Source organism: Ambystoma mexicanum, chromosome 9 (assembly GCF_040938575.1).
Source record: "Ambystoma mexicanum isolate Mex_15411 chromosome 9, UKY_AmexF1_1, whole genome shotgun sequence".
NCBI lineage: Eukaryota > Metazoa > Chordata > Amphibia > Caudata > Ambystomatidae > Ambystoma > Ambystoma mexicanum.
Window position 1 is genome coordinate 66,161,099 of NC_090931.1, and position 288,358 is coordinate 66,449,456.

At 48.1% G+C, this 288,358-nt stretch overlaps 1 protein-coding gene across 2 annotated transcripts; it reads right to left on the minus strand.

Annotated features, from left to right (window-relative positions):
* Nucleotides 1-11,837: 11,837 nt before the first annotated feature.
* KCNJ5 (potassium inwardly rectifying channel subfamily J member 5) lies at nt 11,838-180,322 on the minus strand. 2 transcript variants are annotated; one of them, XM_069614170.1, is made up of 3 exons: nt 180,027-180,322; nt 132,537-133,474; nt 11,838-20,148 (listed from the first exon to the last, which is right to left on the minus strand). In XM_069614170.1, the coding sequence occupies exons 2-3, from the start codon at nt 133,465-133,467 to the stop codon at nt 19,829-19,831; spliced, it is 1,251 nt and encodes a 416-aa protein (XP_069470271.1). In that variant the 5' UTR covers nt 133,468-133,474; nt 180,027-180,322; the 3' UTR covers nt 11,838-19,828. The 2 variants fall into 2 exon arrangements, with proteins under 2 accessions (XP_069470271.1, XP_069470272.1); XM_069614171.1 differs by having other exon boundaries at nt 180,023-180,322.
* Nucleotides 180,323-288,358: the final 108,036 nt, after the last annotated feature.

Below are 288,358 nucleotides of genomic sequence, written 5' to 3' on the forward strand. Positions count from 1 at the left end.
ACACCTGCCGGAGCAGGGGGGTATCAGGCGCAGAGGTTTGAGAAAGTGGTGTCTACGAAGGAGATGGTTGGACAAGGCAAGGAACGGAGTCGGATCAGCGCCTCTTGGGAGCCTAAAACGGCAGGGGCGTCTGGTGGTGGCAACGAGGGCTCCGCTTCCTCGAACAAAGGGCGCTCTCTCAGCCCAAAACACCTGCAGGGGCAAAGGGTTATCAGGCACAGAGAGTTGAGAGAGTTGTGTCAACGAAGGAGATGGTTGGGCAAGGAACGGAGTCGGACCAGCGCCTCTTGGGAGCCTAAAACGGCAGGGGCGTCGGGTGGTGGCAACGAGGGCTCCGCTTCCTCGAACAAATTGCGCTCTCTCAGCCCAAAACACCTGCAGGGGCAGGTGGGTATCAGGCATGGAGGGTTGAGAGAGTTGTGTCTCCAAAGGAGATGGGGTACACAGAACTTCTAGAGCTACTAAAGAGGAAAAGGGGGAGCCACGGTGGGCGGTAACCCACCTTTGGCGTGGCAGTGTTGTGGCGACCAATGATAAGAGACAGACTCCGAATGAGCCATTGCTAAACTGGAAGGGGCTTCGCTCGTTCTGGACAGCGCCTCCTGGGAGCCTAAACGGCGGGGGTGTCTGGCAGTAGCAATGAGGGCTCAGCTTCCCCCCAGCAAACGGCGCTCCCCCAGTACGCAAATACCTGCAGGGGCAGGCGGTTCTCAGACTCAAAGGTCTTGGGGGAGTTGAGCCTACGATGGACATGGAAAAAAGGGGGAAGCAGGATGGGGAGCAGTCGCCACACCTTTGGAGCTATTTTCAATATCTCTTTGCTGTGGTTGTATATATGTGAAAATAAATCTGCGGCCTTGTTATGCCAAACAAAAGGAAAATGTCTCAGGCAGCACCTTACTGGAGGGGAAGGAAAAAGGGGCTTGCAAGAATGAGATATTGGTGATGCATATGGCATAGCAAATGGACAAATGCCCAGGTTATGAAGGTGACGACGGAAAAGCCAAAGGAAAATGGAGGAGGCACCCCGATAACCGGGGCAGGGGCCTTCCTCCTTCCGCTCTCTCTTCCCTCCCCCCCTCGGGGGCAGGGGAGAGGGCAGGAAGAGTCCAAAAGAAGCACCAAGCGCGCCAAAAGCCCGCGAAGGGCCAACAATGGAAAGGGGAGGAGCAAGGGATTCATAAGCAGCAGGCGCCCGGCACAGGAGCACTTGCAGCTCTTCCAGCAACCGGGCGCCTGCTGACCAGGAGAGGATTTCGTTTTCCCACCCACCCACCCTACAAGAGGAGCAGCGACGGCAGAGCCGGGACGTCGTTGTCGCAGGACGTCGGAGCGGTGTTGTGGCGACCAATGATAAGAGACAGACTCCGAATGAGCCATTGCTAAACTGGAAGGGGCTTCGCTCGTTCTGGACAGCGCCTCCTGGGAGCCTAAACGGCGGGGGTGTCTGGCAGTAGCAATGAGGGCTCAGCTTCCCCCCAGCAAACGGCGCTCCCCCAGTCCACAAATACCTGCAGGGGCAGGCGGTTCTCAGACTCAAAGGTCTTGGGGGAGTTGAGCCTACGATGGACATGGAAAAAAGGGGGAAGCAGGATGGGGAGGAGTCGCCACACCTTTGGAGCTATTTTCAATATCTGTTTGCTGTGGTTGTATATATGTGAAAATAAATCTGCGGCCTTGTTATGCCAAACAAAAGGAAAATGTCTCATGCAGCACCTTACTGGAGGGGAAGGAAAAAGGGGCTTGCAAGAATGAGATATTGGTGATGCATATGGCATAGCAAATGGACAAATGCCCAGGTTATGGTGAGGAAACGAGATTGCCATAGTTTGACATTGGTGTGGTACAGGACAGAGCTAGACGGTGGGGGAGAGGCCTGAGTGTTAGTGAGTCCTATTGAAGAAGGGCGGAGCTAGAGCAGAGGCCGTTTCTATTTTCTCTGTCTTCTCCAAAGGGTTCATGAGGACATTGACAGGTAGGAGGGCATTGACAGGTAGGAGGGCATTGACAGGTAGGAGGGCATTGACAGGTTTTGCAGCCTCTAATGGCATGCTTATACTAGCATCTTAGATTCTCATTGACATGCTAGTGAATTGCTTGGGCGTGCTTCTAGAGTGGTCTGTGTTGCTTTCGGTACCCTGGGCTTCCTAGAGTAATAGGGCATAGCCGGCCAGGCATGGCACTGACAGGGGTTGCTGGTGGGGAGGTTGGCGCCTGGTGCCAGTTGACGTTAATCTGGAGAGACCCGACTCTTTTGAGCTGAAGTCATCAATAAAGTTTTTAATGCACACAGCTCCATGTTGTGAGACTGTGTTGGGGGCATCGGCCAAAGTGAGGGCAGACTACACACTGACTGGGGCCAGCAGTAGCCCGATAAGTAGGACCACCCCCGTGCAGGCCGCCTGTGATGGCAATAATAATGCCTTTGCCGTAACCCACTGGTCCCGGCAAAGAAGCGGTGAGTGGGCAACCCGGTGCCAGCAGACCCAGGGCGCCGCCAGGGTGCAGCCTCGCGATGGTAGGAATGGGATAGAAGAGCAAGGTGGCACTCCAGCTGAGTGTTCTAACGCGGAGGTAGCGGCACGCACGGAGCCCAGGCAGTACAGGGCGCGAGCTTGGCTGTACGCCCAGGATAGCCGGAGCCTTGAAAAACAGAGATGAGACAGAAAATAACGACGCGCCAGACTTGGCAACTTGACGTGCTGCATGGCGGCCTGGCAGTACAGTCCTACTGGCACAGGCGGAGTCCCGCCCCCGTGTTGACAAGGACATGTGAGTTGCGTACTCCCCTTCTCTCCTAGGAATACCACCAGCATGGACACGTGGGCATCTCACGCGCTCACGCGGAGAGGGGGCACCAGGCAGGCGAGGGTCTGGAGAAGGCCACTATGACACAATAATGATCTTCATTCTCCTGGGATGGAGTCAGTGGCGATACTCCGTGGGTTCCTGCGTGAAGCGTTCTGTTTGGGAATGTCTCTGATGGCTCCGCGCATAGTGTATGCCACTTGCTAAATACGGTAGTGAAGGCAGGGTGTGGTGGCAGAGGAGGCGGTGAACGGGCACTGCCCAATACCATTTCTCTTTGCATGTGGCAGGCGGGGCGCTTCGGGATCTGGAAGGAACACAAGGGGGTCCGCCCTGGCAGCGCACTCCCCACCTCCACGCTGCCACAGTAAGCCTTCCGGTTTGCTTTCACGCGTTACACATGACGAGATGGGGGTTAGGGATAAAAGAACGGCGTGAATTCTGTTCTTTTAGCCAATGTCGCCTTCGCTTGAGGAAATGGGCCACTTTTGTCATTTGTGCGCATTTATTGTTTGTATTTTATGTTTTATGTTCTTGTGTAAAACGCGGAGCAGTGGAGCTCTGCACAGAGTGTGGGTAGCCAGCATTTGGGACCTAGCTCGAGGGCAGTGGAGCTCTGCACAGAGTGTGGGTAGCCAGCATTTGGGGCCTAGCTCGAGGGCAGTGGAGCTCTGCACAGAGTGTGGGTAGCCAGCATTTGGGACCTAGCTCGAGGGCAGTGGAGCTCTGCACAGAGTGTGGGTAGCCAGCGTTTGGGATGGCATCTTTTAAGAGAAGCACAGGACTACGAGTTGAGGTCTGTCTGATTGGCTGCACTAGCACCGTTCTCAAGGTGAGAGGTTAAACAAAAAATAGCATGTGCTTAAAAAAAGAACTATTCAATGATTACAGAAGGTAACGTCGTAATTTTAGATTCACTGTGTCGCTGTGCCCCCTTTGCTGTCAGTGAGGAAAACCCCACATTTAAATAAAGCTGCCAGTCAGCGGGTGGGGTGCAGGCCACTGAGTTCTCTCATGCACACTCACTGACCGGGCCTAGTGAGTCCACCCTCTGGACTGAGTGCTTCCAGCCTGGGAGCACCACGTGATGCAGGGGTTCCACTTCTTTATCTGCAGCTTCTGCAGTGTAAAGGACAGCGGGCCTCATTCCGACCCTGCCGCATCCTGGGGGTAGAGACGCCAGGATATCAGCAAATGTGGATACCATTTCCGGCACCCAGTCCAGTGACATTGCCACCGAATTACGGGTGTCGGCGGAACGGTGTTGATCCCCATTCATGGAGTCCCAGAGAATTTGCCATTGTTACCGCCACACAAGGGCATTTTTGGCCAGTAGGGCACCTGGCTTACCTCCAGCATTTAGCTGCGGGTAACCCAGGTGCCCCAACGACACTCCCCTAGTCGGGCGGTCCAGTAAAGTGCTGGAATCCTCGGATTGCAGCACTTTTTTACCAGACCACCTGACACGGAATTAGCCCCAGCGAGTCGTAGCAGAATGCCACTTAGTGTTTGGAAGACAGCATGATATGCTGAGGGTTCAGAGAGGCTGAGAGGACGATAACGAGAGAGGGAGAGAGGGAAAGAGGGAGAGAGGGAGGGAGAGAGAAGATGAGAGGGTAAGATGGGGGAGGGAGAGAGGGAGAGAGGGAGAGAGGGACGGAGAGAGACAGGGAGAGAAGTAGAGGGGAGAGGGGGGAAAGAGAGAGAGAGAGAGAGAGAGAGAGAGAGAGAGAGAGAGAGAGAGAGAGAGAGAGAAAATATTGAATTAAACAGAAGTGCCAGAGGGAAAATGGCAGCCCAATTAGTCTGTCTGGCAGTGGCAGAGCCAGGCTGGAGTCGCCCCACTTTGCATCCCCCCTAAGGCTCAGTGCAGCCCCAGCCTATGCTGGTGCCCCATTATCTGCCCCCACCGGGACCCAAACGCTGCCTGCACTACTGCTATCTGGCGTGGGGTAATGGACAGTGGTTTTAGGAATGGAGTGACAGGAGCATTCATCTAATCCGGTTGCTTTTGAATACTGCCATGTTGGAGTCAGGCAAAACTAGAGGAAGGGTAAACAGTTCAGAAACTGTAAGCCAAAACAGGGTACCTTTAATCGAATGCACAAACCACACCTGCAGGATGGCCGCCAAGGTTTGCCAACATTCAAGCAAAACGAAGAATGTAATGGAAGGAATATTGTTAGGGAGACTCTGCAGGATCCTCTGCCTGTGACCTGTCCCATCCACTGACCATTGGATGACCTCCACGATCCAAGCCACAGAGCAATGCAGCAATGGGGCTTTTCATGAAAATGGTTTTTACTCACAAGGAATGTAGAAGGCTTTTAAGGTGAACACAATTTATATGTTTTACTTGCAGGTAGCCATTTATGCAATCCCGCCCCCCCATGCATCCTCATCCCAGAGACCAACCCAAGAGCAGGTCCAACGCTATCCCCTGGCTCCTACAGTTAGTGACAGCAGTGCCACCCGGGTGCTGTTCCTTTCGGTGCTGGCACTAAAGTGATGCAAGGGCAGGCTTTCACTTCGCCCATTACAATGCTGTGCCATGCAGGCCAGAGGTGAGAGGGGCTCGAGTGTCGGGATTTGCATCGGATAAATATGGCACTCACCCCCGCGTTGGGAGTTGAGGGGGTGGACATGGCCAGCAAAGACATGCCAGCCCGAGCCTAGGCAAAACCAGAGCGAAGCTGTGGCCATTATCCACCATGTCTGCCCGCCGACAAGGGAGTGATTGCCATTCGCACCCCGTGGTTCATCGAAGTTGTGAGTGGTTTAATGTTTCTCTTTTTCTTTTTTACAGGAGACGGGCTGCGTGTATTGTGTGAACCCAATCTTCCATAAAAAAATAAATGCTGTTTCTGTTCCTCACGTCGGTCTGAAGCCTACTTGTGCCTGGTTCTAGTTGTCGAGGTCTTTCTCTCTGCCTGTTGTATCCTTGAGGAGTGGCTTGATGTATGCCAATTTGAATGATTGCGGTGTTAGAACTGATATAATATTGTTTCGTCCCCATTGTATATGTTGGCCTATGCCCAGTCGCTTTGCGAGGAAATCCGTATTACAAGGTCATGACCTCAAGTGAATCGAGCCTCCATTTTAGGTTAGAACCGCCATTTTAGTTTGTTGTACAAAGTCACCCTGTAGTCTAAAATGGCCGTCTTGTGTGCTCTTGTTCTTGCCTTAACCTCTTCAACCTCTGTAGGAGGGTTAATGTCCAACCTGCCTTCAGGCTACATGTTAGGGTCATGTAGACCTGGTCCTCTGTTGACCTCGGGATCAGGGGATTATTTGAATTAGCAATGTTAACTTACAAGTATACAAGAACAATAATGCAATCCAAATACGACATGTAAAACATTTGTTTGATTTGTATTAAAGTAATATGTAAAGAGTGTAACGTTAAATTAGAGAATAATAATGTCTGTTAGTAAGTGTATTTAAAAGTAAACCGCATGCATGAGATATGTAAATTAGGAAAGAACCTGGCGCGACCCTAGCCCAGTGTGATATTAACTTGTAAAGAGGCTGGACATCATTATAACAAACTGTATAAATACGCTGATGTCCAGCTAGGAAATTCTGCTCACTGCTCACATTGAACCCTGCTGGTGGTCTCTGTGATGTATTGACAGCCAAATAGCAATTTGTGTACTTTGTTGAATACTGTTCAGTTTTGTAATAAAGATTCTGGGAATCTTTACAAGCCCGTGTCAGTGTATTTTCCTTTGCTCGGTGTAACAGCCGTAATATTGTATTTTTTCTGATTCCACAGATGGCGCCCGAATAGGCACCCTCAAGATTGACTTCGTCTCGTTGAAGGTTGGCTCGGCTATCGGACCGGGATCGGACGGTGCCAACAGAAACGGCCACTCTAGACGAGAAGCAAATTCTTCGACGAAACTGCACGATCCAATCCCTGAACGGTGAGCTGTAGCCCGAGACAACGTCTTGACGAGGGTCCATGTATCGAGGTGAGTAAATTTGCCGAAAATCACCAGACACGTGGGTCCTTAGCATTGTCCTTAGTAACCCGATCGGGCCTCCCAGTCCTTTGGTCAGGTGAATCGTGTCCCAATTCTTAATCTAATCCTGACAATTTGAATTTGGAGCATTGTACTCGTGAGCACAATTATTTAACCAGGTAACACCAGAACTTTGATATGTCTGGGAAATTGTCTGCCTACTTTAGGGCATTATTCTGCAGTGACAGACAATCTTTGGAAGATAGCCGTACCGCACCACAGGAGGGGTCGCCGGCATGTACTATGTACTGTAAGAAAGACTTTGGTAGTATAGCGTTTAATGACATTTGGCACAGACAGACCAGACATAATTCTAATCTTCAGTGGCCAACCAATGGCAGTTTTGAAATCCCTTGTATAGAATATTTAGAGTCTGTATTAGTAAAGAAAAAGGCTAGACCTGCATTTGACGCATTACATAGTTGGAAAACAGAAGCTTTGCAGCAACAGAGGAGTAGAGAGAAACAGATGCGTAGGCATATGACAAGTGTCGAAAAGGCACTGTTATATGACCAAAATAAACAATTGGAGTCAGTTAGGAACACGGACAGGGCGTTTCAATTAGGCATTCAGAAAATCTACCCTTCAAAAGATTTTCATACGTCAGATGAATTGATTAATAAACTTTTGCATGAATGAAGGCCCGATGCCTCCGCGCCACCTCCGTATGTCCATCCTCCTGGCGCTTTGCACCTTCCCGTTGTTGTTCCCCCTCCTACAGTTCCTCTGGTCCTCCCTGCTGTTCTTCCTGTTGTTCTTCCAGCCGTCACTCCTTTGTCTGCCCCCTTGCCTCCACCTGGTGATATTCAGAATGTGCCTACTCTTCTTCTTCCAAGTGATTCTGCATCGCTTGTAGTAGACCAGGGAGCGAGACCAAGGGTTGCGACTCGTAATACTGTGTCCCCAGATAAAAAGAGTGAATTGATTGCCTGGGCTAAACATTGGGCCTCATTACGACCCTGGCGGAAGACCATGGTGCTATTAGCACCATGGTCCATGCCGGTAAGTTACCGACTCCACCATGGAGAAAGGGGGAATTACCACCCCATTATAAGGTTGGCGGAGGGTAATTCCCCCTTCCTCCATGGCCCTTCCCCATTCCCATTTTTGCCCCATATGGCTCAATGGGAATGGGGAAGGCGCTAAGTATGGTGCCGCAAATTGCGGCACCGTAATTAGCACCAAGGTCCCTTTGCGGGTCCCTAATTTAACGGCTGGTCTACACCAGCCGTTAAGGTGGGGTCCCGCAAAGGGACCTCGTAATTAGGCGCTAACAGGTTAACGGCGCCACAGCCTTTTACGGCACCGTTAACCCATTAGCGCCTATGGAGAAGGGTGAACAAGCCGATGTTTTTTCCACACTCGAAAATTTAAAAGGTATTCCCGAGAAAAATGTTTTTATTGAAGGATTAGGGACTCATTTGAGTATAATGTGGAATAGATTGAACAATGAAGATTTCCCACAGGGGTTACGGGATTTGAACGCCTTAGCGTTGTCCAGAGATACTGCGGAGAAGGTATATGAGCATGTTGAGAGGATTTTTGAGTATAGGAAGGAGTTGGAAGGGTTACAGAATGAGGAAGCAGATGGTGGTAGTTTAGGTATTATGTATTTACAGAAACGTTTTTCTCCTCGCCGTGAATTAAAAGGTGAGGAAGCGCGAATTTGTATAAAGGATGCGATAAGATGGATTTCGGATATGTCGATAACTCCAGATGAAGTATATGACACATATAATCAGTATACGTTAGAAATGCAGAAGAAAGTGATACAGGTGATGGTAGAGTACCTGCAGGATGAGTGTGTAAAAAGAAAGATTTGTTGTCCCGCAGAGTGTTTATAAGAGAGCTTTTTCGATTGATACTTCTTCGACTGCCCTAGCGCTTGATTTGGCTTTGTTGCTTAGTAAGCGTTTGGAGCTGCCTACTTTTCAGCTGCCTATGAGAGAGGTCTCTCCGACATTTGTCCCGAAAGTTGAGATTGCAGCCGATGCTGGACGAGGAATAGTCGCCGGAGAAATTCCTGCACATTACATGTCACAGTTTGTTCACGTCCCGTTTTCAAGACAGGAAGTGAACACCATAAAACAATCTATTCTGATATAAGAAAGAATCCGACCGGATTCTATAAAGAAATAGAGTCGGTCTTACAGTCATCGGTATTCACCTTAAGTGATATTGACCTATTATTTCCCGTACTCTTACCAGTCGATTTGTGGAAACAGTTCAGGACTATAGATGACATACCTGGGTTGGGAGATACATGGGATAACATGGTTAGGCTAGATAGAGAAAGACCAGCTGCCGATCGACCGCCTCAAGTGATATTAACCTTGCCTGATAGAATTATTGTAAAATTGAAAACTATGGTTCCTGAAAAAAGAATCATTTGGGACAAGCTTACGGCCTGTGTCCAAGGAAAGTCTGAGGGTGCTACCGATTTCTTCAATCGGTTCGAGCAGGTATTCTCAGATTTCAGTGGACAAGACTTAGGCACAGAGTCAGGGAAAAGGCTGTTTGTTGACAAATTTGTGCGTGGATTGCTGCCTGACATCCAGTTACAGATTATGTCTTCTGAAAGCGCTTGGCAGGCGAAGTCTCAATTAGAAGTACTGCATATGGCTCAGTACTATGAAAATCGTGTAAATACTGAAAACGAAAAACTTGGAAAAAAAAGGTGACCTGAAAACGAAAGTTTTATTACAACAGATTGTCAGAAGCCCTAGAGGGGGTAATCAATTTAGAGGTCAGTACATTTGCAGGCTTCTGCATGCCTTGCGTGTGTGCGCCTCTAGGATGTGGGCTGGACTGTCTAGTTCCAATACACATCCTGGGTGCCAGGATGTCTGGAGTGCTGGGATGACTGGCATCCCCATGGTCCACGATTGGTCTACGTCTGGGATGTCTCCTATTGGTTTCTCGTAATTTTGGCACAAAGGAGATTTTGGATAAGAGAAGGCATTTTACATGCATTCCAGGTCGAATTTCTGAGTTCACACCGAACATGATAAAGGAGCCAAGTATCCTGAACCAAAGAAGCGGAGCCATGGAACTGCTGGTGACCCGCTGTAAGGTTTGGCACCCTGAGCCCGCTTTTGTCCCATCGGATCCCCTGTTCCGGATCGAACCTAGAAGACCTGCAAGGGTGCTTCAACCCATCAGAATTGTGGAACCAACTATTCTCGGCACCTCTGACTTAACCTGTAAGCAAGCCTTTTCGGAAGTGTTCTTGGACTGCCCAGTGAACTCACCAACTTGTATGGGACCTTTGCACTGAAACTGCCGCCATCTCGAGTTTCGACTTGAGCCTTTGGAGATTGTAAGCTCTGGGTAAAAGGCACTACCCCGCCGAGTTTCATACACCTAGCATTCCTAGGTCGGGAATTAGGAGAGTACGACTGAACCAGAGCATACGCGGTCACTGTGTCGCCCAGCTGTGGTGACAAACTTTGTGTGTGCCTTGCTGCTGTGTTCTCCTGTGCCCTCAGACTTGCTGCAGCAGAACTGGCCTGATCCCTTCAACAGCAGCGGAGAAATCAGCACTGTCCCGCCACAGAATCATTCCTGGAACACAGCTCCTGAAAGCCACGTAATTGCACAACTGCAGGATTTGAACCTGTCACTGAAGTGGATTCGACTGCCAAATTTTGGTCCGGAGTGCACCGAGGGTTGGTGAGTACTTGCAACCCTTATCGGTGGTCCCAATGCATCCATCCATTTATACCCATGAGTGTCCCCTGACAGCCACTCTTCTTTATTGAAGTAGCCTGTGCTACCAAGCTATTCCCAACTCTTGGATCCTGTTCTGCCCTCTGGGGGAGACCCTCCTCTGATAGTGGGAAGTTATTCTTCACTGCCTCACCCCCCTTCCTGAGTCGCTACAGCCCCTGCAAGAGACCTCATATTGACTTAACCGCACGATCGTGTGCACCAGCACTGAAAGTACGTTTGAGCTCAAGGCACCACTCATCTTTGGGATTGGACTGCCTCTCAGTTAGGATTTGAATTGTGAAGGACTGCCTAAACGATATTTGCACTGTATGCTTCCTTTCTTTGCAGGTTGTGACCCATACTCTGAGCTATTCATTTAGGCCATTGGTGACTGTATATATGTTTAATAGTTAGTGTGGTGTTGGTTTGGTTATTACTAATGATATTTGCTTGCATTTGATTTAAAAGGCTTTTACAAAATGTACATGTATTTTTGATATATACACCTGACAAGAGTCATTTGTGGTGTCATTTACTGTGAGTGCTCATTGTGGGCTTTCAATCACCCTCACCCCTCCTGAGACCTAGGGCCTCATTACGACCTCGGCGGCAGCTATGCCGCCGAAACCGCGTCCGGGTCCGGGTCCTAAGAATGAGGAATTACCGGGCCATTCTGAGTTTGGAAGGCCCGGTAATTCCTCCCTCCAAGGACCCGGACCCAGTCCTTCCCCATTCCCATTTCAGCCCCCATAGGGCTGAATGGGAATGGGAGAGGGAGCAAACAACGGGCCATTACCAGATGGCCCATTGTTTGCTCCCTCTTCCTCTTGCGGGACCCGGTAAGCATGCCTGGTTTGACCAGGCGTTGCTTCCTGGGTCCCACGAGGCGACCTCGTAATGAGGCGGTATGGGGTAAACGGCACCAGCACCTTTTACGGCGCCGTTTACCCCGTACCGCCAGGGTCGTAATGAGGCCCCTAGTCTTGACCGCTGCCAATGCTAACTTGATTGATCAGGTTTATCTAGAAGTTTACCCTGTTCCAAGAAACTAGGCTGGCCTTCTGAACCTCCATCTTAACAGGCACCCTGCAATATTCCATGCTTAGGTTAACACAGTGCTCTTCAAATGCACAGCAACCCTTAGCTATGCTATGCATCAGTCAAGTGCCATCTTTGTTCCTGAGGGTGTGCGCTACATAAGTGTACATTTCTACTATTTTCGAGGCCAATTCATTGCCGTTACCTTTAGGAGACCAAACACATAAGCCAACATGACACACACAAGGCTGCTTTTGAATCAAATCTTTTATTCACAATATTTCCGGTCCCTTTATGGCCAGCATGCGTCCATGTGTTGGGTGAGCACTCAGAACCCTGCGGTCCAGTGGTATTGTGACAGACAAAAGTGTGACCACTTAGGAGCAGGGAGGTCATGAACAGTCTTGTAGTGCAGGCCTCATTAACGTGCCTATACTCCCTGATTCTGTGGCTTGGCATAGGTTTCCTTACCTACATTATACATAATTTGGAGAAAAGAGACCAGCAAACCAAGGTTTCATTACACTGGTATTTGGCCATGATTCTTATTCAATGCAACGCTGTCCAGTTGCCCACCACATCTTATACTCTGCCCACTAAACCCAACAGTCTTACTGCTGATGCCTCATTGTGGTGGACCACGGTCCACTAATGTTAACACTACAGTGGCACAGACTTGTGCCCAACTCTGGCTGGTGCTGACTTGGAACTGATGGACTTTCCACCTGATTCAAGACCAGGTGATGCACCCAATACCCGTGATCTTGGAAAGGCTGTATTGAAACATGGGTGAGAAATGCAAACACTACTGAAAGGTTTACAGTGGGTAAGTTAGTTAAATGACCCCAGTGTAGCTCAAGAACTAAGGGAACACGAGCATTAAGTGATGATGGCTGCACCGCTCTCGTTACGCAGGAGTTGCGCAATGTAATCCGGTCTCACTTAAACTTCTCGCTGTTGGGTGTGGGAGGGGCTTTCACCTCTGTTGCATTGACACTAGTAGCCAGAAGTCAGAAACAATCAATTGTTCCATACAACCCAAAAATGTTTTGGATATAATAAAGAAATGTCTACGGTGTGCATAGTCTCCCCTAATCCACCTGAGTGGTTTGAAATGCTAAAATACAAAGGGAAATCTATGGCACAATTACCCACCATCTAGTGAATCTGCACAAATTGCAGACTTGCCATTTTTTTTTCAGGACTAGCACAGGGGCAGTGTGCTGGTCTTGGAAGCAAGACCATGGAGAGCAACAGAGGTTCGAATCCCGATCCGTGCTTAGAAACCAAACTCAGGTATCAAGCGCATTATAATAAAAGCACAATAAAATAAATAAATAGATCTGTTGTGGCAGGACATCTTCTATAGTTGTGCACTGAAGATTCTGTGTAGTTGGCAGTGCCCTTTAAAAATGACTCCATTCGTAACCTGCGGATAACATGGAGTAGACTTATACTGTGGTCCCTTTAGTTACTTGCAGGAGCAACAGAATGTTCCTGTTACCGTCCTAATGGGTAACCTCGTGTGAATTCGGATTCTGAACACTTGCAGTCTTGATAGATAAGGGACACGTGGCACATGTTTGTAAATACAACAGGCATTTTTGAAATACTCCAGAAGGGTTCAATACATATCTATGCCCATGCAAAGACCCTCGAAAATTATGCAATTGGAATATGATGCTCAGGTGTAGGGTCTGTAAAAAGTAAGGTAACCACCCATTTACTAAATATGGCAAAGCTTTTAAACTTCTAGACATTAACAGTACTATGCTGGTGTTGTGCCCAACACAATGGGTTACAAACAATGCAAAATGGCTGCCACTCATGGCACAGGGCTGGTCAAACGCCTTTCAAGAGGAGTAAGTAAAGAGCGTGAATTGTGAAACCAATCAAAGTGTTTCTTACCAATCTGAACCTGCCATGAACAGAGCATTGCAAATCTCTCCTCCAAAGCCCCGGTTCTCAGCTCCTAAGTAGAGATGCACAGCAAGTCGAGGTTTGATTGGCAGCTTAAAGTGGTTCTCAGCCCATTGCTCACAGCATTTGCTCCAGCTGAATCGCTCAACATGGCTGACACTGGCTCTTCCTCCGCATCTCGACATATGAGAGCAGAGGTTCCACAGCAGAGGTCTGCAACCTGCGCATCTCCAGATGCTGTTGACTAGGACTCCTATGATCTCCCACTGATTGTGGTGCGAAGGGTTGCTGAGAGTTGTAAGCCAAAACATCTGGAGAGCCAAGGATTGCAGACCATTGTTCTAGAGCATTTACTAAACCTGGCTGATCGTGGTTCTTTGCCCGCAGCTCATATCTTTAAGCCACCGTTACCACAGCAATCGCTAAACAAGGCTGACAGCAGTCCACGCCGCCTGAGAACACATCTTTTGCAACATGGGTAGAAATTGTGCCTAGTATCGAAAAGGGGGAAGCAGTTTCCCAGTCATGGCCCCTAAACATTGGAACACCATCCCTACTAGCATCAAAAATGAAGACTCCTTCCAGTGTTTCAAAAAACGAGTAAAAACGTGGCTCTTTAACCAATTTTAGATAGTCGATATCCACCCAACGCTACTTAGCCACCCTCCATTTTAGAAAGCTAAGGAGGACCGCTACCTGATTATGTAATTTAAGTAATCTGTGCAATTATCTTCCATATGTCCATTTCTATGTAACTTACTGCCCATTTTTCTCTATATGTTTGTACTTGAATGCTGCCAAATGATAATTAGGATGTCTGTAACTACGCCGTGACACCTCAGGGTTTGGGTGTACAACAAATGCAATAAATAAATAAATAAATAAAATAAAAACAGATACAAAGTCTCCATAGAAACCTCTATACAAGGTTGGGAGCAAGGCTACGTAGATCCAAGAGGGCGAGTCCCAGGAAGGGCTGCAGATAGGGTTGCAATGAATATTTGGGGGTCCCAGGAAGGTCAGGAGGTGCCCCCTGAAACCAAATGATAGGCAAAGGGGGAAGGTCTCCGGCATGAGTGTGACAGACCAGGATTATTACATAATCCATGGCCGAGAGTGGCAAAGCTGGCATTTGGAATCTGGCGTTCTGACGTTGGCGTGTATTACCAGCGGTGCGATTCCAATGGCAGAACCCCATCCAGCCTGTAGCTCGCAGCACTACCACAAAGGCTTTCCAAGCACTTGTGGGATAATGCTGCAAAAGGGGCCAGGCCTGGATCGTACAGCGATGATGCCACTAGGTCGATTGCAATCCATGAACATGACCCATAAAGCAGCAGGGTCTTCAGCTCACCTAGATACACCACTGTTTCCAGAGCAACCACTAGGCCTAGACGCCAACACTGCCACTCTGCCGCTCTTCTGAACCCAAGCACCTGTATTCCAGGGATCAAGCCGACAGGTGATGGCACGGGTGAGAGAGACCACACAAAATAAGGGTGATTTAATATCATGAACGGGAGCAACCTTTGCTCCCAAGACAGAAGTGAGAGGTTTTAACTGAGTAACCAACGTCTTCTTAAATACGAAGGCAAAGTTAATTTATTTCATCGAAGAAGAAATGAAGAGAGAAACAGGACGGATCAATGACTCCTTATCAAAGCTTCACAAGACAGTGGAAACATCAGGGATCTACCAGAAAACTAGATGAAGAGAGATATGCAGGGGGGTCTGCTTAGGAGTGGAGGGCAGAGTGAAGGAACGGCTACATTGGCTCGCCATAGAAGACCGTATCGTATTTAAATCCTTGACATTAGTCCATTGCTTCCTCTACAGAAAGGCCCCAGAATATCTTAAGAAGCAATTCACCTGGTATGAGCCCAATCGCTATTTGAGATCAAGAGACAAAGGACACTTACCTGTCAACCCAGCAAGAAGAACACATGGTCTAGCCAGGTCTTTTCCTCCCAAGGCTGCCACCAAATGGAATGAACTGCCCATGACCTTGAGAACTGAAACAAACTACTTATGTTTCAGGAAGATATTAAAGATTCAGCTCTTTAAGTCAAATCAAAATATCAAAGTATAAGTATCGAACTCTAACCTTCCCTCTCTGTCGTCCTGTCACAAAGTCCACCGTCTCATGGTAATGCGCTCTGATGCCTGCATGCTGCATCACTATGTAAATACATAAATAAATAAAAATAAACAGGCTAAAGAGCCACCCTGCCCTGCTGAGGCGATCCATTCCATTGAGGAAAGCTGCCCTTCTCATGCTGTTGGTAATGCTCTGGCCATTCACTGGCGCCTACCCGTAGGGGAGAGTTGCAGCATTAAGTGGTCTCATGCCATGCCTCTGTGATGCCAGCATGTTATGGTAGGAACTTCTTAGCATCTGCTTCCTTGCCGCCTTGGCTGGCTTGCCACCTTAAGAACAGATCCCGGCCTGTTCCCTAAGAGATGGGGGTCAATGCCTTGATTTTGAAGAGGTGGAGAAAAAACAAAAGCATTGCTTTCTGAAGGGTTCTCCTCGTTTCCCTGCTGGTTAGCATGGTAGCAAGAGGTGGTAGATCCTAGAATGGAACGAGTGCACGGGCGGCCGCAAAGTGTGCCGTCCAAGCGAGCTACTTCAGCAGAACTAGGCGTGTTCTTCTTCCTCGTCTACCGCAGCGATGGATGCCACAAACCAACGCCATCCTCAGAAAACACACATGCTCTTTAAGGTTGAATGGCAACGTTTCAAGAGAATAGGGCGGCGTGCGGGATTGAACAAAAACAAATTTGTCAATGTGGTTTCCCAACAAGAGCAAATTACCCCAAATAATTGCCCATGCCACAGGACAGAACTCTAGTCGTGTTTAAATCTCCAAAGGGAGCAATGGTCTTTGTGACATCTCATATAAAGCAGAGTCGAGCGAGGGCTCTGTAGATGGGTTGGAAGCTTAGACGTAACCCACTTGTTGTTCTCGAGGTGGATGAATTTTTCCGTAGTCTGAGGTTCAGTCCTCACCCTGTGTTTTGTCCTTATTTCTGTCTGTGTTCCCCCTGCATTGATTTCCGATTGTTGGGTTTCAGAGGGCTGATGTTAGACTATTTGACTTTGCATAGCTGGGACATCCTTTGTTCTTCTGAACTATCAACGCCACTTCCTCCCTCTTCCAGAGCACTTCCTGTCTTAGAACCCTCTGCACCTAAGTGAGTTTATTGGTGGATCTGGCCCCTAAAGCCATTGCTGCTCCCACCACGGCTTCCTTACGATAGGCCCTATGTCCCTACAGCCCGTCGGTGCACTTGTGTTGCACTGGGACTGGGCGGTGACGTACTAGTGCATCTTTTGCTGTGACGTGGCCTGTTAATTGTCTGCTGTGATTTGTGCTCTACCAAAGCAGCAATTTGGAAGGATCAGTCTCCGTGTTGTCCTACTTTCTTGTCCGTCAATTTTACACCTCGTCAATACTTTTCTTATCAAAATGTGTGTTTACTCTAATTATATATACTACCATTAAGTCATTCATGGTCCAGTTAGGGGACGATTTAAATAACAATATTAAATTATATGATTAATGAAATAAATGTTGTATAGCCCTTCATGTTTATACTTCTCCTATTTATGGGGACTCCAGATTGCAGCTGGTCAACCAGCCTCTGAAAATGCTGAGTAGAATCTTACCAGCAAAGGACAGAGTTCAGACCCCTGCCCTTAGCATCACGCGTGGAATGAGCTATTAGATCAACGCATTCTCTGGAGGATAACCCTACAAATTAGCCAGACGACTTCAAGGCACTATTCCTGAGGCAACATTTGAGGTTTCTCCCCCTGGCTATCTGTCTCACTGCTTCCTTACCATCCAGCCAAACAGTCCTGCTGTTCTCTTATGTTTCTCCCCCTGGCTATCTATCTCACTGCTTCCTTACCATCCAGCCAAACAGTCCTGCTGTTCTCTTATGTTTCTCCCCCTGGCTATCTATCTCACTGCTTCCTTACCATCCAGCCAAACAGTCCTGCTGTTCTCTTATGTTTCTCCCCCTGGCTATCTGTCTCACTGCTTCCTGCTGCTCTTATCTATAGCATTGTGATTGAAACCAGGATATTAGAAGTCATCGATGAAACGTTCCTGCTTGGATCTTGAATATGGTTCTTTACTGACCTGTACCTGGATTCAGACTACATCAATTTCAGGAAAGGGGCAAGACCCACCTACTCTGGTCCGCGAACAGGCCACGACACCCCAGCGCAGTGTCTTCTTTAGTTCAAGGCCCTCAGCTTTATTCTTGTCTCTCAACCAGGACCTGCCCTTGAAAGCAATACCTGACAGGTCGGATGGGGATATTGATACTGTCTGATTGACCAGTGTATAAACTGTAATCGACGATGTGGTCGCCCACCCCCTCTCCCTCCTAGGCCCCATCCTGCATTTCCATATGTTGGCTTTGCCTACTTGCTTCCTGGCTGGTGATCCGAATGTCCATTCTAAAGGTGCAAGCAGCACATCACATTACAACAAAACAGTGCATAGAAGTACATTCTCCTGTGTGACAGAATGCCCCCCCCACCCACCATCTCCCCCGAAGGCTTTTATCCTTTCAGCATCATGTAAAAAAGGGATTTCATAGATGGCTTGGACTCCTATCACCTTCCGTTTTAACATGTTGATGTTCTGACCTGTGACATTTAACGCGCCCCTGACAATATTACAGGATAATAAAGCAATATTGGAAGGTTGGAGGAACACAAACTAAGGTTTCCTACTGTGCTAATAGAAGCCGTGCTGAGTTTCTGACATTCCAGCCTACATTGACGCTCCAATATCGTTTAGGAGTCAGAATGAGGGGAAACTGCGGAAACCCCCAAAGCGAAGTATGGAATGTGTCTTCCAGTCTAGCTCTCTGCATGCTGGTCACTGATTCACAGAGAGGTCTTGCCTACTGGGGGCAATGGAGAGGGGTGAGGGCTAGCGCCAAGGACCAGCAGTCAGCCATTCATGCCTATCAAAGTGTGTGACATGCTCCCGATACATGGAGAGGTTTTAGCCCCAAGCACCAGCGTGGGCGTGGGGTTGGGGATAACCGTTCATCCACGTAGGCACTGGGTGTCCTAAATGCCCTTCACCCCCAATGCAGGTTTGAAATGTCCACCCCTGTTTGCCAGGTGTGTGAGAGGCAGGTAAAGCCTGAGAATTATAGGGGTGGAAGCATGTTTCATTACCTATGCCAGCATCAGAATGAGGGCATCGCCATCTGAAGCTATGTCTGGACCTCGACTCTTCCGTTGGTGCCGGGCACAGGACTAGGATAGCACAAGCCAATAAGTCTTTTGATGAAGATGATTTCATCTGAGCTAGGACTTATGATTGAAGTAAGCACATGGGCAATCATCTGCAATGATTGAAGCAAGCACATGGACGATCATCTGGCATGATTGAAGCAAGCACATGGAAAATCATCTGGCATGATTGAAGCAAGCACATAGGCAATCATCTGGCATGATTGAAGCAAGCACATGGACGATCATCTGGCATGATTGAAGCAAGCACATGGGCAATCATCTGCAATGATTGAAGCAAGCACATGGACGATCATCTGGCATGATTGAAGCAAGCACATGGACGATCATCTGGCATGATTGAAGCAAGCACATGGGCAATCATCTGCAATGATTGAAGCAAGCACATGGACGATCATCTGGCATGATTGAAGAAAGCACATGGACGATCATCTGGCATGATTGAAGCAAGCACATGGACGATCATCTGGCATGATTGAAGCAAGCACATGGACAATCATCTGGCAATCTGGAGTAAAGCACCACTGCCAGATACACAGACCCCCAGACATGATCCAATGAAAACGGCTCAGACCGGGGCACCACAAAAGGGTTATTGGCTTTTAACAGGAACACTTCAACTGGGTGGTATTCCATCAGGGGGACACAAGTAACATGGGAAAGAAATGCAGTCCTTTCCTAATTGATTTGTATGTTGTAACTTGAATGCCACCAAAACACCAACAAATATGCTTGGTCCTGCCTCAAAGTCCTACCTCCCAACCTAGGCAAGGGCAGAACCTAAGCACAACATTGGATGGAAACCTCAGACTCAGTGAGGCCTAGACCTCAACTAACTGAGTATGGCTTGCAATAATGACACAGACAATGCATGGCCCTGTCTCCAAACCTTGTTTGCTAGATCAGGGCATGGGTGCTGCAGGTTGGAGTCTTGGCCTTATAAGGATGTTCCAAATATCCCCCATGCAACTAAAGATCTTCCTCCCACCACGGAGACAAAGAAGCACATCATGGACCGCGCGTCATGTCTGCATCCCTTGAGCTATGTTGACTCAACGTTGACATCTCCCACTGTCCCATTGGTCCCATTCAGCTCGACCACACCACTGATGACTTCGTCCACGGTCTTTGTGTTTCCGCTCAGCAATGAGGGGTTCTGGATAGATCCGACCAGCCGCCCCTCCTGAAATGACGTTGCTAGTTCTTTGGCGCTGCAGGTGGGAGTGTTGGTTTCGTAGGTGTCGTGGAAGCTATTGTAGTCCACCTCATAGAAATCCTTCTCCAGCGTGAGGACGGGGGTGAAGCGGTAACCCCACAACACTTCCTTGTCCATGTAGGAGCTGCGGGCCTGGCAGGTCATGCCTAGAAGAACCACAGAGAAAGACACAGCGGAGAATGGAGTTACAATAACGCAAAGAGGTTGCACAGAAGTCACGTATGAAAACTCAGTGAACAGACACGCCAACGTATACTCACATATATGAATGAAATGCATACAAGTATGAATACCCGCGTTCATCGTGTGTTCATTTAACTGGACTTCACTCTAAACATCAGGGGGGGATACACAGCAAACATGTATTGTTGCGGGTGCATTTCGAAAATGAGAGGCTGCCAATACAGCAGTCTAGTGCAGAGGTCTACACCCCCCAGGTGCTTGGGACAGCAACCCCTAGGACCCCTCGCAATTGGCTGTGCTGGCTATGCCTGATGGGAGTTGTAGTCCAAAACATCTGGTGTGCCAAAAGTACAGTGAATGGGTTCCTTTCGAGCAGAAGCATCTCTGCGTGAAGGAGAAAGGCTTTGCAGAGACGGGTGCATTGCACAGGCATTTAGAAATGGAGGCAGTCAGATTAAAATATTGTTTGCCCAGAACGTCATGGAATTAGAAACAGGTGTCTTATTTCAAATTCCACAAAGCTTCTCAAAAATGTGGCTCAGGCCCAAATGTAGTTCCTTTTGCTATGTTATGAGGGAAATGAGACCAAAGAAAAAACCTCTTTTCATCCTAGACCCCCCCCCCCTCACTTTCCTCGCAGTTTGTATTTGTATTTATTAAATGTATAGAAGGCTTTACTCCAGGTTCCTCCAACTCAATGCCTTCCTGGTTACCACCCCACCTAACATGCATAGCTCTTCCACGTCACTGGCCACCTATCTCCCAGACCCCACTGCCCACTTAGCACCTCCACCGCACTGCCATTCCAGCGTCTTGCCCTCATCCCCCATTACCCTCCCGTTCGGTCCACCCTACTGTCCTCCTACTTCCTATGCTTTTCTTTCCCGATCTCCCTATCCTCACTGCCCTCCAAACTCCTCCACCTCACTGCTATTCCAGCGTCTTGACCTCATTACCCTCTCATTTGGTCCACCCTACTGTCCTCCTACTTCCTATGCCTCTTGGTTACCCCTCCCCTTTCTCTTCCTAGCTCCTAAACCTCACTGCACACGTACCCTTTTTGTTAGTTATGGGGGTGCTAATGTGGTTTCCGGTGTGTAAAAGGGACAACGGTGGCCTCATGGTCGGATAACAGGAGAAGGGCGACATACTCAAAACTAGTGCGTGAGTTCTTTCGTACAATGAGGGGCTGGGCATGAGGGAAACTGTGGCACCTGTTTGAGCTTTGAGATGGAGGTGCCTCCCCCAGGAGTGAATGTGGGGCGCACTCCTGGACTGCCCAGCTGTTAAGTAAGATTAAGCACATTTCCAAACACAGGCATCATTTCATACTATGAACGTCAGGAAGTCACCAAGCCACTCCCAGGGTATCCTTGTGTAGAATAAATAAAGCAATACATTTACAGAAACATAACTGCCCCCATGTGGGGTAATAAGCATGTACTCGAATGATAACCCGACTTACCATAACATACATTTCTTAAATAACTCCTGTAAATTAAACAGCCCAATAAACACAGCTGCAGAAGCAAACAAGAAATGCTTCTTAAACAGAAGCCAACCTCCCAGCTGACCTTTGCATTGTAACATATCGACATTGAGTACCAATTTCGGTTGGGTGATATTGTATGTAAATATGTGCTCTGTAAAGGGCTTTGGATTAAGGCGCTATATAAATAACACATCATTATCATTTTCATTATTATTTATTTATTGAGCATTTTTTAGGCGCTCATGAGCTAAGTCAAATCTGTTTCCTTGCGGTAAATGGGTGCAGAAGTCCCCGACCCGCAAACTCTTAATCAATGTTGCTTTTCTCTGTTTGAAGTCTTGTTTCTAGTTTCCTTTTTTTTACCGCGCTCTGTGACTTTCAGTTCCTGACCAATGGCAGTTCTTGATATAGCAAAGCCACTTGTTTTGACTACAGCACCTACCACGCTCTGATTTTGGCCTGACCCCAAGAGTCACTTCTATCTAATGGTAGCTGTAGTCTACCAAAATAAATCGAAAAACCCAAATAAAAAAATACCAAAAAAATAAAGAAAACTTTAGAAGGCCCCAAAATGAAAGAGTGGAGCAGACGCAAGCAGGCTAGAGTGCCCTGTGCTGAAACACCTCTTCCTGGATGCTAGGGCTTGTCGGCTAGTAGAGGCAACAGGTCGGTGAAAGGCTGGCGGGGAGACCGGAGGTGTGTGCAAAGGTGCTGGGAATGGCGGGAGAGGTGGCCGTCAGTCCTGTCCTTCTTTAAAGGGAACCCACTGGCCAGGTGTACTTCTAAGCAGAGCACGGCAGAGCTGAATGGCTGTTGGAGCCTGGAAAGAGTCGGTGAGGTTATTTTTCATGTGTGGGGGTTCCTCCCGCCCCCCCCCCCCCTGCATGCATTGAACCGACCCTCTCCTGAAAACTTGAAGCTCTCCAGGTAGCCCTCTGCACCCTGGACCTCTTTTGTGTGGTATTTCCAAATGTTCCCACAGGAAAGGAGTTGGGCTTGCTGACAATGCATAGCCACACGGTGCAGGTCCAACATGTAGTGGGCCCCGGAGTTGAGGACAGCGTGGACTGGAACTGCATGTCTGGTCCGCCGCACTCTGAGGGCCACTGGGCGGGGAGCTGCAGAGGCTGACAATGGGTGACCTGCTTCATCTGTAGTCTCTGCTGCCTGCTTCCTAGACCCTGCCACTAGTGGAGCCGTGACTCTTCCTGCACGAGAAGTTCCAACGCTTGAGCCCCGGGGCTACCTCTACCTGCGTATTCTCTGCCCTCTAGTAACCCTCTATGAGTCGCGCACAAGGATCATGCAATGACCAGAACTAAATACCACTGACGTCTAGATGAGGCCTGATGAAGAGCGGAAGCGGCACCTGAAGCACAGAGGTTCTCCAATCACAAGGGCCCCTCCAGTGCTCAGAGAAAAAACATGGGCAAGTGGGTCCTCAGGGGGGTGACCTCCAGCTGTGACACACCAAGGCCAGCACCACTCGGTGGATGGCCAATCAGGTAAGTCAGATGACTTTCTAAAATGGTTCCTGCCTGCATGATGTTTTCAGGAAATTTGTGTTTTATTCATACAGGTATGTAAAACTGTAAAACAGTGTACAAAGAGACCAAAAGTGCTACATTAGGGAACAAAAATGTGTATAAATAAATATGCCAAAATATAGGGAGAATTTCTCACATTATCCCTAGAACAATACGTTTTTTTGTCTTTTAGGTAAATTTCCACAATATTGGTTAAAAATGTAACTGAACTCCTCCATATGACCATAGACCGACATTTTTGGCCCGGGAGGATAGCTAAGGGGCAACGCGCTGACACGGAGCAACACAGGTTCAATTCCCAGATCCACGCTTAGAAACCTCTGGGTATTAAGCATGGTTTAAATAACCAATTACAATTACAAACCTACATCAACTTTGTCAGAGCATGTGTAAGATTTGATACATTCAACAAACAACAAATAACTAAACAGAACTTTAGCCCCCAAGAACACCCCAAACTATTTAGGAGATTGTAATAAAACCATCAAACAAATAGGGCGCTACTGTGGTCATGAGCGAATAGAAATAGAAAAGGGAGGAATAGTGACACCGTCTGACGCGGATTACTCTCAGCGACTGACTGATGCCCCCCACCATGGAATCATGAAGCCGATGCCAAGCGGTGACGAGGAACACCGCCAACATCAAATGTAAACAAACCAGCCAATGGCATATTTAATATGCTCCCAAAGACTCACAGACCAGGAAATCCAGGCTGCCGATTATCTCTGGAATCGATACATTAACCAACGCCAGATCGGGTTATATGGGATGCATGCTAAAATCTATGGTGATGGACACTGAACTCGAATAGCCGTGCCCAGGACACGAGACACTTCCTCGGGAGGACACTCAAGAGGTAGAATGTGCCTCTCTAAAAGCACTCCTGGCCACTCTTTACTCTAGGAGTCTGCAACCTTTGGCTATCCAGATGTTTCCGATTACAATTTCCATGATAGCTGTCAATTGACTATGGTGGTTAGGGATGATGGGAGTTGTAGTCCAAACCCTCTGGAGAGCCCAAGATTGCAGAACCCAACCTTACTCTATTCCAAATGAGGATGGGCACAAACACACAGACCCCCATTTGTTGCTTCAATGGAAGAGACTTTCCACAAAAGACTGGCAAAATGGTGTCTCTGAATGTAAACCTTTTCATGGCAGACCTCGATCAGTTCTCACAAAAACAATTTGAGAAACCGCCAACACACCTGCTATACATCATTGCCTTTGTCTTGATTTCGACAGAAGGTGAAGATTATATTAAAACTTCCACGATTAACGAAAAAAGGTTTCCACTACTAGATTACGTTTATCATGAAATACTCCAAGAAGAGCATACGCTTGGGGGCAGCATTTACACTCAATGGCCGCTGGCTAGTGATAATGAACTTGTGTCAAGTAAGAAACGGTCTGCTTTGTGTATGTGTGGAGTTGAGATAGCAAGTAACTTGCTATGGCTGACTAATGGCTTGCAACTTGAAATGTATACCCCTGCTGTATACCCGCGGATAAGGGCGGAACCCGGGGGGGGGGGGCACTCATAAAACAAATGACTGAGTGCCGTCTCTATCTATTTCTATGAGGGGGTAACCATTGACGATAATGAGATGGAGACTGATCTAATAGGATAGAACACTGAAGGATTTAACAACATGAATCTTTCAGTCTCATTAAAAGACAATTTAATCATCGAAACGGTAATTAGTACATGAAGCAGGATAGCGCCACCCCTGCTGGAAGGAACCGCCACCTCGAAACAACTGTATAGAAGAAACGAACAGACCGGGACATACCTGCACAGGACAACCTGCTACAATGCAGAGGCCGCAGAACCACAGATCGAGCACCCCTGGCTGTCACTTATCAACTTGCACGAGCACAATGGAATTCACTCGATAAGCACCTGCACCCAATGTTTAGTCTGGATTCTGAGCAGAGGGACGTTTACAAGAAAACTTGCTTAACTGCAGACGTGAAAACAAACACATCCGCTATGGTCCCTGGGGTGCACTTCTTCCAGATAAAGAACACGTACGACAGGGGACATACCAGTGCAATGTTAGGAGATGCAACATCTGCCACACATCTGCACATATTCTGCCATAACCACCCTCCAGAAGCAATGAGTACAGATGCAAGGGACATAAGACTGCAACTCATCCAGTGTTGTGTACCTCATCCACTGCAAGACAAGTGCCCAAGAACACACAGCTCAGACTTGCCAGAACGGTAGTGGCAGAATTATCCTACATGCATGCCCCATCTAGAAGCACAACACAGAATGCCTAAGGGTCACCACTTCACCAAGAATAAGCATTGACATTGTAAGGTGGCCTCTCGAATATCACACGCAGAAGTACGCAGGAGTGCCCAGGAGCACACTCCCTTCAACATGCTGCACCTGAAACCAGAGGTCTGGCCGTGTAGGATTTTGGAAACACCATGGCCACTTTAAAGCCAGGAACTATCAAGGCAGCCACATAGAATGTGCCAGCATGGCACCCTGCCCACACCACCTCTCACCAGCAAGTGTGCCACACTGAGGTTCAATCCTGTAATGGATGTTGACTCAGTAGCATATTTTCTATTTTCCACTTTGTATGCAAGCCAGTATGCCTTTATCCAGCAAGAGGCGCACTGAGATATTATTTGATGGTAAGGTAGCTCAGCGGGTTGCACGCTTGGTGCTGTTGTGATCTGCATGTCACAGGTTCGAATCTGGGGCTGGCCAACATAGCCTTTATCCTTCCGAGGCGGATAAGTGAGTCCAACTTCGGTTAGATAATATTCTATCTAAATATGATCTCCGTAAAGCGCTTTGGCAAAAGCGCTATATAAATTACACATCATTATCATTAGACATTGGGAACATGTTTGCATTGGTCACATTATATGCCAGCCAGTGTGTGTAAGTAACTGTAGTGAACTCAACACACGACTCTGACATGCCTACAAGCGGCAAAAGCATGCAGTTACTATGACGTAATACTTTAGTTTCAACACAGTAGCGCAATAGGCTAACATTTGGCTACACCGGGCAATGCTCTGATTACTTACCAGTAATCTTCATTACTCCTAGTCCTACTCTTCCTCGTCACAGTACTTACTTCATGAGTCACCTGCCTCCGACACAGGACCTTCTTCTATTTCTTTAAATCTCTATAACTCCTCCCCCACATCCATGTCACTCAGTTTCATATTACCAAGCCGGAGCATGGGACCTTCCCCGGAGGGAGGGTGAGGAGGGTCGTCAGTACTGTGACGAGGAAGAGTAGGACTAGGAGTAATGAAGATTCCCGGTAAGTAATCAGAGCATTACCTCCACGTCCACTCTTCCTCGTCCCAGTACTTACTTCATGAGGTATACCAAAGCAGCAACGGGGAAAAGGTCCCAATGAGACACAGAGCCAAAAACAGTGCAGCAAAACACACCCACAATAACTCTTAAATCACATCCCCACAGACAAAACTCCAACCACGAAGCAACCAACCCCCGAGTGGGAGAAACTCAACCCATAGCGGTTGATGAAAATGCCTAGACCAGCCAAGGCGGCAGCCATACAAATCTCTTGCAGAGAAAAACCCTCCTTGCATCGGCCCAGGAAGCCGCCAAACCCCTGGCAGACCGCCCCTGATTGTGCGCAGGCACAGCCAGGCCAGAAGCCACATAGGCCCTGGAGATCACAACCGGAACCACCGGAAAATAGAAACCACCGATGCGTTATGCCCAGCCCCAGCCAGACCACAAGCAATCAGAAGACTATCAGATTGGTGGGAAAAGCAAACCAAGCCAAATACTCCATTGCGTCCCGTCGGACATCAATGTTAAGCCGAGCCACCTCCTCAGGCGTTCTTGGATCATGAAAGAAGTCAGGGAGAACCAGACCCTGAGAGGTGTGAAAACCGAGAGACAGTTTAAGGGAGAAACTTCGGACCACACTCCAGCACCAACGAGTCTGGCAGCACCCTCAGGAAAGGAGCGTGACATAAGAGAGCCCCAATCTCCCCAAGCCTACGGGCAGAAGTGAGGGCAATAAGAAAAGCAGATTTCAGTGTAAGATGTTTGATATCAATCTCGGAAATGGGCTCAAAAAGAGGCCAGTGAAGAAACTGTAATACAAGAGGGAGATCCCAAGGGGGAAGCCTTTTATCAGCACAAGGACGAGAAAGAAGAAAAACCCTGGATCAACATCCCCACCAACACCTCCAAATCCAAGTGACCATCAGAGTCCCCCAGAAGCAATTTCATGGAGGCCCACTGAGAGCGAAGCCTGGAAAAACTGCCAGGCCCCTGTCAAAACCCCTCCTGGAGGAGCCGAAGGATAGCATTGAGGCCTGAACGCAGGGGAGGGATCCCAGACCACCCATACCAGTCCCGGAAATGGCCCCAATGTCTGCCGAACACCTTCAGAGTGGAGGGTCTAAGAGCATCCATTAGGGACTCAACTACAGGATCTGAGAACCCCTGAGATATCAACCTAGACTGAGCAATAGCCACACTGCCCATTCCATCTGGTGGACTTCCAACCGCAGATCCCCTTGAAGGGGACACGGACACCTCAGAACCAGCCAAGGTTCCTAGAACGGAAGCTCCAACAGAGAGGGGAGCCAACTCCGTCGTGACCAGAACGGAGCTAACAACAACACAGTCACCCTGGACACTCTGATGCACCAAACCACCAGGGGCAGAAGGGGAATAGGCGGAAAGGCATAAAGGAAAACCCCAAGGCCACTGTACAGAGAGGGCTACAAGCCCACAATCCCCTCGGCCTGAAACCGAGAGCAGAAGAGGGGAACTTCTGCTGAGGCTGGGGATGCAAACAGGTCTAGAACCAGGGACCCTAATCTGACACAGGTCACCGCAAAGACCTGGGCCAACAGGACCAGTTCCGCAGAGGAGTGAAAACCGGCGTCTGAGAAGATCCGCTTGAACATTGTCCACCCTTCTGATACGTGAGGCCACCAGAGACACCAGATGAGAGTCCTCCCAGGTGCCTATCAGTGCTGCCAGAGCATTCAAGGAGCGGCCGGAACCCCTTTTGCAGTCGACATATGCCAAGGCCGTCGTATAGTCCGATCTGACCAAAACCGCAGACCGTCCAGCAACTCCTCGAAGTACACCAGAGCTTGGACAATGGCACAACTCTTGCCAATTGGATGATCGCCGGCTCTCCCCAGATCTCACAACCCTTGAGCTGAGAGGACCCTCAATATAGAGCCTTTCTGCTGGTGTTGGTAGTAAGAGAGGCCACAGGAGGAAGGACCATGCACACCTCAGCCTGTAGACCTGAAACCCCCCCGCCACCATAGCAGGGAAACTCGCAGCGCTGGGGACACTGAAAACAAAACTACGAAAGCCGAGATGTCGGGAGCCAGTGGGAGAGAGTATAAGACACCAGGGGATGTAACCGAAGACGGGCTCAAGGAACCGGAAAAACACGCAAGACGCCACGTGCCCCGTAACTTCAGCAACAGGCGAGCCGAGACATACTGCCTTCTGAGAACCCAGCCCAGAACAGCCAGCAAGCGCCCCCCCCTGCACAACATCCAGAATACGCTCTCCCCAGACGTCCGGACAAGCAGTGCAGGGTCTTGATACCCATAAGCAGGTGACACATCCTAGAAGGCATAGGGACCAGGAACACCTGCAAGTAGAAAACATGACCCTGAACAGGGAGAGGAACGGGCAAGACGGTAACCCACAACAATCGTTCAGAGAGAATGGATCACATGGTCAACTACTCGGACCGTGAGCTGGGTACCAAAGTCCAAACCATGCAAACCTGGACAGGAGAGACAGGAACGGCAACTGATACCCCCCTCCGGAAGGAGCCCATTACCCAGGAAACCGAACCCCACCGGTCTCATACACCTGTGAGAAGATAGAGACGAGGAGCCAGGGAAAACCGCCAGTCACTGCACTTGCACCAGAGGGAAATCACAGGACGTTGAAACAGGCCTGCGTCACAATATAACTGCATGCTTGTCAGCCCACAAAAAGATCCGACCTATCAAAAGGAAGATACAGGACAGCCCAGAAGTCCAGCCGACAGAGGAGCCACCAGGCTGGCGTCAAAAGGACAGAGTACTGTCACAAAGCGGGGCAAAGCAACCCATCCCGGATAGCAGACATCAAAGGCAACCCCCTACCTGGGGTATGCCCATACTGGAAAACCCACCGAACTGACATCCCCCTCCACCGGCACCAGGGGCTCAGAGAACCCCTCTAAGCACAGACTTGTGCCACCATTTGCCCTATCACTTCCCACAAGTCTGAGAGGAGGCGTGAAAGCAACACGTCGGCACCGGAGGACCTAGGCCCTAAAAGAAGAGACACTGGGAACCCCCTGCATGGCTGTTACTTCCATGATGCATTTTCCATAATCCCATGCCGGACAAGGGAAAAGCAAATCAACTCCTTTGACTTTCCCTCGCGCAGTTTAGAGGAAGAAGGCAGGACAAGGAGTCTGCGTCCATAGCTAGCACAGACCCAAACACACCACTAACACGCCACATGATTGAGAGGTGGCTTGAGCCCTGTATCCAGTAGCTGGTAGTCCCATGCTCTAAATTGTTCCAATCCGTCGTTCTAGGAAAGATGAAGGACTGAGTCAGCACCGCTGAGACTCGAACCCGAAGTGTAGACTATGCCAGGCCGGTACCCTTCCGGCCACTTGCAGACATGTCCAAATCTGCACCGTATTCACAGGCAGCATGCAAGGAATGCAGCCAACATCCGGTGCATCCTGGGCTGTGTGTGTCTGAGGAGCGGGTGGTATGTGACATGCCTGTGACAGTACAGAGCCCCCGCACTTTCAAATACTCTCTGTCACAGTCACCCCACGACAAGAAGCAGAGAGGCCTCACAACAAAAGGGAAGGCTAGCCCATACTGCCAAGTGCTTGCCATCATTTCCAATAAAGATGTGCACACAAAGCACGAGGAAAACGGCATGTTGAAGGAGTCAAAATGGCCATACCAGTAAGAGAGGGGAAAACATCAAGCACAGTACTCCCCTCTCCTTACCTTCCCCCAGATAATGCAGCTAACCTCTGGTGCATCTTGAGCTGTGTGTGTCTGAGAAGCGGGTGGAATGTGACATGCCTGCGAGAAAACAGAGCCCCCGCACTCCCAAAGACTCTCTGCCACTGTCACCCCACGACAAGAAGCAGAGAGGCCTCACAACAAAAGGGAAGGCTAGCCCATACTGCTAAGTGCTTGCCATCATTTCCAATAAAGATGTGCACACAAAGCACGAGGAAAACGGCATGTTGAAGGAGTCAAAATGGCCATACCAGCAAGAGAGGGGAAAACATCAAGCACAGTCCTCCCCTCTCCTTACCTTCCCCCAGATAATGCAGCTAACCTCCGGTGCATCCTGAGCTGTGTGTGTCTGAGAAGCGGGTGGAATGTGACATGCCTGCGAGAAAACAGAGCCCCCGCACTCCCAAAGATTCTCTGCCACTGTCACACCACGACAAGAAGCAGAGAGGCCTCACAACAAAAGGGAAGGCTAGCCCATACTGCCAAGTCGAAACAAGATTGACAGGAGGAGAGGGGAAAAACATCAAGCCCAGTCCTCCCCTCTCCTTACCTTCCCCCGGGCCATGCAGGACCCGGGACACAATGCTCACACTGCGGTCCGGAGCCCAGCAAAGAACCGAGCGAGGCAATCCAGCTCCCCTGTGACCCCAAGCCCCGCAGGGTGCCCAGGAGCAGCGCTGCACCTGAGGGAGCCGAAGGCCCCGCCACACAGCCCCCCCCCAGGGGGCCAGCAATCGGTGCTTCCCAGTGCCCCGCACCGGGAAGAAAAAGTCCAACCTGCCGGAGGCAGGAAAAATTAAACTGAGTGACGTGGATGTGGGGGAGGAGTTATAGGGATTTAAATAAATAGAAGAAGGTCTTGTGTCGGAGGCAGGTGCCTCATGAAGTAAGTACTGGGACGAGGAAGAGTGGACGTGGAGGTAATGCATTCAATGCAGGTGATGACATGGGCGTAGCTTCCATGCTGGTGCAGAAACATATTCTGAAGTTTGCTCGCAGCAAGAGAATATCGAGCATGTTGTACCGATAAACAATCGCAGACTGTGATGTACACGTGAAACAACACGAGCTACTTTCAAATTGTGTGTCTGTAAATCCTCCTGTTTTGCGTTTATCGCCGTGTTGTGTGAATATCGTGTCTCTGCTGAAAATGTAATTCGCGTCGTTGCTGGAATCGATAATTCTTTCCCACTGAGCACCAACCAATTCATGTCTGTTCTGGTCCCATTTTGATTGCACAGTAGATTGCATAGTAGATTGCATAGTAGATTGCATAGTAGATAAGGTGGCTTTCCGAGGACTGGACCCCAAGACGACCCTTGCTGCAGCCAAAGGAGCTCAAAGTGAAAGCGGAAGATGGTCTCCTTTTCCTTTGTTAAGGAAATGTCCGACGTTCTTATTTACTTCCAAAGCTCGTGCATTTCATCACCACAGAACAATGCTTCCAGTTCAAAAAAAGGAAACAAAACTTGGATTTCGTGTGGTTGAAAATTCCACATTTTAGCCTATGTTTTTACGTGAGCATGGCAAATTATGGTACAACTCTGAGGGTTTCAACAGCAAATCCAGAAATGTCATCCAATGGTAGGATTTCCCCCAAAAAGGCATTGCCAATGGATTGGTGTTTTCTGTGAAATTGGCAAGAAAGTGGGGTTACCACAGAGATGTCAGACGAAACTGCAATGAATGATTCTACTCAGCCCTGGTCAACATGCACGGGTTTTAACTGGGCCTGACAGTGACATATGGAGTCATTGAACCCCCAGACGAGCATACTCGTCCTTGGCACATAAAAACAAAAACAATCGGACATTGCTTTGGAGGGGACCATGACATTTTAAACATACGATTAAAAGGTCCCCTCCTTTTTCTAAGACTTGAAATGTAAAGATGTCAATTACCCTCCTCTCTGTTTTAGGAGTAGTGCAAGCGCCCCACGCCGCGCATGGTTGGCGGGGGGGGGGGGGGGGGGTGTGCAATGGGTTCCTTAGGAATTTCTGAATCCATTGCATTACTGCCGGCATTAAACTCCCAATCTTTCATCTTTGTCAAACCAGTTTCTCTCTGTCTAATTCTGACAACCAGCCCTGAGTTCAGGACATACAAAAGCAGTGCCCCTTGTACTACACATCACAATGGTTCCTTGTATGGTTAAACTACAAGAACGATGGGGTCACATTAAAGGAACTTTGGACGCCTGAAAGTTCACTTTTGTTTGGAATTAGCACCAATTCACTAATTACTCTTCCGTAGACAACATTCTTTCATTACACTTTTGCACTAGGGCAGTTTATTCCACAGCACGAATCCCGCGTAAAATGAGACTTCCACGCGGGGTGCGTTTCTGTAAGAGCGCGCGTGGAAAGCTTCCTAGATCAAGGCTCTCAATTCCTGATGCCAGATGCGCACAGAGTGACCCTTGGACGTGTGTGGCCATCTGAAGACACCCACTTATCAAGCTCAGGCTTCCTCATCCTTTGTGCGTCCTGCATCTCTGCTGGTTTCCATGGCAACACCAGACAGGCAGACTATTAGGGAAGACATAGTATTGTCCTGGCTGCAGATCGTATCCAGAGTCTGGTTGCACTGTCAGGCCATGTGTGGGTAGAGAAGGTCTCACATCCTCAGTATTGCTGTGCTGCTGTGCTGCTGTCAGGCCATGTGCGGGTAGAACTTGGTCTTATCTGCAGTCTTGCAGCACTGAAGGGCTGCTATCAGGTTATGTGTGGGTAGAGCACAGTCTCACATCCTTAGTATTGCTGTGTTGCTGCGCTGCTGTCAGGCCATGTGCGGGTAGAACTTGGTCTTACCTGCAGTCTTGCAGCACTGAAGAGCTGCTATCAGGTTATGTGTGGGTAGAGCACGGTCTCACATCCTTAGTATTGCTGTGCTGCTGTGCTGCTGTCAGGCCATGTGCGGGTAGAACTTGGTCTTATCTGCAGTCTTGCAGCACTGAAGGGCTGCTATCAGGTTATGTGTGGGTAGAGCATGGTTTCACATCTTTAGTATTGCTGTGCTGCTGCGCTGCTGTCAGGCCATGTGCGGGTAGAACTTGGTCTTATCTGCAGTCTTGCAGCGCTGAAGGGCTGCTGTCGGGTTATGTGTGGGTAGAGCACGGTCTCACATCTTTAGTATTGCTGTGCTGCCGCGCTGCTGTCAGGCAATGTGCGGGTAGAACTTGGTCTTACCTGCAGTCTTGCAGCACTGAAGAGCTGCTATCAGGTTATGTGTGGGTAGAGCACGGTCTCACATCCTTAGTATTGCTGTGTTGCTGCGCTGCTGTCAGGCCATGTGCGGGTAGAACTTGGTCTTACCTGCAGTCTTGCAGCAGTGAAGGGCTGCCATCAGGTTATGTGTGGGTAGAGCACGGTCTCACATCCTTAGTATTGCTGTGTTGCTGCGCTGCTGTCAGGCCATGTGTGGGTAGAACTTGGTCTTACCTGCAGTCTTGCAGTACTGAAGAGCTGCCATCAGGTTATGTGTGGGTAGAGCACGGTCTCACATCCTTAGTATTGCTGTGCTGCCGTGCTGCTGTCAGGCCATGTGCGGGTAGAACTTGGTTTTACCTGCAGTCTTGCAGTACTGAAGAGCTGCTATCGGGTTATGTGTGGGTAGAGCACGGTCTCACATCCTTAGTATTGCTGTGCTGCCGTGCTGCTGTCAGGCCATGTGCGGGTAGAACTTGGTCTTACCTGCAGTCTTGCAGCACTGAAGGGATGCTGTCGGGTTATGTGCGGGTAGAGCACGGTCTCACATCCTTAGTATTGATGTGCTGCCGTGCTGCTGTCAGGCCATGTGCGGGTAGAACTTGGCCTTACCTGCAGTCTTGCAGCACTGAAGGGATGCTGTCGGGTTATGTGCGGGTAGAGCATGGTCTCACATCCTGAGTATTGCTGTGCTGCTGTGCTTCTGTCAGGCCATGTGCGGGTAGAACTTGGTCTTATCTGCAGTCTTGCAGCACTGAAGGGCTGCTGTCGGGTTATGTGTGGGTAGAGCATGGTCTCACATCTTTAGTATTGCTGTGCTGCCGCGCTGCTCTCAGGCAATGTGCGGGTAGAACTTGGTCTTACCTGCAGTCTTGCAGCACTGAAGGGCTGCTATCAGGTTATGTGTGGGTAGAGCACAGTCTCACATCCTTAGTATTGCTGTGTTGCTGCGCTGCTGTCAGGGCATGTGCGGGTAGAACTTGGTCTTACCTGCAGTCTTGCAGCACTGAAGAGCTGCTATCAGGTTATGTGTGGGTAGAGCACGGTCTCACATCCTTAGTATTGCTGTGTTGCTGCGCTGCTGTCAGGCCATGTGCGGGTAGAACTTGGTCTTACCTGCAGTCTTGCAGCACTGAAGGGCTGCTATCAGGTTATGTGTGGGTAGAGCACAGTCTCACATCTTTAGTATTGCTGTGTTGCTGCGCTGCTGTCAGGCCATGTGCGGGTAGAACTTGGTCTTACCTGCAGCCTTGCAGTACTGAAGAGCTGCTATCAGGTTATGTGTGGGTAGAGCACGGTCTCACATCCTTAGTATTGCTGTGCTGCTGTGCTGCAGTCAGGCCATGTGCGGGTAGAACTTGGTCTTATCTGCAGTCTTGCAGCACTGAAGGGCTGCTATCAGGTTATGTGTGGGTAGAGCACGGTCTCACATCTTTAGTATTGCTGTGCTGCTGCGCTGCTGTCAGGCCATGTGCGGGTAGAACGTGGTCTTATCTGCAGTCTTGCAGCACTGAAGGGCTGCTGTCGGGTTATGTGTGGGTAGAGCACGGTCTCACATCTTTAGTATTGCTGTGCTGCCGCTCTGCTGTCAGGCAATGTGCGGGTAGAACTTGGTCTTACCTGCAGTCTTGCAGCACTGAAGAGCTGCTATCAGGTTATGTGTGGGTAGAGCACGGTCTCACATCCTTAGTATTGCTGTGTTTCTGCGCTGCTGTCAGGCCATGTGCGGGTAGAACTTGGTTTTACCTGCAGTCTTGCAGCACTGAAGGGCTGCCATCAGGTTATTTGTGGGTAGAGCACGGTCTCACATCCTTAGTATTGCTGTGTTGCTGCGCTGCTGTCAGGCCATGTGTGGGTAGAACTTGGTCTTACCTGCAGTCTTGCAGTACTGAAGAGCTGCCATCGGGTTATGTGTGGGTAGAGCACGGTCTCACATCCTTAGTATTGCTGTGCTGCCGTGCTGCTGTCAGGCCATGTGCGGGTAGAACTTGGTCTTACCTGCAGTCTTGCAGTACTGAAGAGCTGCTATCGGGTTATGTGTGGGTAGAGCACGGTCTCACATCCTTAGTATTGCTGTGCTGCCGTGCTGCTGTCAGGCCATGTGCGGGTAGAACTTGGTCTTACCTGCAGTCTTGCAGCACTGAAGGGATGCTGTCGGGTTATGTGCGGGTAGAGCACGGTCTCACATCCTTAGTATTGATGTGCTGCCGTGCTGCTGTCAGGCCATGTGCGGGTAGAACTTGGTCTTACCTGCAGTCTTGTAGCACTGAAGGGATGCTGTCGGGTTATGTGCGGGTAGAGCATGGTCTCACATCCTGAGTATTGCTGTGCTGCCGCGCTGCTGTCAGGCCATGTGCGGGAAGAACTTGGTCTTACCTGCAGTCTTGCAGCACTGAAGGGCTGCTATCAGGTTATGTGCGGGTAGAGCATGGTCTCACATCCTGAGTATTGCTGTGCTGCTGTGCTTCTGTCAGGCCATGTGCGGGTAGAACTTGGTCTTATCTGCAGTCTTGCAGCACTGAAGGGCTGCTGTCGGGTTATGTGTGGGTAGAGCACAGTCTCACATCTTTAGTATTGCTGTGCTGCCGCGCTGCTGTCAGGCAATGTGTGGGTAGAACTTGGTCTTACCTGCAGTCTTGCAGTACTGAAGAGCTGCCATCGGGTTATGTGTGGGTAGAGCACGGTCTCACATCCTTAGTATTGCTGTGCTGCCGTGCTGCTGTCAGGCCATGTGCGGGTAGAACTTGGTCTTACCTGCAGTCTTGCAGTACTGAAGAGCTGCTATCGGGTTATGTGTGGGTAGAGCACGGTCTCACATCCTTAGTATTGCTGTGCTGCCGTGCTGCTGTCAGGCCATGTGCGGGTAGAACTTGGTCTTACCTGCAGTCTTGTAGCACTGAAGGGATGCTGTCGGGTTATGTGCGGGTAGAGCACGGTCTCACATCCTTAGTATTGATGTGCTGCCGTGCTGCTGTCAGGCCATGTGCAGGTAGAACTTGGTCTTACCTGCAGTCTTGTAGCACTGAAGGGATGCTGTCGGGTTATGTGCGGGTAGAGCATGGTCTCACATCCTGAGTATTGCTGTGCTGCTGTGCTTCTGTCAGGCCATGTGCGGGTAGAACTTGGTCTTATCTGCAGTCTTGCAGCACTGAAAGGCTGCTGTCGGGTTATGTGTGGGTAGAGCACGGTCTCACATCTTTAGTATTGCTGTGTTGCTGCGCTGCTGTCAGGCCATGTGTGGGTAGAACTTGGTCTTACCTGCAGTCTTGCAGCACTGAAGAGCTGCTATCAGGTTATGTGTGGGTTGAGCACGGTCTCACATCCTTAGTATTGCTGTGTTGCTGCGCTGCTGTCAGGCCATGTGCGGGTAGAACTTGGTCTTACCTGCAGTCTTGCAGCACTGAAGGGCTGCTATCAGGTTATGTGTGGGTAGAGCACAGTCTCACATCTTTAGTATTGCTGTGTTGCTGCGCTGCTGTCAGGCCATGTGCGGGTAGAACTTGGTCTTACCTGCAGTCTTGCAGTACTGAAGAGCTGCTATCAGGTTATGTGTGGGTAGAGCACGGTCTCACATCCTTAGTATTGCTGTGCTGCTGTGCTGCTGTCAGGCCATGTGCGGGTAGAACTTGGTCTTACCTGCAGTCTTGCAGCACTGAAGGGATGCTGTCGGGTTATGTGCGGGTAGAGCATGGTCTCACATCCTGAGTATTGCTGTGCTCCTGCGCTGCTGTCAGGCCATGTGGGGGTAGAACTTGGTCTTACCTGCAGTCTTTCAGTACTGAAGAGCTGCTATCAGGTTATGTGTGGGTAGAGCATGGTCTCACATCCTTAGTATTGCTGTGTTGCTACGCTGCTGTCAGGCCATGTGCAGGTAGAACTTGGTTTTACCTGCAGTCTTGCAGCACTGAAGGGCGGCGATCAGGTTATGTGCGGGTAGAGCATCGTCTCACCTCCTTAGTACTGTTGTGCTGCAGCGCTGCTGTCAGGCCATGTGCGGGTAGAACTTGGTTTTACCTGCAGTTTTGCAGCACTGAAGGACTGCTATCAGGTTATGTTCGGGTAGAGAACGGTCTCACACCCTTAGTATTGCTGTGCTGCCACACAGCCGTCAAGTCATGTGATGGTAGCTCTTGGTTTTACACCCGTAGTCTGGTTGTGCTGCAGTCTGGTTGTGCTGTAGTGCTTGGTTTTACACCCATAGTCTGGCAGTGCTGCTGCCTGACTATGTGCTTGTAGAGGGTGGTTTTACACATGTAGTCTGACTGCCTTGCAGTTCTGCTGTCAGGCCATGTGCTGGTAGAGATTAGCTTTAGGCCCATAGTCTGACTGTGATGCCTTGTTGCTATCAGAGCATTTGCTGGTTGAGATTAGCCTTAGGCCCATAGCCTGGCTGTGCTGCCGTGCTGCTGTCATGCCATGTGCTGAGAGAGTGGGCAATTAAACCCAGAGTCTGGCTATGCTACAGTGCTGCTATCAGAGCATGTGCTGGTAGAGATTAGCCTTAGGCCCACAGTCTGGTTGTGCTGCCGTGCTGCCCATGTGCTGGTAGAGCGCAGTTTTACAGTGTTATCGTAGCCTGGATGTGCAGCAGTGCTGCTGTCAGTGCTACTAGAGATTGGTTTAACAGCCGTAGTCTGCTGTACTGCAGACATCCCATGTGCTGGTAAAGTCTGGTTTTGCACCTATATTCTGGCTGTGCTGTAGAGCTGCAGTCTGACTATGTGCTACTAGACCGTGGTCTTACATCCACAGTCTGGCTGTGCTGCTGTCAGGTCTTGTGCTGGTACCGTTTGGTCTGACACCCGCAGTGTGGTTGTGCTTCCTTCAGTCTGGCCTTGTGTCAGTAGGGCCTATGCATAGTCTGGCTGTGCTGCAGTGATGCTGTCAGGCCATGTGCTGGCAGAACTGGTCTTACCTGTAATTTGGCTGTGCAGCAGTGATGCTGTCAGACCATGTGCTGATAGAGTTTGGTTTTACACCCGTTTTCTGGCTGTTCTGCAGTACATCAGTCTGGCCATGTGTTGATGTTAGTAGAACTTTGCTGCAGGGCTGCTGTCAGGCCATTTGCTGGTAGAGCCCGGTTTTACTATGAAAAGAATGGTGTTCCCATTAACAATGGGAACTCCCGTCCCCTGCACACCTCTGGGTATTGGATAACAGGATCCAAACGAAATATACTTTTTAGTTCACTTCTTGTTGATTTTTCGTATTGCAAAGTAACAATTAAACCACTCTTTTGTATCAATATTACATTTGAAAACATGCAATGATTTGTTTCAATATACATAAAAGTTTCAAAAAGTCTTTATGAAGGCATGATAGTGTTTTAGTACCATATACATGATAATAAAGAATGTTCGAATTCAATTCACTTAAAAAGAATGTACAATAATTCAAAAAAATTCAAGAAAAAAATTCAAGAGGAAAGCCTTCCTAATTCAAAGCTCTACGCGTTTCGAGAGTATACCTCTCTTCTTCAGGAGCAATAACTTTTCAATATGGACACAATATTTTCATATCCTGTTATTAATTCACAGTCAACAAATAAATTCAAAGTTTGTCCATTTCAATTTTCTTTCATTTTTCTCTATGTCTTTAGAACTTCAAGCATCCCTTCTTGTTGTGGAATGGTGAAAACGTCATCTAGTGAAGTAGCAATATGATGTGCTGTAAATAACAATAATATGTGTATTAGCTAATGATTTAAATGGGGAATTAAATAAATATAAACCCATGTGGGAAACGGTAATCCTACCTGTATTTCTTGTTCATATCCTGTATGTTTATCAATTCAAAGATGACCACTGTTAATGGCTGTTAATGGCTGGCATCTGTTGCTTCTAATCAGCCTTCGTTCTGTCACAAATAATAATTTGATAATTTCTATCAGAATGAAGTTTGCACATTATGCTTTCATCTGATTCCTTAACTTAAGTTCAAGAAAAATTCAAGAAATTTTACCTCAATGCCCTGCTGGTAGTGTTTGTTGTAGTCCTGAGCCCCTCGTGGTCCCGTCCCCAGTAGAGCTTGGCTTTACCCATAGTCTGGCTGCGCTCCTATCTGGTCATGTGCTGGTAAACTGTGGTCTTCCACCCAAAGTCAGACTGTGCTACAGAGCTGCGGTCTAGCCAACTGCTGGTAGATTTTGGTCTTCCATGCATAGCGTGGCTGTGCTGCAGAGCTGCTGTCTGCTAATATGTTGGTAGGGCTTCGTTTTACCCATCGACTGTTAGCACTGCAATGCTACTGTCAGGTCATGTGCTTTTAGAGCTTGGTCTCACACCCATAGTCCGGCTTTACTGCTGAGCAGCTGTCTGGTCATGTGCTGGTATCATTTGGTCTCCCATCCATAAACTGGCTTTGCTGCAGAGCTGCTGTCTAGCCATGTGCTGTCATGGTTTGGTCTTTCGCCCATGGGGTGGGTGTGTTCCAGGTCTGCTGTCAGGTTGTGTGCTGTTTGTGATGAATCAGCTTCCGGGGCACCAGTGGTCCAGGGATGAATATCGGTTTCTAAACCATTAATCAGCCCCACACCTCTACTACACCAGAAGGGATCTGAACGGATTGCAATCACAAGTAAATGATAAGACCTCCTTTTCCAATTATGGTAACATGGACGGAACAGCAGGCTTATCTCCGCAAGGTCGTGTATTGTTGGTTAGTTGCAACACAGCGAAAATACAATTATTACGCAATGATAAAAGGAACTGTCCAGTCAAGGTTGTGTAAATATATTGACTTTATTATTACTACAACAGATCTAGCACATTACAATTACATCCCACACCATAAAAAGGAACACAGAGGACAGACAGTTTCACAAAGGAAAAGTTTACTGACAGGAGAATAGTTGGTAAAGCAATCAGTCTTACTGTTCAAGGTTATTTGGTTTCAACACCAAAGGGGCAAAGGGTCATCATTTTCTCTAGGGGCCTTCACAGAAGGACCAGGGGGGCAGAACCACAAAATACCTGGTGCTGAAGAAGTTCTTGGTGCTCGACAGCGTTGAGGCTGTTCCTGGGTGCTTTGCAGCCCGTGAGACAGAGATAGTGGTGGGAGACAGCTGCGGGTACCAGGCAGAGGGCAGTTTGGCAAGTGAAGCTGGACAGATATCTGCAGGCTGTCTGGCGTGGTGGCTCTGGGCCAAGAATCATTGTCTCTGTGCTGGTTGGCGGATCTGCAATGCTGGTCGAGGCATCTCGGACATGGTTACTGCAGCGTGACAACAGTCATCAGTGCAGCCAGATGCAGTTCGAGGACTCGACTGTCTCAAAATTGTCCTTAAAAAGATGGATGCTGGATGATGCTTGAGTGGCACTCCTCTTAGATTCTTCGCAAGGCTCGTGTCCTTTCAAGGCGGAGGGGCCAAAGCTCAGGCGGGTGTTAGCAGGCAACAATCTTGTCCTTTGTCCAGAAACTCTCTGGCACTTCCCACCTAGGAAGCTTGCTGTCAGAACCTAGTAGGGCACACTCTGTGATGGATGGGTACTGGTTCTGGAGCTGCTGGATGGGTCCTCTGTGTCCGGTATCTCTCTCTGTTCCCTGGGAAATGTTTAGGGGAGGAATCTTGCTTCCCTCTTGGAACTCCTGGCCTTCCTTCACTGTTGGAAGATGTAACGTAGACTGTACCTTCAGCTCGAGTCCAAATGAGTCCTTCTTCTTACTCCTTGCAAAGTCTTCAGATGATCTGATCAGTGCAGGGCTCATCCCTCTTTTAAAGCCAAACGGTCCCCAGTGATTGGTGCAGGTTAAGCCCACCTTAATGAAGCAATCCTGGCTCCCCACCAACAATCTTCAGTGATGCTTCAGGTCAGAATCAGAGCGCTTGGCAACAGACAGGGGATGGATGACAACACATACTTCTAAGTCCCACCCATCTTCCTGTCTGCTGTACAACAAAGTGTCTCCCTAATTAACTGAGCCCTATGCAATGCTTGGTCACAATATGGGCCTCATTTGCAGTAGAGTGTTGCAGGCAGACTTTTGTCTCACATACTTTCCTGCTCTGAAAGGAGTGGTTCCCGACAGGACATTCACTGCCCTTTTCATACCAAGGAGGGGTGTTAGTACCAAGTTGACACATTGCATTACAAAGAGGTGTTGGTCTCTGGTCTCCGTTGTTACTACCTGCACCCAGGCCTTCCCTGAAGCCTGTTAATTAACATTCTTCAGTATTTGGCACCACCAGCAAGGTGTAACAATGGAGATGCTAATCCATGGGGCCTTGAAATGCTAATTAGGCTTCCCACAGCCAGAGTCTTTTGATGTACCCACAGCTGTCAGGTGTCCGATACACATGACAGGGCGGGCAGCGCTGGTAAGCTGTGTCCTCCCAGAGTACATTACTATTTTGCTGCTGTGCAGAGAGTGAGGAAAATATGTGCGGGAATGGCCACACATTGTTTGGAGATTGATCGCCCATCATTCATACTTTTAAATACATTTTTAATAAAAAGAATGCAGGCGAGCACACTCTCTGTGTGCAGATGGTCGAATTCCTCACACTGGTAGAGCTTGATCTCACACCAATGACACCAAGCTCAACAAGGTCACAAACTCGACCAATCTTCTGTGGAGTCCTGTAAAGATCCATCCTCTCCCCTGGGATCTTAAATCTTTACATTGGACTGCTTGCAAACCTCCTTGCTTCAAACAACATCCACAACCACCAATACGCAGATGACACAGAGCTATATCTCAAGATATCCCCAGTCGAAGACATCCACAGGCTCCAGGACTGTTTCAAATAGATCCATTCATGGACGTTCAGTGCTTACCTGTAGCTCAACCCCTCCACGACTGAATTCCTACTGCTGACCAACAACACTGAACAGCTGATAATCCAGATCTGGCTGTCTGCTATCCACCTTGAAGGCTTGCACCCCTGTTGGCCACCGGCACCAAGTTCCTTGGGCTCAACATCGACAGACACCTCTCCTTCAAGCAGCACATAGCAATGAAGACACAAACGGCTTGGTACCAACTTTCTCTCCTGTCAACATTCTAACCCTTCAACTCAGAAAACAACTTCAGATCCACTGTCCAAGCCTCGGTCCTCTCCCACCAGGATGGAAGCAATGCCTTTTTGGAAGCCAACTGCTCTGGCTCCCCTGAGATGTGTCCTACATGCTGTAGCATGACTCATCAAAGGTCTCTGCAAATTCGACAACACCAACCCTCACTGATCTGCACTGGATCCTGCTGCGAACCCGTATCATCTTCAAATCCTGCTGCATCATCGACAAGGCTGTCACTCAAAAGTCCCCAAGATACCTCACTGAGAAACTCAGCATCTCCGGAGGACTGCGATCCACCAGAAGTAAGCATATATGCAGACTTGAACTCCGCCAGTGCAGGACGGAAATAAAACAGAAGACAGGTGATCTCTGTCTATGCCCCATGACTCCTGAACCCCATCCCTATCAACATCTGACCCGCCCCCTTTTTCTACAGTTCAGGAAGGAGCTCAAGACGGTCCTCTTCAAGGAATGGCTCCTCCCTAACACCTAGGTCCATACAGCATCCACTCCCCTCTTTACCTAAGACTGCCCATCCAATCCCCACTGTTTCCTCCCAAGGTTACTTGTAGATCCATTGAGGACTATTTTCCATCCTCCCCTGTTGTTAGATCCCCACTAACCTTATGTAAAGCCCTCTGTTGCTTCCCGAAGCCAGGTCTGTGCTCAATAAATACCCTAATAATAACAACCAATAGTTTGGCAGTGCTGTGTAAGGCCGCGTACTGGTAGAGCCAGGTCTTATACACATAGCCTGGCTGTGCTACAGAGCTGCTTTTTGGCCATACACTGGTAGCGGTTGGTCTTCCATGCACAGCCTGACTCTGCTGATGAGCGGCTGTCCAGCGAAGTGAAGGTAGATTTTGGTCTTTCATGCATAGCCAGGCTGTGCTACAGAGCTGCTCTTTGGCCTTGTGCTGGTATATTCTGGTCTTCCATGCATAGCCTGGCTGTGCTGCAGAGCGGCTGTCCTGCAATGTGCTGGTAGAGTTTGGTCTTCCATGCATAGCCTGGCTGTGCTGATGAGCGGCTGTCCGGCGATGTGCTGGTAGAGTTTGGTATTCCATGCATAGCCTGGCTGTGCTGATGAGCGGCTGTCCAGCGATGTGTTGGTAGAGTTTGGTATTCCATGCATAGCCTGACTGTGCTGCAGAGAGGCTGTCTGGCTATGTGCAGGTAGAGTTTGGTATTCCATGCATAGCCTGGCTGTGCTACAGAGCTGCTCTTTGGCCTTGTGCTGGTATATTCTGGTCTTCCATGCATAGCCTGGCTGTGCTGCAGAGCGGCTGTCCGGCAATGTGCTGGTAGAGTTTGGTCTTCCATGCATAGCCTGGCTGTGCTGATGAGCGGCTGTCCGGCAATGTGCTGGTAGAGTTTGGTATTCCATGCATAACCTGACTGTGCTGCAGAGAGGCTGTCTGGCTATGTGCAGGTAGATTTTGGTCTTTCATGCATAACTTGGCTGTGCTACAGAGCTGCTCTTTGGACTTGTGCTGGTAGATTTTGGTCTTCCATGTATAGCCTGGCTGTGCTGCAGAGCGGCTGTCCATGTGATGGTAGAGGTTGGTATTACCCATAGGTTGGCTGTGCTGCAGAGCTGCTGTCTAGCCATGTGATGGTAGAGCTTGGTTTTACCCGCAGAGCTGCTGTTTTAACCATATGCTGGCTGTGGTGCAGAGGTGCTGTCTGGCCATGCGATGGCAGAGCTCGGTTTTACCCCTAGGCTGGCTGTGTTGCAGTGATGTTGTCTGGTCGTGCGATAGCAGAGCTCGGTTTTGCTCATAGGCTGGCTGTGCTGCAGAGCTGCTGTCTGGCCGTGCGATGGCAGAGCTCGGTTTTGCCCATAGGCTGGCTGTGCTGCAGAGCTGCTGTCTGGCCGTGCGATGGCAGAGCTCGGTTTTGCCCATAGGCTGGCTGTGCTGCAGAGCTACTGTCTGGCAGTGCGATGGCAGAGCTCGGTTTCACCCATAGGCTGGCTGTGCAGCAGAGCTCTTGTCTGGCAATGCAATGGTAGAGGTCGGTTTTGCCCATAGGCTGGCTGTGCTGCAGAGCTGCTGTCTGGCCATGTGATGGTAGAGCTCGCTTTTGCCCATAGGCAGGCTTTGCTGCAGAGCTGCTGTCTAGCCATGTGATGGCAGAGCTTGGTTTTGCCCATAGGCTGGTTGTGCTGCAGAGCTGCTGTCTGGCCATGTGATGGCAGAGTTCGCTTTTACCCATAGCCTGGCTGTGCTGCAGAGCTGCTGTCTGGCCATGTGTTAGTAGAGGTCGGTTTTGCCCATAGGCTGGCTGTGCTGCAGAGCTCTTGTCTGGCCATGTGATGGCAGAGCTCAGTTTTACCCATAGGCTGGCTGTGCTGCAGAGCTGCTGTCTGGCCATGTGGTACCAGAGCTCGCTTTTACCCATAGCCTGGCTGTGCTGCAGAGCTGCTGTCTGGCCGTGTGATGGCAGAGCTCAGTTTTACCCATAGGTTGGCTGTGCTGCAAAGATGCTGTCTGGCAGTGTGATGGCAGAGCTCAGTTTTACCCATAGGCTGGCTGTGCTGCAGTGTTGCTGTCTTGCCGTGCAATGGCAGAGCTCGGTTTTATTCATAGGCTGGCTGTGCTGCAGAGCTGCTGCCTGGCCATGTGATGGTAGAGCTCGGTTTTACCCATAGGCTAGCTGTGCTGCAGAGCTGCTGTCCAGCCATGTGATGGCAGAGCTCGGTTTTACCCATAAGCTGGCTGTGCTGCAGAGCTGCTGTCTGAACATGTATTGGCAGACCTCGGTTTTGCCCATAGGCTGGCTGAGGTGCAAAGCTGCTGTCTGGACATATATTGGCAGAGCTCGGTTTTGCCAATAGGCTGGCTGTGCTGCAGAGCTGCTGTCTGGACATATATTGGCAGAGCTCGGTTTTGCCAATAGGCTGGCTGTGCTGCAGAGCTGCTGTCTGGCCGTGTGATGGCAGAGCTCGGTTTTGCCCATAGGCTGGCTGTGCTGCAGAGCTGCTGTCTGGACATATATTGGCAGAGCTCGGTTTTGCCAATAGGCTGGCTGTGCTGCAGGGCTGCTGTGTGGCCATGTGATGGCAGAGCTCGCTTTTGCCCATAGGCTGGCTTTGCTGCAGAGCTGCTGTCTAGCCATGTGATGGCAGAGCTTGGTTTTGCCCATAGGCTGGCTGTGCTGCAGAGCTGCTGTCTAGCCACGTGATGGCAGAGCTTGGTTTTGCCCATAGGCTGGCTGTGCTGCAGAGCTGCTGTCTGCCATGTGATGGCAGAGTTCGCTTTTACCCATCGCTTGGCTGTGCTGCAGAGCTGCTGTCTGGCCATGTGTTAGTAGAGCTCGGTTTTACCAATAGGCTGGCTGTGCTGCAGAGCTCTTGTCTGGCCATGCGATGGCAGCACTCGGTTTTACCCATAGGCTGGCTGTGCTGCAGAGCTGCTGTCTGGCAATGTGATGGCAGAGCTCGCTTTTACCCATAGGCTGGCTGTGCTGCAGAGCTGCTGTCTAGCCATGTGTTAGTAGAGCTCGGTTTTACCCATAGGCTAGCTGTGCTGCAGAGCTGCTGTCCAGCCATCTGATGGCAGAGCTCGCTTTTACCCATAGGCTGGCTGTGCTGCAGAGCTCTTGTCTGGCCATGTGATGGCAGAGCTCGCTTTTACCCATAGGCTGGCTGTGCTGCAGAGCTGCTGTCTAGCCATGTGTTAGTAGAGCTCGGTTTTACCCATAGGCTAGCTGTGCTGCAGAGCTGCTGTCCAGCCATCTGATGGCAGAGCTCGCTTTTACCCATAGACTGGCTGTGCAGCAGAGCTGCTGTCTGAACGTGTATTGGCAGACCTCGGTTTTGCCCATAGGCTGGCTGAGGTGCAAAGCTGCTGTCTGGTCGTGTGATGGCTGAGCGCGGTTTTGCCCCTAGGCTGGCTTTGCTATAGAGCTGCTGTCTGGGCATATATTGGCAGAGCTCAGTTTTGCCCACAGGCTGGCTGTGCTGCAGAACTGCTGTCAGGCCATGTGATGGTAGAGCTCACTTTTGCCCATAGGCTGGCTTTGCTGCAGAGCTGCTGTCTAGCCATGTGATGGCAGAGCTTGGTTTTGCCCATAGGCTGGCTGTGCTGCAGAGCTGCTGTCTAGCCACGTGATGGCAGAGCTTGGTTTTGCCCATGCGCTGGCTGTGCTGCAGAGCTGCTGTCTGGCCATGTGATGGCAGAGTTCACTTTTACCCATAGCCTGCCTGTGCTGCTGAGCTGCTGTCTGGCCATGTGTTAGTAGAGCTCGGTTTTACCAATAGGCTGGCTGTGCTGCAGAGCTCTTGTCTGGCCATGCGATGGCAGCACTCGGTTTTATCCCTAGGCTGGCTGTGCTGTAGAGCCTGCTGTCTGGCCATGTGATGGTAGAGCTGATTTTACCCATAGCCTGTCTGTGCTGCAGAGCTACTGTCTGGCCATGTGTTAGTAGAGCTCGGTTTTACCCATAGGCTGGCTGTGCTGCAGAGCTCTTGTCTGGCCATGTGATGGCAGAGCTTGGTTTTGCCCATAGACTGGCTGTGCTGCAGAGCTGCTGTCTGGCCATGTGATGGCAGAGCTCAATTTTACCCATAGGCTGGCTGTGCTGAAGAGCTGCTGTCTGGCCATGTGATGGCAGAGCTTGGTTTTACCCATAGGCTGGCTGTGCTGCAGAGCTGCTGTCTGGCCATGTGATGGTAGAGCTCGGTTTTACCCATAGGCTAGCTGTGCTTCAGAGCTGCTGTCCAGCCATGTGATGGTAGAGCTCGCTTTTACCCATAGGCTGGCTGTGCTGCAGAGCTGCTGTCCAGCCATGTGGTGGCAGAGCTCGCTTTTACCCATAGGCTGGCTGTGCTGCAGAGCTGCTGTCTAGCCATGTGTTAGTAGAGCTCGGTTTTACCCATAGGCTGGCTGTGTTGCAGAGCTGCTGTCTGAACATGTATTGGGAGAGCTCATTGTTGCCCATAGGCTGGCTGTGCTGCAGAGCTGCTGTCTGGACATGTATTGGCAGGGCTCGGTTTTGCCCATAGACTGGCTGTGCTGCAGAGCTGCTGTCTGGTCATGTGATTGTAGAGCTCGCTTTTACCCATAGGCTGGCTGTGCTGCAGAGCTCTTGTCTGGCCATGTGATGGCAGAGCTCGGTTTTACCCATAGGCTGGCTGTGCTGCAGAGCTGCTGTCTGGCCATGTCTGGTACTCCCCGTTGGTTAGTTTACCCCAGGGGATTCTGGCACTGCATGATAAGCCATATACGCTATGCTTATTGACACTTGTCTAGCGTAAACATGTCTAGCCTCGGAGCTCCATGAATGAAAATATGCCGTGGGTTCATTTGAATATGACCCCTTCTAATAAGCACTAATTTTAACTACTTGTGATATATTACAATACTGTCCGCCCTCTCTGGTTAAAACATCACTCCCCTCTTTGTTTTCCAGATTCCAGAGCATGAGAATAGCTTCTTGCTTTTCGTGGGAAGTATAAATTCTCTCCTTCCAACCACACGGATATTCGTGGGGACCCCTATAACTAGGTAAGACCTAGGTTGAATTTTCATCTTGAGAGCATGAAAAACGTCTGTGACACTGCTCAAAAATCATCATGGTACCACTCACTCTCCTCTTTTTGTCCCCCCCTCCCTCTTGTTCCCGCCTCATCTGCAGGTGGGATTCCCTGGCACGATACAACCAGTTATCTAGACATCGACATCGACACACTAATCCTTCAGTGTCTGTCCAGCCCTGATGAATGTGGCCCTTGTGCCACTGAAACCGGTAGGCTTCAAATATCAGGAAGAGTCCCAGACGAGTAAAATAATGAATTCAAAACCCAGCTGGGCTCCCTGATTCAGGACTCCCCATCAAAAAGATGGGAATCATTTAATAACCTCTAACCTGGATTCTGAAAACGAATCATGAGAAAGATCAGAATAGAAGAGGAATACGGGAGATTCAATAGAAATATGTTGCTCTGTCCCTCCTTTTTATACCTTGTGGATAGAGAAATCAAATAAAATTACTATTTTTTCATCTATGAAGCAGCCTTTTTTGAAGTAATCCCAAGTACCTCTCTAGAGGGCGAACTAAAAACAAAAATTAAAATATTTTGTGAAAATATCCCCACAGAATAGAATTAATCAACCTGAGTTCTATTGTGGGAATGTATAAGAGTACACTGAGGCTTGAGACCCTTTTCCTTGGTCCTTTTGTGTCAAGTGACAGCTCAGTTTTACCCATAGGCTGGCTGTGCTGCAGAGCTGCTGTCTGGCCATGTGATGGTAGAGCTCGCTTTTACCCATAGCCTGGCTGTGCTGCAGAGCTTCTGTCTGGACATGTATTGGCAGAGCTCGGTTTTGCCCATAGGCTGGCTGTGCTGCAGAGCTGCTGTCTGGCCATGTGATGGTAGAGCTCGCTTTTACCCATAGCCTGGCTGTGCTGCAGAGCTGCTGTCTGGCCATGTGATGGTAGAGCTTGGTTTTACCCATAGGCTGGCTGTGCTGCAGAGCTCTTGTCTGGCCATGCGATGGCAGAGCTCAGTTTTACCCATAGGCTGGCTGTGCTGCAGAGCTGCTGTCTGGCCATGCGATGGTAGAGCTCGGTTTTAACCATGGTCTGGCTGTGCTGCAGAGCTGCTGTCAGGCCGGGCGATAGCAGAGCTCGGTTTTACCCATAGGCTGGCTGTGCTGCAGAGCTGCTGTCTGGTCATACAATGGCAGAGCTCGGATTTACCCATAGGCTGGCTGTGCTGCAAAGGTGCCACCTAGCCATGTGATGGTAGAGCTTGGGTTTACCTGCAGAGCTGCTGTCTGGCTGTGCAATGGCAGAGCTCGGTTTTACCCATAGGCTGGCTGTGCTGCAGAGCTGCTGTCTGTCCATGTGATGGTGAAGCTCAGTTTTAACCATAGGCTCGCTGTGCTGCAGAGCTGCTGTCTAGCCATCTGATGGTGGAGCTTGGTTTTACCCACAGAGCTGTTGTCTGGCCGTGCAATGGCAGGGCTCGGTTTTACCCATAGGCTGGCTGTGCTGCAGAGCTGCTGTCTGTACATGTGATGGTACAGCTCAGTTTTACCCATAGGCTGGCTGTGCTATAGAGCTGCTGTCTAGTCATCTGATGGTAGAACGTGTTTTACCCATAGGCTGGCTGTGCTGCAGAGCTGCTGTCTGGCCGTGTGATGGTGCAGCAGAGCTGCTGTCTAGCCGTGTGATGATAGAGCTTGCTTTTAACCCTAGGCTGGCTGTGCTGCAGAGCTGATGTCTGGCCATGCAATGGCAGAGCTCAGTTTTACCCATATCCTGGCTGTGGTGCAGAGCTGCTGTCTGGCCGTGTGATGGTGCTGCAGAGCTGCTGTATAGCCATGTGATGGAAGAGCTCGCTTTTACCCATAGGCTGGCTGTGCTGCAGAGCTGATGTCTGGCTGTGCAATGGCAGAGCTCAGTTTTACCCATAATCTGTTTGTGCTGCAGAGCTGCTGTCTGGACGTGTGATGGTGCTGTAGAGCTGCTTTCTAGCGGTGTGATGTCAGAGCTCGCTTTTACCCCTAGGCTGGCTGTGCTGCAGAGCTGATGTGTGGCCGTGCGATGGGAGACCTCAGTTTTACCCATAGTCTGGCTGTGCTGCAGAGCTGCTGTCGGGCCGTGTGATGGGGCTGCAGAGCTGCTGTCTAGCAGTGTGATGGCAGAGCTCGCTTTTACCCCTATGCTGGCTGTGCTTCAGAGCTGATGTCTGTTCATGTGATGGTAGAGCTCGGATTTACCCCTAGGCTGGCTGTGCTGCAGAGCTGCTGTCTGGCCGTGTTATGGTGCTGCAGAGCTGGTGTCTAGCCGTGTGATGGCAGAGCTCGCTTTTACCCCTAGGCTGGCTGTGCTTCAGAGCTGATGTCTGTTCATGTGATGGTAGAGCTCCGTTTTACCCCTAGGGTGGCTGTGCTGCAGAGCTGCTGTCTGGCCGTGTGATGGTGCTGCAGAGCTGCTGTCTAGCCGTGTGATGGCAGAGCTCGCTTTTACCCCTAGGCTGGTTGTGCTGCAGAGCTGACGTCTGGCTGTGCGATGGTAGAGCTCGCTTTTACCCCTAGGCTGGCTGTGCTGCAGATCTGACATCTGGCCGTGCGATGGTAGAGCTCACTTTTACCCATAGGCTGGCTGTGCTGCAGAGCTGCTGTCTGGCTGCGGGATGGCAGAGCTCAGTTTTACCCATAGGCTGGCTGTGCTGCAGAACTGCTGTCTGGCCTTGCGATGGCAGAGCTCAGTTTTACCCATAGGCTGGCTGTGCAGCAGAGCTGCTGTCTGGCCGTGCGATGGAAGAGCTCGCTTTTACCCCTAGGCTATCTGTGCTGCAGAGCTGACGTCTGGCTGTGCGATGGCAGAGCTTGCTTTTACCCATAGCCAGGCTGTGCTGCAGAACTGCTGTCTAGCCGTGTGATGGTGCTGCAGAGCTGCTTTCTGGCCGTGCAATGGCAGAGCTCAGTTTTACCCATAGGCTGGCTCTGCTGCAGAGCTGTTTTCTGGCCGTGCGATGGCAGAGCTCGGTTTTACCCATATGCTGGCTGTGCTCCAGAGCTGCTGTCCAGCCATGTGATGGCAAAACTCACTTTTACCCATAGGCTGGCTGTGCTGCAGAGCTGCTGTCCAGCCATGTGATGGCAGATCTCGGTTTTGCCTATAGGCTGGCTGTGCTGCAGAGCTGCTGTCCGGACATGTGATGGTAGAGCTCGCTTTTACCCATAGCCTGGCTGTGCTGCAGAGCTGCTGTATGACCATGTGATGATAGAGCTCGGTTTTACCCATAGGCTCGCTGTGCTCCAGAGCTCTTGTCTGGCCATGTGATGGTAGAGCTCGGTTTTACCCATAGGCTGGCTGTGCTGCAGAGCTGCTGTCTGGTCGTGCGATGGCAGAGCTCGGTTTTACCCATAGGCTGGGTGTGCTGCAGAGGTGCCGCCTAGCCATGTGATGGTAGAGCTTGGGTTTACCCGCAGAGCTGCTGTCTGGCCGTGCAATGGCAGAGCTCGGTTTTACCCATAGGCGGGCTTTGCTGCAGAGATGCTTTCTGTCCATGTGATGGTGGAGCTCAGTTTTACCCATAGGCTCGCTGTGCTGCAGAGCTGCTGTCTAGCCATCTGATGGTAGAGCTTGGGTTTATCCCCAGAGCTGTTGTCTGGCCGTGCAATGGCAGGGCTCTGTTTTACCCATAGGCTGGCTGTGCTGCAGAGCTGCTGTCTGTCCATGTAATGGTACAGCTCAGTTTTACCCATAGGCTGGATGTTCTGCAGAGCTGCTGTCTGGCTATCTGATGGTAGAGCTTGTTTTTTCCCATAGGCTGGCTGTGCTGCAGAGCTGCTGTCTGGCCATGTGATGGTGCTGCAGAGCTATTGTCTAGCCGTGTGATGGCAGAGCTCACATTTACCCCTAGGCTGGCTGTGCTGCAGAGCTGATGTCTGGCCATGCGATGGCAGAGCTCAGTTTTACCCATATCCTGGCTGTGCCGCAGAGCTGCTGTCTGGCCGTGTGATGGTGCTGCAGAGCTGCTGTCTAGCCATGTTATGGCAGAGCTCGCTTTTACCCCTAGGCTAGCTGTGCTGCAGAACTGATGTCTGTTCATGTGATGGTAGAGCTCGGTTTTATCCATAGTCTGGCTGTGCTGCAGAGCTGCTGTCTGGCTGTGTGATGGTGCTGCAGAGCTGCTGTCTAGCCGTGTGATGGCAGAGCTCGCTTTTACCCCTAGGCTGGCAGTGCTGCAGAGCTGATGTCTGGCCGTGCGATGGCAGAGCTCAGTTTTACCCATAGTCTGGCTGTGCTGCAGAGCTGCTGCCTGGCCGTGTGATGGTGCTGCAGAGTTGCTGTCTAGCCTTGTGATGGCAGAGCTCGCTTTTACCCCTAGGCTGGCTGTGCTGCCGAGCTGCTGTCTGGACATGTGATGGTGCTGCAGAGCTGCATTCTAGCCGTGTGATGTCAGAGCTCGCTTTTACCCCTAGGCTGGCTGTGCTGCAGAGCTGATGTGTGACCGTGCGATGGGAGAGCTCAGTTTTACCCATAGGCTGGCTGTGCTTCAGAGCTGCTGTCTGTTCATGTGATGGTAGAGCTCGGTTTTACCCATAGTCTGGCTGTGCTGCAGAGCTGCTGTCTGGCCGTGTGATGGGGCTGCAGAGCTGCTGTCTAGCAGTGTGATGGCAGAGCTCGCTTTTACCCCTATGCTGGCTGTGCTTCAGAGCTGATGTCTGTTCATGTGATGGTAGAGCTCGGTTTTACCCCTAGGTTGGCTGTGCTGCAGAGCTGCTGTCTGGCCGTGTGATGGTGCTGCAGAGCTGCTGTCTAGCCGTGTGATGGTAGAGCTCGGTTTTACCCATAGTCTGGCTGTGCTGCAGAGCTGCTGTCTGGCCGTGTGATGGGGCTGCAGAGCTGCTGTCTAGCAGTGTGATGGCAGAGCTCGCTTTTACCCCTATGCTGGCTGTGCTTCAGAGCTGATGTCTGTTCATGTGATGGTAGAGCTCGGTTTTACCCCTAGGTTGGCTGTGCTGCAGAGCTGCTGTCTGGCCGTGTGATGGTGCTGCAGAGCTGCTGTCTAGCCGTGTGATGGCAGAGCTCGCTTTTACCGCTAGGCTGGCTGTGCTGCAGAGCTGACGTCTGGCCGTGCGATGGTAGAGCTCGCTTTTACCCCTAGGCTGGCTGTGCTGCAGATCTGACGTCTGGCCGTGCGATGGTAGAGCTCACTTTTACCAACAGGCTGGCTATGCTGCAGAGCTGCTGTCTGGCTGCGCGATGGCAGAGCTCAGTTTTACCCCTAGGCTGGCTGTGCTGCAGTGCTGCTGTCTGGCCGTGCGATGGCAGAGCTCAGTTTTACCCATAGGCTGGCTGTGCTGCAGAGCTGCTGTCTGGCCGTGCGATGGTAGAGCTCGCTTTTACCCCTAGGCTGGCTGTGCTGCAGAGCTGATGTCTGGCCATGCGATGGCAGAGCTCGCTTTTACCCATAGCCAGGCTGTGCTGCAGAGCTGCTGTCTAGCCGTGTGATGGTGCTGCAGAGCTGCTGTCTGACCGTGCGATGGCAGAGCTCAGTTTTACCCATAGGCTGGCTGTGCTGCAGAGCTGTTGTCTGGCCGTGCGATGGCAGAGCTCGGTTTTACCCATAGGCTGGCTCTGCTCCAGAGCTGCTGTCCAGCCATGTGATGGCAGAACTCACTTTTACCCATAGGCTGGCTGTGCTGCAGAGCTGCTGTCCAGCCATGTGATGGCAGAGCTCGCTTTTACCCATAGGCTGGCTGTGCTGCAGAGCTGCTGTCTGAACATGTATTGGGAGAGCTCAGTGTTGCCCATAGACTGGATGAGGTGCAGAGCTGCTGTCTGGCCGTGTGATGGCAGTCTCGGTTTTGCCCATAGGCTGGCTGTGCTGCAGAGCTGCTGTCTGGACATATATTGGAGAGTGCTCGGTTTTGCCCATAGGCTGGCTGTGTTGCAGAGCTGCTGTCTGGCCATGTGATGGTAGAGCTAGCTTTTACCCATAGCCTGGCTGTGCTGCCGAGCTGCTCTCTGGCCATGTGATGATAGAGCTCAGTTTTACCCATAGGCTGGCTGTGCTGCAGAGCTCTTGTCTGGCCATGCGATGGCAGAGATCAGTTTTACCCATAGGCTGGCTGTGCTGCAGAGCTGCTGTCTGGCCATGTGATGGTAGAGCTCGGTTTTACCCATGGTCTGGCTGTGCTGCAGAGCTGCTGTCAGGCCGGGCGATAGCAGAGCTTGGTTTTACCCATAGGCTGGCTGTGCTGCAGAGCTGCTGTCTGGTCATGCGATGGCAGAGCTCGGATTTACCCATAGACTGGCTGTGCTGCAAAGGTGCCACCTAGCCATGTGATGGTAGAGCTTGGGTTTACCCGCAGAGCTGCTGTCTGGCCGTGCAATGGCAGAGCTTGGTTTTACCCATAGGCTGGCTGTGCTGCAGAGCTGCTGTCTGTCCATGTGATGGTGAAGCTCAGTTTTACCCATAGGCTCGCTGTGCTGCAGAGCTGCTGTCTAGCCATTTGATGGTGGAGCTTGGTTTTACCCACATAGCTGTTGTCTGGCCGTGCAATGGCAGGGCTCGGTTTTACCCATAGACTGGCTGTGCTGCAGAGCTGCTGTCTGTACATGTGATGGTACAGCTCAGTTTTACCCATAGGCTGGCTGTGCTGCAGAGCTGCTGTCTAGCCATCTGATGGTAGAGCTTGTTTTTACCCATAGGCTGGCTGTGCTGCAGAGCTGCTGTCTGGCCGTGTGATGGTGCAGCAGAGCTGCTGTCTAGCAATGTGATGGTAGAGCTTGTTTTTACCCCTAGGCTGGCTGTGCTGCAGAGCTGATGTCTGGCCATGCAATGGCAGAGCTCAGTTTTACCCATATCCTGGCTGTGCTGCAGAGCTGCTGTCTGGCCGTGTGATGGTAGAGCTCGGTTTTACCCATAGTCTGGATGTGCTGCAGAGCTGCTGTCTGGCCGTGTGATGGTGCTGCAGAGCTGCTGTCTAGCCATGTGATGGAAGAGCTCGCTTTTACCCCTAGGCTGGCTGTGCTGCAGAGCTGATGTCTGTTCATGTGATGGTAGAGCTCTGTTTTACCCATTGTCTGGTTGTGCTGCAGAGCTGCTGTCTGGTCGTCTGATGGTGCTGCAGAGCTGCTGTCTAGCCGTGTGATGGCAGAGCTTACTTTTACCCCTAGGCTGGCTGTGCTGCAGAGCTGATATCTGGCCATGCAATGGCAGAGCTCAGTTTTACCAATATCCTGGCTGTGCTGCAGAGCTGCTGTCTGGCCGTGTGATGGTGCTGCAGAGCTGCTGTCTAGACATTTTATGGAAGAGCTCGCCTTTACCCCTAGGCTGGCTGTGCTGCAGAGCTGATGTCTGTTCATGTGATGTTAGAGCTCGGTTTTACCCATAGTCTGGCTGTGCTGCAGAGCTGCTGTCTGGCCGTGTGATGGTACTGCAGAGCTACTGTCTAGCCGTGTGATGGCAGAGCTCACATTTACCCATAGGCTGGCTGTGCTGCAGAGCTGATGTCTGGCCATGCGATGGCAGAGCTCAGTTTTACCCATATCCTGGCTGTGCCGCAGAGCTGCTGTCTGGCCGTGTGATGGTGCTGCAGAGCTGCTGTCTAGCCGTGTTATGGCAGAGCTCGCTTTTACCCCTAGGCTGGCTGTGCTGCAGAGCTGATGTCTGTTCATGTGATGGTAGAGCTCGGTTTTATCCATAGTCTGGCTGTGCTGCAGAGCTGATGTGTGGCCGTGCGATGGCAGAGCTCGCTTTTACCCCTAGGATCGCTGTGCTGCAGAGCTGCTGTCTGGCTGTGCGATGGCAGAGCTCAGTTTTACCCATAGCCTGGCTGTGCGGCAGAGCAGATGTCTGTTCATGTGATGGTAGAGCTCGGTTTGACCCCTAGGTTGGCTGTGCTGCAGAGCTGCTGTCTGGCCGTGTGATGGTGCTGCAGAGCTGCTGTCTAGCCGTGTGATGGCAGAGCTCACTTTTACCCCTAGGCTGGCTGTGATGCAGAGCTGTCGTCTGGCCGTGCGATGGTAGAGCTCGCTTTTACCCCTAGGCTGGCTGTGCTGCAGATCTGATGTCTGGCCGTGCGATGGTAGAGCTCGCTTTTACCGACAGGCTGGCTGTGCTGCAGAGCTGCTGTCTGGCTGCGCGATGGCAGAGCTCAGTTTTACCCATAGGCTGGCTGTGATGCAGAGCTGCTGTCTGGCCGTGCGATGGCAGAGCTCAGTTTTACCCATAGGCTGGCTGTGCTGCAGAGCTGCTGTCTGGCCGTGCGATGGTAGAGCTCGCTTTTACCCCTAGGCTGGCTGTGCTGCACAGCTGACGTCTGGCCGTGCGATGGCAGAGCTTGCTTTTACCCATAGCCAAGCTGTGCTGCAGAGCTGCTGTCTGGCTGTGCGATGGCAGAGCTCAGTTTTACCCATAGCCTGGCTGTGCGGCAGAGCTGCTTTCTGGCCGTGTGATGGTGCTGCAGAGCTGCTGTCTAGACATTTTATGGAAGAGCTCGCCTTTACCCCTAGGCTGGCTGTGCTGCAGAGCTGATGTCTGTTCATGTGATGTTAGAGCTCGGTTTTACCCATAGTCTGGCTGTGCTGCAGAGCTGCTGTCTGGCCGTGTGATGGTGCTGCAGAGCTACTGTCTAGCCGTGTGATGGCAGAGCTCACATTTACCCGCAGGCTGGCTGTGCCGCAGAGCTGATGTCTGGCTGTGTGATGGTGCTGCAGAGCTGCTGTCTAGCCGTGTTATGGCAGAGCTCGCTTTTACCCCTAGGCTGGCTGTGCTGCAGAGCTGATGTCTGTTCATGTGATGGTAGAGCTCGGTTTTATCCATAGTCTGGCTGTGCTGCAGAGCTGCTGTCTGGCTGTGCGATGGCAGAGCTCAGTTTTACCCATAGCCTGGCTGTGCTGCAGATCTGATGTCTGGCCGTGCGATGGTAGAGCTCGCTTTTACCGACAGGCTGGATGTGCTGCAGAGCTGCTGTCTGGCTGCGCGATGGCAGAGCTCAGTTTTACCCATAGGCTGGCTGTGCTGCAGATCTGATGTCTGGCCGTGCGATGGTAGAGCTCGCTTTTACCGACAGGCTGGCTGTGCTGCAGAGCTGCTGTCTGGCTGCGCGATGGCAGAGCTCAGTTTTACCCATAGGCTGGCTGTGCTGCAGAGCTGCTGTCTGGCTGTGCGATGGCAGAGCTCAGTTTTACCCATAGCCTGGCTGTGCTGCAGATCTGATGTCTGGCCATGCGATGGTAGAGCTCGCTTTTACCGACAGGCTGGCTGTGCTGCAGAGCTGCTGTCTGGCTGCGCGATGGCAGAGCTCAGTTTTACCCATAGGCTGGCTGTGATGCAGAGCTGCTGTCTGGCCGTGCGATGGCAGAGCTCAGTTTTACCCATAGGCTGGCTGTGCTGCAGAGCTGCTGTCTGGCCGTGCGATGGTAGAGCTCGCTTTTACCCCTAGGCTGGCTGTGCTGCACAGCTGACGTCTGGCCGTGCGATGGCAGAGCTTGCTTTTACCCATAGCCAAACTGTGCTGCAGAGCTGCTGTCTGGCTGTGCGATGGCAGAGCTCAGTTTTACCCATAGCCTGGCTGTGCGGCAGAGCTGCTTTCTGGCCGTGTGATGGTGCTGCAGAGCTGCTGTCTAGACATTTTATGGAAGAGCTCGCCTTTACCCCTAGGCTGGCTGTGCTGCAGAGCTGATGTCTGTTCATGTGATGTTAGAGCTCGGTTTTACCCATAGTCTGGCTGTGCTGCAGAGCTGCTGTCTGGCCGTGTGATGGTGCTGCAGAGCTACTGTCTAGCCGTGTGATGGCAGAGCTCACATTTACCCGTAGGCTGGCTGTGCCGCAGAGCTGATGTCTGGCCGTGTGATGGTGCTGCAGAGCTGCTGTCTAGCCGTGTTATGGCAGAGCTCGCTTTTACCCCTAGGCTGGCTGTGCTGCAGAGCTGATGTCTGTTCATGTGATGGTAGAGCTCGGTTTTATCCATAGTCTGGCTGTGCTGCAGAGCTGATGTGTGGCCGTGCGATGGCAGAGCTCGCTTTTACCCATAGGCTGGCTTTGCTGCAGAGCTGCTGTCTGGCTGTGCGATGGCAGAGCTCAGTTTTACCCATAGCCTGGCTGTGCGGCAGAGCAGATGTCTGTTCATGTGATGGTAGAGCTCGGTTTGACCCCTAGGTTGGCTGTGCTGCAGAGCTGCTGTCTGGCCGTGTGATGGTGCTGCAGAGCTGCTGTCTAGCCGTGTGATGGCAGAGCTCGCTTTTACCCCTAGGCTGGCTGTGATGCAGAGCTGTCGTCTGGCCGTGCGATGGTAGAGCTCGCTTTTACCCCTAGGCTGGCTGTGCTGCAGATCTGACGTCTCGCCGTGCGATGGTAGAGCTCGCTTTTACCGACAGGCTGGCTGTGCTGCAGAGCTGCTGTCTGGCTGCGCGATGGCAGAGCTCAGTTTTACCCATAGGCTGGCTGTGCTGCAGAGCTGCTGTCTGGCCGTGCAATGGTAGAGCTCGCTTTTACCCCTAGGCTGGCTGTGCTGCACAGCTGACGTCTGGCCGTGCGATGGCAGAGTTCGCTTTTACCCATAGCCAAGCTGTGCTGCAGAGCTGCTGTCTAGCCGTGTGATGGTGCTGCAGAGCTGCTGTCTGGCCGTGCGATGGCAGAGCTCAGTTTTACCCATAGGCTGGCTGTGCTGCAGAGCTGATGTCTGGCCGTCTAATGGCAGAGCTCGGTTTTACCCCTAGGCTGGCTGTGCTCCAGAGCTGCTGTCCAGCCTTGTGATGGCAGAACTCACTTTTACCCATAGGCTGGCTGTGCTGCAGAGCTTCTGTCCAGCCATGTGATGGCAGAGCTCGCTTTTACCCATAGGCTGGCTGTGCTGCAGAGCTGCTGTCTGAACATGTATTGGGAGAGCTCGGTGTTGCCCATAGGCTGGATGAGGTGCAGAGCTGCTGTCTGGCCGTGTGATGGCAGATCTCGGTTTTGCCCATAGGCTGGCTGTGCTGCAGAGCTGCTGTCTGGACATATATTGGAGAGAGCTCGGTTTTGCCCATAGGCTGGCTGTGCTGCAGAGCTGCTGTCTGGTCGTGCGATGGCAGAGCTCGGTTTTACCCATAGGCTGGCTGTGCTGCAGAGGTGCCGCCTAGCCATGTGATGGTAGAGCTTGGGTTTACCCACAGAGCTGCTGTCTGGCCGTGCGATGGCAGAGGTCGGTTTTACCCGTAGGCTGGCTGTGCTGCAGAGCTGCTTTCTGTCCATGTGATGGTGGAGCTCGGTTTTACCCATAGGCTCGCTGTGCTGCAGAGCTGCTGTCTAGCCATCTGATGGTAGAGCTTGGTTTTACCCACAGAGCTGTTGTCTGGCCGTGCAATGGCAGGGCTCTGTTTTACCCATAGGCTGGCTGTGCTGCAGAGCTGCTGTCTGTCCATGTGATGGTACAGCTCAGTTTTACCCATAGGCTGGCTGTGCTGCAGAGCTGCTGTCTAGCTATCTGATGGTAGAGCTTGTTTTTACCCATAGGCTGGCTGTGCTGCAGAGCTGCTGTCTGGCCATGTGATGGTGCAGCAGAGCTGCTGTCTAGCCGTGTGATGGTAGAGCTTGCTTTTACCCCTAGGCTGGATGTGCTGCAGAGCTGCTGTCTGGCTGTTCGATGACAGAGTTCGGTTTTACCCATATGCTGGCTGTGCTGTAGAGCTGCTGTCTGTTCATGTGATGGTAAAGCTCGGTTTTACCCATAGTCTGGCTGTGCTGCAGAGCTGCTGTCTGGCCATCTGATGGTGCTGCAGAGCTGCTGTCTAACCGTTTGATGGCAGAGCTTACTTTTACCCCTAGGCTGGCTGTGCTGCAGAGCTGATGTCTGGCCATGCGATGGCAGAGCTCAGTTTTACCCAGATCCTGGCTGTGCTGCAGAGCTGCTGTCTGTTCATGTGATGGTAGAGCTCGGTTTTACCCATAGTCTGGCTGTGCTACAGAGCTGCTGTCTGGACGTGTAATGGTGCTGCAGAACTGCTGTCTAGCCATGTGATAGAAGAGCTCGGTTTTACCCATAGTCTGGCTGTGCTGCGGAGCTGCTGTCTGGCCGTCTGATGGTGCTGCAGAGCTGCTGTCTAGCCGTGTGATGGCAGAGCTCACTTTTACCCCTAGGCTGGTTGTGCTGCAGAGCTGATGTCTGGCCATGCGATGGCAGAGCTCAGTTTTACCCATATCCTGGATGTGCTGCAGAGCTGCTGTCTGGCAGTGTAATGGTGCTGCAGAGCTGCTGTCTAGCCATGTGATGGAAGAGCTCGCCTTTACCCATAGGCTGGCTGTGCTGCAGAGCTGATGTCTGTTCATGTGATGTTAGAGCTCGGTTTTACCCATAGTCTGGCTGTGCTGCAGAGCTGCTGTCTGGCCGTGTGATGGTGCTGCAGAGCTACTGTCTAGCCGTGTGATGGCAGAGCTCACTTTTACCCCTAGGATCGCTGTGCTGCAGAGCTGATGTCTGTTCATGTGATGGTAGAGCTCGGTTTTATCCATAGTCCTGCTGTGCTGCAGAACTGCTGTCTGGCGTGTGATGGTGCTGCAGAGCTGCTGTCTAGCCGTGTGATGGCAGAGCTCGCTTTTACCCCTAGGCTGGCAGTGCTGCAGAGCTGATATCTGCCCGTGCAATGGCAGAGCTCAGTTTTACCCATAGTCTGGCTGTGCTGCAGAGCTGCTGTCTGGACATGTGATGGTGCTGCAGAGCTGCTGTCTAGCCGTGTGATGGCAGAGCTTGCTTTTACCCCTAGGCTGGCTGTGCTGCAGAGCTGATGTGTGGCTGTGCGATGGCAGAGCTCCCTTTTACCCATAGGCTGGCTGTGCTGCAGAGCTGCTGTCTGGCTGTGCGATGGCAGAGCTCAGTTTTACCCATAGCCTGGCTGTGCGGCAGAGCTGCTGTCTGTTCATGTGATGGCAGAGCTCGGTTTTACCCATAGTCTGGCTGTGCTGCAGAGCTGCTTTCTAGCCGTGTTATGGCAGAGCTCGCTTTTACCCCTAGGCTGGCTGTGCTGCAGAGCTGATGTCTGTTCATGTGATGGTAGAGCTCGGTTTTATCCATAGTCTGGCTGTGCTGCAGAGCTGATGTGTGGCCGTGCGATGGCAGAGCTCGCTTTTACCCATAGGCTGGCTTTGCTGCAGAGCTGCTGTCTGGCTGTGCGATGGCAGAGCTCAGTTTTACCCATAGCCTGGCTGTGCTGCAGAGCAGATGTCTGTTCATGTGATGGTAGAGCTCGGTTTGACCCCTAGGTTGGCTGTGCTGCAGAGCTGCTGTCTGGCCGTGTGATGGTGCTGCAGAGCTGCTGTCTAGCCGTGTGATGGCAGAGCTCGCTTTTACCCCTAGGCTGGCTGTGATGCAGAGCTGTCATCTGGCCGTGCGATGGTAGAGCTCGCTTTTACCCCTAGGCTGGCTGTGCTGCAGATCTGACGTCTCGCCGTGCGATGGTAGAGCTCGCTTTTACCGACAGGCTGGCTGTGCTGCAGAGCTGCTGTCTGGCTGCGCGATGGCAGAGCTCAGTTTTACCCATAGGCTGGCTGTGATGCAGAGCTGCTGTCTGGCCGTGCGATGGCAGAGCTCAGTTTTACCCATAGGCTGGCTGTGCTGCAGAGCTGCTGTCTGGCCGTGCGATGGTAGAGCTCGCTTTTACCCCTAGGCTGGCTGTGCTGCACAGCTGACGTCTGGCCGTGCGATGGCAGAGTTCGCTTTTACCCATAGCCAAGCTGTGCTGCAGAGCTGCTGTCTAGCCGTGTGATGGTGCTGCAGAGCTGCTGTCTGGCCGTGCGATGGCAGAGCTCAGTTTTACCCATAGGCTGGCTGTGCTGCAGAGCTGATGTCTGGCCGTCTAATGGCAGAGCTCGGTTTTACCCCTAGGCTGGCTGTGCTCCAGAGCTGCTGTCCAGCCATGTGATGGCAGAACTCACTTTTACCCATAGGCTGGCTGTGCTGCAGAGCTTCTGTCCAGCCATGTGATGGCAGAGCTCGCTTTTACCCATAGGCTGGCTGTGCTGCAGAGCTGCTGTCTGAACATGTATTGGGAGAGCTCGGTGTTGCCCATAGGCTGGATGAGGTGCAGAGCTGCTGTCTGGCCGTGTGATGGCAGATCTCGGTTTTGCCCATAGGCTGGCTGTGCTGCAGAGCTGCTGTCTGGACATATATTGGAGAGAGCTCGGTTTTGCCCATAGGCTGGCTGTGCTGCAGAGCTGCTGTCTGGTCGTGCGATGGCAGAGCTCGGTTTTACCCATAGGCTGGCTGTGCTGCAGAGGTGCCGCCTAGCCATGTGATGGTAGAGCTTGGGTTTACCCACAGAGCTGCTGTCTGGCCGTGCGATGGCAGAGGTCGGTTTTACCCGTAGGCTGGCTGTGCTGCAGAGCTGCTTTCTGTCCATGTGATGGTGGAGCTCGGTTTTACCCATAGGCTCGCTGTGCTGCAGAGCTGCTGTCTAGCCATCTGATGGTAGAGCTTGGTTTTACCCACAGAGCTGTTGTCTGGCCGTGCAATGGCAGGGCTCTGTTTTACCCATAGGCTGGCTGTGCTGCAGAGCTGCTGTCTGTCCATGTGATGGTACAGCTCAGTTTTACCCATAGGCTGGCTGTGCTGCAGAGCTGCTGTCTAGCTATCTGATGGTAGAGCTTGTTTTTACCCATAGGCTGGCTGTGCTGCAGAGCTGCTGTCTGGCCATGTGATGGTGCAGCAGAGCTGCTGTCTAGCCGTGTGATGGTAGAGCTTGCTTTTACCCCTAGGCTGGATGTGCTGCAGAGCTGCTGTCTGGCTGTTCGATGACAGAGTTCGGTTTTACCCATAGGCTGGCTGTGCTGCAGAGCTGCTGTCTGTACATGTGATGGTACAGCTCAGTTTTACCCATAGGCTGGCTGTGCTATAGAGCTGCTGTCTAGTCATCTGATGGTAGAACGTGTTTTACCCATAGGCTGGCTGTGCTGCAGAGCTGCTGTCTGGCCATGTGATGGTGCAGCAGAGCTGCTGTCTAGCCGTGTGATGGTAGAGCTTGCTTTTAACCCTAGGCTGGCTGTGCTGCAGAGCTGATGTCTGGCCATGCAATGGCAGAGCTCAGTTTTACCCATATCCTGGCTGTGGTGCAGAGCTGCTGTCTGGCCGTGTGATGGTGCTGCAGAGCTGCTGTATAGCCATGTGATGGAAGAGCTCGCTTTTACCCATAGGCTGGCTGTGCTGCAGAGCTGATGTCTGGCTGTGCAATGGCAGAGCTCAGTTTTACCCATAATCTGTTTGTGCTGCAGAGCTGCTGTCTGGACGTGTGATGGTGCTGTAGAGCTGCTTTCTAGCGGTGTGATGTCAGAGCTCGCTTTTACCCCTAGGCTGGCTGTGCTGCAGAGCTGATGTGTGGCCGTGCGATGGGAGACCTCAGTTTTACCCATAGTCTGGCTGTGCTGCAGAGCTGCTGTCGGGCCGTGTGATGGGGCTGCAGAGCTGCTGTCTAGCAGTGTGATGGCAGAGCTCGCTTTTACCCCTATGCTGGCTGTGCTTCAGAGCTGATGTCTGTTCATGTGATGGTAGAGCTCGGATTTACCCCTAGGCTGGCTGTGCTGCAGAGCTGCTGTCTGGCCGTGTTATGGTGCTGCAGAGCTGGTGTCTAGCCGTGTGATGGCAGAGCTCGCTTTTACCCCTAGGCTGGCTGTGCTTCAGAGCTGATGTCTGTTCATGTGATGGTAGAGCTCCGTTTTACCCCTAGGGTGGCTGTGCTGCAGAGCTGCTGTCTGGCCGTGTGATGGTGCTGCAGAGCTGCTGTCTAGCCGTGTGATGGCAGAGCTCGCTTTTACCCCTAGGCTGGTTGTGCTGCAGAGCTGACGTCTGGCTGTGCGATGGTAGAGCTCGCTTTTACCCCTAGGCTGGCTGTGCTGCAGATCTGACATCTGGCCGTGCGATGGTAGAGCTCACTTTTACCCATAGGCTGGCTGTGCTGCAGAGCTGCTGTCTGGCTGCGGGATGGCAGAGCTCAGTTTTACCCATAGGCTGGCTGTGCTGCAGAACTGCTGTCTGGCCTTGCGATGGCAGAGCTCAGTTTTACCCATAGGCTGGATGTGCTGCAGGGCTGCTGTCTGGCTGTTCGATGACAGAGTTCGGTTTTACCCATAGGCTGGCTGTGCTGCAGAGCTGCTGTCTGTACATGTGATGGTACAGCTCAGTTTTACCCATAGGCTGGCTGTGCTATAGAGCTGCTGTCTAGTCATCTGATGGTAGAACGTGTTTTACCCATAGGCTGGCTGTGCTGCAGAGCTGCTGTCTGGCCATGTGATGGTGCAGCAGAGCTGCTGTCTAGCCGTGTGATGGTAGAGCTTGCTTTTAACCCTAGGCTGGCTGTGCTGCAGAGCTGATGTCTGGCCATGCAATGGCAGAGCTCAGTTTTACCCATATCCTGGCTGTGGTGCAGAGCTGCTGTCTGGCCGTGTGATGGTGCTGCAGAGCTGCTGTATAGCCATGTGATGGAAGAGCTCGCTTTTACCCATAGGCTGGCTGTGCTGCAGAGCTGATGTCTGGCTGTGCAATGGCAGAGCTCAGTTTTACCCATAATCTGTTTGTGCTGCAGAGCTGCTGTCTGGACGTGTGATGGTGCTGTAGAGCTGCTTTCTAGCGGTGTGATGTCAGAGCTCGCTTTTACCCCTAGGCTGGCTGTGCTGCAGAGCTGATGTGTGGCCGTGCGATGGGAGACCTCAGTTTTACCCATAGTCTGGCTGTGCTGCAGAGCTGCTGTCGGGCCGTGTGATGGGGCTGCAGAGCTGCTGTCTAGCAGTGTGATGGCAGAGCTCGCTTTTACCCCTATGCTGGCTGTGCTTCAGAGCTGATGTCTGTTCATGTGATGGTAGAGCTCGGATTTACCCCTAGGCTGGCTGTGCTGCAGAGCTGCTGTCTGGCCGTGTTATGGTGCTGCAGAGCTGGTGTCTAGCCGTGTGATGGCAGAGCTCGCTTTTACCCCTAGGCTGGCTGTGCTTCAGAGCTGATGTCTGTTCATGTGATGGTAGAGCTCCGTTTTACCCCTAGGGTGGCTGTGCTGCAGAGCTGCTGTCTGGCCGTGTGATGGTGCTGCAGAGCTGCTGTCTAGCCGTGTGATGGCAGAGCTCGCTTTTACCCCTAGGCTGGTTGTGCTGCAGAGCTGACGTCTGGCTGTGCGATGGTAGAGCTCGCTTTTACCCCTAGGCTGGCTGTGCTGCAGATCTGACATCTGGCCGTGCGATGGTAGAGCTCACTTTTACCCATAGGCTGGCTGTGCTGCAGAGCTGCTGTCTGGCTGCGGGATGGCAGAGCTCAGTTTTACCCATAGGCTGGCTGTGCTGCAGAACTGCTGTCTGGCCTTGCGATGGCAGAGCTCAGTTTTACCCATAGGCTGGCTGTGCAGCAGAGCTGCTGTCTGGCCGTGCGATGGAAGAGCTCGCTTTTACCCCTAGGCTATCTGTGCTGCAGAGCTGACGTCTGGCTGTGCGATGGCAGAGCTTGCTTTTACCCATAGCCAGGCTGTGCTGCAGAACTGCTGTCTAGCCGTGTGATGGTGCTGCAGAGCTGCTTTCTGGCCGTGCAATGGCAGAGCTCAGTTTTACCCATAGGCTGGCTCTGCTGCAGAGCTGTTTTCTGGCCGTGCGATGGCAGAGCTCGGTTTTACCCATAGGCTGGCTGTGCTACAGAGCTGCTGTCTGACGAAGTGATGGTAGAGCTCGGTTTTACCCATAGGCTGGCTGTGCTCCAGAGCTGCTGTCCAGCCATGTGATGGCAAAACTCACTTTTACCCATAGGCTGGCTGTGCTGCAGAGCTGCTGTCCAGCCATGTGATGGCAGATCTCGGTTTTGCCTATAGGCTGGCTGTGCTGCAGAGCTGCTGTCCGGACATGTGATGGTAGAGCTCGCTTTTACCCATAGCCTGGCTGTGCTGCAGAGCTGCTGTATGACCATGTGATGATAGAGCTCGGTTTTACCCATAGGCTCGCTGTGCTCCAGAGCTCTTGTCTGGCCATGTGATGGTAGAGCTCGGTTTTACCCATAGGCTGGCTGTGCTGCAGAGCTGCTGTCTGGTCGTGCGATGGCAGAGCTCGGTTTTACCCATAGGCTGGGTGTGCTGCAGAGGTGCCGCCTAGCCATGTGATGGTAGAGCTTGGGTTTACCCGCAGAGCTGCTGTCTGGCCGTGCAATGGCAGAGCTCGGTTTTACCCATAGGCGGGCTTTGCTGCAGAGATGCTTTCTGTCCATGTGATGGTGGAGCTCAGTTTTACCCATAGGCTCGCTGTGCTGCAGAGCTGCTGTCTAGCCATCTGATGGTAGAGCTTGGGTTTATCCCCAGAGCTGTTGTCTGGCCGTGCAATGGCAGGGCTCTGTTTTACCCATAGGCTGGCTGTGCTGCAGAGCTGCTGTCTGTCCATGTAATGGTACAGCTCAGTTTTACCCATAGGCTGGATGTTCTGCAGAGCTGCTGTCTGGCTATCTGATGGTAGAGCTTGTTTTTTCCCATAGGCTGGCTGTGCTGCAGAGCTGCTGTCTGGCCATGTGATGGTGCTGCAGAGCTATTGTCTAGCCGTGTGATGGCAGAGCTCACATTTACCCCTAGGCTGGCTGTGCTGCAGAGCTGATGTCTGGCCATGCGATGGCAGAGCTCAGTTTTACCCATATCCTGGCTGTGCCGCAGAGCTGCTGTCTGGCCGTGTGATGGTGCTGCAGAGCTGCTGTCTAGCCATGTTATGGCAGAGCTCGCTTTTACCCCTAGGCTAGCTGTGTTGCAGAACTGATGTCTGTTCATGTGATGGTAGAGCTCGGTTTTATCCATAGTCTGGCTGTGCTGCAGAGCTGCTGTCTGGCTGTGTGATGGTGCTGCAGAGCTGCTGTCTAGCCGTGTGATGGCAGAGCTCGCTTTTACCCCTAGGCTGGCAGTGCTGCAGAGCTGATGTCTGGCCGTGCGATGGCAGAGCTCAGTTTTACCCATAGTCTGGCTGTGCTGCAGAGCTGCTGCCTGGCCGTGTGATGGTGCTGCAGAGTTGCTGTCTAGCCGTGTGATGGCAGAGCTCGCTTTTACCCCTAGGCTGGCTGTGCTGCAGAGCTGCTGTCTGGACATGTGATGGTGCTGCAGAGCTGCATTCTAGCCGTGTGATGTCAGAGCTCGCTTTTACCCCTAGGCTGGCTGTGCTGCAGAGCTGATGTGTGGCCGTGCGATGGGAGAGCTCAGTTTTACCCATAGGCTGGCTGTGCTTCAGAGCTGCTGTCTGTTCATGTGATGGTAGAGCTCGGTTTTACCCATAGTCTGGCTGTGCTGCAGAGCTGCTGTCTGGCCGTGTGATGGGGCTGCAGAGCTGCTGTCTAGCAGTGTGATGGCAGAGCTCGCTTTTACCCCTATGCTGGCTGTGCTTCAGAGCTGATGTCTGTTCATGTGATGGTAGAGCTCGGTTTTACGCCTAGGTTGGCTGTGCTGCAGAGCTGCTGTCTGGCCGTGTGATGGTGCTGCAGAGCTGCTGTCTAGCCGTGTGATGGTAGAGCTCGGTTTTACCCATAGTCTGGCTGTGCTGCAGAGCTGCTGTCTGGCCGTGTGATGGGGCTGCAGAGCTGCTGTCTAGCAGTGTGATGGCAGAGCTCGCTTTTACCCCTATGCTGGCTGTGCTTCAGAGCTGATGTCTGTTCATGTGATGGTAGAGCTCGGATTTACCCCTAGGCTGGCTGTGCTGCAGAGCTGCTGTCTGGCCGTGTTATGGTGCTGCAGAGCTGGTGTCTAGCCGTGTGATGGCAGAGCTCGCTTTTACCCCTAGGCTGGCTGTGCTTCAGAGCTGATGTCTGTTCATGTGATGGTAGAGCTCGGTTTTACCCATAGTCTGGCTGTGCTGCAGAGCTGCTGTCTGGCCGTGTGATGGGGCTGCAGAGCTGCTGTCTAGCAGTGTGATGGCAGAGCTCGCTTTTACCCCTATGCTGGCTGTGCTTCAGAGCTGATGTCTGTTCATGTGATGGTAGAGCTCGGTTTTACGCCTAGGTTGGCTGTGCTGCAGAGCTGCTGTCTGGCCGTGTGATGGTGCTGCAGAGCTGCTGTCTAGCCGTGTGATGGTAGAGCTCGGTTTTACCCATAGTCTGGCTGTGCTGCAGAGCTGCTGTCTGGCCGTGTGATGGGGCTGCAGAGCTGCTGTCTAGCAGTGTGATGGCAGAGCTCGCTTTTACCCCTATGCTGGCTGTGCTTCAGAGCTGATGTCTGTTCATGTGATGGTAGAGCTCGGTTTTACCCCTAGGTTGGCTGTGCTGCAGAGCTGCTGTCTGGCCGTGTGATGGTGCTGCAGAGCTGCTGTCTAGCCGTGTGATGGCAGAGCTCGCTTTTACCGCTAGGCTGGCTGTGCTGCAGAGCTGACGTCTGGCCGTGCGATGGTAGAGCTCGCTTTTACCCCTAGGCTGGCTGTGCTGCAGATCTGACGTCTGGCCGTGCGATGGTAGAGCTCGCTTTTACCCACAGGCTGGCTATGCTGCAGAGCTGCTGTCTGGCTGCGCGATGGCAGAGCTCAGTTTTACCCCTAGGCTGGCTGTGCTGCAGTGCTGCTGTCTGGCCGTGCGATGGCAGAGCTCAGTTTTACCCATAGGCTGGCTGTGCTGCAGAGCCGCTGTCTGGCCGTGCGATGGTAGAGCTCGCTTTTACCCCTAGGCTGGCTGTGCTGCAGAGCTGACGTCTGGCCATGCGATGGCAGAGCTCGCTTTTACCCATAGCCAGGCTGTGCTGCAGAGCTGCTGTCTAGCCGTGTGATGGTGCTGCAGAGCTGCTGTCTGACCGTGCGATGGCAGAGCTCAGTTTTACCCATAGGCTGGCTGTGCTGCAGAGCTGTTGTCTGGCCGTGCGATGGCAGAGCTCGGTTTTACCCATAGGCTGGCTCTGCTCCAGAGCTGCTGTCCAGCCATGTGATGGCAGAACTCACTTTTACCCATAGGCTGGCTGTGCTGCAGAGCTGCTGTCCAGCCATGTGATGGCAGAGCTCGCTTTTACCCATGGGCTGGCTGTGCTGCAGAGCTGCTGTCTGAACATGTATTGGGAGAGCTCAGTGTTGCCCATAGACTGGATGAGGTGCAGAGCTGCTGTCTGGCCGTGTGATGGCAGTCTCGGTTTTGCCCATAGGCTGGCTGTGCTGCAGAGCTGCTGTCTGGACATATATTGGAGAGTGCTCGGTTTTGCCCATAGGCTGGCTGTGTTGCAGAGCTGCTGTCTGGCCATGTGATGGTAGAGCTAGCTTTTACCCATAGCCTGGCTGTGCTGCCGAGCTGCTCTCTGGCCATGTGATGATAGAGCTCAGTTTTACCCATAGGCTGGCTGTGCTGCAGAGCTCTTGTCTGGCCATGCGATGGCAGAGATCAGTTTTACCCATAGGCTGGCTGTGCTGCAGAGCTGCTGTCTGGCCATGTGATGGTAGAGCTCGGTTTTACCCATGGTCTGGCTGTGCTGCAGAGCTGCTGTCAGGCCGGGCGATAGCAGAGCTTGGTTTTACCCATAGGCTGGCTGTGCTGCAGAGCTGCTGTCTGGTCATGCGATGGCAGAGCTCGGATTTACCCATAGACTGGCTGTGCTGCAAAGGTGCCACCTAGCCATGTGATGGTAGAGCTTGGGTTTACCCGCAGAGCTGCTGTCTGGCCGTGCAATGGCAGAGCTTGGTTTTACCCATAGGCTGGCTGTGCTGCAGAGCTGCTGTCTGTCCATGTGATGGTGAAGCTCAGTTTTACCCATAGGCTCGCTGTGCTGCAGAGCTGCTGTCTAGCCATTTGATGGTGGAGCTTGGTTTTACCCACATAGCTGTTGTCTGGCCGTGCAATGGCAGGGCTCGGTTTTACCCATAGGCTGGCTGTGCTGCAGAGCTGCTGTCTGTACATGTGATGGTACAGCTCAGTTTTACCCATAGGCTGGCTGTGCTGCAGAGCTGCTGTCTAGCCATCTGATGGTAGAGCTTGTTTTTACCCATAGGCTGGCTGTGCTGCAGAGCTGCTGTCTGGCCGTGTGATGGTGCAGCAGAGCTGCTGTCTAGCCATGTGATGGTAGAGCTTGTTTTTACCCCTAGGCTGGCTGTGCTGCAGAGCTGATGTCTGGCCATGCAATGGCAGAGCTCAGTTTTACCCATATCCTGGCTGTGCTGCAGAGCTGCTGTCTGGCCGTGTGATGGTAGAGCTCGGTTTTACCCATAGTCTGGATGTGCTGCAGAGCTGCTGTCTGGCCGTGTGATGGTGCTGCAGAGCTGCTGTCTAGCCATGTGATGGAAGAGCTCGCTTTTACCCCTAGGCTGGCTGTGCTGCAGAGCTGATGTCTGTTCATGTGATGGTAGAGCTCTGTTTTACCCATTGTCTGGTTGTGCTGCAGAGCTGCTGTCTGGTCGTCTGATGGTGCTGCAGAGCTGCTGTCTAGCCGTGTGATGGCAGAGCTTACTTTTACCCCTAGGCTGGCTGTGCTGCAGAGCTGATATCTGGCCATGCAATGGCAGAGCTCAGTTTTACCAATATCCTGGCTGTGCTGCAGAGCTGCTGTCTGGCCGTGTGATGGTGCTGCAGAGCTGCTGTCTAGACATTTTATGGAATAGCTCGCCTTTACCCCTAGGCTGGCTGTGCTGCAGAGCTGATGTCTGTTCATGTGATGTTAGAGCTCGGTTTTACCCATAGTCTGGCTGTGCTGCAGAGCTGCTGTCTGGCCGTGTGATGGTGCTGCAGAGCTACTGTCTAGCCGTGTGATGGCAGAGCTCACATTTACCCGTAGGCTGGCTGTGCTGCAGAGCTGATGTCTGGCCATGCGATGGCAGAGCTCAGTTTTACCCATATCCTGGCTGTGCCGCAGAGCTGCTGTCTGGCCGTGTGATGGTGCTGCAGAGCTGCTGTCTAGCCGTGTTATGGCAGAGCTCGCTTTTACCCCTAGGCTGGCTGTGCTGCAGAGCTGATGTCTGTTCATGTGATGGTAGAGCTCGGTTTTATCCATAGTCTGGCTGTGCTGCAGAGCTGATGTGTGGCCGTGCGATGGCAGAGCTCGCTTTTACCCCTAGGATCGCTGTGCTGCAGAGCTGCTGTCTGGCTGTGCGATGGCAGAGCTCAGTTTTACCCATAGCCTGGCTGTGCGGCAGAGCAGATGTCTGTTCATGTGATGGTAGAGCTCGGTTTGACCCCTAGGTTGGCTGTGCTGCAGAGCTGCTGTCTGGCCGTGTGATGGTGCTGCAGAGCTGCTGTCTAGCCGTGTGATGGCAGAGCTCACTTTTACCCCCAGGCTGGCTGTGATGCAGAGCTGTCGTCTGGCCGTGCGATGGTAGAGCTCGCTTTTACCCCTAGGCTGGCTGTGCTGCAGATCTGATGTCTGGCCGTGCGATGGTAGAGCTCGCTTTTACCGACAGGCTGGCTGTGCTGCAGAGCTGCTGTCTGGCTGCGCGATGGCAGAGCTCAGTTTTACCCATAGGCTGGCTGTGATGCAGAGCTGCTGTCTGGCCGTGCGATGGCAGAGCTCAGTTTTACCCATAGGCTGGCTGTGCTGCAGAGCTGCTGTCTGGCCGTGCGATGGTAGAGCTCGCTTTTACCCCTAGGCTGGCTGTGCTGCACAGCTGACGTCTGGCCGTGCGATGGCAGAGCTTGCTTTTACCCATAGCCAAGCTGTGCTGCAGAGCTGCTGTCTGGCTGTGCGATGGCAGAGCTCAGTTTTACCCATAGCCTGGCTGTGCGGCAGAGCTGCTTTCTGGCCGTGTGATGGTGCTGCAGAGCTGCTGTCTAGACATTTTATGGAAGAGCTCGCCTTTACCCCTAGGCTGGCTGTGCTGCAGAGCTGATGTCTGTTCATGTGATGTTAGAGCTCGGTTTTACCCACAGTCTGGCTGTGCTGCAGAGCTGCTGTCTGGCCGTGTGATGGTGCTGCAGAGCTACTGTCTAGCCGTGTGATGGCAGAGCTCACATTTACCCGCAGGCTGGCTGTGCCGCAGAGCTGATGTCTGGCTGTGTGATGGTGCTGCAGAGCTGCTGTCTAGCCGTGTTATGGCAGAGCTCGCTTTTACCCCTAGGCTGGCTGTGCTGCAGAGCTGATGTCTGTTCATGTGATGGTAGAGCTCGGTTTTATCCATAGTCTGGCTGTGCTGCAGAGCTGCTGTCTGGCTGTGCGATGGCAGAGCTCAGTTTTACCCATAGCCTGGCTGTGCTGCAGATCTGATGTCTGGCCGTGCGATGGTAGAGCTCGCTTTTACCGACAGGCTGGATGTGCTGCAGAGCTGCTGTCTGGCTGCGCGATGGCAGAGCTCAGTTTTACCCATAGGCTGGCTGTGCTGCAGAGCTGCTGTCTGGCTGTGCGATGGCAGAGCTCAGTTTTACCCATAGCCTGGCTGTGCTGCAGATCTGATGTCTGGCCGTGCGATGGTAGAGCTCGCTTTTACCGACAGGCTGGCTGTGCTGCAGAGCTGCTGTCTGGCTGCGCGATGGCAGAGCTCAGTTTTACCCATAGGCTGGCTGTGCTGCAGAGCTGCTGTCTGGCTGTGCGATGGCAGAGCTCAGTTTTACCCATAGCCTGGCTGTGCTGCAGATCTGATGTCTGGCCGTGCGATGGTAGAGCTCGCTTTTACCGACAGGCTGGCTGTGCTGCAGAGCTGCTGTCTGGCTGCGCGATGGCAGAGCTCAGTTTTACCCATAGGCTGGCTGTGATGCAGAGCTGCTGTCTGGCCGTGCGATGGCAGAGCTCAGTTTTACCCATAGGCTGGCTGTGCTGCAGAGCTGCTGTCTGGCCGTGCGATGGTAGAGCTCGCTTTTACCCCTAGGCTGGCTGTGCTGCACAGCTGACGTCTGGCCGTGCGATGGCAGAGCTTGCTTTTACCCATAGCCAAACTGTGCTGCAGAGCTGCTGTCTGGCTGTGCGATGGCAGAGCTCAGTTTTACCCATAGCCTGGCTGTGCGGCAGAGCTGCTTTCTGGCCGTGTGATGGTGCTGCAGAGCTGCTGTCTAGACATTTTATGGAAGAGCTCGCCTTTACCCCTAGGCTGGCTGTGCTGCAGAGCTGATGTCTGTTCATGTGATGTTAGAGCTCGGTTTTACCCATAGTCTGGCTGTGCTGCAGAGCTGCTGTCTGGCCGTGTGATGGTGCTGCAGAGCTACTGTCTAGCCGTGTGATGGCAGAGCTCACATTTACCCGTAGGCTGGCTGTGCCGCAGAGCTGATGTCTGGCCGTGTGATGGTGCTGCAGAGCTGCTGTCTAGCCGTGTTATGGCAGAGCTCGCTTTTACCCCTAGGCTGGCTGTGCTGCAGAGCTGATGTCTGTTCATGTGATGGTAGAGCTCGGTTTTATCCATAGTCTGGCTGTGCTGCAGAGCTGATGTGTGGCCGTGCGATGGCAGAGCTCGCTTTTACCCATAGGCTGGCTTTGCTGCAGAGCTGCTGTCTGGCTGTGCGATGGCAGAGCTCAGTTTTACCCATAGCCTGGCTGTGCGGCAGAGCAGATGTCTGTTCATGTGATGGTAGAGCTCGGTTTGACCCCTAGGTTGGCTGTGCTGCAGAGCTGCTGTCTGGCCGTGTGATGGTGCTGCAGAGCTGCTGTCTAGCCGTGTGATGGCAGAGCTCGCTTTTACCCCTAGGCTGGCTGTGATGCAGAGCTGTCGTCTGGCCGTGCGATGGTAGAGCTCGCTTTTACCCCTAGGCTGGCTGTGCTGCAGATCTGACGTCTCGCCGTGCGATGGTAGAGCTCGCTTTTACCGACAGGCTGGCTGTGCTGCAGAGCTGCTGTCTGGCTGCGCGATGGCAGAGCTCAGTTTTACCCATAGGCTGGCTGTGATGCAGAGCTGCTGTCTGGCCGTGCGATGGCAGAGCTCAGTTTTACCCATAGGCTGGCTGTGCTGCAGAGCTGCTGTCTGGCCGTGCGATGGTAGAGCTCGCTTTTACCCCTAGGCTGGCTGTGCTGCACAGCTGACGTCTGGCCGTGCGATGGCAGAGTTCGCTTTTACCCATAGCCAAGCTGTGCTGCAGAGCTGCTGTCTAGCCGTGTGATGGTGCTGCAGAGCTGCTGTCTGGCCGTGCGATGGCAGAGCTCAGTTTTACCCATAGGCTGGCTGTGCTGCAGAGCTCTTGTCTGGCCATGCGATGGCAGCACTCGGTTTTACCCCTAGGCTGGCTGTGCTCCAGAGCTGCTGTCCAGCCATGTGATGGCAGAACTCACTTTTACCCATAGGCTGGCTGTGCTGCAGAGCTTCTGTCCAGCCATGTGATGGCAGAGCTCGCTTTTACCCATAGGCTGGCTGTGCTGCAGAGCTGCTGTCTGAACATGTATTGGGAGAGCTCGGTGTTGCCCATAGGCTGGATGAGGTGCAGAGCTGCTGTCTGGCCGTGTGATGGCAGATCTCGGTTTTGCCCATAGGCTGGCTGTGCTGCAGAGCTGCTGTCTGGACATATATTGGAGAGAGCTCGGTTTTGCCCATAGGCTGGCTGTGCTGCAGAGCTGCTGTCTGGTCGTGCGATGGCAGAGCTCGGTTTTACCCATAGGCTGGCTGTGCTGCAGAGGTGCCGCCTAGCCATGTGATGGTAGAGCTTGGGTTTACCCACAGAGCTGCTGTCTGGCCGTGCGATGGCAGAGGTCGGTTTTACCCGTAGGCTGGCTGTGCTGCAGAGCTGCTTTCTGTCCATGTGATGGTGGAGCTCGGTTTTACCCATAGGCTCGCTGTGCTGCAGAGCTGCTGTCTAGCCATCTGATGGTAGAGCTTGGTTTTACCCACAGAGCTGTTGTCTGGCCGTGCAATGGCAGGGCTCTGTTTTACCCATAGGCTGGCTGTGCTGCAGAGCTGCTGTCTGTCCATGTGATGGTACAGCTCAGTTTTACCCATAGGCTGGCTGTGCTGCAGAGCTGCTGTCTAGCTATCTGATGGTAGAGCTTGTTTTTACCCATAGGCTGGCTGTGCTGCAGAGCTGCTGTCTGGCCATGTGATGGTGCAGCAGAGCTGCTGTCTAGCCGTGTGATGGTAGAGCTTGCTTTTACCCCTAGGCTGGATGTGCTGCAGAGCTGCTGTCTGGCTGTTCGATGACAGAGTTCGGTTTTACCCATATGCTGGCTGTGCTGTAGAGCTGCTGTCTGTTCATGTGATGGTAAAGCTCGGTTTTACCCATAGTCTGGCTGTGCTGCAGAGCTGCTGTCTGGCCATCTGATGGTGCTGCAGAGCTGCTGTCTAACCGTTTGATGGCAGAGCTTACTTTTACCCCTAGGCTGGCTGTGCTGCAGAGCTGATGTCTGGCCATGCGATGGCAGAGCTCAGTTTTACCCAGATCCTGGCTGTGCTGCAGAGCTGCTGTCTGTTCATGTGATGGTAGAGCTCGGTTTTACCCATAGTCTGGCTGTGCTACAGAGCTGCTGTCTGGACGTGTAATGGTGCTGCAGAACTGCTGTCTAGCCATGTGATAGAAGAGCTCGGTTTTACCCATAGTCTGGCTGTGCTGCGGAGCAGCTGTCTGGCCGTCTGATGGTGCTGCAGAGCTGCTGTCTAGCCGTGTGATGGCAGAGCTCACTTTTACCCCTAGGCTGGTTGTGCTGCAGAGCTGATGTCTGGCCATGCGATGGCAGAGCTCAGTTTTACCCATATCCTGGATGTGCTGCAGAGCTGCTGTCTGGCAGTGTAATGGTGCTGCAGAGCTGCTGTCTAGCCATGTGATGGAAGAGCTCGCCTTTACCCATAGGCTGGCTGTGCTGCAGAGCTGATGTCTGTTCATGTGATGTTAGAGCTCGGTTTTACCCATAGTCTGGCTGTGCTGCAGAGCTGCTGTCTGGCCGTGTGATGGTGCTGCAGAGCTACTGTCTAGCCATGTGATGGCAGAGCTCACTTTTACCCCTAGGATCGCTGTGCTGCAGAGCTGATGTCTGTTCATGTGATGGTAGAGCTCGGTTTTATCCATAGTCCTGCTGTGCTGCAGAACTGCTGTCTGGCGTGTGATGGTGCTGCAGAGCTGCTGTCTAGCCGTGTGATGGCAGAGCTCGCTTTTACCCCTAGGCTGGCAGTGCTGCAGAGCTGATATCTGCCCGTGCAATGGCAGAGCTCAGTTTTACCCATAGTCTGGCTGTGCTGCAGAGCTGCTGTCTGGACATGTGATGGTGCTGCAGAACTGCTGTCTAGCCGTGTGATGGCAGAGCTCGCTTTTACCCCTAGGCTGGCTGTGCTGCAGAGCTGATGTGTGGCTGTGCGATGGCAGAGCTCCCTTTTACCCATAGGCTGGCTGTGCTGCAGAGCTGCTGTCTGGCTGTGCGATGGCAGAGCTCAGTTTTACCCATAGCCTGGCTGTGCGGCAGAGCTGCTGTCTGTTCATGTGATGGCAGAGCTCGGTTTTACCCATAGTCTGGCTGTGCTGCAGAGCTGCTTTCTGGCCGTGTGATGGTGCTGCAGAGCTGCTGTCTAGCCGTGTGATGGCAGAGCTCGCTTTTACCCCTAGGCTGGCTGTGCTGCAGAGCTGATGTGTGGCCGTGCGATGGCAGAACTCGCTTTTACCCATAGGCTGGCTGTTCTGATGCGGAGCTGCTGTCTGGCTGTGCGATGGCAGAGCTCAGTTTTACCCATAGCCTGGCTGTGCGGCAGAGCTGCTGTCTGTTCCTGTGATGGTAGAGCTCGGTTTTACCCATATCCTGGCTGTGCTGCAGAGCTGATGTCTGTTCATGTGATGGGAGAGCTCGCTTTTACCCCTAGGCTGGCTGTGCTGCAGAGCTGATGTCTGTTCATGTGATGGGAGAGCTCGGTTTTACCCATAGGCTGGCTGTGCTGCAGAGCTGCTGTCTAGCTGTGCGATGGCAGAGCTCACGTTTACCCATAGGCTGGCTGTGCTGCAGAGCTGCTGTCTAGCTGTGCGATGGCAGAGCTCAGTTTTACCTATAGACTGGCTGTGCTGCAGAGCTGCTGTCGGGCCGTGCGATGGCAGAGCTCAGTTTTACCCATAGGCTGGCTGTGCTGCAGAGCTGCTGTCTGGCCGTGCGATGGCAGAGCTCAGCTTTACCCCTAGGATGGCTGTGCTGCAGAGCTGCTGTCTGGCCGTGCGATGGCAGAGCTCAGTTTTACCCATAGGCTGGCTGTGCTGCAGAGCTGCTGTCTGGCTGTGCGATGGCAGAGCTCAGTTTTACCCATAGCCTGGCTGTGCGGCAGAGCTGCTGTCTGTTCATATGATGGCAGAGCTCGGTTTTACCCATAGTCTGGCTGTGCTGCAGAGCTGCTTTCTGGTCGTGTGATGGTGCTGCAGAGCTGCTGTCTAGCCGTGTGATGGCAGAGCTCGCTTTTACCCCTAGGCTGGCTGTGCTGCAGAGCTGATGTGTGGCCGTGCGATGGCAGAGCTCGCTTTTACCCATAGGCTGGCTGTTCTGATGCGGAGCTGCTGTCTGGCTGTGCGATGGCAGAGCTCAGTTTTACCCATAGGCTGGCTGTGCTGCAGAGCTGATGTCTGTTCATGTGATGGGAGAGCTCACTTTTACCCCTAGTCTGGCTGTGCTGCAGAGCTGATGTCTGTTCATGTGATGGGAGAGCTCGGTTTTACCCATAGGCTGGCTGTGCTGCAGAGCTGCTGTCTAGCTGTGCGATGGCAGAGCTCGCTTTTACCCATAGGCTGGCTGTGCTGCAGAGTTGCTGTCTAGCTGTGCGATGGCAGAGCTCAGTTTTACCCATAGGCTGGCTGTGCTGCAGAGCTGCTGTCTGGCCGTGCGATGGCAGAGCTCAGTTTTACCCATAGGCTGGCTGTGCTGCAGAGCTGCTGTCTGGCCGTGCGATGGCAGAGCTCAGCTTTACCCCTAGGCTGGCTGAGGTGCAGAGGTGCTGTCTGGCCGTGCGATGGCAGAGCTCAGTTTTACCCCTAGGCTGGCTGAAGTGCAGAGGTGCTGTCTGGCCGTGCGATGGCAGAGCTCAGTTTTACCCATAGGCTGGCTGTGCTGCAGAGCTGCTGTCTGGCCGTGCGATGGCAGAGCTCAGTTTTACCCATAGGCTGGCTGTGCTGCAGAGCTGCTGTCTGGCCGTGCGATGGCAGAGCTCAGTTTTACCCATAGGCTGGCTGAGGTGCAGAGGTGTTGTCTGTTCATGTGATGGCAGAGCTCAGTTTTACCCATAGCCTGGCTGTGCGGCAGAGCTGCTGTCTGTTCCTGTGATGGTAGAGCTCGGTTTTACCCATAGCCTGGCTGTGCGGCAGAGCTGATGTCTGTTCATGTGATGGGAGAGCTCGCTTTTACCCCTAGGCTGGCTGTGCTGCAGAGCTGATGTCTGTTCATGTGATGGGAGAGCTCGGTTTTACCCATAGGCTGGCTGTGCTGCAGAGCTGCTGTCTAGCTGTGCGATGGCAGAGCTCGCTTTTACCCATAGGCTGGCTGTGCTGCGGAGCTGCTGTCTAGCTGTGCGATGGCAGAGCTCAGTTTTACCCATAGGCTGGCTGTGCTGCAGAGCTGCTGTCTGGCCGTGCGATGGCAGAGCTCAGTTTTACCCATAGCCTGGCTGTGCGGCAGAGCTGCTGTCTGTTCCTGTGATGGTAGAGCTCGGTTTTACCCATAGCCTGGCTGTGCTGCAGAGCTGGCGTCTGTTCATGTGATGGGAGAGCTTGCTTTTACCCCTAGGCTGGCTGTGCTGCAGAGCTGATGTCTGTTCATGTGATGGGAGAGCTCGGTTTTACCCATAGGCTGGCTGTGCTGCAGAGCTGCTGTCTAGCTGTGCGATGGCAGAGCTCGCTTTTACCCATAGGCTGGCTGTGCTGCAGAGCTGCTGTCTAGCTGTGCGATGGCAGAGCTCAGTTTTACCCATAGGCTGGCTGTGCTGCAGAGCTGCTGTCTGGCCGTGCGATGGCAGAGCTCAGTTTTACCCCTAGGCTGGCTGAGGTGCAGAGGTGTTGTCTGTTCATGTGATAGCAGAGCTCAGTTTTACCCATAGCCTGGCTGTGCTGCAGAGCCGCTGTCTAGCCATGTGTTAGTAGGGCTGTGGTGCAGTGTGTGCTCTGTTGATGAACTGTAACCGGCCTGAGGGGCGGGGGAGGACCCTCTCTGCCCTTTCCATCTCAGAACAACTCATGCTGCCTTATTACTTTTCTTAATGAATTCTGTTATCCTTCCAGATGTGGCCAGAACCAGTGGATGACTGCGGCAAACAGCCCTAGCTCTGAACTCACAGGAACATCTTTGGAATCCGCCAACATCCAGGGCACACAAACACTCTGCGGTTATGAAACATAGGTTTGAGGAAAAGGATTTTTCCTGTAGACTTTTCATGCCACATCATTTATTCACACGTTGAAACGGAGTCTTAGCTACCCATGGTTTCAATCCTGTAACCAAATCGACCATTTGAGAACCCAGGCTGCTGTCTTCACCGACCCCAACCACACAGCCCCCTCCCCAAGCACTGACTGATGCTTGGCCTTCGCCTCTACACAGTAGTCCATCCCTTCATTCACTCAAATGACTTCCCATACACACAGATGTAAGTTCATCTTTACGTACACGCCCGCTTCCCTATCCTTTCACTCTGCAAACATTCCAGGCCTCTTTACCGCCCCTCACTCACTCCCCTCTCCCATCAACTGAGCTAGACACCCGCGCACCCACCCATAGCGTGCAAAGAAAAGGCAGGGTTCTTGCTCGCCCAGCTCGGTTTCCCCAGTAGCTACTACAGTGGTATATGGGGTCACCAGTATCAGAGAGAAGCAGAAATGAACAGGCAAGTCATAAGGCTTAAGGGGTTCTGGAGTTCCCTGGGGTGTTAGCATGGCTTGAATCCTGGTGGCCCTGAAAGTTGCCTGCCTCAGTGGGTTTCTGTTCCTGGGTGTGGTGTGTCTGAGGGAGGGTGTCAGTTGGGTTGATAGGTCTCGAGTTTGTTTGTTGGATTTGAAATTTGGGTTGTTCTGGAGCTCAGAGAAAGAAATCCAGGAGTGGAAACTGTCATTGCAAAGGTGAGAGGGGCCTGCACAATACTTGCTGCTAAGACCTAGCTTCGCTGCACAAAAGATGGTGCAAAGAACAACACAATGCTGGCTGCTGATTTAAGGCTCCACAGTCCTTGCTGTGGATTAAGGGCTGCACAATACATGCTGCTAAGGGTGGCAGAATACATGCTGCTAAGGGTGGCAGAATACATGCTGCTAAGGGCGGCAGAATACATGCTGCTAAGGGCGGCACAATACATGCTGCTAAGGGCTGCACAATACATGTTGCTAAGGGCTGCACAATACATGCTGCTAAGGACGGCACAATACATGCTGCTAAGGGCTGCACAATACATGTTGCTAAGGGCTGCACAATACATGTTGCTAATGGCTGCACAATACATGCTGCTAAGGACGGCACAATACATGCTGCTAAGGGCAGCAGAATACATGCTGCTAAGGGCTGCACAATACATGCTGCTAAGGGCGGCAGAATACATGCTGCTAAGGGCTGCACAATACATGCTGCTAAGGGCTGCACAATACATGCTGCTAAGGGCAGCAGAATACATGCTGCTAAGGGCTGCACAATACATGCTGCTAAGGGCGGCAGAATACATGCTGCTAAGGGCTGCACAATACATGCTGCTAAGGGCGGCAGAATACATGCTGCTAAGGGCTTTACAATACTTGCTGCTAAGGGCGGCAGAATACATGCTGCTAAGGGCGGCAGAATATATGCTGGGAAGGGCGGCACAATACATGCTGCTAAGGGCTGCACAATACATGCTGCTAAGGGCTGCACCATGCGTGCTGTTAAGGACTGCACCATACATGCTGTTAAGGGCTGCACCATGCGTGCTGTTAAGGACTGCACCTTACATGCTGTTAAGGGCTGCACCATGCGTGCTGTTAAGGACTGCACCATACATGCTGTTAAGGGCTGCACCTTGCGTGCTGTTAAGGACTGCACCATACATGCTGTTAAGGGCTGCACAATGCGTGCTGTTAAGGACTGAACCATACATGCTGTTAAGGGCTGCACTGTTAAGGGCTGCACCATGCGTGCTGTTAAGGACTGCACCATACATGCTGTTAAGGGCTGCACCATGCGTGCTGTTAAGGACTGCACCATACATGCTGTTAAGGGCTGCACCATGCATGCTGTTAATGGCTGCACCATGCGTGCTGTTAAGGACTGCACAATGCGTGCTGTTAAGGGCTGCACCATGCGTGCTGTTAAGGACTGCACCATACATGCTGTTAAGGGCTGCACCATGCGTGCTGTTAAGGACTGCACCATACATGCTGTTAAGGGCTGCACCATGCGTGCTGTTAAGGACTGCACCATAGGACTGCACCATGCGTGCTGTTAAGGGCTGCACCATGCGTGCTGTTAAGGGCTGCACCATGCGTGCTGTTAAGGGCTGCAACATGCGTGCTGTTAAGGGCTGCACCATGCGTGCTGTTAAGGGCTGCACCATGCGTGCTGTTAAGGACTGCACCATACATGCTGTTAAGGGCTGCACCATGCGTGCTGTTAAGGACTGCACCATACATGCTGTTAAGGGCTGCACCATGCGTGCTGTTAAGGACTGCACCATAGGACTGCACCATGCGTGCTGTTAAGGGCTGCACCATGCGTGCTGTTAAGGGCTGCACCACGCGTGCTGTGAAGGGCTGCACCATGCGTGCTGTTAAGGGCTGCACCACGCGTGCTGTTAAGGGCTGCACCACGCGTGCTGTGAAGGGCTGCACCATGCGTGCTGTTAAGGGCTGCACCATGCGTGCTGTTAAGGGCTGCACCACGCGTGCTGTTAAGGGCTCCACCATGCGTGCTGTGAAGGGCTGCACCATGCGTGCTGTTAAGGACTGCACCATGCGTGCTGTTAAGGGCTGCACCTGTTCTAGTGGATCCATGTGCATGCTCCACAATGTTTGGCAAATAGATGTTCAGTTGCAGTAAGAGGATATCCACAGAATTCCTACAGGAATTCGGAGAGTTGGAAATATCTCACTCACCAGAGGCCAAATATTGTGTACATGTGCACCTCGTCCTATAGCAAGTCCTGGAGATTAGACAGCTCCTGCCTATCTGTTCAAGGGGAAGCTGGGCTTCCAGCGGGTCTCCTTTTGCTATTGGATGAGGGTCTCATTGCTGAGGGGCTTCTTTGTTCTTCCTCTTGATCAGGTCTCAAGCAGAGTGTGGTTTGCACGGCTGAGTAAGGCTCTGTCTATGAGCAGTGGTCAAAGTCTGACTCAGGCTATTGTTTTACGTAAACAATACACATTGACGGAGGTCATTGATGATAGGTTGGGAGGCAAAGGACATAGTTCTCCAACGAGACACACCCTCGTATGATCAGAAGGGATCGCGACTCCTCCCCACCTCTCCCCATGGGTTCCGGTGTAATTCAGATCCTCGTCACTGGCTTTGCCTACATCCCTATGGTCTGCTGCTTCGTGGGCAGCTGAAGAGTCCCCTTCTCAAAATATGAAGGATTTACTGAATTAAGGTACGCAGTGGTCGAGAAAGCCGGCAGGGAGGTGTGTTAAATAAAATCCATACGCCATGATTACGTGGTTCCATGGTTCCACATACCAAGAGGGGGGACTGGTGCTCCATAGGCGCTGCATGTCCACAAACCTATGGATTCTGAACATAGGCACCAACCTCGGATTGCTATTTCAAACCCCTTTCATTGGTTCGGAAAACTCTAGAAACAGAGGCCAAGTAGATCAGAAATGATGCTATCTCAGAAAGTTAAGCGCCTGCAGCCAGGGGTACATGTGCAGACTCCCATTTCAGATCTCAGGTTCGACTCTTGGCAGGGCTGACTCAACCTTTTATCCCATAAGGTCGATAAAATGAGCACCAGTAAAGATGATACTGAAATAAAAACAGTGCATAGAAGCGGAAGGAATCCGCAAAGGATTGCTAAGCCACCGTCAATATCTATTTCAGCAGGATCCTGCTACTGCCTGTCTGTAAGGAATTCGACCATCCGCACGGCGGGTGTGCACTCGCCTGTTTTTGAAAAAAAGGAATTGAAGGATGGGAGATCAACCTCAGAAAATATGTGGGTCTAATCCGCAAACATTTTCCTATGCTCCCCGCACAACAAACACATAGGGCCTCATTCTGAGATTGGAGGTAGTTATGGCACTATTTGCGCCATGACTGCCTCCAATAACGGGACCGAGTCCGGGGTGGTGCAATAGAGACTTACCAGCCTAGTCCGGCCCTGGCGTAAGTACCCATTACACCAACCATTCCCCATTCCCATTGAGCCCCCATAGTGCTCAATGGAAATGGGGAAGGCGCTATTTACGGGCCTGCTAATGGCAGGCCCGTAAATAGCAGCCTGGTCCCCTAACGGGACCCATAAGGGACGTGTGGTCCGACCACACGTCCCTTGCGGTTCCCGTTAGGGGACCTCAGAATCGGGCGGTAGGGGATTACTGGCACTGGTCTCCTTACCGGTGCCCAGTATCCCCTACCGGCCGACTCATAATGACCCCCATAGTCACGTGTACTCTGGGTGGACACAGCTTACAGGCGCAGTTCTCCTGTCATGTTCAGTTGCAATGTCTCAGCCAGGACTACATGAAAACAGCAAGAGGAGGTGTGCAACACCTTTCTCCAGCCAGGGCCAGACTAATTAATAATTAAATATCAAAGGCTCCATGGATCCGCCCTGTCCTTTGTCTGCCTGCTGGTGGCAGCGCATACTGATGAGCGTTAATTAAAGCAGGCTTGCAGGAGGCCTGGTCGCAGGACTGACAAAGGGGACAGGAAACCCAACACCCTTTTGATATGCAGCTGTGTGAACTTGAAGTGAGCTGCATCCCTTAGTATGAAGGGCAGTTAATGTCATGTCTGGGACTACTGTTTACAGTGCTCATCCCCGCAGGGGGTCCCCATTCAGGAAGGTACACGTATGTGGTTTGATGGAGACAGACCATCTGTTGTTGCCACAACTTCAAGGGAGACCTGCACTTCGATGAGGAACCACAGAGAGCTTGAGACCCTTTGAACCACAACATACAGGAAGATCGGTGGGATTTAGTAGTACATGTTTTCATCCCTTTACCTTTCCTGTTACAAAGCACTCTGGTTATGACCTCACGCATAATAGAAGATTGTTGGCGAGGACCCAGGATTGGTTCATTAAGGTAGGCTTAGCTTACACCAATCACTGTGGCCCATTTGGCTTTAAAAGAGGGCTGAGCCCCTCTATTAGCAGATTATCTGATGACTTCAAAAGCAGTAACGAGAAGGACTCATTTTGGACCCTGACTAAAGGTACAGTCTGCCTTACAGCTTCCACCACTGAAGGAAGATCAGGATTTCCAAGACAGAAGCAATATCCCTCCCCTAATCATCTCCCAGGGAACGGAGGGAGATAGTGAATCCAGAGAACCCTCCAAGCCATTCCAAAACTGGCCCACCCATCACATAGTGTGCCCTGCTCAGCTCTAAAGCAAGCTTCCTGGGTGGGAAGTGCCAGAGTCTCTGAATCAAGCCAAGAACAAGGCTGTTGACTGCAACACTCTCCACAGATTTGGGCTGTCCACCTTAAAGGACGACACAAGCCCAGCAAATAAGCTATGAGGATTGCAATGACAAGCATCAACCAGCATCCACTTTTAAGGACATTTTCGAGGCAGTCGTGCCCCTCGAGCTTAATCGACTACACTGCTAAATGGTGTCACGCGCAATAGCTCACAACATCCGAGATGCCTCAATCAGTGATACAGACCCTTCAGCAGCTCCAGAACTGGTACCCAGAAAGCACAGAGTGTGCCCTGCTATGCTTTGCAGCAAGCTACTAGTTAGGAAGTGCCAGAGAGTTTCTGTACCTGAAACGAAGGACAAGGCAGCTGCCTGCAGGACTCTCCTGAGCTTTGGGCTGTCCACCTTAAAGGACGACACAAGCCCAGTGAAGAAGCGAGGAGAAGGGCACCGACAAGCATCTATTGACGTCCACCTTAAATGACATTTGAGCCAGTCGAGCCCCTCAAGCTTCAACCGACTACACCGCTGACTGTTGCGCGCAGTTGCTAATGCCGTCAAAAGACACCTCATCTTTGGACCTGTGACTAGAACTGAGACGATTCCTGACTCTGGAGTGCCATGTAGGCCCGCCTGCACAGCCGTTTGTCTAGCTTCACTTGCTGAACTGTTTGCTGCCTGACACCCACAGCCGTCTTCCATCTTGACCTCTGTCACAGAAGCTGCACAGCGCCCTGCAACTGACTAGACCCTGTCAAGCACTAAAAACACCTAGGCTACAGTACAAGGTACATTGTGGTTCTGTCCCACTGGTCCTTCCCCAAAGGTCCCTCTTGACATTTTAAGACCCATTGCTCCCTTTGTGCTGAAACCAAGTATCCTTGAATTATACTTTACCGACTACCCTCTTGTCAGTATCCAGAGTGCATCCCTTTTCCTTCTTTGAAACCATCTGTTCTCTGCATTCCTTCACAGGGTGGGTTGATTTTGTAGTGTTGCTAGAACTGTCTGTTATGATACTAATAAAGTGGTTATTTGTATACAACCTTGACTGGACAGTCCCTTTTATCATTGCGTAATAATTGTATTTTCGCTGTGTTGCAACTAACCAATGAGGCAGGTCCTTGCAGAAATAAGCCTTCCGTTCCGTCCATGTTACCAAAATTGGACAAGGAGGTCTTACAATTCACTTGTGTATAGGCGCGTTACAAATGCCATATCATATCATACCATATCACTTGTATTCCAATCTGTTCAGATCCCTTCTGGTGCACTAGAGGTGTGGGACTGATTGATGGTTTAGAAACGGATATTCATCCCTGGACCACTGTTGCCCCGTAAGTTGATTGTCACAAGGAGACTATTTAAAGAGTTTCAAAACTGGAGTGCAGTCTCCTAGTGCTTAGACTGTTGCTGGCCTCCCAGTCCAACCCTCCTGCTTCCACTTCTTATCAAGCACCGCTCGTCAATGGGCCGGCTCTTGCAGGGTCCAAGATCCGGCATCAGATGGCTCCCCGGTTCACGGACCCGGTCTGCCTCAGCCCTGACAAGGCTGGGCTCGGTGACCTAACATGCTCTGTGCTCCTTTCTCCAGCCCCCATTCGCACGTTTGCAGGTTTATTTGCCCAGTCTGTTACCTTTCTTCTGGTACAAAAGGGACACCAGGGGAATGAATGGGCAATGACTATCACGGTGGGAGGGAGGGCCTCCATGTTTAAAGCAGGCTACCTACATGTTGGGCACATTATTATTTTCCAAATGTGCATCTTACACTTTCATAGAAAACTCAGAAATGTTGCTTAAACTTGCATTCACTAGTTTTCTTTGAATTGTGTCTGTCAGACTACCATACGAATACCCTGTCATTTCTGCGCCCCTTCCTTTGCGTTTTATCACAGGTTATATTTATAAATATGTTATATTCTTGTCAAACCGCTTCATCACAAATACATTCTTCTGTTACGCTGACAGCGGTTATTAGGAAATTAAATTGTGGGTTCATGGATGCCAACTTAGATTTTCACAACAGGAGCAGAAATACCCCCACCTCTGAATGTAAGCAAGTGACAGACCCAACCCATGCCCTGGCCAAACCACATCCTATAGCACTTTTTTTTAACAAGGAATTGCACAAAGTCACATGATTAACAACCAATTTGTAATATACATCATCTCAGCAACTGTCTCTCAACCTGCTGAGCTACCCTGGTAGACTTCTACTGTAGAGCGTGTCTATGGATCCCTTAAGGTACTAAAAATCACTACATTACCACGTGGAATTGATGTACAATGTAGTGTTTGGTGCAATTTCTTTAATGCTGCTTCTTTCCAATTTTAAACTATTATTTTGAACATTTCCTTTGAGCGGAGTTCAACTGCCAGCTCCACCCCCTTGGAACACCGCCGCCTCCTCCAAACTCCGCCCACACGCCAGCCTTTGTGGGATCCCCCTTTACATTTTTTCCATTTGCACCACTCCTCTCCATTCCATCTCATAGTCTCATAGAAACACTGGGACAGTCCCTATACAGTGGGTGACCCGACATAACATGTCGCAGGGAGTTTGGTTCAGATTTCAGGCAGGAACAAGGAAGGGCATGGGGGGGAAGCTACTATGGAAAGACACATGCCTCAACACAATCCTTCTCTGCTGTAGGGGCCTGTGCAGAGAGAATGGAAAGAGGCAGGGGAGCGACTGCCCTCTCAGGGAGAGACTGTGCACTCATGAGAGAGGCTGTGCTCAGCGTGAGTGCCTGAGAATGGACTGTCCTGTGTAGGAGAGTCCGGGAAATTTAGGGGGTGGCTTTGCTCTGTGAGAGAATCCGAGAACTTTAGTGGGCAGCAATGTTAGTCTGAGGGAGCACCCGAAACTTTACTTGCTGTAGGCAGTCTGTGCAAGAGAACCATGATCTTGAAGGAGTGCCAGCTTCTGTGGGAGGGTAGAGGAACTACAGGTAGTGGCTGCGTTCTGGGAACTATTGGCACGTGGTTAGGCATTCTGATAGTAGGACTCAAAACCAGTACTGGCAGAAAAAGGCACCAGCATCTTATCAGCAAATCAGCAACTGAGCCATGACTAAGCTAGGTTTCCCAAGTGTATGCATCACCAAACAACCCAAAAGCCATCACCATCAGCAAGCTTGTGTGTTGGCTAAGGGTAGATGTCTTTCCACGCTGTGCTGCAATGCGTGCTTGTTGATTTTAGTAAGTGCCAATTGTTTTCCATGTGCCACTGGAAGGTCCCCACCACCACCACCACCCCCCTGCCTTCCCCCTATGCAGTCAGAGAGGAGATCCCAGGCCTAACAATCCATGCACAATTTGGGGTTGTGGCAAATTCACATTTAGAGATACACTCTTTCTAGTGTTGCAGAGCACTCGGAATACTTGCTGTGCAGTACTGTACCAGGTCATCATCCTGTATCCCCAGAGAAGTGTCCCAATGATGCACATCAAACATCTGTGCAGCTGATGGTCCTTAGTCTACCCTTGTCGATGACCCGTCTAAATTCAAGGGTCACTGAGGAGGGGGCGCCACAGCATCTCCTCTATGTCGTCTCAACTTGCAGTGCCCTCATTGCTGGTGCAGGTGGCAACATGTGGGCTGCGTGATGCGCTTCATTCTACCCAAGTCCCTTCTCCAATTGATGCTGCATGCACTGCAGCACTGCATGGTTGCACAGTGTCTTCTCCTTGTGCTTTTGCTTTAACCCCTCCTCCCTGACATGGTGATGATAAGTGGCATCGTTCACTTTGATAGCTGAGGCCATAAAGGAAGCCAGTGGGTACTCAATGTTGCTTTTAAATCCCACTCCATGGAAGTTGAAGGCAGGTCCCTCACCAGCTGTTCACATCTGCATATCCTGCAAAAGTACAAGCCTTCTCCATGTCGGACAGGTTCAGATCAAGTGCGCGCATCGGAGGGGCAGCCTCTCCTGGCAATGGATTGTGATGGCTACCTATCTTTTTGTTCTCCACGAATGGCCGCAACAATAAGAAGACATTAGGAAGCAGATGGCACAGACAGGATATGCGAAGAGCCCCATGCAGAGTTCTGCTGTGAGTATTGCAATTGCGGGATGGCATGGCACAACTCACGGACCCTGTCCAATACGTGCAAAGGAGAGTGAGTTCAAATGAGTGGCCTCTGAGGTCTTTAGATTGTGGTGTGGTAACCCGTGGCCCAACTGCAGTTGGCACAGTGCATTTTTGGCATGGTAAACCAAGCTAAATTGTGAACTAATCGTCTGGGCTACAGTGACCATTGATTTCACAGAATGACAATTACTGATGAAGCGCGTGATGCAGAGGTGCAGGGCATGCACACACCAGGGGAGTGAGATGTGCATTGTATGGCCAATTCATTAAAACAGCAACGAAATGTGATCCAATGACTGCTTCACCCCAGCCCTAATGCAAACTAGGATGCCTTAGACACTGCACCCCGACTTCCTCCAGCTTCACCCCGATGTCAACTTCCATGTTGCACCAGTCCTGAAATACCTGTATGCAAAATATTGCCTGTTGCCAAACTGAATGCACCTGAGACCCCCTTGCATTACTCCAGCACCCATCCTAGAGGAAAGAAAGGGCACCCAGCGTGCTGTGGAGGGCACGTACTTAATGCTCTGAACACTTGTCACGTGTTCACAAGTGATGAGGATTTTATGGAACTTGGACTGGTGTAGAACGAGCCCCACTGGGACCATAATTCTGTTGCACAATTTTGTTCCTACCTTGTGGGAGAAGAAATGGCAGTCAGGACTTTCGCATTAGTGGTCGCTTTCTCTACTCCCAAAAGCAGCTGAAATCCAGGTTTTTCAATGAAAGAGTAGGGCAAGAGGTGTGCTACCAACATTATAGTCTGGTGTCTGTCATGTGACTTGTGATACTGAGGTAAAACGCTTCCATCAGATTCGCTTGATACAGTTTGGGACTCTTGGGTAGGGTTAGGTTTTCCAAGCAATAACAAGGCTGCAGCATTTTCAGGAGTAACTGTGTGGACTGGTGGTGAGATGATAGGTTATTTATAACGCACTTAATACCCAGAGGTTTCTAAGCACGGACCCGGGGATCGAACCTGTGTTGCTCTTGTTGTCATACTGCCCCTGAGCTATCCTCCCGAGACAGGTGCGCTGCTGTTTGTCTGATGGTATCGTTTGGGGTGCACTTCAGTTCTTTCGACTATAATGTCAGCACATGCTGCTGCATTGCAGGGGACCGCAAAGATGTGATACCCAAGTTGGTTCCTGACTTTCCTCTGCATATCGTTTCCCAGCCCACTGTCCTATTCGTTTTCTCTTTATTCTATGTGGACTAATGTCCAATGTCGTATGAGCTTGTGCTTCACAAAAGCTGCCTTCCGAATATTCTCTGCTGTTCCTGCCCTTCCTTTCCGACCCAAGTGTCACCCGATGTCATGTGTGTTAATCACTCACTTTAAGAGACAATGGGCCTCACCACGAGTAACCAGGTCTGGAAGAAATGCTGGTAAAACGGCCGGTACTACCAGCACCGGCATTTTGCCAGACTGCGTTACTCTGACTCTGTCGTTAGGGGCAGTGAACAGCCGGCAGGCCTGACCTGCCAGTAGTCCAGGCCCCTAGTGGCAGTCATTTCACTGATGCGCAGGCCCCGTTAGCAACAGTGCCGGTGCTTTCCACACAGTCCTCCTGGACTCCGTGGAATGGGAACTTACCGCCGTTGCTGGCACCCGTAATACCGGGGATATCAGGCACTGTTAATGGTAAAGTGAGGCTGCCAGTACCGGCAGTCTCGTAATGAGGCCAAATGAATGGTATCTCCTGCTTCACTGCATCTCAGCTACTTTCCTCCACAAACATTGCACGCACGCGTGTCCTCTGGGATTCTCTGCTCCTCCTCCTCCCAAGTGGCACATGTGTCCTTCACTCACTGCAAGAGTCCGACACTAAATGGTATCTCCTCAGTCCCTGAATTTCGCCTACTTTTTTTCTCCAATATTGTGTGTATAAGGTCTGCCCAGGGACTTCCCCGCCTACTCTTCCTCCCTAGTATGAAGCAGAAGCTGGACGCAGGTTTTCGTCCTCATAACACACGTACCATTTAAAAACATGCACAGGATCGCCTGCCTCCCACAAAGCCTGGAATGTTCTCCAGCCTCCTCTAGGTGCTGGGCAAAGGTCGTGTGAATGTGTCCCTCACCGTCCCTCAGGCTGCTCGTACTCCTTACTCTTTCCTCACACAGAGGCACCCGATGACACTTGTGTTGTCCACCGACTTCAAGGCACGGTATGAGTCACACAGCAAAGGCTGAGAATATCAAAACCTATCCTACCCACATCTAACTCTCTGAGTCCTCACCACCCTTCTTGGTACTCAACTCCAATTCATAAGCCTCCCCTAAATGCCCTACGCTTGCCTCCAGAGACAGCCGCGCGCTTCTCTGAAAACTGTCTAAGACAGAGAACGCTCTCCAAGCGTGTGTGCTCTTTCCCAGCACACGTGGTGGACGTGGATGGATTCCTGAAAATGGCTGTATGAAATCTGACCTCAATGAAAACCCTGAAAATGGGGTGTTGGGGTTCATTTGAAAAAAGGTTTGCCCACAAGTAGGCCATTCAGGAGAGGTTCTCAAAGAAATGGAGCTGTGGGTACCGGGCACATACCATGGGCAGGCTGTGAGACTAGCCATGTACACCTGAACGTAAGAGGATGTGCCCCTTGAGAAATAAAGGGTTTGAGGGGGACTACTCTGTATACTTGGGTCAGCTTGCTATGGTAACTATGCATCCACCAGAAGAACGCAGTTAGTGGGACCATTGCAATCAGCAAGAGGCTTCCTGTCCACCCAGGACTCGGCAGCAGAAAAGGCGACCAAGTATTGTTCCTGCTGGGAAGGTATGGAGCCGAGTAATCAGACCTCTAGTGATAAAGACCTTCAGAGCCTGAGCAGGCGAGGGTACTGCAGACTGAGTAGAGAGAGTGGAGGTCAAGAAGGTAGTCCTGAAAGATGGTATTAGACGGATACCGAGTCCTTTCCTCAAGGAGCTCATAGGGGGGGGGTATATGCATTGGGGTCATTGGGGAATGATCGGCCTTCTATGGTCACTGTGCCATTCCACTTGACAATGCTGCAATCTGAACATGTGAGGGCTTAGGGACCAGGCAGGAATGCAAGGCCCCCAACTCTTCAGGTATGCTGACAAAGCTGAAAAAGAGAGAACGCATCTGGGGCAGAGCAGAGAAGATGGACCTCTTGCAGGAAATGACAGTCATAGGCGAGGAACATCACACAACATTGTTCAAGCATGTCGGGAGTAATACTGACCCTCGGTCGAAGCCGATAAGGACATGGAAGGGAGGGCTTCTAACGTAGGCCATGAGACATTACTGCAATTAGCACCCCTGATAAAACCTCAAAGTGCTATGGGCAAAAGAAATATGGCCGCCATGAAGAAGGAACGCAGATATGGAAGAAAGAGGGTAGTGTGGAAGGGATCTGGCAGCAGGACAAGCCCGGAGAAGGCATCAACCAGTAGCATGGAAGGTGCGCCTTGATTAATAGATGAAGCCCACGTAATTGGGCAGCTGATTGGCTGCCCAACCTTCTGCAAGAGCTCATGGGAATTTTGCTTTGGCTTCCTGGGATAGTCTGTCACTTTTTCAGCGAGCATTTGGAATTCTAAACCCTCCACATGGCGTCATCGGCAGTAAACGAGCGGCATCTAATTCATGGATGTCTACGCACCTCCCTCCGTTGCTCAGCGGCGCTGGATTCAAACCCGCTCGGCTTCTGCTGCCTGGAGGTGGGCAGCATGTACCTGCATGGGAAGGGTTGCACGCCACAGGTCACCTTCCCACCCAGCCGGGAAGTCGATTGACCGTCGTGTAAGGGCCATGTAGACGGGCAAGACAATCCCGCAGAGGAAGGTAACTGTACGCAGTGTCCCACACATCCCTGGAGGGAAACAAATCAATACCAACCAGAGACAGCGGAGCAAAATTACTCCCGCAGAAGAGATGCATCCAATTAGAAGATAGGGCAAGGGTCACCTCACGTTGCACCGCGTAATCTTCATCCATCACTTTCATATCCCCCAAACAAGCATGGCTGCCGGAAAGACCCAGAACTGCTGAGTGATTTGCCATCCACCAGTAGACAAGAAGAAAACCACTTCCAATTTTGGAAAGACATAAACACTCCTCTTCCAACTAGCTTTACTGTTCCGCCTCCTAGTTCACCCGTTCCAATCCCGCTGCCTCAAGATACCCTCTGGAGCGACTGCATTACAATTGTTTTGCAATATTAGCTTTACAACAAGCCTAAATACAAATCTATATCTATTAGTGGGAAAAGCAAATAGACACCGGTCGTGGCTCAGAAGAGCATATTGGGGAAGGGTTGGGATTGGTCAATAGGATGCGGAGAGCAGTGTCAAGCACAGAGAAGAATGGCAACACCTTGGCAGAACATTCCGACAGCACTCCCTGGTGCTGGTGAGACCGAAACGGCTTGTGTTTTAATTTGTGTGCTTCATTTCGTATACATTGTTATGTTTAGGAGGTAGTCAGGTCAAGATTACACCAATGCTGATACAACAAAATTTAGATCACCCAGTACAGCGCACATACAAGAAATATAATACTTGCAAACTCCCTGCCACCCCGTCTGTCCCTGTCAGATATTCAAGGATCTGACTCTGGAGTAGTAGATCAGATCAAGCTTTACTATCAGGGTATACCCCCCCATCCCCCTCTAAAGCTTCTAGGACGACTGAAGTTGGGAATAGTAGATTAGATGACCCTTCTGTATCTAGGACAATGCTGACCAGTACACACTGTCCCCATTGACAGTCAAGATGGGGTGGATGGCGCGTTCTCATCCCCCCACCGGGTATTTCAGGACTGGAGTTTGAAGGGGTATTTTCTTTTTAAATATGAAGATTCTAGGACTGGAGTGAGGAATAGAAACGTTCCATTAAACGTGCCATATGGAGAGGTCCTGAAATATTCAAGACCATCACCATTTCTTAACCCTCATCCTAAATCCAAGTAATAATTGGAATTGTGGGGGCCTTTTACAAGAACATTTCTTGTATGGGCACTAAAATGAGTCTGCTTACTTTTGAGTTAGTGTGTTAATTAAAGAATGACATTAGTTTACGCAGACGTTCACTGAATTGATTTTAGTAATTTGTTTTGGTTGCAATGAACCCAGACCTGTGCATTCATGTGCTAACTATTAATTAAAATCCAACAACCTCGCTTCTCCCTGATGCAAATATATATCTGACAGGGTCTGCGGTAGTGACCCTGTAGTTATGGTGAAGTTGCTCAACCCACAGGAAGAGCAGTTTTTGCGCAGTTTATAACTTTGGCGCTGTTTGACGAATCTTAACGAAACCTTGCAAAAAAATGCATACAGCCACATCTGAAACATTATGTTTCGTGCAATTTCGTCAAGGGGGGGGAAAAGTTATAGAGGGGTTCCTTTAAAATCCAATCGACATTAATGGAAAACACATTTGCTCATGGCTACAGCCCAAACCGCTGGATGGAATTGCACCAAACCTTTGCGAGGAGCAGCTGCCTGGTCTGGAAAGCACACTTTTGCAATTTTGGCGTTTATCCATTCGGTAAATGTTTTTAAAATGGTTAAAATGTAGCTCCAAAAAAATGTGTGAAAGCTCTGTCCGGTCTACAGACTCACTTCCTAATTTGAAGTCCGCGGACTCCCCCAGATCAATCAGGGATCCACGTAACATTAACGTACATCATATGTGGCCACTGATTAAACAAATAAAAATGTGAAGTGCGTCAAACTTTTGAAATGGATGTAGAGGAGCAGGTGGACGTATCATGCCTAGCTCCCGCTTCCTCACCGCCGTCATACGGGAACAGCAGGAGAACAGCCCTATATGAGACTCCATGTGTTCTGTGTATGCTGCATCGAGTGTACAAGAGACGATATGCACTCAGACAACCGTATCAAATGTATCCTCGCACTGAAGGAGTGAAAGGATATCAGCACGCACCACAGGATATCATGTATTGCTGTGTGAAATCTGACATGAGTAGAGTGATGTCATAGAAGCTATACAAGGACATACTGAAAGGATATGAAAATACTGAAGATTAACAATGTAACTGAAGTGATAAGAGAAAAATGTATAAAACGATAAAGTAATCATATATACAAAGAAGACTGAAGTAATTTGTTGACAAATACGTGTAAATACTCATCAACGCCAGGTAGATGAGACACTTAGAAGCTTGATATAAAGGAAAATATAATGTGGCAAGAACGGCCATGATAGTAAAATGGACGCCAGCTCGTGCAAAGATTCAATTCAGCTACCTCAGAAACAGATCAGCCAGGAGATGTTGGAGACTTAGCTTTGTATGCAAAACGAAGAGGAGTCTATGTTGGTCTGGGATCAAGGATGCTATTTCAAGGAATAGCTGCAAAGCACAAATAGAGGCAAATGGATAAGCCATGGACGTGAGACATATTTCTCGTAGATGAAAGAAGAAAACATTTGCAAGAGTCTAAGTATTGTGGACAGTTAACAATGAATAAGGCTCCTACAAGTTGGAGTGAGCAAGTCTTGAGAGGCCAAGAGGAGCAACGACAGCCAGCATAATTGAATCAAATAGCAGTAAATAAGAGGTTGAAATTGACACATTTGCAGTCTCTACACACACGATTCAGAGGTCGAAAACAAGGGGTATTCATTATGCTGTGGATGAAGATAGTGATGTGCTTACCCTCCATTGAATGTCCCAGAACAAAAAGCAGACTACAAGGTCATCTACAAACAGGAAACTCTAGATCATCGCCGGACTGATGAGAGATGATGGATTGATTGGGAATGTGGGGAGTAATCTGACGTGACTCAAGCACCTGGGATTTGTTTTGCTTACGTGCTGCTAGCTGAGCCAAAAGTCCAAGGTTGGGTGGGAATGTCAACCAATCAATGGGCCTATGGGGCAACCTGCTATACAATGTTGCTTAGACCAATCAGCTGGCATTTTTTCGGCTATACTCAGTGTTATACGCATTTAGAGGTAGTTTCAGGCATGTCTGATCAGATAAGAGACAGCCAATGAAGTGCTAACCCATATGTATTCTGTAAGTAGATATGTTCCCCTAACCAATCCCTCCCGTCAATAGGTTTTACAGTTGCCACGTAGGATGACATCATAGATGACACATTTTGGGGTATAAAACCTCTGTAATCAGGTTTGTGTGCGAGTGTGCAAGCGTCCGATGTCTGCCAGTGGACCCTTCTTTATTATATTGAGAATAAAGTAGTATTTTGCCATATTCTTTGAGTCTCTCCGGTTATTTGGTCTGAGATCTTTATTGGTAATTCCATCTAGCACAAGAGACGCTTCAAGGTGCTAAAGCACACGGATGCAATGTTCAATTTGCAAACTGGGCCTGAAGTCTGCAAACATCACGGTAAAAACATAGTAAAAAACACAACATTACACTTATCAAATAAATGAAACATCCTCTGGTGATTTGAGGGGTGAGGGGATGGGATGTGTCCAGAAAAAAGGTGGTTTCTTCTCCGATATCCCCGTACACATTGCAGTGATGTTTGCAAACTTGACAAAAGTTTGAGGACATCCATGCATATGTGTGCATTACAGGGTCGGTGAAGAGCCGTTATTACATGGCTTATAACTTTAGCGCGCTTCAACAGAAATGTACACAATTCTGCAATAGAAATATAGACCCAACATTGAATGTTGTTGCAAAGTTTGGTGTCATTCCGTCAAGAGGTGTGGGGTCGCAACATTTTTAGATGGCTTATAAATGTGGTGCTGTTTAATGAATATGCACAAATGTTTGCAAATAGATTATAGATCCGACTTTGAATGTGTGTGCAAAGGTTGAAGGGATTTTGTCAAGAGGGTGCTTAATGGTAGGGGGGTCCCAAACTTTTCAAAATCAGGATAGGCTTGAATGGGGAAAGAAAATTCTGCTAGTGGCTACAGCCCAAAGTGGTGGAAGGGTTTGCAGCAAATTTGCATGAGGCCCACCAACAAGGCCCAGAAAGCATTCTTTTGCAAATCTGTCCCATGTTTTTTTTATCCAAATTGTCAAAATGTAGATACAAAAAATTGTGATATAACTGTTCTGCTGCGGACAGTGGGCCTGGCCCTCGGCAAGAACAAATGTGTACTCTGATTTGCCTATGTGGGTATGCAGCATGGCCGAAGCCCATGCCACATGGGTTGTGGGGATTGGCCACGCAAGCTATGGGCACTGGCCATTGGTTACATTATGAGGGTATACTGGACAATGAACTAGGATGCTGGGTAGGTGCAGTGGATAACAGGGGTGGTTTGATGGGACAGGACTCATGGTTGAGCCTCATTCCCCATGGCAATTCAACTATGACTTGCACCCCCATCATACGCTGCTGAAAAGTCCTATCATATATGTTAAAAGAGGGATGATTAATAACTTATATACAGTGGTGCAACATCATGAAACCTTTTCACTGATAATAACCATTGAAATTCAGTACAGAAACGTTAAAAGGACGTTATGGTTAAGTTTGTACTAGTAAAAACGTTTGAAATTCACTGAAAAAAACGTTGTTAAAAGGACATTAAGTTTGCAATGTAAAATTGAAAAACCCAAGTTAAGCTATGCAACCATAACTCGCGCCACTGCTATGCACTGCTAAGACTAACACCCATGATATCAAATATGACATCACAAATGGCATCATTGATGACATCACATATGGCGTTACAGATCCAGGGAGGTTGTTTTTGTTCAGTGAGATTTTCAAAATTCGAAAGGTGCTGTTTATGTAGACCTTAACCTTGAGTTATGTTCTTAAGTTGCTGACATGGACCAGTAGAGGGGAGGACGTACGAGAACTGGAAACAAGACAGGGTGCAGGGAGCAATAGGGCAGGGGGACGATATCCACCGCAGAACTCAATTTATTAAACTATCCTTCAAGAATATCAATACATTCATCAAACAAATGTCCAACTACACGAGGTTCAAGGCAGCACCTAGAAACCAACGTGTGCTCGATAAATGAATTAGCAAACATGTACCAAGAATCTTTATTAAGAAAAGCTGCAGACTTTTGGACTGCTCTGGCACTATAATGGCGCGATATGGCCAAAATGATTATGACTGTCTGAGAGCTGCCACCTGCAGCCGTCCGCCCTATACGGTTACGTTGTTAAAATTAGACTCCTCCCCCAACACTGATTTACCAAATAGAATTAGGCCTTCTAAAGCTAGGGAGAGGTAATGATCGCGAAGGAATGACCCGCCCCCAAGGTGAAGCTGAGGGCTTTAAATTGAGAAATTATCATTATCCAAAATTAGCATGACCCCTGTCCACCCTAAACTAAAATGGAAAGGGAGTGATTGGCGGCTTCTGCCCAAGTCATGATATTTTGAATGAGGTCCCCCTTCCAGCAGAGATCATAGACTGCATCCCGCACTTTCTGATTGGTTGAGAGGAGGTCTATAATTTAATCTGTGTGCTAATCCCTCATTAATAACCCCATGCCCTGTTTGTAAAGCGTTCTGGACACCTAGCTGGGTGTTAATGTTAATGATTTAATGTCCCATTGAGAAATAATTTCTCTTTCAATGCAATGGGGAGTAGTCATGGAGTCCTGACAGGAGTGTAGCACCCTGGCTGGCTTTTACATAGCAAGCACCCTCGTAGCCCAGTAACACAGTTCAGTGGGTTAAAGCACCTGCAGGTTACCTATTTGTCACCGATGTGTCGCTGCAGATTTTTATTTTTCCAAAGCAAATATAATGAATGAAACAATGTCTTGACCTCGAGTAACAACTATTCGGACACCATGAAAGTCAAATGAAAATACGGACTGCATTTTCTTGATTTTCACATTTTAAATTCTGCAGTTAATTTTATCACACCAAAATGCATTGATGATTTATACAAAGCACATTGCGATTGCTTGTGGCACTCACCTGATTGCTTGTGGCAATCGCCTGATTGCTTGTGGCACTCACCTGATTGCTTGTGGCAATGGCTGCTGCAACTGTTGTCAAGAAGAAGAATTCACTCTTGTTTTCTTGTTTGGCAATTTTTGGGAACCTGAATTGTAGGCTCAAGGTTTCTGAACCCCATTTCTATTTTTGCTGCATAAGTCATTCATTAATCTGACAGGCCTAAATACATCCCATATCATGTCTAATCTTACTGCAGATTAAAGCTGATTGGATGTAGGGCATGAAACACAATCGTGGAGGTTTCTGGAAGCCCTCGTCACAGCTTGTTGACTATGGCTGCACAGTCAAGAACGGCCACCTGGATTGTACGGCTTGAGATACTTTCCTTCCCAGGTGTGAGGTGTTTCCAGGGGATGTTATGTGATTACTACGACCCCCAGAATTCGGACCACCAAAAATGATTACTTTAATTAATATTTTTATCCCCCTTTACACCACAAACATATGCAGAGGGAGACCATCCGCAGCCCAGCCCCCCAAACTACTATTATATCCCATATCCCCATATATATATATGGGGATATGGGATATAATAGTATATTATATATATATATATATATATATATATATATATATATATATATATATATATATATATATATATATATATATATATATATATATATATATATATATATATATATATGTGTAGAAGGGGGGGTCCAAAGAATCTCGGGAGTCAGAATTCTGAGGGCGACATTTTGGGCCATTACCGTTTGCGGGCAGTGCAATAAATCAGACTTTCTTCCGGTTTTCGGACATTCCAGCTTTGAAAGTGCTGGTGAATAGGCACGGTTTTCATGAGTCACCAGAATCACCATTACGTACATGGGAAGCAACTTAAAGCTTAGAAAAGAATGAGCCGTCTTTCATTGGTGTTGTCACTTTTAAGTGTTTGTTTGACTTTCCTCTGATAGGAGGACGGCTGAAGAGATGGAGTTTGTTCAGTTTTATAGGCTCTGTGATACGTTTTGTTTAGTCGCGGTCATGTCTCATATTGCTCAATTCTATGCTTGTCCATTTTGATTGCTCTCTGTCACCACTGGATGCACTGTGCGTCTTTTGTTTACTGCAATACGATCAGAGCCACTTTCACTACATGCATTTCCTTTACTTTGCACCGCTCGCTCGGGTGGGACATTTGCCATCTTTTGCACACGCCAGTAGTGAACGCTTGTTGGTCTCAAGGCGACGCTCATCCATATCCCATCTCTCCTTCCATGATTTCTCAAATCCTTTAATTAAGCAGGCAATCTTAGGACCGGAAACCGTCCAATGACGCAGGCTGAGCAGGCAATCTTAGGACCGGAAACCGTCCAATGACGAAGGCTGAGCAGGCAATCTTAGGACCGGAAACCGTCCAATGACGCAGGCTGAGCAGGGAATTTTAGCACCTGGAAACCGTGCAATGACGCAGGCTGAGCAGAAAATCTTAGGGCCGGAAACCGTCCAATGGCGCAGGCTGTGCAGGGAATCTTAGGACCGGAAACCTTCCAATGACACAGGCTGAGCAGGGAATTTTAGGACCGGAAACCGTCCAATGACGCAGGCTGAGCAGGGAATCTTAGGACAGGAAACCGTCCAATGACGCATGCTGAGCAGGGTATCTTAGGAACGGAAACCATCCAATGACGCAGGCTGTGCAGAGAACCTTAGGACCGGAAACCGTCCAATGACGCAGGCTGAGCAGGGAATCTTAGGACAGGAAACCGTGCAATGACGGAGGTATAGCAGGGAAACTTGGGACCGGAAACCGTCCAAAGACGCAGACTGAGCAGGGAATCTTAGGACAGGAAACCGTCCAATGACGCAGGTAGAGCAGGGAATCTTGGGACCGGAAACCGTCCAAAGACGCAGGCTGAGCAGGGAATCTTAGGACCAGAAACCGTCCATTGATGCAGGCTGAGCAGGAAATCTTAGGACCGGAAATCGTCCAATGACGCAGGCTGAGCAGGGAATTTTAGGACCGGAAATCATCCAAAGACGCAGGCTGAGCAGGGAATCTTAGGACCACAAACCGTCCATTGACGCAGGCTGAGAAGGGAATATTAGGACCGGAAATCGTCCAATGACGCAGGCTGAGCAGGGAATTTTAGGACCGGAAATCGTCCAATGACGCAGGCTGAGCAGGGAATTTTAGCACCTGGAAACTGTGCAATGACACAGGCTGAGCAGGGAATTTTAGCACCGGAAATCATCCAATGACGCAGGTTGAGCAGGGAATCTTAGGATCAGACTCCATCCATTAACGCAGGCTGAGCAGGGAATTTTAGGACCGGAAATCGTGCAATGACGCAGGCTGAGCAGGGAACCTTAGGACCGGAAACCGTCCAATGACACAGGCTGAGCAGGGAATCTTAGGACCGGAAACCGTCCAATGACGCAGGCTGAGCAGGGAATCTTAGGACCGGAAACCATCCAATGACACAGGCTGAGCAGGGAATTTTAGGACCGGAAACCATCCAATGACGCAGGCTGAGCAGGGAATCTTAGGACAGGAAACCGTCCAATGACGGAGGTAGAGCAGGGAAACTTGGGACCGGAAACCGTCCAAAGATGCAGGCTGAGCAGGGAATCTTAGGACAGGAAACCATCCAATGACGCAGGTAGAGCAGGGAATCTTGGGACCGGAAACCGTCCAAAGACGCAGGCTGAGCAGGGAATCTTAGGACCAGAAACCGTCCATTGACGCAGGCTGAGCAGGGAATATTAGGACCAGAAACTGTCCATTGATGCAGGCTGAGCAGGGAATCTTAGGACCAGAAACCGTCCATTGATGCAGGCTGAGCAGGGAATCTTAGGACCGGAAATCGTCCAATGACGCAGGCTGAGCAGGGAATTTTAGCACCTGGAAACCGTGCAATGACGCAGGCTGAGCAGAAAATCTTAGGGCCGGAAACCGTCCAATGGCGCAGGCTGTGCAGGGAATCTTAGGACCGGAAACCTTCCAATGACACAGGCTGAGCAGGGAATTTTAGGACCGGAAACCGTCCAATGACGCAGGCTGAGCAGGGAATCTTAGGACAGGAAACCGTCCAATGACGCATGCTGAGCAGGGTATCTTAGGAACGGAAACCATCCAATGACGCAGGCTGTGCAGAGAACCTTAGGACCGGAAACCGTCCAATGACGCAGGCTGAGCAGGGAATCTTAGGACAGGAAACCGTGCAATGACGGAGGTATAGCAGGGAAACTTGGGACCGGAAACCGTCCAAAGACGCAGACTGAGCAGGGAATCTTAGGACAGGAAACCGTCCAATGACGCAGGTAGAGCAGGGAATCTTGGGACCGGAAACCGTCCAAAGACGCAGGCTGAGCAGGGAATCTTAGGACCAGAAACCGTCCATTGATGCAGGCTGAGCAGGGAATCTTAGGACCGGAAATCGTCCAATGACGCAGGCTGAGCAGGGAATTTTAGGACCGGAAATCATCCAAAGACGCAGGCTGAGCAGGGAATCTTAGGACCACAAACCGTCCATTGACGCAGGCTGAGAAGGGAATATTAGGACCGGAAATCGTCCAATGACGCAGGCTGAGCAGGGAATTTTAGGACCGGAAATCGTCCAATGACGCAGGCTGAGCAGGGAATTTTAGCACCTGGAAACTGTGCAATGACACAGGCTGAGCAGGGAATTTTAGCACCGGAAATCATCCAATGACGCAGGTTGAGCAGGGAATCTTAGGATCAGACTCCATCCATTAACGCAGGCTGAGCAGGGAATTTTAGGACCGGAAATCGTGCAATGACGCAGGCTGAGCAGGGAACCTTAGGACCGGAAACCGTCCAATGACACAGGCTGAGCAGGGAATCTTAGGACCGGAAACCGTCCAATGACGCAGGCTGAGCAGGGAATCTTAGGACCGGAAACCATCCAATGACACAGGCTGAGCAGGGAATTTTAGGACCGGAAACCATCCAATGACGCAGGCTGAGCAGGGAATCTTAGGACAGGAAACCGTCCAATGACGGAGGTAGAGCAGGGAAACTTGGGACCGGAAACCGTCCAAAGATGCAGGCTGAGCAGGGAATCTTAGGACAGGAAACCATCCAATGACGCAGGTAGAGCAGGGAATCTTGGGACCGGAAACCGTCCAAAGACGCAGGCTGAGCAGGGAATCTTAGGACCAGAAACCGTCCATTGACGCAGGCTGAGCAGGGAATATTAGGACCAGAAACTGTCCATTGATGCAGGCTGAGCAGGGAATCTTAGGACCAGAAACCGTCCATTGATGCAGGCTGAGCAGGGAATCTTAGGACCGGAAATCGTCCAATGACGCAGGCTGAGCAGGGAATTTTAGGACCGGAAATCGTCCAAAGACGCAGGCTGAGCAGGGAATCTTAGGACCACAAACCGTCCATTGACGCAGGCTGGGCAGGGAATAGTAGGACCAGAAACCGTCCATTGATGCAGGCTGAGCAGGGAATCTTAGGACCGGAAATCGTCCAATGACGCAGGCTGAGCAGGGAATTTTAGGACCGGAAATCGTCCAATGACACAGGCTGAGAAGGGAATTTTAGCACCTGGAAACCGTGCAATGACGCAGGCTGAGCAGGGAATTTTAGGACCGGAAATCGTCCAATGACGCAGGTTGAGCAGGGAATCTTAGGATCAGACACCATCCATTAACGCAGGCTGAGCAGGGAATTTTAGCACCTGGAAACCGTGCAATGACGCAGGCTGAGCAGGGAATTTTAGGACCGGAAATCGTCCAATGACAGAGGCTTAGCAGGGAATTTTAGGACCGGAAATCGTCCAATGATGCAGGCTGAACAGGGAATTTTAGCACCTGGAAACCATGCAATGACGCAGGCTGAGCAGAGAATTTTCGGACCGGAAATCGTCCAATGACGCAGGCTGAGCAGGGAATCTTAGGACCGGAAATCGTCCAATGACGCAGGCTGAGCAGCGAATCTCAGGACCGGAAATCGTCCAATGACACAGGCTGAGCAGGGAATCTTAGGAGCGGAAATCGTCCAATGACGCAGGCTGAGCAGGGAATCTTCGGACCGGAAATTGTCCAATGACGCAGGCTGAGCAGGGAATTTTAGCACCTGGAAACCGTGCAATGACGCAGGCTGAGCAGGGAATTTTAGGACCGGAAATCGTCCAATGACGTAGGCTGAGCAGGGAATCTTAGGATCAGAAACCATCCAATGACGCAGGCTGAGCAGCGAATCTTAGGACCGGAAATCGTCCAATGACGCAGGCTGAGCAGGGAATCTTAGGACCGGAAATTGTCCAATGACGCAGGCTGAGCAGGGAATTTTAGCACCTGGAAACCGTGCAATGACGCAAGCTGAGCAGGGAATTTTAGGACCGGAAATCGTATAATGACGCAGGCTGAGCAGGGGATCTTAGGACCAGAAACCATCCAATGACGCAGGCTGAGCAGCGAATCTTAGGACCGGAAATCGTCCAATGACGCAGGCTGAGCAGGGAATCTTAGGACCGGAAATGGTCCAAAAACGCAGGCTGAGCAGGGAATCTTAGGACCGGAAATCGTCCAATGACGCAGGCTGAGCAGGGAATCTTGAAGTGAAATCGGATCATATAAGTGGACCGCAATCCACCTTGCATAGTGGATACATTCCAAAGAAAAGAACCGGGGGACTATTTTGCATTGGGCCTCTATATAGAAGATTGCCAAGTACCCTGAAAAGTGCCATTTCAATATGGAGGCCACCAGACATCAATATAGTCATCCTCACCCTAAGAGTTTGGCCAGGTTCACTGGATTTGTTTCGCTGATAACTGGAGCGGCTGATAGAACGTAATGACTGCCCGCTACCCTTGGCTGCAGGCATCTCCTCCATTTTAGTATCACACATTGGAGGAAATACTGTGGGCAGAATTCTCGCCTGCAATACTCCTTCCAAATCCCCAAAATTGCCAGGCTCGTATTGGGGCACAGAGGTGGGCTGTAAGCCAGCAGGCCTGGGGGCGACTAGTGGAATGTGCTGTGCCCAGACTCAAGATTTAGTCAAGCCTCACACCCTTCGCACATGCTCCTCAGCCTTTGAGAATAGTCCTATCTCTGCTGGCGCTGCCCCCACCCACCATGAAGGCATACGACCCCGTGACCAGGTCACTGGATCACACCTGTGCGAGCTCAGATTTCCCTATTCGAGAAGGGTTTAGAAGGGAGCTTTACAGACACCCAGAAGGAGGGGAGGGGGGCATCCAAGCTTCTGGTCCCGCAGCAATATTGCAACTAGCGCCAAGAAGGGGCTTAGATGTAGGAAGCAGTCACTCATTAAATCAAGTAAAGTGCTTTTACTGGAGACTTTTAATGAAACCCTATAACTATGTACCACATGCCGCATCCGCCATTTTGTAAATCTACATCAGATTTGAGGGAAAGTGCTGCATTCAGCCGATTGGAGAACTTCAGGACTCTTCCGACAGTGACTTGAAGCCTCACTTTGGAAACAGAAAGTCATTTTTCCTCGAGATAATGAGGTGTCTTTAGGAACTGAGGGGCGGGAGTAGGGGTGGGACAGTGACAGCCCTGCTTTAAAGCGACCTGGAAAAGCAATGGATTTATGGCCGTGTCTTGGAGCACGTGCAGGGCATACCATCAATCACAGCCCCTCTAGGGAGATACCGGGGGTACGTCCACAAGCACGCAGGGCGGCTCTGTCGCGCGCAGCCCTCCCTCCCACCTTCAGCGAACGGTGAGCGCGGCGCTATTGCAGTCAGTCCAGGGTCCGGTTTAGAGTGATGCCGTGCTCTCACTGATCACACCTGATCCCCCCCCCACTCCCCATGCACCCTCTGCGTCCCACAGGCCTGGAGTTCATCAGAGCACTCACTCTTCTGCTGCCGGTCCTCGCTGCACTCGCACTGCACTTACATTGATTTCGCTCGTTTTTCAGGAAACAAAAAAAGAGTAACGGGTGTAGTAAATAACAGGTGCTGGTTTTATATGACTGAATATTGTATGAAATCAAGCAGCATCACCCAAACATGCTTCTCTATCGACAAAAGGTTTGCAGGAGGAACAGTCCCCTCACACCTGGTGTTATCCCGAGTTACAGCCTCATCCGATGAATACGTGGGGTGCAACATTTCTAGGAAAACAGCATTGCTGGAAAACATAACACCGCAGTGTATTGCATGCATTGTTGCATGCAGGGTAAATGCGCTGGGCGGTGTGTGCACATGCGTGGAGCAGCACTCCAGGCTGCCATGCATACACTGTGAAGTAGAGGAACTGTCCCAGAAAAGTAATGTTCAGTGCAGGGCCGGCCTTAAGGGCAGCAGCGCCCTGGGCGAATTGGCGCCCCCCCTCGCCCACAGCGCCCCCTGGTTAACAGGGGGTGGGGCGGAAGGGGCGGGGCCAGGAGGGGCCACTTTCTTTTTTTTTTAACCTCCTCACTTTGGCGAGGAGGTTAAATAGGGCGCGTTAGCACCCCATTGCCATTGAATGAGCCCGCCGCTGCGGGTTCATTCAATGGCAATGAGGCGCCTGCCACACTTTCTGCCACCATGCCAGCTCGGGGGAGCCCTTGAAAGACTCCCCGGAGCTGGCGTGGTGGGGGGCTAATGGTGCCTTTTCTTGTGAAAAGTGCCCGCGGCAGAGGGGCGCATTTAAATGCACCCCCCTGCCGCGGGCACAATTTACAGTAAAAGGCCACCTGCTGCGCCTTCTCCCACAACGCCAGCTCGGGAGAACCCTTTAAAGACTCCTCCGAGCTGGCGTGGCGGGGGCAAAAGGTGCCCTGGGGGGCGTTGTGCCCCGGGCGGTCGCCCGGCTCGCCCCCCCCTAAGGCCGGCTCTGGTTCAGTGGCAGGTGGTGAATTGTTCCCTTGGGTGGGTGTTGCCCAACAAAATACAAGATCAACCGAGCGTAGAGAAGGAGCTTCAACCAACCAATGGAGGCTCATGGGGGGGTGGGGGGGTTGCCCCTCAGAAATCTTTTAAAGACTGGCTTAAAATGGTACATTTTACAGCAGACTGTCTGTGAAAATGTAGGCTAAAAACCACAGTCGGCTTTGTACAGGCAATACCTGAACAAATTCAATAGAAGCCAAGTCACAAAGAATGCACTGGAGATTTGCCCAGTGCATTTTCATGATGCCTTTGCCCACAATATATGACATTATTCTGCCAATGCAAACAAATAAATAAAAATAAAACATGTCCATGCTTGCCGGCTCTACAAATAACAAATATATGATGATAGTATTTCAACAGGACTATACTCGTGTTTGCTTTTTCCATCGTGGCCATGCTGGTCTTGCCAATTTACACACGTTTCTCCATGGAATAAAATACTCTGGTTAGCATTGCTTATAATCCCAGTGAAAATGCAACTGTAAGAAGACATGTAGCCACTGGTTTCCCAAATCTAGGCCTGTATGGATATGGAAGAACACTTTTAGATTAGCTTTGTCCATTGTAACAGTTAAAAAAAATCGAAATGTAAGAATACATGTTCTGACTGGCAACACCAACGTAGGACTTCATGGCCATGCAAGAACACTCATCATATTAGTTTTGTGAAAAAGTCCATACTTGCTGCACCAATGTAGGAAAGTATGCCCGTGTAAGAACACTCATGTTGAAATTTCCCATAATTCCATTAGAAAATGCCGTGCCACTAAGAAAACATGTCCATACGGGCTGCACCAATGTAGGACAAAATGGCTACATAAAAACACTCACGAAGTTGAGTTTTCCCATAATGCCAGCAAAGCAAGCCATGCCACTCAAATAAAACATCCATATTGGCTGCTCCAATGTAGGACAGTGTTCCATGTAAGATCCTTAATCCATAATGTCAGTAATACATTGTACACAATGGCACTTCATTCTGCCATGGAGTCATGAGCGCTATAGGGCATACTATTGATGAAGGAGGCCCGAGGATGGTTAACATCTCGGCGGCGTCAGCAATGATGATAATACTCCTATAGTCATCCACGCTGACATGTAGGTACGTCTGGGCAGTGGATAGTTTTTCACGCAGTATCACACAAAACAAAAGGACATATCTGGCTATCATTCTGCCATCATTTATTGCACTGCTACTATGTACCCTAGCATGCAGACATTGTTAGGGTGACCATATGGACAGCGGTTCTTTTATATTTATGACATCTTTAGATCATGACTGCTGGATGCCAGTGAACCCAGGTCACGTCCAATTTCTGAACATTTGAGATGGCGCGGGATACGAAGTGAGTTGTCTCAGCATACTATGGCTTTACTAGGTGCTGAATTAAGAAATGGGTGGAGGACTACAGCCCCTTTAGTTTTATGTCTAATGGGTCACTTTGAGAAGGAGAGTTTGACACTTTTATATGTCAGTGCAGTCATTGGCTGCACGATTTCTCCAAATTAAGATTTGTTATTTTACTTGTAGATTTCGAAACTCACTCCTGATGAAAACAGTTCCCAGTTGTTAGGGATTGGAGAGTTGTTGAAACTAGGGAAAAGGGAGACTTATCTTGCGCCCTTTCAAGAGCTTACCCGTGACGACAAGACATGGAACATTAATAGTTGTCTCAGGTGGTAGACAGGTGTTTTGCATTTTGGATGAGCCAGAAGGGCGCCAGCTAAGACCATGAACTATATGCTTGCAATGTGTTAATTGTTGACTGATGTTTCAGGATTCCGGAGGTCTCTGCGAGGCACCAGTTTAGAGTATGCATGATTTCTGCACGGTTGCACATTTCTCCATGAACATGAATGTCACTATGTATTTGCACTTTATTGCAGCGTTTACATTAAGGAATATTTAAGTATTATTTATTTTTATTTATGGATTAAATATCTGTAAGGCGCCTATACAACACATGGCGTATGCATGCATTTGGTATTGATTATGTGGCATCGTGGAACATATGAGTTATGGTAACCAAGCCAGCCAGCACATGCGGCTTTAGTAGTCAATTCTAAAATAATATTTCATCGTTATGGTAGACTGCAGCACCTTTATCCCACCCCCTCTCTCTGTGCATGTTGATATTTGCCCTTGGCATGAAGGTTTAGGAGCACACCTACCTTTCTTTGTTTAGCAGTACACATCCTGCCACTGTCAGAAAACAGCCATGCTGGATGCCTCAATGTAGTCACACCCCCACATAAGAACAGGCCAGTGAAAACCAGCCATGCCAAGAACACATCTACACTGGCTGCTCCAAAGTCCCTCCTCTCCCTGCAAGCCTCACCTCCTGTCCTGCACACATGCGCACGCGCTCACCTACACACACATTCATACGCGTCACACACCATTCACACTTCACTCTCACTGATATGCGCACCCATTCAGAATATTCACAACACACTCATTTACATGTCCATTCACACCCATACACAACTGCCAGTTGCACTCGTTGAACATTTTAATTATATGGAATAATGGTAGACCAACCTCAGGAAAATGTGTGTGGTTACATTTTCCTATGCTCACACCACGTAACAAAGTATAGACCGGTGGGTGTACTCTGGACTGGACAACGCCTACAGGCGCTGTCAGCCCTTGTCATATTTAGTTTGATTGTGACAGCCAGGCGTGCACAATATCATCTCCAGGAAGGGGGAGGGCCAACCTTCTGCCTGCCATGGCTTGACTAATTAACTAACAAAGGCTCAATGGAGCCACCCTGCTCTTTTGTTAGATCCTGCAACCGGTGGCAGCGTTTAACATACAAATAGATGGTACTTCAAACATGCCCACATGGGGCCTTACTGCAGAGGTTAAAAAAGGAGACCGGAAACCCAACAACCCTTCATATTCAACTGTGCCAATCTGAAGCCTGCTCCCGCTCTCAGTATCATTGAGAGTGATTTGTCATGTTTGGGGCCGTTTACAGTAGGCCGCAGGGCTTTTCTTAGTGCCTGTTTTAGCAAGGCTGCTGTCAGCTCCAAACGCCATGTGACACCATGTGACACGCTTTTAGAGACAAATACTGAATGCCCAGCAGCCCATCAGACCCATTGGGCCTCACAGTTAGGGCCCGCCCTTCTCCCCAGCAGCCCGTCAGGGCCTCCGAGTTAGGGCACGCCCTTCTACCCAGCAGCCCATCAGACCCGTGGGGCCTCACAGTTAGGGCCTGCCCACCTCCCTAGCTGCCCATCTGACCCGTGAGACCCATGGGGCCTCACAGTTAGGGCCCGCCCTTCTCCCCAGCAGCCCATCAGACCCTGGGGCCTCACACGGCTTATCAAGCTCTTTGTTTAAAGTGATGGTCCATTTCAGAAGGTTTGTTTTGGACAAGGGATTGAAAAGGCGCCTTTTATTCTCAAAGCACATACAAAAAATGAGTTGCTGCCCAAATCTGTCTTCTTGGTAGATAATTAGAATACGTTGACACAAATGGTTGTAAACCATCTGGAACTCTCTGCCTCTCCATATCCTCAGCATAGACGATCACCTCGCATTCAGAAAGGCCCTGAAAACCTGGCTTTTTTCTTCCTTCTCTTGAAATCCTTCTTCCACACTAAGCTTTGATTGTTCCTCGCACACAAGTACTGGCCCAGACCCAACAACATATCTGCACTTTCAAACCACCACAGATGCCGGCAGCTTTCGCAGCGGCAGTCCATAATAAACCTCCCCTCTCCACTCCCACAGATGATCATACATCAACCCCCTCCCTCTTGCCCCCAGCCCTCACCCGGTCCACTAACTCTATAACTGGTGCAAAATGGTTACGGTACAACTCCTGTAAATCTGATTGTACCTTCGATGCGGTTAGAATGCTCAATTAGATGGATCACTAGAGGTAGTAACTGTAGCGTGCCCAGTCTGAATTGGGGACAGGTCTGATCACGCACTCAGTTGGGTGGCCCTACCTAATATCAAGGGTTTAGCCAAGCAGCCAGAATGCACAACCCATTGGTGTCACTGGAGTCAGAGAGGAAACACGCCAGTTCAACTTGTGCTATAGGGTTCAGTACACACTTTAATGGCTTTTGGGGGGTCAGAATAGAGATGCACTAAGACACACTTTAGATGGTTCTCGCCATTGGGGATGGGAAACAATACCATTGATCTTGGCCATATGTGGCAATGTCAATTTAATCTACTTCCCTATTACACTCAAAGAATGCCACCAACCACGTCCTTCCAAATGGTAATATGCTAAACCCCACCAGAAGATGCATTCAAACGACCAGCCTATCGCCTTGGCAGACCTACGCAATGACACAGAAGAAAACAATCCACCCCATTCATGCACAGTGGAATGCTGCTCGCACAGCCATCCACACTAAAATCCCTGACATTGCTTAATACCTCTGCCATTAGTATACAGTGACAAACGATGTCAAATTCGGTCAAGCTGGGCACACATCGATTCTCATGCACTAGCACTCTATCTTAACCCCCAACAGCACTCGCCCACGTACCTGTCCTCTTGGTTGCTTACTGGGGGTTAACCAGCCCTCTTAAGTCCTAACCCAGCAGAATGCACACGCACACATCTTAAAGTAAACTCTTAGAATGTTCCCATACCTGGACTTTGGTCTCCCAGGGCATTTCATCCACAAGTGTATTGCGGCGATACATATGGGCAAATGGCACTATATAAATGAAGACTACAATACACAAAACTATCTCAGTAGTATTCATATGTCTGCATTTGGTGTGTTAAATACATTTTTTGGGGGAGAATGTCACATTTCACTCGCCTCATATAAAGCATACCTTTGTCAAACAATATAAAAGGTTTCCGTTTCACATTATATTTTGTTATGATTACGTCATGAAAGCTATTTTTGCATAATTTGGTAGAACTGCATTCTGACATTTGCAGTCTTCAAGATGGGGTGAAAATAAAGCATCTTTTGTACTCTTTTAGTTTAACATATGTCTATAAGGATTCCTATGTTGCTGGAGAACTTTAAATATGATGTGTGTTTTTTCAAGTCCAATTTATGAAACAGAGTATTGTTGAAAGCCAAACGTCATGGTGAGGAGGGGAAAGGATCAGAGAGTGCATTTGCTGTGATGATTCACGAGGTCCATGGATGTGGGGAGAGAGGTTGCTGGACTGAAGATGTTCTCCCTAGCCCTGTGCTGATTTCCAGGGTACAGGTTGAGATTACATGTGGATTGACAGCGTCCGCCCACTTTTTTCACAGTGCCGACACCAATTGCTTGGGCGTTTGAGGCCAGCATGCAAAAAAGCTTGTTTGCTCAGGTTTTCGCACACCGGGATTTGCACCCGAGTCCTCAAGCTGTCAGGACACCCACTAACCCACAAAACCGCATGGAAGTGTCTTCAAAGCACACATCTTGTATTGGTATTTTGCTTTCCAATGAATATTTCAAAATAGATTTGTGAGTTTAAAGGTGCACACCTTTTATAATTTGCCAGCAGTGTTCTAGGAAACTCTCCTTTAGCAGTTTTTTTTTTCTCCTGGGTATGGATGATTCATTTTGTGAAAGGCAACGCTCATTTCTAAATTGAATTTTCTTCTGTTAGGAAAGGCCAGTTGAATGAAATGTGCACATTTCACTTTAGGATACGTTCAGTCCCGTTGCGTATGTCAATGATCCTACACACGTTTTTCTGGACCTGAGCAATATTGATGACATTTGATGACCTGTGGAATTGCTTACGCCGACTGCCTCAGTACCTTTCAGGTAAATAGGCTTGGTTACGATTGCACTTTCCTGCAGCAAAAACACTTTGCCCTGTCTGGCCCAGGGCCAATCCATCCTTGGAATGTGCAGTCACATTGGGTATGTTTGGATTGCTCTCTGGTTATCTTCATTATTCTTTGTCCTGCTCTTCCTCATCACAGTACTTTCTTTTGAGGTCCCCATCTCTACTATTGATTCAGCTGACTCAGTCGGCAACTCCAAAATAAGTCTCACTCCTTCTATTGCTACAACCCTAATATTAACAGTTAACATTCAGATATTGAACATCAGCTTATTTGATCTCCATGGATATTAATTACTAATTTTGTGAACATTTTCTACAGTGCAAATAAAGGGTCCCACACATCTATTGCCACCCGGGACAGCGCATATCCTCGGGCCGGCCCTGCCTATGAACGGCCCTGACCCACTTCCCTTCAAGAGCATGATATGTGAGCAGAGCGCCTTCCCTCTGATCAGATATAATGTAATGTACCTGGGTCTTGTAAAGCGCAGCTTCTGCCATGTTTGAGAGGCCGCGCGGGCATGCACACCGCCCACAATGCTTTTGCGCAAACCTTCCCTTGTAGGTCAAGCGGCTCCAGTGCTAAACCTTTTCATTTGTCTCTTGTTATAGCTAATGGCTTCCTACAGCAAATCATTAGCACTAACTAGGTTTCCTGCTGGAAGATGGCCTCAGACTCCAGGGTGTGTGCTTCATGAGCAGCAGCTGCCAGTCTGCTCAGGATGGGGAGCAAGTCCAGTCATGTTTCATATGTGGATAGCAGAAGTGTTGCTAACATCAGCCTTTCATTCAAATATGCAGGAGAGCGCGTTAGTTCTGATATCCAATCCTTTGCCCTCAAAAATCATCTCAACCCCATCTCTGCTTGCCCACCATCTGATTTGGCCCCTATTGGATCCTTCATCCCGACTCGAGTGTCCTGGGCGCAGCTACACCCAATATAACCATAACAAAGTATTGTTACATTATATCAGCACTGCCAAAACAAGGCCTTGCATTGCCGCTCTGGGCCATAGATTGTGGTAGCGTTGCAGTGATACATTGCATCATTGGCTGTTCAGACGAGTCCACCTCTGGATAGGGTTAAGCCGCTCCATTATAAAAACATTTAAACACCCTCATTACAAGTTGGGCGGTGTGGTAAAATTTGGGGGTAATGCAGCTGTAATTCCGTTACTGCACCACCCAACCATGAGTTTGCCAGAGAGTAGGACGATTCACCCCCCCCCCCCCGCTAAGAGCTGGAAGTACATCTGCCACCTTTCATGCAAAAAATAGCAAAACTGGCGGAATTACTGCCGACGGTAATTCCACCAAAATCCCCATTGAGTTCTATAGATTCCAATTAATGCAGACTAACACTGCCTACCACAACTTGTAATCTGGTGGTAAATCAGCCGGACCAAGTGCCAGTGCCAGTAATTCAGTTTGGTGGTATCTGGGTGGATTTACCACAGAGATGCCACAATACTCGTGATGAGGCCGTACGCTTTTTAATCCTCTGCTTTTTGACCTAAGGGCTGCCCCTGTGTCCATAACATAATCCATGTCCCTGTGTGCATCGGGTTCCGTGTGCTGTGGCAGTCTGCTAGTAATGTCTGTAATGCTGCGCTCTACTGGTCCCAGTATAGATCTGTGCTACATTGCACCATTGGTCTTCGGTGGCAACATAGCAGGAAGCTGCTAGCCACTGGATCGAACTGGGTCGGCGTGGGGCATAAAATTGCCCCTAGCACCAATGAAAAAGTGGCCCACAGTCGCAAATGATAACTCATTCTTTTTGTGTGAGAATGCTTGATTAGTACCAGAGGGGGAATCTTTGGTAACATTTTTTGAAAAATATGTATTTTGAAGAATCTGCGTTCAATGACACAGGTCAAAACCACCAGCTGCACAGTGAAATAACTCAAACTGCTCACAGAGCCAACAGACTGGCCCACACTAGCCCCTTGTGCCTGCACTGTTGACCTATTGCCATATAGGCCAGTACAAGCATGGCACCAAAGCCTGGCTCCCTTTTCGATTTGCTCTTTGTAGCATCCATGCTTGATTTGGAAACCCAATGAGTTTTCAGTGGTATTCCATGCAATCCTTGTGGGTGAGACGGTGGCAGTGAAACCTCAGGGGCTAACACATGAATTGGATGACTGAGGTTCTTGACAGTACAGGTGGACTCATGAGCTAACAAGCATTGGCAATGCCAGTAGTGTTGGCTTTTGTGTGGGCATGGGAAAGGTATTTGCCAAGCACTGTCATACTGGTATGAACAGGCCATTAATGGTAGCAGTTGTAAAGTGGTGCAAGTTCCTGGACATATAATGGCAGTGTCTGGCAAATGCCTGTTGCTTATACACAAGCCAAAACTGCTGGCTTTGCCAATGCTTGCTTTTAACAGGACTTAATTGAAGGACATACATGGCGCTTACACATCGAGTGGCTGGAGGCAAACCAATTTATTACACAAGTAATGCATTTACAGCTCCAATTAAGTCATTAACTCTCAGTAGACTGATTTGAAAAAAACAAAACACTGCACACAATTTGATGGTAGGGCTTGAAAAAGCTAGCACAAAGAGATTGCAGAAGGGTGTGTCTTGTGGGGTAGGGATAGGAAGTGGGTGGGAATGGCCATTGGGATTAGCCTGGCCATTGGCACTCAATGGGTGGGTAATGACCAAAGAACACTGACAAGTTTTGTGTCCCTCCTCACATGCCATTTGTCCGTAGCTGTAATTGAATGCAATAGGTTTAGCTTATAGCTAATTAGTGCCACCGAATACTGAAAACTAAAAAAGGACTTTGCTTAGTCAGGGCTAGTATGCATGATGCAAGCACCAGTGTACGGCCATTTTGTCATGTAGTGCCAGTGGCCCTTGTGGCCCCTGCTCTTGGCATTGTATGGCAACTAGAATGTTCTCGGTGTGGAACCAGCTCTGCGCTGCGTGGGGCTCCATAGCTGTTTCCAGCCAACGGCAGGGCTGGCAGAAGACTTGCCGGAGCCCATTTCACAGTGACATGTGGGGGCCCCTTTCTTACAGCTGGGAAAACCTGTCTGCAGAGGATAACAACAAATGGATTGATCTCGGGCAGTTGAAGGTTTCTTCAACTGCAAAAGAGCAGTTGAAAAAGTGTTTTGGGGGCATAAGCAGTACTTTTTGGTGCAAATGTGTACCCCTGGCGCACATATCTGATCACACAATCAAAGTAAAACACAGAATGGATTCAGTTCAAAGCAGGAAAAGCACTCCGACAAGGAGGTTTATAATGTGCTTGTGTTTCCAATCTGTTGGTATCCCTTCTGGTGTACTAGAGGGGTGGGGCTGTTTGATGGTTTAGAAACCAATATTCATGCCTGGACCACTGGTGCCCAGCAAGTGGATTCGCCACAATGTATCTATTTCGTGATTCTTCTTATGTACTCCTAGGAGGCCTGTGGAGGCGGGACTCTGAGAAAGAAGTTGTCAATCAAGGTCCCTACCTGCTTCCTGTGCACACAATTGTTAACAATGTGTCTATGGGCATGTGTGAATGTTTGTGTCTGGGCAGGGGTTTAAGTGGTCTGGGTCTAGCCGGGGTCAAGCCCTGGCAGGCTCAGACTTATCATTCTGAGGTGGGGCCTTGTCGGGGCTAACTAGTGTCCCCTTGCAGCCCTGGCCACTGGAGGACAAGGCTTTTTTTTAAAGCCTGAAGCTCTAGCTCATGTGCGTGAAATCGAGCTTCAGAAAAAAACGCCTTTAATCCATAATGGTGGCACCAGCAACTGTGAGGCATCCCTTTAACCAAGAGATGCCCGTGGGCCGGCACCACCAATATAGAAGAAAGAGTGAGGCTGCTGGAAGACTATGGCTTTTTCCCCCTAAAGCCTGAAGCTCTTGTTTGTTCGCAGGAACTTCAGGCTTTAGGAAAAAATGCCTCGGCATCCAGCAGCATCACCTTTTCAGACATAACAGTGCTGCTGTCCCTCCCCGAGCATGATGCCTGGCGAGGGGCATCGCCAGCTTTAAGGCTCAAAAGGCAAGGAGCTGTCCCTTGCCAGGTAAGCTGTTAGTAAATAAATTCAGAGATCAGCACCCTCCCACCACAGTCCCCCCACCCAGGTGGGAGAGGGTGCTGATCTCTACAAAAGGCTGCCTGGCACGAGTGGGGGGAGGGGGAGCCCATTGAGCCGGGGCTCGTCAAGGGGGCGGGGTGGCCCAATGAGCCAGGATGCGACACCCCTGCCCGCTGTTAGGCTGCGCCCCGCATAAGGCTCGATGTCTGCGTTAGAGTGAATGTGTGGTGTGTGCGCGTGTGGGGTGGCATGTACCATGTGGTACAATTAAAATGTGCCTGAAATTTGTGTTGTAAAATGCACTATTTCAGAGGGGGGTGCGCCTACACCCCTTGGGTCCACGCTCTGTGATGATCTCTCCTCTCAATTTGTGGAAAATATGTAAACTCCTCCACTTTAGCAATTCCCCAGTCCACGGGGCTTCCTGTAGAGGTGCCCATAGAACAAGTCCCTGTGGTTTCTGGACCAAGACCCGTGTCTCCCGCTCCCCTCCCGCACCCCACTATTACCGGCCATCTGCCTTGACTTGTTTCCAAGAAAGAAGGTCGTGCCAGCACCCCTGGGGGCCGGCTGCCTTCCCTAAACCGTGACGGCGGCACTGCCAGGAAGCTGAGTCAGGCACCGCCTACTCATCGACCTGGTGACTGGCTGCACTACCCTGGGGAGACCGAAGGATCTCTCGGAGGGAGGAGGCAGCAGGTACCAGTCTGAGAAGAGGGGGGCCTGTGCAGCCTCTCGAATGCAGCCTGCCAACTTCAAGGGCAGCCTCGTGACCCTTCCAAGGGTGCACTCGAAAACACTGGAATCCACCTGCGTAGAGTCCAGCTCTGCGTGGGTCAGATCTGCACCTGAGCCACAGTGACCTTTGCCCCGGTAGAAGAACACTCCGAGGACCACCGACGTGGCAAGAATGAACCCAACCCGCCCGTGGCCAGGACTGGCCGAGGTGTTAGCCAAAAGCTACCTTGCCACACGCTGAGTGCAAAAGATTGCAGAGTGTAATGCAGTAATGTAACCGTTTGTTTTGTCTCTTTTCCTTCCCCCTCCCCCTCCTCCTTTTTTGTTCCTTGTTCCTTGTACTATCTGAAATTTCGCCAGGCAGATTAAGGTTGTTATTTTTCACATTCTGAATTGTTTCAAGGACTTGTAAGAATGTAATTGTATTTTCCCATGTTCTCTCCCTCCTTGAAGCGCTTTGAAAGACATTGTGTATAGGCGCTATACAAATAAACAATCAATCAAGGAGACCAGTGTCCAGTGTGTACAGACCTGCCCGGCCTGAGGTCGGGGCCAGTCCTGACCTTTCTCTCCTGGAACAATTCCACCATGGAGCCAATCCGTTTCAGCACCTTGGACAGCACCCTGCGAGGACCTGCAAAAGCCGCACACTCAACCCGTGCTGGTCTCACATAGTGGCCCCCTCAGTAGTGGTGAACAGGAGGTATTTGGGAACACTGCCTCTTGTGACCTTCCACCCAATTTAGGGTGCGAGGGAACGAAACCCAGTAAAATTGCGAGCTTGTGAGTCAAGGTAAACCAGGTGGTAATTGCGGAGGTATTGGTGGAGGTCATGATTGGCGGTTTCACTGCATGCGGTACACGCTTATCCCCAATGGAGTCCATTAATGGGGAGTAACCAGAACTCTACATGGAGGGGCAATCGGGATATACTACCGGCCAAACCCCACGTGTATTACTGGGGCGCCGTTCCATGGGACTAAACGTGGACCAGCTTTGCCGCCGCAGTTTCTAGGGGTTCGGGGCAATACTGACCGGCGTTCGGGTTGCTCTTGATAGCGATTGCCTGGGTCAGCACCCCTAAATATCTAGGACTAGAACTGCTTTATTCTAAGCTGGTGTTCAATGCAATTTTCAACCCAAAGGCGAGTATCTTGTTACTGATTGTCTGCAAATGTTACAACTTGCATTAAAGAGGTCTATTTTATACTGAAATAATAGTGATACCCAAGTAGTTGAATTATTATTATTTTTATTACTTGATTTAATTAAATATAATGTTTTACAAGATTGCAGTTTACACGTATATAATAAGAACTTTCCTCGCTAATTTCCATTTCCAATAATTATTTTCGCAAAAGTGTGTGCGGCGTCCTGGGTAGTGAGTCCATCGCCGTATCTATTGAGCTTGTCCATCTTTCCTCGCTCCCCTTGGTGCCCAGGTAAAATGCCCCCCTGCCGCCCCCAGTTAATCACACGCTTCACACTCTGCTTCCCGGTGCCCCTGTTTGGTCGACTGACTCGGATCTAAGTTTCGGGGTCATTTTTTGGAGGAGGTGTTAATTTCCTTCTACTTTTCCTTGCACATAAAGGCACAGCCAATAAGCAAAGGAGTGGCTCGTGTTTCCTGTGGGATTTCACACACGATCTGAGCGCCTTTGACCCCACACGTGCTCCACGCACAGGTGATCCGAGGGACCGCCAGCGTGACATTAGACATCATTTCCCGTTAAGCTCCCGGGGCTGGAGGCAGTTTCTACAAGAGGAACCTCGACAATTACGATGTATACACAATGGCTGATCGTGTAGGTGAGGGGCAAGGGATGGGGGATCGGGTAGGTGAAGGGTAAAGGATCGGGGATCAGGTAGGTGAGGGGCAAGGGATGGGGGATAGGGTAGGTGAAGGGTAAAGGATCGGGGATCTGGTAGGTGAGGGGCAAGGGATGGGGGATCGGGTAGGTGAAAGGCTAAGTTTTGGGGATCGGTAGGTGAAGGGCAAAGGTTGGGGGATCGGGTAGGTGAAGTGCAAAGCATGGGGAATCGGGTAGGTGAAGGGCAAAGGATGGGGTATCGGGTAGGTGAAGGGCAAAGGATGGGGGATCGGGTAGGTGAAGGGCAAGGGATGGGGGATCGCGTAGATGAAGGGCAAAGGATGGGGAATCGGGTAGGTGAAGGGCAAAGGGTGGGGGATCGGGTAGGTGAAGGGCAAAGGATGGGGATCGGGTGGGGGATTGGGTAGGTGAAGGGCAAAGGAGGGGGAATCGGGTAGGCGAAGGGCAAAGGATGGGGGATCAGGTCGGTAAAGGGCAAAGGATCGGGGATCGGGTAGGTGAAGGGCAAAGGATGGGGAATCGGGTAGGTGAGGGACAAGGGATGGGGGATCGGGTAGGTGAAGGGTAAAGGATCGGGGATCAGGTAGGTGAGGGGCAAGGGATGGGGGATCGGGTAGGTGAAGGGCTAAGTTTGGGGGATCGGTAGGTGAAGGGCAAAGGATGGGGGATCGGGTAGGTGAAGTGCAAAGCATGGGGAATCGGGTAGGTGAAGGGCAAAGGATGGGGTATCGGGTAGGTGAAGGGCTAAGGATGGGGGATCGGGTAGATGAAGGGCAAAGGATGGGGAATCGGGTAGGTGAAGGGCAAAGGATGGGGATCGGGTGGGGGATTGGGTAGGTGAAGGGCAAAGGAGGGGGAATCGGGTAGGCGAAGGGCAAAGGATGGGGGATCAGGTCGGTGAAGGGCAAAGGATCAGGGATCGGGTAGATGAAGGGCAAAGGTGAAGGGCAAAGGATGGGGGATCGGGTAGGTGAAGGGCAAAGGATGGGGAATCGGGTAGGTGAGGGGCAAAGGATGGGGGATCGGGTCGGTGAAGGGCAAAGGATGGGGGATCGGGTAGGTGAAGGGCAAAGGATGGGGGATTGGGTAGATGAAGGGCAAAGGATGGGGGATCGGGTAGGTGAAGGGCAAAGGATGGGGGATCGGGTAGGTGAAGGGCAAAGGATGGGGGATCGGGTAGGTGAAGGGCAAAGAATGGGGACTCGGGTAGGTGAAGGGCAAAGGGTGGGGGATCGGGTGGGTGAAGGGCAAAGGAGGGGGAATCGGGTAGGTGAAGGGCAAAGGATGGGGGATCGGGTCGGTGAAGGGCAAAGGATCAGGGATCGGGTAGGTGAAGGGCAAATGATGGGGGATTGGGTAGGTGAAGGGCAAAGGATGGGGGATCGGGTAGGTGACAGGCAAATGATGGGGGATCGGGTAGGTGAAGGGCAAAGGATGGGGAATCGGGTAGGTGAAGGGCAAAGGATGGGGGATCAGGTCAGTGAAGGGCAAAGGATGGGGGATCGGGTCGGTGAAGGGCAAAGAATGGGGGATCGGGTAGGTGAAGGGAAAAGGATGGGGAATAGAGTAGGTGAAGGGCAAATAATGGGGGATCGGCTAGGTGAAGGGCAAAGGATGGGGAATCAGGTCGGTGAAGGGCAAAGGATGGGAAATCGGGTCGGTGAAGGACAAAGGATGGGGGATCGGGTCGGTGAAGAGCAAAGGATGGGGAATCGGGTAGGTGACGGGCAAAGGATGGGGAATAGAGTAGGTGAAGGGCAAAGGATGGGGGATCGGGTCAGTGAAGGGCAAATGATGGGGGATCAGGTCGGTGAAGGGCAAAGGATGGGAAATCGGGTCGGTGAAGGGCAAAGGATGGGGGATCAGGTAGGTGAAGGGCAAAGGATGGGAGTTCGGGTAGGTGAAGGGAAAGGATGGGGGATCGGGTAGGTGTAGGGCAAAGAATTGGGGAGCGAGTGCGATCATTTATAAATCACCAAAGACGGACCCAGCCATGCCTTCGAGTCCATCATCCACTCACTGTGAGGAAAGCATGGTGCCAGCAGAAGAGGAAAGCAGGTTCCTTGTGTCTCGCCTCAGGCTGGATTTATCGAAACCCATCAATCCAGGCCCAGCAAGAACCCATCGTTATGCCCAGTCCTCCTCGGGTCCCTCCTGTATTGAGGGGGGCACCCCTGCACCTCCCGCCCCCGTTCTCTTACTCCCTCGCATCCCCTGTGCTCAGCAGAGGATCCTGCAGCAACCCCTGGCATTCCAAAGCCCCCACTCAGTTCCCTCCCAAGGCCTTGCCCCCGCCTTCCTTCGGTGTTCCCAACTTCACGGATCTGCAGCCAACCACCACATCCTCCCCTGACCTCTCCCGCATCTCTCCATACTGCCTGAGTCCCGCCGCCGCCTCCTCCTGGTCCCACGGTGGCAAGCACAAGCGAGTGCATGCAGCTACCCCTGACAGGCGGCCATCTGGGAATACGCTTGCAGCAAAAGAGGGCACTAGCCAGAATATGTTCTGCACCCATTAAGTGCATTTTTTTTAATTCTATCGGCCTACTGGTTGACTTTCAAAACCGCCCTCCCCAGATAACTCATTCAACTGCCTAAGGTTTACAAGGGGGGGGAGTTGTTAAGAATATTCCAAGCGATGGAGAAATACTTTTAGGGGGATTGACTGCCCTTGAAACTCCTAAATGTGGCCAGCAAGTTCTAGGCTGAAGACTAAGCGTGTCATGTTAGGATAATAAGCTTTTACTCTGCATCAAGTCACCGCTGTAGTGGCCTCAGAGCGCCGCGGCTTGTCTGCAAGTTGGCTTTTTGTGACCCCACCACTAGGGGTATCCAGAGGGATCGGGAGCAGGGAATCGGGCAGGGAACAGGAGGAGGGGAGATGCTTTCAATCATGTGCGTATATCTACATACATCCACTGTAGGTAACGAGTGGATAAAGAGGGCGGAAAATACGCAGGGAAAACCCGAACATGTACGAAGGAGCAGGGAGCATTTACTGGAAGGCAGTTTTAAGAAAGACACATATTAGTAATCCTGGTGTGTCCCTGTGTGACGGGCTTGATTTGTGCACAGCTGAGTCCATCAGTATGTGAAGGCTTTTTGCTGTCAGGCAATACGTTTCATTTATCCAACAAAAGAAACTGCACCAGAGACAGCGAAGCTTGTCAGTCAGGAGTGGCCATGTCAATAATAGACTGTGTAATGAGTGATTGTGAAAGGATACTTCGAGGACAGGTGTCTGTCAATCTCTATGCAGTGTATGAAACGTTGCAGTGGGCAAATGTGACGAATCAAATTCTGGGGTACCAGTGGTCCATGGTGAATATCGGTTTCTAAACCATCAGTCAACCCCACAGCTCTAGTACACCAGAAGGTATCCGAAAAAATTGGAATAAACATGCTTACAATTCAAATGATAAACCTGCGTGTCCAATTAGGTAACGTGGATGGAACGGCAGGCTTATCTCCTCTAAATGTTGTGGATAGTTGGTTCTTTGTAACACAGCGAAAATACAGTCATTACCCAATGATGGCTGTATAAAAATATCTACTTTATTAATATCACACCACACAATCTAATAACATTACTACTACAACCCACTCAGTAAAGGAATGCTGATGACAGACAGAATCGAAGAAGAAAAAGGGATTCACTCTGGATCCTGACAGGAGGGTCGTTGTTATGCTTAACAATCACAATAGTTTGTTCTTGACTTTAGAAGAAAACATGAAGGGGTTCTTAAAATGTCTTTAAGGGCCTACTGGGAAGGACCAGGGGGACAGAACCACAATGTACCTTTTGCTGTAGGTGTTCTTGGTGCTCGATAGGGTCAAGTCAGCTTCAGGGCGCTTTGCAGCCTTTTGTGATAGAGTTCGAGACGGGAGTCAGCGGCAGGTATCAGGCAACAAGACGGTTCAGAGAGCAAAGCTGGTAGAACAGCTGTCGGCTGGCCTTCATGGCTACTCGGGGTCAGGAATCATTGGTGCTGATCGGCGGTTCAGAAGTACTGATCGAGACATCTCTGGTTTCTTTCAGCAACTGCAGCTTGACAGCGGGAGCTTGAGACTTCAGAGCGGTCAGCATTGCAGGCGGTTGCAGATCGAGGAAGTCGACTAGCTCGAAATGTCCTTTAAGGTGGACGGCGGTAGATGCTTGTCATTGCTCTTCTCCCAGCTTCTTCAATGGGCTTGCGTCATCCTTTAAGGCGGATGGCCCTAAGATCGGGAGTGTGTTGCAGGCAGCTGCCTTGTCCTTTGTTTCAAGTTCAGCGATTGTCTGGGTGGCCCTATCCAGGAAGCTTGCTGCAAGCCTAGCAGGCCATGCTGTGTGCTGGATGGGTACTGGTTCCGAAGAGTGTGCAGTGTCCTCTGAGTTCTTTTCTCCCTCTGTTCCCTGGGAGATGTTTAGGGCAGGGATCTTGCTTCCCTCTTTGGATGTCCTGACCTTCCTTCACTGGTGGAAGCTGTGAGGCAGACTGTACTTTCAGCTCGGGTCCAAATGAGTCCTTCTTTCTTACTCCTTTTGAAGTCTTCAGATGATCTGCCAAAAGAGGGGCTCCAGCCCTCTTTTAAAGCCAAGTGGGCCACAGTGATTGGGGTAGGCTATGCCTACTAGTCAACCAAACCTGGGGTCCCTACCAACAATGGCCTATATGTGCGAGTTCATAACCAGAGTGCTTTGCAACAGGAAAGACAAAGGGGTGCAACAGCAACCAGGGGTGTCCCTGAACCAAGATGGTTGTAAACCTCCTCTCAACAGACAAAGCTCTGGGCTCCCTACCATGTGCTACTAAGTCCCACCCATCTGCCTGTCTGCTGTGTTCGAAGAGTATCTCTGGTTAATGGATCTCCCTGTGGTTCCTGATTAAAATGGCAGGCATCCCTTGAAGATGCTGAGAGACCAGACTCCCTGGCTTCCACAAACCACATTCTGGTAGCTTATGAATGGGGTCCCCCTAGCATGGATGACCTCATGCAACAAAAGGCCCAGACATGTTAGTTAACTGTCATTGATACTGAGCAAGTGAGCTGGCTTCAGGCTGACACAGTTACTTATGAAAGGCTGTTGGGTTTCCTGTCTCCTTTGTTATCCTCTGCCACCAGGCTCCCTGAGGGCCTGTTTGAAGTACCCTCAGATGCTATGTTAATCACTGCCACCAGTTGGAGGGCCTAACAAAAGAGCAGGGCATTTTCATGGGGTCTTTGTCAGTTAATCAGGCTGACCATGGCAGGGGGAAGTTGATCCTTCCCCTTCCTTGGATTACATTGTGCCCTTCTCTGCTGTCACATTCCAACTAAATATAACAGGGTGGACCATGCCCGTAGGCCATGTCCATGCTAGGGTACACGGGTCTATGCTTTTGTTGTGGTGTGAGCACAGGAAAATGTGTGTGGATTAGCTCCACACATTTTCCTGAAGTCGGGCTACCATCATCCATTTATTTAAACATTTTAAAAAAGCCAAAGCGAGCGCACACCCACCATTCAGATGGTCAAATTCCTCACAGTAACATTTAGCGGACAGAAAACATACTTGGCCTTATTTCCTATCAGTACAAGGTGGGGGTGTGGTATCGGCCTCCCAGCCAATGAGGATGCTCAGAATTGGGGCTTTCCCACATGGTAAAGCACCCTCTCTGAGCTTCCTCGGAGCTGGAGCACTTACCTACCCCTGCCGCGTCCCAGGTAAGTGCTCCCCTGCGCCCCTACACCCCCATCCATCCACCCATGCAGGCATTTAGTATTAAAGCATCGTAACTGTTGCTAGACACAGAGTAAACACTCAAAGACTATTCCCAAGTACATTATTGGGTAGTGTAAATATTCACAGCAAAAGGGTAAGGAGAATAAACTTTGAAAAACCAATTGCCTAGCAACTTTTCTAAGTTCCCCACAACAGAATAACAAACACACATAAGTTGAACAGTGATGTTCTCCTAGTGTCACCGAGCTGAAAGGTTATTTGTAGATATTGCATAATGGCACAGTGATCTACTAAGAAACAAGGCTGAACCACAGCATCCTAGTTTAGAGTGATTGTAACCAATGTGGTGCAGGATGAAGAGTGGGAATGCCGTAAAAGCAACACAGAAGTACACACACAAGAATACAGCAAAAACATAGGAAAGCATAACATCCTCACCACAGTTCCCAATGGGGCACTGTGATGGATTGCCATCTGAGGTTTTGAAAGGCCTGTTTTGAAAAAAGTGTATTAATACAAAATCCCCCTTTCATAAATCTCGAAGCCATAATATAGTGCATACATGTGCCCTTTTGCAGAAGTCTCTTAAGAACTGGAGCCCTTGCTCTACAGTGGCACAGGGCAGATATAAAGGGAACCTGTGCATCCCTGACAGCTGCTGTGACCCGAAGTCACTGGAGTCTGGTGACGTTTTAACTTTTACACCTCTGATTCAAAGTGTAATAATTGCCCTATCAGTATGGTGGCAGGTTAATATGTAAGAATAAGCCATAACTGGTTATGATTTGGTGACTCATAAGAGCACAACATTATTATAGCCAGACCAATTTGATATCATACAAGTGGCAGCTCTGTAAATCCAGACAAGTTATGTGAGGGCAACGTGTATACATGGCTGCCTGGCTGTCTTCACTCCAGCAAGTGAGACAATAGGCTGGGTATGGTTATACTTTGATTCATTGGGAGGAAGGGTAACACCTTCCCTCAGGCACAGGAGCTCTCATCGGGAGGTCTGCTGGGAACCTGCTTCAAAAGGCACTCACATAGTAAAGGCCAGTCTCAAATCAGTGTGCTGCACACCAAAAGTCATGGACAGGTGGCAGAGTTAGAGTCCCCAAAGAGAGAAAAGTGGACATGCAACAGGGACTGGGCATCTTACTGCAGGTTTGCTTTTGTCCAATCCCCAGTGACAGTTTGCCCATTATAAGAAAGGGGTCTCCCACGTCTTCCTTGATTCATCTTTGGCTGATTAAGAGAAGGACACCATTTTTTACCTCTTTTGGGAGCGCATTTGTTTCCAAGGTCCTCTGCCATTGGTGTGAAGAAAGAAGGCATGCAAGGCAGAGGAGAGCTCTCTCCCCTAACATCCCCAGGGAACCGTGGGGGTGACTGCTGCTGGACCAAGGCCTCTCTGCTGGTTGCACTGGAACAAAGACCCTGTTCACTGGAGGCAAAGGATCCCCTGTAGGTTCGAGACACGTTCCCTGGAGCGGGAGTGCAATCAAAGGACAAATCTTCTTTCTGGAGAACCTGGATTGCCTCACCCAGCAACCCAGGAGTGAAGGAGCAGCTCTGGGCCCTGATTCCCACATTGAACAGCTGATCTATACTAACCCAGACATCTCCTGCTTGTCCCATGTTTCTTCTAGACATGTGCCATTGTTGCTTGGACTGCGCCTCATTTTGGACCCAGTTGACCAGCTCACCAACCACCTCAGAATCACCACCTCAGGAAGCTCCTACAAGCCTGGCACAACACTTCTGAAGCCCTGTATCTGATAATACAGTACTTTGAAGAGGCCTGGTCTCCCTGGTCCACTCTTGGGCCTATAGTGACGTGTAAGCCCCCATCTCTGACTTTTTCTTGAAAGACACAACGCTTTGAACAGTGACATTGCTGCAATTACTACCCAATAAGCTCCGGTAAAGTTCCCAGACTGATATTCTCTACCAATTCTGCATTTTCTGTATTCTCCCCATAGGAATGGGGTTTTCTTTGTTATTTGGTTGATTGCATTTTGATTATTTAATTAATGTATGTATATATTGGAGTAGAACCTTGATTGGATATTATTATATATTGGAGTCTTTGCACTATTGCTGTTTTGGTTTCTACTGTTCTCACTTCTCAGGTCCCCAGTGAGTACAATCTTCCCTCGGCCACGCTACCACAATAGGTGAAGGAGGTATGTCATGTCAGGATGTGCCTGTTTCACGTTTATGATTGGAATCACTACAGGTTTAGTAGTAGTGTGGGGCTGAGTTGGTGGTTTAGACACTACTCGTCCCTATGATCCTGCAGATCACTAGTCATTTCATCGCAGACACCACCAAAAAGAGGAGAAAAAGTAGAGTGGGGAATTCATTTTGAAGTAAAGTAAAATTGGGGCACAACCAAGGTGAACACTTGGGAACTCAGTGGAGCAAATGCTTGAGAAAGAGTCCCAAAGGGAAGTAAAGCCTGACCTAGGTGGAACATCAGAAGGGTGCACAAGCTGAGAGCAAAATCACCACAGTGAGTAGAAACACAGCAGGGCACAACCTGGGGTCCAAAATAAAAAAGGTGCACAGCCTTGGAGCAAAACAATAACAGTGAGTGGAAACACCACGGTGCATGCACTGGGATGCAAAATAAAAAAGGTGCACAGCATAGGACTAAAACCACAACAGTGATCAGAAACACCGTGGGGCACAACCAGGAGTCCAAAATAAAAAGGTGCACAGCCTAGGTGCAAAACTGCAACAGTGAGCAGAAATACAGAGGGGCGTGACCTGGAGACCAAAATAGAAAGGTGCACAGCCTAGGAGCAAAACAATAACAGTGAGCAGAATAGATAGATAGATAGATAGATAGATAGATAGATAGATAGATAGATAGGCTAGATAGACAGATACATAGATAGATAGATAAGCTAGATAGATAGATAAGCTAGATAGCTAGATAAGCTAGATAGACAGACAGACGTACATACAGGTAGATAGCCAGATAGGTAGGTAGATAGACAGATGCCTAGATAGCCAGATAGACAGATCGATTGACATAACTATACTTCAGCGACATGTCCATTTGGTGGTGGGTGAATGAAGAAGCAGACAGAAGGCTTACAGGCACGTTCACCTTGGGATTCCTAGATGGCAGTCGAGAACTTCCCATCGCTCAATAAAAGAATGGCCATAAAGTGACCCGTTTAATGATGATACTCGGAAAAGGCAGCAAAGGTGGGGCCTACTCCGCATTTGTTATCCAGCAAGTCCAACTATCAATTGGGTAACAAAACACCTGAAAATCAGGCGGAGGTCCTGAACTGTCTTAGATGCAATTCAATTGGGGGGGCTTCAAAACCCGTCGGAAGGTGGGCCAGAACAATGGCACCAAATGACTAACTTGGAAAAGCAGGCGCATCATACGCACCGCTGCTGATATGCAGAGAGTAGAGCGGGCACTTGAAAGCCCGAGAGGCATGGCAGTACCCTAGCCTCCTCTACTGCCAGTGTCCAGCACCCTTCCTGTGCTTCAATGAAGAACACAGCTTAGAGAATTCTCTTTTTGGCAATTTTCAGAAGCGCCACAGGGAAACAGGTCAGGAAGCTTTTTTGGATAATTTACTGCTGACCAATTCAGATATGATATGTCCTTTATAACCTGCCAGTACACACGTGTTTCTAGTTGTGACAAGACAACGAGGGGGAAACAGAGGGAGGACAAAACAGCAATCGTACTAGGCCTTGTGTCATTCAGATCGCGCAGGGCAGGGGAAGGGGAGAACTGCAAGGGGGGATGGGGAAGTGCAGGTAATCAAAAGTGCATCCAGTGGGTGGCTCAGTGCAGGTAATCAGAAAGTGCAGCCAGCGGGAAGCTCCTAAGTGCAGAGAGAAGGGACTGTAGAGTTACAGGTACAGCCCACAAATGCTGGGGGAGCCAACGGGCAGTACAAGGTGCGACTGGACAGGGAAGGACCTGGGCCCAAATTTAGAGGGTGGCCAGGAGACCAGTGCGTGGAGCAGACGGGTCATCAGCAAGGGAGACGAAGAGAGAAAGCGGAAGCGATGAGGATGCTCTTAAGCTGCTCCCGGAACCGGAGATGGTTCTGCTCAAGTTTGAGAGAGACAGGGAGGCTGTTCCAGAGGGTGGTCCCAGCCTAAGAAAGACATCTGCTCCCAACTCGTTGCTTGGAAAAGCGACTGACCCTCAGAGAGTTGGAGCTGGATGAGCGGAGAGGTTGAGAAAGGAGATGTTTAGGAAGAGAGATTTGGACGAAGTGTGGTCAAAGGGCCCAGAAAGCTTTGTGGACAATGCAGAGGGTCTTTAACTTGATCCTTGCCACCACTGGGAGCCAATGAAGAGATTTCAGGGCTGGAGAGATATGATCCCTGGGCTTGAGGCCAAGGACAAGTCTTGCAGCCCTGTTCTGGATAAGTTGTAGAGGAAAGAGAGTAGAGGCAGAACGATTTTGAAAGAGGCTTTTGCAGTAGTCCAGCCTAGAGAGGGACAGAGCTCTGGAGACAGTGAGCTTCTGGGGTAAGCAAAGGTAAGGAAGAATACCTCTGAAGAGCTCCACCTCTGATGTGCGACTTCTTAGAGACGTCGGAAATGTGAGGAGAGAAGGAAACAGTGGAGTCGAAGATGACCCAGAGGTTCTTAGACTCAGAGGTAGGAGCAGGTAGAGGGCCCAGAGTGGTAAAACAGAGAGAGAGAGAGAGAGAGGAAAGGAGGGAGCTGGTGTTTCTGATGAGGAGGATCTCCGTCTTACTGGCATTAAAGCAGAGATCATTAGCGGCACACCACTCCTGAATTGTGGCAGTCAGGAATTAGAGAAGGAGTAGAGGCGGCCGAGGGGAGCCTGAAAGAGAGCTGGGTGTCATCTGCATAGCACTGAAAGTTGGAGTAGAGAGCAGTAATGCTGTTGGCAAGCGTTGACAGATATTGGTTGAACAGCCAGGGAGAGAGGTTAGACCGCTGGGGAACACCAGAGGTAGAGAGAGATAGAGGAGAGGAAGGACCCAAGTTGGACCTAAGAGGGTCAGTCAGTGAGAAAGGAGGTCAGCCAGGCCAGGGCCTGATCGGTAATACCCAGGTTGCCATGGAGGCGCTTGAGCAGGATGGCATGGTTGCCAGAGATCCAAAGCTGAAGGTGAGGGCCTCTTACAAGGGTGAAATTCAATCTCCAACAGAAAAGACAATTGGAATGGTGGCCAATGTGATTAGGGCATTTTTCCAGCAAATGACACAATGTCCTAATAGAACTCTCTGTGGCGTGAAATCAGCCTGCAAAATAGATACTTGAAGCGGGAATAGAGTCTCTGCAGGGCAACCCGTGACCGAGCGCACGCGCGGCCCTGCAGCAACCGTTATTCATTTACAGTCAGTGCTGCAGGTGGGAGTTGGGGAACCCTCTCCTTTGACACCACCCAACCCTCTCCCAAACTCAAGTAAAGGTTTGTGCTTCTGTTAATATAATTGGAGGTGCGTTACTGCTCAAGGAATTATTTAAACTTTGACTGCGGTTGAGTTTGGGTAGGACCACAATCGCCTGCAGTGGAGGTGCCCCATTGCTGAATGTCAGGGGGGCTAACTAGGGTCTGCTTCCTAAGGAACTGGCCAGGAATCCCGAAATCTTTTCCTGCCTATTGCTTGGGACAATCCTTGACATATGGAATATATCATATCATATCATATCATATCATATGATAGTTTATTTATAACACGCTTAATACGCAGAGGTTTCTAAGCTCGGACCCGGGATCGAACCTGTGTTGCTCTGCATCGTCTTGCTTCCAAGGCGAGCACATTGCCCCTGAGCTATCCTCCCGAGACTGGCGCAGCTGTTTTACCCCAGCAGCCCCAGGAGCAGGGTGGATGCCATGATGCTGGCTGCCACATCCAGGGGAATGCCCGGCAAATCTGGAGCCAGCGCTCAACCACACACGGTCATGAGTACCAGTCAACAACACTTAAGACACATGCATCACTCTGCATAGTACGTTGCTTCACCACAAGCGCTTTCTCCAGAAGACAGTACGTATGAGATGGACTAGCACACAGCCATCCTTGCACAAAGCACTTCCCTGCGACCAATCTCCCAGAAATGTCAGTCTTGCTGACTTCCACAAGCAGACCATGGTCTGGAGCACCCCGGAAGTGGGGAGGGGCTCCGTGGAGGGAGACCACTGCGGTGGTAGCAGCCTCAGGGTAATGACCATTTGCTGGCTTGCGCGCTCCGAGGCAAGGGCTGAGGAAGACGCGGGAGCGGAAGTGAAGACAGAGGAGAGCCGGGTTCCCGGTCCCATCCTCCACGGCTCGCTTTGTGACTGAGTAACAGTGACAGCCGGAGCAAGGGGTGGGGGGGGGGCAAAGCCTGCTGCACCTCAGCTTCGCTTCTCGCCCTGCCTCTTCCTCTCTCCTGCTCGTGCCACAGAGATTGGCAGGAACTTAATTGATGGTAGTGGTGAACGGCCTCCCCCACCCCTTCTGTTGGTGGCCCCTGCTGTGTCTGAATGACAGTTACAAATGGCAGCCCCGGGAGGAGGGAGAGAGATGCCTGCTCGCTCATATCGTGGGCAGAACCCTGCCCCTCCCTGCCCCCGCTGAGCGCCTTAAACTGCCGAGAATAGGGGTTCTACCCAAGGAGAAGGTCCGTGTTCAGTCCTCAGGCTTTATCGCGTTATCAGCAGCCATGGAAGAGGCATCGGCCAATCAGGTGGCCAGAGATGTGGGATGTATTGAACAACAAAGGCCTGTATCCTATTTAGGCTGCTGCCGCTTCACCCCCAGACCGCCACACCATCCCTTTTCAGCATAACGCCCTCCTTTCCCAAACCTAGTATCCTGCACCTTTCCTCATTGCGCCCCACATAATTCCACTTACCTGACTTGGGCCTCAGCCTCAGCTGCCGTTTTGGCCACCAGAGAAATAGAAAAGGGACTCGCACATTAGCCCTCTGCTGAAATACAGAAGGCGCAGTACCTATGAAGACGTTTTTTCCATTCGAAAAATGTTCTTTAGCACCCTCATAGTTTTGGCCGGGTGCTAAAGGCGTGAATGACGGGAAGGGAGGACTTACTCGACCTTTAATGGTCGTACGCCCTGGGTGAAGGCCTCCAAGTCACTCTGGCCAGTCACCTTCTTCCAGCAGGCCCAGGAAGCCCAGCCAAAGACCATTAAGACTATACGACAGCCCACTTCCTTCCCATTGTACATCATGGGTAGTTCAACATTCCAATCTTCCCATGCCCCTGACATGAGCATAATCAAACTAACCAGGCAGCCCACCTCAGCTGGGATAGACATGGCGGAACTGTGATTTGAGCTCATTCTAAAATGTTGTTCACGTGTAGAAAACTTTATGAGTGCAGAAAAACCATTGTTATTTTTTCAGAAAACTGAGCGCGCGATGAAGCAAGTGCAATGTCGCTGTGTAACGCCTCTTCACCCCGGTGGAAAAGAAGAAGAATAGTGCTGAAGACCCCCTTGTTCCCACTGCCTCGTTCATGCATGTTGAGATCTCCGCTACATGGTTGAGATCTGGGCTACATGGTTGAGATCTGCGCTACATGGTTGAGATCTGCGCTACATGGTTGAGATCTGCGCTACATGCTTGAGATCTGCGCTACATGGTTGAGATCTGCGCTACATGGTTGAGATCTGCGCTACATGGTTGAGATCTGCGCTACATGGCATGGTTGAGATCTGCGCTACATGGGTAGACCAGAACTCCTTTGGTGCTCCTTCCTTAATATCCCCTCCCATCCCCCTCCTGTGATCTTATGGCCATTAGGGATAAACGAGAGTGGTGGAGCAGCCCATCCAGGACACTGCCTCTTACAGGGAGGTGATGTACTACCCTTCCCAAAACACTAGCTCTTCCTTGCACAGGTAGTGAGGGACTGAGACCAGACAGTTCACAATTAATGAACTAATGTTAGTGAATAACCCCAACATTTGGTCAAATGGTCTGTAATCAGGTGACCTAAGTTGATTGACCAATGGTAACTTGTACAACAGGGGTATGCAATCTTTGACTTACCTGGTGTTGCGGACTACAACTCCCATCAGCCCAGGCCACCCTAGTCAATAAAGAAGGAGTATGGGAGTTGGAGTCCAAAACATCTGGAGAGCCAAAGGTTTCAGAAATCGGTACTGTACAAACACATGACATACACTTACAGAACAATAGTGGTTTCGTACCCCTTCCATCAAACCAAAATTTTGAAATGTTCTTGGAATCCCAGTGGGAGCAAGAGTTGTGATGCTACTGCTTATATGATTATGTCATTTTTCCAGCCGCTTACCTGTTGCTTCAACCATGCCTTCCAAGATCACCACGATCTCAAACTCCTCCTGTTCCATCTGCCCCCGAGACATCTCCCAGAAGGGGCTCTTCTCGTTGATTTCATGGCAGATGATGAGCGGAGATACAAGGAACAGCCGGTCGTCCCCTGTGTCGAAGCCCACATTGATATCCGTCTGGTTCAAGGGTATAAATTCTCCTTCTTTGGTCTGCTTCGACTTTATGAGCTTGGCCCGGATGGAGGCCTCCACAATGTGAGAATTCCTCAAGTCCCCGACCCGAAACATTAAGCATAACTTCTCATCCCTAAGTGAAACAACAGCCTTGTTGGAAAACATGAGGGTCTCTGCCCTCTTCTTTGGTTGGCTGATTTTGACGAACATGCACCCCACCATCAGCGCATTAACGATGGACCCCATTATGGCTTGAACCAACAGCAGGATGATTCCTTCGGGGCACTTTTCGGTGATGACTCTATATCCATACCCAATAGTGGTCTCTGTTTCGATAGAAAAGAGGAAGGCCGAGACAAATCCATTCAGGTTAGCTACGCACGGTATCCACTCCTTGTCACCAATGTGTTCCAGATCCCCCCGGATGTAGGCGATGAGCCACCAGATGAACCCAAAGAACAACCAGGTCACAGTGTAAACCAGAGTGAAAATGAAGAGGCTACATCGCCATTCAAGGTCCACCAGAGTGGTGAAGAGGTCGCTGAAGTAGCGGTAGGTTTCTTGGACGTTGCCATGATGTACGTTGCACTTGCCATCTTTCTCCATGTACCGTTGCCGCGGTTTCTTTGTTTCTGCCAGGAGGCGTGTCCTGTTAGTCGGGATAGCCTCTCGTGCTGCTTTGGGGATTTTCTTGGGCTCTCTTGGGACGACGCCAACTTCCATATCCGGGTGCATGAATATCCTAGAATCTCCGGCCATTGTGGTGCTAGTTCAGAGTGAAAGGAAACAAACAGACACACAGTTGTTATTAAGACAGTCCTGATGAGTTCTTCAACCACATCCAATAATTTCTGTGGTAAAAGTCTTTTACATATTTGCTTATTAGGAGTAAATCTAAATTCTAAGAGGTGGGGTGGCAACAGGTCCTCTGCCAAGTATTCGCTTTACCTTCCCGTCACCGGGCAAGTAGGCAGAGCTGGCACCCATTTCTGACTTCCGCCAACCAGTGGTGGCCTAGAGACAGTAATCCACATGGGAGGAGTGCTTCTGCAAGGCAGATTACCTCAAGGCTTGTGGGGGCAGCTCTCTTCCCACAATTATTTCATGAATAGAAGATGCCAAAGGGATCCCCCCTGCCCAGCCGGGCACGTGCAGCCAGGCAGAGGGGATCAGCTTGGCATAGGATACGCATTCAAGGAAGGTGGGTGGGGGCTAATGCCAGTGGCACTGGAGTTGTTACCGCCTTACACTCAGTCAAGCTGTGTTTTCTGCTGCTTAATTTAGGGAAGGGGGATGGGAAGTGAGGCCAAGCCGTAAACAGAGTAGGTAGTAGCTCTAACCTCAAATCGTGTAGAGCAAGACTCACTGGCGGCCTGGTTAAGGGGTGCAGAAATCTGCTACCAACCCCTAAACCGATGCACAAGTGGTAGACAACAGATGCTTTGATTACTGCTCCTCATTTTATCAACCTCAGAAGGGTAAAAGGAAGGCTGGCAATGATGAGGCTGGAAGCTGAAGCTGGATGTTGCAGCGGTATATTTATAACAAGATTCCCCCCATCTGACCCCTCTTACTTCCAAGTCATATTGAGCCAAGTCTTATACATTTCTCCTTGCACACAAGTACTGGCCCAGACCCTACAAAACACCTACACCTGTATATCACCACGGATGTTGGCAGCGTTCACAATGACACACCGTGATATACTCGCCCTACTATCACCTCACAGACTATCATACATCCCCCGTCGACCCCTCCATCCCTTCCTTGCGCACCACCAGTGCTTTAAATTACACAAACTGGTTACCACACTACACCTATAATCTGATCGTGCCTTGCATGGGGCGGCTTAAAAGTGCCTGGATGGAATGCTCGTTCAGACGGACCACTTGAGGCAGCAATGGTAGCGCAATCAGTTTGAATTGGGGACAAGTATGGTCACGCACTCAGTTGCAAGGCCCGTCCTAATTATCAAGTTGCTTGCCCAAGCACTCAGAGCACTCTACTCATAGGTTTGACTGGGGGTAGAAAGGAAATGTGCCAGTTTGACTTGGGCTATTGGGCATGAAAACGCACTCTAATGGCCTTTAGGGGTAGGAATAGAGATGAATTAAGACGCACTTAGACAGTACTTTCCACGGAGGACGGGAAACAATACCATTGATCTCAGGCCAAAGGTGACAAGATCTATTTAATTTCTTTACCTATTGCACTCCAAAAATGCCACCAGCCAGATCCGTCCAAAGGTAGTATGCTAACCCCACCAGAAGATGCACTTGTACGTCCAGCCTATCGCCATGAGAGAACTAAGAAAACCACACTGCTTATAAAATCTGTCTGAGTCGAAGGGATGTATAAACTGCACTACGTCCTTCGACACATGCCTCAGGCAAGGCTCCCCATCCCTGCACCCTAGAACGCAGCTACGGCTACGTCGAATCCGGTCTAGCAGCTTGCATAGCCGTCTGCACTGAAACCCACGACATGTCTCAACACCCCTGCCATTAGTATACAGTGACAACCTACATGACAATTCGGTCTAGCTGGGCACACATGGAATCTCCTGTACTAAACAACCAAAGGGCAAATTGTGCTCCTATTGGATGGCCAGTGGAAATTGGGCTGTGGAGAGACTGAAAGCAAAGTTGTAGAAAGGACCCCGCTGCAGAACAGCAGTTGATGCAGCGCTTGAGGACTGGGCTGCACAAAACAAGAACATGGACCTTACTGAGAAACAGTCAGTTTTTTGTACTGGGTCTTCGCTAGGGTTTGGGGGGTGCACAGTACGCTTGGATTGGGAGAATTCTAGCCGAGGTAGAGTTTTCAGCCGGGAAACCAACGATTACCCCAGGGGGAGGGGGGGGCGTGAGGAGTCGGGTATGGAGGGGGAAGTGGGCAGAATGGACATAGATGCCCCACCCACTTTCACATTCTATATTTCTGTTTCTTCTTTCATATTCCCTGGGAACAAGCAATCCCCCCCATATGATCTAGAAGCCCTTTGGAGGAATTGCAAATCACAGGAAGTCGGGCATTTCCGGAACACAAGTGCCCTGTAGGACATGTCCACTTCTGAGTTGGACCCTTCCATTCTTCTGTGTGGGAGCGTAGAGCAGACTCTTCCATAGATTCCTAGATAATTGAAATCACTGGGCACTATCGCAACGCCAGATGCGTGTATTTTTTGGCTTGCGATAAGGTGGGGAGTAACCCCTTCTGCATCAGCCTCTCTACCACTATCCCCCATCTCTCCCACCACAAGAGATGAAGACTTTGCCATCATGTTGCAAGTCCATAGAGCTCCTTGCCAGGAAGCACCTCATTGCATATGGCAAACTACTTTATAAAATATTAGTACACCGCCGAGGGGTGTGTGGCAGTCTCCCAGCCAACGGCCGCCATCTTCCCTTGCCGGGATGAAGGTAAGTGGTCTCTCCCAATGAGTCCCTTGCACCTTACCCTCACCCAGCTTATCCACATTTCCAGCCCCCCTGCCCAACCCCATTTACCTTGCACTTTTCGTTTCCCTCATAGTCGCCGGGAACACTAGTGTACCCAGTGTGTCCCTGATCCGGCAATGGCCATCATGGAAAGGGAGAAGGGACCACATGTAGTTCACTTATTCCTGATCCATGGCGGCCATCTTGATCTGTAGTTTTTATCTCAAGCTAAGGAACAGCAAACACGTTGTTTCTCAACTCAAGATAAAAACACTATTAGTGCCTCAGTACAACGTGACGGGGTACTAAGAGCAGAAAAAAAGTGTGGTGAGGCATTACTGGTCTGACCCCAGGGCTATCAATAAGGCCAAAGCAATGCCCGGGGCATTACCAGACCGTTAATGCCCCCGTTGCTCCGATTTTATTGCTTAAATAATCAATGGTGGCACTTGAGCTGCTAATTCTGCCACAAGAAGGTTTCAAGTTGAAAGACAAGCTCACCACGACACTGTGCGGCACATTACTTCCATGAATGCATTTTTGTCTATGTGTTTAAAAAATGAGTTGCCTTTAGAGCACCGAATGTTAGTAACCAGTAACCAACTTCCTCTCAGCGCAGCGTAGGGCCATTTTGAGATTGATCCTCAAAGGTGGCATTTTTCGGTTCTGGTGCCAACGCTGAGGCTTTGGGGAGCCCCGGGGGTGCCCTGGGTGCCCTTTTGGCGAGGATGCTCCCAGCAGGATTTTGGCTCTGTAGAAAGGAGAAGAGAGGCCGATGTGGGACCAAGGTGTTGCAGAGACAGATCCCCGAGAAGACCACACTGGTCCGGTAACCAGGACAAGTAAAACGCATGTCCACACTGTAGGGACATTTAAGCTTCCACACACCTAAATTAGCCACGTGACCTGATGCTCCAGGAGAACAAGGAAATGTGAGGTCTGGGACTTTCCCAGAATCCAAAACGCTGTCGAGCTTCCCTTGACCTGCAAGGTCTTTCTGTGGGGGTGGGGGGGGGGGGGGACACGTGCAACTCCTGCTCCCCTTTCAGTCCACAGGGAAGCTCCTCCTGTAATTCAGTGGTACACACTTCAAGTTGCAAGCTACTATAGCCAGGAAAAAAAGGTTACTCGCCCCCTCCATCGTCCATATGCACAGATCACAGAATGTGTTTCTCGCCAGGAGTCAATTATCACTTGCCAGGAGCAAGTGCACATTTTCGAGCCTGTCCTGGATGGCACTTTCTGCTATTTATCGCCTGTCTCTGAACCGCAAAAGCTACGTGAGGTGGCGAGTATCGACGTCAAACTGGCAGCGGGCCTTTATCAGCTATTTATTTACACGCGGGCTTATAAAGGGCAGCAATGCTCGGCTCTGGTGCTGACTTAGCGGGGAGGGGCGGGGGTTGCAGAAGGCGGCCTCTTCATTGCTATCGATTCACACAGGGGAGGAGGAGTACGGCTGCTCGCGTGTGCAGTGAGCACAGGCACACAAGCCAGAGGCTGCGCTTTCAGGATGAAGAGGCCGACAAGGGCACAGTGAGTGAGAGAGGGGCCCAGCAAGACACAATGTCCAATACTGCGGGGAATGGATGCTGAGAATGTGGGTGTGCCTGCCATGCCTTTCTGGGACTAGGGGGGCTCCCTTCACAGTCTTCTGTTCTGGACACATGTAACATAGACACACTGAGGAGGAGGGGATTTTCGTCCTTTTGTGATCTTTTTAAATAAACATCTTTGATGTATGAGAATCTCCCCATTCCCCACACAGGGCTTTCTTTGTGTATAGTCCAGAGGATTAGGATAACAAGATAGAACATATATATTGAGAATTAATTCCTGTGTCTTTGTGAGGACGCTTTCCTATTGGTCCATTATTATGCCTAACCTGACGGCTCATAACTTCACCTGTCGCACATGAAGTCCGTCTTTTCTGGGACCCTGGCTTTGATACCCCAACATGGCCGCCATCTCCCATCTGCACCTCCTCTACTGCTGTGGACCGCGATGGACATCCTCTTCTCCACTCACCACTCTCCACCACAGTCTCTTCCGTCCTGATATGTGCCACCTCCTCCCTCACGCTCTGGGCTCCCAGGTAGGCACCGACTCTCTGCACGACAGTACCTTCTCAGTTTCCCAATAGCTAGCCTGTCCCTTCCCTGTGTCTACTATTACAGTGCCATCTCAGTTTCCCAATAGCTAGCCTGTCCCTTCTCTCTGTCTACTACCGCTTCCCTCATTCTGGGGCCCTGGTGAGGAAGCAAAGCGATGGCTCCACCGATTGGTACCCTGAGTGCAAAGGTAGCACGTCAAGCCTCCTATGTCAGGTTACTAATATCTATAAACCCCTCGATCGATTGGGTGGTTTTACCAGCTGTTGACAGCTCTGGGCTCGCATTAAAGTCCCTGGCCCTCATTACGATACTGGTGCTAAACCATGGCACTATTAGCACCATGGTTGGTGCCGCTATCGTAACGAGTCCGCCAATGTTCAATGGGGAATTACCACCCCATTCCAAGGTTGGCGGGGTGGTAATTCCCCATTGAACATTGGCCCTTCCCCATTCCCATTTTTGCCCCATAGGGCTAAATGGGACTGGGGAAGACGTTAAGCACGGTACCGCAAATTGCGGTACCGTACTTAGCACCAAGGTCCCTTTGCGGGTCCCTACTTTAACGGCTGGTCTAGTCCAGCCGTTCAGGTCGGGTCCCGCAAAGGGACCTCGTAGTAAGGCGCTAAGTGTTTAACGGCGCCGCAGTCTTTTACGGCGCCGTTAAACACTTAGCGCCAGGGTCCTAATGAGGGCCACTTACTCCACCTAGTCATTTATTTCAATCCCCAGGCCGTTTCCACTCAGTCAAGCACCAGCCTCAAGACGTATTGCTTCATCATCCAATGCATCCATACAAGATGTTCAGGGGTCTGCAAATGGAAGCTCTAGAGATATTTTGGACTAAAACTCCCAGGATCCCACTCCATTGGCTTGGCTAGCTAGGGCTGATGGGAGTTGTAGTTCAAAACGTCTACAGAACCAGAGGTTGCAGAGCCGGCTGTAGTTACACAGATGGATGATTCACAAACTATAGGAGGATGCACACATTAGTTGTGCTTTAATGCGTCATCCACATTTTTAGTTTAATACCTGGGTCTCACTGTGTTTTTAAGCTATTTAACTTCTGCAGGAACGTGCTAATTTTCTATGGTTCAACGACTGATGGATTTGTGTTTAAAACTCTATGCGAGATGGAATTTAGCAGAAGTCCATTGGGATCACGAGGATGATGCTTCTAGCTATGCCTTCGTCATAAGGAGGACCGCCTCCCACCTCTCTCCAAAGTGCTGGCTGACGGACCCCTATGTTCCCGAAACCAAATTTCTATGACTCTGCAAAAAGGCCAAATGCCTCATGGTCCACCGAACATGGAGGCGAATCCTCTGGTTAATGCTCGAAGAATAGGAGCGCAAATCTTCAAACAAATCCAGGAGTTGTTCATCAAAGTTTTACTTCCAAACTTGATAATGACACTTTATATAAATATTGACAATTGTTTGCATGCACCTCTCTTCCCACATTGAGCTCATGTCTCTTATTCCCATGGTTTGTTGATATTTTATGCTATAAAGGGGCCAGTGCATTGAAAGCAGACTTGAAATCCGCTGCTGCAAAAAGGACAAGACCAGAAAACAAGCCTTCTCTGCCTACGCCCCAAGACTATGGAACCTCCTCCCCGGCAGCACAAGACTTGCTCCCCGCTACTTCAATTCAGAAAAGAACTCAAGACTCACCTCTTCTTGTCTCCTCCTCAACACCTAGGTGCATCACATCACCCGTCCCGCCATCTGATTCGCTAGACGCCGCCCACCCCTCTCCTCCACTGTGTACAGCTCTACCCCTATCTCTGGGGCCCTCTATATATTACCCCTTCCCCGCTGTATATCTGTTGTGATCTCTGAACAGCTCTTCGTTAATGTATCTGTATTGTTGTATACCTCTGTAAAACGCTCCGTTATTTATCTGTACTGTTGCACACCTCTGTAAAGTACTCCGCTGTATATCTGTACTGTTGTACACCTCTGTAAAGCGCTCCGCTGTGTATTCGTATTGTTGTACACCTCTGTAAAGCGCTCCGCTGTGTATCCGTATTGTTGTACAACTCTGTAAAGCGCTCCGGTGTATATCTGTACTGTAGTACACCTCTGTAAAGCGCTCCGCTGTGTATCCGTATTGTTGTACACCTCTGTAAAGCGCTCCTCTGTGTATCCGTATTGTTGTACAACTCTGTAAAGCGCTCCGCTGTGTATCTGTATTGTTGTACACCTCTGTAAAGCGCTCCGCTGTGTATCCGTATTGTTGTACAACTCTGTAAAGCGCTCCGCTGTGTATCCGTATTGTTGTACACCTCTGTAAAGCGCTCCGTTGCTTCTCGAAGCTTGGTCCGCACTCAATAAATACCACAATAATACATTGTCCAGGATGTTGGCACATTGAGCCCTTGTTAGGGGTAACCAGACCGTAGGGTATGGAAGAAGAAGAAAGAAAAACAGGGCAAAAAGTGGTGGCGGGGAGAAGCAAGAGTAGGAAAGGGGTGCAGAGTAGTAACCCTACCAGGAAGGTATCATGTGATTGTGTGAGAATGAATAGGATTGTCTAAGTCCGCAAGGCACTGGATCAGCCGGAATGCTGGTCTAAGAAGAGGGTAATGAGAATACTCCAGTAATAGCAGTGTCTGGTGCCGTGGATTAAGTACTAGAATTAGTTGGAGTCTGGTTGTGTCATGTGCTCAGGAATTCCTGGAAGGGTGGAGGTCAGAATTTGCAGGTGGCGTTTCACGCGCCGGCAGCAGAAATTGCCAGATAAATGATCGGGGAGCGCCAAGGCACCTTTCCCAAGTGACAGCCAAGGATGGTCTGTGTAGAAAGGTGAATGCATGTTGTAATGTGGCTTGGAGAGTAGCAGTGTGTGTGATGTCATTAGCTGGTGGAATGTTGGTGTGAGAGAGTTCTGCTCGGTGAAGGTTAGTGAGAGAGAAAGCTGAGAGATGAGAAGATGGGTGTGGGGGTGAGCCCGGTGTTTCCCTAATGATGTCGTGTCATCTGTGTCCCCTACCATCCCGGTGTTACTGATGGAGTACAGGACAAGGGCAATAAAGCTCCACAAACTTACCTTTGGTATCCGGACATCCACTTTGTTACACTGGCGATGAGGATGGGATGGTAGGTGTATTGCCTTCTCCATCGGCGCTGCTGGGGGAGGTGCAGCACTTCAGGAACACCGACCCTGAGGTGGTTCCCCCACACCCAGGTGGGTCCGTGTTGGCTGGCCTGCCGTGTAAAGTTCGTTAACCCTCACGTGGATCGAGGGGCACCCTGTTGGCAGTTGGTGCCTGTGGAGTCTGTAAGTGCAAACAATTCCCTGCCGCATGATTGGCGGCGCTGGATGGTGAGATGTGTTGGGACCGGCGCCCCGCTTCCCTAAGAGAGGGAGGGATGCATCTGCTGTTGCTGTTCAGCGCGCCGCAGAGTGAAGGAAGCCCTGCGTCACCACAAAATTGGAGATTTCAGGTTTGCCCCAAGAGGATCCGTGTTCACACCCGGGTAGAACAGCGTCTCGGCATTGGTGGGTGCCTTTGCTTGGCACCTTTCCCACGGCGTTGCGCACATAAGGGTGCCGGAGACCTCGGAAGGTGGAATCCTGCGTTTCTTCTGGCTGCCAGGCACCCGGGAAGCAACGTTTAAGGCGTGCGCGGGTGTCTGGGGTCTTCTTGTGTGTTGCGCTGTCGTAAGACACTTTTTCCTGTGCCGTCTGAAGTGAGCCTGGAAGTGTCTATAGTTTGCCCCGATCGAAGTTGCCGGGTCCGTAGCCTGTTGTGAACTGGTGACGTTGCATCTAGGAGAGGCGTTACCAGTGGTCATGTGTTGCAGTGATCGTTACGTATTTCCTGCATGTCAAACCTCGTTCTCAGCGGTTCGGAAGCTTCTTACAAGGAGTATCATCGGAGCATAGACTGGTTGTTGTTAGGTGACTATCGTGATCGCTAGCCAGTCAAGCCATCTGGGAGCAATTACCTGCAGTATTACTGATCGGACTACGCACAGGAGTTTCGTATCAGGATCTGGTCCCAGATTTCTCAAGTGATTGTTGGCCGTTGATGTTTTTACGGGCTTTTCCGCGCTGGTGCTGCAGTACGAGGATGTAAACAAGAACGCGTCCATGGGTGGGTGTGTTTCAACATCACGTGATTTTGGTCGGATTTTCAAGCATGGACATGTCACGTTGGAGCATTGTGACACAAACGAAGAGTCTTTTAAGAAATGGCAGAGTGGTTTTGTGACTTTCTGTCAGGTTAGTGTATCGGGCCATGTGAGTGGTATGGGTGCAGTTACATGTAGTGGCCCATGTTTTTGGCAGGTACCTAGCACCCTTATTTAAGTCCCGGGGGGGTGTACCTCTAAGCATTGAAGGCCGTTGTTCGTTATCCTTTGGTGTTCAGTGTTGTGGCCTTCCGTTATAGTGTAGGGCGTGGTTGTATGTGGGAACGGCATTTTTGCCCCTTTCCATTTCCCAAGGTAAGGGTGGGGGGGCGGTGGTGGTGTGCTGTGCTATTCACGGACGGTCGTAGTTCAGTCCAATTTCTTTCAACAATCCAAGCGGTGGAATTTTCCGTTCCAGGAGGACCGTATCTGCAGGAGATATGGTTTTAAGTTTTACTCGTGGACTGAGTAACGTGAACATGGGTTCCTTTGGTGTAGTTTCTTGGTGTGGAGCTCTAATTTTCATGCTGCCTTGGCGTTTTCGTGCCCAGCATTCCATGCCGGATGCCATCTGCAGTTTTGGGTGACATTGGTACTGTCTGCACCTAATTTCTTCCCATGTATATGAAATGTTTCCAGCTTTTCACATGTGGTTTTTATGATGTCTGCACACTATTTTCCATGTATTGCCCATGTATGCAATGTTATCTCCATTTCATATTGTTGCATGCTGAGTGTTATCAGTGTTCGTAGTTTGAGTGTGGGGTGTAGGTGCATGTATAGTAGTTTGGGCACGTGTGGTCGCGTGTTTAAGACTGCATTGAGTTCTTAGTGCCTGGCACCAGTAGTGCCAGGGTAGGTCACTATGTCTGTGTGTGAGAGTGTGTGTTGAGCTGTTTGACTGTAGTTGTTGTTTTTCCATAGTGCCCGGTTCTGATTCTGGGGTAGGCCACTGTGTGTATGGACATGGGTCCAGTTGTATTGCCCATGTGTTGTGTTCAGAGTGCTTGGCTCTTTAGCCATTATTTCTCAGCTCCTCTTACATATCACCAACAATAATGCCCCTCTCTAATTTTTTATAGGACAAGCACCTCGATAAATACGTTTTCATGTTATATTTCTCAAGATTTACCTTAAGAGTGAAGCCCCTACCCTGAAGATGGATCACTTGATCCGAAACGCGTCGGTTAATTGCTAATATCTGCAAGAAAAAGAGGGCTTCGGATTGTAGATTGTCCTTTATAATTAAGGAAAACTCAATTTGCAATTGTAACACTGAATTAAGTGTATATTGTTGTGAATACATACTATGCAGTGATTTACTTTGTGAACACATACTGTGCAGTGATTTACTATGTGAATACATACTGTGCAGTGATTTACTTTCACTTTGTTATTATGTAATGTATGACTTCTTCTTTGAAATTTTGTTTTGAAACCTCAATTGTGGTCAACAGAGAATGGACAATTAAAATGTCCCATATCTTTAAGAACCATTGTGAATGCTGTCTTATTTGGAGGTTAATCTTCAGTATAGACTTCTAAATTTTAAATATGGTGTATATATATTCTGTATGAATGCACAAATAAGACTACATTGAACTTATTTCTGCCTATGTGGCGGGACCTAAAGAATTGAACTATGGTTCCTTAGGAGTGCATCTGGGCTTACTGCTTAGTAATAAGCTGTTTTGGTCAGAGTGCTTGGCGTGCCTGCTTCTCATTCATTTGTTCTGTTTACGTAGTGCCTGGTCAACAGCCGGAGTAGGTCACTACGTTTGTGGTGGGGATAAGGTCCGATCTGGTCGCTATGCCTGAATTTGTATTTAATTTCATGTTGCTCCGTAGCGTTTGGTCTATGGGCCGAGGTGGATCGCTACGGTTGAGGACTCTATGTTTTGCCAGGGTTCACATAGCACCTGGTTTGGACTGGGTAGGTTGCTATGTTCCATCTGAGGTTGTGCAGTTTCCCTGCTGATTCCAAGTTTGGTAAATCAGGTTGTCTTACTGATGTGTAGAAGTGGTGTAGGTAGGATAGAGAAAATGGCCAACGGCTTTAGTGATAGTGGAACAGTATTGTGGGTGTGGTTCTTCGTGGTCTGCAGAGAGATATGTTCTGTGTGGGTCCCTCGGTTGCTGTTGGGCATTTGTTGTTGCTCCGTTAGGTGGGCGGTTGGTTTGTGCTCAAAGGGGCAGCTCTGATACGCCGGGGGGCAGTCTGGAGTGGAAGGTGTTAAGTGCGTAGGAGGGTAAGTTGGTTAGGTAGTTGTGTTAGTGTTACCTAACAATAGTGTGGCTAGGGGTGGCAGCCCTATGTTCTGAGGGCAGCTCAGGACAGGCGAAAGTGCATTGTTTATTGTTTTTAGGCCTCGAGGGTGAGAACTGAGGGACTTGGTGAGTTGTGTTGTGGGTTGTGCCATGTTATTGTCATGGAGTTAGTGTGCCGTGGGCATTTTCTACGTGGTCCGGTTTGGCCTGTGAATGGTTCCCTTTGTGTGTGGTTCCTTTCTGTTGAGGTTGCCAGGGGTTCCGGGCACAGGCGGCCACTGTGTGTGGGATTTCTGGTACCGTGTTTGTGTTTGGATGATTAGGGTTTGGTGCTGGTCGCGTTACCTTAGTCATTTTCTTGTGTTTCCCTACGGAGGGAGGGGTGTTGAAATGTGGCTTGGAGAGTAGCAGTGTGTGTGATGTCATTAGCTGGTGGAATGTTGGTGTGAGAGAGTTCTGCTGGGTGACAGTTAGTGAGAGAGAAAGCTGAGAGCTGAGAAGATGGGTGTGGGGGGGAGCCTGGTGTTTCCCTAATGATGTCGTGTCATCTGTGTCCCCTACCATCCCTGTGTTACTGATGGAGTACAGGACAAGGACAATAAAGCTCCATAAACTTACCTTTGGTATCCGGACATCCACTTTGATACAATGCGCCAACACAACGTCTACAAAGAAGTAGGAGCCAACAAAGAAGTGAAACAGTTGCGCTCATCTTTTGGACTGAATAATAATTTTTTTGCTGAACCTGAATTTGATAACACTTTGGTTTAGTAATAAAAAAAGGTATTCTGCCAAAGCCAAACATCTGAATTTTCATGGAAGTTCCCTGAATATGCAATATTAACCAAACTTCAATACACTTCACATCTGCTTGCGCCCTGCAGGCATAAAAAGCACTCAGAGCCCTGTGCTCAATTCCTGTACTGCTAAAGCAATGGCTCTCATTACAAGTTTGGTGGTATTTTGGTGGTAAATGGAACTACTATTACCTCCACTTGTTTCTGCTGGCGGTATTTCTGTGGATGTTTACATTTTCTGGTGGTAAGGAGGAGGATTTACCTCCACCATTTTCCTGGAGGTAAAATCCTCCACCATACCACCAAAGTTGAAGTATGGCAGTGCGGTAATGCGGCGGTAATAGTTAAACTTACCACCCTTTGTTCCCACACCGCCAAATTCACAATGAGTTCCAATATCCTTTCCGATAGGGGTAGAGTGTGCCTGTTGGCGGGGGTGAGGGGGTGTGGGGGGAGCGTCAGTCTCCTATGCCACCTGCCTCAGAGTGAAGGGCAGCTTCACTGGCAAGACCACCTTGAAATATGATGCCACAATAGTGGCAGAGGGGCACTGCCTGCAGACACTGGGAGGGTGGCGTCAGGGCAAGGTTAGGACAGGCAGACATGTCCTCTTGGGTTTCTGATGTACTTATTCATATGTGTAAACAGATGCCCATGTCCCTGCTGCAGAGCTGTGGGTGGGCAGTCTGAGGCCAGAGGCTGGACTCCTGCCAGGGGCATCTTTCGTCCTTCCCAGGAGAAGCAACACGGAGCTGATCAATAGTAGCATCGGTTATTGACAGCAGCAAGAGACAATGCGAGTGTGGTCTCTGTTGTAAATGATCATTACCCCCCCTCATCTCCCCCCACACACACACACCGCTCAATGCACTCACGCACAGCTCTTCCTCCCAGCCAATAGGCAACACTTTCCCGCCAGGTCTTGCACCGACATTTCGTGGGTTAATTTCTCTGTGGTTGGAAGGGGTTCCCCTTTTCTCTCCCGAAATAACTTTTTCGGGATGGCTGCTGCCCGTGCCCTGCAAAGTATGTTCCATTCCTTTCCTCCAGCGCCAGCAGCTGTCTCCATTGGACCTCCATTCCTTAGGCTTTACCAAACCAGTCAATGCCATTCTGGCATCCTCTCTCCGTGTGCCCTGGCACAGTGCTCCATTCCTGGGCATGTTCGCGCATTGTTCTATTAGGTTATTGGGATCTTTGAACGATCTTCACGAAAGTGAGGGGGTGGGAAGATTATCAGGGGACAGTGCCAGTCAGATAGCACAGCGAGTAGAGCGCTCGCTTTGACATCCGTGCAGAGCCTGCTGACGCAGGTTTGGATCCAGGCAGGGCCAAACTCAGCCTTTCATCCTTCCGAGATCGATAATTGAGCATCACACACTGTGGGAAATAAGCAGCGCTCAGAAACCTGAGGGTTTATAAATGCACAAACAACAACAACAACAGTAAAAGCGCATGATCATGTGAGCAGGCCGGTATCAGGTAATAATGCCCCTATATATATGGTCGCTGTACATAATGTCGCCAGGAAATGTCTGTGGCGACATTATACAGGTGACCATATACATAGGGACAAGAAGAGTGGGGGGTTGCTGGGGTGTCCCCCTGCATGTTCCATGTAATAATGTATCTGCAAAAGACGGCCATTTTTCGGCGAATTCTTTTGCATGGCAACATTTTTGCGGGGACATTCTCACATGGAACCGGCAGGCCCCTGAGCTGGGAGTGAGGGTCTGTTTCTAGGAGTCCAGTGTCGAGAGCATGGAGACATTTCTCTCCAGGGGGGGCCTTCAAAGATAAACTGTATCTGTTTTTATGTCTAAACTATTCATGCATATGTCGAAGGCTATATAATATGCTGATGTGCCATTATGTCTAGGCTATGCTTGCATTGAATGAAAGCTTCACTGTACTTATGCTTGAATAAGATACAAGTTACACTGCACTTGTTTGTCCCTGTGTCTAGGCTATGCTTGCATAGGTTGAAGGCTATGCAGTGCTGATGTGCCCTTATGTTTAGACCGTGGCTTCATGAGAAGCAAGCTATTATATAGTTATGTTTATATTATGTTTTAATAAGTTGAAAACGATATTTTGCTATTTGTTTCTTATGTCTAGAATGTGATTGCATAAGAGAAAAGCTACACTGTATTAGTTTGTCCTTGTGTATAGACTATGCCTGCACAATAGGACAGCTATACTGTTCTGGTTTGTTCTTATGTCTATGCTATGCTTACATAAAATGCAAATCATACTGTACCAGTTCATTCTTATGTCTACACTATGCTTGCATAATATGAAATTTATACTGTTCTGCTCTGTTCTCATGCCTAGGCTATGTTTGCATAAGATGTACATAATATTGTACTAGGTGGTTCTTATGTCTAGGATATGCTCTGGTGAGACGCAGGCTGCCCTATACTAGTTTATCATATGTCTATGCTATGCTTGTATACAATAGAACCTATAGAGTACTAGCTGGTTCTTAGGTCTAGACTATGCCAGCGTTATATGGAACCTATTATCATTATTATTATTATATTTATTGAGCGGGACATGGCTTCAAGAAGCAACAGAGCGCTTTACAGAGGTATACACCAATAACTATACATAAAGGAGTGTTTTTTACAGAGGTATACAACAGTACAGATGCATAACAGAGTGCTTTTCAGTGGTAACAGAACAGCGGGGGGTAATATACAGAGGGCCCCACACGAGGGGTGCAGATGTACAGGGTGGCAGGGAGGAGAGGGGTGGGCAGCGTCTTGCAAGTCAGGTGGCCAGGGGGCAACATGATGGCCTAAGTGTTGAGGAGGAGAGACTCCTTGAAGAGGGGGTCTTAGTTATTTTCTGAAGTTGTAGGAGCGTGGGGGCGAGTCTGATGCCGACGGGGAGGAGGTTCCATAGTCTTGGGGCGTAGGAAGAGAAGGATTGTATTCCGGTGCTTCCCTTTTTGCAGCAACGGATTTCAAGTCTGCACGTGTCCTGCCTGTGGTGCGCTGTTTGCCAGAGATGCAGAGTTTCTCAGCGAGGTAGCTGGGTGATTTGAGGCCGACTGCCTTATAGATGATGCAGCAAGACTTGAAATTGATTCCTGTGTGCAGTGGGAGCCACTGAAGGTCGATGAGGGCTGGGGTGATCTGCGTAGACCCTTGAGGCGTGCAGCCGCGTGTAGGACACTTCTCAGGGGCAAAAGGGAGGATTACGGGGATACCTTCACAGAGTGCATTGCCCCCATACAGGTGGGATAGGACCAGTGCTTGAACGGTGGATCTAAAGCTGTCTGGAGGGAGGAATGGGTTGACTTTCCGCAGGAGGGAGAGCTGCTACCAGGCTGTCTGTATTTTCTTAGCTATGTGTGTCTTGAAGCAGAAGTGGTTGTCGATGTGGAACACAAGGGACTTGGCGCAGGAGGTGAGCTCGGGTATGAAGGCCTCAGAGTTCATGGCTGATTGCCATTACTGTACCATACTGTAGCAGCCGTTTCTTATGCGTAGACTATGCTTGTATTAGATGGAACCTATTTGTAGAGGAGCAGGTGGATGCATTTTCCTTAACTCCCACCCCCTCAGCACCGTCATAATAGAAGAGCAAGAGAAGGACCCTGTGTAAGACTCCATGTGTTAGGCCTATACCTCATCGAGTGTATGAGAGACGATATGCACTCAGAAAATTGTGTGGTAGGATGCCGTATGGAAGGATGTCAGCACGTGCCTTTGGACATCATGGAGTGCTGAGTAAAATCTGACGAGGGCAGAGTGATGTCATGGAGAAGATATACAAAGCCATGCTGAAATAATAGGAAAGTACTTAAGATTGCTGATGTAACTAAAGCGATAAGAGAAACATGTACAAAACGATAAAGTAATCCTGAATGCAAAAGACAAAGTACCTTGCTGACCAACAAGTGCAAATAAGCGGTAACGCAAGATAGATGAGATACATAGATGCTTGCTATAGAGGAATATGCAATGTGGCTAGGACGGCCATAATTGGAAAATGGATGCCGGCTTGTGTTAAGATTCAATTCTCAACTACCTCAGAAACAGATCAGGGTTGTCAGGAGATGCTGGGAGAACAGCTTTGTGTGCAAAACAAAGAGGAGTCTATTTTGGCTTGCGATCAAGGATGCTATTTTTACGGAACAGCTGCAAAGCACAAAGGGAGGCAGACGGATAGGCCATGGACGAGACATATTTCTCTTAGATTAAAGAAGAAGAAAACATCTGTAAGAGCCAAGTATTGGACAATTAAAAGTGTATAAAGTTTATACAAGGTAAAGTGAGCAAGACTCTAGAGGCCAAGAGGAGCAATGACACCCAGTATAATTAAATCAAATAGCAGCAAATAATGGGTGAAATGGACAAATTCGTGGTCTCTTCAAATGTGACTCAGAAGTGGAAAACAAGGGCCGTTCATTAAGCCTCGGTTGAAGATAATGATGTGCTTTCACTCCCTTGAATGTCCTAGAACAGAGAACAGGGTACAAGGTCAACTACAGACGGGAAACTTTGGTTCATGGCCGGTCTGATGAGAGATGATGAACTGATTGGGAAAGTCAGGCGCAATCTGACGTGATCCAAGCACCTGCGATTTCGATTTCCTTATATACTGGTAGCTGAGTTGAAAGTCCAAGGTTGTGTGAGAACGCCAACCAATCAGTGGGTCTATGGGGTGACCTGTTGTACAATGTTGCATAGACCAATCCACCGTCATTTTGTTCACTATAATCAGTATTATACTTATTTAGATGTATTTTGAGGGTTGTTTTACAGATAAGGGACCGGCAATGAAGTATTAACCCATATATATTCTAAAAGTAGATATGTTCCCCTAACCAATCCCTCCCACTAATAGATTTGATGGTTTGCCACGTAGGATGGCATCATAGATGCCGCATGTTGGGGTATAAGACTCCTGTGTGATCAAGTTTGTGTGCAAGTGTCTAAGTATCCATCAGATATTTGCCAGTTGACCCGGCTTCATAAAACTGAGAATAAGGTAGTAAGTACTTTGCCATATTCCTTGAGATTGTCTGGTTATTCGGTCTGAGATCTTTATTGGTAATTCCACCTAGCACAAGAGATGCTTCAAGGTGCTACAGCAAAAATGATTAACTAGCTGGTTCTTATGTCTAGACTATGCCTGCATAATGGAACCTACACTGTACTAGCTGGTTCTTATGTCTAGACTATGTTTGTGTAAAATGGAACGTATACTGTACTAGCTGGTTCTTATGCCTTGGCTATGCTTTTGTAAAATTGAACCTATTCTCTACTCGCTGGTTCTCATGTCTAGGGTATGTTTGTGTAAAATGGAACCTATTCTGTGCTAGCTGGTTCTTATGTCTTGGCTATGCTTTTGTAAAATGGAACCTATTCTGTACTCGCTGGTTCTCATGTCTAGGCTATGCTTGTGTAACATGGAACCTATTCTGTGCTAGCTGGTTCTATGTCTTGGCTATGTTTGTGTAACATGGAACCTATACTGTACTAGCTGGTTCTTATGTCAAGGCTATGCTTGCGCTAGATGGAGCCTATACTGTACTAGCTGGTTGTTATTTCTAGTCTATGCTTGGTTAATATGGAATATATCATTTACTAGCTGGTACTTATGTCTAGGCTATGCCTGTGTAAGATTGAGCCTAAACTGTACTTGCAGGTACTTATGTCCTGGCTATGTTTGTGCAAAATTGAACCTATGCTGAACTAGCTGGTTCTTAGGCCTAGGCTATGCTTGCATAACATGGAACCTATATTGTACACCATGTTCAGAGGAGACGTGGGCTTCCTTGTACTTGTTTATTATGCCTAGGTTATTCCTGCATAAGATGGGTCCTATACTGTACTAGGTGGTTCTTATGTCTAGGCTATGCATGAATAAGATGGAACCTATACTATACTAGCTTGTTAGTATTTCTAGGCTATGCTTGCATAAAATGGAACCTATATTGTACTATCTGTTTTATGCCTTGGCTATGTTTGCATAAAATGGAACCTATACTGTACCAACTGGATCTTATGTCTAGCCTATGCTTGCATAAAATTGAATCTTTATTGTACTAGCTGATTCTTATGTATATGCTTGCATAACATTGAACCTATATTGTACTTGTTGGTTCTTAGGTCTAGACTATGCTTGCGTAAGATGGAACCTATACTGTACTAGATGGTTCTTATGTCTAGGCTATGCTTGCATAAGATGGAACTTATAGTGTATTAACTGTTTTTTATGCCTAGACTATACTTATGTTAGATGGTACCTATACTGTACTAGCTGGTTTGTATGCCTAGTCTATACTTGATTAAGATGAAACCTATAGTGTACTTGTTGGTTCTTATGTCTAGGCTATGCTTGCATAAGATGGAGACTATACTGTGAAGGCTGGTTTGTATGCCCAGGCTATGCTTGCATAAGATGGTACCTATACTGTACTAGCTGGTTTGTATGCCTAGTCTATGCTTGATTAAGATGGAACCTATATTGTACTTGTTGGTTCTTATGTCTAGGCTATGCTTGTGTAAAATGGAACGCATACTGTATGTGCTGGTTTTTATGCCCAGGCTATGCTTGTGTTAGATGCACCTATACTGTACTAGCTGTTTTTTATACCTAGTCTATGCTTGATTAAGATAGGTTCCAACTGGTTCTTATGTCTAGGATATGCTTGCATAAGATGGAACCTATACTGTACTAGCTGGTTCGAATGTCTAGGCTATGCTTGCATACGATTGAACCTATACTGTATAAGCAGATTCTTATGCCTAGTCTATGCTTGCATACCATAGAACCCATTCTGTACTAGCTGGTTTCCTATGGCTAGGCTATAATTGTATAAGATGCAACCTATACTGTACTAGCTGGTTCTTATGCATAGTCTATGCTTGCATACCATAGCACCTATTCTGTATTAGCTGGTTCTTTTGCCTGGGCTATCCTAGCATAAAATGGAACCTATACTGTAATAGCTGGTTCTTATGCCTAGGATTTGCTTGCATAACAAGGATCCAATTCTGTACTAGCTGATTCTTATCTCTAGGCTATGCTTGCATAAGATGAAATCTATACTGTACTAGCTGGTTCTTATGTCTAGTCTATGCTTGCATAACATGGAACCTATACTGTGCTGGCTGATAGGCTATGCTTGCATAAAATGGAACCTATATTGTACACTATGCTCAGAGGATAAACGGGCTGCCCTGTACTCGTTTATTATGTCTAGACTATACTGTACTTGCTGGTTCTTATGTCTAGACTATGCTTGCATAGGATGGAACCTATACTGTACTTGCTGGTTCTTATGTCTAGACTATGCTTGCATAAGATGGAACCTATACTGTACTTGCTGGTTCTTATGTCTAGACTATGCTTGCATAAGATGGAACCTATACTGTACTTGCTGGTTCTTATGTCTAGACTATGCTTGCATAAAATGGAACCTATACTGTACTTGCTGGTTCTTATGTCTAGACTATGCTTGCATAGGATGGAACCTATACTGTACTTGCTGGTTCTTATGTCTAGACTATGCTTGCATAAGATGGAACCTATACTGTACTTGCTGGTTCTTATGTCTAGACTATGCTTGCATAAGATGGAACCTATACTGTACTTGCTGGTTCGTATGCCTAGGCTATGCTTGCATAGGATGGAACCTCCACTGTACACTATGCTCAGAGGAGACGCGGGCTGCCCTGTACTCGGTTATTATACATCTTGAGTCTAGACCATGCGTCCGTGTGAAGGAAGCTGCACGGTACCCTTTTGCCCTCCTGTCGTAGCCACGCTTGCGTCACATGCCAGGCCTCCTCTCTCTCTCGGGGCTCCGGCCTGTGCCCGCTTTTCTGCCGCTACCCTTTTTGGAGTCGGATGAAAGAAGCAAGGCTGGCAGAGGGAGAGCGGACCGGCCTTATCAGCCTTGCCGCCAGGCTTTTATCGTGCTCTACTGGCAAGCCTCAGCACTCACTGGGGTCACAGACTGAGGACTGGAGCCGGGACCCCCTTGACTCATCACAGGTCTCAGTGTGTGAGGTGCTCGTGGCGGATTAACAAAGTGTGGTGTGGGTCTGGCACGCAGGCAGAGCTGTGGGAAGTGCCCTAGAATGCCAAGGGATGGTGGGTTGGGATTAAGGTGGAGCGGGCGAGTCCTGGGGGGAGGGGTGGAGTGCAGGTCAGCACTGAAGTACTGGCAGTACTCCATCAGGAGCCCACGTGTTTAACCTTGACCTTGAAGTGTGCGCGCTCAGAGAAATGCCTACAAGGAAGGATTCTGCCTTTGCTGTTTATTCACGACTGTAAGGCACAATTAATCGATAACACTATGGTCGCTGTAAAGGCCTTGGTGGTTATTCCCCAGACTGATAGATAACACTATGGTCGCTGTGAAGGCCTGGCTGTCCCTGGCTTCTTCCTGTGCAGCAAAAACTCAAGACGTGAGACTTCAAATGTTGCTCCCTGCATTCCTTCCCTGGTGGGATGCAGTCAGACATCTATCTTCATTCAAGGGCCTGGTCGGGCACCTGGTGCCCAGTAATGCCAGTCTACCAGGTTTATCTGGACCGAGCCATGAGCTACTTCGAGGTGGCAGCTGCAGAGACCCCCTCCATCTTAGTGGCCCTGTCCTGACTGGAGGGTTGTGACCTCTAACCCTGAAGAGTAGGGTCATCCCAGTGTTGCCTTTATACGGCCTATACCCCACAAAACTGCAGAACCTTGACACAGGGCTCTGGGCCTTCTTGGCTCATAACCAGAGTGTTCATTGAACACTGAGGCTGTGAGTACCAATAACAACAGTAGCAACGCCTGGAGCTAGAAGCAAGCATAGCCCCATGGACGAGAGCACTGACCAAATGCCAACCCCTGCAGCATGAGAAAGAGCCACCCCCCACGAAGAAAACAAGTGCTCAAAATCCTGCTCATCAACTCTCAGTTCACGGTCTTCCTCGGAGCCAAAGGAATGGAGAAAGTCACTTCGAGGAGACAACACAGTGCAGCAGAATGCAGAGCGAACGCGGACTAGCCACGGTGAGCCGAGGCGAACACCGCCAAGATCCAGCACGGCGCCCTTCAGGAGGTGGGAGTGGGACTTCCGCCTGAACTCTAGAGAGCCACAGACTCACAGCAGAAGCGGCCACACAACACTCAATGGCGCATCCAATCTAAAGAACCTTCGAATGCAAGAAGTAACCAATCACAACAGGAGATAGGAAAAGTGGGCGGGCAGAGCTTAGAAATGGCTCACAACACTGGGACAAGGAGACGAATAGCCAGGGCACAATAGCGGCTGTGGCAGAGGCAACAGCAGTGAAGGGAGCAGCAGCAAAGGTAGAAGCAGCAGAGTCAGGACCAGCAGAGGCAGCAGCAGATAAGGTAGAAGCAGCAGGGCAGCAGCAGAAAAGGTAGAAGCAGCAGAGTCAGGAACCGCAGAGGCAGCAGCAGATAAGGTAGATGCAGCAGAGGCAGCAGCAGAAAAGGTAGAAGCAGCAGAGACAGGAACAGCAGAGGCAGCAGTAGAAAAGGTAGAAGCAGCAACGGCAGGAACAGAAGAGTCAGGAAAAGTAGAGGCCGCAGCAGCAAAGGTAGAAGCAGCAGACACAGGAAAAGCAGAGACTGCAGCAGCAAAGGTAGAAGAAGCAGAAGAGGCAGGAACAGCACAGACAGTAGCAGCCGGGGCAGCAGCAAAGGTAGATGCAGCAGAGGCAGGGACAGCAGAGACAGCAGCAGCAGAGACAGCAGGGGCAGCAGCAAAGGTAGAAGCAGCAGAGACAGTGGCAGAAGAGACAGCAGCAGCAGCAAAGGTAACATTTTGAAGACATGGCTCTTTCACTGCTTCCTCCCACAGGACTGAACCCCTGACTATCCCCCACAGTGCTGCGTTACTGTTAAAAACACAAGCTTGATGCTGACCTCTGGCTTCTCCTGAACTCTGTAAAGCGCACCACTGCCTATGGGCCAGGTTTGCATTATAAACAAAAAAAACAAAAATAAAAAACAGGTAGTAGCAGCAGAGGCAGGAACAGTAAAGGTATAAACAGCAGAGACAGTAGCAGTAGAGAAAGTAGAAGCAGCAGTGACAGTAGCAGCAGAGACAGCAGCAGCAGAGACAGCAGCAGCAGAGACAGCAGCAGGGCCAGCATCAAGAGCAGAAACAACAGAGGCAGGAACAGCAGCAATAAAAATGTAGAAGCAGCAGAGGCAGGAACAGCAGAGGCAGCAAAGGTAGCAGCAGCAGAGGGTGCAGCGAGACAGTAGCAGAGGCAGCAGCAAAGGTAGAAGCAGCAAAGACAGGGACAGAAGATACAGTAGCAGCAGAGGCAGCAGCAGCACCACCAATGGTAGAAGCAGCAGAGACAGGAACAGCAGAGACAGTGGCAACAGAGACAGCAGCAGCAGGGGCAGCAGCAAAGGTAGAAGCAGCAGAGACAGTGGCAGAAGAGACAGCAGCAGCAAAAATAACATTCTGAAGACATGGCTTTTTCATCACTTCTTCCCCCAGGTCTGAACCCCTGACTATCCCCCACAGTACTGCGTTACTGTTAAAACACAAGCTTGATGCTAACCTCTGGCTTCTCCTGAACTCTATAAAGCGCACCGCTGCCTATGGGTCAGGTTTGCACTATAAACAATAAAACAAAAATAAAAAATAGGTAGTAGCAGCAGAGGCAGGAACAGCAATGGTAGGAGCAGCAGAGACAGTAACAGTAGAGAAAGTAGAAGCAGCAGAGACAGCAGCAGCAGAGAGAGCAGCAGGGCCAGCATCAACAGCAGAAACAACAGAGGCAGGAACAGCAGCAATACAAATGTAGAAGCAGCAGAGGCAGGAACAGCAGAGGCAGCAAAGGTAGCCACAGCAGCGGGTTCAGCATAAGAGGGTGCAGCAGCAGAGGCAGCAGAGACAGCAGCAGAGGCAGCAGCAAAGGTAGAAGCAGCAAAGACAGGGACAGAAGATACAGTAGCAGCAGAGGTAGCAGCAACACCAAAGGTAGAAGCAGCAGAGACATGAACAGCAGAGACAGTAACAGCAGAGGCAGCAGCAGAGGCTGGAACAGCAGAGACAGTAGCAACAGAGATGGCAGCACCAGCAGCAGGGGCAGCAGCAAAGGTAGAAACAGGAGAGGCAGTAACCGTAGCAGGAAAGGTAGACACAGCAGAGACAGGAACAGCAGAGACAGTAGCAGCAGAGAGAGCAGCAGGGGCAGCAGCACATTTAGAAAAAGCTGAGGCGGGAATAGGAGAAACAGAAGCAGCAGAGGCAGGAAAAACAGAGGCGGTAGCAGCAGCAACAAAGGTAGGAGCAGCAGAGGCAGCAGCAGCAAAGGTAGAAGCAGCAGAGGCTGCAGCAGCAGAGGCAGCAGCAAAGGTAGAAGCAGCAAAGACGGACAAAAGATACAGTAGCAGCAGAGACAGCAGCAGCAAAGGTAGAAGCAGCAGAGGCAGCAGCAGCAAAAGTAGAAGCAGCAGAGGCTGCAGCAGCAGAGGCAGCAGCAAAGGTAGAAGCATGAAATACAGACAAAAGATACAGTAGCAGCAGAGACAGCAGCAGCAAAGGTACAAGCAGCAGAGGCAGCAGCAGCAAAGACAGACAAAAGATACAGTAGCAGCAGAGACAGCAGCAGCAAAGGTACAAGCAGCAGAGGCAGCAGCAGCAAAAGTAGAAGCAGCAGAGGCTGAAGCAGCAGAGGCAGCAGCAAAGGTAGAAGCAGCAAAGACAGACAAAAGATACAGTAGCAGCAGAGGCAGCAGCAGCAAAGCTAGAAGCAGCAGAGGCCGGAACAGCAGAGACAATAGCAGCAGGGGCAGCAGCAAAGGCAGGAACAGCAGAGATAGTAGCAGCAGCACAGGTAGAAGCAGCAGTGGCAGGAACAGCAGAGGCAGCAGCAACAGCAGCAAAGGTAGCGGCAGCAGAGGCAGGAACAGCATAGACAGTAGCAACAGCAGCAAAGGTAGAAGCAGCGAAGACAGCAGCAGAAAAGGAAAAGCAGCAGAGGGAGCAGTAGCAGAGACAGTAACCTCAGCAAGCCAGAAATTCTGAAGGAGGAATTTGGGCTTGAAAAGGGCTAATTTCTAAAGCTCCTGGGTCCCCTGGATGGCCCCACCTCCTAAATGTGGCTGACCCTGAATAGAGGTGTCAGGAGCTGGGGTCCTTGGCCCATTTAACCCTTTGGAACTGTGTACAGGGGCGACAGGAACCATATGCCTTACTCGTGACAACGGCAGGCCATTCCTTGTAGTGGAAGGGCAGTATATCCCATAGAGGTTTATAAGCTTGGGAACGGGCAGGACATCCCCTACACGGGGAAGGCGCTACATCCCTCACGCCTCCAAATAGTTCCTTTGAACCAAACCAAGAAGGTTGTGCACTCCTTATAGATCAGATCACTCTTCTTTAATTCATTTTTCAATAACATCTCTCATTTCTTTTAAATCTTCAATTTTCCTTTTACATGCAAGTAGTTCCTTTTGCATCGGTGCCAGGATGTAGAAGGCATCAACCTCTGACCTGTGTTCAGGTGAAAAATAATCAAAAGAACATAAAACCAGCAAACCTGAGAAACCTTACAGGTGATCAGACCTCTCATCTACTCTCCACTTTCCTTGCTTACCTAGTGAATGTCTCTCTGTCCGTGTCATAGCGTATGTCCTCTGTGTATTCGTGTTCACATAAGTCATGCCATCTTCTAAAATCGTTCAAAACAAGCAAAGTTACCCTAGCAACTTTTAAAACCCTACGTGCTGGTCTTTCTTCATTTTTTACATGTTAAGACCTTCTTTACAAAGATCATTGCGTGCTCTTATCTCCCTCTCTCTGTTATCCATTTGTCATATTAAATTCCTACCCCATACCAGCCTATTACTCTTAGGAGCTCATTATAAGTTCACTGTTCCAGAAGAAATGCCGGTATTTCCGGTAAAAAAAAAAAATTCCAGACCGGGGAAACACAAGTTTGTCGGTGGTGGCAGTGATCTACCGGCCGGCCTGACCTGTCGGGAGTGCAGGCCCCTACTGGTAAATAAATGCAGGAATCACGGCACTGGTACTGACGGTGCAGGTAATTCTAGCAATCCCATGGAGTCCCACAGGACTCCATGAACTGGGAACTTACCAGCGTCTCCTCCGCCAGCAGTATCCCAGTAATACCGGGTTATCGGGTGGTGGAAACAGTATGGCAGTTTTGCCAGTATTCTGCCAGAATTACTGCCGGTATTCCGGCAAAACTGTAATGAGGGCCATAGACTATGTTTGTCCATCTTCCATTATTACACTCACACTTTGAGTCCTATTTTACTGTCCATCGCTGAACCCACTGATTCTTTCTTTGATGTTTGCTTCCTGTTTATCTACTTCCTGTGGTTGTATTTTCTACCCTCTGTATTTGTTAGTGCAGTTCATCTCTGATCGTAACACATCGCTCGAGGGCATGTCCTTCTCCATTGTGCTTAGCTATTCATGCGCCAGTTCTTCTCTGATCGCAACACATCGCTCCAGGGCATGTCCTTCTCCATTGTGCTTAGCTATTCATGCTCCAGTTCTTCTCTGATCGCAACACATCGCTCCAGGTCAAGTCCTTCTCCATTGTGCTTAGCTATACATGCCCCAGTTCTTCTCTGATCGCAACACATCGCTCCAGGGCATGTCCTTCTCCATTGTGCTTAGCTATTCATGCCCCAGTTCTTCTCTGATCGCAACACATCGCTCCAGGACATGTCCTTCTCCATTGTGCTTAGCTATTCATGCCCCAGTTCTTCTCTGATCGCAACACATCGCTCCAGGACATGTCCTTCTCCATTGTGCTTAGCTATTCATGCCCCAGTTCTTCTCTGATCGCAACACATCGCTCCAGGACATGTCCTTCTCCATTGTGCTTAGCTATTCATGCCCCAGTTCTTCTCTGATCGCAACACATCGCTCCAGGACATGTCCTTCTCCATTGTGCTTAGCTATTCATGCCCCAGTTCTTCTCTGATCGCAACACATCGCTCCAGGACATGTCCTTCTCCATTGTGCTTAGCTATTCATGCCCCAGTTCTTCTCTGATCGCAACACATCGCTTCAGGACATGTCCTTCTCCATTGTGCTTAGCTATTCATGCCCCAGTTCTTCTCTGATCGCAACACATTGCTCCAGGACATGTCCTTCTCCATTGTGCTTAGCTATTCATGCCCCAGTTCCTCTCTGATCGCAACACATCGCTCCAGGACATGTCCTTCTCCATTGTGCTTAGCTACTCATGCGCCAGTTCTTCTCTGATCGCAACACATCGCTCCAGGACATGTCCTTCTCCATTGTGCTTAGCTATTCATGCGCCAGTTCTTCTATGATCGCAACACATCGCTCCAGGACATGTCCTTCTCCATTGTGCTTAGCTATTCATGCCCCAGTTCTTCGCTGATCGCAACACATCGCTCGAGGACATGTCCTTCTCCATTGTGCTTAGCTATTCATGTCCCAGTTCTTCTCTGATCGCAACACATCGCTCCAGGACTTGTCCTTCTCCATTGTGCTTAGCTATTCATGCCCCAGTTCTTCTTTGATCACAATCATTGACCTTTCAAAAAGCCCTTTCCGATTGTCCTAATAATGTCCTAATAATGCCACGTCAAAAAGAAAATCACTTCACAAATGTTACTGTTCCTAAAATAAAGGGCAACTATTAGAAATAAGGACTTGGGATATTGTGTACACTGAAGCTGTGTAGAGACCCAAGCTACTTCTCACTGATGAGGCCCCGCGAGGCTGAAACATGTTTGGGGAGGCTTGTTCTTGTGCAGAAAGGATGTGACCTGGCAGTTCGGGCTGGACTGCCCCTTTTGGGGTGGGACCAAGCCTGATTTGCATATTGTCTTTCCCCTTTTGTAATGGCTTGGCAGGTGAAGAACGATGGTCTGGAGGGTTGCCCAGAGCTGTGCCAGAGGTTGAGATGAATTCTAAACCTCCCAGCCATCACCTCTCTTGTGTTGCTGTGGGCTGCTCGGCATCAGACTTGATGCAATAGACACTTTCCCCCATTCATGACTTCTCTGTGATGTCGATGGAGATTGCACTGACATTTCCAGGACCTGGGATCTCAAAGTATTCAATATCATTTTAATTTTCGACTGATGGGAATGCACAATACCTGCTGCTGTGGAACAGACCCCATGCAGACGGTGCTCAATGGGAGACAGCGTCGCTTTCAGAGAGATTTTTAGTAATTCTAAATGCGCTGTAAGATTTTTCTATATTACTTGTATTAATAAATGCTTAAAGGATTTGGTAGAGGATATTTTCAAATTAAAGAATCAAATAAAATGAAAGTCAACAGGGATTTTCTAAATGTACTTTAGAAAGATAATACATTTTGCGGTAAACACTAACCACTTGCCACTGGCTTGAGAGTTGGGCGTGCTCCTACATCTGTATGATGGATGTACCGCGTGAGCGACCGGGAGGGGAACATGTGGCACCCAAACATCTTGGACAGGTTCAAGCATCAAACGCAGACACATGAGACGGACGCAGGCCCCCAACCGGAGTGGTCCCCTCATAGGATGTCACCCTCCCAATAACAACCCTCGCTTTTACCCGTCAGCCCTCAGTGTCAAATATGTCTAAATCACAAATGTGTCCAAGATTGCAGGGTCCTTGGTCAGAGTTCACCGTGCAGGCCAAGTGGTGTCTAGGCAAAGGATCGAAAAAAAAGGGTCGACGGGACAAAGGATCGACACCAAAGGGTCGACAGGACAAAGGATCGAATGTTTTTTTAAGTATATATTTTTTTTAGGTTTTCGTTTTGGAAAAAAAAGTGGTTTTTAGCAACAAAAAAAAATATGTGAACATTTTTTTTTTTTAGGTCCTTTGTCCTGTCGACCCTTTGGTGTCGAACCTTTGACCTGTCGACCCTTTCACTGTCGATCCTTTGACTGGCAACCGGCCAAGCTTGATGGTCACTGCAAGACGATCTGACAGAAGGGCGCATACTGGGGGGCGTGGGGTTGACATCTTTTTTATTTTTGGGACCAAAGGCAATACGTTTCAACTTTCTATGCAGTTTCTTTTCTCACTGATTGACAAACTCTTTGACCTCGGGTACACAGTGGTCTTAAACTAGTGCTCTGAGGGGAATAAGTTTATGGAAGCGCTATACAACTGGGCACACCAAAATCGGGCAGACTTATCGCCGGCTGTAATTCCGCTGAAATTCCAATGGAGTCGTCCGAAAATGGGGACTTCCGCGCCCCTACTACCATTTCTAATCCTGCGGTAACTCTGCGGAACCAAGCGACGGTAATTGTAATTCCATTTGTCAGTGTTTTGACGGATTTACCGCTGGCATACCCCCAAACGTGTCTCTTGCTGCTAGTGCCTACTGCTTGAGATGTTCACCTTTAGGCTTAAGTGGGCTACAGCCCTTTGCATGCTGGGACAGTTCTACGAATGATGGAAAAGCAAAACTACAATTCCCAGTATGCAAAGTGGGGCTGGCTAGCAACAGGCCAGGTCTAGACCATGGTGAATTGAGGACATGGAACTTGCTGGCTTCCCAGAATCCTGCACAAACGGGCTGCCGTAACAGAGCTCGGGTCCAGCTGCTGCACAGGCGAACATTCTGCCACTGTTTTGCTTGAAGTGATGTTTTCAGGCAAGAGAAGGGGTGAGGCGTTTACAACAACGAGCAAAACAACTCCCCTGGCACCGACTGGGTGCCTTGCTCCTCGGGGCGCTCGTCACCAGGCAGTGCTTCTGAGGAGCTGGCGGGATTCTCAAGTGACTGGGAGATGCGAGGTGGGCAAGATAAAAGGCGCAGCTGCCAGGCTGTTTCAGCCCAGGGGATGCCAGGGTGGGCAGACAGCTAGCGGAGCCACGCCGCCTACACACTGCTAACGAGCAGACAGGGGGGGGGGTGACTGCCAGAGGAACCCGCAGATAACTCACAGCCGAGGTAGATGCATTCAGCCTCTTTTGCCTCGGAAGTGACGTCAGCACCCGCCAGCTTTATGGTCGAATAATCGGATTGACCTTTGCAGAGCGGCCTTTGATTTCAGGCCCCTGTCGTTTGCCCTGGACAGATGTTAGATTCATCTTGAAGGATGGATGTTGAGTTCCAGGCAACTGGTCCGCAGTCTACAAAGAAATACACACGTTGCCCTGTACCACTGGTGTTGGCACCTTTCTATGCTGTTCCCCCTTGAGTAAAACTATTGTTGCTGCCCCCACCCCACCCCATATGCCACATCGGTTTATATTTTCTACTACAAGCAGCCACGTAAATCCCTCTTGGTAGAGACTCTTGCCCCCCCCCCCCCCCCGCCCCCTGTGCTCCCCTTTGGACATCGTTCAGCCCCCCCCCCCCTGGGGCGGCCAGTCCCACAGTTTGAAGACCACTGAAGTTATACCAAGACCCTAAGATAGGGCTACTTGTGCATCGCACAAGTAGCCTGCCAGAGAGTGCTTTCTTGCCATGGTGTAAACACAGGCGAAGCTGGCAGTGCCCACCTGCTCCAATGTTGAGGGTCCATACCCAAGAATACAGGTTCTATCGAGGAAGGCAGCTCAGCTGACACTTGGGGGCTCATTAAGAGTACAGGTGTGCAGTAAAAAAGGCAGTGATTCTGGTGTCACTGCAAAGTCGCCGATTTACCACACTGCCAAACTAAAATCTGGAGCTAAAACTTTTCAAACCGCCAAAGACCGTCAGCTGTACTTCCGCCGAAGTTCCAGTGGAGTTATCTGGGGACTTACACCTCCCTACAACCAATTCTAATCCTGCTGTAATTCTGCCCGACGAAGTGGCAGTAACTGTAATTCCGTTTGGAGGTATTTTGATGGATTTACCACCTGAATACCGCCCAACTAGTAATGTGTCTATTATCAGACTATTATCAGAAGAGTCTATTATCAGAAGACCTCTCACCTGTTCAACAGTGGAAACCCAATCAGACACGCTGCAGGCTCGCTTGAGACTCAGGGGTGTTTGCAGAAATGTCACAAGACTGCAATCAAGACTGCAATACCTTGCCTGTCCTTCCAAAGGCAGTGCCTGGAAACTAAATGACTTTCCTGACAGATGCATAAGGATGAACACACAATCAACTTCTAAAGGGTTTCCCTTCCAAGTTATTCCAATTCGTTTTAATATTTATCCATTTTTGGTAATGTTTCAAATAAATTGGCAGCAGAGTTAAATCCCCCCAAAAGTAACAGGGAGTAAACCACTAGGTCAACAAAAATAGTGAAACATATTAGTTATACTGACACTGCACTCGTGCAACCACTACATCACAAAAAGCCACGCAAAAACAGCCATTGTCCGGCAACAACACAAGTGTTCAGGGCACACCATGAAGACCAAAACCTTACCCTCAAGCAACCAATAAAAGAGCAAAAACCATACAGAAGGCAATATGCTGTCTCATTCAACTGAAGAGAGGGGTGATAAACTCACAAAGTGGCCACACACTCTATGTACTCACATGCATCACACACAGGGACAGCACACTTATGAGAATCAAACATATCCCGAGATGCCCTCGCCGCACTCCGACCCCGCACTTTTACTACATAAGGTTCCATGTAATGATGTCCCCGAAAAATGTCTCCCGACAAAAAAGTCGCTGTTTTTGCGGGGACATTACATTGAACATGCAAGGAACACCCCTGCAACCCGTGATTTAAAAAAACATGTTTTACAAGGGGAGCAGGGCACATCCCACAACCTGTCCCCATATATAATGCCACAAATGGCTTTTCACAGCGACATTATGTATGGGGACATTGTTACCTTATACCATTGAAAAAAACAAAAAAACACCCTCTTAGGGATGAACGCCTTCAATGATAAAGCACAGAGTCAAAATTGGCAAGTGGGCAACCACACCCTCAAAGCACTGAAAACGTCACGGGCAGGTCTCCCAAGTCTACACACCACACCCAAATCCAGGTTCACTTACACCAACCAAACACACTTACTCCATGGATGCACTCACACGCGTACCCACAGTAAGCCTCTGAGCACTTTAACACGCCTTCCATCTGCAACGGGTGAACCGAAAGACACCCCCAAGAGCCATGCAAACATTACACAACAGGATCGCTGAAGACACAAAAACCCACCAGCTACCGGGCCCTGGTCTACATGGAAACTCAGAACCGGGCGGCAAAGCATACCCAGCCGGCCCAGAGTACTGTGTGGCAATACCAATGGATGATGTGTACTATACAAAAGCCAGGCAACATAACATACAGAGCATAGCAAAGGGGTGAGACAGTCCATAGCACATCACATCCTGGTACCATTCACTGTAACATGAAATCTGGCCAAAACAACACATTCAATTCTCTGCACCGCTTGAGAACCCCAATGTTTGCAGTGTTAGCTGGGGCCCCACAGCTCCAGAATAATATCCTAAGAGGACTTGCACCTTACTTGAGAGAGGACATTGCACCCCATAAGGTATGTAGAGGATGTTTGGGGAGTCTCATTGGATCCTACTTGCCTTCTGGTCCTACCATGACAAGCAAGACTCTCTCCCCATCTCAAGTTCTTTAATGTCCGTCTTATATATCTACTCTGTCTGAAGAAGGCTACTGCCCTATTATGTGGGGAGTAATGCTGCCGTCCCATTGGTGCATTATGCACCACGTGATGGTCAACGCGAAAAGTGGGTGACGGGAAAACTGTAGCCAATACTTTTTTAAAAAACATGTTTTTATTGTGTTTGGCTTACAAAAATCAGCCTTAAAATAAAAAGACATATACAGAGATAGTTCATTTCAATTACCCAATAACTAAGCTGTAAACCTTCTTGTCGCGATTCTGTTGTCCTGCGCCCTGATACCCTAGGATCGGGGCGCACATTATAAATAATAAAACAAACAAACAAACAACTCAATATGCTAATTTCAATAAACCAAAATGGCACCCAGACAGAACTAAAAGTCATCAAATTTCTCTAAAAGTACAGATAGAAAAGCATATGATGCCAAAATCAATTTCACCACATTGCCCCCCATCAGCCTAATCCAGATCATCTCGGTCAAAGTCTGCCAACCCAGATATCACATCCCCAAAACAGTGGGCTTTAGCGTTTCTTCCGAATTTTCCATATTCGTTACCGACTCATCCCATTTGCTCCTCTGCTCACGAGTGGAGAATTGGTTCAAGCGGAAGCGCAAGGAGACCCCACAGATTTTCGTACAAGTAAATAAAGAGATGCACAGCAGGGGGTCAGCTGTCCTTCTCCTAAAATGCGTGTATTCCTTGTAAAGAGAAAAGGTGGCCAACAGACCTAATGTTTCAGCCCAATCTGCTGCAAACAATATCCTCTTCACCACATTTGGGGTTGCTTTAGGTTCTTCTATTGACCATCCTAGCAGATGCAAAATCTTACATATATTGACGTTAAAGTAATTTATTGCGGCTGTTGAACGTAGGGTTGACAAATCACCCAGATTGTGGTAAAGAGAGTTGTTAGGAGGGTTTAGGAATTTAGCGTATTCTGCCAACTTCTTCCACAAAGCCCTTGCTGCCTGAGAAACTAGACCCACCTCGTGCCACATCACCGGATTAGGCACCAAATTATTCAGGGCTAAAGTTTTCTTCCCAAAGGTGACCCTGCAGTATATTTAGGTGTAGCCCCTTATCAAAAGGCACAATATCCAGCCCATAAAGAATTGTCGATTCAACCTTCTGGAGATAAAAACTGATCGAAGGCACCAGAGAATAGGGACATAGCAGAGAATAAACTCTTCATTTACATCAGGAGAGGCATAAATCCTCCCTTGGAGAGAGCCTTCCAGGCCCTCCTAGAGTAAGTGTCGGTCAGTTTATATGCCAGGAATCTCATAGATGAAACCCTTTCCAAGGGCTGAGCGAGCACCTTCCACAAAAAAGGTTTTCGGATGTCTTTTAGTCGAAAAGATAATAACCTTAGATTTTTTTCCCCATTACCTTTTAGGTTATGTGAGAGGGCATAGTGATAGTAGAGCGCTAACTTTTAATGACGATCAACAGGATAGTATCATCTGCTAAAGCGAGCCAGTTAATCATCAAGGATCCCATTTTCACAGGGTTTGCGATCCCCGACACCCACAGGGTGGCCAAATCCGAGATATAAAAGGTTGAACAGGGTGGGTGCCACCACGCACCCCTGTCTGAGCCCCACAAAAGTGAGAACAGGTGCCCAGGTAGCCCCCCTCCCTGGTCAACCTAACTCTCAGGGAAGAATTACTATGCAGCAGACCCAAAATCTAGACCGTTCTCAGCAGAACATTCCACTGAAGATGTTTCCTCCAAAGAATTCCCCGGCTTACGGTGTCGCAAGCATTCGCCATATCTATGGATGCCATGTAAGCCGGGCACCCCACTCATTTTTACCACTGCCAATAAGTGGGAGATTATTGTGGCATTTAGGGGGGGCCCCATTCCAGATCGAGAGCCCACCTGATGTCTAGAAAGTAGGTTTAATGACCATCTGTTGGGAGAGATCTCCAAGTAATTAGGAGGCAAACATTGTACTAGACGCATCCAATAAGGCAATCGGCCTAAAGTTTCTTGGGTCTGCTTTATCCCCCCCCACCCCCCAGACGTTTGTAAATTGGTATCAGAATTGACTCATGCCAGGTACTGGGCACACCACCCATTTGGTAGAAACTCTCAAATAAAGTCAACAAAGGACCCCATCATACTTCTGGGTCCTGCTTTATGAGCACCGGTGGAATACCGCCCAAACTGGGGGTCCATGTATCCAATACTTTTGGAAAAATGCTATTGGATAAGTGTGATGGCCCTTTTCTGCAGCTGGAAGGTTTACTGATGTGGAGAAGACTTTGGGGATTTGGTAATTGTCCAATGCATCTGGAAATTTGAAGAACTGGGTAAGAGAAAGACTGTGCCTAAAATGTGGCTGTTCTTTCCCAGCAGTCGTGCCATGATGTTGTCAATTCTCCTAACTATCCTAGCATCAGTTTCACCTGGAACGTCAGCCTGCCCTTGTTCCAGTGACACCCCGGAGTGCCTGAGCAGGCGATTTAAGAAAATGCCAAGGTTTTAATGTAAAATTGCTGCTTGCAGATTTTTGTAATGGGCTGCGTGACTTTCCCAGGCCTTTCGGCACCCTGGTCGTTCCAGATGCCCGGGCTCTTACCTCTGGGACAGTCCATGCTCCTTCAGCTTGACAGGAAAAAAGTGGCGCTCATTAAAAAATCTTCCGGTCTGCTGAGTGCGTATAACGCAGAACGCCAACGCGCTCCAAGCGCCAGGTCGGTGGGCATCAGCTGTTAACGTAGAAAAACTGCCCATGTTCCTGGAAAAATCAGACGCCAACCTTGCAGTGCCAGCTGAGACCCGGCGCGCTAGCCGGGCAGAGGTGTGCACCCTGGGGTTATCAGAGGGGGCGTGGGGGGCAGAGACAGACTAGGGAAGAGGGATCTTTTAATGCTAAATAGAATAACATGTGAACAGCTTGTTTAATGTAAAATGCTTGCTGTGTGTGGCAGTTTTTATCAACCGCACTGTCCAACATGTGGAAGAGAGGTGATGCAACGCAACGGCCCAATTGAGGGAACTCAAGTTTATCAAACTCAAAAAGAGGGAAGGCGGAGTTTGACCTGATAGAGTCGAACTCGTCACTTGCAGGTTAAACACTCATTTCGGCAGCGAACCCTTCATTTATTAAGCAAATACATTCCTAATTCAACGGGATCCCCTAAAAAAAAAAACGTATAACAAAATAACGAGGACGAAAACGCGGAGTTTTTAAAATGGAATATTTTGACTTTTTTACACAAGTAGATGCGGGGTGGGGAAAGGGAATCAATTAAGGTAGGGGTAATGTGTTGGGGGGGGTGTACAGGGGTCTCCCCCGGCATTAAACATTTTAAATAGTGCAAACAAACAAAAAGGCATGTGGGAAATTCGACTAAAAAAAATTATTCAGAATACATTTTAAATAATGTCTTTTTACCGTAATGAGATTCGGTTTCTTCAGGGCATGCAGGGAGAATTTCGACTCAGCTGTGTTCCGTTTCTTGTTTTTTTGCCAATGAATTTGACAAGATATTGCCCCTGCGCCCCAACGCCTGCTTTATTTCATGTGGTCCCCCTTGCTGTGAGAAGTGCACGGCCCGGTTTGTTTCTGTAGTTCAGAGATGTGTAAATATCTCTAGTCCTGAGCAGACAGCGGCAGTAGACTGGTGTCAAGATCTTCACAAAAAAGCTTCACCCCCCCTCCCCTCAGATGAATGAGATCATGTTTTCCTGACGTCACTGCTTCTGAATTCTGGTTCTGATCTCGTTTCCTTTGCTTGGAAAATATTGAGGGGGGGGGGGGTTGGGGGGTCTACACAGTGCCCATCATCATGTGTTCTTTGGGAACAGGTTTCTTTATATGGCGCCTTGAGTGGCACGTCTCACACTATCCATCACCTGCTGCCTGCTCCATGGAGATTGCAAGAATATTGTGTTGAACGCATTTTTCCTGGACTTCTCGCCAGCAGGACAGGATGTAGTGCTACATACGACGTGGGGCCGTGCTAAAGCACCTAGAAGCTTTCCTCACTGTCCTTAACTCATACCGTATGGAGCCTCATCAATTTCTATTTTCTTTTTCTAATTTGCTCCCTCATCTTTACCATCCACTTCTGTTACTTCAACCAAATGGTATGTTTTTTACTTTCTCATATATATATATATATATATATATGACACTGATATGTGTTAATGTGTTTTGTCACATGATGATGGTTAACTTTATTTGATGGCCTGCTAAACATTATTTATAGACCTGCCCTGATGAAGGAAATGTTATTCCGAAATGCGTTGGCAATTTTTTGGTCTGATTGAAAAACTTGATGTGGCAATTTCTTCCTCACTAAGAGTGTATTAGTGATTTCTCACATAAGAGTTTCCTTTCATTGATAAAATGATGTGGAAATACAACTGAACCACAACGTTGTCATTCTTCAATCAACAACATATATTTTTTACTAACTAATTGAACTTGAAATGATTTTTGTCTACTTATAAACCCGGATTGGGTTCCTGAGAGCTCGGCTGTGTGACCTCGTATCTCAATTGGTCTTCTTCTGCTGCACATGCTAGCTTTACACAACCTTCAGCCCCTGCCCCTGGAATAGCGGGTTCCTGCCACTTCACGACTGACCCCTCGTTATGGACCTCGCATGCTTGAGAAGGGCTTGGGAAAGGCGTTCTGTAGCCTATGGCTCAGATTGTGTTTCTGTAGGATTCTTGCCCACCGCCTAACAATACCTTCAAGCTGCTTCAAAGCGTGATGTGGAAGAGAGAAAGGGACCAACAATGCGTGAGGAAGCCATGTGTAGCCAGGTCGGCCATTTTGGAGAGCTGTTGGAGACCATCATCGCTGTTGGCCTGGTCCCGTTGATTGCGAGACGTTGTTTTGCAAAAGTATTCTTGACAGCTGCTGTGGTGAATGAGCAGAGTGGGCAGATTGCGAGTGATGTGCCCCTCATCATTCCATGTCAATTCAGTGTAGAAGTGAGCAGAGGCGTTGAGGGAGCAGCTACTCGCGTGAAACGGGCGGAAATATTGAAAGTCAAGGTCAGTGCCAATTCTAGATAATCCTTGTGCACAAGAAGTAAAGTATTATTCATGAGCACTGGGGTGGATTCTGGAGATCACCACAATCCTCCTAAATGGATTAAATGATGAGCGAGATTGGGGGAGAAGATGGTGCCCCAGAAATGTCTAGACAATATAATGTTGCTCCGGTAAATGACCTTGTAGGACTGGCTAAAGATGGAACCCTGAAAACGATGCACACAATGTAGGGTCTTTATCCCCCCGCAGGAAGGTACTTTTTAATTACCTAGAGGATAGTGGCAAGCTCTGCTGACTGTAGTGAGATCTGGTGCTGTATGTGAGCGGCACCGTGAAGACTCCGCTCAATGTATAATGGGCCATGGCTGACACCGTGCACCTCAACCTGGACTGCATGCTAGCTGGGATGACCGGATCTTCAAAATAAAATTTAAAAAAACTGGGAGATTGTGGCGTTCACGTCAGAAGTAGAAATGGGCTTCAGTGGTGACAAGCGCCACAGGACTGAACCACCCCCTCACCCAGAGACAGAAGGTGGGGTCTAATGACAGCACCCAGCGACAGCAGGCTCCGGGGACCGGTTGGGGAGCAGAGGGGGTGTTCAGCTAGTTGGTGCAGACAATGCACCACGCACCCGGGAATCAGATAGTGGCTGCGCTGCAGTGAATTGAGATTCGGGATATGGTGGCATCTCCTGGAATGGCTTTCAAGGCAGTGGAGGGCACCATCTGGAATCTGCCAACAGGTAAACACCAGAACATAAGAAGGGAAAGGGCACATCCGCCCAGATCAGTCTCGTGAAGTCCGGAAGCCCGATATTGCGTGCCTGTGATGCCAGCATGGGTGATGCCAGCATGCCCGTGAGAAGGGTGAGCATGCACAACCTTTCCTCAGGTAGCAGTTCAGAAGCACACCAGAGTTCACTCTCCTCCTCTGGCCCACTGGCACCGCCATCTTTCCCCGGCCCTGCAGTGGCATAGCTCTTCATCCCTGTGGTGCACTGTTTTGCACGTCTTGTGGTGTCACTGTGCACATAATACCCGGAGCTTCAATTGCCTCATCCTTTGGTGTAACATTTCATTTGTTGTCCTGGTTCATCTTTTTCTTATTTCCATCATGTCTTTATCATGATAAGATGGGTTATTTATAACGCGCTCATTACCCAGAGGTTTCTAAGCGAGGACCCAGGGATCGAACCTGTGTTGCTCCGTGTCATCTTGCTTCCAAGCCGAGCACGTTGCCCTTGATCTATCCTCCCGAGATCACATAGTGAAATTATTCCCTTGACCTCTAGCATCTAACAGTTAACCTGTGGAGCCTCTTTCACTTCCATGAGAAGTCTTCTCCCCCTTGCCCTGTGGCGCCATCTGCCTCTTGCCCTGTGGAGCCATCTCCCTCTTGCCCCAAGGGACCGTCTTCTCCTTACTCTGGGGGGACATCTTTCCCTTGCTCTGACGGGAGAGCTCGCCCCTTGCCCTATAGAGCTATCATTCCTCTTCCCCAGTGGGGCTATCGTACCCATGTGCCATGCGGCCACTTTCCCCTTCCCCTATGGTGCTATGTGACCCTGGCCTTGTGAGTCCATTTTCTTCCTGCCCTGAGCAGCCATCTCGCCCTTGCCCTGTCGGGCCATCTCGCCCTTGCCCCGAGGGGACAGCTTCTCTTTGCCCTGAGCAGCCATCTCGCCCTTGCTCTGAGGGGCCATCTTCCCGTTCTCCAAGTGGAGTCATGTTTCTATTGCCCTGCGGAGATATTGCCTCCTTGCACAGTGAACCATTTTCCTCCTGCCACGAGCAGCCATCTTCCCCTTGCCCTGAGCAGCCATCTGCCCCTTGCCCTGAGCAGCCATCTTCCCCTTGCCCTGAGCAGCCATCTTCCCATGCTCTGTGGAACCATCTAAACCTTCTCTTGTGGCACTATAGTTTCCTTCTCCCGTGGAACCACCCACCTCTTTCTCTGTGGTGCTATTGTTGTCTTACCGTGAGGTGCAACTCTATTTTACCCCTTGATGTGCCATGACCATTGTCATGTAGGGCTAAGCATCACTTGGCTGTGATGCCAGTTTGCCCATGCCTTAATCAGCCTTCTTTCCTTCTGTTGCCTTCTTCCTCTTGTTTGACGTATGGTGCTATATTTTGCTTGCTTGTAATGCCACCCTCCCATTGTGCATCCTTTGCCTTGACTTGTCTTGCCTGTGTCCTGTGGTATCTTGCGTGCACTTTGCACTTGTGCCTATGCCCCCCTTGTTTGTCCTCTCTTGCCCCCCAACAAGGCCGAAACATGTCTGGGGTTGCTTGTGTTTCCATGCAGAGGGGACCTGGCCTGGCAGTCCAGGCAGCGCTGCTCCCATTGGTGGCAGTAGCTGAATGATTTGCATATGGCTGGACCTTTTTTGCAATGGTACAGACTGACTAAAAACAGTGCTGTGGAAGGTTGCCAGAGCAGTGCCAGTGGCTCAGATTAATTCAAAAACTTCCACCCATCCCTTTTTTGGTTTCTCTGGTATCCCTTCCTCATATTGTACATGCCCTGCTTTGCAGTGTTTCACCGTTATAAGAGAGCACCTCTGCACCCATCGCTACACATTTCCCTTCAGGCATTGACCATATTTCCAGTGCACCAAGGTCCCATGTTTCCATTGCCACGAATGCCATATCCCATCCCCTTGCATACATCCCTTCCCCCGTGTGTCATATTCTCTTGTCATTGTACCGTGAACCTATTGCCTCTGATACCACATGCAAGTTGCCCCTGGATATTTCATGTTTGTGATGGTGCCATCTATTGCGCACCCTCTTTCATTTGGCCCACACTGAATAATGACCCTGCTCAGTCGCACCCTCCTTCTCTGCCCCTGGTGTACTATCGCTCCCATGCTCAGATCACTGTACTTCCCTTACCTTGCAACACCATCCTTTTACTGGCCCATCAACCCCTTACCTGGTGCACCATAGTTTGTCTTTCTCAATGCTCTTACAAGAGGACAGGATTTCACCTTCTTAATGTGCCTATAAAAGTGTACCCTAGTATCACCCTCCCCCTTAGTGCACCTGATTTCCTTTCACTGCAGTTACAGGTGCTCCTTCTTAATGCACCGTCACTGCCTTACCATAGAGGACCACATCCCCACCCCACTGTGCCCACCATCCCTTCACCTTTCAGAGCAACAACTCCCTTCTGAATGCACCCATCATTCTTCAACCCAGCAGGGCCATATTTCCCCCATCCTAAATCCCCTGCCTTTCCCTTACCCTGCAGTGCCAAAATGTATCCTTCTCAGTACCTCCCTTACCCAGCAGGATGATTTGTTACAAGGTCTTCCTTACGCAGCAGTACCATATTTATCTTTCTCACTTCCCCCATCTATACCTTTCGGAGCAGTGCCATATTTCCCCTTCTCACTGCATCCATTTTTCCCTTACCCATTTGTGCCATATTTGTCTTTCTCGCTGGCCATCTTTCCCTAACCATGCAGTGACATATTTATTTTTCTTAATTATTTATTGTTTATTTATTAATGTGTTAACAGCTTAACATAAGCTTTTCACATATTAATCAATAAAACACTTTAAAGAATAAAATTCTATATGGATAAAAAAGGATAATATCATTAATACAATATAATCATTGAAGAAGATTTTTCTTAATGCCCCGGTCTGTCCCTTACCTAGTAGTGACATATTGGTCTTTCTCACTGCCCAATCTTTCCCTTAACCAGGAACGCCATATTTGTCTTCCTTGCTGCCCCATCTTTCCCTTAGCCAGCAGTGCCATATTTCCCCTTCTCAATGCATCCATATCTTCCTTACCCAGCAGTGCCATATTTACCTTCCTCAATGCATCCATATCTTCCTTACCCAGCATTGACATATGTGTCCTTCTCAATACACCATCTTTCCCTTACCCAGCTGTGACATATTTGACTTTCTCACTGCCCATCTTTCCCTAACCATGCAGTGGCATATGTGTCTTTCTCAATGCCTGGTCTTTCCCTTGCCCAGCAGTGCCATGTTTGTCTTTCTCGCTGCCCCATTTTTCCCTTACCCAGCAGTGATGTATTGGTGTTTCTTGCTGCCCATTTTCCCTTACCCAGTAGTGACATATGTATCTTTATAAATGCCCAGGTCTGTCCCTTACCTAGCAGTGACATGTGACTTTCTTGTTGCCCATCTTTCCTTTACCCTGCAGTGCCATGTTTGTCTTTCTTGCTCCCTCATCTCTTCCTTACCCAGCAGGGATATAGTCTCGCTGCCCCATTCTCCCTTACCTAGTAGTGATATATTTATCTTTCTAAATGCCCCAGTCTGTCCCTTACCTAGCAGTGATATATTTTTATTTCTCACTGCTTGATCTTTCCCTTGCCCAGCAGTGACATTTGACTTGCTCGCTGCCCATCTTTCCCTTACACTGCAGTGACATATTTGTCTTTCTAGATGCCTCATCTCTCCGTTACCCAGCAGTGCGGTATTACACCTTAAGAATGCCCCTATCTTTCCCCTACCCAACAATGACATATTTGTACTTCTCAAGGTCCCCATATTTCCCTTACCCTGCAGTGTCATATTTGTCTTTCTCATGGCCCCCATATTTCCCTTACCCTGCAGTGTCATATTTGTCTTTCTCAAGGCCGCCATATTTCCCTTACCCTGCAGTGTCATATTTCTCTTTCTCAAGGCCCCCATATTTCCCTTACCCTGCAGTGCCATATTTCTCTTTCTCAAGGCCCCATATTTCCCTTACCCTGCAGTGTCATGTATCTCTTTCTCAAGGCCCTCAGCTTTCCCTTACCCTGCAGTGTCATATGTCTCTTTCTCAAGGCCCCCATCTTTCCCTTACCCTGCAGTGGCATAGTTGTCTTTCTCCAGGCCCATCGTTCCCTTACCCTGCAGTGGCATAGTTGTCTTTCTCAAGGCCCCATCTGTCCCTTACCCTGCAGTGGCATAGTTGTCTTTCTCAAGGCTCCATATTTCCCCTACCCTGCAGTGGCATAGTTGTCTTTCTCAAGGCCCCATCTGTCCCTTACCCTGCAGTGGCATAGTTGTCTTTCTCAAGGCTCCATATTTCCCCTACCCTGCAGTGGCATAGTTGTCTTTCTCAAGGCCCCATATTTCCCTTACCCTGCAGTGTCATATTTCTCTTTCTCAAGGCCCCCGTATTTCCCTTGCCCTGCAGTGTCATATTTCTCTTTCTCAAGGCCCCATATGTCTCTTACCCTGCAGTGTCATATGTCTCTTTCTCAAGGCCCCCATCTTCCCCTTACCCTGCAGTGGCATAGTTGTCTTTCTCAAGGCCCCATCTTTCCCTTACCCTGCAGTGGCATAGTTGTCTTTCTCAAGGCTCCATATTTCCCCTACCCTGCAGTGGCATAGTTGTCTTTCTCAAGGCCCCATATTTCCCTTACCCTGCAGTGTCATATTTCTCTTTCTCAAGGCCCCATATGTCCCTTACCCTGCAGTGTCATATGTCTCTTTCTCAAGGCCCCCATCTTCCCCTTACCCTGCAGTGGCATAGTTGTCTTTCTCACTGCCTGATGTCTCTCTTACTCAGCAGTGCTGTATTGCACCTTAGTAATGCCCCCTCTTTCCCTTACCCTGCAGTGGCATCGTTGTCGCCCTCACCCTGCAGGGTCATATTTGCGCCAGGATGTCTCCTGTTCAACACCCCATCTGCCCATCCGCTTCCGCTGCCAGCTTCCCCTATCCTGACTCATCCCCCTCGGGTCTCAAGGGGTAAGGGGGGGGGATAGTCCTCGATAGACCCCGGAGCCCCCGTGCTCTTAGTGGATTTTATGTCCTCCCGGCTGAATGCAGTCTGTGAAGTCTAGCAGCAGAGCGGTGCTGGCACAAGGTGGTAGCTCGGAGGGGGGAGGGGAAAGCTGTGGGGGCTAAGGGGGAAGACGGCGGGATCCCAGAATGCGATCTAACGTGGAGGGAATATTGGGTTGGTCCTCCTGGGTCGTGTCTTTGTTTTACAAGATGAGACGCGCCTCCAATTAAGTGTCTGTCAGCATCATCGATCTATTGATTAAAAGTCTACAACCTCCGGTGCTTACATAATCAGGAGAAGAAAGTCAAGCTGGGGGAGGGGAAACAACTACGGAAGAGCGCGAGGGTCAGAGTACACCTGGGTTCACGACTAGCGTGAGGCGGTGGTTTGCTGCTGCGGTCCAGAACTTCATTCGTGCTAATGATTGGTAGGAGTTCCGAGGTCCAAAGCATTCAATGGAAGCTAATCAAAACTACAACCCCCAGAATGCATCACTTGTTTAATGAAAGCTCAGAAGCGCAAAGGTGATTTCCCAGGACAGAGTCTTCTTGGCACCCTGGCTGGAGTCGGTGTGCCACCTCTGGAGCCATCTGAGTGTCTGATTTACTCACATCGGGATGAGAGTGAGAACACACTCGGACTGGAAAGGGGCTCGGCAGGCGACGGTCTCCTAGACTAAAATAATGACATGATTTAATGTAAGGACACGCACATTGACTAAAGGGCAGCAAATGAGGGGGGGAGACCTGCAGTTTAAAGCCAGGCACTGGTAGGTATTACAAAATACCTACAGCCTGTGCTTTTAGAAGAAAAAAAAAGGTATTTATTCAGATTTTGAAACCTTTTGCAGGAATCTCGCTGTTTGGCGAACTCATTGTTAATTTTAGCTTTTAAGAAACATATGTGGCCCACCAGACCCTTTGACTGAAATACACTGACCCCTGCGGTTACATACCCCTCCAACGCACCCCACCGCATCCTCCATCCCCCAGATTTTGACATGGAACCTGTAGGTTGAGCTAATATACCTCGCTCCCATATGGGCTGCTGAGATAGCTCAGTAGGGTCATGCACCCGCTAATATTGATATTGATATTTTATTTCTATTGCGCTCGTACACAAGTGTTTCAGAGCGCAACAAAGCAATGGAGGGGAACAGGGGAGAACTAAACAGTGGTCTTACTAGGCCCAGTGACATTGAGAAAGCCCAAGTGCATGTGAGAGGGGGAGGGGAAAAGTGCATGGAAGGGGGGAGAAGTGGAAAGTGCGAAGTAGAGGAGAAACAGATAAACAATAAATAAATAATAAAGGCAACAAACAGTGGTAATGCAGCCAGCAATTTGCAAGTGCTAGGTTTAAGGCAGCAGACAGGGTAGGTCAGATAAGTGCAGGAAGGAAAAGGGGCAGGTGTATAGCTACAAATACAAACCCCAGTGCAGGGGGTGGCCTGGAGGCAGTGCGGGAGGGTGGCAGGGTGAGCATGTACCTGGGCCCGGGGGACAGAGGGTGGTCAGGTGCACAGTGCCAAGTGAGAACAGATCAGCAGGGGAGAGAGGGAGCAAAGGCAGAAGAAAAGAGGAAGGTCTTGAGGTGCTTCCGGTACCGGAGATGGTTCTCCTCAAGTTTTAGAGTGGTAGGGAGGCTGTTCCAGAGGGAGGCCCCAGCTGAAGACAGAGAGATACCCCCAGCTTGTTTCTTTAAAAAACGACTGACCCTGTGGGATTTGGAGGTAGAGGAGCGAAGAGCTCGAGAGGGGAGTATTTGCGGAGGGATAGCTGAAGGTATTTTGGACCCAGGCCCCAGAAAGCCTTGTGGACAATGCAGAGGGTCTTGAATTTAATCCTTGCATCCACTGGGATACAATGGAGAGATTTCAGAGCTGGAGAGATACGATCCCAGGGCTTGAGGCCAAGGACAAGTCTTGCAGTCTTTTAATGCATTAGTTGCAGAGGGCAGAGAGTAGAGGCAGGTAGATTTAGAAAGAGGCTGTTACAATAGGCCAAGCTAGAGAGAACTAGAGCTTGGGATACCATGAGCTTCTGGGGGAAGGAGAGGAAAGGCAAAGTACTTCTGAGGAGGTGCAGTAGGAAATTTGACTTTTTAGAGACCTCAGAGATGTGGGCGGAGAAGGAAAGGGTGGAGTCAAAGATGACCCCGAGGTTCTTAGCCTCGCAGGTGGGCGTAGGAGGAGGGCCAAGGGAGGCCGGCCAGGGAGTGAGGAGAAAGGATGGTGAAGGTGTGCTGATGAGGAGGATCTCCGTCTTGCTGGCATTCATAGATCATGGTGGCACACCAATCTTAATGGCAGTTAGGAAATCAGAGATGAGAGAGGGAGAGGGGGTGGCAGAGGGCAGCCTGAAAATGAGTTGAGTGTTGTCAGCGTAGCAATGGAAATTTGAGCAGAAAGTGGCAATGCAGTGGGCGAGAGTTGCCAGGTATTGGTTGAAAAGCCAGGGCGAGAGGTTATACCCCTGGGGAACACCACAGGTAGAGAGGAAGATAGATGAAAGGAAGGATCCAAGTTGGCTCTGGGAGGATCGATCTGAGAGGAAAGAGGTAAGCCAGGCCACAGCCTGATTAGTGTTACCCAGGTTTTCACGGAGATGGTTGAGCAGGATGGTGTGGTTGACCGTGTTGAAGTCAGAAGAGAGATCGAGGAGGATGAGGAGATTTAGGTGAAACTTTCAGGCCAGAATTCTTCAACCGCTTACCCAGTTCTTCATTCCTTCCTTGTTGCTAAAATAAGGGCCACGTGTGTTAGAAAGCCTTCAGAGCAGCCATGCGCTACTGTTAGCGGGATGCAGTTGGGGGCTACTGTGAATTTTGTACGTGTCGCTTATATTTTGCCAACGGATGGTGTCGTTTTAGAATATTTTCATGTACAGGTCCTTAATACAAACCATCCACAGGCAGGCTGGCGTTACTAAAGCGTGCTTTCCCCTTCTTGTTATAACTCGTTCTAGCAGCTTGAGGTGGTAGGCAGCGCTTGCTACTGCAAGCTTTTGTGTGTCGTGGCACTGCGCTCACAGACACGTGTGCACTCACAGCAGCAACCTTTCTGTTACGTGGGCCTTATTCACAGAGCATTTTTCAACGGGATTGCACCATTATATCACACTTCTGTGAACCAGGACCATAAAACAACGCCAGCGCTGACTCAGCCTTTCAACCGGTTGCGGTCGATACAAGTCTCCCAGCTCGTGATTACGCCCCGTGAAAGAGCGCAGTTCATTGTGAGTGTTGCATGAGCGGCAAATTGCTTTTTTTTCTCTATATTTAAAAGAACCCGCACAGCCATAGGCCGGCCAAAGCCCGGAGGAACGGGGTAAGGTACATTAGGACAAGTGGGGCGTGGGGGTGACGTAAGAGTAGCATGCTTAAGGTTACCACAGAGCGAGTAGCAACGAAGGGCAGCCTTTTACCAGGAGAGACGAGGGCTTATCGAGTAACACACAGTTTGCATAGCACTATGACAGACACTGTAGATGAAACAGAGCTGGAGACTAAGCATAGCCCGCGCTGCTGCTTTAGACAGCACCGAGTGGCCTGGTGTCCCTCGGCTGCCATCAGTATTTTATAAGTAGCAGCACGCGCGCCTTGACAGTAGGGCGCTAGGCGCTGTGCGGGCCTGGGGTCCTGTTGACACCACATTAGGCATTAGGGAAAGGCTACATCGATGGGGGAGACACGCAAATGGGATGGCGGTGCAGTGGATTTTTTTATATCATACTACATATACAAAGAGAGCTGCCCAGAATCACACAATAATGTTGACAGCGCGTAGAAGCCGGTATTTCGACCCAAGTCTCTAGGAGCCTAAACCAGCATTTTAGGTACTATCCGACATCCCCACCTGGGTTCTAGCTATGTGACGAGGGGGCGGTGGAGATATGTAGCCTCTGACCCCCAAAGTCTTTAACACCCAAGCCCCCTCCGATGCAATGATGATACTTCCAGTGACCCTGACATGCGGGGGGGCGGGCATTGACCTCGCATCATGTGTCATATAAGCGGGCTTGATTTACAAAAACGTTTTTCAATGGGGAACATCGCATTGAAAAACTCTTTTGTAAATCAACCTCGCTAGGCGCTACACGGCCACGCCACTGGCAGCTGTGCGCTATACTGTTACTCCACTAAATGCTGCATGGCGCCGCCTGGGGGACCCTGCCATGTGCTCGGGAAGTGGTCCCACCTCCTGTCCGGACACATCACCTAGAAGTAAAGCGAACACACCTACTTGTTCAAAGTTTTGCGCCGACCCGTCCAGTGCGCCGTATTCTGCGCGGCGCAACCCTAGCGCTACAGCATCTTCCAGGGGGCTGTTCGCCCGTCGGCCTCTACTGGGTGCCGGGATCTTTACCCCATCGTGATAACCTTCTGGGTCCCCTAATGTCACGCGTGGGCTTGCCCCTGGGTCCTTCCACTCTTCCAGGTCGCTGCGCGGAGTCTGCGGCTCTTAGGTGGGGGCAGCTCTCCCTTCCCGCTGCGTTGCGCGCTGCCGCCTGCCCCTTTCCGTGTAGAACGCATGCATTCTCCAGCAGACACATCTATTTAAAGGGGGAGGAGTGCGAGGGGAGCGCTCATGTGATCAGGGGCATCGCCTGGGCAGAACGAGAGGGGGCGAGGGCGACGGTGGGAGGGGGTGGACCCGCGCTGGAAACACCCCCGGTCGGGGGGCTGCGGCGCTATTGGTCTGGCAGAGCGGCAGCTGCAATGTGTGAGTTATTTGCACAGCGCCGAATCCCTCGAGCAACCTGCCCGCTTCTGATGCTGCGCTTCAAGGGAGCTCCCCACCACGACCTTCCTCCCCTCCCCCCAGCAAGGAACAGCAGTCATGTCCACGCCATCAATGCGCCTCTCGGGGGTTGCTTCAGACGTAGCTCCAGCACCCAGAAACTCCCAGAAATCGCAACATGCTAAAATGCGGTGCCATCAATCGCAGCCCCCTCTTTTTATTCTGTTATGTGGTTTCCTCTAACTGGCTATGCTCCCTTCCCCCACCCCTGGGACGCCCCACGCTCTGCAGCCACTGAAAATAAAAGATATAGACCTTGGGGCAAAGGGGTCTAGTCCCCCTGAACTGCTACTGCTCAGACTATATTGGGGCTCTCTCCGCAGATCTGATCCCACACCCTCATGCCTTGGCACAACCCTAGCACCCGGCCCCCTCAAACTTTCTCTGCTTGTGTCTGCTGGCACTGCCTCTCGGGTCCTCTCTGGGTTCCCCTTAAAAGTACAAAAGGTGGTTCTTGCACTCGTTATTCGGAGTTCAGCAGATTTCTTTGTTTCTGGTGCAAAGTTGAGCTTCAGCCGGGTTAAATTTATGTATTATTTATTTATTTATTTCACATTTATATCAGTGTGCCAAACCCTCAGGCATCAGGGCGCTATTTACAGAACGTGCATGTTCAAATTTCCCCTGAGGCCAGATTACAGAAACTGTTCTTTGGTGCAAGTGTAATAGAACGCGCTGTGCTCTGTGTAGTGCTCGGGGTTAGGTGGGGGATCTGTGATGGTGCCTGCGGGGTGAAGACATTGCTGTATCGCAACTATGCATGGCTTATTTAGATCGTCAGTCTGAACCGTGGTATCTTTTGTACCACGAGGTGCCCCTTGAACCCCAATTGAAACCATCATCATTGCGCTGCTAGGCACTGCTTTGGCACAACACCAGAGTCCCCGCTGGCAGGTGCAGAAAATCATCAACACAAACACGATCACGGGAACCAACATCTTCATGATCGTTCCCATCCAGGACAGTGCCCAAGAAAAAAGTCTTTTGAGCCAATAAGTCAATTGTATGCCCACTTCTGTTTGCATACGCGTGCCGAGAACGTGCAGGGCGCCTATTATATTGATAAGGGACCCGTTTTCTGCATCGTTAGGAAGTACGTATGCACAGCACTAATCACCTACTTTTTTGCAGACCTCTCCCTGCATGGCAGTGAGCAGGTCCAACATGTACCTATTCTGTAGCGTCATGAGCCTAATTGCGCACTTTTACATCTTGATTGCGTTGAGGCCTTGCTCTGTGTCATTGGCCAGCTGGATCACTTCCCACTGCATGACCTGGAGCCACTTAGAATTTTCGGTGGTCTGCACCTCTGCTAGAAACAGTGATGCAAAAAATGTCTCTTCTTTGCAATACAGCCGGTACTGATCAGGTATTTCCTTTAGTAACTGTGAGGAATCTTGCGATAGGGAATTCAATCTTTCCCTCCTCTGCAACTTTCCTCTTTTTTCCTTTTCTGCCAGGATATGAAAGATACGTTTCTGTGGTGGCGTTGTGATGGGGGTTTTGAACTTTGGTTTGGTGGTTGGTATGAACCAACCCCCTGGTCCCACTATTAAACATTCTTCAGGGAACACCAGAAGTGCTGAGTGCAACGAAGCCAGCAAGCAGGTGCCCCTCCATGATGGCGGGAGGTCCATAAACGCCTGCTGGCCACACACCCAGTAGTTTTCCTTAATGGCAGCTGTCCCCTTTTTTTTGTTGAGCTCTGGGATGTACAATTTTCTGTTGCACCTATTTTTTACCCTCACAAGGACACTCCAGTCGTTGTAAAAACACAGTTCGTATTCTTCCTGCTTTCGCACTTTTACAGGTTTTTCCATTGCCTCGATCCATGTGTGTTTTGCCACTTGCTCATTCCAGTGTCTGCCACACACACTGTTTACTTTGTCTATTATTTCTTCTCTGACCCCTACTAGTCCTCCTGCCATAGAGCTCATTGCTGTTTCTTGCCATCTATTCACCACAAGCCTGACATCTTCCAGTCTTAGGTATGGCCTCTGCAAACACTGCACGATTTTGGCATTTTGGGCACATTGCAGTTATCAGGTTTCACAACTTCTAGTCATACACTTTGTGCCTGGAAAATGCTTCACAGCCTTCTCAATGTCAGACATAGTAAGCATTGGGCCTTCACAATAGGAATGTCTTGTGGCATTAACACTTTGGGGGCTCCTGATGCATGTGGAATCAAGGAGCATGCGTAACAACTTCCATTAACTTTCGTTTTACCCACTGCGCTCATGTCTGCGTACCAACTTTTGTTGAGCTCTGGATGGTGCACATCGTCTATTGTATCTAACCCAAGTCCTTGGTATTGGTCATATTGAATCCTTCTGATTTGTATCTTAAGACGTTTTGATCCATTAGAAAATAAAGCATCTTTCACAAGTATGTTAGAGAACACATTAGGAAATATTGATAACATGAGCATATTTGCAGCACTCCTTGTACACTGCTGGGTGACAACAGCATTCATTAGGGCTATATCAAACGTTTTATCCTGAACTGCGACTGCAGTGTTATTTGTGTTAGTTGTATTTACAATTGCATTTGTAGCATTCTCCCATGCTAGATATCCCAAGGGCCCTTAGTAAACAATCTGTTATTACTAGTTGCATTTCCTCTCCCCCTTTTTATATCACTACTCCATATAAAACTACACCCTAAATATATTCCTAATCCAAACATAGAAAGAGCAAATACACTAACTACCCAGCGGATTACACACAAGTACGTTGGGGAATACACAGTAACAAGAGTACTTTTTCTGAAAACAAAAACGTTGCTTGTTATAAATGGATGTTATAAATGGATGCATTGGACTCATGCACATCCATTGTACGGTAAACAAATTAAGATGAAACAAACAGAGAAGACAACAACCGAGTTAAGACGAAACAAAGAGAGAAGACAACAACCGAGAGAGAAAGAGAGTGAGAGAGAGCTTTCAGTGGAAAGAATGTATAGCAGTGTTTTTATTTATCATAGAGGTATACGTGCTGTGGTATATATTATTATGATTTTTTTTTAAATTAAAAAATCTGTCAATCTGCAGTATTTCCACCTGGGGACCGGGTATTGTTTGGTGGGCACTTAACACGCACCATTTAGTACTTTATTCATTTTGGGTTGGAGTTGTGGTCGGGGGTTTTTTGTGTACATCAGATAAAAGCACACAGTACCATGATACACGCACTGTTACTGCAAGAGGGGTAGCATAGACCACCTCAAAAGGGTCATTATATCTGGGTTTGTTCCACCGGTGGCCAACATTTTTAATAGAAATGTAGTCGCCAGGAAAAAGCTGAAGAGGAGGTATCGTGGGCGGAGGATCAGATACAGTGCTGGTTGTTTCTTCAGTCATCAGCGGCGCAATCAGTTGAGAGATGCATTTTATGGCTTTGGTTCAGGCCCACAAGTAGCTATGAAATTTGGCTCTTAGAACAGACGCAGCCCAGTGAGCATCAGATGCTCTTCTAATTGGAGATAGAGGCATGTGCATACAGCATTCTGTTACCACCTAGTGGTGTGATAGATGGTGATTCTTACAGGGCTGCATGTGCATGCTGTATAGAGCGAGAGGCAAACAGTGCACCCAATTCCTTTTCAAGTTGGTGCAAAGCTTGGAAAGTTTGCTCTTGAGAAGACCATTGATCCTCTCAACAACTCCATTAGCATGAGGTTGGTAAATTATACACATCCGATGCTTGATGCCCAATAATGCAGTCATTTCCTTGAAAAGCTCCTTGAAAAAATGTGTGCCGTTGTCTGACCTTAAAACTTCGCACACACCCCATTGAGGAAAATCCTCTCACAAAAAGTCTGGCCACACATTTTGCATCAGGGTGTGTACAAGGACCAGCCTCCACCCACATGAGAAGGGACACACAATCACTATCAGATAACGGGACCCATTACAACTTTTTACCATGTACGCATAGTCGATATGAAAATATCCAGTAGGGCGGGGCAGTGTACCTTAGAAAGTGAGACCAGTACTATAGAGCTGACATGTGGTACAGTTGACAACCATTTTTAGTAATTGCTTCCTGCAGATTGGGGACAAACCAGTCCTCCTATATATCTGCGGCAATGTGTTTGGTCTGGATACACAGGAAGGGTCATGCAGATGGTCAAACTAGACCACCAGCAACTTGTTGGCATCACTGCTTTGCCTGAAGTTTCTTGGCGCCACATACAATCTGTTGGTGATTGCTTACATCCTATTTTTAACCAGAAATATTTCTCCATGCAGTTCAGTCAATTGGGAAATCAGCAGGGAATTGTAGGAGTCTGGCAATTGCTCCCTGCTCTGTGCCACCAATTGATACTCAGGGATACAAAGCACTGGCAAACATGCTGCTTACTTGGCCTCCGCATTTACGGCAGCGTTGCAGAGTGGGACCTTGTCGGTATTGTTAGTATGGGTGGTGCATTTTACCACTGCGGTCAAGGATGGCTGAAATAAAGCATCAATTAGTTTATCTAACAGTGCTGCATGTTGTTCTGGGCACCCGTCAGCTTTCCCAAACCCCCTCCTATTCCACTGCACCAGGTCTGCAAGCACGGTAGTGGTGACGTAACCTGAACCAGAATAGATGGTGACACAGCAACCTCCGGATGCTAAAAGCGCCTCAATGAGCACTATAAGTCTGAATAGTGTGTAGGTAATCTTTTCTGCACCAATACCTCATATACTCCGTCCAGCAGGCGTACTACTGATGCCCCAGTATGCCTCAAACCTGAACTCTGGTCGATAGTTGCTGGCCCATCAACAAAAAGCACTACAACCTTCAAGAGGGCCATCCATTTCCTTCGGGATGTCATCTTCCTCCCCCTCAAAGGACACACAGTCATGTGCTACCAGATCTTAATTGGTGCACAGCTCTGTTAAAAAGTTAGCAGGATTTAGAGTTTTACACCTCATGATATGAGTGTTGGGCCTGGACAAGATGATTTCTTATGCAGATGCCCGCTGCATGGTCAGAGTTGACTTGGAGCATTCCAAAATTGCAAACACTGCATGTTCCACGTACAGTGTCACATAACACACCATAACAATTGTGGATCTTTTCTTGATCACAAATAAAGCTGCAGAAAGTGCCTGCTCTTATGGGAACTGGCCTTGCATTAAAGATTCCAGCAGGCCGCTCTAGTAGGCCAATGGCTTGTGGCTCATCATGCTTTTTTGTGTCAGTACTGCAGTCATTAATTGGCCATTTGAATGGGAAAATATATAGAACTCTTGTGTATAATCAGGAGTGGCCAGCACTGGGGCTGTGGAGATCACATTTTGAGAGCATTAAAATTGGTAAGCATGTCCTACATCCATACTATTTTGTGGTTATCCTTTTGGGCTTCTTTGAAGCCCTGGAGCAGGGACTTGGTGTACACTGCATAGTCTAGGGTCCACGCCCTACAGTAATTACACAACCCTAAAGATGTTTGCATCTCTTTGACAGTCGTGGGCTGTGGAGAGCTGTGCACTGAAGCGGCGTGAACAGGTATAATTCTCTTTTCATGCACAGATATTATCTGTTCCAAATAGAGCACTTCCTGGAGGCAGTATTGCAGCTTTGCCTTTTCTACCTAGTACCCCTTGTACGCCAGTAGCTGTAAGACAGTGATGGGATCTTTCCTGCACTGCGGTTCATTGTCACTACACACCAGCAAATCGTCAACATACTGAATGATGGTACTGGGCACTTGGATGTTCCCTAAGTCAGCATGTAGTATCCTGTTGAAGATGCTCAGGGACTCACAGTTCCCCTGGGGCAATCTTGTGTGCTCGAAACGGATAGCCTCATGTGTAAATGCAGTGTGATACAGCGAATCGGCGTGCAAGGGTATGGAAAAGAAGACATTTTGAAGGTCTATCACAACAGTGGATTGGGTCGCCTCCTTGGGGATGCTGAAGAGCATCGTTGCAGGATTTGGACTACTTGACACATTGCTTGGACTTTGTCGTTTAGAGGACGAAGGTCCTGAATCATCCTCCAACTCCCCCTTGTTGTCTCTTCTTTATCGGATGGAATGCTGTGTTACACTGGGAGGTAGAGAGCACTATTATCCCCTGATTCAGGAGTGCCACAATGGCATCCCGTATGCCCTCCTCTGCTTCTTTGGACAGCGGGAACTGTTTAATTTGGGGCAGCACTGCGCCATGCTTCAATGTTATTCTAACTGGCACAACTTCCTCCAAGAGCCCCACATCGTGGGCACTGGTTGTCCATTACCTTTCTGGTACTTGCTCTAGATCACTCTCAGTGAATGGGGCGGGACACGTGCCATCACATTTCCAACACAATTTCTCCATCATCATCCCGGTCCTCAAACAATTCTGCATTTGTCACTTTGTTGAGGGCCAGAGTTGGGTCAATGCACAACACTGCCTGCCACCCGCACCCATGAGTATCTGTCCCAACCACAACAATCCTTTTAGCCAACACAACTTGGGCCTGTACATCTAGGGACAGTATTGTGCCTGCCACAAGTTCTGGAGTCACCACCATTGGTAAAAAAAAAGGCAACCGCAAACTCGCCTTGCCAAAATGGGGTACTGCATCAAGTAACACTGGTATTCTGTAAAAAATATGCCTGGGTCTACAGGGATGCCACGGACCTCCACCTCTCCTCCTCGAGCCTGAATGATGACCATCGCTCTTAAGGCACACATACCCCGGCTGGTGCATACACCCCACAGTCTGTAAAGCAAATGCTCATGTTCAGCTTACTCAACAAATCTCACCCCAACAGATTTATGGGGGAGGGCCTCTGAATTTAGTAGGGGTGCACAGATCACTTTTCCTCCTATTTTGATAGCTACCTCTTCTGTGTAGGGAACCATGGCAACAGACCCAGAGAATCCTTGCGTGTCGAGAGTTTCACCTGATAGCGGGACGTTTCCTTCACTGATGCATGATTTAGTGGCACCTGTATCAACAATAAATATGATTTGCTTATTACCTATCTCAGCGCCCACCAAGGGTTCCTCATCAGGGTGGTATCATTGATATGAAAATATGACTGTCAAAGTAGTACGAGGTTGGCAAGCACTAACCTGTTCCTGATGCAACTGCCGGAAGACTTTAAGAAATCCTCCCGAAAAACCCTGCCCATCTCTCCTAAAAACAAGAGTCGGAAGAACAGGATTCCCAGGGAAACCCTCTGGGGGAGAAAACCTTGATAGCTGGATACTTCTGTCTGGACTTTGAACCCTTTCGATAGGTAAGTAGTGGGGATCGATAATGCTGTGAGTGGTGCTGCCAATGGGGAGATATGACTGTACTGCAGGGAAAGAAAGAACATAGGTGAGTAAAGGTAAAGGGACTCTAAGAGCGACAGATTTTGAGTATGTAGGCAACTACCAGAAGTGGTTTCCTGAAGACTTCACAGCTTGCCAAATTATGGTGTCCATGGAAAATGACTCTCTGCTGGTCGTACTGAGGTCAGTTTTTTGTAAAGACATTAGTTGGGGGGAGCAGCTCCCAGGGCTCTGGTGGTCGAGGAAGAGAGTCTCTGCACAGTTTGGTCGGGAGTGCGATCGCTGCAGAAATGATAGTCAGAGAGAAATATGGAAAGGTGAGGGACGTGGATTTGGAGCTTCTGCTTGGGAGAGAAGCGACGAGCTGCATCCCTACTAGCGGCTGCTGATATCCACTGGCTGGAACAGTCGTGGTCGGAGACGGGAAGGGAGCACGCAAGCATGAAACAACTGAAACGTTACACGGCCCTTAAGACTGAATAACGGTACAGACTCCTCTCCATCTCCTCCATACTGACCAATGCCGTACATGGGATCTTACAGGTGGGTAGTCATGTACAGGAATGGACATGCAAGAGATTTCTGTGGGCTGTCCTAATCAGGGTTTGTGTTAGTACCCAGGAATGTGAAGGGGTTTCCTCCCATGACACTGACCCCTCGTATGGTGCTACTGTTCCATTCGGCACTGCATTAGGTGTGGGCATCTGACCTCCGTATAAGGTGTTCTGTGGGGTCACTTGCAGTTGTTCACTAGGTGGTGGTTGGGCTTGCAAATGTGGGTGTTTTGGGGGCAACTGGATATAGACCTGATGCATTTCATAAGGTATGGAGATGAACCTGGGTTAGTGCGGTGGTGTTGGGGCAGGGTGACTGTTTGTTATATAACCTGGCCCCTGCCTGCTTCTGCACTCTCTTACTCTCTTCCACAACTCCAACACTGAGACGGCCCATACCACCTCTTGGTCGCGTACCATTGAACCCCCCTCAGCGCCCTCTGTTTCCTGGGAACCCTCCTCTCCTGTGCTGTTGACCCCCTTGCTGCCACTCAGAATATTGTGGCAGGGGTCTGCCACCCCACTGCCCCTTTACTCAACCTGGCCAAAACACTGCTATCCTTACGTCTGCGCGAGCTGCAGCCTGCTCAGATGAATATGTCTCAGTGTTTGCCATCACTGCCCCTTACACTGCTATTTTAGCTAACTTTTTCTGTACAAGTTTCACTTCCTCTGCCTGCAACCTCTGTGCCATTTCCTTTTTTCGTTGTTTAATCCTTTTACAATGAGGAATTATTATAGTTAGAATCTCTGCCCATCTCTTCACCTCTATGCCCACTATCTTGTCAGGCACATTCTGTACTTCCTTGAGCAACTCCCTTTTGATAACAAAATAAAAAAGAGGAACTGATCAATCCCACTTGTCACCCATCTCAGATCACCACATCTTCAGTACTTTCAAAATGTATTGAGCGGCATCTTCGCCATCCCCCATTGTATACTGCACTTTAGACTGTAAATCAGGTGTGTCGCAGTATGTCCGTCGCAATGCGTCACACACTTGCTATCTAATGCTTTTAAAAGGTGCCCCATCATGTGCATCATCATCTAATTTTACTCCATCGTACCCTGCTTTGACCCTCACGCCCCAGCCTGGTACCCCATAATTGCGACCAGTAGGCTTTTCATGTCTCCTACGCACCAAAGGAACACCCGCTGTCTGTTTCTTGGAGGCATATATCCACTTTCCAGCCCAATCAGTAAGGGCTGGGAGTCCCTTGATCAGATTATTTGTATCCATCTTTTCCCCATGGCACATAATTCGCCCTCCCAGGTCCCTTGTGTATTAAAGGCATTTTCCTGCCAAGTTCTCATCCCACTCTCTGCTCGCCACATCCCTTTTCTTTGCCACTCTACTCCTTAATCAATCACCCCACAAACGTTCCACCTGTGGCATCATTTTTCGTGCCCCTTGCGCCTCACTTCCCTCTTCCTCATATTCTTCCACATTCTCCTTGCTGTCCCTCTTGGTGCACATCCCTCTGCAACCTCACTGTTCCATAACCTCCCCTTTGCCCCTCAATCTTTACTCCCATGCTGTTTGACATGCACATCCTTAATGGTGGTGCTGTCCAACCTGAACAAAATGTCCCCAGCCTTCCACTCATCCAACCCTCAACCTTATTTACTCTGCCCCTCTTTTACTGCCTTCAACCGGGTGAACTCTGCTTGCGTTGCCTCCAATGCCTCCTCTCACTCCTTCTGTGTTTTGGTCTCCCGCTTTGTGATGTTGCTTGGGGTTGGTCGATTGGGGTTGGTCGATATGGGGGTGGGGCGGTGGCTTGCTTGGGCACATATGTTGGATTGGTATATCCTGTGGCGGGGCGGGCCATGAGTGGACAAAGCCCCCCTTCTAGGCACTGGCTGTGGTGCATCCACTGGCGCCATTGTGGTTACTACATTTGGGGGGGAACTACCTTTGCATCGGGGTATACACCAGGCGGTATCTTCAACATCCTCCACCATTTTCCACAGGTCTAAAATATCTTTTCACTTTTGCAATTGTTTACCTTTATACTTGGCTGTTAGGAACGTGCTCACCTGCTCTGATGTCTCTCTATTATTAGAACCGTGCCCTGGCCAGGGGCTAGGAATTCCCCCTTGGCTCTCTACCAACCACTGCATGTGATACTTCTTGATTTTATCCTTGCACAATGGTAGCGCACTATGCATATACTCCAGCAGAGTCATTTCCCCCCATATTGACAATAATATATTTAACAGAACCTTTTATTTGTACTTCACATACAGTGTTATTGTAACCGTCTCTACCAGTCCTCCGTTCCTACCTCCTGGTCGATATCTATTCACACCCTCTGTCCTCCTTCTTCAAACAATACCTTCCTTTGCATGCCACACACTCACCCTATCTTCCCTGTCCCTACCTCGGCCTCCTCCAGGTTCACAATAACAATCCAATACGCCAAAACAATGAACTAAAGTAATATGCTAAAACAACAACCACTACTTTTCCTCTTTCCCCCGCCTGGAATATATTGGGCACAGGAAGATGAGCCCTCTAATTGTACAGAGCTCCTACCCTTGTATCCTCCTTATCACAATAAAACATGGTGCCACCTTCTCCCCTTGCTCAGAGAGGTTCCCACACTTTCTTTTCCTCCTTGTACTTTCCTTAATCATAATAATATGAAAAAACAAATCTTTCCAAGTGGCCTTTTCACACCCTTCTGTCACCCGCACAACACACACATCCCTCCCCCACTTACTCATACTCTCTTTTGTTGTTGCTCGCAAGAGGTGTACTTACATTTGCATGTTCACCCAAGCTCCTCCGTCACAGGGTCTCACCAACGGCCTGCATTATCCTAGGAGCTGTACCCTGCTTCAAAGAGCAGACAGGGATTTTGTAAAAGCAGCTCCTGTACATTATTGCAAGTGGCACGCTTAGGACTGGTTACTGTAGATGGGCGCAGCCCCTCCAGAGGTATGGCCTGGAAGCCTGCGACTTTGCCTGGGTCATCGGGATCCTGTAGGGTTCACCAAAAATCACCAACTAGAGAAAAAGCCCAGCACACCTCTTGCAAGAAAAACAATGTTTTATTTCTACAAGACTATAAATACGCCAGCAGAGAACTCTGCTGCCATGGAACGTTCTGCCACAATCAGCACAAACAACACATTATGAAGGCAGACAGCATCACCAGTGATGTAATTTACATAGAGCGCAAGCCCGCATAGCTGGTAGATCAAGACCCTATACATAGACTAACTGCTCCATAAGGGATGGCAGGCCGTTGGTCCCAGCCACTTCGGTCCATCTTCTTCCAAGTGGGTTCTTCCTTTCGCGTCATTGAGCGCAACGCTACCACTGATTGGCAATTACATGAAGGAAAACAATGCAAGCTCTATCTCTAACCTGATGTGCACCTGGTACTGAAGACTTGGGATAGGAGGATACTTCGAGGCCATCGCTGCTAACACATTACAGCTCAATTCCAGACACGTTGGCGCCCAACCAAAGTTCCCCACCCTCGTTTTAGCTATGTTGCTTTATCCATCCTGGATCCTTGCAGTGCAAATCAAGCGACCTATGGTGAAGGCAGCTGATCCCTGTTTTCAGATTTCTTTTGATCAATCGCGGGGCTAACAGTTTTATGACAAATGGTCTGGTATTAACTATTACCGTGGAATGCTGTGGAACTTGGTACTGGGACCTTCGAGTGCTATTATTTAGAACTGGGACAGGGAAGGTCAGAGGCTTGTGCCCTCCTTATCATGGGATTGCTTTTCTCAGTGAGCTCTCAACCCCCTCATGGCCTTGCAGGGAGCATTCCTTTGGGAATATGAAATGTTGGCAGCATGATACAATGAAGGGTCTATGAATCTCTGCAATTCTGGCCTTCCTCACCGATGCCCAGCTCCAATCTATTACTGCCTGCATACATTATATTTCTATGTGTGTGACTTGGCCCTGCGGCCTTGGCTTCAGCGCAAAAGTAGGCCTCGATTTGAATATGTCTGCTACTATCTAAGATGGCATTTCGATTCCACATGCATTACTAGAAGAAGACGTGCACCCACCTCCCCCCTGTAACCTCCCTTAGCCCCTTCTGCACCTTTGCAGTCATCTGTTTCATATGAAAGTGCTAGGGGGTGGGGGATCTGGGCTGGGTCTAGGAAGATCGTCCCTCCTTCCCAACAGTACCTTGGGGGTCCATATCTTGGTCACCCTCCATCAGGTCACCGAAATATTGTATCTGCTCATCCACACTCCAGGTTATTCAGCAGCGTTCCCCATCTGGTAAGCAGAATACCCAACATCCCACATAATTACGGCCATCTTGTGGATAATTGAATTTTCAGCCTGAATGGATGATGGGACTTTCTTTCAAGTTCACATGAGGTAAATCATCGTTTTGTGTGCATCCATGTATCCTTATGTCCACCTGTATCACTATCTTTATCCCTACCGTCTTTTTAGCCGTCTTCTTACATTGGCTTATTGCTATTCCCCAGGTGCAGAATCCGAATAGTACTGGCACTAATATGGCTATTATCACTTTGAATGCATTAGCCAACCAGGAAGGGATCCAGGAGAACAATTAAGTAAGCCAACCTCCCTCCCCTATTTCTTCTACCTCCTCTACCATCCTTGTGTGGAGATCTGTCAGTAAGGTTATGACTTCGGTTAGGGTCCATTTTCTTCACGATGAGCAGGTATGCAGGTACAGCAAGATGTGTAAATATTTGCGGGAACACCACCCACCACAGCTGTTATTAGGTCAAGGACATGCATGTTTTGAAGTCTGGAGACTTATTGCTCTCAGCTCTTCTTTTATAGCATTGAAACCTTTCACTGTTGAATTAATCATTTGTCGCAGCTCCCAACTGATTTTCTGTAACAACTTAGCTTTTGTATGTGTTTGCACCACAGGGATGACCGAGGCAAAAAACATTTCTGCCCTGGTGAATAACCTATGCTTCCGTGGTATTTCATGAAGTGCATCTTCCAATCTGGTGGAGATGTAGTTACTGCCTCTTTGGGTTTGTTTGATGTTGAGGGATCTTTTCTTTCTCATGTGCGCATCCATTTTAGGGAACTCTGCAATGTGTACATCACTTTCAGGCACTACCAACACAGGTATGTTCATCAGCACTATAGAACAAAGCCCTCACCAGTTTGGGGCCAGTTTCATGTATGCCCTGGATCTATAGGCCCAATAGTGGTCCATCAATATTGAGGTTCTTGTTTTCATCCCTGCTATATCAAAGATCTGTTTACACTTTTGTTCTTCCCAATGTTTATTGTGCCATTGATTCGGAAGCACAAGGTAACATTCTTTAAGGGTGTTATTTGTACGGGTCCTCCCTCATCATTGACCCATGTGAGTAATTTCATACTGTTAGGCCACTGGTCGATGCATACTTTATTTGCATTTACCAGAACCTCTTCCCATTGTTCCAGTAATGCCAATGCCTTGCACACTATTAGCCCATCTGTCTATCCCTCGGATGTAAGTACTGTTCCCTATATTTGCAATTGGCCTTGTTCCAAACATACAGGTATTTCCTTTCCTGTCTTGTCATTGCACTGCAGCATTTTATTTTCCTCTAACGTAATCCCTACTCCGTTTGTTCCCGGTTGCTCATATCTTATTACTTGGTTTACTGTTTCATATTTTATCATGGATTTATCATGTATTTTATCCCCACATAATTATCTTCTCGTTGAAATTTTGCTTTGTTTACCCACACTAATGAAGCCATCTGGCCTTGAAGAAATTGTCCTCAGGTCAGACAGAGCGCAAAGTGTGTTAGGTAGTGTGCCTTTTCTACGGACACTTCTGTGGCTATAAAAACCCTGGACGCGTCCATGGCATAGGGAATGAGAGAACACACATAGCAGCTCTCATCCAATGATCCTCTTCCCTACCTGGGTCATGTGCTGATACCACATATTATTAGTGATTTGTGCAGATTTAGCAATGTAGTCCTTTATGTGCTGAACGTTAATGCCAGCATGTCGTTTCATTCTTTTCATCTGTTTAGTAGCAATAGAGAAGGGTTGGGTTAATTCTTCATTCAGCATGGGAATGGGGTCATATTAGTATACTCTGGCTTGGGTACATTATAGAGAACCATTTGCTGCAATGCTAGAAGAATAAAGAAATAGAAACAGCAGAAGATGAAAAAGGAAGCTACAATCATTAATGCTAGTGTATCCACACGCTGTAAGGGGGCATGCCCATTATGCGGTTTACATGCCAATAGTTTGTACCTCACAAAGTTAAAAGATCCTTTTTGTTATACATATACATACATTCGAATAGGCGTGCTGGAGCACATGAGGATTGCACTCCCGAGAGCAGCCGATCAAAGGCGAAAAAACAATGTTAAAGGGATGTTATGGTTAAGTTGCACTAATAAAAACCTATGAAAATCAATGAAAAAACATTAAAGGGACGTTATGGTTACAAGTAAAACTAAGAAAACCCAGAAATTCACCAGTTATGGTAAGCTAAGCAACCATAACTCGCTCCACCTTGTGCACTGCTAAGACTAACACCCACAACATGAAGGAATAAATCACAAATGTCATTGATGGCATCACATATCTGGGCCACTTGCTTTTGTTCACTGACATGATTAGGCTACTTTTCTTTTGTTTTTACTGACAATGAGAATATCCAGAATGTAAAAGGTGCTATATATCTGCACATTAACCTTTTTGTATGTTCTTAAAGTACTTTCCTTAGAGTTTAATCTGAGCTCATAGTGCACATACATGGGGCAATAAGCACGCCTCAAACACACAAATAATTTGTGCACATGATGTTTAACTGTAATATTATTGTCATTTTCTCGTGCTGTTGTTTCTTTCTTCCTTACTTTAGTTTCCCTGTATGTGCCTCTAATGTGTGTGCATTGTGCGTTTTTTTATATGTATTCCTTCTACTAACACAAGTGTGTGGTACATTTTCAATTGTTACCTATTTATTCCATGTTTAAAATTACTCAAAACTGTGATAAGGGTAGCATTTATTATTTTACTATCGGAAATTACCAGATTAGAAATATTGTACTTCTATGGTGCATGCTGCAGCCACTGCCTATATGTGTGTATGATTAGGTTCCTCTACTAACAACAACACTAGAATATAATGATTTGTTTATATGAGTACATTCTTTAATACATTAAGTAGTTCATGATAGTTCCCCCAATTACCCCTAACATCTTGTTTCCAACATGATAAACTCAACCCCTTGTAGGGACTGTTTATTAAAATTAATGTAATATGTGATGTCTTCAGGGATGTCATCAATGACATTTGTGATGGGAGCTTTCATGTCCTGGGTGTTAGTCTTAGCAGTGCACGATGGTGGAGCGAGTTACGGTTGCTTAGCTCACCATAACTGGGGAATTTCAGAGGTTTTTCGGTTTTACTTGTAACCATAACGTCCCTTTAACAACATGTTTTCATTGAATTTCATAGGTTTTTATTAGTGCAACTTACCCCTTTAACAACGTTTTTTCAGTGAATTTCATAGGTTTTTACCAGTGCACCCTTAATGTCCTACAATTTACTAATATCATATTTACCCCAATATAGCAACATTTCTGTCCAATTTACAAAGTTACACCTTAAAACTCTGCCATTCCCCACCTTCTAGTATCATTAACACTTCTATATACTTTTTGCTACATTTTCTGTGTTTGTCGACGTTCTGGAATATCTGACGTCATCATGGACTTTCCGGACAGTGTCACGTGTCCACGCGCGTATGCGTGTCATGATGACGTGTCCGTGAACACGTGCACACTTTGTGAATGGGTCCGTGCTTCGTGAGCAGTTTGGAACTGCATTTCCTGCTGATCTAGGAACTTTCATGCTCAAAATATACCCTTGCACAGCTCCTACACCTATTCTTACTCACTATCAATTAGCAATCTAGCACACAACACATACTTGGAAGAATATTAGCAAAATTGCTATTTATCTTAAAAATGGCATCAACTATTGCCATCCCTCCTCCCCAAGAGCCACCACCAACACCAGCTGCAGGACGTACACAACATAAAAGTGCAGTACTTCCAAAGACAATGAAGAGGACCAAGAAGATGAGGTACAGGAAGTGCCTACCTCTAGCACCCAGAGAGAACCATGGGTGTGGCAGTTCTTTACCACTGTTGGGAATGTACCAAAGGCTGAAGCTACCAAAGTAAAACGCACTCAGTCACAGACTACCTGGACAGTACACCTACGGGACCACATCCCTGCGCCGCCACACCAAATCTAACCACCGCAATGCTCTCAGAAAGGTTGTTCCTTTCTTAGCAAGTAGTAAGATGTCTTGCTCCACATCATCCTCCTCAACCAATACTGTAACCACACAGTCTACTTCTGTGGGGCACAAAATCCCACCAGCTAAGCGATAAAAGAGGCTGTTTATCCATATATTTCGAAAGACAACAGTACTCTGTATATACTGCAAAACACCACTCTGCAGGGGGGGGGGCAATTTCAAAGTGCTTTTGAAGCTGTAATCTAGGAGCATGAGAAACACTGCCCCCTACATTAGATGTAACACATGTGCAACATCTTCCCCTGTCCACCTGCCCCTCCATACTAGTGCTTGGTCCCTTTTCCCTCATTTCCCTCCTCACCTTATGTTCTAACCTCTGCTGCAAAAAAAAGAATCTAAAAACAACTAAAATGGGTTTCTTTAGGAACTACCTTTCACAGTTAAAAAATAGAACTTAAAAAAAGTCTTACAGACTCCATCTACTTTATATTTCTGAGTAAAGTACAGAGACTCAATTAGATTTTCCAACTTTTCCATTAGCATTTTGTGTTATACTAATGGGAATAATGTGGAGTTCATCCCTCGTTCCAGGGACTGGAATGGGGGATAACGCCCTCCGGATTCAGAATCAGGTCTAGAATAAAATTCTAAAACATCACCCCCAATGGACAAACCCTCACGAAACTTTGCAAAGAAAGCACATGTCACCATCAGATTGATTCTGCGAGTTTGGTGTGGTTTCGTGCAGGGTGGGCAAAGTTATAGCGGGGTCCCAAAATGTGTGGTTTTCCCATAGACGCAATGGAAAAAATGTTCGCTCACGCCTACAGCCCAAACCGCTGGATGGATTTTCACCAAATTTGCAGCAGGATTGGTGGCTTTGTCCTCAAAGCATGCTTTTGTAAATTTGGTGTAAATCCATCCAGTAGTTTGTTTTAAAATGGCCAAGAAGTAGGTAAAAAAAATTGTGATATTTGTGCTCGGTCTGCGGACTCACTTCACTGTTCGCTCAACGGACAGGCCTCCGATTGGCTAAGAGGGCGGTGTGATGTCTGCAGACATCGGACGCACCCGCTGATTGGATAGTGAAAAGCGTGAGGTGCGTCAGATATTTGGAAACATCTGCCATGTTGGATTCACAGACATCCGCCGGTGTCGCAAACATTGTGCTAAAAACATATTTAAAAAAACAACATTGCACTTGCCAAACTAATGAACCAATCTCTGGAGAGGTGAGGGGGGATGAGGATGGGATGGGATATTGCCTTAAAAAGCTAAAAAAAAAACAGGTGTTTTTTCAAACCAGTAGCCTTTACAACTTTGGAGCATATCTACATAGTCGATATGCCAATGCTGGAAAGGTCCAGTAGGATAGGGTATTGCTCCTCTCACTTCTCGCAGCGTCTGGCCTGCCGTAAACGTCTGGCACACCACACAGTTAACAATGTAAGTGCCAATATATTCAGCAAGATTAGGTGTGTACCAGTCTTCCGAAATTAGAGCTGCAAGACGTTCATGCGTTGTATGTTCAGGATTGTGAAACTGTTCCAATGCTACCTTGAGTAATGTGAGGGGCATGACCGGTTTGCTGGTGCTGTCCTGTCACTACATTGCATTGGTGGGGGACAACGAACACCCACTTTGTCTCCACAGCTCCTGCTCTTCTTTTGGCATGCATCCTTGCAGTTCTGTTATCTGTCTTGTGGGCAGGGAATTAAAGCCTTCTTTTATTATCATGCTGCACTCTTATGTGTGCTTATTAGGTGGTGTGTCGTATTTAGATATTTCGGATAAATATGCTGCTTTTTTGGCCTCGGTGTTGGCGGCTTCATTGCAGTGAGAAATTAAATTTCCTCCACTAGTATGGGCTATGCACTTTATCACGGCGATGGCAATGGTAGCTGAAGTGCGTCTATGAGCCTTTCCAACAATGGCGCATGTTGCACTGGCGTGCCGATTGCGCTTAAAAAGCCACGCCTTTTCTAACATGACAGTCCTGCATGTACTGTTGATGTCATGTAAGGATAGTCAGAATACACAGTGATTTCCTCATTCTCATGCATTTTAAGGGCTACAATAAGCGATACCAATTCTGCTGCTTGCGCCTAAAAGAGGAAAGGCAATCTTGTGCTCGCCACTACTTCAAACATACCAATCAGTCTTAGTTTTACCACTGCAGTCCCAGTGTGCCTTTCCCATGAATTTGGGTCAATTGTCGAGGAACCGTCCATGAAGAGTACTTCCCCCCACTCTGAGGGTATTTTCTCTGACATGGGGTATATCGTCATAATGTTCAGTGTATTTGGTGCAATCATGCATGTCATCTCTTTCCTCTACTTGCTCTGCTATGAACGGTGCTGGGTTAACGACTCTACATCTGACTATATTAATCACTGTGTTTAAAATGATAACTAAGTACGCAGATGCTCTCTGTGTGGTCATTGTGCTTTTGGGTTTATTATGAATCGCAAACAGGGCATGTTCCACACAAAGGGCCTCATTACGACCCTGGCGTTAACCATGGCGCTATTAGCGCCATGGTTGACGCCAGTATTTTACCAACTCTGCCATGGTGAATGGCGGAATTACCGCCCCATTCAAAGGTTGGCGGGCGGTAATTCCCCATTCACCATTGGCCCTTCCCCATTCCCATTTTTGCCCCCATAGGGCTCAATGGGAATGGGGAAGGTGGTAATTACGGTACCGTAAATTGCGGTACTGTAATTACCTCGAAAGTCCCTTTGCGGGTTCCTTCCTTAACGGCTGGCTTTACCAGCCGTTAAGGTTGGGACCCGCAAAGGGACCTCGTAATTAGGCGGTAAGGGTTTAACACCGCCGACACCTTCTACAGCGCCGTTAACCCCTTACCTCCTGGGTCGTAATGAGGCCCATAGTGTTACTTCACAGCCAATCATGATGCTGGCTGATATCTCGAGTGCAAAGGTTGCTGCAGCCAACGATTGTTTACAGGGGAAATGCCCTCTCATTACTGGGTCTAGGAGCCCACTGTAGTCTTCTAATGGTTTGTGTCCCAGCGTAATCTTCGGTGTGAGTACTGCTGTCATTACCACCCCATTTAAGTGCGAAAACAGATACAATTCTGCACTGTAATCAGGGATTCCTAAAATGTGTGCTCTGCATATGGCTTTTTCTAATTTGCTGAATGCTTCTGCCATTTCCCGTGTCCAGGACACGCTACTGTAATCACTTTGAGCTTCTTTGAGTCCTTTTAATTGGGGTCTGATATATGTATTGTAGTCAAAAATCCATGGCATGCATTAGTTGCAAAGGCCCAGAAATTGCTGCATTTCCCTCACTGTCTTAGGCTGAGGTGTTTTCATATTAGCTGTCCATTATACAAGATCTCCTCCTGGCAATATTGTGTATTCTCCTTGTTCACTTTGTACTCCTTGCCTGCCAAAACGGTCATCAATTTTATAGAGTCATTTCTGCATTGCTCCTCTGTTTCGTTGCACTGTCGGAATAGAAACAATATTATGCCTCCTATTGTAACAATTGTATGTGTATTGGCCTACGCCAAGTTGTCTAAACATCATGTGCGAACAAACTCCATGGCAAGGTCTTGACCTTAGAGAAAACCAATGTAAGCCGCCATCTTGGATTGAGCCGCCATTTTAGGTTCTCTTGTTATGTAGAAATCACCCTGAACATCAAAATTTAGGCCAAATGACATTCTGAGTAAGATTCTGGCCGTTGTGACCTCTGTACAATTGAATAGTTAATATGCCTGCAGGCCACTTGTGGGGTCGCGAACAGAGATCTTGTCCTACCGTTGACCTATATGTAAATGTACAACTCATATCAGCAAAACTAATCGAAATGCATATATTAAAGGATTGACCTGGCAAGGAACCCTAAGACCAGAATTAAATATTTCGCAGAATGGTTAACCCGCAAGAGGGTTGGCCAAGGGCTGGACAAATTGTATAAAAGGCCCGGGTATTCCAATATGCGGTCTCTCTCACTAACACATCGAACCCTTGTTGAAGTTCGTTATGTTATACTGAGAGCCTAATAGCTATCCGTTTGTCAATTGACTTGGTAACTGTTGTAGCTTGAAATAAAGCACTTGTATGTTTCTTTGTAACCTGTGTTGGTGTGTATCTTTTTGGGCTTCCCCGCCTCATATTATTTTTCTGTTTTCACAGATCATTGAAGGATTGACGCACACTATCGAACCGGGATCGGATGGTGTGATACTGCGGGCCCGACCGAACGAGACGCGATACCTCGGCAACGCTGCACGATCCGATCCTTGGACGATAGTCGTGTGGTCTGAAACGGCATCTTGACGAGGGTCCATTTTTGAGGCGGGCACATTTGTCGAAACCACCAAACACAAGGTAAAATTCATTAGGTAAGTTCTTTGGTAAACCATACGGTCCTCCTTAGGTTTGGTCAGGTGTAGTCGTAACCCGACTCTTAATTTAACCCTGACAATTTGAATTTGGCGTATTGTATCTGCAGACACAATTATTAACGAGGGAACACCAATTTTTTGTGAAATGCCTGGGAAATTGTCTAGCTGCTTTAGGGCTCTGTTCCGCAGCGATCGACAATCTTTGGAATTTAGCCGCCCGGCACCACAGGAGGGGTCGCCGGCGTGTACTATGTACTGTAAGCATGGCATTGGAAGTATAGTATTTAATGATATTTGGCACAGACAAACCAGACATGCCTCCGAATTTCAGTGGCCAATCAATGGTAGTTTCGAGATCCCCCGTATTGAATACCTAGAATCGGTCTTGCTAAAGAAGAAGGCCAGACCTGCAGCATTTGATGTTTTGCAGAATTGGAAAAAAGAAGCATTGCAGCAGCTTAAAAGTAGGGATAAACATGCACGCCGTCATAAAACGAATGCCGAAAAGGCGTTGTTATATGATAAGGAAAAACTTTCAGAGTTAGTCAAGAATATGGATAGGGCTTTCTCACTCGGTATCCAGAAAATCTATCCCTCTAAAGATTTTCATGTTTCCGAAGAATTTATTGATAAATTGTTAAACGAACGCAGGCCTGGTGCCTCTGCTCCACCTCCGTATGATCCTCTCCTTGGTGCTCTGCCCATTCCTGCTGTTATTCCTGCTGTTAGTCCTGTTCCCCCTGTACAAACTATTGTTCCTATTCCTCTAGTTTTTGTTCCTCCATCTACTCTACCTCCCCTTCCCCTTGCGCCGATAGTCGCACCTCCATTGAATTTGCCCGCACCTCCGCTCCCGAGTGGTTCTGTACTGACTGAAGTTGATCAGGGTGCGGGGTCAAAGATTGTTACTCGAAATACTGTCCCTGCAGAAAAGAAACAGGAATTATTTGCATGGGCTAAGCATTGTATGGAGAGAGGTGATCAAGCTGACGTTTTCTCCACATTATCAAATATGGGCAATTTTCCCGAGAAAAATGTTTTTATTGAAGGTTTGGGGACTCATTTATGTGTAATGTGGGGTAGATTACATAATACGGATCTCCCACAAGGGTTGAGGGATCTAAATACTTTAGCGCTTTCGAGGGACACTGAGGAGAAAGTACATGGTCATGTTGAGAGGTTATTTGAGTATAGGAGGGACTTAGAAAGATTACGGGATGAGGATGGTGAAGACGACAATATGTATGTACAGAAACGGTTCCTTCCGTGTCGTAAATCGGCATCTGAGGAAGTACGAATTTGTACCAAAGATGCGATTCGATGGATCTCGGATTCATCAATACCGCCGGATGAAGTATATGACACGTATAGTCAGTATACAGTAGAAATGCAGAGGAAGGTGATTCAGGTAATGGTACAGTACCTGCAGGATGAACGTGTAAGGAAGAAGGTTAGTTGTCCTATAGAGTTATTGGGTATTTGTAAGAGAGCTTTTTCGTCCGACACTTCTTCGGCTGCCTTAGCGCTCGACCTGGCTCTGTTGCTTAGTAAGCGATCGGAATTACCTATATCTCAGTTGCCAATGAGAGAGGTTCCTCCGACATTTGTCCCAAAGGTTGAGATTCCCGCTAACGTTGGGACAGGTGCACCCGCTGTGTACATCCCTGCACATTATGTATCACGATTTGTTCACGTTCCTTTTTCGCGACAGGAAGTGAACACTATTAGACAATCAATTCCTGATATTAGGAAAATCCGACAGGATTCTACAAAGAGATAGAGTCCGTTTTACAGTCCTCTGTGTTCACCCTAAGTGATATTGACTTGCTATTCCCTGTACTCCTGCCCGTAGATTTATGGAAGCAGGTTCGAACAATAGACGATGTGCCAGGGTTTGGAGATACGTGGGCTAACATAACTAGGTTTGATGGGGAAAGACCAGCTGGTGAGAAACCACCTCAGGTAATACTCACTTTGCCTGATAGAATTGTCGCAAAATTGAAAACCATAATTCCTGAGAAAAGAATTATTTGGGACAAGTTTACGGCCTGTGTTCAAGGAAAATCTGAAGGTGCCACCGAATTCTTTAATCGATTCGAACAGGTATTCTCTAACTTCAGTGGACAGGACTTGAGCACAGAGTCTGGGAAAAGGTTGTTTGTGGACAAATTTGTACGTGGATTGCTGCCTGACATCCAGTCACAGATTATGTCCTCTGAGAGCGCTTGGCAGGCGAAATCCCAATCTGAAGTTTTGCACATGGCTCAGTAGTATGAGAACCATGTTAATAATGAAAAAGAGAGAATAGAGAAGAGAAAAGGAGATTTGAAGACTAAAGTATTGTTACAGCAAATTGTTAGAAATCCCAGAGGAGGTAATTCACAGACCAGAGGTCAGTATGTTCTGAAAGGGAACGTCACCTTGGGTCCTGTGAATATTAATCAATGTGCCTATTGCCGCCAGTAAGGTCATTGGCGTGCACAGTGCCCCGTCCTTCGACAGAGGTCAAACAACACATTTGGGAGTATGGGTAGACGACCTAGAGGTTGCCCCGGAGTGGGGGACCCTGATAGAGGTCAGTTCTCGCAAGATCCTCAGCAACCTTTTTCACGGGATAATCAGACTTCGAGTGTGGACACGAGAAACATATTTGATCACCCTTCTGCTGCCTACCTTTCTGAAGAGCTTCCTTCTGACGACATTTTATTTTGTTAGGATTGCCCGAAGCAGGGTTTGGAACCTTCACCTATTCCCGTTAGTCAAAAAGGTCCCTACATTGAATTGTTAGTGGGGAATAGGAAACATCAGTTTTTGATAGACACTGGAGCACAGAAGTGCTCCATTGATCATTCTCGGGTTCCAAACATTCCACTGTCAGGGCAAACTAATGTTTCTGTAGGGTTTTCTGGCATACCAGTCGCTTGTCCGGTTTCTTCACCGGTGTCTGTTTCTTTGGGTCCCTTTATGGACCACTGTCCATTCCACTTGACTTCACTGTGGAGAGAATTTGCTGGGGTTAAATCTGTTGAAGAAACTAAATGCAGTAATTCATTGTTCCTCTGATAGAGTGCGACTGACAGTTTCACCACAGCAACTTCCCAGTTCTCAGTTTTTGACTCGACCATTGCCTCCTGAGTTTAGCGTTGTCCCCGAATGTTTGTGGGCGGTTGACGACAATGATGTCGGGGTACTACAGGTTGAACCCGTTAAAATAGTTTTGAAACATGGAGTTAAACTACCACGTATTCCGCAATATAAAATATCAGTTGAGGGCGAGCGTGCTTTGAAGTGTATTGTCTCCGATTTTGTGCATCGAGGAGTGATCGAAGAGATTGCAGGTAGTTTATGTAACAGCCCGATTTTACCCGTGTACAAGAAAGGCGACAATGCAATCCCATTCCGTTTCATATTTGATCTACGTGCTATTAATAAAGTTGTCGCCCCACAATTTCCAATTGTGCCTGATGTGACAACGATACTAACGATGATCCCTGCTACAGCTAGCGTTGTGGATCTGAAGAATGCTTTCTTCAGTATTCCTATACACAAGGATAGTAGATATTTGTTCACGTTCACCTTGGGGGGACGTTCGTTCACATTTACTCGTGCACCTCAAGGTTATACTGAAAGTCCTAGCATTTATAGTAGGGCTTTGAAAGAGCAGCTTGACACCCTTGAATTGCCATCTACTTGTACACTGCTTCAGTATGTCGATGACTTGCTTTTAGCTGCAGATTCTGAAAGTGCTTGTAAAGAAGGCACTGTATTGTTGCTTATTCATTTGGCTGAACATGGTCATAAAGCTTTGCTTAAGAAATTTCAATATTGTTGTCAGGAGGTTGCCTATTTAGGCTATCTCCTGTCAAAGGAGGGGAGAAGATTGACACCTGAAAGAATAAAACACATTTCTGGCATGTCTGTTCCAAATACACAGAAGGAAATCAGAGCCTTAATAGGTATGGCTTCTTCTTGTAGGCTGTGGATCCCGAACTTCTCACTAGTGATAAAACCGATGTTGGCCTTGATGAAGAAGGGCATCTCTTCGCTGTTGCCATGGAAGTCGGAAAATCAACGATCATTTGAGCTTCTCAAAGCCGCGTTATGCTCTGCACCGGTTCTGGATACTCCAAATTACAATAAGGCCTTTGTGTTGTTTGTGCATGAATGTGATGGATGTGCTTTGGCTGTGTTAACACATGAACACGGAGGGAAGAATAGACCGTGCGGCTACTACTCTTCCGCCCTTGATCCTGTCGCATGCGCTTTGCCAAGATGTTTGCGAGCTGTCGCTGCTGCTGCCGCTTCTGTAAAACAGAGTGAGGGAATGGTCCTAGGCCATGATTTAACCCTGATGGTACCTCACTCTGTAGATGTCCTATTGAATAAAACCCAAACACAGCACCTCACCTCTGCACGGCTGACGAGGTATGAATTAACTTTGTTTGCCCTCACCTTCAAATTAAGAGGTGTTGTGTTCTTAATCCGGCTGAACTCCTACCTTTCCCGCAAAATACTGTTTGCGGTGACGAAGAATCACATGACTGCCTGTATACTACGGAACAGGAAATGAAGGGCAGGATAGACCTTATAGATACTCCTTTGGGCAATGCGGAAGGGGAGCTGTTTTGTGATGGCTCCTGCTTCAAACTCCCGGATGGTACATCTACAGCTGCCTATGCAGTTACTACATTGAGTACGGTTCTTGAAACTAAGAGAATTCCGCATAACTCCGCGCAGGCCGCAGAGATTATAGCGTTGACACGAGCTTGTGAACTCTCCGAAGGGCATACAGTAAACATATATACTGATAGCCAGTATGCCTTTGGGGTGGCTCACAACTTTGGGAGGTTCTGGTCGGAAAGAGGGTTCCTAACCTCACATGGGACCAAGATTCAGCATGGCCCCCTGATAGTGCAATTGCTCTCGGCACTCGCTCTCCCTAGTCAGTTAGCGATCATGAAATGTGCAGCGCATCGTAAGGTCATAGATGATGTGGGAAAAGGGAACGCTTTTGCTGACCAGATAGCCAGGCAAACGGCCACATACCTTAGCGCAGGCATGTATGCTCTAAGAGAAACAAAAGATGCCTATGTAATGGATGAGGGTATTGGGTCTGTACGAGATATCCAAGCTGATGCCACGATAGAAGAGTCTAAAAAGTGGGCCAAAGGGATGGGGAAACTAGATGAAGATGGGTGTTGGGTGGATACATCTGAAGGGAAATGGTTGCTCCCTGATTCATATGTGCTGGCGATGGTTACGATGGCACACGGCCCTATGCATGTGTGTGCTCAGCAGATCACGAAAATGTTAGAACAAGTCTGGGTAAATGATACAATTTTGAAGATCGTGCAGCGTTATGTCCACAATTGCATGATATGCTTACAGCACAATGTGGGGAAGGGGACAGTAACTCCAAGGGGTAGTTTTGGGCCTCCTTCTGTTCCCTTCAAGGTCATCCACTTTGATTTTATTGAGATGGAACGGTGTAACAATCTAAAATATGTCCTTGTTATCATTTGTGCTTTTAGTAAATGGGTTGAGGCTTTCCCCATTAAGGATGCTACTGCCATGACCACTGCGAAGACTATGGTAAAGGAATTCTTTCCACGATTTGGGCTGCCAAGAGTAATTTGGTCGGACAACGGTCCCCATTTTGTTGCAGCAGTAATTTTGCAGATATGCACAGCACTGCACATTGAAAAGCGATTTCACTCGGCTAGACATCCTCAAAGTGCTGGGTTGGTAGAGAGACATAACGGTATCCTAAAGAATAAGCTTGCTAAAACATGCGCCAGCACCAAACTGAAATGGCCGGATGCCTTACCTATTGTATTGTTAGCAATGCGTGCCACACCTCAAACTAAGACTGGGCTCTCTCCATTTGAGGTAGTGATGGGGAGACCTGCTAATATTTGGGGTCTTCCGAAGCCTAAAGCATTGAGGGAGGTTGAAAATGTATTGCTTGTAGACTACTGTAACCAGTTGACTAAAAATCTGTATCTCATTTATCATCAGGTTCAATCAGCTTTACCTGTAAGTTTTACGGGCCCAGGACACAATATTCAGCCTGGAAGTTGGGTCCTGGTGAAGGCCTACGAAAGGTCTTCCTGCCTCTCGCCTCGCTGGCGGGGACCCTACCAGGTGCTGTTGGTCACCCAGACAGCAGTGCGGGTGGCTGGAAAGAAACATTGGATCCACGTGACGCATGTCAAGAAACTTCCTCACCGACGCCACACGTTACAGAAGAAGCAGAACCCCTCGTTGATGCTACAATCTCAGATCCTGGAGTAGCAAATAGCGCTGTGAGTGTGTCGGAGAATCTCCCTGAGCCCATGGAGCTTGGGGAACAGTCCATTTTGTCTCCACACTCTTTGGAAAGGTCACTTCCGGAAAACGTTGTTTCAAGTTCTGTGACTTCCGTCGCCTCTGATACGTTGCTTCCCTCAGGAAGTGACGTTACCTTATTTCCGGATCAAACAGTACCGGGAATCACCAGGTACGACCTTCGACGAAGAAAATAGAACTGCGGCATGGGTTTTGCCTGTGCATCTGGAAAAGAAAAGAGTCATTGAGAGTTTGTTCTTGCAAAAAAAGATTTTTGAAAAGAAAGGGATTCTGCTGGCTAGGGTTGGGGAAGGACTAAGAAGTCGCGCGACCGTAGTGTCGCCAGCAACGAACGTTGGGGTCATCGATTGAGAAACTACGATGCCTGCCACCTCCACCGCTGCTGCTCGCATTGGACTTGTAAATAAGGGGGTGACCAACTCGGACAATGAACGATGTCCCTGGGCCCCCGAAAACGTATTGCTGTGTTGTGATAATAGTAATTGGAATTTGTATAGTTACTGCCGTGGTTCTCTGGTACTTTGAAGAAATGTATCCTCTAGAGCCTCTTCTCCCAATTGGAATTGTACCTACTGCTTTGACTCCCTCTGTACACTTTCATACTCTGTCACCTAGGGACTCCGAGCATAGATGAAAGTATCATAATAACACTTTAATGACAATAATGAATTCAACGCATGCCATTTTTAATAAGAGTAATTGCTGGATCTGCACCCATTTACCGCAACATGGGAACAAGGGGATAGGATGGTATATTCACTCTTTACCTTTAACGACTGCTTGCTCTGCCTCTCTTAGAGCACTATTCTTTGGCCATTGGAATGACAGCATCTCAGGGAACTTTGATGGAACTAATTTAAATAATTTTGAGAAATGTGAATTGACTCCCCTGGGATGCTTGCTTTTTGCAAATAGAAGTAAGCCTAATGTTGCTTCTATTAGGCCATCTGATAAACTGTCTCTTCCTTTCCAAACTCTAATTTCCTTTAAAATGGCTCCGATAGGCAATAAGGACGCTGTGCCTCCTTCCTACTCCATTAACCATAGCCCCGATTCAGTCCCCTTCTGTGTACAAAGAAATGGCACTCGGTCAATGGGAGATTTTGAAGGTTGTGTGAACATTGTAAATTTGACCGGAGAGAACAGGCCTCTGTATGTAGGGGGGCCTGTCTATTTCGTTTGCGGTAGTACAGCATTTCCCTGGTTGCCCAAGGATTGGCAGGGAACCTGTTATTTAGGAATCATGTTACCTGGGGTATTCATAGCTAGTACATTGGAAGTTTCTAAGGCTCGCCCACGGTGGGACGAGAATGGAGATACCCCTGGGCAAATATTGGGAGATATAACAAAATCAGTTGTGCCATTTTGGGGACAGATAGCAAATTCTGAAAATATTAGGGGGCTAGCAAGAGTACTGGAGAGAACCATCAACTGGACCACGGATATACTCTACAATATGACACTGGAACAGAAAGCAATAAGATTGGTAGCGCTCCAAAACCGGATGGCATTAGATGTCATCCTGGCAGAACGTGGTGGAGTATGTAAATTAGTGGGGTCCGCTTGTTGTGTTTTCGTACCAGATTCCTCACCGACAATTTTCAAAGCAATACAGAACTTGCACATCCTTAGTTCAGAAGTGCATGTTCCTGTGGGAGATTGGAGTATTAGTGCTTGGTTCTGGGATTCTCTACGATCCTGGGGTTGGAAGGTGCTTTCTGTCATACTGGTTATTTTTGGAATCCTGCTACTCCTTTGTTGCTATATCCAATGTCTACCTAGAATATGTGCAATGCTAGGGGAATGTTGCGCTCAGGCAGTGAGCACGATAGGGCACAAAATGTATGCCCCAGATACAGCATCTAAAGAGTTTGTGTTGCAAGAGGTTTTGGTGAACGACCTAATGGCTATAGATATTACAAATAACGATTCAGGATGTATTGACGACAATGCATGGAGTTATTTACAAAGACATTAGAAATGGTATTAGCACTTGGCATAGGCCAAAAGGTGGGTTTGTCGGAATAGAAACAATATTATGCCTCCTATTGTAACAATTGTATGTGTATTGGCCTACGCTAAGTTGTCTAAACATCATGTGCGAACAAACTCCACGGCAAGGTCTTGACCTTAGAGAAAACCAATGTAAGCCGCCATCTTGGATTGAGCCGTCATTTTAGGTTCTCTTGTTATGTAGAAATCACCCTGAACATCAAAATGGAGGCCAAATGACATTCTGAGTAAGATTCTGGCTGTTGTGACCTCCGTACAACTGAATAGTTAATATGCCTGCAGGCCACTTATCGGGGTCGCGAACAGAGACCTTGTCCTACCGTTGACCTATACGTAAATGTACTACTCAAATCAGCGAAACTAATCGAAATGCATATATTAAAGGATTGACCTGCCAAGGAACCCTAAGACCAGAATTAAATATTTCGCAGAATGGTTAACCCGCAAGAGGGTTGGCCAAGGGCTGGACAAATTGTATAAAAGGCCCGGGTATTCCAAGATGCGGTCTCTCTCACTAACACATCGAACCCTCGTTGAAGTTTGTTATGTTATACTGAGAGCCGAATAGCTATCCGTTTGTCAATTGACTTGGTAACTGTTGTAGCTTGAAATAAAGCACTTGTATGTTTCTTTGTAACCTGTGTTGGTGTGTTTCTTTTTGGGCTTCCCGGCCTCATATTATTTTTCTGTTTTCACAGCACACCAGAATGCCATCCACATACTGAATCACTGGGCCTCATTACAAAGTTGGCGGTAATCTGCCGGTGGGACCCGTAACACCTAATCCGGCACCTTACTTCCCAGTGCCACCGGAACATTACAAGTCCTGGTGGCGTGTGTAGTCATGCGCTGGATTGTGTAACTCCCCATTCTCATAGAGTCCCATAGGAATGTATGGGAGTGGGCAGACAGAAGCACCGGCACTGTTGCTAATGGGGCAGGTGCTTCCACGCAGGTCTCCCTACCGTGGCCGCTGCACCCGGAAAATCATACCTGCAGGTGCAAAGGCCCCAGCAGGCAGACTCATAGTGTGGTGGTCCAGAAACAAGGGTTCCCAGTAAGCGTACCGGCACCCTTGTTCCCAGACCGCCACACTCATAATGAAGCCCAGTGTCTTTTTTATCAATGCCATCATCTGTAGCACTTTCCTGTTCTCAATGTTAACCAAATACACGAGGCTCATGAAGAATACTACTTCATCATCAGAGTTCTTGACTCTGATTAGTTCCTGACCTGTCATAGCAGTCAGAATGTGCCTTAGGAAGAGATTCTCTCCATATTTAAATACTTCAGGATCCATGGGTACACCCCACTGTATTTTCTGCCCTGAAAATGCTAATATCCATTCCTGTAATTAATACCAGGAGTAGAGCACACTGTCCCCTTGTTAGTAAATGAGATGGTCATGTTAAGCCTACTCCTCATATCTCTCCCCATGATGTTGCCTGGTGTCCGGTGGGAGGAATATAGTGGCATGGAGAGGTCATGTTCCCCCATAGTGATTGGTAAATTCATCAGTGTATGGAACCAAATTTGTAGCCCCAAAGAAATCTTGTGCATTCATGGTAATGCCTGACATTGGGAATCTCCTTTCCCTAACACAGGACCGGGTCAGCCCTGTATGTACAAGGAAGGGAAATGTTTTGTCACCTATGGTTATTCTGACCCGTGGTTCTTCTTGTGGGTCGGGTGTAACAGATAGGATTGAACACATCAATCCAGCTTGTGGGCTGTCCTATTGTGGGTATAGGTTCACCCCTGTCCCAGTGAAAGATTCCCTCCTACTACAGTCACACTCCCCATCCTGGTTGTAGGTGCCTGTGCTCCTGCAATTAAATTTCAAGTCGCCATGGTGTTCTGTTGTACTGGTGCTTGCAGTTGCATCTGCGCTTGTTGAATCTGCATTGGTATTTTCTGTGGTTTTATTGGTAGTGGTTGTGCTTGTATTCGGGTCTGCCATGCATGTTGCATTTGCAGCGCATTAGTCAGATACTGCATGTGACCCCGGTCATGGTACAGCATTGATTCATTGCCCGTTTCTTTCCTGTCAAAATTGTTGCCACAGATATATTGTGCAAAAACTCATAGCAATGTATACGGGTTGTGGGTAAAGGGATATAAGGGATATTGGGGTGTGGGGACTAGGTTGTAAATAGCTGCGAAGAGGGTGTTTGCGGGATAACCCCACACAAAATGAAAACAAATTGATGAGTTTTTGCAGCAAAAAATGCTGCAAAAAAGCCAGCAATAGAATGACATAGAACCTCTGGCCAAAATACTCTGGTGGCTCTGCACTGTATGGTGGCGGATATGCTGTTACCCCTCTTGGATTCTGCCAGTTCTGCTGCATCCCTCCCCTTCTTCTGCATACTCAAGCGATGTGTCCCATTTTCCTACATGTCCAGCATTACTCAGGTGGTCCCGCAAATCTGGGCAGTCCCCCATTACATACGCCTTCTTGCGGGACTTGAAACCCAACCCCTCTTCCTAGTGGCCAATTATCGTATTCTCCCCTTACTGCACAATTCCCTCCTGCCATTGGCTGTACTTGCGGTGTGTCAACACCGCTCCTTCCACTGAAAACTTCAACAGCATTTTTTGAACAAACTGCTTCCTCTAGTGTTCTTTCCTCAAGCTTCTTTCTGGCTTTCTCTTGCAGCAATCCACGATGATGAACTATAGTCAATTGAATCTCTGGCCATGGCTTCGCTTCCATTCCACTAGTTTTTTTTAACTGTCTCTGCACTGGCTCAGGTAACCCCAGGCACAATATGTGATAGAAAAATAGCTACAGCTTTGTCCCATGCTCTTGAGTCTCAAGACACCATCACTCTTGAATCTCTTGAATATAAGCAACACAGTCTTCATCATCACACATCTTGAGTGTCATGATTGCACTCATGTCTGGCATGTCAGTATATTGCACTCTGAGGGCCCTCCATACATTTGACTTGCAGTTATTAAATGGTGCTCTGTCGTGAGCTGTGTTCTGTGCTGTCACCCTGGGTATCCTTCCCTTTTCCAAATGCTATGTTATGTTATGTTAGCAACGTTAAAAAGCACTCTACAACCCGAAGGTATCTTGGTGCTGGGAGCCCATGCAGCTAGACACTTTACCTAGAAAAGAAAGGTCTTCTGGGACTTCCAGAATTGTAGAAGATTCAAGATATATCAGAGTGTAAGCGGCAGGTCATTCCACAACTATGCTGCTGCCACAGAGAAAGACCCCCCCCGCCAACTCAAGAGCGGCAGAAGGAAGGTACACAGAGCAGACCGGCAGACCTAGAGCGCAGTGGCCGATTAGGACCATAGCAACTGAATTTGTCATAGAGATACTCTGCTCCCAGACCTGACAGGGCCCAGTGAACCATACACAGCGATTTCACCTTCACACGCTGGGCTTCCGGAAGTCAGTGAAGTCTTCGCAGGACAGGAGTGATGTGTCCTCCATATGGGGATCCAGTAGCCAGCCGTGCAGTGATATTTTGTAAATGCTGAAGACTCTGAACCAGGCCTTTAGGCTGAGCAAGAAAGAGGGAATTACAGTAGTCCAGCCGACTCAGAACCAGGGTAGCCATGACTGGCAGTCAGAGTTTAACAGGAATGAGGGGAAGTACTTTCCTCAAGACCCTCAAATGAAAAGGTTCAGCCTTACAGACCGCCGAGTTCTGATGCTCCATCGAAAGAGTTGAGGAGATCTTTCTCTGTGAGGAATTTGACCTTCGGCACAGTGGGTGTGTGTTTGCCTGGTCTTCTTTGAACTTTCAAAAGAAATTGAATGATGGTAGATGAACCTCCTAAAAATGGATAGGGCTAATTTGCACACATTTTCCTATGATTAACGCATGACATACACATAGACCTGTGTAATCTGGGTGGACACAGCTTTCAGGCGCCATCCTCCCAGTCATATATAGTTTGGATATGACAGCCAAGCCAGGGCATCTCAGAAGGAGGAGGGAAAATCCTTCCTCCTGCCATGGCCAGCCTAATTAACAAAGGCTCCATGGATCCACCATGTCATTTTGTTAGCTCTGCTTGTGACAGCTTTGCATACTAATCAGAGTTCATTCAAACAGGCCCATGTGGGGCCTAGCTGCAGGAATAACAAAGGAGACTGGAAAAACCCCAAAACCTTTACTATATATCTATGTCAACCTGAATCCAGCTCCTACCTCTTAGTATCAAGAGCAGTGAATTGTCATGTCTGGGAAAGCTATTTACAGTAGTCATCCCCGCAGGGAGACCCCCTCCAGAAGGTACAAGAGTGTGGTTTGCAGAAGGCAGGTCTCGCAGAGACCTGCTGCTTTAATCAGGAACCACAGAGAGCTCATTTAACCAGAGAGGCCCTTTGATCCAAAACAGACAAGATGATGGATGGGACTTAGTATTACATGTTTTCACCCCTTTACCTTTTCTTTTGCAAAGCACTCCGGTTATGGCCTCAGGCACACAGGAGATTGTTGGTGCGGACCCAGGATTGGTTAATTAAGGTGGGCTTAGCCTACACCAATCACTGTGGTCCATGTTGATTTAAAAGTGGACTGAGACCCTCTTTTAGGTAGATCATCTTAAGACTTGGCAAGGAATAGCAAGAAGAACTAAGCATTGGACCCTGGCGGAAGCTACAGTCTGCCTTACATCTTCCACCAGTGAAGGAAGGCCAGGACCTCCAAGCGGGCGCAAGATCCCTCCCCTAAACATATCCCAGGGAACAGAGGGAGATGCTGAATCCAGAGGACCCTCCAGCAGCTCCAGAACTGGTACCCAGCCATCACACAGCATGCCATGATAGGCTCTGCAGCAAGCTTCCTAGGTGGGAAGTGCCAGAGAGTCTCTGAACCAAACTAAGTATAAGGCAGCTGCCTACAACTCTCTCCTCGGCTTTGGGCCATCCACCTTAAAGGATGATACAAGCCCAGTGAAGAAGCTAGGAGGAGTGCATCGACAAGCATCTAGCAACGTCCACCTTAAAGGACATTTTCGAGCCAGTCGAGCCTCTGGAGCTGCAACCAACTGCACTACTGACTATTGTTATGCCGCAGTCGCTAACACCATCCAAGATGCCTCGACCCCTGCTTCAGACCTACCAACCAGCACTGAGACAATGATTCCTGACCCTGAGCCGCCATGTAGGCCTGCCTGCAGCCTTCCATTCAGCCTCGCTCGCCAAACTGCCTGGCACCTGATACCCACAACTGTCTCCTATCTTGAAATCTGTCACAGAAGATGCAAAGCGCCCTGAAACTGACTCGACCTTGTTAAGCACCAACTACAGCAACAAAGTACATTGTGGTTCTGTTACCCTGCACCTTCCCTGTAGGCCCGTAGTGACATTTTACCACTCATTGCTCCATTTGTGTTGAAACCAAGGATCCTTGAACTATTGCAATTAAATCCTTTACCGACTAGCCTCCTGTCAGTATGCAGATTATGTCAATTTTCCTTCTTGAAACTGTCTGTCCTCTGCATTCCTATACATGGTGGGTTGTAATTTGTAGTGTTGTAGAGGAGGTCCCAGACATGGCCTGCACCCCAGCCCCCCATTTTGAGGTACCAGGAACGTACTTGCCAAGATATGTGACGAATGAGGAACAAAAGAACCAACAGAGAGTGACCCTAGGACTCTGCCCAGTGCCCATCAGAAGAGCAATACCTGTTGAGGTGCCTATAATGAGACAACCTTGGGCAGCTCGGTACCCACTGAGACAACCATACCAGCAGCTGACACAACATGAAGACTACCCACAGACTGTCCCCGAAGAGACCCAAAGAGCCTTATTGGAAGGCAAATGGTGACGACATAAGAGCCCGGACAGACGTACAGATGAACATAAACGACAACCAAAAGATGACACACAAGAATGAAATGTAAAGAATAATGATGTAATGGACTCGGAAGAAGAAACAATGTCGATATATAAAGAAACATAACCATGAAGTGAGATGAAAATATGCAACTAACAAATGCCTGTAAATAGGCTTGGAACGCAAGAAGCTAAGGAAACGATACGGCTTGCAATGCTTAGTAGAAGGATAGAGCGGCAAGTGCCAATTATATATCTACCTCAATAAAGCACATTATACAAGTGCGACTCCATTTTGTAAAAGCAGAACTAAGCCCTGGCTGTAAGGGGCCAACAAGGCCGAGATTCATATTCCAGCTATAGCCAGAAGGAAGGAGCGGAATCAAAACTGAGCACAAAGCAGCTCATGCCTGGGAATTCAAGGTCAACTCCAAGAAGGGAGGAGAGCGGCAACTTCGAAGAATCGAAACTTCGGAGCATAGCAGCCAGTCAGTGAAGGTCGAGATAGGGAGGCCCCAGGCAGGTGGCAAGGCTAAGGAAGAATCAAATACATGAAAAGAAGGAAAATGATGCAGATTCACGGTGAATAGACACGTGACCAGTCAAGCGTGAAGAGGTACCAACGATGCCATAACTTTTCCTTATAAGAAGCTACAGTTTCAAGGCCATCCTCAGCCGACTAATTGACACATAGCCCTAAAGTACTGATTGATGGAAGGGAGGCAGGGTGAATCTTGGGGCACACCGCACCTGGGTGTCCATTCTGCATGCTGCTAATTAAAGTGGAGATTTATGCCTAGGGGTGTAACCCACCCAATCACAATGGACCAAATAATCTAAGGCCCTATAGCTAGAAGAACAAATAAGACATCGTAGAGGGATGGGCGTAGAGGCCCACCAGATAAGAGTTATCCAATCCTCACACTCTGTTACCATATACAGATATAGCACCTATACTTAAGTTACCTTACCCAACCAATAGAATTGCATGACAATTTTGGAGTGCAACACGTCAGTGATGACGAGAATGTACTATAAGTATTGCTGTCTGAATGTAGAATTTGGGAGTTGAAGCGAGACAGGCGATTGCATCACTGTTGATTTCCATTTGTTTCCCCGTTTTTTGTACTTGTCATTAAACTGACTTCCCTTTGCCAAACTACTGAGTTGTCTTTATTGATTGGTGTTGGAGTAAGAGAATCCTGCACCCCATCCTCCTCAAGGTGCAGCTATCTCGTCTTAAAAGTACTTGAGGGTGAGCTCTGATCCCATGGGCCCGTCAGAGGTCGCTCCGCCCTCTTGTGCACTTGGTAGCAGAGGATGGTTTTGACCATCAACTATTGAACATTGATTACTAATAAGACACCTATTGACCATCGACACAAAGTAACTCTAGGTCTTCGGCAATATCACGAGTCCTTTGCCATTCGGCTGAGTAGACTGAGAAGCTTCCCGTGGACAATGATAGTGTAAGTCCATCAAAAACTGCAGTGGGTCTGAAGGAACCTGCCTTACAAAGCATAACCCTTCTCATTCCTACGGGCAGCAGATTGGACGAAAAGGCCGAGGGAGGCAGTAAAGGAGGGGTAGTGATCCCAAGGATCCAGAGAGGAACCATGCAAGCGGTGAGTGAACCAAAAAATTAAATACTTTGGCAAATGTCTTATAGGCATTAGAACAAGTAAGGGAAAAGGTAACGGAGTGTGGCAGAGAAAACAAAATAGTTAAAAAAGATAAGACTGTATATATATATATAAGGGGATAATGACTCGAGTATAATAGAGAAAACAGAGGTTACTGGGATAGACACCTGAGAGAAAACAGAGGTTACCGGGTTAGACACCCGAGAGAAAACAGAGGTTACCGGGATAGACACCCAAGAGAAAACAGAGGTGACCGGGATAGACACCAGAGAGAAAACAGAGGATACCAGGGAGGACACCTGAGATAAAAGTGAGAGGATTCGCCTTGTTCCTGCGCTTTAATATAGAGGTCAGAAGAAACGTGAACTCATAGTCCCACACAATAGGGAACGATTAGGATATGACCATGTTTAAAGGCGTCGTTAAGGGAGTTCGTTTACACCCCATGTCGGGGTATTGATTAGAAGGCAGAGATATTTGTGTCCAGCTGGTGTCTGTCTAGTCTGTCAAGTGTCTGTGTATGTGTCCTGTTGTATGTCACATGTAAAGAATTTTGTATCATCGATTGTTTGAAACGAAGTCTGGGTTTTACGCGATTCTATAGTTGGGAGGGAATCGCACCAGAATTGATGTTCTTGAATAAATAGGTAATATAAAATATTGGCAGGAAAAAGATTGGATTGGAGCTTGCGGTATTTGGTGCTCGCTCATATTGTTGGGAGTGGTGAAATTGCATGAAAGTATTGTTAGAAATAGAGTTCAAGCATGGAAGAGATTACCCCACTTGCTCACTTATGTAAACAATTGACTTAACATGCACCCAAGCTTAAGAAATATAGCACCGAGTGGGTTAAGGGTACCGCCCACAAGATGTTTCTGCAGTGGCAACAGAATCTTAAGCCATTTTACAACATATGACGGCTTATTTGCATGCCACATATACGGGCAAAAAACTAGAAAAACGTCTTGCTGTTCTAGAACTTTGGAAGATGTGGAACAGCCGAAGGAGGAAGAGCCACCCACAGACTGGATATTAAACGTATGCACGGAGGGGGGTGAGATGCCTACCGCGCCACCAGCCCCGCCTGAGCCAGAGATCTAGGGAAGTAAGTCAGAGGGACTCTACCCGCTAAGAGAGCTCAAGGCAGCCACGGGGTATAGCAACCCCGCATATGAGTCACCTACGTACAGTAGTGACGAAATCAAGGGGAAGGATCAGGAAATTAATCTTACCTCCGCAGTCCCGAGGGACGAGTAAAGGGGTGATAATGAAAGGAGGGATCAGGCACAGACAAATGCAGACCCAATCCCAACATACAATAAGATTTAACTTTGGGATTTTCACAACTGTATAATAATACTGGTTACTTGCTTCACTTGTGAACTTCCAGCAAGAACACAGTCTTTTTTCAGAATAATTGTTCTTCAATCCTAAACCTATATGCTTTCTGGTTTGATTGAAACTGAACTTTAAAGTGACTAATGAACTAATTTATGTTAATGCTCAGTTTTATTTCATATTTTTCTTTCATGCACCAGTCTCTGTATTTATTGTCTAAAGGACTCCACACTCACTATTTACATGTGCCAATTATATTATTGATTATATATGTCTTCACATGTCAGATTTCACCATGTGCACTACCTTTTTGATATAAAAGTTTCATTTCAATTCTAATAGTTTTACATGTTTCATTTGAAGGAGTGTCTGAACACACATTAATGCATGCAACATTTATAACTTGAATAGTTATACAGGTTTGGACCTTGTGAATGACTCTAATTCATTTACACTTCACATGGGCCAACCCTTGATGTACCAGGACCTTTGTTTTGTTGTGAATACAGGTTTCCTTGGCCCCCCGGTATATCATCCCTGGGGCAGACCACTGCCGCTAGATAGCGGCCTTTCTTTTTGTATATACAGACAAATGCACCTCTCGATAAAGAGAGAGAGGGAAAGAAATGGAAAGGAAGCGGAGACAGAACTGATGAGCTAGCATTTGCAAAAGACGAATGGATGGGAGGACAGATATTATTGAAACTTGATGGTAAAGACAGTGATGATGTGAGACCAAGAGAGAAGTCTGATGAGACACAGAGAAGGGAGAAGGAGAAGGAAAGGGAAATAAGGGATGAGAGAATAAGAAGGAAGGATAGGCTGAAGCGAGAACAGCTATATCGCGAAGAGCAAGGAAAACCGCTCAGTCGCAAACAATGCGCAGCCTATGAGCAGTACAGACAGAACCTGCAAAGGTTGGAAGAAGAGCAAAGAGTATGAAAACAGAGAATAAAGAGACGTGAAGATGAGGAAGTTAGGAGGGCAAATGAACGTAGAAATGAAGGGAGAAGGGAAGAAGATAAGACTAGAGAAGAAGCAAGGGAGCGCAAGGAAGCCGATGAAGATAGTGAACGTAAGCGTAGACAGAGGGCACAGGATCTCGAATATTTGGAGCGGGAAGTTAAAAAACCCAATCCTGTTGTAGAATGGGAAGACACTGAAGAATTTTTCCCTGCATACGATTCAGTACCAGGCACGAGTGGGGCAAATATTGAAGATGACTTCGACACCAGAAGCATTGGGGAAATGATAGATAAAATATGTGATGAAATGGGGTTGGAGCCAATATCCCAAGGGGGAAGGGAAGATGATCGCTTAGAAAGCACTCAGCTATATGACACTGAGGATGTCACCCAAAGTAGTGGAAGCAGGAAACTGTCCCTGGACAGGCTAGCGATTAGTAAGAACGACGAAGACACAAGGAGTTGCGTGAATTGGGAACAATCAGTGTCCGACTCCGGAGAGGAGATGGAGGACGACAAATGAAGAAGGGAAACGGCGCAAAAAGCGGCTCCCAAGGGACAAAGGGGTACGATGGTTAGACGCTATGGAGTCTGCACCTAGGACATCAGAGTCTGCCGCACAGTCTGACCGGCATGGTGGAATACCCCACGGTCAGAGGGGGTGTCAGCACCCGCCTATGTAGACAGATTGAGGACATTGCCAGGTAGACAGTGATGCAGGAATGTTATCCCAGCGATAGACAGGAGAGCCATGGGGAAAGAGAATGACGACTGCGCATTCCAATTCCCGCTGCAAAAAAAGGGGGGAGTAAGACCGCAATATATTCCATGGCCATACATGGATCGAGCGAACCTGAAAAACAAGCTTCCAATGCTGACATCGGGAGCCGGAAGTGGATACATGAGATTGAAAACATGACAGGGGGTGTCACGTTAGCTACAGGGGACATTAAAGGTCTCCTGATTGCCATACTCGGTGAGCGAGCAGACGATGTGCGAGCACGGGCTGGGTACCCTGGTGTTACCATAATTAACACTGCCCACGACGGAGCACTGTTCAACAATTGCAGAGCAGCAGTATGGAAAGCGCTACGAGTGCTTTACCCAAACACTTCTGATATGGGAGCTATAATGACTCAAAAAATAAAGGAGTCCGAAGATCCATTGATTTATATCCAGAATTTCCAAAATGCGTGGGTGCTCGAAACACATGAGTCTCGGACGAAATCTATCCCTGTATTCTACCATATATTGTGCCAAGGGCTGCCAAAACCAGTGCAGAAACAGCTCAAGAAATTGGTAGGGGTAGAGGCTAAACCTTGGGCTGAAATACAGTTGACTATTGCACATTACTGTAGATTATTGCAAGAGAAGAATCGAAAAAAGGAGGCAACTCGTAAGGGTGAGGAAGCGAAGCTGGTGCAAAAGAAATTATCAAAGTATGATCTCGAAGGAGCCATGCTGACAAGCACAGCTGAACCGAACGTACAACAGGTGACTAACCCGCAGCATAACAACCAGAGTAACACAGGATTTTACCCGAGGGGAAGGGGATTTAGAGGAAAAGGATGGCAGAGTAATCAGGGAGGTTTCCAGTGTAACCAAGGAGGCTTTCAAAACGTGCATATGGGCCTTCCAGATATGTCAAATGGACAAATAGTTCGACCACCACCAGTGTGTTGGCAGTGTGGTATGACAGGGCATGTGGCGCGCTCGTGCAGAAGCCAAGGCACGTGGCAAAATGGCCGAGGGGTGGGAGCAGGCACGGTGAATCCGCCTGCAATCTCCCAGCAGGGCGGTGTACAGAATCACACAGTGCAGCAGCAAGCACCAGGCATGCAGCAAGGTGCACAGCAAGGGGTTCAACCTATGAACATGGGGAACTTGCCGCAAGGGCAATTCCAACAGGCACCACCGCAAATGTCTCAGGGCACAATCTCCGGAAGGGGAGGCAACCCTGGGAATGGAGAAAACCCACAAGTGTACAGTGGACCAAACTTATATATGAACTAGGACAGCTCACTGGGAACCCTGATGTGCTCTATCCTATCAGTGACACCAGAACCTAATAGGGAACCAATGGTGAATGTCATCATAGGTGTTAAAGATATTCCTTCCTAGTTGACACGGGTGCAACGCGCTCGTGCATACGGGAGGGCAAGTTTTCCTTGTCCGGCGAGGCCATAGACAGTCAGGGGGTAATTCACGGAATAAATGTGCGCCGAGCGCGAAAAAGCCAGCGCACGCGTGCGAATCACACACGTGCGATTGATGGAAGGCCCTGCGCATGTTTTCCCCGGGATGTGCGCCAAATACGTGCATGGCGCACACAGGCGCACACGTCATTGCAACATCCCGAACGCCGAGAGCGACGCGCACAGCGAAAGCGCACAACGTTAGCGTGCACACCAAAAAGGGGGCAGAACATGGGGCGGAACACGCGGAATGGGGAACAACGCGTGAAAAAGGCGTAACTGTGGAAGTACTGCAGGGAAACACATGGAATGCCCACACGCACGCAAACAACACGTATTCATGGAATTGAATAGGGGAAACACGCACACGCCAAAAGACATGCACAGACCTAAACACGTCCGTCACACAAATGCAGGCGGAAGTATCCCGGCGCAGCATAAAAGTGTGCACAAACAACACACACGTATATACAGCTACAATGAATGTCCCATCCTGTGGCCCCTTAGGAGAAATGACGTGTCACGCAATGCTCAGGCACCCCAAGATACAAGAAAAAACAATACGCAACCCCTGTAGCCCACGTGCGTGTAAAAAACCTCACACAGTAAGCTGTGGCACCCAGGAATACAAAAAAACATACACAATCAACATGCAGGCTACAATGACCCCAATAAATGGGGTGCATGACAAACAGGGGCACCCGCAGTGGAGAAAATAGTGTCCAATAGCAATAGCGTGCGCGAATCACCGTCTGCGTGTAAAAGCAATACGCGTAGGCACTGCAACCGCTGTGAAGTAATTGCGTGTGAACCCCAAAGTTGGAAAAACACACGCATCAGTCTCCACTGAAAGCACGTACATCACGATACAGACCCGCGTGGACCATTAACACGTGCAGAAGGAAACGCCCGCGCACGTCACGTCACTTACGCGCAAAGGGCCTTTCCTCGAATCACACGCTGACCTGCTGTTTTTTCACATGCCAACCCACTCTGTATCAAGTTGGCCACGCGACAACACACAGAAGACCACGCTCCTGCCCAGAAGGCTGAATTACTGCCTCCCAGAGCCCCGAGCTGCCTCCCACGAGCCATCTGCTTCTGCCTGCCTGCTGCCACTGTGCCCTGCCAATTGGTGCCTGCACATCTGCCATCTGCAGGGGTCCAGTTGCTGTAACCACCCCTGCTGGAACAGAAGACTCCCGACCTGTGTTCCATCTCTCCACAGCCCAGCCCCAGGACCCAGTTGCCCACCCACACCCGCCTCGGGGGTTGCCATGTCCGAACCAACACCATCCGCCACCAGTGGCAACCCCCCAGCACAGACGCAGAGGGCTACCAGTTTCAATGAAAGGGAAGTTGGTATCCTGGTGGAGCAAGTCCTTGGGCATTATGATGCCCTCTTCACACCATTGCGCGCCAACAAGGAAGGACAGAAGAGGATCTGGAAGGGCATAGTGGGTGCCATCAACGCAGAGGGGGTGGCACCCTGCAACGCCAAACATGTCCAGAAGCGCTGGGAGGACTACAAGTCCAGGACCCTCAAGAAGGCCCGGCACCTCTTGGAGGCAGCGGATGCAGTGGGGTGCCGGGTCCAGCTTACCACCCAGCAGATGAGGGTCCTGGAGCGCATTCGCCCAGTGCTTCACCACCAGATCCTCAGGATGCAGGCCCGTCTGGAGTCGAGTGGTAAGTGGCCATGCATTTACGTTTAAAAAAGGGCATTTTGCAGTGTGTGTGCAGGGACATAATGGTGCTGCATGTGAGTCCAGTCTCTGTGACCCACATGGATGGTGTATGTGTTACAATGCATCATGCGGAGCAGCATGCGGAACGCACACATGTATGCATGCCTGTGTGTGTACTTTAACATGATTGGTGTGTGAGAGATGTGTGCTGCTGTCATGGACATGCATGATGTACATGCCCGTGTGTCTGAGTGGTGTGTGCGCCATGGATGCATGACACATGTCCGTGATGATGTAGTGATTCACTGATACAGCCTAGTCATCCTTGTATCCACTGTGTCTGTGGTTATATGGGGCTAGATGCATGACCATCCGGTGATGCGTGTGAATGTGATCAGCATGTCCCATGAGCATGTGAGTTACAGCCCGCCATTGGGTGTTTGTATGCTGCCATGTACATGGATGCAAATGTTTGTTGCATGTGCCTTGCCGGTTCCTGCATGTGCGTGGCCTGCACTGACCCATGTGTTGTTGGGAGACATGATGGAAGTGACGTTTGACAGTGCCACTCATGTGCTATTGCTTCCTGTCTAGGGGTCTATTGTACAGTACCCTGATGTTTGTGTTCCCTTTACACAGCAGCGAGTGAAGAAGAGGGCGGAGACAGCGCTGTGGAGGAGAGCTGCAGGGATGCCTCCACTGGCTGGCGACTCAAGGCCCAGTCACCCTCCCAGGAAATTCCATCATCCGGGAGTGAGGGGACTGGTGCCGCGTCTGCCACTACGGCTGCAGTGGAAGGGGCGGATGAGCCCCCACAGGGCAGGGTGCAAGTGGTGCAGTCCAAGGGCAGGAGGCAGCACAGGTCGCCGCGGAGGTGCCTGTGCATGTCTCTGACCCTGACACTGTGACTGCATCACCATGCACCAGCAGGGATGCCCCGTCCCAGGCCCGTCCGCAGGTAGGGGTGAGGTCCACATCATTTAACACTCCTCTACCTGCGGACGAGTGGACCCATGACTGGGTGGAGTCTGTCCTGATTGGTGTCACGTTGCGCACACGTGACATTCGTGATGACGTGCGTGCTTCCTGGGGGGACCACGCACGTCATCATGAAGAGCTGTGTGCCAATGTGGCCCAGTTGGGAGGGTCCATGTTCGGGGGTTTCCTCCATGTGTCGGCCAGTCTTGCGGTCCTCTCCTCCTCTGTGCACACTATACGCCAGTTGCTCTCTGTGCTGTCTTCCGGCCCAGATGCCACCAGGGCCCCCTGTGGATCTGCCCCAACCAACGCAGCCAGCCAGGTGGAGATCCCATCCCTGCCACAGTCGGGAGTCGGAGGCCCAGCAGGGGTGGCCACCCCACCAACTGGACCCCAGCGGATGGAGGATGTGCCAGCATCATCGGGCAGGGCACATGCACGACGGCGCCGGGGGATTCCATCAGCCCGGATGCCGTCGTGGTAGCAGAGGCAGTTGTGTCGGAGGCAGAAGCAGGCTCAGCGTGAGAGGCATCATGGCTCGGGGCCATGAACACCCCGGGGGCAGGCATCGGCCGAGGGGCAGGAGGACCCCGGACTGGGAGTGTCTTCCGTGTGGCAGCGTTTGGGCCGGCAAATAGATGCGGAGAGGCGGCGGGCGGAGAGGCGGCGGGCAGAGAGGGTATGCTCAGGATGGTCATGGCGGAGAACTCCATGCACCGGGCTTTGAGGCAGGTGGAGGGCTTCGAGGAAACTCGCAGGGAGTTGAGGGATTACATGGCTGCATCCCTGCGAGACCTCAAGGCCAGGGAACAGGCCTGCCTCCGGAACATCGACGTGGAGTTTGATGATGCCCTGGGCCGGAACAACACATAGTGAGCCATGGGACGTTGTAAATAGTTATGGTGTTGTAGGTTTCCTTTATTTCTTTTTTTCTTTGGGGCGCATGGACTATGCCCCGCCTTTTTGTAAACAGTTATTTATTAGGTAGGTTTTTTACATATTTTACATATTTATTTTACCATGGAGGAATGGTTTTGTTTTTATATTGACTTTGGATTTGGTGTTATGGACGGACACATTGGAGGCATTTTTTTGATTTCACCATTATTATTATTTCCTTCATTTCGGACATCCTTTTATTTATCACTTATTTCTAGTGTAATTTCGTTTCATTCATTCATTTTTGTATATAATACATTTTTATTTTTTACTTCATTTGTGTGGTCTTCTTTCATTGGTTTTGTGCATGTCACAATGTGGGTTTTCTCATGCATGTGTCGCCATTGTGTGGGTCTGACGGACTTGTACTCATGCGCATACTGGGGATTTCAATGTGGCGTTGATGGAATGCTTGGTTGGGTGTTTGGACTTGGTTGGCGTGGGGTGGGATTTGGGTGGCCATAAGGGCCATGGATCTGGATTGTGATAACGTGTTGGGTGGGGACATGAGTCGAGGCCTGCTGACAGGTGCCCTAAACTGGGGGTGGGGTGGGGACATGAGTCGGGCCTGCTGGCAGGTGCCCGTCACTGGGGGTGGGGACATGAGTCGGGGCCTGCTGGCAGGTGCCCGTCACTGGGGGTGGGGTGGGGACATGAGTCAGGGCCTGCTGGCAGGTGCCCGTCACTGGGGGTGGGGTGGGGACATGAGTCGGGGCCTGCTGGCAGGTGCCCGTCACTGGGGGTGGGGACATGAGTCGGGGTCTGCTGGCAGGTGCCCGTCACTCGGTGTGGGGACATGAGTCGGGGCTCCCAAGTGCATGGTGCCATGTGGCCTGCCTGCGGGGCATGCCCAGGGGTGATGGGCTGCCTGCGGGGCATGGCCAGGGGTGTGGGGTGGTCCCCTGTGGTGTTGGCTGCCTGAGGGGTATGGGAATGGGGGGGTTCACACCCGGGAGGGAACACTCTGCCAAATTGCGTGTAAAACTCCCCACGCACCCCCGGAATACACGTACCCCGCTCGCGCCAGGCCATTCGCTTGTAAAACTCCACACGCATCCCTCGGAATACACGTACCCGCTCGCGCCAGGCCTATCGTGTGTGAATCTCCATGCGCACCCCCAGAATATGCGCAGGCAGCCCATCACCCCAATCCACAGCCCGCAGGCAGCCCATCACCCCTAAGCATGCCCCGCAGGCAGCCCACACCACAGGGGGTATTTGTCCATGTGTTTTCCCTGGCGCGAGCGGGGTATGTGTATTCCGAGGGGTGCGTGTGAAGTTTTACGTGCGATTGGCCTGGTGCGAGTGGGGTACGTGCATTCCAGTGGTGCGCATGGAGTTTTACATGCGATTGGGCTGGCGCAAGCGGGGTCCATGTATTCCGGGGGTGCGCGTGGAGTTTTACATGCAATTGGCCTGGCGTGAGTGGGGTACGTGTATTCCGGGTGTGTGCGAGTAGTTTTACACACGATTGGCCTGGCACTAGCGGGGTACATGTATTCTGGGGGTGTGCATGGAGTTTTATATACTATTGGCCTGGCGCAAGCGGGGTACGTGTATCCCGGGGGTGTACGGGGAGTTTTACACGCTATTGGCCTGGCGTGAGCGAGGTACGTGTATTCCGAGGAGTGCGCGGGGAGTTTTACACGCTATTGACCTGGCGAGAGCGGGGTACGTATATTCCGAGGGGTGCTCTGGGAGTTTTACATGCTATTGGCCTGGTGCGAGCAGGGTACGTGTATTCCGAGGGGTTCGCGGGGAGTTTTACACGCATTTTCGTGGTTGGGGGGTTGTATGCTGGTCCACTGGCCTTTGCGCCATGTACTGGATTTGTGCAATGTTTTTGGCGCACAGGGCGGGGTTGGGGGTGTAACTGGCGCTGCTGCAGGGTCGCTGCGCCACTCTGCTCCACGGCTGCTTATGGATGTATAGATCCATGAATATGCTGTGCGCGTGAATGGGTTTTGGCACACGCGGCTGGCGCAGACTGCCGCACGTGCAATCTGTGCGCCAGCCGCGTGCGCCACTTGTGTGCCGATTTCAATGAATTACCCCCTCGGAGTTTTACAGGAGCTCACAGTTGAGTTCCCTTTACAGACGCACTCTCAGTCTCCGTAGGAGAGTGCGAAATGAATGTACCTTTATTGTATTCACGTCAGACCCCAGTAAACATTTTGGGTCGAGACTTAATGACAAAATTGAATATGACAATCTAGTTCACGTAGGAGGGCATAGTATGCTCCAGTCCAGGAATGCATTATTCAAACGTGTGCGAAATGATCAGAGCATACTCCGGACGCATAGCCATGAGAGCTATACCATTAGAACCAGATGTTTTTGCATATGGCGGGATTGCAAGGCCTTGCAGATAGGACCATGAGAACCCCTGACGGTTTCTATTCAGACCAAGAATACCTATGCATGAAGAAGAGGGACAAGTATTTCCCTTGACGATACATATTGCAGCAGTATGAGGGAAAGTAGCATTGGTCGAAGGGTACGATGATGAAGGCAGACAATGGTGTGCGATTATCGCCATTGAAGAAGGGTATCGAATGGCTGACATCACCAATGAAGATCTGTTCGAAGAACACCCTGACATAGAAGAGACGAGGGTGGAAGTAAGTCTCATATTCTGGGTCAAAATGATCAAACGAGAAGTGCCACAGAGAATGATGCTGGCGCTGGTCCGTCCAGCATACTTTGATGATGACATGGCCCAAGTGCCTGTCTCAGTATGGACTACAGAACTATATGACATAGGCCTCCTGAAGGGGGGAGGAGAAGTGAAAATTAAACTGAAACCAGGAGCAATTTTACCAAGAGCGCAACAATATCCCATGTCCAGAGAGGCAGATGAAGGGATCGCGAAGACAATTTCCGCCATGATGGACCAGGGCATCCTAGTGATGTCAGAATCACCCGGTAATACAGTGATTTACCCTGTCCAGCAATCAAAGGGAGGGTCTTGGTGTTTAATCCAAGATTTAAGAGCATTAAACGATATTGTTGAGGCCGAGTTCCCTCTAGTTCTTAATCCATCTACAATTCTCTGTAACATACTGATCGAGGCAAAGTATTTCACGTGATTGACTTGAAAAATTGCTTTTTTCTCAATCCCGTTCCACCGTGACTCACAAGATCTGACGTCATTCACTTTTAGACAAATGCATCTGAAAAGCATGAGGTTGCCACAGGGGTATTGTGAGTCCGCGTCCATCATCAACAGAGTCCTGCAAATGGACCTAAGCAATATTGCAGAAGACAGTGTTGTTTTGCAGTATTTGGATGACATTCTGATCTGCAGCACCACTGAAGAGCAATGCAGACACGATTCTGTCCAGCTACTGACTATACTGGCTGAGAAAGGATATAAGGTTGAGAAGGAAAAGTTACAATACTGTCCACAAGAGGTACTGTACATAGGCCAGCTAATCTCACATTAAGGGAAAAAGGTAACCCCAGAAAGGGCTGAAGCAATCATGAACACAGCTAAGCATCTCACGATGAAACAAATGCAGAGATTCTTAGGCCTGTGCAACTATGTTTAGAGCATGGGTTTTCAATTACAGCACTTATACCAAGCCCTTGCTCCAGGCTCTAAAGAAGGCCCAGGTGACAAAGGAAAAAATTGAATGGAATGAGGCAATGGAAAACAGAACTGAAGAGAGCGAGTTGTACAGCTCCAGTTCTCGGGATTCCTAATTATGCAGAGGAATTCTACCTGTTCTCGCACATAAATGGCAGCGTTATGGCAGTAATGCTCGCTCAAAGAACATCATTGGGGTACAAGCCCCTGGCGTATTACAGTGGGAATCTGGACCCAGTAATGAAAGGCCAGTTCCCATGCGAACAAAGCTTAGCTGCTGAAGCGTTTGCCATACAGAAGGCGACAACCATTGTAATGGGATGCTCCATGACGTTAGGCATCGAGCACTCATTATTTGCCATCTTAGAGAAACCAAAAGGCACATTGACATCTCAGAGAGCTTCTGCCTATGAAGTGATCATAGCTAATCCATCGATCAAAATAGTTCGATGTAAAACAGTAAGCCCAGCCGCGTTCATAGCTGAGCCAGTTACTGAAGGAGAACCGATACATGACTGCGCAAACTACGATGAATTCTATGATAAAATCCCCAGGGTGAAAGAAAATGCCCTGGCGGGTGGGGAGATCGTGTTCATTGATGGTTCATCAAGAATCGACCAAGAAGACGGTCAAAGATATACAGGCTTTGCTGTAATGAAACACATAGCAAAGGTAGAATTTCAAGTACTCGTCAGTGCACAAATACTATCTCATTATTCGGCACAGGCTGCAGAACTGTTGGCGTTGATACACACCATTGAGAATCATGCAGACCAGGAAGTAATGGTATACAGCGACTCCGCCTATGTGACATCCACAGTGCACACAGGACTAGCACACTGGAAAAGGAGGGGCTAACTCCGAGCGGACGGCACGCCAGTGCAGCATGCAGCCTTATTGGACAGGCTGATTAAGACACTACAGCTCCCAGTGGGCATAGCAGTCGTGAAATGCGCCGCCCACACCAAAGGGGCAGATTTCGTGTCACGCGGAAACCATGCAGCAGACACGGAAGCCAAGCGTATGGCATCCAAAAGTGAGACGATCATGGAAGTAGAAGTGTCGTGCACCCATGAGCGAATGATGATAGCCCGAGCTACACCAGAAGCCTACAGTAATATGGGGCAGACACAACTGATGGAGCTTCAAGGGGAGGCACCTCAGGACGAGAAGAACCTATGGAAACGTCAAGGGTGTTCCTTAAACCCCTCTGACGGCTTGTGGCGGCAAGACAGCACTGGTAAACCAGTAATGCCTGTAGCCCTACTAAAGGTAGCATTGGAGCAATTGCACTACCCATTTCACATGTCAAAAGAGAACCTAGCAGCAACGCACACAGAAGACTGGTTTATATTGAATTTAGCTGAGCATGTTGCATTCTTTATGGTGAACTGCATAATCTGCCAGCAATTCACTGCTGGGCACACATTAAAAGTAGTGAGAGGAGTCATCCCCCGGCCAAATGGGCCTTTTCAGCACTTACACATCGACTATGTCGACATGATTCAAGTGTGTAACGGGTACAGGTACTTTATTGTAGTGGTGTGTCCATTCTCTAGATGGATAGAAGCAGGTCCCTGTACACACCCAGACTCAACCTGTGCTGCCAAATTCCTGGTGAGGGAAGTATTCCCTAGATGGGGTGTGTGAGGTGATGAGGTTAGACAATGGGGCTCATTTTGTTAACACAGTCTTTGAGCAGATCAGTTTGCTGCTTGGTATAAAGCACAAGTTTTTGTCGGCGTATCATCTGGAAGGTAATGGTATTTGTGAGAGGCTCAACAGCTTGTTAAAGGAAAGGATAGCCAAGTTGAAGCTTACTCTAAAGAAGGGATGGTTGCACTGTCTACCACTGGCATTGTATGCTCTTCGGAACCAACCAGGCTCCGACCATCATCTTACACCGCACAAGATAGTCACGGGAAGGGGAATGAGGACCCCCCTTACCCCTTGAGATAGAGCTAGATGTGATGCTCAGTCAACCCGAGAGGCCTTGGGAACCGAGTTGCAGGAATACCTGAACGGCATCACATCAAGCCTATCTGTAATTTCAGACCAACTGCAGCGACGACAAAAAGGTGGCAGCGCAGCACAAAACACAGCAGGATATGCTGAGGCAGATGCAGCTCAAGGTCTACGTGTACCTCTCATCTTCCCTGGAGACGCTGTGTTGGTAAAAAAACACACGACAAAAAGGTGGGACAAGCCAAGGTTCAACGGCCCTTTTATCGTAGAGGACTACACTCCTTCAGCTGTCAAACTGCAAGGCAGGAGAGCATGGGTCTTTCTGAATGACATTAAACCCCATATCAGAGAGATCCCTCTAGCTGCACCCCACCATGAGGAAATCACAGACAACGGGGAAGAACCTCAGCACGTGCAGACAAGATCCATGACGAGGAAGAAGGATGCATAAGCAGCAAAAGCCAAGACAAAGGAATTCCTTTGTAAGTTGTGGTTTAAAAAATTGGACATTTCTGCCAAATAAAAGGGGAATAAGGAAATAATATGACCCTCTGTGCATCATAGTTGCAGGGTGAAGAAGAGAATTGCGCATCTAAGCCACAACACATTGATAATAAAAACTTTTGAACCAAGCCACACCTAAGTATTGTTGGAAAACAAGATTCTGATAGACTGTGAGCAAGGATTTTTTCTCTTAAGAGCTTAACACAGTGTCCTGAAGCGACCAACACCAAGAGTTTGTTCTGCAGAATTTATGGTATCCCCCAGCAGAAATATCACAAGGGATGTACTGTCCTGTTTCCAGTGAGTCACCAGTGGCACAGACTTTATTCAAGACCCTGCCAACAAGAAATTAATCTGGCAACTGCTGACTGTCATCACGGTAGCCTTCATTGAACTGACTGAATACAGTGATAAGGTCACAAATGCTTCCACCACAGGCGATAATAGATTAACTCACAAGTACACTTTTCTTTCGCATCATAGAGGAATGCCCAGCACTCATCGGGAGAACTACTGACACGTTTAGATTTATACGAGATCCAACAAACACTGAACATTTGAACCAGCGGTGGGTCAAACTAAACTACGTAGTCGCAATCCACGCAGCAGGAAAGTGTAGAGACTGTTCACGTCAAAAGAAAGGCCTGTGATCCAGAACCCAGCAAAGCATGACAAATGTCCCTGTCTCCCGAGGACAGCCGCATCGCACACAACGTCCTGTTTCGGCTAGTCACTGACTTTCCAGAAATGGTGGGGAGACCTGCCAAGGTTGAAGTCATCACCTTCATCAGAGATCCAGCTAATGTTGCGCATATGGGAACTCTCCTACACGGCATTATGCTCCAAATGGAACTGTCCAACTTCCAAAGAGAGTATCTGAGGAGATTCCAGTGAAACCTTCCGCCGAGGGACAGATCAAGGAAGCCAATGCATCTCTTCATCTTTCCGCCGAGGGACAGTTCCAGGAGGCAGAGTCAAAGCACTTCTTCTTTCCGCTGAGGGACAGATCAAGAGCAGAGACGAGAACTTCACCGTCTTGTTCTTCTTATTTTTATTTTTATTTGTGACTTTGATTGATTGCTATTTTTCAATTTTTACATTGAACAAGTTCCAGCATGTCTTCAGGACTGAAGCAAATTCGGGGGGTGGACTGCAAATTGACCTATTTTGAATATGCATAATGAATGCGATGTACCAAAGGTGTTAGTCTAATCTTTTTCCATAGTCTAGCAAAGGAACTGTATCCCATAACCAAAGACAATCGTCATCCGCAGGAGGGGGGACACTTGCGAAGCAACAGACACTTTATGATACAAACTTTCTGAGAAACAATGATGGAGTAAGCAGAAAGAATAGAACTTTGAAACCTGCTATGATTGAAATGGGTGCCCAAAACAGTAACCTGGTCCTCCCACAACCAGAGGGGCGCCCCCGCTTCCCTGGAAGGAAATGCTGCCAATTGTCATACCACACAATTATGTGTATATGTATAGTGATCATCATTGTCTTTCTGTCATTAACAATCAGAACTGCATTCTTTATTGGTGCACGAAACGTACCAATTTCAGTGCACCCACCAGATAATGTACGCATGAGTCCCTCGAAAGCTCACAGACCCTATATAGTTATCCCAGTCCCGAGAAAGTCTGATGCTAAGGTAAACTAACTAAAATTGAATGTAATTAGCAGTGATTCATACACACTTGAGGTAATGAATGAAGTGAAAAGCTGTAGACAGTGTCAGCGCAGAATGAATGAAAACGTAGCACTGACCACCACATGCACGCACACATCGAATGCACACAAACAAGGGCAAGTGTCACTGGCTACAAAACCTCGAAAAAAGGCAACAGAAAAAACGACACTGCCTGCCGAACAACCAGTCCCAGAAAATAGTAAAGGTGACCGAAAATAAACAAATGAAAGGTCCACTAAAGAAGATATAGCAAGGGCCCTCAATAAGACAGAAACGGTTAAGAGAGCGTTCACTGCAAGAACACAAATGTTGATAGATCATCTATTCCTGTTTATAGCTAGAGAAAGGAAGCGGCAGGAGGAACTGAAAAATAAAACCACAGAGACTATAGTGACACGCACACCAGTTCCAACAAAAGGAACACACATCAGGCCCACGATGCAGCCATACGTAGGGCTGATGGCAGACAGGTGGTGGCTAAAGACACTTAAAGAGGGCAGGACAAGAGCGCAAAAGGAGGGGAAGAGATTTGCAAAACCTCCACCGACAAGCATGCCCGAGAGTCCTCCAGCAAGGAGAAGTCACACAGACACATTTAGCGATGTAGTTATAGCTAACTACAGAAAGACACTCAGAATCAAGAGAAGCCCACATGAAGATAACAATGAACTAAACGAATACCTGGATAGCACAGCACATCTAGGAAACAACATTTGGTACCAACACATGAAAGAGGTCGGAAGAAGAAAAATCAGAAGGAGAATGCTTCATCTGTGCACTTCTACCGTACAGCATGGGAAAATCGAATATCTTTGCGGCTGTAGAAATTGATGTTCCAACAGCACACTGTATGTCACACATGGCAATGTGCAACACCAGAGGACAGTTTATGGGGAGGGATGCCTCATTGATATGGGCAACTGAAACGGACTACCCAGATGAAGACGGCTATGTTCAGGACATCAAGACAAGAAATAGAGCTCATACTAGGAATCACGTGATCAGGTACCTGAAGTTAAAGGATCAAGAACAAGATGGGAAATAAACCCGAGGCTGAACGTCTAAGGAAAGACTCCAGAAGAGGCTCAAATTTGGAAGAACAGAGGCCAAATGCAGATTTGGGGGACAGTGGTTTCCCCAAACGTATGGGAAGAAGGAGTGGTGATCTGCCGAGCTTGGATGGTCCTTGGAGCCTGCAAAGAAGCAATAGAAAACTCACAAAGACGTTGCAGACTTCTATGGCCTAAGTTGGTAAAGTTACTGACCTGGGTCAAAGACAGAGGAGCACCCTTGCAAATAGTGCCACTGGAAAGTCTGAAATTGTGCTTCAGGAACAATGGCACAAGGAAGATGGGTGAGAATCAAAACTGCGGACGAATCTTTGAAGCTGAAGGAATGACTCACGGAACCGCAGTAATTATGGATCATTACTGTGCATGTGGATCCAAAGCATACATAAGACTGCCGAAAAACTGGGGAGGCATATGCACAATAGTGAACGTCCACGTTCCTGCACTAGTGATCCCAAAAAGCGACTTGAATATTGACAGTTTCCCGAAAACAGATGCTCACCTGAGGAAAAGGAGATCAGTGGAACTGGTATCCCGAATGAAGAGAGAGAATAACTTTTCTGCCAATTCAGAAGAAGCACTTCAAGCAATTCCATATGAACACAGGCTTTTCAGCCTCACTTCATCAGTGTTCACAACAATCTTCATGCCAAGAATCCAAGTTGGAGTAAATACCAAATGGTTGCAGATAACCAGATGAGAGTTATTGCAGACCATCAACACTACCATAAAATGATTCAATGTGATTAAAGAAGAACTAAGAGGAATCCGATTGATGACCCTCCAAAACAGATATGTACTTGACATGATCACTGCGATAGATGTAGGTGTTTGCGCAAAAATTGGAGAATAATGTTGCACATTTATACCTTTGCATGATGAAGAAAATGGAACCTTAACAGAAGCCATAAGTATGCTGACAAACCTACAGAACCAGATGATCGATGAAACTGACGAAGTTGATGATGACAGCTGGTTCGGGACTCTATTCTCATGGGTCCCACAATGGATGGCGGACATATTAAAGTTTCTGGGAGCTTTGCTATTGATGATACTACTAGGATTCTTTGTTATCAAGATAATACTCACACAATGCCAGAAAACTGCGAAGAAAGCCATTGGGATAAAGATCATGATCGATGTCGAACCAGGATGGAAGCCGAGAGACCTGACTGATGAAGAAATAAAGAATTTGTGAAGGCCAGCGAATTTGCGTCAGAAGGAACAATGTTTGTGTATCCCAGAAAACGAAGAAAGTATGAAGGAAAATGGATCTATTGCAGCCCAAATGGACAATGCCAGCTAATGACCTGGAACAAAGACAAGCACGTAAAAACAGAAGGAAGCCTGAAGGGAGTGATAAAATTATGGACTCCAAAGAGACATACGTTCACACCATCATGTACAAACCCAGAAGATGATGAAAAAGATGCAGAAGAACAAAGTAAGACGAATCCAAAGCAGGAAGCAGAAGTGGTCAATGAACCGACCAGAGGGGGGAGTGTAGAGGAGGTCCCAGACATGGCCTGCCCCACAGCCCCCCATTTTGAGGTACCAGGAATGTACTCGCCAAGATATGTGACGTATGAGGAACAAATGAACCAACAGAGAGCGGCACTAGGACTCTGCCCAGTGCCCATCAGAAGAGCAATACCTGTTGAGGTGCCTATAACCAGACAACCTTGGGCAGCTCGGTACCCACTGAGACAACCGTACCAGTAGCTGTCACGAAATGAAGACTACCTACAGACTGTCCCCGAAGAGACCCAAAGAGCCTTAATGGAAGGCAAATGGTGACGACAAAAGAGTCCGGACAGACGTACAGATGAACATAAACGACAACTGAAAGATGACACACAAGAACGAAATGTAAAGAATAATGATGTAATGGACTCGCAAGCAGAAACAATGTTGATATATGAAGAAACGTAACCATGAAGTGAGATGAAAATATGCAACTTACAAATGCCTGTAAATGGGCTTGGAATGCAAGAAGCTAAGGAAACGATACAGCTTGCTATGCTTAGTAGAAGGATAGAGCGGCAAGCGCCAATTATATATCTACCTCAATAAAGTACATTATACAAGTGCGACTCCATTTTGTAAAAGCAGAATTAGGCCCAGGCTGTAAGGGGCCAACAAGGCCGAGATTCATATTCCAGCTAAAGCCAGAAATAAGGAGCGGAATCGAAACTGAGCACAAACCAGCTCATGCCTGGGAATTCGAGGTCAACTCCAACAAGGGAGGAGAGTGGCAACTTCGAAGAATCGAAACTTCAGAGCATAGCAGCCAGCCAGTGAAGGTTGAGATGAGGCCCCAGGCAGGCGGCGAGGCTAAGGAAGAATCAAATACACGAAAAGAAGGAAAATTAAGCAGATTCATGATGAACAGACATGTGACCAGCCAAGCACGAAGAGGTACCAACGTCTGATGTCACCCAGAACCCGTGAATGCCATAACTTTTCCTGATAAGAAGCTACAGTTTCGAGGCCATCCTCAGCCAACTAATTGACACATAGCCCTAAAGTACTGATTTATGGAAGGGGGGCAGAGTGAATCTTGGGGCACAACGCACCTGGGTGTCCATTCTGCATGCTGCTAATTAAAGTGGAGATGTATGTCTAGGGGTGTAACCCACCCAATCACAATGGACCAAATAATCTAGGGTCCTATAGCTAGAATAACCAATAAGACGTTGTACTTGTAGTGACGTCTATCACGAGTGATGTAGAGGGATGGGTATAGACGCCCACCCGATAAGAGTTATCCAATCCTCACACTCTTTTACCATATACAGATATAGCACCTATACTTAAGTTACCTTTCCCAACCAATAGAATTGCATGACAATTTTGGAATGTAACACATCAGTGATGACGAGAATGTACTATAACTATTGCTGTCTGAATGTAGAATTTGTGAGTTGAAGCGAGACAGGTGATCGCATCACTGTTGATTTCCATTTATTTACCCGTTTTTGTACTTGTCATTAAACGGACTTCCCTTTGCCAAACCATTGAGTTGTCTTTATTGATTGGTGTTGGAGTAAGAGAATCCTGCATCCCATCCTCCTCAAGGTGCAGCTACCTTGTCTTAAAGGTACTTGAGGGTGAGCTCTGATCCCATGGGCCCGTCAGAGGTCGCTCCGCCCTCTTGTGCAGTGTGCTGTCTGTTGTAATAATAATAAAGTAGATATTTGTATACAAGCTTGACTGGACAGTCCCTTTTATCATTGGGTAATAATTATATTGTCACTGTGTTGCAACTAACCAACGATCCACAACCTTGCAGAGATAAGCCTGCGATTTCGTCCACATTATCAAAATTGGACAGGAGGTTTATAATTGACTTTTTTTTTCCAATCTGTTTGGATCCCTTCTGGTGTACTAGGGTGTGGGGCTGATTGATGGTTCAGGAACCGATATTCATCGCTGGACCACTGGTGTGCCAAAAGTTGATTTGTCACAGGCTCATTTTCACTTTCCTGTCTCTCTTCATCTGAGCATATTGTCCCACAATTGTCATCACTTTCTTCATTTCCTCTGTCCTCAAAATTGAATCGTTTTGGAAAGTTTGCCTCATATATTGCCTTCAATGGTTTCTCCTATCAACTTGATACTACTCTCTGTGGAGATCCTACCACACTCCTTTTCACCTTACAGATAACATCACTTTCCCTTCTGCTTCTATACAGGCACCAACCCTCCGTCTTATCGCTGTTCCCTAATCTTCATCTGGAAGAGTATTATTTTTCATTATCTCTTCCATTTCTCTAAAGTGCCTCTCTAAACTCCTTTCTCTTTCCTGCCCCTGTTCCTTGCTTTTTGCCTTACCTCAGACAATGTGCTCCTTAACGAGCCTTTGAACGTCCTTCCGCCGCCTCTCTCAGCTCCAATCTCTCTGTCTTTCACTTTCTTTGTGTATTTCCCCAGCTCTCTTCTCCTCTGCTTCCCTTTGCCTTAATCTTTCCCCTTCTGCATTCTCACCCTCTACTTGTTTTCTCTCTCTTTCTCCTTTCCTTTTCTCGTTCTTCTAGTTCCCTTCTCCTTTCTAACTTTTGTTTTGTTCTCTAGCACCTTGAAGCATCTGTTGTGCATGATGGAATTACCAGTAAAATACTTCGGACCCAAGATCCAAACAGAATCAAAGGAGATGGTAAAATACTGCTTTAATCTCAAAAAGTAAAGCAAGGCAAATAAACACTCATCAATTCGACTCATGCAAAATCACACTATCCTATCATTTATTGTAGCGTATATAATGATAGATGCGTAATCTATGACGTCATCCTACGTGGCAAACTTCAAAACCTATCGAGGGGTGGGATTGGATTTACGGATCATATCTTCTTATAGAAAATGTGCATGGTAGTCTCTCATTGGTGATCCCTTCTGTGAGACACACCCTGATTTATTTCTAACCACGTGGTATAGGGTATTCGTCATAGCAGAAAATGTGTCAGCAGACTAATACTTTGCAACATTGTATGTAAAAGTGCATGGCAGGCTATTCTGATTGGTTGGCAACCCGACTCCAACCTTGGACATTCAGCTTGTTAGCAGCCCTCACATAGAAACGAAACCCAGGGGGTTGGAGATAAGTCACCTCTCTGTTTGTTTTCCAATTAGGCCACCCTCTTTCATCAGTAGGACTCATGCCAGTGTCTTCCCTTTGAAGACTGACCTTGCCAGTCTGAACTGTCTGGGGACATTTGAGGGAGTATAGGTACACCACTATCTTACTTCCAGGCCTAATGAATAGCCTTTGTTTGCGAGCTCTTCGTCACATGTTACAAGACCGCGAAATTGTCCATGTTGACGGTGCTCTCAACACCATTTGATTCAGTTATGCTAGATGCAGTTGCTCCTCTTGGCATTTAGAGGCTTGCTCACTCATATTAACTTCATGCCCTTTTAATAGTCCAATACTTGGCATCAGTACATGTTCTTGTTCCTCCTAATCTTTGAGAAATATGTCCTTGTGGATGGTCTGCTCATAGACTCCCTTTGTGCTTTTTATTCATCTCTCGAAATAGCATCCTTGGTTTTAAGCCAATGCACTCCTTTATTGTGCAAGGGCAAAACAGCGTCTTCATCGTCTTTTCATATTAAGATTCTGGGCTCATATTTTGAGGTAGTTGGGTTGATTGACAAAAGTCGTCCTCCATCTTGTTCTGATGGTAATCTCAAAAGCAAGCTTCTATATATTCTTTCTAGCTTGCATTTCAGCATATTCACAGTTATTGACCAGGGGATCAATTCATTCTTCCTTGTATTTTTAAATTCTGCATCATGGAGTACATATTTCTATCACTATTCCAATTACATTGTTTTTCTTAAGTATGTTCATATTGTTTCAACATAGATTCATATATCTTCTTTGGGACATTGCGTTGCTGTTATTAGACTTTATTTGACGTACATCCATGTCGCACACCATTTTATTCATGGCTGCATTCTGGTAACTGGGCAAGGGCCATCCTTCTTGGTAGCTTTCCTCCACTCTTTCAACCTGAGGGTTTCTTCTGAATGGCTGCCTGAGTGCATATCATCTTTCATATAGTCGACGAGGTATGGACATATTGTATAAACTTGTGCATGGGTTCCCAATTGTGGCTCCTCATCTGTCATTCCAATAGGGTGGGGGTGAGGGGCGTTGACTAGGCAGAATACGTCCACTTGCTTTTATACATTCCCCCTCTGGTCGCATTCTCGACCAAACTCTTTGCCTCCTCTTCTATAATTCCTGCTTCATCTTCTTCGCTCATCTCACCATATTCTCTTTTCTTTGGAACTCATATTTCTGTCACCCCCTTTAGGTGGCCAGCATTCTTTGTGTGTTCATCCACACTCCAGGTCATTAAATGACAATCTCCTGCTGGTGCACAAAATATCCATCGTCACACATTTTTTTCTGACCCTGGGGATAATAGAACTTTGTTTCTGGAGGTGAAAGAAAACTATTCTTTATACTTTCTTGGGTACCTTCTTCTATTTGCATCTGTTCTCCAGTGTGCTTGTTACTGTCAGTCATTATTTCCATTCCAATCGCTTTCTGGGCTGTTTTATAGTATTGTCCTAAGATTATCCCTATGAGACAGAATCCCAACATTACTAATAGTAATACGGCTTCAAGTAGATTAAAAGCATTTGCCAACCAAGATGGAATCCATCCAATCAATGATGAAAAACAGTCGTCTCCTGCTGTTTTATCAGCTTCATCTTCCAACTGTGTGTGTAAGGTCATTAGCATCGTTATTGCCTCTGTCAAAGTCCCATTTTCTCCATCATGAGAAGGTTTAAATGTAAAACAAGAACGTCCGACCTTTGGGCACATGTCCCCTTCCATTGCTGTTGTCAGATACAGAACATACCTGTTCTGGAGAGTCATCAGCCTGATGGCTCTCAATTCTTCTTTTACTGCATTGAATCATTTTACTGTCGCATTGATTGTCTGCAGCAGTTCCCATCTTGTAATCTGGAGCACCCTTGGCATTCTCTGAAGTCCTGGTGTGAATATAGATATCATTATCATGGCGGTCTTGCTGAATAGTTTGTACTCATCAGGAATGTTGTCAGAAGCCCCTTTTGACTTTGATGAGAAGTAATTCTCTCTTCATTCGGCGAAGATGAAGTGATCTCATCCTTCTGTTATATTCATTCATTTTTCAGGAACTCTTCAATATGGAGGTAACTTTGGAAAATCACTAGTGCTGGCCCATGTACATTTACTATGGAGAACACTCTTCCCCAATCTCAGGCAACTGCATGTAGGTTCTGGATCCACAGGTCCATCAGAGCTTCAGTTCCTTCATTCATTCCTGGTCCTTCAATTGTTTCTCCACATCCTTTGTTCTTTCCAACATAGACCTTGTCATCATTCTTGAAGCAGGTTCTCACATTATTCACTTGCAATATATGCACTGGTCCTGCTTCCTTCTCAACCCAGTTTAGTAGTGCATGCATGCTTGGCCCATGATTCTAGGCATTCATCATTCACCTTCTGCACCTCGCAGATTGTTTCTTTCTTCAATAGGTGTGCAGGCATGATATTAGGCCATCTTCCCATCCAGTGCTGGTTCTTAAGCGCCCACACACCAACAGCTGTATTCTTTCCCAGCATCCTGGCTCTCACAATTTTTCTGTCATGTCTAAGCAATTCATTCTCTTCATATCAAGAGCTTGTATCTTCTCTCCAAATTGGGATGGATACATACATTTTTTGTTGGTGCACCCTAATCCACTCACCATCCTTTTTGTCTTTACGTATGTAACTTCATATGGAAAAGTCTGTCTTGATCGCCATCTTAAAGTTGCACATTTCCTTCAGTGCAGGCTGCTAGATGACTTAGATATTTTGTATCGTGTGGAGACATTTCTCTTGCAATAAATGTTCTTGCTGCATTCATGGCATACGGTATTAGCGAACAGACATAGAAACTTTCTTCTGACGTTCTCTCGCCCACCTCCTTCATGTGCTGATACCAAACGTTATTTGCCAAATGAGCCAATTTATCTAAATTTGAGTTGATGCTTTCGATAATCTTCCTCAGCATCTCTCTTTACTCTGGAAAAGTTTTCTTTAATATCCAAACGTAATGGGGATCTTGTTCTCTTAATATGAAAAATTTTCTGGTTTCTAAATGCTTATAATATTTGTGAATGCCAACATTATAAGGAGTCTGCTGGTTTCCGTTATAAGGAGAATAGTCAAAATCAGAATGCCATAGAAAACCCCAAGAATTATGTTATGTTTGGTACATCTTTTTCTTGCAGCTACAGCTGTTAGCTCTTGGAACAGTTCCATTGCTACCAATTTATTTTAAATATATGAGTTCTTATTGTTTTAACTGTAAGGCATACATTTATAACAAAAACTGCAAAATGATTGCCAAAACAATTCTTAAAATGATGAGGTCATTCTTTGGATCCCTGAAAAATGTCACAATGTTTGTATTTCTTCATATTAAAGCTGAATAAGATTGAAGAATATAAGAGAAAGCAGGAAGTAAAAATGCGCGGACGATTGGCAACATAAAAGCTCAAATATTCTTTTCCATTTTTGATTATTTCATAGTGTTCTCTATTCCAGTCTAGAGAAGATCTTTTAAGATTACTGCAGATGAATTAATCCATAGATCAATTCTAATCTGAATGTTTTTTGCTTTCTTTATCCAAGTTCTTGACCATCGATCGTGTGGTCATTCTTTGTTGTTCTTCTCTTGCTTCACTGCAGAACTTGCTTTGTTGGAGATACTTGCTTCACTGGGGATGGGTGCAAGAGAGGTCAATTTTGCTTCACTTTTATAAGGTTTGACATCGTGCAGGTGGATCCAGGCCCTTCTTCCTTTTAATTTCAGCGCAGTAGGGCTTACGTCTTCCACCTCGTGGGGGCCTTCAAATCGTGGGGTACTCCATGTGAATACAAATGTGTGCACTAACACTTGGTCCCCTATATATACTGGCAGTGCCTTTAATGTGTTTTCCAAATTTATAGGCACATTTTCATCTTTGTTTACATTTGAACCCTCGTGTTGATGCTTGATTTGTTGAGAAATAAATGATACTTTGAGTCATTGTTTTTAAATAATCGTGCATTTCGTCACCTAGTTCCCTTGCTACACTGTGGACATCTGTATTGTCGGGGGCGGGGGGTGAGAAGAGTTCTCATTTGGCATCCAGTCATAAGCTCAGGGGGCGTTAAATGGTGATTTGAATCAGGTTGGTTCCTCAGTGCATTGTGAGAATCCATAAGGTGTCTCACCCTCTAGTCCCCGGGGATCTGTCATCCAGGAGGCCAGGACACGGCCATCGCTTTTGGATGCAGTTCATGGGGGTGGACCAGTGTGGGAGGATCACCTGGGTGAGGGGTTTTTGGGGAGTGGGAGCGGGACACCGGATGTTGAGACGTGGTATCCCCTTCCCTGTAACACCTTTACTCCATTCTACCAGGTAGGATATTTAGGAACTCTACCCCCCTTTTACAACACAAACACTTTCATATGGACAGCCCGCTATCAGAGAAAACAGATTAACACCCGAGCAGTATACCTGACATGTCCCAATACAGTGGTTAGGCGAGGTCAGGCAATTACTGACCATCACACACACCTCGCTTCCTTTAAGCTTCCCTACATGGATAAAAGGTGGAGCACACGAGCACACTCTGAGTAAGGCAAAGCACACAAGGTAAAAGCAGTTTTGAGATGGCAGCTGAACGAGAGAAAAAAGATGGCAAAACAGAAGGGGATCGCAAGGAGGGAAGTTCCCTTGACCTTTTCAACAAGGAACCAGTACTTTCCTGAAACCATGAAAATAGAAAGGGCAAGACCAGGAAACCAGGCTGAAGAATCCTGCTTTTTGTGTCGGAGATACCCAGGGCCCTCCCGCATCAGTAATCAAGGCAGGGAGAAGAACCAGCCACTGTGGTACCATCCTTGGCTCCAAGAACAAAGCAGCGTCCATGAAATCAACACAGCCGGTGAGTTGGGGACACTGATAAAAGACCAATCTGTGTTGAGGCCAAGGTTGCAAGCAGCAATATTTTATGGCGAGTGCTGGAACGAACATTGTTATAACGTGTGTGATAAAGAACACAAATAAAGTTGAACTGCTGATGAGTGGTTGAACTTCAAAAGCAAGATATGATACCTTTGACAGAGTGGTCCAGCACCACATAGGTGCTCATTCAAAGGTCTCTGTAAGGTATCCAGCTGCGAAGTGGCAGAAGCGAAAGTGAGAAAAGGTTACATCAAGGAGAGAACAAGTAATTGTGAATCGAAGTGGTCCTGTGACAGGTCAAGCAAAATTCCGCACACAGTCGAAAGTCTTCGATTTTGATGAAGTAGAGAAAGTTTGGAAAAGTAGATAAATTTGGTCTGAGCCTGGCAGAGGGAGACCAATCGAAGGTTTTGTGTTAAAGTGCGTCTGATCCCGGTGGCGGGGGACCCGAGGTAAACAGTAAATCACCCGAGAAATTGTATACGTGAAATCCTAAGAAGAAAGGAACTTTATTGTTTGTCGTGTTGCATGGGGCCCTCTGGAATAAGAGACTTTGAATGGCAAAGCGACTTTAGCACACAACCACACAGATACCTGATGTGGTTTTGAACTGCATCCTCATTTTAGAGAAGATCAGAAAGTGTGCTAAGCTCGAGTGTGCCACATTGTCCCATGCTGAAAACGTGGGGAAGGGAAGCCAACAACTTGAATATCATTTCTTGAATACTTTTTTTTGTATAGCATTGTTTCCCACACTATTTGTATTCAGAAGTAAGGAATAGGTTGCAATAGGTTTATTAGTATAGGCCCTTTTATTTTGACAGACTCGACTAGGACTGCGTTATTATTTGATGGTTGTAGTTTGCTCCCATCTTTAGATTTAGGATTAGATAGGCATTTTTCAAACCCAACTTAAGTTCAATAAACACCCGTGAACTGTGATCACTTGTGTCTGTCTTACTGTTTGATACCATGCCTTCTTTACAGCATATAATGCAAGAGGTAAACAATGTAGCCATCCTTTCTTTAATGTTAATTTAAGCTTTGCTATCCTTTCCTTCAGGAATCCATTTAATCACTCACATATGCTGAGGGCTTGCGGGTGATAGGATGAAGAAAACGTATGCTTAATGCCTAGAAATGAGACTATATTTTCAAAGAGTTAATTCACAAAATGTGCTCCATTATCGTATTGCAAAACCTCACACCCCTGCCTACCTAGGAAAGACCTTGCAGACCAAAAACTTTGCAGTGCATGTAGCATAAGGATCCATGCATGAACCTGTCTCAATCCATCTGGAAAAGGGACAAACTACAACTATCATGTATCGTTAAACATTATGAGCGTAGGGCCCTTTGAGCAACGGGCATGCAATGGGTTTGCAGAATAACTCTGACACCAAATAATCAAACCAACTCAGGAAGATGGCAAAGGTTGCTGTTTTATTAACAATTATCTAAAACAGGGAGTTACAACGGACATCAACGGATGTTCGCTCGAGTATCTCAGCGCATCTCATAAAAAACACACACTTTGTAGTAAAATTCATTAGAGGTGACGTCATACTATGTGGCAAATAAGGAAATCCTATGAGGGATTGTGATACGTTCAAGGGGAACCTCTAAGTATACTTTCTATGCAGGGTGGGATCTTGATTGGTTGTCCACTGTCAGGTAGACACTTATGCCCACCTCTAATGCATTGTCATCTTCAACACTATTAAGTACACAGTATATCATTGGCTCTCAAACTATAAGGCCCTTAATTATATGGCCCCCTACAATTGGATGGCATGCTCATGCCATTCTGGAACATTCGGCTAATTTAGCAGCACGTAAGCTCAAACTCAGGCACCAGGAGGTGGACTTGACTATACCTCTCCACCCAATTAGCCCAACATCTCTCATCACCCATGCCTTATGCCATGAAGATTTTCTTTGAACTTGGCTTTGCAGAGTATCCTTGTCTTTGAGAATATAAGGGAGTGTGAGCACGCACTACCGTTATTCTCGAACTCCAGACTCAGCTCTATTTACATCCTTGGCTCACATGACAGTAGATCACGATTTGGTCAACTTTGCACCATTTAAATGTCTTAAATGAATAAAACTTGGCATGCATTGTGTTCTTTCTTTACACCTTAATAAGGGATGATTCAGCATCTCACAATTACCGTCTTCTAGAATAGACAACCAGCCTTGAATGCTTCAGCTTTGACAACAGGCTAGATGGCCCTTCCAGACTCTTCAATGATCTTCAGCTAATATTTGCTGCGACACAGCCTTCAGCTTTTCTCTCCATGTGTCCTGGCTTGCTAAAATTTGTGACACTGACGTCCAGCTTCTATACAGTGGCAGCTTCGCCTGCAGTCTTTTCACTACTCATAGCCAGCGTCTAAGATTACTTATCTACTTGCATTGCAGCATTTGTACAGTTATTGAACAGCTTACATTTTCTGCAGTGCTTCTCACACGTGTGTATGAAAGTTTACTCGATTCTTAACTTCGTCATCAGTTCCTATGAGGTCCATACATCCGATGCAGCCATTATTTTCAAGGCGTCACGCTCGTCTCATGTGACGTCACCAGCTCCTATTTCTCTCTTTTCATATTCCTTCGGGGAGTTCCTCCCTCAGATTGTCGTCTCTTTGCCAATACATTTGATAGGGTTTTCTCAGTGGATATCCTCTTTCGAATAAAAGCAGCGAAATTGGCAAAACTGTTGGTGTCAAGCATGACACGATCTCAGGCTCACAACATATAGATGATTGGGGGCGGGATTTCCTGCAGAGGTGTGTAGCACCTCCTCTACAACTACATGTTTGCAACATATCCACATAGTCTATGTAGAAATGTTGGAAGGGGCCATTAGGTCTGGAGATTACTCCTCTCACCGTTCGCAGGTTGTGCCCTGCTGTGAATTTATGGCACACAGTACAGTTTACAATGAACTGTGCCACATGCTCACTGAGGTTTGGTACAAACCAGTTTTCTGCTATTGTAATAGCTAGACTCTTTTGAGTCACATGCGCGGGTTAATGGAGCTGCTCCAATGCTACTCTCAATAAGGCTAGAGGCATAACAGTCTTTCCTGTGCTGTCCTGCCTTTGCTTTCTTCAAATGTTTTAATTTATCTTCATACATAGTTGAACAATATGCAGCATGTTTGACCTCTAAGTCTGCGGCTTTGTTCCCGCAAGAGATTAAGTCTGTTCTTTTTTAATGCACTGCGCGTTTCACAATGGCTATGGTTGCTGGAAGGCTCAAAGCTTCAATGATTTTGTTTAATAGCCCTGCATGTTGCACTGGAGTGCTGTCTGTGCGGAGCAAGTCCCCCCTCTTCCAACGTGCTAGGCCTGTGTGTACAGTTGATGTCACATAGGCAGAGTCAGAGTACACCGTCACCTCCTCATCCTCAAAGCTTTGCAGTGCTTCAATAAGTGCTGCTAATTCTGCAGCCTGTGTTGAATAGGTTGAGAGTAATCGTCAACTCATTAATACATCAAAGATGCCCTCTCGCGTTCACCCTTACTTCTGCCGATCCCAAATGTCTCACCCCAGTCTGCTGGTCAATTTTAGATGAACCATTAATGAAAACCACTGCCCCTCTTCCTCGAACATTTGCTCTAACAGGGGAAATATCATTATAAGATTCAGTGTAATGAACACAATCATGCACATCATCATCTTCTCCCACTGGCTTTGAATGTTGCTGGTTTCACTGTGCTACATTTTACAATTTTGATCGCAGGGTTTGAGATAATTACCTCATACCATGATGCTCTTTGAGTGGTCAACGTGCTCTTGGGCTTCTCTAAAACTGCAAATAATGCATGCTCTACAATTAGAATTATGGGGCACCCCATAGTTATACTTGAAGCTTTTTCTATAGCAAATGCAGCAGCTGCCAAAGATTGTTTGCAAGGACAGTGTCCTTCATAACCGGGTCTAGAATCCCACTGTAAAAAGCCCATGGTTTATGACGATGTCCTAATGTCGTCTTCCATGTAAGAACTGCTGTCAGGACATCTCCATTTGAATGGGAAAATAAGTAAAACTCTTCACTGTAATTTGGAATCCCTAATAAGGAAGACGTACTAATCACATTTTTTAATTCATTAAATCCTTCAGTCATGTCTTTTGTTCATGCTAATTTAGTTTGAGCCACTTGTGCTACTTTAAGTGCTTTTAAAAGTGTTAGAATACATGTACTGTAGTCAAAAACCTAGGCCCTGCAATAATTGCATAGACCTCAAAATTGCTGCATATGCCTCACCATTTTTGGCTGCATGTTTCTCATAATGGCTTCAGCTCTTTCAGGTGTCACTCTTTTCTGTTTATGCAATATTAACTGTCCTATGTATAATACTTCTTCTTGACACTACTGTAATGATTCTTTGTCTACTTTGTACCCTTTCTCTGCAGGTATCGTCATAAGTTTTGACAGTGTCTTCTCTGAATCTCTCTTCCGTCGCACCACACAGAAGAATGTCATCCACGTATTAATTATAGCGCTTTCCAGCTCAACATTTCCTAAGTCCATCTGAAGGACTCTATTACATATAGAAGGGCCTCACAGTACCCTTGACGTAATCTAGTATGTTTCAGGCAAATTGTTCTATATGAAAAGGAAGTCAAATCCTGTGAGTCTTCAAGTAAGGGAAATGAGGGATATGCATTTTTCAAATCAACAACAGTAAAATACCTGGCTGTTGACGGGATATTGCACAATATTGTTGCAGGGTTTGGAACTAAAGAAAACTCTGCTTCGACTATATGGTTTAAAGGGTGAAGGTCCTGGCTAAATCTCCATGACCCCCCCCTTCGATTTCTTCATAGGGTACACGGCTGTGTTGCATGGTGAATCTGATGTACCAGAATGCCTCATTTCATTAGTGCAGATATAGTTTTGAATATCCCCTCATCCACTTCATTGGACATTAGATACGGTTTTGCATGGGGAAAAAGAGCTCCTGGTTTAAGCTTAATTTTCACTGCTCTTACTTCTTTCAATAGGCCCACGTAATATGGACTTGTGGTCCATAAGATAATTGGCACTTTTTCCATGTCTTCCTGAATAAATGGCGGCTTCATTTTTACCAACGCATTCTCTGTGGTACCGGTATACTGTCAACTTTGATCCAATATTTAACACATATAAAGAATACTAATTTGTCATCTGAATAATCATCTCTAAATAGTTCCTAATCTGTCAAGTTAGTCAGTCTACATCTTTCATTGAGGGCTATCACTATTCTCCAACCTCTTACCTCATCGTCTGTCCAACGCAGCATCACCTTTTCTTCTTTTATCACTGCTGCTTCTAATTCCATAGGAATAACTTCCCCTTCTTCGTCATCCATGGGTATTTCTGCTCTAAACGAAAATGTGTCAGGTATCTTATTATTTTACCTGCCAATTTAGGTAACCATGATAATAAAAAGTGCACTTCTTACAAAACACTTCTTCGTCTAGGGGAACTCCACTTAAAGCTTTCCTTCGTGCAAAGGCTAGTATAAATTCCCTCACATTTATATAATGCGTAGCCGGGTTTGAACACACTATGCCTTAATCAGTAAAGGTTATCGTCATGTTACATTTTGTCATTAAACCCTGTCCTAATATATTCACTGGTGTCTGTTTAGAATATAGCAATGGCATACACATGTAGTGTTCCCCAATACAAATAGGTCATTTGTCTGTAAATGGAACTAAAGTCGTTGCCTCAGTAAATCCCTGAGCATTCATGGCAATGCCTGACAGTGAAGGTTTTCCCTCATAGATACATGAACGAGTCACTCCAGCGTCCACATCAAATGATTATGTCTTGCCTCCTATTGTCACCTTGACCCTTGGTTCCTCTGGAGGTCTGGTGTTACAGATAGTACTGAACAAATCAGTTTGACCTGTGGGATGTCCAATTGTGGGTATAAATTCATCCCAGTGCCTGTGAAAAGGTTCCACTCCAGTGTCCATCTTGCATTGTGATGTGCCTGTCTGTTGCATAGGAATATACTCTATCTGTTGAGTGGGCGCCTTTTGCATTTTCATGGGTGCTTGCTGTTGCTGCCCTTGTTATGATTGCATTTTCACTGGTACTTGTTGGAATTCCAGCGGTTGTGACACTTGTGTCTGCATTGGTGCTTGCTGAAACTGCTGTGGTTGTGGCAGCTATGCTTGATTCTGTGTGTGATCTTGGGCATAATATCCTTGTGAATTTGTGTTACACTGTGGAGCATATCCTGGCCCCCCTCTTGGAGATTGCCAATTCTGCTGTGGCATAGTATGGCTGCTCTACTTTTACAGACTCTCACCATGTGCCATAATTTCCCACAGTTCCAACATATTAATGACTGTCCACCATTAAATCCTCCCCTTCCCTGAGGGTTTTGAAATCCTCCTCGTCCTCCTCCTCGAGACCCATTCCCTCTGCCACTTGTCATATAATTATACCCATTCTGATGTTGAACACTGACTACATTATTTTGCTGTGGGACCAGCATCACTTGTGCTGTGCTTTCCTCATTACTTGTGAACACTGCTCCTTCTATGGTGAACGTTGATAATTATTTTTGTACCAACTTCGCCTCTTCTTGCTTTTGACCCTCAGCTTTCTTCTTATCTTTCTCTTTTCGCATTCTGCAATAATGCACGATTGCCAATTGTATTTGGAGCCATGGTTTTGCTTCCATTCCCACCTGTTTCTTTAACTGCCTCTGTACTGGTTCTGGCAGTCCCTTACATAATATGTGGTAAAATAACGCTACCGCTTTATACCATGGTTCGTGCATTTCCACACTCCATCTATCCCGAATATCCTGAATAAAAGCAATGGGGTCTTCATCCTCCCACATTTTCCTAATAATTATCGCCCCAATATCCAATGTATCTGGATATTGTACTCTGACTGCTCAACATACATCTCCTCTACAATTATTGAATGGCGCTCCATCATGCACTGTGTTTTGTGTGGTTACTTTTGGATACCCTGCACTCTTCCAAATGTCATCGGATCTCTTTCCTAGGATAGCTGATGATAGGCCTTTTATATCACCTATAGCTAACGTCATTCCTGATGATCTTTTCTATAGTTCCTTAATCCATTTTCCCGCACCGGAAGTCAAACTCAGCAGTGTGCATTTTACATTTTCTTATCCATTTGTGGCCATGGTATACATTGTTTTCGACCCCCTCCTTTCTGTAATAGTGGAAACTGTGAGAACCCTGATCCTTGGTCATACCTACCAGCACTCATTGTCTTCCAGGCAGCATTATCACCACTTGCTTGTTTTCTCCCTGACAAAGCCCTTAGTCTGCTCACATAGGGCTGGGACGCATCCTATGTACTGTGCGATCGTACTTGTTGTTGTTCATTATATGGTATTGGTTCTGGATTTTTTCTTATAGGGTCCTCTAGATCTAACCACTTTAGCCCTTTATAAACACTTTATTCTCTTGAAAATCCATATGCACCTTCTTCTTGTGTCTTCTTATTTTGTTTCCTTTCCTCGTCTGACATCATTATACCCCAACTTGTATGGCTAATGTCCTCTTCCGCATCCTCAAGATCTAACCCACTTAAGGATATAGTCCTATGATTGTTTATTCAGACATTACCTAAACTTCCTCCAGTTCGCCTAAAGGAGGCTCCTTGTGCGCCCTCTTGAGTTCTGTACCCTTCCTTGTCCCTCATTTGTCTATATAGTTTTCCCATTCTTGGTCGTATGCTCTCTGTATCTTCTTCTCTCCATGTTGGCATATCTAATGGTCCTTGCCACGCTTCACAAGATGGTTGTGACCCTCTCTCTTCTTCAGTTTGCTCTTCGGTTTCTATGGGTATGATGCTTCTTCTATGCAATCTCATAATTTTTAAATCCCCTGCTTCTGTTCATTTCCTCCCTTCCCGATGTTTTCAGCATGGGACAAGGCAGTTCACTCGAGCATAGCACAATTGCTGGCTTCTTTGGCACAAAGATACAGTTCAATGACTAGCATCATGGTCCTCTGTGCCCAAGTATCTTTGCCTATCAAAGTCTCTTGATTCAGAGGGCCTGATGTAGCAAAACAAATGAAAAGTTCTTCTCCTCTTACAAATATCAATTCAGGTGATTCACTATTCGATCCCCCTCAGCCGGCCTCAGATCCCTTTCATACAATGATCGTCACTTTGGATCCCCCTCTACCAGGCTCAGATCCTCTTTCACAATGTTCATAGAATATTCTTTCTCGGGGGAGTCACGGTTCACCCTGGAGCCCACTCAGCCAGGCTCAGATCCGTCCTCTTGCACAATTATTCTCCCTCAGCAGGGTTTAAGACCAATTTCAGTTAGCATCAACTATCAAAGACTTTCAAATGTGCACAGGGTTTGGATTGACCCATTGCAGGACCACTTTGATCTCACAATTCCTTTTTACATTTGTCACCTTTCAGGTGGATACCTAATAGAGACCTATGAATGAGCACCCACGTGGCACCACACCAGTCTGTTTATGGCATCTGTCTTGACTTCAAATGTTCAGTCACTCATCTGCTGTTTAATTATATTTGTGTCGCTTGTCACATACGCTTCAGACACTGTTCTCTTCATTTTTCTCTATACAATGTTACTCCTTGCAACCTTGGCTTTAACACAGACCGGTCTCATTAGTTTATTATTTGTATAACGCCGCCTGACCCTGGGGCATCCAGGCGCTTGGCATGGTTACAGAAGTAGCCAAGAGATTAGACAGTAAATGTTGTCGCGACATAATAAGAACGTCACTGATAGTATACACAGTTATCATACATTTACAAGATTAGAGCATGTGCAGGATAAGCAGGCATTAATTACAGTAACTACAATGATAGGTTGTAATTCTAGGCTTCTTTAGCCAGTATCCAGTTTTTGACATTGTGTCTGAATCTATGAAAGGAAGGTTCGGATCTAAGATTAATAGGGAGAGAGTTCCACAATTTAGTGGCAAGCACAGCAAAGTTTGTGCTGCCTGCTTTTTGGAGCTTGAATCTCGGGATGGTTAGGCAGTGTGATTGGGCAGATCTGATTGGGCGGGATGTGATGTGGTGTGTGAAATTATCTGAGAGGTATCTAGGTGCTTGGTGGGTTAAGCATTTGTGAGTAAGGGAGAGTGTTTTATATTCGATCCTCTGTGGTATGGAGAGCCATTGACAGGATCGTCTGGCGTCTGAAATGTGTTAATGTTTGGGTATATTCAGTGCCGCTCTTAGTGCGTTATTCTGGATAACTTGCAGCTTATTAATGTTCTTTTGGCTAGTGCCCAAGTACAGGGCATTGCAATAATCGACTTTAGATAGTACCAGTGCTCTTCCTAGGGTGATGCAGTTGTTGGTCGAGAGGTAGGGTCCGCTGGCGTTGATGAGCTTGCATGTGTATGCGGAGGAAGATGAGATAGCATTGATTTGTCTTGTCAGAGTGAGGGAAGAGTCAAGGTAGATCCCAAGGGTTTTGACGCTGTTGGAGACGCTAATGTTTTTGCCATCAATGTTGAAGGTCTGGTAAGGTTTGTGAAGGTTGTTGAGTCTGGATTGGGTGCCTAGGAGCAGGAGCTCTGTCTTGTCGTCGTTGAGGCATAGGCCATGATTGGCCATCCATTCTTTAATAATGGAGTAGATGTTGTTGAGTACTGTGTTGTCGGTGGCATAGTGTCCTGTTAGTGGTATGAGTATTTGAGTGTCATCTGCATAGTTTGTGTAGATGACACCCAAGTGGTCCAGTATGTCAAAGAGGGGTTTTGTAAAAACGTTGTAGAGCGTGGGTGAGACACATGAGCATTGGGGGACGCCACATGTAATGGGGGCTGGATCGGCAGCGGCTGTCGGGGCAAAGACCCTCATGGATCTATTGTTCAAGAAGGATTGAATCCAGGCATTAGCTTTGTCAGAGAAGTTGGCTGCTGAGGCTAGGTGTTTACAAAGAATGTCATGATTTACTAAATCAATGGCAGATGACAGGTCGAGGAGGTGAAGGAGGGCTAGCTTGCCGTTGTCTTTGAGGTTGTCCATTTGTGTCTTGAGATCTAGCAGGGCTGTCTCAGTGCCGTGTTTGGGCCGGAAGCCCAATTATCTTGGCCCTATTAGGTTATTTTTCTCTAGGTGGCTCTGGATTTTCAAGTAGGCGGCTCGGTTGAGGATTTTTAGGAGGAAGGGAACTGTGGTGATTGGTCTGTAGTTCGTAGGGATGCTAGGGTCTAACATGGGTTTCTTGAGTAAAGGTAACACCCAGGAGTCTTTGAGGTTGTTGGGTACTATGCTGGAAGTGAAGGACGTGTTGATGAGAGATGTGATAAAAGGGGCAAGATGTTTGGCTGCGTCTTTGATGATTGGTGCAGGGCAGATGTCGCCTTGGCATTTGGAGGGTTTTAATGAATTGATTATGTCTTCAACCTCGGTGGTGGTGATGGTGGAAATTCAAATAAGTTATTTCCGTTCAGTTGTGAGTTGTGGGTGGTAACAATGGGCTTGTCTGCAAGTGTGAGACTTTCTTTTTTTAGCTCAATTTTGGCTTGTAGCATGGCAATTTTGCCTAGGAGTGCTTCTTGTATTTTGGTGCACCAGGAGGCGTCTTTGGTACAAGTGTCTGGGATGGGGGATGGGGATTCGAGGTCTCTTAGTATATTAAAGAGCTCTATGGTGTTGGATTTGGCATTACAGATTCTTTCATTATACATGTATTTTTTGTTTGGATGATAGCAGATTTGTATGTATTGGAGGCTATGTAATAGGATATTTTATTGTTGGCGGATGGAGACTGTTTCCATGCTGATTCAGTTTGTCTTTTGATTTTACGGAGGGTTCTTAGTTCGGGAGTGAACCAAGAGTTGAGATGCGTTCGGGGTTTGGCTTTCCTTAGTTTGAGTACAGCGTCTATGGCTTTGAGAATAGTTGTGTTATAGAGGTCTACTAGCTCGGTGGGGTTGGTGATGGAGGGTGAATAGTCGATGATGGGTTGGAGTAGAGGGAGGAGTTTCTCTACCGTGATGTTTTTGCTGTTTCTTGTAAATGTGGGTGGGGCGTTGGGAGGGAGCATATTATTTTGTTTGTTTTTATTGATAGTGAAAGTGATCAGATGGTGGTCGGTCCAGGCGCATGGTGTATTGGAGAGGATAGTGGTGTTACAATTGAGGTCTGCTATCCAGTCAAGGGTGCGGCCTTTGTTGTGTGTGGGTAGAGTGATGCGGTGGGCGAAGCCTAGTTAAAAAATGGTGTTAGCGATGGTGCTTGCTTTGTCGTCCTTCATGTCATTGAGTCTGAGATTGAAGTCGCCTAGGATCAGTACTCGAGAGTTGGGTTTGGTGTTGTTGGAGAGCAGGAGGGCTATATTGTCGTTAAATGAGGATATGTGACCAGGCGGTCTGTAGATGAGATGGGTGGTGATTGTGCTTGTGTTAGTAGTGGCTATTTTCATGGTAAGTAGTTCTGCAGACGGAGTGATTGGTTTTGTATGTGTCGTATGTTGAGGGAGCTTCTTGCGATAATGGCTACATCGCCGCCTTTGGGTGTTTGTCTGTCTGTGTGGTATATGGTGTAGTCACTAGGGATGGCTAGCGCAAGGGTGGGGCCTGATGCTGCATGGAGCCAGTTCTCAGTGATGGCTGTAAAGTCTAGTGCGTTGAGAGAGATGATGTCGGAAATGTCTAAGGCATGGGCGAGTAGAGATCTAGCATTGATGAGTGCGCCTTTGATAGTATCAGTGGTAGCTTGGCGAGGTTTACTTTTGGGTGTGCGGGGGGAGGGGGTTTTGGAGCAAGGAGTGGTCTGGTCGGGTGATGCTAAAGGATGTGTGATGTGCGTGGATAGTTTGTGTTTGGTTTTGCTATTTCTGGGTCCTGAATTGGGAGGGGTCGATGTAGTATATGTCCTGGATCTAAGGCGGCTGAGTCTCATTGTATCTGTGCATGGGTAAGAGATTCTAGAGGGTGCACAGGGTGAGGCTGCGCGAGTTACTTTTTGGATACTGCAGGTGTCTATTTTGAGGTGAGACTTGATGAGGATTGGCAGGAATGGGTTAGTGTTTGGTAGGAATGGCGTGGGACACGAGATAGGGTGGTGTCTTGGGCATGCTGGTCTGCTAAGGCCATAGGGATGGGAGATGAGATGCGGCCCTGAGCAGGGTAGGTCAAGAGGAACCAGGTAGAACGGGAACATAATGAGGATGGACCAGATTATCATATCTATGGTTACAGAAAGCAGAACTCTGGCTGGTGGGACACTAGAACCTTTGGCAGTATAATGTTAGGTTGCTAATACAAGATCAGGCTAGGGCTAAATAGCAGTGTCATGATATGAAATGAACCACTAGGACCTTTGGCGGTATAGTGTCAGGTTGCTAATACAAGATCAGGCTAGTGCTAAATAGCAGTGTCAAAATATGAAATGCAAGATCAGGCTATGGCTAGATAGCAATGTCAAAGTACGAAATGCAAGATCTAACAAAGGTAGTGCAGTCAAAATACGAAATGCAAGATCTAGCAAAGGTAGTGCAGTCAAAATACGAAATGCAAGATTTAACAAAGGTAGTGCAGTCAAAATACGAAATGAAAGATCTAACAAAGGTAGTGCAGTCAAAATACGAAATGCAAGATCTAGCAAAGGTAGTGCAGTCAAAATACGAAATGCAAGATCTAACAAAGGTAGTGCAGTCTAAGGCAGGGTAATGCTGTTTGAAGCAATGCAACACTGGCTGCGGGCAGAATCAGAACAGAATGGTCTGGGTGGGCAATGATATCAGCTATATACTTGATGCAAAGACAGGCAAAATACAAAGGTAATGCAGTCTAAAAAACAGAGTAGTGCTATCTGATGCAGAGAAATGCTAGTTTGGGGAAAAGCAGTGTTATTTAGGCTACATGCAAATCCTACTATGATACATTGCAATGAAATTTAGGCATATTGGTGCCCAGCGTGATATTGCTTAAATATGAGACAGACCCATCTCAGCTGCTTCTGTGGGCGGTACATATACAAGTTGGCGTCAATCAAGTGTCTGGATTGGGCGATCGTGTAGATAGTGATGAGTGGAGGGAACGCGGGCACAGTGTGCAGGTATATACGAGGATTGCGACCTACGTAGGGGGGGCGCTCAGTGGGGCAACAAATGAGAAGTATGCAGGATCTGGAGCGGCCAATGTTGGACTCCCTGGTTGTAAAAATGCTGGTATGCGCAGGATGGTTGTGAAGCAAGTAGGCTTATTGAGCAGTTGCAGGTAGTATTGACGGTTATTAGAAGGCTCTGCTCATTTAGTATAGCATTTAGCAAGGGTGAGACCTTATCAGCGTTTAAGCAGCATGTGACGACCAGACGTGGTCGTGCAGGGGTCCTCGCCCTGGCCTCGAGTGACTCGTAACAGGCTCGGGACAGGTGTTGATCCTTTTAGAGATGATCCTTCTGGAGAGGGCCGGCGTTCGCCTGCCGGCATGTGGTTGGCCACAAGAAGTTGCTGGTGGCAATCGGATCGTGCAGCAAGATCATGTGGCAGGAAGGGAGGTCGGGCTGGGGCCGGTGGCCATCTTGGGTCGGGAACACCTCGTGTGTTCCGATGGTGGCTCCAAGAGGGGTTTAGTAGGCGCTGGGCTGCTCCAAAATGCGGCGAAATAGCATTTCTATGCAGCGCAAGAAATTAAATTTATTTCTTAGCAGATTTCGTGGCGATCCGCGGTCTGCTGCATTTATGTGCTAAATAGGCACTGAGCCTACCTTGGTCTTGGAGGGCTGTGCAGGATGGCTGACCCACTGCTCCTGCAGCGGTGGGGCTCCTGTGCCTCCGGTGTCCTGGATAAGTGTTCACCGGGCTTGGGACATTGTCTGATATCAGTCTCTCCAACTCACCGGCTGTACTGGCACTGCTTTGTTGTAGGAGCCAAGTAAAATACTACAGAGGCAAATGTTCCTCCCCGCCTTGGCTATTGATGTGGGAGAGCCCCAGGTACCTCCGACACACAATGCAGGTGTCTTCAGCTTTGATTCCGGTTCTTATGTTTCTTATTCTCGAAGGCTCATGAAAGTAACAGTCTTTCTCTGAAAAAGTCAAGGGCACTTCGCTCCTTGCAACCCTCTACGGTCTTGTCGGCTTTCTCCTTGTATGAAACTGCCATCTTGAAAATGCTGCTTCCTCATGTCCTTTACCTTGATCTGAGTGTGCTTTTGTGCTCTGCATTTTATCCGTGTGGGGAAGTGTAATGGAAGTCAGGTGTGTGTAATGGTCAGTAGTAATTGCCTGACCCTGTCTGACCATTGTATTGGGACATGTCAGCTATATGGCTTGGGTGTTAGTCCATTTTCTCTCACAGTGAGCTGTCCATGACAAAGTGTTCATGTTGGAAATGGGGGGGTTGAGTTCCTAGGTATCCTACCTGGTAGGATGGGGAAAAGGTTTTACAGGGAAGAGGATACTGCATCTCGCATCTGGTGTCCTACTAACACTCCCGAAGACCCCTCATCCAGGTGATCCTCCCACACTGGTCCAACCCCAGGAACTGGATCCAAAAGGGATGGCTGTGTCCTGGCCCGCTGGATGACAGATCCCCGGAGACTAGCAGATGAGACATCTTCAGGTTTCTCACATAACCTACGTACTTTCCATCTTTGGGCTTCTACTTCTTCTCATATCCTTCTGTCTTTTGTCTCTTGCGTTCTTCACTCTTCCCTTTGTTTACATTCCTTGTCTCTCTCTGTTTATATAACCTCTCTTCTTCATTCTTTTTTGCTTGTCCATCTTGTTCTTCCCTTTCCTCTGTTTCCCAAACTCAACCAATACCTTTGTCATCTAATTTGAGTAGCATTTGTCCTCCCATCCATTCATTCTGTACTATTGTCGTACCCTTAGCTATATCTGCTATTCTCTTTTTTCTATGCATCTTCTTCCGTTTATTTGGTCTATCCTTTTTCTCATTACACTGTTTACTTTCATCGTGTGCCTGTATATATTTTCATTCTCTACTCTTACTCTCTTCTTCTGTCTCTTCACTAGTATAGGCAGGGGGTGTGTATGGTGGATTACCATACCCCGCTGCTGCTTTCAATTCCTTTAGAGGGTAAAACCCCTCCTCTTTAATCTCTACATCTTGTTTTTTAGGATGGGAAAGAAGAGCTGAAGGCGTTACTTCGTCCCCTTAATGCTGACTAAGCATCCACGCCTTATAGACTGGATCTTCTTTCTCATCCTGGTACATTTTCCAAAGCTCTAATACTGCCAATCTCCTCTCTAGCTTCTTTCCCTTATACGTGGCATGCAGATATGTCGTCAGATTTCGTAATACTATATTTGATAATAAACCTCCTAGAGTCCAGGGCATAAATGTTTTATTGATTGTGCACTTAATCCATTCAATATGGTACTGCATAATCTTAGCTGTATACCTTGGCAGTGTCCTACATAGGTGTGTGAGAAGTGTCTCCTACATTACGACAAGGCGATTCCGGCTGTCAAGACTTACTCTAATTTTTCTCTTACTTCCAAAGTAATTCAATATATTGTTTCAATATTTTTGAGCAGGCACCATGAATCGCCACTTGTATTCCAGGAGATCAGGATATTTCCCCTATCTTCATTGATTATTTTTGAAAACAAGCTTTATTTGACACTATTTTTCTGACTCGTTCGTTTACACTTTCCGTTTATTATTTTTATATCGTTCTTGTTCTTTTTGTATCGTTAGACTGTCTTCTTTACTTCTATTTTGGTTTCTTCTAATTCTAACCTTTTGATCAATGTCGATCCTTTTTAAAAAGTGTAAGGAAAGAAAATGTGTTTTATTTATTTATTTATCTTGCACTACTCTTTCTTTATTTTTGCTATTCGTTTTAAACAAATTATCTTTTATATAATCATTTTATACCCTTTATATATGTGCACTTTCAATATATACATATTCCCCTAGTACGTACGGCTTCCCCCAATACCTTAGTGGATGTATTCTCCTCTCTTTTTATTTACCCTTTCTGGGATTTGACACTGACTCTTCTACCTGGCTCTGCCAGTAAGAATCCTTAGTTCTGCTATGGAACTATAGCGTGGGCCCTTTCCGTCTCTCTTGAGCCCGTGAATGAGAGGTATCCTTATCGCTCTTCTTTATTTAATTCCCAAAGAATCCAGTTACTCTTTTAGGTCTCTTATTTACACCATGCCATAATTAAAATCCTTCCCCATATGCTTTTACCAACTACGATGGTCTACTTAAATCTGGTTCTCAGCTCGAGTCATCCAGCATTGACTCTTCTGTAATCAACCAGTTTGCCTTTCATCCGCAAGGCACCTGTGGAGACCCAATAGGAATTTCTTCCAAGCGACCTGTCAACCATATTCTGTAAGGAACTCATGGTGGCAACAGTAAAGACAGTGATCACAGTTCAAGGGTGTTTATTGAACAAATGCAGGGTGGAAAAAGACCTAAGCTAAACCTAAATCTAAGATGGGAGCAAGTGTCGACCATAAAATGAAAAATAAGGCAGTCCTAGTGGCATTGTGTCAAAAATAAAAGGGCCAATACTAAAAAACATGTTGCCAATTCCTTACAACTAATTGCAGAAAGAGTGTGGGATAGGGTACCAACAAATAAAGGAAATAGTGTTCAAATAATAAGTCAGGATGTGATTGCCTTGAAGTCTCCCTTCCCCACGTTTTTAGCATGGCACAAGGGGGGACCTTGGAACAGAGCACACACTTGAGCCTTTCAAGCACGAACTGACAGTTCTGTTCCATGCAATCAGGTTTTTCGTTGGTAAAGTCCGTTTTCAATAAAAGTCTCTTTCCTTCGAGGCCTGATGTACCCAACAAACAAACACAAAGTTCTGCTTCACGTAGGCTTTGGGAGACGGCTTTACCCCTGGGTCACCCTCTTCCGGGCGCAGACCCTTCACACTATCGTATTCAACAAATTTCACATGACAGTTCCCTTCTCAGTGAACTTTGGATGATAACATTTCACCCCTGGATCTCCCTCGGCTGGACTGGGATCCCAAATGACACTTCCCTTCCCCTTCTTGCAATACCTTTTGCTTTTTGCATTTGGGGTGAGGATTTGTCACCCCTGGGACCCCCTCTTCCTGGCACAGACCCCTTTTGAATAATTCTCTTTGCTCAGCCTCCCTCTTCCAGGTTCACTATGGCTTTGAACAAAGACAGTTTACCTTTTGACTTTCAGCAGTCTAAATGTCTTTTCAAACAATTCTCATGGACATCCCTCTGCCGGTTTCACTCTTGTCAACACACTGTTTCTCTGGACTTCAGACTTCGCCCCCTCTCATCAGCATCCCTTTATCGGATTCGCTCTTTCCAATCTTTATGGAACACAGTTCATGTATTTAATTTTCACCATGCAGGACGCACTTCTCTTAGCTCTCTCAATCTTCTGCTGGTCAAAGACTTTCAACGGTACACAGGATTTGACAAGACCCCTGTATGACCATTTTGACCTTTCTTCGCCTCTTCCTAAGGCCTTCTGGTTTTGGTAGTCTTTTCTACCATCGGGTAATCACCCAGAGATTCCTGCTTGAGCACCCACGTGGTGACGGCCTCCTCTGTTGCTGGTTTTCCCCCTGGTTTCTCAATTGTATCTTTAAAAGTTCAAATCAGCCCTTGGCTACTCATCGTTCAACACAGCTCAGCCTCCCATCGACACTCCCCTCGATTTACCAGCTGTGACGAACCGCTAGCCTTTGGAGTCAAGGTTGGTACCACTGAGACAAGCGTCTCTTCCCGGCTTGGTTATCAGTGGAGGAGGGTCTTGCGTAACATAGACATCTGCTACAACACATGCTGGCCTTTGTTTGCGGTCTTAATTTTCCATCTGCTGATGGTTCACAGGCCTGGACCGCAAAAGGACAAGGACACTTCTCTCCTTGTCCCTCCGTGTTCACCGTCTTTCGACTCCTCTTGAACTGGCGTGCTGAGTTAGCCTTCACGTTGTGCGGTCTGGCTTGCCCTTTGGGGAAGGGAAAGGGCTGTCAGGTGTGTTTGTGATTCTGGTCAATTGCCTGACTTTGCCTGACCCTGGTATTGGGACACATAAGGTAAACGGCCCTGGTATTAGTCCATTGTCTTTCATATTGTGTGAAAGTGTTCTTGTGGAAAAGGGGGGCAGTGTTTTGGAATATCCTACGTTGTAGGCTGGGATAAAGGTGTTGAAAGAAGAAGGAGGATACTGCATCTCACCCATCTGTGTCCCACTCCCACTCCCCAAGGACCCCCCCCGCATCCAGGTGTTCCTCTCCCAACGGTCCACCGTCAGGAACTCAACCCAATAGTGATGGCTGTGTCCTGGCCACCTGGATGGCAGATCCCCGGGGACTAGCTAGGGAGACACCTTTAAGTTTCTCACAATACCGAAGACATGATTTTGGTTTAGCGCACCATTCACCACAGGGAACTCTGCGGTCATCCGTCTTAAGGCAGGAGTCATTGATTGTCCGGGATCCTAGGTCTGGATTCTAGGTCTGGGCTCTAGGTTGATTAGACCAGAACCATCCGCACTTGATGCATCTTTTGTGCTAGATGGAATTACCAGTAAAATACTTCAGACCAAATAACTGGACAGACTCAAAGGAGATGGTAAAATAGTGCTTTAATCTCAAGAAGTAAAGCAGGGCGAATAAACACTCATCAGTTCGACTCATGCAAGATCACACTATCTTATCATTTATTGATAGTGTAAATAATGCTAGATGCGTCATCTATGACATCATCCTATGTGGCAAACCTCAAAACCTATCGAGGGGTGGCATTGGATTACGAGATCATATTTACTTATAGAAAATGTGCATGCTAGACTCTCATTGGTGGTCTCTTCTGTGAGACACACCCTGATCTACTTCTAAACACAAGGTATCGGATACTCGTCATAACAGAAAATGTGTCAGCAGACTAATACTTTGCAATATTTTATGGAAAAGTGCATGGGAGGCTATTCTAATTGGTTGGCAACCCAACTCCAACCTTGGACATTCGGCTTGCTAGCTGCACATATATAGAAATGAAATCGATGTATGAGGATACATCAGCTCTCTCCTTGTTTCCCCACTTAGGCCATCCTCTCTCATCAGTAGGCCTCATGCCAGTGTCTTCTGTTTGAAGACTGACTTTGCCAGTCTGCACTGTCTCGGGACATTTGAGGGAGTATAGGTACACCGCTATCTCGGCTCCAGGCCCTTGTTTGCGCTCTCTTTGTCACGTGTTACAAGACCATGAAATTGTCAATATCGACGGTGCTCTTAACACCATCTGCTCAGTTATGCTAGATGCAGTTGCTCCTCTTGGCCTTTAGAGACTTGCTCACTCTATCCCATATTAAGTGTATGCCCTTTTAATTGTCCAATACTTGGCATCAGTAAATGTTCTTGTTTCTCCTAATCTTTGGGAAATATGTCCTTGTGCATGGTCTGCTCATAGACTCCCGTCATGCTTTTCCTTTATCCTTCATCTCTCGAAATAGCATCTTTGGTTTTAAGCCAATGTACTTGTTTATTCTGCAAGGGTAAAACAGCTTCATCATCGCCTTTCCATATTAACATTCTGGGCTCGTATTTTGAGGTAGTGGGGTTCATTGACATACGCTGTCATCCATCTTGTTCTGATGGTAGTCCTAAACATTGGATATATACCTCGCATAAGCAATGTTCTATGTATTCTTTTTACCTTGCGTTTCATTGTATTTATAGTTATGACAGGGGTGACTTCATTCTTCTTTTTATTTGTAAATTCTGCATCATGGAGTACATGTTTCTCTTAGTATTGCAATTACATTGTTTTTCTTAAGTATATTCATATTGTTACAACATAGATTCATATATCTTCCATGGGACATTCTTTTCTTGTTATTAGACGTTTTTTAACGTACATCCATGTCGCGCACCTTTTTATTCATGGCTGAATTCTGGCAACTCGGCAAGGGATATCCTCTTGGTAGCCTTCCTTCACTGTTTCATCGAGAGGGTATCTTCTGAATGGTGCCTGAGTGCATATGATCTTTTTTTTTATTCGTTTATAATGCAATTGCTTCATTAAAACCAGATTCGCTTTTCGAAATAGTTCAATACATTACATTCCATTACATGGTATAATCCCTAAACTCATTACATTTCATTATATTACGTATTATTAATCTCAAATTCCTATACATTTCTTAACATTATTTGATTATTATCAATTTAAGATCACGTTTTTCCTCTAAAACAAATGCGATCCTTAAGGAGAGATTATGAGAATTAAAAATGCTACAATCTGCTATAATAAGCACCAAAAGATTTAAAAAGAGTTAACATTAAATAAAAACAGTTCATCCTTTGTATAATTTCTTTCATTTTAACAGTGATTAGCCTCCAAATATGGTATGCGCTCTGACATACACCAGAGTTTCTGCTGTAAGGATCGCGGACCAAACTTGATTTGTGGTTATCATTCTATGGTCACTTACCAGATCCCTATATCCCTTGTTATGACATTCCTGCAGGCAGTTACACTCTGTTAAGAGCTGTCTAGCCGTTTCCACTTCTTGCTTGCATAATCAACACACTCTTTCTTTATACGGGACATAAGTTCCAGCCCCCACATACTCATAACGTGGTAGAATGTTGAAAAAAAGGAATATAATAAATCTTGAAAATTCCTGATTGTTGATTTTCAAGAAATAATTTCTGGGTTCTGATATCTTAAATCCCTGCATTGTATATTGTATGTACTGCTTCTTAGTGTTTAGTATTGCAAGGTTATTAGCTATGTCCCACTCAATGGCCTTTTTTTAAAGACATTTATATGTGTTACTTGCTTCAATTTCATCACTAGGCATGTAAAGGCCAATATCATATAGAAAGGTGGAGACAGTTAGATGTAGATTTTCAATGAAGCCATTGCGTTTTTTTCTGATATCCATATTCATGGTGATCATCCTCAGTAGACTAGTCCGATTCCACTTGATCGCAAGACCTTAATATAGAGTTTCCTGCAGTGTGTCTTCCACATCTTTGCCAGAGAAACTAGGCCCAGCTCACATCTCATGGCCTCAACTGGTACAGCCTTTGTATATCATCTTCAATATAGTCGACGTGGTATGGACATATCGCATAAACCTGTGCATGAGTTCACAATTGTGGCTCCTTGTCTATCATTCCGACAGGGTGGGGTCAGGAGCGTTGACTAGGGAGAATGCGTCCACTAGCTCCTCTACAGTTCCTTCTCCCTTTCTTCCACATCCTCCATTATGTTGCCCCATTCTCTTTCTTCTTCCTCTAACGTCCTTCTCTGTTGTGTCTCTGCTCCCTCTTTTTCCTTGCCCCTTCTTTGTCTTTAGGATCATCTAGATTCCTTCTGTCCAATATAAGTAATATCTGTCCTCCTAGCCAGTCATTCAGAGTGTTTACTGTCTTTTTCATATCGCCTTGTCTGGCTTTCTGTCTATGTATCCCTTCATCAATTTCTGTTAGCTTCACCTGTAGTTCACAGCGCTCCCTGTACCCATCGTGCATGGGCATTGCCTTTTGATTATTTCACTTTGCTCCATTTATGGCATCTTCATTACTGTAAGCGGGTGGCGCGTATTTGGGGTTAGTGCACCCTGCCGCTCCTTTTATTTCGTTCAATGGATAAAATCTCTGTCCATCATCTGGTGGGTCGATGCTCTGCAGAGGAGGTGGAGGAGGAGCCAAGGGCACTATGCCTTCCCCTTCATGCTGATTAAGCATCCACTCCTTCGTGGGTGGATCTTCCACCTCGTCCCCGAACATTTTCGATAGTTCTGAAATAGCCAATCTCTTCTGCAAATATTTTCCCTTATACGCAGCATGTAAATATGTTGTCATGTGTTGCAGCTTGGGGCCACGTTAAAAACATTGTATCTGCTGCAACCTGAACCCAATATGCGTGCTATTTTTGGATTTTGTCCCTTCCCATGATGGCACGCTATGCTCTTGACTGCCGATACTTACAGTACTTCAACAACTTTCAGACCCACTATCCCTTCACTCCTCCACAATCTCTTGTCAACAATGTTTTCTTCAATTTCCAACAATTCCTACACCTCTTTCCAAGCCTCTCAGCTTCAACAACAATGGCTTGGGTGCACGCTACAAAGGCCACCCATGCTCAGGACTTCACCCTTCGAATCCAAACCAAAACACCACTGCTCTACGATGTAAACCAACTGTCCACAAAGCCTTGTTATTACAACTGAAACCACTTCTCACTCTCCAGCTGTTACCCCACACTACTGGCAAACAAAACCTCTTCCGTAAATTCCCCAAAATCTCCACATAACCTACCGCAGGCACCAGCAATCTATGCACATATGGATGCACCCTAAATTAAACACAATACATCAATAAACCCCTACGGCCGTCTTTCTGCCTTTACTCTGACAAGATATCCTCTTTTCTCTTGGAACTGCCCCAGCGGGCGTGGTGCCCTCTTCCGTGCCCTTGTCACAAGTTATCTTTTCCACTTTTTAACTTAATACCCCATCTTCAGGGTTTAGAATGCCACCTTCTATTACCCTGGCTATAGGTCTTCTCTCATAAATAAATCCTTTATCGCTCTTCCCCAATGCTATACACACAAATCCCTCCCACCTTAATTTGTCAATTCGATCCTCTTATACTTACATACGTGGATAGTCCGAGGCCTTCAGTATCGATCCTCTCCCTATCCGCCACTCCATCTTCGGCCCTACAGGGCGCCCCATGGGAATCGGGCAGGATTTTCTGCAAGGGGGCTCCTGAGGTGTGATTTTCCGGTCGCCACACGTCATCTCTGCAGTCCTCAAGCTCAAGGTGGGAAGACGCAATAATTCCAAGGGCACAGGTCAACCATCCTGTGCTACCATATTTAATGGTAGGGGCGGAAAATCCCATCCCTTAGCAGACCACATGGGTCAGGAAATCGCATACCCAAAAACAGAAGAGTCAAAGTAATAGACAAAGTTCTGTTTTATTAATAATTCAGACAAAACAGGGACAGCAATGAATATCAGAAATCTCCAAGCTATCATCCGTCTTGAGCTTGCCAAAAGCTTAAAAGCATAAAACAAGTCACTACTGACATAATATTACACACCTTATTACCAAAACCTATGGGGTGGAGGGATTGGTTTGGGAGAATCATCTATGAACACAATCCATAAGGGTTGGTCTTTTCATTGGTCATGCCCTCTCAGATTGCCCCACCTGAGACCACCTCGAACTTGATAGCAGTGAGTACATGCCATCGCATACTACTGGATTGGCGAGTGCAACAACTATAAGACACCGTTAATTGAGTACGGGGATTGGTTGGCAGTGGCTTCACCAACCTTTATTACTTGGCAGGTCATCAGCAGATGAGCAACAATATTGGCAGTGGGAGCGACATGAAGGTGCTACTTTTCCCAATTATGACACATCATCTCTGATTCCCTAGGCTACGAGCCAGGACTTTGAACTTGGATTGGTCTTGTATTGTTGTTCTGAGAATTTGAGGGAGTGAAGGTCTTAGTGTATCTGAGTCTGGAGCTAATGAATAACCCCTGTTCTCCAACTCCAAGTCACATGTGAGGAGACCATGTTTTCAATTATTCTGCTCATCATTTACTAGGATATTAGCCCATGTTAATGTGGGTGTCGTTACCCTTCCTTTTCACTAGAGACTTGTTTGAGCTACTCTTCTTCCAATATTAAGCCTTGATTAATGAGCACCTGGTCTTCAAGGGCTGTTTGTTTCTTTACTTAATCTTAAAAGAAATGTGCCTTCATCTTGGGAATCATTATCTTCTGTTCTCCTCAGTGCGAGTCCAAGCCTCCCTTTTCTGCTGTGACCTTGTCAGGAGTTGTGCAGCTACCTTCTTGCCTGCTCAGATCTGTGTTCTTAGCTGATTCAGCAAGTCTATTCTTTCTGCAGCTTTAAGGCTTCCTCGCTGCTTCCCATTCACTCAAATCTAGCTGTGTCATCCATTTTATCCAAAATGGCTACTTGTTACTGTTGCGTTTCTGCTTTAAGCAAACATTACATGTATTTTCAGCATATATATTGAGTATAGAGGCTATTGAATGAAACAACATTCTTTGTGTCTAAATGTAGTTTGACTTATTGTGCCTCATTACAACCTTGGCGGAGGACCATGGTGCTATTAGCACCATGGTCCATGCCGCTAAGGTTGCAATTCCGCCATGGTGGATGGCGGAATTACCACCCCATTCCAAGGTGAGTGGGGTGGTAATTCCCCATTCCCCAATGGCCCCTTCCCCATTCCCATTTTTGCCCCATAGGGCATAATGGGAATGGGGAAAGGCGATAATTACGGCACCGTAAATTACGGTGCCGTAATTATCGCCAAGGTCCCTTTGCGGCATGGCTTTTAACGCCTGCAAAAAGCAGGCGTTAAACAGCCATCCCGCAAAGGGAACCTTGTAATCAGGCGTTAAGGGTCGGCGCCGTTTACGGCGCCGTAAACCCCTTAACGCCTGAGTCGGAATGAGGCCCATTGTCTGTGTAACTTCATGGTGAATGCATGTCTACTTTGTCTCTAATGCGTCTACATATGTCAATTTCGCCAGTGCTGTCACTTGCTTTCATCATCTTCAGTTACAGCATCTTCACGTCTGCTATTGCTTGCAGACTCATCTCTTCATTGATTTTTCCGGGGTAAGGTCGGTAGGGTTGTCTTAGTGAGTACTGTCTTTCATACCTGCGGTATGGTGGCAGAGAGGGCTCAGGTGCCACAAATTATGCGCTTGTCTTATTCCTATGGTTTAGAGACAGGGGAGGAGCTGAGAGTATGGCTAACGCATTCATCTGTTCCCTCAACATTATGCAGAGAACATTTTAGGTAATACGGAATGCAACAAGTATCTTTAGTAATACAGAATGAAGCAAACATCTTAGGTAATATGGAAAGGAGAGAACTTCTCAGGTAATGTGGACTGGAGAAACCCTTTTAGGTAGTACGGACTGAAGCAAACATCTTCAATAATATGGAATGCAGCAAACTTCTTCGGTAATACGGAAGGAAGCAAACATCTTAGCTCATACGGAAAGGAGCAAATGTCTTAGGTAAAACAGAAAGGAGCAAACGTTTCAGGTATGAGGAAGGCAGAGTACACCTCAAGTAATGCGGATTGGAAGAAACCTCTTAGGCAATACGGAATGAAGCAAACATCTTAGGTAATACGGAAGAGAGCAAACAGCTTAGGAAATACAGAAGGGAGAGCACATCTTAGGTAATACAGAAGGGAGAGCACATCTTAGGTAACGCAGGAAGGGAGCAAACATTTCCAAAGTTAGGACTACCCTTGCTAACTCGTTCCTTGGTGCTCAATGTTTATTTTGGTTAATATATGGCACACAGTGCCGCACAAACGACTTATGAACAAAGCTTAAGTTATCTGACATACCTGTAAAATGTCACAAGTAAATTTAAAAGCAATCCGTCTTTTATACTGCCCTGGTACCACTGTGACAGTCTTCCAGCATAGACGCTTGCCCGCAGGGTGGTGAATGGAGCCGCTGCTTGGGGTATCCAGAATAGAGTCTGAGATGAGATTGAGACACGCATGGGTAAAGTGAGAGCAGCTACAGATGAGATTGAGACACGCATGGGTAAAGTGAGAGCAGCTACAGATGAGATTGAGACACGCATGGGTAAAGTGAGAGCAGCTACAGATGAGATTGAGACACGCATGGGTAAAGTGAGAGCAGCTACAGATTAGACTGAGACACGCATGGGTAAAGTGAGAGCAGCTACAGATGAGATTGAGACACGCATGGGTAAAGTGAGAGCAGCTACAGATGAGATTGAGACACGCATGGGTAAAGTGAGAGCAGCTACAGATGAGATTGAGACACGCATGGGTAAAGTGAGAGCAGCTACAGATGAGATTGAGACACGCATGGGTAAAGTGAGAGCAGCTACAGATGAGATTGAGACACGCATGGGTAAAGTGAGAGCAGCTACAGATGAGATTGAGACACGCATGGGTAAAGTGAGAGCAGCTACAGAAAACTGAACATGAATCAAAGATGCTGCCTAGTTTAAGCAGAATGAACGGTGGGTGCATGTTTAAGCTTGGGTGCATGTACAGTCAAATGGTTGGGCTCTCAAATCAACCTCCTCCTTCTTGACAGGCGTTTTTCCTCTCTAATTAACTTCCTCCATCCTCATGCCACTCCCTTTCCTGCCACGCCCAGGCTCTTCTCCCCCACTGATGGTTGTACTCCGTCCCTGTACCCTGCCTCGGAAGACCTTTAAAGGTAGCAACCTGCTCCACCTCAACACCCTCAATTCTCGCTCTGCTGTCAAACACTCCACTGACATCTGTCACCTCCTCAAAGATTTTGACCTTGATGTCCTCACGCTCACTGAGACGTGGTTCAATGCCAGCTCTGTCACTGCTTTTGACACTCTCCTTCCTGAGGGCTACAAGGTGTTTTCCAAAACCAGGCCTAATCGGTCTGGAGGTGGAGTGTCTCTTGTCTTCCCTGAATGGGTCCCTGACTCTGTCATACCCTCTCAATCCTACTCCTCCTTTGAATGTCTTGTCTGAACTCTGTGTCTCCACTTCCCTCTCGCTCACTCTCGCTATCATATACAGGACCCCAGGTCTGACCTCCCTCTTCCACTCGGAGTGTTCAGACCTTGCCTCTTCTCTTTTGACCTCTGCACCTCTCTTCCTTGGCGACTTCAATATTCACCTAGACTCTTCTGATGCAGCCACTATACCCTTATGCAACCTCTGCGACTTTGTTTCCCTCACCATTATTCCCTCTGGTCGAATCCACTCAGCCGGGCACACTCTGGATGCGCTCATCACTGCTGATATCTCCCTCTCTAACCCTCTCACTACCCCTTTTTCCTGGTCTGATCGTGCTTCTCCCATCTTGATCCCCCTGGATTCCTGGCTAAGCATCTGCCTTCCCTGCAAGTCTCTTTCTACGTCATTCGACCGATAAAGTGAGTGTCAGTAGCTGCTTTTGCCGCCGCCTTCATTCCTCCTCCCACTCCTTCTATCGACTCCTACACTGACTCTTCCCTTGCTAAACTTCACCTCTCCATTTCCAACACTCTTGGTATCCTTGCCCCTGCCATGAGGATCCATATGAAGCCTACCTCCAAGTGCAATAGCTTGTATGACTCTGACCTAGCCTCGCTCAAACGCAAGTGCAAAGTCGCTGAACGAAAACGGTTGACTTCTAGCATGTCCTCTGACAAACTGACCTTTCGCCTGCTCCAAAGACAATCCAGACTCTCCATCCGCTCCAAGAAATGGGCCCACAACCAAACCTGCATCTCTGAGGCCACAAACAACATGGCTGAACTTTTCAAAATCTGCAAGGAACTCGCCAATCCTACTTTTATCTCTTCTTCTCCTCTTCCTTCCCAGGCCATCTACACAGTTTTGGCCACCCACTTCACTATCAAAAATCAGGACATCCTGTCCTCTCTCTTTTCTACCACACTCCCTTTACCCCCCCCCCGTACCCAGCCCTCCTTTGGCCACTCTCTATCCTTCCTCCTTTCTCTCCTACTTCACACCCATAGTGCCGGATGAGGTCACCAAAACAATCTGCTCTATGAAAGACTTGTCCAATTAGGTGCATCCAGGCTCCTCTAGAACTATCAAGGACAACATTGCCTCATTCATGAAACAGCACTGGAAAAGAAATTCATTGATGATACCACCATCACAGAAGCCAAAAAGAAACTAGAGAAACTTGAAGAAGAAGTGGCGAAGTTTAAACAGATCACAGTAGATAGGAAGGTACAGAAATTCAGGAAAGATCTTTCCAATTATGCAGAGGAGAAGACATACCCTTATCTAAAAGAACTTACTACAGTGACCTTCAGTAACAACAGCAGACCAACTACAATAGACGCAACCACATAGTCAACTTCTCCGGCAGCTCCGGCTCATCAAGCGGTGGCCCACCGAATCCCCCAGGCGGAAGCAGGACCACGGGACCACCACCACAACATCCTTTTTTTCAGACGGGAGGACAACAGGGCAGACCGTAGAGGCGACCACAAGAGACGGGCCAGTACATGCGGACGAGACAGTGGTATTCCAACCAACCATGACATCAATCCCCATCTTTAATCTGTCCTCTAGAACATTGAACACCTCAGAACAAACACTCCTACAGAGAGGCCTATCCTTTGTACCAGCCACAAAAGCTGACACCTTCAAAACTGAAGCAGAACTAAAAAGGTTATTCCGAACCCTAAGACTCAAATATTTCTTCGAAATATACCTACCAGAAAAGCTGAACTCTGAAGATACCATGTGAAGCCCCTGTGGCCGAAACGCTCAAGTGTCGATAATCTGTGACACAACTGTCTAAACTCCTCTTTGTATGTTTTTATATAGTGTTGTGTACACCGTTTGTTATAGATACCCGGACTGAATAGCAGCCTTGGGCAGCACTTACTTGAGCTATCGATCACCTAATTATTGTACTCACTTTTGCAATTTGTTAGGGAACACTTCTTCCACACTTTTGAGGATGGTACATAGTTGTACTTCCCTTTGTTGTATATAATCTGTCCGTGTCACTTTCGTGCTTAACGAAAGCAATGTAAACTTCTTAAAACTGTTTTTGAGATTGAAATAAATATGCCCAAAACTGTTTATCTGTTTTAGGGTCTGACATCCTAACTACTATTCAGGCATGGTGTGCTTCTAGCGATCTCTGCCTTAATGCCAGTAACTGAGATCCTTCTCGTTGGGACTCCTATCCCCTCCTTCGTCCCCTACTCTCTGGGCACCCTCGTTGGGCCCCTCCCTTCACCCTCTTGTGAAACAAAAAACCTGGGTGCCATCTTTAACTCCTCTCTCTCCTTCTCACCTCACATCGCTGACCTTGTCAAGAAATCTCACTTTCAGCGTCGCCTCCTCAGGGGCATTCTCCCTTTCCTCACCTTCCCCCAGAAACTCAATGTCTCCAGAATTCTAGTTCTCTCTTGGCTGGATTACTGCAACAGCCTCTTCCTAAATCTGCCTTGTTTCTTCATCTGCCCTATTCAGCTAATACAAAATAGGACTGCAAGACTTATTCTTGGCCTGAAGCCCAGGGACCACATCTATCCATCCCTAAAATCTCTCTACTGGCTCCCGGTGGCTGAAAGGATCACATGCAAGACCCTCTGCATCATCCATAAGGCTATCTAGTGCCTGGGACCCTACTACATCCAACTCTCTCTCCCTAAATATCTCCCTGCTAGAGCCCTTGAGTCTTCTAGTTCTAACTCTTGGCATGTCAGGCGCTTCTCTAAGCAGAGCGTAGGGAGGTAGATCTCTTTTCTCGGCAAGAGCCTCCCTCTAGAATGACCTTCCTGCCCCTCTTGAGCCGGACCTCCTTAAATTCCTGAATCTTCTCAAGACCTTACTTTTCTCCTCCTCTTTCTCCCTTCCCCTCCCATGCTAGATCCACCTGTCTTTGTCTGATGGCCTATATCCCTCATTAGCCTTATTCAGGCAGGCCCTCCTTCAACCAGTCTCCCCCTACCTCTTACCAGCACTTGCCCTCGGGCACCCTTCCCCGACTAGCCTACTGAGTCTGGTCCACCTTCGATCCCTCGCACTAGCTGATACCCCATCCCCTTGACTGAGCACTTGCCCTCCTGGGCCTCCCTTAGCACTTGTCCAGCCTCTTGGCCACCTCCCCCTTGCACTTCTCCTTCTTCCCCTCCCCCTGCACTTCCTCTTACTGCACTTGTACGGTCCGCATGTCACAAGGCCTAGTAGGACCGTTACTGTTATTTCCCCCACATACCACCCTTGTCTTGTGGCCCCTGGAGACATGTTTTGATAAAAACAATAAATAAATGTGCTAACTTGAGCCGCATGGGGTGTAGAGGAGTAAGCCAATAAAAGGGTGAAAGTATGAAGCAGCAACTATAACTGGGTGGAAGAATATTGGTACTAAAATAACAGGTATCCTTATGTTTTTTCCTTGGGGTGGTCAAGCCTGTGGCCTGATCCTGATTAATCCCAGTGCAATACTCTTTTGGGCTGAACTTAAAACACAAATGTGCTCTTGGCGTTTGTCAGCACTCAACAATTCCAAGAGACTTCCTCTGGAGCCTGAATGCTTCCACCGTCTATAATGAGACACCATAATAAACTGAGAAAGACACCCACCTTTCCTGATCCCCCAGAAGATGAAGCCTTTCATGGTGGTGGCCTGCAAGCTGGAACATCTCCCAACTCTGTCTAGTCGTGGAGTATATCGCAGGAGCTGGGCACAGCCGTAGGAGCGCTCAAACTGATGGCGGTCAACTAGGGTCCTAGCAGTGACAACCGCGGCGCTGAGCCAGTAGAGCATGACTACAGCTGTGTGCTAGGGCGCCCCACCGGGCTGATCTCTAGCAGCATAAGAACATGTCGGCTTCCTAGTCACAGTCTTACAGTGGTAGCCTGGCATACATGATGCTGACCTCCTGATGGATGGCTTTATACCCGCATCCAAGCATTCCTGGGCATCCAGAAGAGAAATGCATGCCTTCTCGATAAGAAATTGGAAAAACATTATTAGGAATGATACAAAAGTACCTAATACTGAAATAAATATCTCTAAAAACACCCAATATTCAAGAACGAAAATCTAAATATCAGTCAAACCATATTGACTCCAATTCAGAAATAATGATACATATTACAACGCATAACTATAACTACGTAAAATAGTTTCAACGCAAATTCAATGTCACAAATGTGACAAACTTCAAGCTGCGACCCCTGGCAACCCCCAAATGACGTCCCTGGCTTTTTCTACTTTAACTTCATCACGTTCATGCTTTTGTACTGTTCATTTTGTTCAATAAATAGAAACAGAAATAAAAGATGTCTCACTGGTCGCATATTTAAAATTCATTGGCGACATTTAAAAACACCCCGCCAGTGTGTAACAATCGTACATTTTGTATGTGGTCAGGTGGTCAAAGACGCCGGAAGTCTTTTCCCGAAGCCGGGCAAGTTCAAGTGAGAATCACTTCTGACCTGGACAGGTTCTCATTTTTTTTATGGTATTGTCTTTTTATAGAGCGCCTTATTGCAAACAGATTTGCTTCAAAGCACATGGGCGTCCTGGGAAGGAGGGGAGGGCGTTGGCATGGGATACACAGAAAGAGGATGAGAGTCGCAGGACAGCGGCAGGAGCCGCAGGAGGCTAAGAAGTAGAAGCAAGAAGTGCCGCGTGCCTGCCCAATGTATTAATGGACTCATTTCCATGTCTGTCTTCCTACACTGGTATGGTGACCAGATGTCCCGGTTTTGCCGGGACTGTCCCAGTATTTGGTGCTCTGTCCCCCTTTCTCAAGATTATGTTCCCATTGGAAACTGGAGTGGTCCCGGTTTTTGGAAGTAGGTGTTCATAGCTGGCAGGCAGGAATGCACAATCTCGCGCAGAAGAAATGCTGCATTTTCCGAATTAAGTTAGTTTGTTTGTGATAATTAATTATAATATGTGTTTATTTCACCAGTAACTCTTAAAACTACTTCTCCTCCAGCCGCCACTGAAGTGTAGTTCCTTGACAGCCACTTTCAAGATTTAGTCCTACGTTTATGTTAGTTTCCCTGTCCCGGTTTTTTACTTTTTGAATCTGTTCACCCTACACACTGGGTAACTGGACGCTGGGCCACCGTGCAACTCCCTTAATTTTCCGATTCTCGGACCGTTGGGCAGTTTTTACTATATATATTTATTTATCTTCCTCGGTTTCTGAGGCTGCAATGATTTTCTCTTTTGTTTATTACCCCATTCCTTCTTTCATTCCTCACCCTGTCACTTTCTCGGCAGCCATTCCCTTCTTCGCTCCGTGTCACTCATGCTATCCCTGACTGCCGTCAGTCTCCCACTGACATTGTGAGAAATTCGACCATCCGCACGGTGGGTGCACTATTCTGGGTTTTTTGAAATTTGAAATGAAATTGAATGATGGTAGATCAACCTCCAGAAAATGTGTAGGGCTAATCCGCACACATTTTCCTATGCTCACCACACGACATCATAGACCTGTGGACTCTGGGTGGACACAGTGTGAAGAATCTGATGAGATTCTCCCCAGAAATCTGGTCTGGCACCCTCCTTATGTGGCTGGGGAAGGCAGGCACTCTCTGATCCCGACCCTGTGGGTGGTGTACTGCGGGAGGATCACATGTGGGGACTGGGCCAGGATGACTGGGATGAACCCCTTTTTAACTTTCCCCGTAACCTCTCCCTTTTTATGGCCTTTTGCCAAATTAAAGTGGAAAAACCTAACTTTGACAAAGTGAACTTCATGTCCCAGAATCCCATAGGCACTGACACAAAGAGAGGGCTGAAGAGGCATGTAGAAGTAGAGGCCAGGCAATCAGGCCTAACAGCCTTTGCCAGGGTCAGGCAATTAACAATAATAGTTCAATACAATTGAAGTTGCAAGGGTTTCCGGGTTCCATCTCTGATATGATATCGAGTTCACAGGAACAAGGAGACGGGCTATGCGGCACACCAGTGGTACTTCAGGCACGGCAGACCTCATGCAGTTATCACGAACAGCATATATGAAAAAGTGGGAGTTTGTAAAAATGAAACATGCCAAAGAACACCCTGTATTGAGGCAACCATAACCAGAGAAGGAGGACACTCAAGACCGCCTTCAGCAGTAGCAGAGACACCGGATTAATGCCCGATGCTAACAGGCAACAAAGTTTAGGAGTGGATTTACTGATGACACGTCCCAACAATTTGGAAGATGCCCTCTCCAGACAAAGAAATTGGAAGACAGTTGAATGATGTAACTGTCTTTTTTATGTTCATATAGAGTGTCCTAATTAGGCACCATCTATAGTCCTGCAAATTAGTTTCCCTGCTGAAACCGGTTGACATAGTTGGTTCAGGGTGATGACCTGACCCACTGGCCTCACAGAAATAGAAAAGTGTGCTTGGTTATAGGACATGTTTTCTTTTAGAAGCACAGCAGACATAAGACCACTTGTGGGTGGATGACCGCTTATGTAATTTTATGATAAGTCACACTGAGTGGAATCAACACGATTGAAGAAGATTGCTGAGTTCCAAACAGTGTGCACCTTACTTTTAGAGCACTAGGGAAAGTAGTGAGTCAGGATAGGGCAAGCTCACTCTGCTATCCCCTCACCTAGACAGGCGACGCACCAGCGCCCAACCAGGGATAGTAAATCTAAGGGATAGAGGGATTCTCTTTATAGGGACTTGTAAGTAGTTGTAGGGACCTAAACTGAAGGTATAAACTTCTACATAAATTGATTCTGCTTATGATGAATTAACAATAATAGCCTGCACTTGAAATTATTTGCCCCACCTAAGAGGCATAAAAGGCTGCAGCAAGAAGGAGCTGGAGAGGAGCTGTAGCAAGAGCTGGAAGGCTGGCAGTAGTAGTAGTAGGAGAAGAGCACAAGGCTGGCAGTTCATGAAGAAGTGTGTTCACTGGAGGAACGCCGGGACAAGGAAAGAGCAGATTTCACCTGCAAGTTCTGAGAGGGTCCGGTGTTACAAACTCTGCCTTGCTGTGGCTGCACCGAGTGAGATGTGCTGAAAGTGGAGGTCTTCCCAGGTGTGCCTAGCAGATGTAATTGTAGAGCCATGCTGAAGCTCGAGGCCCACAGCAAGAAGCAAGCTGAGGGACAGAGGAGTGCTGGAGACTCCAATTTGGCATGGCCGGACCGGAGATACCCATGCTGTAGAGGTGTGTGGGTCCCAAGTGTGCACAGAGCCATGAAAAAAGAAGGAGAAGTCAGGAAGTGGAAGCAGCCCACAGCTGCAGTATTCCTGAAGCCAGTGAGTGAGGCTTGGGGTTCAGGTTCACTTCTAAACTCTTGCCGGTAACTGTAACCAGCTCTAAAGTGGCTTGCCTAAGAGACGAAGCAAACTGATCTTGTTCGTTGTTGTGGAAGCTGACGTGTGACAATGGAAATATATTGCTCTCCTTTCTGATAAAAGAAATAGTGCTTGTGTATGGAGAAAGCCGTTCATTTCAAATTGTTACACGATTATCTAATACCGGAGTGGTTGCGTGTCTCTCATTAAGACAGGGAGTGTTTTCAGATGTCCCTGAAATCTTGAAAACTGACTTTCAAACTTTGTTGCAAGCGCGTTGAACACTAAAGGAAGGTTGCATGTGATCAATTTCGATTTCCAACTAGAGAAGGACGTGTCTCTGTGTTAAGGCGTGAGAATACAGACTTTTACAGACACTTGAGGTTGCAAATATACTGTAAAGACTGGTCACGTATATCTAAAAGTGGTTTTGATTTGAGGACTGAGCCTTGCAACTTTGGGAACAAACATTCTTTAAAAGTAGAAGTTGTTATATTAAGAAGGAGGACACACATTACTCTAAGCCAATAGGCAAACTCTTTCCATGGTAAAGAAAACCCAGTTGAAAGCAAACCATCTAATGGGAGAAGTTGTTAAAGGTCCGATGTCCTCTGATACAAGTGAGCCATTATTACCTAAGTTGGAAATCTGGCAATTCAGCTTCCAGGTAACTTACTGGAACCTAGATGGTGCTGGGGAAGGGAGCTGGGTGCTTGTAACAAGACTAAAACCAATAGCCTGTAATGCTGAGACTGTTGAGGTGGGAGTAAGTCAGTCGGGAAGCAGAGGCAGGTTATCCTGGTGGCAGAAAGGCAGACTGTAGAGGCAAAGAGGCTGCCCTTTTCCTGAAGCAGGGAAACCTGCCAACCTGTAGCGATCAAAGTGTCTTGTCTTTTCCCTAACTATTTTCACATATGAAGTTGGAGTAGAAGTAACCAGAACTGTGGTTTTGTATAAGACTGTCAGTCGATGTCACATTAAAAGTGATTGGAGTAGTAGCACACTGTGGAACCAAGGAGTCCATTTCTATAGTGACGGTAGTAAAAAGGGTGGTTGTTGAGAGGTGAACAACAACCCTAGAAGAAGCAACATGACAAATATACTAGAGGTACTGCAGAGGTTACAAACACTTGTAGAATTGTAGAATAAGAATTGACTAATCTTTTTCTGAACTGTGGCATGCACTCCTGGAAGGAAGACATCCAGGATTACCATTGTTACTATTTCCTTGGCTAAAATTGGAAAGTGATCTTTTCAACTCGAAACTGAAGAACTATTGTCAGTGGAATTTTGTTTGGTGAACTTTTATTTCATTTGGAACTTAAACTTGTTTAAGACCTTATTTCATTGTTTGAACATTTGGGGAAATTGAGCTTGAAGAATCCTGGGGAAGGGACTTACCCAGGACAAGTCAAGGTCATCCAAATTGCTGGTTGGTTATTACTTGCTCATTTTTGTTGTTGGACATTTGTTTTATAAGTTTCATTGTTCAGTGTGAGGGCCAGTTTGTTTTTGTTAGGAGTGATTCCCTTAGATCTTAGTCGGAGGGGGGGTTGTGGCATTTTTGTCAGGATTTGCGTCACTTGAACCAAATTGTTGAGTCAGAATTTCCATCAGCTCCTAATCTAGCGACAATTCTGTGCAGCATCCTGATGGAAGCTACCCACTTCACTGAAATAGACTTGAAGAACACCTTCTTCTCTATACCGCTCCAAAAAGAGTCACACACTTTGACTTAATTTCTCTATATAAACCAGAAGTGGAATCACATAAGACTCCCACAGGGGTACTGTGAGTCGTCTTCCATTTTTAATAGGGTCCTCCAGATGGATCTTGGCAGCATACAGGTGGGGAGCACCATCATACAATATGTAGACGACATCCAAATTTGTAGCAAATTAGAGGAACACTGTCAAATTGACTCAGTATACTTGTTGATAGTATTGGCAGACAAGGGTTACAGGGTGGACAAGGCACCATTACAATATTGCCAGAAGGAAGTGCTATATATTGGCCAATTAATATTACAGGAAGGTCGAAAAGTGACTGCAGAAAGGGGCGGATGCAATCTGCAGAACGCTGATGCCAAAGACAGTGAAAGAAATGCAGCAGTTATTTGGCCTAGGTAATTATTGCAGAGTCTGAGTGATTGATTAGAGCACATACATGAGACCCTTGCTAGGTGGGATCAGTGAAGCACAGAGAGGGGACGGCAAGTTGCTATGGACACACGAGATGACTGAAGCATTTGAGGAGCTGAGAAAGCAATATGCACAGTTCCAGTGTTAGGGATCCCAGACTACCATAACACATTCTATTTGTTCTCATAGTCCAATGGACTAGTGATGACTGCAGTACACAGAAAACTACCCTAGGGTACAAGCCACTGGCCAATTATAGTGAACGTTTAGACCCGCTAATGAGAGGACATTATCCATGCAAACAAGCCCTGGCTGCAGCCACATTCATGCTAGAAAAGTGAGTGAGTTTTATGATGGGGTGCAACTCCACTCTTTACATGGAGCATGCCCTCTTCACAATCCTCGAAAAAGGCACAAGAGCATGTTGACCGCACAGAGAGCTTCTGGCTATGAGGTACTCATCTCAAATCCAGCAATAAAGGTGGGAAAGTGCAAAATTATTAACCCAGAGATATTTCTGGCTGACCCAGTGGAGGGGGGAAACTATGTGCATGACTGTACTGCATACATAGAACAGTATGATGACATTCCCAAAGTGGGGGAGAAGCCACTTGAGGAGGGATATGTGTTTTATATTGACGGGTCCTCGACGACAGACCAGACAACCAAGGAAAGACATACAGGGAGTGAAGTGCCAGACCCACACAAGGAGGTAGGACCTAGTCGCCAGAGGCAACGAAGCTGCAGATGCAGAACCAAAGTGTGCAGCATATTTCCCTGAAGTAGCTGACTTTGATGCCCCATTAAAACACTCATATCTGTGTGTGCAATTGGATTCTAAAAGAAGGCTACAATACCTTGCCAGCCACGTAGATAATGGAATTCCAAGGAAGTGCACTGGTAGAGGAGAAAGAATTATGAGTGAGAGGGGGATGTTCAACATTCCCCACAGATGCTTTGTGGTGACAGGAGAGCACAGCCAAGCTAGTAATTTCAACAGCACTATTGAGGATTGTGATCACGCAATTGCACTATCCTACTCATCTGGGTAGGACATACTTGCCGCACACATTGGGAAAGTGTGGTTCTGTCCAAATATGGCAGAGCACATAGCCTTGTTCATTGAAAATTGTGTCACCTGTAATGAATTCACCTCTGATCATACATTACATGTTGTGAGAGGAGCCATACCCTGCTCTTTCAGGCCCTTCCAACACCTCCGCATAGACCACATTGAAATGATCCAGATGTGCCAGGGCTACCGTTACATGATAGTAGTTTTATGCCCATTTTCCTGATGGATCAAAGCCAATCCCCGCTCACACCCTGTCACTCCCAGAGCAGCTAAATTCCTCTTTAGAGAGGTGTTCCCACGATGAGGGATGTGAGAGGTCTTGCGGTCTGACGATGGACCTCATTTTCTAAATGAAACCTCTGAGCACATCACGGCTCTATTGGGAATACAGCACAAATTCTCCTGTGCCTATCACCCACAAGCCAACAGGGCATATGTGCACCTCATCGGCCTGCTCAAAAAGGACATTGGAAAATAAAAGCCATCCTAATGGTATATAAGGCGCTATATAAATGCAAAATAACAATAACAATAACAATAACAAAAAGGGATGGCTCCCTTGTTCGCATTGTGCAATCAGCCTTGGTCCAACCACCACTTAACACTCCATGAGGTGTTAAATGGGTGACACATTCGACTCCCCCTGGTTCCTCCAACTAGGGCATTGACCCTTGCCAATGCCACCTCTAATGTATTTGGAAATGAAAAGCAAAGCATGAATATATTGCTTCTTTGATGGCTAGTGCCTCTTTTATTTCTCCCCAACTGCAGGCACGGCGAGAGAGGTCAAAGAACAGCAAGGAAGAGAGCACCCCAGAAACAAATGAAAGACTCTTAAAGCCACCACTACTCTGCCCACAGGGACAACATCCTGCTGCAGATCTTCATAAGGTCCTGGTATAAACCCAGGCTTGAGGGGCTGTATGTTGTTGAACAGGCCACAGACTGTGCAGTAAAGTTAAGTGGCAAGAAGGTTTGGAACTACATTGGAGACCTTAAGCCCTGCTGAGCTGAGACCTCTTCCCACCGGAATTAAGATGATTTGATGCAAGAAGAAGAAGAATACTCAGAAGAAGTACTGCAACTACTGCTAACCCGGTCCAGGACCAACGAGTTAGCGAAGGACAGTACGCACACGTAGATCAGGCATACTATCATTTCTTTACATTTGATATTCCTTGAGAAAGTACAGATGTCCTAGATACATGGTCCCCAACTGGCATATGTCCTTCCAAGAATACTTTATTAGATTTGTGTCTCGGGAGGATCGCTCAGGGACAATGTGCTCGCCTTGGAAGAAAAATGACATGGAGCAACACAGGTTGATCCCTGTGTCTGGGCTTAGAAATCACTGGGTATTACGCGTGCTATAAATAACCTATCATGTCATATCATACAATCAGAAAGAGATTCCTCCTCGATTGTTATTGCATGCCATTCTGCTTTATGTATCCCAGACCTACCCACAGTTGATCCATCTATCATTGACTTACTCAATGTGATTCAAGAATATGCATAGTTTGGGAATTATTGCTTTATGCAGCACTTGCACAATACTATAGACACACAGTTTAACCTAACACACACTAACATCATAATTGCACTCTTTTGAGGCTTTTCAGGTGAGAGAATATTTGAGAATCACAAAATGGGAAACAAAATTAGAAATGCTGTCATAACATTCTGTGCCTTCTGCTGTCTTTACCTCTTTACCCTCCTTGTATTGCGAAGGATTTTATTTTCACATGCACAAGCTCTGACCGCTACTAAGTAATCCCTATCCATGCTGTCACGGAAGCCATATCTGGGCAGACGATAAACACTGCTAATGAAGTAACAAGACTTAGATGCAGTGCAGACATAGAATTCTGCCAGGTAAATGCCTATCTAACTGATTCGGGCCCATATTTCAAACAACAAGTGGCATAAACACATGGTCATGGTAGGGAAGCAAACCACCAGAGAGAGCTATTACGTATGTTCTCTTATCCCCTACGCCATGAGTGCATCTAGGACACTCATAGCAACTGAAATTCCAAAGGTTAGGGCTCAATGATTCATCCATTTATCAATCTGCACCACAACAGGGTGATTTCAAGGAAGATGAGCAACACTCAGGTGGATGTCCAAAAAGATGATCCGGTATGAAGATAGTTACGTCAATCCATGACCCCCACCCGTTGGGAGTTCAACCCTCACATATAAAGGATCATTGTTTAGATGTAGTTATATCTCGAGGCGGCTGTACCACTCTGAAGAAGATTGTGCCAATTTACTGGTCAGACCATTTCATCAAATTGTTTACGTTGAGTACACATACTCAGGTCAAAACTAGTAGCAAAAATAGACAGGCCCTCCAATCGCGAAAAGCCAGAGATTTAGACAAAATTATTGGCACTGAACTTTCTAGGCTTCTGGCGTCTGAGGACCCCACAGCATCTTGTGAGGACTTTTTTTCAACAGGCCTTTCAGCCTTAAGTATTATAAGTAATGAAATAGCTCCCCTAAAACCAAAGTCTAAGAAGATATCTCAACCTTGGTTTTCTGCTGATTTACAACATTTACGCAAAGTAACCGGCAGGTCCAACCAGATCTGGCTCAAGAGGCCAATTCCGGAGAACAAAATTCTGACCAGAAATGCCTTGTCAGAATATAAGCTGGCCATCTTTTTGGCCAAGAAAGACTTACTGGGAAAAAAACTACAATCTGCTAATAACCAATCGAGAGAACTATTCTCCATTATATCTCATTTTTGTAATAATCCTATTTGCAAATATGCAGTGTCTGATTCCTCTACAGCACGAGCTAATCTCTTTAAGTCTTTCTTTATAGATAAGATCGAGCGAATACAGTTAGAAATCGAACAAACAGCTCCTGCAAATTCATCAGCACTACAAGTGACTGAAGTAAACATCTTACCAAATCTGATTTCACCATCTGTTTTTGATTTTCACCCAGTCACCGAAGAAGACATTTTCCCACTTATTAGCGCCCTTAAACCTACAATTGATTCTCTCTCTCCTTTGCCAGCTTATGTAGCAAAGAAGCTGGCATATGATCTTACGCCATTCATTACCACCTTTGTTAATAAGTCATTACAGGAAGGGATCATTCCAGAGAGCCTGAAATTATCAATTGTCTCACCTTTACTGAAGAAACCTTCATTGGATGTTGAGGTGCTGCAAAACTATCGTCCTATTTCAGGCTTACCATGGCCAGCTAAGGTACTTGAAAAGGTTGTTACCAACCAGCTTCAGAAATTTGTCGAACATGAATTATTGTTAGACAAATTTCAGTCTGGTTTTCGTCCAAAATATGGAACTGAGACTGCCTTGTTGGTAGTACAGGACAAACTGTTAAAGGCTGTGGACCAAGGGGAGCTTACCCTCCTGGTCATGTTGGATCTGTCCGCGGCCTTTGATACAGGGAATCATGAAATTCTTCTGGACCGCCTGCAGGAGGTTGGAAGAGTATCTGATTTAGCACTGAGGTGGTTTAGGTCTTTTTTGACCAACTGTCAGCAGCGGGTGAGAGTGGGGGAGTTCCTATCATACCTTATTTGCTTGAGCTGTGGGGTCCCGCAGGGATCCTCCCTGTCGCCACTGTTGTTTAATCTGTATATTCGGCCACTACTTGAGATTCTGAGACGCTATGGGTTGAATTTTCACTCATATGCTGATGACACCCAGATCTTCATACGAATTGGCAATTTTCAGGAAGCTTTTAACAAATTGGGGCTCTGCCTGGAGGAAATAGGCAGCTGGATGTCCAAGAATTACTTGCAACTTAATGCTGCTAAAACTGAATTGATTTTATTTGGACCAAAAAATCAGTTGTTAGCAGCCAAGAAGCTGCCTATTCCATCACTTCTGGGCAAGAGTTTAAAATTTGTATCTAAAGTAAAAAAATTGGGCTGCATGTGGCAAGAAGACCTGGGCTGTGAAACCCAGGTGGGAGCTAAGACCAAAGCAGTACACTTCGTCCTCCGAATGCTACGTCAAGCACTTCCCTACATACCAACTAAAGATCATGCATCTGTGGTAGGAGCTCTTACTAGTGCCCACTTAGACTATTGCAACAGTCAATTGTTGGGTATGCCTATCAAACAGCTTCAGCGGCTTCAGAGGGCGCAAAATGCGGCCATCAGATTGATATTTATACTGAAGAAAACTGATCATGTTTCACCTTTTCGCCGAAAGTTGCACTGGCTATCAGTCGATGATCGCATCAAATTTAAGACAGCATGTATTGTCTATAAATGTGTTAATGGCATGGCTCCCTTGTATTTGCAAGAGCTAATACAGCCATATCAACCCACGAGACAATTGCGATCTTGTGATAGAGACCTTTTAACCATTCCTCACTCAGCTTCCAGAACCAGAGGTGACAGAAGATTTTCCGTCTATGGTCCCAGGTTGTGGAATTGGTTGCCGCTTTCTCTAAGAACCATGAGCCCACTTCTTCAATTTCGCCAGGCACTGAAGACTTTCCTTTTTAGGTAGTTGTCCCTATTTCATCTGGGATTCTTCTTGAACCTTGCTTCTACCTTTAGTTGTGTCATCTGTGCCGATATACGGTTTATTTTGTTTGGTGCACTTTACAAATGCAAAAAATCCAAAAAAATAATAATAAACTCAAGAAATTATGGATAATTACTGGAGTACAGACAAGACCATAGAATATATCACTGAAGGTCAGCAAAAAAGGAGAAACAAAGTTAGTGACACAAAATGAGTTATAGTGCCCCAAGACAGGACCCAGAGCGATAGAAGGAATGCCAGGATACTGAAAAAGGCCACATATGCTAGTGTATGGACAAGTGTACACAGCAGATGGGTGGAAAGAAGGAGTGGTTGCGAGCAAAGCAAATGTGCTCCTAACAGTTCCAGTGGAAGTAGTGCAGAAGGAGAACGACAATCACCGCAAAGAATGGGAAGCAAGTGTGAAACTGATCACATGGGTGGAGAACGAAGCAGGGCTCATGCCCATCATACCACTCGAGGGCACTTCCTTATGTTTCTAGAATGATGGTTCAGTAAAGGTTCGAGAGAATAAGGAGAGTAAGCAGATCTCGGAGATACCAGGTATGAAAATCGGAACCACAGTGCTCATGGACCACTACTAGGCCTGCGTGTCGAGGGCATACCTGCAACTGCCACCCGACTGGGAGGAAAATGCTCACTCATACAGCTGAACACACCAGCATTGGTTGTGCCCAGGAAAGTCTTACAAAAAGACGGATCCCCCAAAATGGATACTCATCAAAGAGAGAACTTTAGGGTTGACCAGAGTGAAAAGAGGGAACTATGCATCATCAAAAATGGAAGAGGCCCTCAACATGATACCACCAAAGCACAGACTGTTAGGCAGAACTGAGATGTTCTTCACAGTCCAAACTAGCACAACCACCAAATGGCTTCAAATACTGCATTGAGAGCTGATGCAGAGGATACATTCAACCATCAAAGGCTTCAATGCCATCAAGGAAGTGCTGCTAGCAGTGAGGTTAATGGCTCTCCAGAACAGATATGTTGTAGACCTTCTCACAGCCATGGAGGGAGGTGTATGCGCCAAGATCGGGTCTTCTTGCCACATCTTCATTCCTGCCCATGGTGAAAACAATGGGACCCCGACAGAGGCCATTATCCAGCTATCAGAGCTGTATGCTAAGATGGAAGCAGAAGCGAGCGCTGTAGGAAAGGACGATGGCTGGCTGGTGTACATCTTTTCCTGGATACCAACATGGATGGCCAACAGACTGAAAGTATAATTAGGAGCATTGATACTTGCGTTATTCATCTTTTGTGTCATCAGAATAGCCATCACACAATGCAAAAAGACCACTGAAAAGACCATAGGGATGAAAGTAGTGGTAGAGTTATAGAATAAAGAATATGAAGAGACACAAGGACAGGAAATACACTGAAATCACAACTGACACAGTTTCCTCTATTTCTGGCAGGAATGGTGTTCGAGTTCCGATTCAACACCGGTGCCTATTGGGGGAAATTAGTTTGGTGCAACCCTGGTGGAGGCTGCAGTTACCTGACATGGAGTTTGGACGACCATGCGAAGTACCATTGACATCTCGGAGGGATAATAAAAGTTTTTCTCCTGAAGTTACACGTGAACAGAGCGAGTCATGTAGGTAATATGGTTGACTCATTGACCAGAAGGGGGATTGAATATGGAGGTTCAAATGTGGCCCTCATGACCCCTACACGACTCTCAGTCCAAAGACGGAGACACAACAGATGCACCTCACTCTTAGGCGCTTCACTGCCATCATCAATGTATCACAGATGTGAGAAACATTACTCTGTCATTCAGTCATTAAGGCCATACCCTGTCGTTGATCTGGATGAGATGGAGATGCCATCAATCAAACAAGTTGATTGACTACAAAATCGAGAAATCTATGACATCATCACTGACTTCATGACATAGACATGAAGTGCATAGCCATCCATTCACAAAGTTACACGGACATGAATTTGTTTGTTGTCTATAGACACGAAAATAATGCTGATGGCTCACACAGGTAGATGATAGACACACGTACATATCTCTATATATATACTTCTATATCCTTTGCAAAGCTGAACCGCAAGATGCCAAAGTATACCTATACGTAGCTTGCACATGCTTGACTGGCACTAACATAGAAATCCATAAGGACAAATGTGAAAGCTATAGGCCCACTGAAATGAATGAGGAAGGGGAGACAAGCTTTGAGCACATAGAAAGGCTGACGTGATCGCTGCAGCCAGAGGCAAGCAGACACGATGCACCCAGCCAAGGACGTGAGGAGACAGAAAGTTCCTGGTTACCAAGACGATAAGCCACCTGCAAGAAATTCAGGCTAAAATCCTCATAATTACAGGCAGGAGAACCCTATTTTCTGGTCTCACACGTGACCTAGCAGAGTAAGACAATATCCATTCAATCGAGGTGGATGGAGAGAAGCTGTTCCCATCGAACCAGAGGTAACATACAAGTGTTGCTCACAAACTATAATGCATTTGCCCAGGCTTAACTGATCAGAGATGGCTACTTTAGGGAACATACAGCACCTCCATATTCATTTCCATCGCCTTGAAAAAGTACAATCAGATTGGTATCTGTCCAGGTTCCCAGGGCTGGGAGGACACATTCTGCCCAATCCAGAGTCACCTTTCACATGAGGGTATACTATGTTGCAGGAGCCAATAGTCTCCCTACGGTCCTGTGACTTTGTATTTTGTGGAGTGTAGAGGTGGTCCAAGGAGGATCCACCAGATATGGCTACCCAATAGTAAAATTAACCCTTATAGTATACATATGTGGTTCTCCTAAACTGACCAATGTGAATAGCGGATAGGTTTTGTGGACGGAACTTGGTTTTGTGATGTCACGCCTGGATAACACCGGGTGACGTACGTTCAGAGAATGAGAACTCTGGAGAATTCATGTTTTTCTAGTGTGACCCCTGTCATTTTGTTAGCTAATAAAGACAATAAACTTTGCCCTGTGGCTGAGTTTTTGTTCTAGCGGCAGGGTTTTTTTAATGAGCCCGAGTGTCTCTCTGCTGGTAATTGGGGAGACTACTATAAGGCCCCTGCTGGTCCTCTACACTACTACAAGCACCATGGCACTCCTTTGGGTAATATGTAAACACTCTTAGAAGCCTGAGCCAGGCAAGGGCAGATTGGGGTCAGCGTCTGTTTGTGGGAGGAAGGATTGTTCATGTTCTAAGATGACCACAAGGTTCTGCACATGAGCCGTAGGAGGAGTGAGAGTAACCAATTTGATGGACAAGTGAAAGAAAAAGAGTGGGGGAACATATCCGAGCAGTAGGATCTCAGGTTTACAGATGTTTGAGCAAAGACGACAATTATCCTTTCATCCATGAATATGAAAGAAGCCGAATTCAACCTTTTCACAACACCCTTCACCTTGTATATTTCAACTAAAGCTGAGTTTCATCTATGTACATTTGAAGACCAGTGTCATCGCGTTTGACGATCAGAGATTTCAGTGCAATTTACATATTAGAACTGATTGGCGCCAG

Coding starts and splice junctions, on each gene's coding strand:
- KCNJ5 (XM_069614170.1), bottom strand. CDS start 133,467: ATGGCCGGAGATTCTAGGATATTCATGCACCCGGATATGGAAGTTGGC. Junction 20,149..132,536: donor AGGCATGGTTGAAGCAACAG/GTAAGCGGCTGG, acceptor TGGTTCTTCTAG/GCATGACCTGCCAGGCCCGC.